The following is a 288,358-nucleotide window of genomic DNA, read 5'->3' as shown; positions in this document are numbered from 1 at the left end:
GAGACACTGAGAAATTTTCAGTCTCTAGGCAGTCGTTTGCAAGTTGATTGCAGCAAATGTAAGCATTCTGGGACAACTGACAAGATGAATTATGATCATGATTACATAACTTTTCAAAGAGTATACAATATTAGATACATGGAGCCATATGCCAGTTAAGGTATATTTGTCACATATGCTTTCTCATGAAGAGGTGAGAGTGGGTGAGGATAGTAAATAAGGAGGTCACAGAGGGAAGTGAAAGGTAATAATGATAATTTTAATAATGATGATCATTATAGTTTCCTATTCAACAGACTACACTCAAACAAATGTGACAAACTTTATTGCATTGATGAATCAATTGTGTTTTACACTATATGTAGATTTATATATAGACTATATAAATGGAATTAAAATAAATAAAATAAAAATAAGTGTTCTGGCCTGGTTTTTAATGACATTTCTTTAAGCTATCACTGGACCAGTTGTGGTTCTTTTTAATTTCTCACTGTGTGTGTGTGTGTGTGTGTGTGTGTGTGTGTGTTCGTTCGTAGATTTTCACGGGTACAGGTATGTAGGTCTTGGCGTATTTGGGTCTTTTCCCATGTAAGATTGAGAGTGTCTTGGCAACGTTTCGACGAGGTCCCACTTGTCATCTTCAGGCTGGTGTCTTCAGCTTCGTGCTTGTGCGAGCAAAGCGTGATCGGAGCTGCCATCTCTCTACAAATATTGGTGGGGTTGTGTGTGGTGCTGGCTTTGTTGCTGTAAGCGGGTTGGTTGGCTGTGTTGTTACATCCTGATTGGATGATGGAGTTATTGTTTGCAGCTTAGTCGGCTGTTTTGTAACAACCTGTGTGGCTGAGGTATTGGCTGTGTGCCCATTAGTCTTTTGTGTTGTAACGACTTGGGTGATGGGCTGTGTGATGACATCCTGAGCTCTAGTGTAGTGATATCCTGAGTTCTGGGCTGCAACATCCTGGGTGGTTGGCTGTGTTGTGACATCCCAAGCTTTAGTATTGTAACCTCCTGAGTTCTGTGATGTAATGTCCTGAGCAGAAGGCTGTGGTGTAACATCCCAGGCTCTGGTTTGGCTCCGAGTTTGCGGTCTGGCTTTGTGTTCATGGTGTGTGTCAGTTTGCTTTGTGTGGGGGTTGGGAGGGGGTGCAGCAGCTGGAGATGCCGCCGTGGTTTGGCTTCTGGATGGTGGTTGCATTTCATCTATGGGGTGGGTTTGGGCTTGAGTCTGGTGAGGATGATTGGTGGTGGCGTCCTGTGTTGTTGTGGGTCCGGTGTCGGTTTTTGTGGCTGGGACTCGTTTGTTGACTAGGGCTAGTTTCCAGATGGGAGGCAGGAGGTATTGTCACGTTTATTCATGTTGTGGGGGTGTTTCTCTATTTCGATGGCTTCCATAATTATTCTCTTATTGTAGTGTTCAGTTTTGGAGATTAATTTCATTCCTTCAAAGTCAATTTCATGTCCTGTTGCTTTAAGGTGCTGGAAAAGGTTGGAAGTTTTTTCTTCTTTTCTGACTGCGTTCTTGTGTTCTGTGATACGTGCATTTATTCTCCTATTAGTTTGTCCAATGTATGTGGCTGGGCAGTTTTTACATTGTATTTTACAGACTCCTTGGTTTTCAAGCTGGAACTTGTCTTTGGGGTTTCTTAAGATGTTGGCTATTTTTTGGTCAGTGCCGAAGGCTGTCTTGATATTGTGTTTGTGGAGAATTTTGCTGATTTTATCTGTGGTGCCTTTAATGTAAGGGAGGAGGGCGATGCCGTTGTCCTGTTCTGTGTCTCCCTTTGGATTAGGTTGGTAATAGTGCTTCTTTGGAATCCGTTGGAAATTAATACGTTAGTGAGAGTGTGTAATTCGGTTTTCAGGTGGTCTTTGTCGGCTAGGCGTTTGGTTCTGGAGATGAGGGTCTTCGCTACGGAGTTGATCTGTGCCGGGTGGTGATGGGATTTTGCGTTTAAGTAGCGGTTGGTGTGTGTTTTTTTCCGGTAGATGGTGTGTCCTAGGGAACCATTGGGTTTTTTGTAGATTAAGACGTCCAGAAAGGGGAGTTGGTTGTTGGCTTCTATTTCCATAGTAAATTGTATTTTGGGGTGTAGGCTGTTGAGATGTGTGAGGAAGTTGTCTAGTTTTTCTTTCCCATGTGGCCAAATTACAAAAGTGTCATCTACATATCTAAGCCAGAGTTTGGGTTTGTGTTCAGATTTGTCTAAGGCATTGGTTTCAAAGTGTTCCATGTATAGGTTTGCGATGACGGGTGAGAGAGGTGATCCCCAAATCCATAAATTAAAAAGGATGAAAAGAAAGCAAAATAATTACAAACACCAAGCATTGCAATTTTTTTTTTCTTACCAGTCATTAGAGAATTTATTTTACAGGTCTCCTATTTTTGCTCTAATTGCTGATTCCCCCCCCCAAAATGATGCTTTCCCTAAACTTTGTCATTCATTATGGTTTGGGGGAGTATTATATAGAACTTTTTATTTTGATTTTCTGCACATACTGTTATGAAGAAGCTCTTTGAATCCTTTTCAAAGAGGAGTAAATTCTAATGTCTATGTCAGTTTTTTATTTTAATTTCTTTGTAAAATAATTTGAATATACATTCACACAAAATCATACTATATGTTTTTAATTTACCAAATTGTATTTTAACTGTTAGGGTAGATATTATAAACTCAAGAACTGAAGATAAATATCCAAAATGATCTATGTTTCTACATTAATAAATGTCTGAGTAGGTGACAGTAATGGCTGATCTTGTGTGGGCTCTGAAATTAAGCAGATTAGTTGAATGGAAGGGTTCCAGAGAATTCTGAAGATATAAGCCAGGTTGGGAAGCCAAAACATTCTTAAAGTCAGGAAACCACTTTATCTCCGCTGCCAAGAAAACAACGTAGGCACCTCCATGAAGTCTCCACAAGTCCAGCTAAATTTGAAAAAGGTTTTACCACCTATAAATTAGACCTAATTTTTGATGCTCTAATTGACCTACTTCCAGTTTCAGGAAGGAGGCACTTCAGATTGGTAGAGAGCCTGAAGAAATAGCCCTTATTTGTTTTTGTTTTTGTTATTTTAAGGAATTGATGGGCTACATGATATGTCAGGGGAATACTATCATATGTCATCTGGACTTTCCTTTTTTTCTCCTGCTGCACTGCAATTAATCCAATCTGTTCCAGAGGATCTTCCAAAGATGACAAGATTTGGGAGGTAGAAAAGGAGCTGGACCCATGATGAGTTATTGCTGCCAAGTAGATCCCGTGAATACTTAATTTCATGGATACAAGTAAATAAAATGCCAGTTTCTGGTTGAAAAAGATTAGACTGAACTGTATAATCTTATGCAATTTTTATATCACTGTAATACATACCTACATGTTACATGAGGTGATTATTAATAAAACAAATGCCTGACTGCATTGAATGCAACATGTCTATTCCATCCCATTTGTATTCCCTGCAATAGTGGAAAAAAAATACTAGGAAATTCATGACTAATTATTCATCCTTGCCCTGAAAGGTGGGTGCAAAGTAGAGTCCAGCAGATGTCAGGAAAAGTTTCTTTTTTAATCAGTCTTTGCAAAGCATTGCAAATCTTCTTTTTTCCCCAATTCCAGGCATATATGTAAAAACATTTTAGTTTACATATGCATAAATGTTCTATCTCATTTCTTTACTGATAAGGTTCAGTAAGAAGAAACTATTTCAGTGAAGGTTTGGACTGTCTTCAGTCTCATAGCATGTTTATCTGTGAATCTAAAAACTAAAAATGTTCAATATCGCTCCCACTAGAACATCGTATAAAATAGCTTGTATTATAGAAATTGAACAACAACTGAGGTGAACTCTGACAGGCTCAATTATTGACACAATTTCACTGTTATGGGCTATTATCTCAAAATTGTTTTCTCTCCATCTCTTACTTATCCAAGTAGAGCTGAATATGTACTTTTTGAAAAGAGTTGGCTGCATATGTTTAAATGGAGATATTAGAATCAACAACCTGCTCTCAGCAGAGGTATCATCTCGAGTTTGTTGTATGTCAGGAATGTACCTCGTAGAAAACAATGGAGAGTGCCACCCTTTGATTACATATCCCACCAAAAGGAGGGAAGACAATATCTACAGCTGAAGATGAGGTTGACATTCAAAGAGCAAAGTGGAGACACTCAACAGATTTCTCTAACCAAAGTCGATGGGCTATGGTTAAGCTAAGGTTAAAACTAATTCCTGGTGGGATGGTCACAACACATATGCAGTAAAAATAACATGTTTTTCATTTCCATTCAGCAAGTCATCTTATTATGGATAGAACTGAAATAGTAAGCTGGTTTTGGTCATTCCAGTACTGTAGTCCTCATTTACTAACTGCCTTGTTTAGCAATCATTCGAAGTTAACAATAGTTGGGAGAAAACAGCTTTGCTACACTCCTCATATCTTATTGCAATGTCACACAATCACACAATTGCCATCTGTGATCTACACAACCAACTTAACAACAAACAGAATTAATGGAGAATGTGGAAGTGAAAATGCAAGTGGCAGTCCCATAATGTCTCACTTAACCATGGCAATCCATTTACAATGGAAGTAGAACTGACATCATAAATCCAAGATGATGACATGATTTTTCACTTAGAAACTGCAACACTTAGCACAGAATCCCCGGTCCCAAGTGTGATTGATAAGCAAGGCATGCCTATATAATAGTTGTTTCTTTAATTCAAATAAGTTACGGTAGATTTGTGTCTTGCTTTCCCCCCCCCCAGAAGAAAATAATACTTGAGAGAACAGTTTATTTCTACTCAGAAATAATCCTCACTGAATTAAATGGAGCTTATTCTTAGACATGTACTCACTTTCAAGGTATTTCCTCCTTAAACAGCAACAGTGGTAAGTTAGTGAAACAAAAGAACTCCTTCCAGTTGAGAGAAAATACCTTGGGTGTATTGTAGTAGAAATGCTTTAAATCCTGATATATTTTAATCCGTTTCCCTCCACCTCAACTCTAGCCATGCAAAATTCAAAGCAGGAAATGCTAAGCAATATGCTTCTTATGCTTATAGGGTCAGCCAAATTACTTATACACTGTTTTTTTTCACCACTATGAAATACGTTCCTTAAAAGCAAAAAGAGAATGGTTTTCTCCTATACAGAATTTTCATTAATTTAGTATGTCGATTTGAGGTGAGGGGTGGGGTGGGGTAGGGTGGGAGTGGGAGTGGGAGGCCAGTTTAGCTTCTCTAGGTTTGGAGCTGTTTGATTGTTAGCAGATCTTCTGTCAAAGAATTTCCTTATTTGAATTGTGGCTGACTTTAGCTGTACTAGAAGAAAATCCCAAATGATGGATGGATCCATTCTCTATGGTGAAGGGGATGCCATTATCCTTGCAGGGATATCTTCCTTCCTCTTAAAATTTATTTTCTGCTTGTCACACAGATTTGTGACATGGAGAAAATGTTGTTAATTAGAGTGGACAGAGTGGCTTCACTGCCTGGTATGTCTGTGTATGTGTGTATGCACACGCATGTACCTGTTGGAGAAATAAGATTAAAATTAATACTAAACTGCATTCATGGGCTTTTTTTTCTGATTTGTTAAGTTTTTAATATATACTGATTGCTACATGTAAAAATGTCATATGCTAGTTTAGTCATTGCTATTCATCTAAAATTGAAACGATCCTTGGATTTGTTTTAAAGAGCATAGAAGAACCAGAAGGAGAGGAGGAAAAACAGAAGTAGAAATGGAGTATGAGACTAGTGAAAGTGAGTGAAACATTTGCCTTTCTTCTCTAGTAAAACTAACCACTATATATATATCTATATATACATATATATATATATCCTAACATAAAAACCATTGATTCATCCCCATATCTTTGCATGTTTTGAATTTCTGGTATTACCCATTGATTATTTAACCAGTATGATCCCGTTTTTTTAAAAAATAATAATAATAATAATAATATATTTGTGATCTTAAGTTCCTGCTAATTTCAATCCTTCCAATAAATTTTGCTTTGAAACTATGAGCTGTAGAAATTAATGAATAAAATAATAAAGCTATATAGTGTCCATGTAGCACAGAGTGCAGAAATGCTATTCAGTTTTATATTATGTGTTGAGTAATCTTTTATTTGGCACAGGCAAAATTCCTTCAAAGGAAATTGCTGGGGAGGGCACGCTGATGTGGGGGGGGGGGCTAGTGGGGAGGGCAGGCTGAAGCAGACAGTGGAGAGGTATATACAAATATGGGTTGTGTAACCCCTTCTTTCTCTTTCTGATGACAATTTTTTTTAAAAAAAGCCATAGATTTAATACCCGCAAATACTGTATATATAAGCCAAAGGCTTCATTGAAGTAAAACAAGGGCCAAATGAAACCGAAGAGTTACAGATTGCATACATTTCCTGTATCATGTCAGCAGCTACTAAGATAAGTGGTACACAGGTAACCCCCCCAGGATTGTTTTGTGAATTTTCACAAAAAACGAACTCATTCAGAAAGGGTACTTACATTAGAAATTCAAAACTGCAACCATAAGAAGCCTCTGTACCCATGTGACTTGAATTCAGTCTCTACTGCAGTGGTGGCCATATTCAGTGCTTTTTTTTTGTAAGAAAAAAGGTGCCGGAACTCAGCGTCCCCACCCCCGCTAGGGCATTCCTTGATTGGCAACTTTTCAATCCCCTCCCGAGAAGGACTGCCATGCTAAGTTGGATGGGATGGGCGGGGTAGGCCCGGTCCTCCTCCACCGTTTCGGAGCCAGGGGGAGTGATGGTGAATGGCTCCGCTGCCGCTGTGCGCCGCTGGAGGGGCTTCCTTTAAGCTTCGACCCACAGGCCACCTGCCCAGGCGTAGCAGCCACCTCCTTGTCCTCCGCCAACTCTCCCATGGCTTGCGCCGTGACCGGGCGGCCCAAGCCTCCCCCACCGCCTCCTTCCGCCAGTCCTTTGTCACCTGTCTCACAGAGAACAGCTGTGCGCAGGGGTGCAGAGCAGAGAACAGCACTTGCTTGCTGCCCTGCATTGCCCCACGTCTCCCTTCTCCCTTCTGGAAATGGCAGCCCCATTTCCTGCCGCTTCTCCTCCCGGCACAACTCCTCCCCTCTTCCCGAAAGCATTTCTTTGCTCACTTGCTTTCTAGCTCTGGCGTGTTTCTCTTCTGCTGCAGGCAAACGGAGTTTGTGGGACTAAAAAAAGTTCAGTCAGACCTTCCAACTCCTTGTGAGATCTTTCTTTCTTTTTTTTTTTTCCACAAAAAGTTGGAAGGTCTGGCTGAACTTTTTTTAGTTCCACAAATTCTGTTGAAAAAAGGTGCTGGAACGCCGTTCCGTGCGTTCTATCACAGAAAAAGCCATGGCCATATTTAAACACTGTGACTTGCCTGGGCCAGTTCTGGGCTACAAGAAGCCGGAAGGTGTTTTTTGTATTTGTTTTTTTGTTTTTTGGTTGTTGTTGTTCCTGGTCACATGGCAAAAGAAGATCTGGAGATTTTTGCAGCCAGCACCAACCTTTTCTTTTCCCGGAGCTGCATGGAAGATCTGCTGCTTGCTGGATTGAGGACTAGAGAGCTAGAATTACTTCTGTATATATTTTAAACTATTCTTTTTTGTTACTCTGTAGTATTGTACTGTTTTGTTTGTAATCACTTTGGAACTCTTCTGATTTTTATTGTACTTTGCCAAGTACTTTGCAAAGATAGCTTATTTTTATTTGCCTGAAACTGCTTGTAGAAAAGCATTTACACAAAGCATTCTATAATGTTGTGTTTCCTTGCTTTTATTTTAGAGATTAGTGTATATTATTTTAGAGATTAGTGTATATTATTTTAGAGATTAGTGTATATTATTTTAGAGATTAGTGTATATTTAGTATGTATAAATACTACATTTTTTTTGAATCATGGCATTCTCAAGTTCCTATTTTCAAATTGCAAAGAACTGCAGACAACAACTGGAAAATGAGCTGAAGTTAACTAAAACCAATTTGATATCATCCACCAGGGTATGGAACTAGAGATCTTGTTTTGCAGTGGTTCCATTTCTTCCTGAGTGAGCAGTTTCAGTTTGTGATAAGCGGCCCAATGATAGGGTGGAGCAGGCATCATTTCTGCGCTCTCTGCTTTCTAAATCTAATTGAAACCACTACCTTGTGCTGTAAGAGAGATGCTGCTGGTATCCCTCCCCAGTGCATGAGGCCATAAGATGTCTGATGAGAAAGAATAGGCTGAAGTTGAACCCTAGTTGGGTGAAGATGCTATTTGTGGGAAGTTTCCATTACTATCAGAGTTGCTGCTTGATGAGCAGGTACTACCCATGAAGGTGTAGGTATGTGATGTGAGTTGGGGGGGTGTATCCTTTTGGGCTCAGGGCTACTGCTCAATCTGTGCCCAATTTCAGTTGGTATGCCAATTGTGGTTCTATTTGGAGCAAGAGATCTGGCTATAAGAGCCCTGGTGATGGAGTGGTTAGAATGCAGTACTGCAGGCTACTTCTGCTGACTGACAGCAGTTTGGCAGTTCAAGTCTCACTGGGCTCAAGGTTGACTCAGCCTTCCATCCTTCTGAGGTCAGTAAAATGAGGACCCAGGCTGTTGGAGGCAATAGGCTGACCGTGTAAACCGCTTAGAGAGGGCTGTAAAGCACTGTGAAGCAGCATATAAGTCTTATTGCTATAGCAATTCATGTCCTCATCATCATTCAACTTGAATATCACACTATGTTGTGCTTTAAATGGAATTAGCCTTATAGGCTACTCAGAAAGAGCAGCTGTTCCAAAATGCAATAGCTCAAGTGTTTATTGGTGCTGACTGAGAGCATATTAACACCAATTTATTGGGCCTGCAAAGCTGTAGTTTATGAATGTTATGATAGGTTTTAAGATTTGTGTATGTGGCCTATAAGGCACCAAGGGTGCTTTGGTTGTAGCTGGCAGGTAGGCAGGCAGGACATGGCTCATACCTAAAGCCTAAGGATTTTGAACCAAATGTGCTCAGTTGGAGTACATTTATCTGATTCTCTGTATGACTTGGGGAGAAGAGTCCATTGTGGACCATACATGGACTTTGAATAAAGTCGCTATATTGGGGTTGCAAAAATCCTAGCAACCAGCAGAAGGCAGAAGAAAGATATAGAAAAAGTATTCTTTTGCAGCCCAGACCTGGCAACCCTATCTCAGTATGGCATGGCAGAGACCAACCTACAAAACATAACGGAAGAGGTTAGAACAAAAATTAAACAGGATCTGATTCTATTTACATATTTATTAAAAATAAAGCAAGATAGCCCTTATGTTCCAGCTGCTAACTTAAGTATTTCCCCTTGTGTCACAATAATAATAATAATAAGTTGGAAGGGACCTTGGAGGTCATCTAGTCCAACCCCCTGCTCAGGCAGGAAACCCTATACCATTTCAGGCAAATGGCTGTCCAGTCTCTTCTTAAAAACTTCCAGTGTTGGAGCATTCACCACTTCAGGAGGCAGGTTGTTCCACTGGTTAATTGTTCTAACTGTCAGGAAGTTTCCCTTTAGTTCAAGTTTCTAAATTTGATAAGTTTCGGAAAAATGCAGTGGATCTGGGGGGGGGGGGAAGGGGAGCTGCATGAACTCCTGGCAATTCACATGGTCAATTCTGCTGTGTTTTTTTTTAAAAAAAAAGGTTCCTCATTTTCTAATTAATATATGTGGATGTCTCCTGACAAACCAAGACTTCCCAGCCAGCTTGCTATACAAGAGTCCTATGAACAAAGGACATTTTTGGATAAGCAAGCTCTTAAATATTTAACAGTTCTTCTTTCCTGATTTAATTAGGTTTATTGATTGGCTTGGAGGCACATCCAATGACATCCATCAAATGACAAAATGATATCCAGAATGGAACAGATTCCTTCTCTCTGCTCAAGTGTCTCATAGTATTTCTGAACCGTGGATGGCATGTGATGGATACTGGGGGATGGGGGGGGAGAGACAGGGAAGCCAATCTAGTCATGTCATATTGGTTGTAGGACACAAGTCTTAAAGCAAATTATAGCTGTCAGAATGAGCCAGATTGAATACATTGTATTAAATTAAAACCTTTGCATTTAGGAAGAAATTTTAATTAAAATCTGTCTGTGTGTTTGTGTAAAATAGACTCAAAGAAAACAGGTTGTTTGTGAAATGGTTTTCCCCCCTGTTGTTTCACTGATTCTTCAACATAATGGCCTGAATTTCCATGATTTCTTATGATGTGACATGCACGGGGTGGCACTGTGTGTCTTCTCAACCCCCAACATAGGATATACTTAAAACCATGAGGGCACATTTCAAGTCTAGGTTTAGAGCATTATTATTAAAAAGAAATGAGTAGCCTCCAAACATTACAGATTTTTTCTAGCAATTCAAGATAAAAAATAGGACAATATGGAGCAAAATGCAATCTCCTTCAAACACAGCCTCCTACAGCATACCTAAGAAAATAAGAAAATGCTGCAATCCACCAACTCCACCAACACCCTCTGTAAAAGTGATATTCTTTATAGATTAAATTGTGGTGCTTTGTAATGGCATTCCTTATGACAGTGGGCAGCAATCATTTTGTTTCACGCTATTAACTATTTAACTTTTTTCAGTTGTTTAACAACAGTTAAATGGAATGCTAACAACGTAACATATAGTGCCCAACTAGAGTTGGAGAGAGACTACATATTTAGAGATAAAGAATGTATGGGCAAGAATAAATGTACTGTTATAATAATGTTACTTTGGAAAGAATTCTGTGGAGAATATCTTTAGTGACTGTTAAATTTTATATATCCTTAGGTTTGACAGGGAGAGAGAGCCATTCATAATAGAAAGTCCCAATTATAATAATCCAGTTATGATAGTATTACCCCCAAATTCTAGCTAGGTACGTTAACCTGCTGTTTCAGAACATTTCCAGGATCCCTCTTTTGAATGCCTCGAAAGAAAACTGAGCTGTTTGTCGGAAATATTTTAGCAACCAAGTACTTCATATAGGAGAAGGAACTGTACCATTGGCCCTGGGATTTTGCTGCACCTAAAGGTAAAGGTAAAGGTTCCCCCGCACATGCGTGCTAGTTGTTTCCAACTCTAGGGGCCGGTGCTCATCTCCGTTTCAAAGCCGAAGAGCCAGCGTTTGTCCGAGGACGTCTCCGTGGTCATGTGGCCGGCATGACTAGACGCCAAAGGCGCACAGAACGCTGTTACCTTCCCACCGTAGTGGTCCCTATTTTTCTACTTGCATTTTTTATGTGCTTTCGAACTGCTAGGTTGGCAGAAGCTGGGACGAGTAACAGGTGCTCACTCTGTTATGCGGCACTCGGGATTCGACCCGCCAAACCTTCCAATCGACAAGCTCAGCGTCCTAACCCACTGAGCCACCTACCATTATTTTAATTGTAGCCGGGGGGGGTTGGCCAGACAGGAAACATACCGTAAACAGATAGGCTAATCAGCTTTATTGTCAGGCTATATTAACAGAATCATGCAAGTTTGAAGGTACAACTCTGCTGTCTTTTTTTATAGCCTAAGTTACAGAGAACCTTTCTGAGTTTCTTTCTCTGCTATTATGCAACTGCAGGCTCCCTCTCCACCCTCCATCTGATTGTTCCCTAAGCAGCATCATTCCCGTAAACCAGACATGTCAAACACAAGGCCCGGGGGCCGGATCCGGCCCGCGAAGTGGTTTCATGTGGCCCACGAAGCCATCCTGGAAACAGGGAGGGAATGGCCCCCACTGCCTTGGCCCTGGCCCAGAGACCCTCCTTCTGCCAGAGACCTTCAGATCTGTCCCACTCCTGCCCAGGCCCCCATAGGCACCCTTGATGTGAACGATGTAGAGCTGGCCATGCCCACCCAGTGGGCCATATGCACTCTAGCCATGCCCACCCAGTAGGCCACGCCCACCCTGGCCATACCCACCTGGCCCCTTGAGGGCAACCGCAATGCTGATGCGGCCCTCAATGAAATTGAGTTTGACACCCCTGCCGTAAACCATGACATGTAGCTACATCTCCCTTGTGTGTCTTTTGCCTTAAGTAGCTCAGGAACCGGGAGGAGGAGAATAAAGCAAAAAGATTAGTTTAAAGCAGGGTTCCCCCCCCACACACACACACACTGTTGTTCCATGGAGCTCTAAAAGTTCTGTAAGAATTTGATGGGGTTCCACGAGAAACAAATGCTAACACTTGTGTCCGTGGAAATGTTTGTAAGGTACAGCCAGAAAGGTGAACATGACGACTATAATCTTTACTTAGGAAAATGCCTCCACACAGTATTCTCCGGGGCGGGGGGGGCACAGTTGCCATGTTTTGCATCCCGCCCCAACACTGCCTCTCTCCCCTTCTCCCAAGCAAGGCCAGATGAAAAGCTTTGTGGGGAAAGCAGGGACTTTCATCTACCTGTGGCTCCCAACTGGTCCTTTCGTTATGGATGAGCAGAAATTAACCTACATTTTAGTGTATATTTTATTGTCAGCTTTCTATCATTACAGCTTTCCCTTTTGATCAAGGAATTCCAAGAAGTTTTATACTAAGAATTTTATGGTCTGAAAAAGTTTGAAACTGTGAGTTAGAAGAATGAAGAAAGTTCAGGTTTTCAAAATAACAAAGAGATGCTTGGGGTAGGAGAAGGTTGTCCCAACAAGTTTTATATTGATTACAATGCATTGAAATATTTTGCAAACAAGTTTTTGATAATCTGTAGACTAAGGGTCCCTCTGATCCAGGATCTGTTGGCAATACGCCCACACGGATTTCAGGGCAAGGACATGAAGGGGAGAGTAGCCTTCAACAGCCCATATTCAGAATTACACTGAACATGGAATCTTCATTTGGGAATGAGCTTAAATCAGCCTTTAGTGAGCTGACTCAGATATACCAACTATGGGTTACTGAAATCAGTATTATTAATGAAAAACACCAGCCTTATTAATTATAGTGGTTCCAGCTCTGTAGCCATTCACGAAGTATGAATCAAGTTCAGGAATTCCTCTAACCCTGTTTATAAGAACATTTAGGATCAGGGCTTTTTTTTCTCATAGAACGCTCAGAACGGAGTTCCGGCACCTTTTTTGGATGGAACCTTGTAGGGTAGGCAAGGCGGGTTGTATGACATTGAGCCTTGGTGAAGCAGTGGGCTAATGCCTCCTTAAGTAACACCAGCTGCTTGCAATTAGTGCAGGTTCGCGTCCCACCAGGCTCAAGGTTTACTCAGCCTTCCATCCTTCCGAGGTAGGTAAAATGAGGACCCAGATTGTTGGGGGCAATAAGCTGACTTTGTAATAATGCCGCTTGGGGGGGAAGCCCTAATAAGCAGGCATATACATAGAATGAAGGCTATTGCTAAGCACATTGGTTTGTGCTTAAATTGTAAACCGCCCTGAGTCTTCGGAGAAGGGTGGGATATAAATGGGATTAAAATAAAAATAAATAAATAAAATGTTCTGGCACCTTTTTCTTTTACAAAAAAAGCACTGTTTAGGATAATTTATAAGCAACTTATTTGGAAGAATTTTCAAATTCAAATCAAATATGCCATCTACATATGTCACTGCAAGCTAATCAGCGTCTTCCCACGTAGGTTCTTGGAGGAGGAAATATAAATTACAGCATGTCTGATTAATCGTCATTCACTCAATGTGGGACTGCACACGGTGATATCCAAAATAGATGAATATTGCTTCCAGGAGTCCAATTTTAAGGATATCAAAGATGAAGTTGTAATTAGAGAACCTTGTTATTTTGATACCTTTGCCTTTGTCTTGTTTCATGAACAAGAATTTTGAAATTCTAATAGTTGAATACAGAAAATTAGTATTCTATAAATGTTTACAGCTATGTAAATAGCACCCACAGTAATCAGGATTTTTTACATGTTGCTTGAAGAGCAAATGAGGAAAGTAATTTGATTTGCTGACTTCTTTCATATCCTTTATATGATTACCCAAGAGAAAAATAGTGCATTTTTAAAGCACACATAGATATGTATATACAAATATATGAACATCAAGTGTGTGACTGTCCTTAATCAAAGGAATGAACCAAATTTTAACCAATCATATAGGAGGAAAACAAACATTATCAATAAATTATAGTCAGACTTAATTCAATTTGGGTAGCTTTAGGAGGGATAATTTGTGACTTTTTAAGCTATTTCAGCAATTTAGTTACTGCTTTTTAAAAAACCTATATAGTTAGTTATTATTTCTAGTCATCAGGGCCTGTGCAATAAAATTGATTTGACTGGAATAGTGTAATTTAAAAAAAAACACTAATTGAATCGCTTGAACCATAAAAATGTATTATATTAATCTTTGGGGAGATGATTATGATTTGCATTTGAGATTTCAGGCATGATGAAATAACTTGAGCATTTAATTGCAAATCCTATGGAGCTAAAACCCTATGGATTGCTATGTTCCATCTGATGGCAAAATTGTGTACAATGGTCAGCTTGATAGCGTTATCCTTTATATAAATGCATCCATGGAAGGTAATTAAACTCGAAGAACAGCATTAGATGAGTGAAAGAAGGTTAAAAGCAAGAGCAAGGGGTATGTAGCAATGTGTAGTTTCCTGTTGTTGGGCCACTACATTCTTCAGAATGTTGCCAAAGGCATCTAAATAGCAGCCATAATAAATTCAACCCTGGGAGTTGTGACATAATTTATTGCAAGCATATATTGTCATGTTTGATAGGATATGCTCTGGAGAGTTGGAATTCTGTCTTCCATGTAGTCATCTTTTGGGTTTAATTGTAAGATAGTTTATGAGACATAAGTGTTTTTGCTTGGCAGATTGTATTTTAACATGCTTATATGAGAACTGTAAAAAATCAAGATGGAAAGCATATGGTGTGGAATATGGTTGATTAGCTTCCTTTGCCAGCAGGTGCCTTCTGCATATGTTTTTTTTAAAAAAATGCATGAAGGATAAACTGAATTATTTTGATCCATCAATATTATGCTTCCTATCCCCCACAAAGGCAACACTTTTTTTGGTGATGAGGCCATCCAATGTATGTATTAGCTTTACACTGTTGGTTTTGGCCTGCTATACATTTGTGTTCACAGCTTCCATTCTTGGGCATCTTTTGGGATTATTGTTTTCTTCTTTTTTTTCTCCATTGCTGGAGTAAGGGTTGCTAGAATGAAATGTGCTATGATACATTTTACCATTAACTGCAGAAATGGGCTTAGGGTCTCTCAGGATAGGGCTGTGGATGTGTAATTGGATGCAGCCAATTAAAAACCAAAAAGGTGGGTGGATGCTAAGGAAGATCACTGCAGCATATCGATGCTACAACAAAATGATCAGGGCTCAAAACGGGGGGATGTGAAAGGAATAAAATAATCCAGTTTTCCTTAGTTTCATCTTAATTGACAACCTTGGCCCACATTCATTTATTTCTCAAATTTAGATATAGAAACACAGTACACACCGAGTCAGTAAAACGAGAGTTGAGTAAAACACGGATAAAATAAGTTAAAAATTAAAAGGCAGAAACACCTTCGGAGCACTAACCACCCCAGGATTGCATGAACCCCACTCTGAGCCCCACACAGATTGGCAGAGCCAGATCTTCACACTCTTCTGAAAAGCCAGGAGAACGAAGCCTACCTCACCTCAGAGGGAAGGATGTTCCACATGGGAGGAATAAAAAAATTCAACTCCAAGGATGTTGGAAAACAAAACAAGTTTTATTAAAGCTTTTGCAAAAGCGGTGGAACTCTTGTAATGGCAAATCCCAGAGTCCACACCTGAAGCAATTTTTGCATAGATTTTTATACCCTGTCCTGTACATCATGCCACGTCCTTCCAAAGTGAGTCCAGTTGATAGGCCTACCTGGTCACATGTTTTCCGACCGCCTAGCAACCATTACAGTTACCAAACCCTCCAATTATTAGATCAAATGCCCTTTTGCTTCTATCTGATCTTCACTCCCTTTTCTGTAACATCCTGCTAACTTGGGGTATAGCCTTATCTACAAGGTGAACTGTTACCCAAGCTGGATAATCCGCAATTATAAAAGATTTATGTCTTCCCTTGTTTTTCTATAAGAATGCCTGCTTTGTATCTAGAAGCTATGTGTGTAACAAGAGTTCATGCTTCGGTTAAGCATGGCTGCACTTTGGTTCTTAGTTATACTTTAAAATACTAACTCTAAGCAGTTTTTATAAAGAATAAGCCTTATATAAAATGAATTCATATGTTATTCTACAATAGTGTGCACTATTCTAAAAGTATTCTTTAAGTCAGTATATATATTTCTCTATTTCTTCATCTTATTATATGTCCTTTCCTAAATGTAAGTGAACTCTACATGCCTATTCTTTTAACAGAATTGGAAAATTACTGTCAGGACCCACCCCAAACCACGTCTTAGGAAAACAAAAACTCTTGGAGTCAGTTCTAGTCCAAAAGGAATCTTTACTAGGACATGCTTGGTTGTGGGAATACAAGACAGGACTTAGTATTGTTTTACAAATTGAGATTTTATAAAGGGTACCCGGTTCAACCCCCCTTCCCTCAACCCCATTTGGTCAGCCCCCATCCTTCTACTTCATGTCATCCCTTTCGTGGGGGAAAAAAGGAACTTCGAATCTTTATGGTTATTGCTTTCTTCCTCTCCAGAATTAAAAGAAGTCACAAGCCAGATGCCTTCTTCTCTAACCCTCCATTTTGTTCCCCCCCAGTTCAAAAGGTTCCCTTGGCCTTTGAAATAACCTAAGGCAGGCTGAATCCACATGCGCTCCTCCTTCCTCGGGAGATGGCAGAATCCATAGGGGGGGGGATAATGTTTTAAACATACATTTATGAATGTGGTATAAATGGATTCTGACAATTACAACATGTACATTTCTCACACACAGACACCCCTACATATCATTACATTAGTCTGCACGTCACTTTTATATGCATAACCCTGCTCAGATGTTCTGTAAGAGTTTTGCCTGTGAAAAAGGAAGAGCTGCCCAGCTCCCTGAAGTCTTTCCTTGCCCTATTTTTTACTACAGGCAGGGATATATTCATCCAATTAGTGAAGCTGAATTGAGCGGGTGGAGCTAGTCTATTCATCCTTACATGTTCATCTGGGGGGGAAAAATTAAGCCCAAAGACAGTTATCTTGGTGCCTGTCTTGTGGAACAGAATTACCTTCCATTGTTTATTATATTTTTATAACACCAATACTTTTCAACATGTATTAAAATACCCCCAGCTGCCAATATATTGCAGATACACAAAAAACAAAGAAAAATTGCAATGATTACACACACACACCCAAAAAAATTATGGCTTTCCCTCACATGGGTTTAAGAATACTGTTTACAGTATTGCTTTAATTGCTTTGGAAAATATAAAATGTTCCTATAGTTTCCTGTTATTGGATCTATTGCTGTATTAAGGTAATAGTCTAATTTATTAATTTTATCAGTAGTTAAGGAACTTTAGAGGCAAACTTTAAATCTTGCTTATTTGATGTAGTTATAAAATTCAAAAGGCAAGCTTACACTTCTCCTAAATTATACACAGACTATTTCAGGGATAAATAATGACTTGTTGCCAGAGATAGCTGATAAACACACTGTAAGATCATCATTCTTTAGGTTCCAAAACATTAAACTGTAGTTCTTTATCCCAGCCTTCCTATCTTGGCACCCTCCCCAAGTCTTCCATCCAGCTAGAAAATTGATTGCATATTTGTTTGGGAATAAATCTCACTGAACGTAACATTATAAGACTGATAATAATTCAAATACAGCGTTTATCCAGTTTGGTGTAATTAAAATATTTTTGTCAATGATATTAAAGTAATGTGTGGTTTTTTAATGTCTTTCTTAGGCCCCTACAGTATTATTTATGATTTTATGATTTAACTGAATGAAATCTGTTGGATAAGTATTCATTTTCAATAGATTAAAATTACCAAATAGAACTGTGCAATATAATACTCTTCATATACTGTCCCCAGATCTGCCCCCCAAAAATAATGAAGAGACCTATGATTAAGTGAAGGTTATTCTTCAATATTTTCAATTTCTGTTATTTAAAAATTTTTTGATAGTGACTACTTTGAAATAATCCTCTTTAAGCTCTCTATTAATTGCCATACTATAGAAATAATATGTACTTAAATTTGCATGGAGTAAAAATTAATTTAAGCATGGGGGGGATCTTGTTTAACACCTTGTAAAAGAAACAGGATAATTAATTGGCAGTGTGTGAATCAAGGCAGACAGACACAAATGCTGGTGCTGTAAAGCAACTTCCTAGGCAAAGGATTTTATGTATGAGTATTGATAACAAACAATTGTGTCATTTATTTTTACCTTATTACATTCTACAGAATACAGTTGTGGAAGTTCTTGTGCAGAAGGATGGTGGAGGTGACGAGTTTTGGTTTTATTATTTCTTTCTTTTCTGGTTTTTTATTGTTGTGTTCCATTTTTTTTAAAGATGTGTGGCCCTAGAAGTCTTTTCAATCAATCAGTCAATAAATAAATATGTGAAAATCTATAAAGATCACTTCAGGAACAATAACAGGAATTGAAGCTCAAGTTACCTTAGTCTTAATTTTTTTTAATTTTATTTTTTTAATTTTTTCACAGTTCCTTTAATATACCACAAACTAACCAATGAAATATTAACGTTTTTTCAAGTATTTAACATTAGTTATATCAGTAATGCTGTAGGTATTATATATCGCCATACATAAATACCTTAGTCTTGTATGGTAATATTATCTGGGAGGGGTGTGGGGGGGTTATTACATTTTTTTTTAAATTAACATTTTTACTTTAGTAGGGAATAGCTATGAAGACTGCTTGCCCTCATTTACTTTATCCCATATCAGTGGTTCTCCTTTTCTTGAGCGATGCTCCAAGGAGGTAACCAAGAATTCCAGAGCCTTGTAGTTTTCTTCAGTGTTGATGGAGCATACTTTAAATATCTCATTGTTTTTGTTGAACAGTAACCATGTGAAGACAATGCCAGTTGTTTGCTAGTTAAACGTAATGTCACTAACAGGATCACACAAAATTTGCCATTCTCCAACATCTTTCCTTGTCAGTCCTTCTAGGCCCCCCAGGTAATTCAACAAAACACCTAGAAACAGAAGTGTAACATTCAAGCATCAAGACACAACCCTCAGTTCCTCCCATACTTGTTAATGAGAAACAATCTATACTTGTGCCTAATCAGCGTGGAATCCTTTAAATAGATTTACACAGGGGTTTTATATCCAAAATAACTTTTTCTTGCCTGGTACTTAATTAAATAGTCTTCAGTTACTTCCTGAGATTTTCACCAGTCTTTACTGCAAAAGATCAATTTAAAATTTATTTCAAAGATTGACTTTACAGCTACTTAAATAACTGACAGTTCTTGTTACGTCAGCTAACAGTTAAATAGGATAAACACTCAAGCCTTAAATAATCCAAAGCTTTTCTTACCATTCATATTTGCACCGGCTTAGCTGTTTTTCACGATATTTAACCGTAGTTTTGTTCTCACAACTAGTCTGTTTATGGAGTGCCTTACACAGGTCATGATAATTGCAAAATTTGTTTCTGGTTTACCTGTTAAATTGGCTATCTCCAGTGCTTTTTTTGTAAACAAAAAAAAGTGCTGGAACTCACACACGTCATACAACCTGCCTTGCCTACCCTACAAGGTTTACCTTTGTAGTTGAAAAAAAACCCTTCAATTTTTAGTGTATCTAAAGGACTAGGATTTTGTTCAAAGTAAGTTAATACTATTAATGTTACCATGCACTGTGTGGCTTTAAATTACAAGAAGGCATTTTATTAATCTTTGGGACATTTACCACTGGCATACCCATTTAGTTTAATGAGTGGAAAATCAGCTTTCTATGTGGAATGAAATTGGCCCAATAAAACAAAATTTGGTTGCTTGTAAAAGATTGAGTTATTTTTAAGAAGTTGTCAAACAAGGTGGAAAAATTTACATTTGGAGTTTAATATGGATATTGACTTGAAACAAATTAAAGTTGAAGCTTGGTCAGTGAACAGTGAAGAGATTACTTTTAATTTACCTTTAAGTTAAATCCAATTTAATAAATAGATCAGATCAAACCTCATACTGTAAGTCTATCTTTACATCTGACCAATACATAATTAATATACATTATTAATAGAAATACCTCCAAATCACAAGAGATTGGCTTTACTCTTATTCTTCCCCTCTGCAGTTTGAATATAAAGTATAAAAGACTAAAAAGAGATTTTCGTAGACATCCCAGCCTTTGAACTACCCATGGAACCGAAACAGCAAAGTTTTGCTATCAGTCAAGCTTCCACACCAGCCGCCTTTCTTGCCTCTCGCTTCACCTCGTTTTAACCTCACACCTCACCTTCTGTAAGGGAAGGCAAAAGGCTCACTCACTCTTTCGTGAAAGATGGCCTCCAATGTTTATGTGTCTCCCACCGCCACCATTGGCTTCCATGCCACATGGTCTGACCTAGCCAATCAAGTCACGCTCTGGCTGTGGTGCTCCTCCTAGAGGAGGCAGACAGCGCCAGAGCAGACCCCGCATGCACCGTACCGCCAGTGGGACATTTTCAAAAACAAACAAGGATAGGAAGGGAAGCGATAGGAAAAGAACGCAACTCTGGAAAATCCATCAGAAAAAGGTGCTGGAACGCCATTCCGGTGTGTTCTATGACAAAAAAAAAGCCCTGGCTATCACTATGAAGACTTTGTCAAAGAATCAAATTATTGCCTTATGTCAGAATAAGACAATAGAATCACGACTCCTCAAAGTTAAGGTCTACAGTGAGAAGGGCTGTGTATGATTTTGATACTTAAGTGAGTGCTTTATGAATAATCAATTCATCTTTATAATACTAGAAAAAATCATCTCTAACAAACTAATGCCCATATCCTGCAACTCTGCATATTTATTGATGCTCTGCTATTTTCTTAGAAAACATCTCTCTCTCTTGCACATATGCATTCCTGCTTCCCTCACTCATGTTTCTGTCAGTGATGGATCAGTTGCTTTTTTATTTAAAATAAAAACTCTTGGCAGTCCCGATACTACTTCCTTATTATAATGGGATTACCCAGTAAAGTAAATGTTGTAAACCATTCTTTAGAACACCAGAAAAGTATTATACGGGGGTGGGGTGGGTGTGTATACTTTCTCCAGTTGTTTTTCAACTTGTGTTTCCTTGTTCATGTTTTATCTAGTGCTACAAACCATTTTAATTACTGCTTTTGCAAATATTGAACAATGGAGAAAATATTACAATGTCTTCAATCATTTATTTATTGGATTTTTATGTCACCCAGCTCCCTTATAAGATGACTCTGGTGATACCAGTATTTACAAACTGATCACCTCAATATTTGGCTTGAAATGGGAACTGCCTTTTTATTTTAAATACGCAATATAGCTCTTTCAAATATTTGATCAGAGGTTTTTCAGTTATGAAGAATGGAGTCCTCAAGAAAGGAAAAAATATTAAATCTTCCTCCTGATATTTCAGCATCAATGTGCAGAATCATACTGGAAGTTCTTTACTATTTACCATTGAAATGTATATGTAAACATGTATTTTTATTGCCATCCAAATGTTTCAAGAGTCTTTGAATGGCCTGTATTCAAAAAGATTACAGGTAATCCTCGAGTTATGACAGTTCACAGCGATCATTTGAAGTTACGACATAACCCCCTCCCCAAGTACTTATGACACAATCCCGAAGTTACAAATGTTACACAGCACAGCAGTCATTTACCCTTACGAAGGACCACAGAAGCGCTACAACATTTCCCTTGCCTATTCCCTCCACCCCCAGGTGTCCCCAGGCACTGGGCTTGTGGATACTCACCTTGCAAAGATCTCGCGAGCCTTTGGTTTCTTGGCCTGCTTCGGTGCTTCAGGCCTTTGGTGTGTTCGCAGAGAATAGAGGCCTAAAGTACTGCAAGTTCACACAAAATCAATAGTGCGAGATCTTGCACTACTGATCTTGCATGATCTTGCAGTACTTTAGGCCTCTGCTCTCTGCAAATGGAGGCCTGGATGAGATCTGTGGCAAAAGGCTTTGCCAACTGAGGGAAGGCCTGAAGCATCGAAGCCTTCCCTTCATTTACAAAGCCTTTTACCATCTTTGCAAAAAGCTTTGGCTCCTGAGAAGGGAGGCCGAGAGGGGTGTGCACATCCCTCCAGGCTTCCATTTACAGCAGCAAAGGCTTTTCCTCAAGGTCTTTACGGCCGAGAACGGAGGCCGCTGTAAACGGAGGCCCAGAAGGACACACCTGCCCCTCCTGGCCTCCATTTTCAGCAAAGGCTTTTGGCAAGGATGACCAGAGCAATCTGTCGCCCCTGCAGGCCTCAGCAAGCTTTTGCTCAAGGTGAAACCATAGCAGGAGAGGGGACAGCTCCCTTGATCGTTGAGATCTACATAAGGTAAATGACCCAGTTGGGCAGGATGTGGGGGAAGGGGAAGCATGAGATATCTCAGTGGGTCAGGTCGGTAGCAGTAGGCCCCCTCATGGCCTTCCTCACCCTGAGATACCTCGTGCACTTAATGACCCAGACATTCGATTAGCGAATGGGTGGGCAAAAGCAGGGAGTGGTCACATTCAAGTTACATGATTCACTCCTATGAATCCTTGGGTTACAAATGTAATTGGCAGGCTCCATTACGTTTATAACTCAAGCACTACCTGTACAACAGTGCTTGTTCGAAGTTACAACAGCACTGAAAAGATGCTTGACATTTGACTCATATTCAGGACAGTTGCAGTGTCCTGGGGTCATGTGATCACCTTTTGTGACTTATGACATGTAAAGTCAAGGGGGAAGCCAGATGCACTTAATAACCGTGGCAAGAAAGGTGGAGAAAAACTCACTTAACAACTGTCTTGCTTAGCAACAGAAATTTTGAGCTCAGTTGTGGTAAGTTGAGTACTATCTGTAATTAATCTTTAAGGAGGAAAAGTACTTTTTGGTTTATTTTCTGTAGTGCTGACAACTTTTACTGTTGGGACGATGCAATCCTGCCTTGTTGCACTTTACTGTCATTGGACACCAGAAGCCTGAGTTAGTATAAAGATTCTCCTCTTTCAGCTACTTTACTCTTCCTGTTTGCTACCTTCTTGCAAGGCTAATGTACTTCCAGATTTATTTCACTTAAAGGTAAACATTTTTGTCCTCCAAGGCACATGAAGCCTGTGAATAGTATTTATAAGAGCAGTGAGCTGTGATAATGGACCTTACCAGCCACCCCATATTTAGGAAACTCATTTGAATAAGAAATTATGCACTTGGCTCCTCGAGAATACCACTATATTGGATAAAAGCCTGGAGACTGATATATTCCTCAAATAGCTACATTAAATTACTTTCAATGATAGTATTAATGAAAATGAGGTAGCTTTCTGCATGGCTCACAGCTCTTGAAATCCAATACTATGTCTCTAAAAAAAGTGGGGGAGGCAGGCTGCTAGTCGTCTCGCTGAACTGCTTTCAGTTTCTCAGTGCCGTAATTAGAGCTCATGGTTAGGACTGAGCGATGGGATTAGACATTCTGTTTTTCATAGTGACTTTTCAGTAATCTCACGGGCCACTAAACTACCTCCTTAGAGTACAGTATCAATATGACATCAGTGGAACAGTTTAATTTGCTTGTTGTTTCCCAAACTACCTCTAAAGTCTTCCTCTCTCCTCATTTTTTTCTTCATTTCTAATTGTACTTCTGTGCTAATGTTAAATTACTTAAAATATTTCAAGGAAGCGGACATAACTCATTGCATACATGCTGATGATACTCAACTGTATATCTCAGCCCATGGTGAGTTAAGTGATGCCGTGACCTCCCTCTCACAGTGCCTGGAGGCTGTTAGGGGCTAAATGAGGAGCAACGGGTTGAAACTGAACCCTGGCAAGACCGAGTGGCCCTGGGTTTGGGGTTCTTTGGCCCATGGAGAATTGGCACCTTTTGGACTTGGATGGGGTGGCAGTGCCCCAAACAGACCCTCTGCGTAATCTGGGAGTATTCCTGGATTTGTGACTTCTGCTCAAAGAGCAGGTGTCACTCGTGGCCAGGAGGGCCTTTGCACAACTGCAGCTGTGGATTGTGTGCCAGATATGTCCTTTCTTGGACCAACAATCCCTAGTCATGGTCACTCATGCCCTAGTCACCTCCCGTTTTGACTATTGCAATGCGCTCTATTTGGGGCTGCCACTGAAGAGCATCCGGAAGCTCAAGTTGGTGCAAATTGCAGCAGCCCACATGGTTTTGTGCAGACCTTGGTGTGCACATGTGTAACCTCCTGCAGGAGAACTGCATTGTTGCTGATTTGCTTCCAGGTGCAATTCAAGGTGCTGGTTGTCGCCTTTAAAGCCCTTCCTGGCTTGGGACAGGTTATCTGAGGGACAGTCTCTTGTCAGGCACATCTACCTGATCCACTAGAGCAGAGAGGCAAGGAGTGTTGTGGGTCCTGTCCCCTAAGGAGATACAACTGGTGGGACTCAGAAGGAGGACCTTCTCCGTGGTGGCTCCCCGTCTCTGAAACACCATTTCCCTCAGAGATTAGACTGACCTCCACTCTAACACTCTTTCAGAAGGCACTGAAGACGTTCTGCCAGCGGGCCTGGGGAACCCAGAGCAGGATGGAGCCCGTTAAATGGCTAGTATGAATGTGTGTTGTTGCCAGGATGGGGGCATTGTTGTTGTTGTTATTATTTCTTTTATATCTGTAAACCGCCTTAAGTCGACATGTGTGAGTAGGTGGCAATATAAATTTTCTAAATAAAATAAAATAAACCCTGGACTTCCTCAGACAGCATCTTTAAAATATTTAAGGTATTTAGTTCTGATACTTTTATAAAAATAATAACAATCTTATCTTCTTTTAATAATTAATAGCTTTCCATATTTACAGTCTTGGGTTCCTCTATGGAACTATGTTCCAAAGCAGGTGTGTCAAACTGCCGGTGCACGGGCCGGATGCGTCATGTAGAAGCCGCGCCCATCCCATTGCCGGCAATGGCAAAACTGTCCCAATACGTCTCGTGACATCATGTGATGTCATGAGTTTGACATGTCTGTTCTAAAGTAAAATCATTGGATATTAAAAATGCAAATATTAATTACAAGTATTTTTACAGCTTGATAATATATGCATTTTTACTGGGAAGTCCTGTTTAGTTTTGTGGGGCTTATTTCAGGTAAATGATATGAACTCACAATCTTATGATCATGCATTACGCTCTGCCCCTGTTGAACAAATGTTTATCTGTGCCTTTTAAAAATACATATTTCTGTTCTCTTGGGAAGAATTCAGAAAATACCATTGTAATTGAATCTGCTGTAACTGAATATTAGGCCCAGCTAATAGCTTCCAGATTGAATGCCAACACAATTACAATTCTGCCTTCATAATAATTGGCATTTCTCTGGTGAGGTGTCACCAAATTAAAGTAATCATTCATTTCCAAATATGGTACAGCAGTTTGCCCATTTCTAAACATCATGGCTTACCATTTGAATTCCTATGGAGAGATTTTAAAACTTGCAATTCAACATTTTAAAATATTGTTTCTGACTCTAGATTTGTTGTGTGTCAGCACTCTTTCATAAGCAGTCAAATGTCTAATAATAACTACCATTTTATTAATTCATGCTCAATACTAATTACTGTTGAATAAGAATGTAATTGTCAAGTATTTATCAACTGGTGTCAGATTACTCATAGATATTTACTCTTTCAAACACTGGAATACATTTAATATATTTGTAAATCAGCAAATGCAGTTCAGTGGGTTATATCAGTGGAGCCTTTTTTACATTTTGTATAAAATTGACTTTACTTTTGATTTAGCATATGTTCCTCAGTATCGTGGTCTTCCAAAATAAGACTAAATAGCAAAGTAATTAACACAAGGATGCTACTGTACATGTTACTTCCACCAAGTTTCATAGTGATGGCAGAGATAGCAACATTTCTGCTGGTCATGAGACATATCTCTTATTGAGTCTTGAAATGAAGTCTATCCACTCATAAGATATCTTACATATATCCAGTACCCTCAGGATGGATTTCAATTCCCAGAATCTCCCTGGCAACATAGTATTTTATAGCAGTATGTCCAACATACTTGGAAAGCAATGGATGCAGATGTTTGATACCGAGGCATCCAGCATGATGGAGGTTTTTTTTAAAAAAAAAAAAGCAGGCTGTAATAATTAACGTTGTTTTGTGACTTTTGGTGCATGAACAACCTGCATGCTCTAAAACAATGGAGTACAGCCAATGGTAGGTTTTCTCTCTATCCTCATGCCAAATTCACATCTGGAAACATAACCAAAATGCAGCCCCTCCCCTTTCACCATTTGAAAATGTCAGTCAAGGGGGATTTTTTTTTTCTTGTTTGAAAAAAGCAAAGGTGAATCATTTCAATTTTATTTATGACAATATTCATCTCATTTCCAGTTACAGGCTGAACTAGATCAAGAATATCAAGACAAATTCAAAAGACTGCCATTGGAAATCTTGGAATTTGTTCAAGACGCGATGAAAGGCAAAATCAGTGACGATGGAGATCACAGCTCAACATCCTCTTCCCTGACATCCGATGGTGGGAAATTGAACCACAAACCACTGCAAAATGAAGAGCTAGAAGATAATCCAGGAAAAGTGTTTGATACACCCCTCTAACAGCTCCCACAAAAGACCCCAATCTCACATTACTCTGACAGGGCAACTTACCATGTTGTTCCCCAGGAATGTTCCTCTTTTTGAATGACCATTGGGCAGTTTCAGATATGGAAGACCTCTATTGGGATTGTACTAGTTTCTCAAACAAATAGTTGGGTGTGGAAATTACATTCTATTTGTAGGCCTTTTTTTCTTTTTAGTTTAATGCCATAAACCAAGAGGTTTCTCTGGCCATATTTACATTAGTCATTTTTAAACCACAAGCAGGCTGGAGCATTCTTTGGGGACCAGTATGCTTTGTGCAGGTAAATGTGTTTATACATCTTTATGAAACAGCTGTGAAACAATATTCCACCCACGGTTATCACAGTCTCCGTAATTGTTTGTTCCTTCCTTTGCAACTATACCTTGAAAGCTTTCGTCATCTTAACAATGGCACTTTGAGGGGGGGGGGGACATTTTTTTTCTTTAGCTTTCTGTGCAGTGATAGTTGGTTGTGCTGATTGTGTCAACAGAGAATTATCAGTGTTAGTTCTCTGTAATTGTGATAACTACTAGAATATATTCCCAAGCCAAAATCTCTTCAAGATATAATAATGTGATTATACATGCTTCAAATGTGACACAAATTCACATATGTATATGCGCATTCTGTCTCTGTAAATCAAAAGCGCAGGCAAGTTCTTGCTGAACTTTCCCTCATGCTGGACTGAAAAGCTTTAAAAAAGAAACTCATACAGTCATCAGTGGTAACTGATACTGTTATGAAATAACTGTTGCACAATCAGAATCTTTCATTTAGACTTCTGTACTATTTCCAAATGTAAGATAGATTCAAGAATGTTGCTTTCAGTTATTTTTGTGTTGCATCATTGACCTAACTCTTAAACTCTTATCTTTTTTAATCTATGGAACTCGCACGTGGAAATGCCGTTTCCCAAGTGTATAGAAACATAGATGTTTCAAAGTTAAAATATTTGTGAAAAAGAAAAGAATCAGAGAAATCTGATTAATCCTACCCTTTTGTTATATAGTTAACCTTAGAAAAGTTACTGTTCCATCCCCAGCATTCCTTACTGTCCTACCATGTGGATATTACTGAAACATTACAGTTTGTTCTGATAGTGGTAAGGGGTTGGAATACATAACAGCATATATGTAGTTTTTTTCCCTCAGGAGTTCAGTAAAAAATAACTTATTTTATTTAAATGCAAGCAATAAATAGAGATCAAACAAAACAGAAATTGAATTAAATGCTAAGTGTACATAGGGAAACTAAAATTTTGGCTAAACAGTATTTTTTTTTCATTACATCATGCATGAAGAAAAGTTGCACATTGTTAGAGTATATAAAAGATAAACTGCTTGTATTGTATGGAGTAATTTAGAGGATATAATGGAAATGGAAGGTTTCATTTTAATTTTAAGAAGATGACTCCTACATTTATTCTACTTTTGCACTTTGAAGATCAATATTATTAATCATTAAATATAAAACCTGGAAGGGTCAAAGTTTAATGCTGCATTTTCTAAGATAAAAGTTAAATAAATTTGTTTTAAGTTAGACAGGCTACAATAATCCAGTATTGATAACAGTTCTGTAGTTATTTCTTTGCCATGCTTGTATACTGCAGTTTCAAACAAGTAGGAGAAACTCTGATAAGCTTTTTAATTTATGATGTAAAGTTACCAAGTTAATGGTTGACAGAGTATATTATCAGCAGTGGTTGGTTTTCAGTACATTTGTAACTGATCATTGACTGTACTTACTTTTTTAATATCTGTACAGTGCCCTTTTTTGCAGTTGTAGTTTTAGTGTGTAATATTGTATATCTTGCATTGTTAAAACTTGCAGTAATATATCATTTACCATGAATATTACTTGAAATAAAGTAAGGTAATGAAAAAGGAGTCTATGATGTGAGAGTCTTGTGCCTTCTATGTATTTGCCTTGTTATGTGTTGAACATGTCAAAATAATATACTGTGGACATTTTGCTATAGAGAATAGAGCTACGTTGAATTACATTGGGATCCACTGTATACTTCAGATACACTACTGAGAATTATTTTAGTAGCTTAGGACAGACCTTCACACAGAGAATTTGGACATTTTAACTCTCTTCATGGTTGTAAGAGATATTTCTTTTAGATAGGGCTTGCTTTCATTTGAAACTAACGTTATTGAACATTGGTATAAACAATGTATGTGACTGGCTGATTGGACATAGTGGTTTTGCTTTCACTTAGAGAAAAAGTCATTTAACATGTATATAATTTAATTTTTCAGCCTTTAGAGATGCATAATTCACATTTTTTGTAAGAATCCTATGCAATTTTGTGGCATGATGTTTCTTCCACTTGTAATTTATGTGCTTTCATCACAGAGCCAAATAAAATTTCTTAACATTATCTGTACTTAATTGTCATAATTATCCAGATCCTAAACATCTTGGTGTTTGAAAATATTTCCTTTTACTGCTCAGCTGAGGGACAGTTTTATGTTTATTTCATGTTGGGAGCGGTGTTGAAGTTGCCAACAAGCCTAGCCATTGTTCCTCGTGAATTTAGAGAAAACTTCACCAATAAGCATAATCTATTTTCATGTAGTTTATTGTTTGAGATTTTCCAGGACTGTGGGATATTTGGCGAGCTACGACTATTTTGCTCTTTAAATCCATCAGATTTCCCCCAGATTTAGCTTCAGTCTTGGGGGGTGGGGGGGTGTTTCTAAGAAGCACAAAAAGACACTAGGAAAGTGCTTATAGCCCATGTGCTACAGGTTGCCTACCTTTAATTTTTTAATGTGAAGATCTGGTTGCCTCCTGAAAGTATGGATCAGAGCTCTTTATTATCAGTCATGGTAACTGTTTTAATAGAAGTCCAAGATAAACTAAGGCTCTAACATCTTCTACAATCAAATCCTGTGCCAATTAACTGTTGTTTGTTAGTGAAGCAGGCACCATATAAATTTAATAAATAATGTTCTTCAAGATATTCTGAGCAGAAAAGTTGTATGCAGTAAACAGAAAAGTCAGTGGGTTTGTCTAGAGGCAAGTTTAAAGTCCACGTAGGTAAAAAGTAAGCAATCAGAAGCTCACTCCTGGATTCACTTTTACTCCTGAGAATAAAACTAACTGCATCCTGAGAAACAAGCTGAAATTTTACTGTATGATGTCATATTTAGGGACATGCAAAATTCCACTGAAGAATATTCCTTAAACATTGGCTTCCATTTAAAGTTAAGCGCATAAAGCAAGGGACATTTCAGCTCTTCAGACTATAATTCAGCACTAAGTATACAGCAACATTAAAGATTGTTTTCAGAAATGCCTATATCTAATTGTCACAGGTGGAGTAATAGTTCAAAAAATAAGTCTTGTTGAATTAGGGGCAAAGTTTGATCTAGCTTGGCCTTTTCTTTCTAACAGTGGGTTTAAAAGCTGTAGGCTTGACACACTATTTTCTAGCCAGAAACCTGCATTGTGCAACTGAAGGATATTTTTATATTTGTCCTGGGGTCTTCTTAGCCATCATAATTGTGAGCATCTAGAGGCAAACATAATCATTACTAAAAGCCAGCCAGCATGGGTTTGTCAAAAACACATCATGCCAGACAAATCTTATTGCATTCTTTGACCAAGTGACAAAATTAGTGGACCAGAGGAATGCTGTGGATACAATTTACTTGGACTTCAGTAAGGCATTTGATAAAGTAGATCACAACCTACTACTTGATAAGATAGAAAAATATGGGTTAGACAGCATCACCACCAGATGGATTCATAGCTGACTGACCAGCCGTACTCAGCGTGTGGTCCTCAATGGAACCGCATCTACATGGAGGGAAGTGTGTAGTGGGGTGCCCCAGGGCTCTGTTCTGGGGCCAGTGCTCTTCAACATCTTCATCAATGATTTGGACGAAGGGATAGATGGGGAACTCATCAAATTTGCAGATGACACCAAGCTGGCAGGAATAGCCAATACTCCAGAAGATAGGCTTAAGATATAGGACGATCTGGACAGACTTAAACATTGGGCGCTATCTAACAAAATGAAATTCAGTGGTGAAAAAAGTAAGGTTCTACATTTAGGCAAGAAAAACCAAATGTACAGGTATAGTATAGGGGGTACCTTGCTCAATAGTAGTAACTGAGAGGGATCTCGGAGTCCTAGTGGACAATCACTTAAATATGAGCCAGAAGTGTGCTGCAGCTGCCAAAAAATCCAACACAGTGCTAGGCTGCATTAACAGAGGGATAGAATCAAGATCACATGAAGTACTAATACCACTTTGCAATGCCTTGGTAAGGCCACACTTGGAATACTGCATCCAGTTTTGGTCACCACGATGTAAAAAAGATGTTGAGACTCCAGAAAGAGTACAGAGAAGTGCAACAAAGATGATTGGGGGACTGGAGGCTAAAACATATAGGAAACGGCTGCTGGAATTGGGTTTGTCTAGTTTAATGAAGAGAAGGACTAGGGGTGAGATGATAGCAGTGTTCCAATATCTCAGGGGCTGCCACAAAGAAGTGGGAGTCAAGCTATTCTCCAAAGCACCTGAAAGCAGGACAAGAAGCAACGGATGGAAACTAGTCAAGGAGAGAAGCAACCTAGAACTAAGGAGAAACTTCCTGACAGTTAGAACAATTAACCAGTCGAACAACCTGTCTCCAGAAGCTGTGAATGCACCAACACTGGAAGTTTTTAAGAAGAGACTGGACAGCCATTTGTCTGAAATGGTATAGGGTTTCCTGCCTGAGCAGGGGGTTGGGCTAGATGACCTCCAAGGTCCCTTCCAACTTTACTATTATGATTATGATTTATTACTGTAACTTACATGAAAGAATTCCTTTAAGTTAGCTGTATTTTTAGGAAGCATTTCCTTCAGTATGTGAAACTACTATTTAATAAAATAGAAATCCTATTCAATCAGTTTGGATACTGACCATATATTCAAGAATGGAGAACAATAGGTAGTAAAAAGGGCTGGGATATTGTTTAAGTAATGTATATAAATATATAAATATTCTCCTTTACCCTTCATGATTCAATCACCTACAATAGCAGTAATGGAGAAAGCCTTTTCATTCATAACTTTTGTTTCATTCATGCATCATCTTTTCACCTGACATATTGTCTGGACACAAGAGACAAAAATCTCAGTATTTTTGATATAATTGAATTAGCTCTGGAGAAAACAATAACAATCCTTGAACCTACTTCACGGTACATGATAAATTTTGTTTCAAATAGCACTTCCATAGTTCCAAAGTTTAACCAAAGCATTAGGGCAGGGGTGTCAAACTCAATTTCACTGAGGGCTGCATCAGCATTGCGGTTGCCCTCAAGGGGCCGGGTGGGTGTGGCCTGGGTGGGTGTGGCCTGCTGGGTGGGCGTGGCTAAAGTGCGTATGGCCTACTGGGTGGGCGTGGCCAGCTCTACATCGTTCGCATCAAGGGTGCCTATGGGGGCCTGGGCAGGAGTGGGACAGATCTGAGGGTCTCTGGCAGAAGGAGGGTCTCTGGGCCAGGGCCAAGGCAGTGGGGGCTGTTCCCTCACTGTTTCCAGGATGGCTTCGCGGGCCACATGAAACCACTTCACAGGCCGGATCCGGGTCCCGGGCCTTGTGTTTGACATGTCTGCAATAGGGGATTTTAATGCATCATATAAGAATTAGAGTGCTTATTAGTGCCACAGTAATTGATAACGTGATTGCTATCTTACTGTGTAGTCCTAGAGCAACCAAGGTCTAGGAAGATACTTGCACAACAGCTAAAAACAAAATAAGAAAATTATTTAGCTAGAGTCCTAAGTTTTATAACAAAGTCCAGCAACACAGAGCTTACCAGGACCTTTGATATGCAAAGCATTCAACATTCTTTCTGTCTCTTCCTACATACAAATATTGCCTCTCATTCCTCTGCAAATGTTTTTAAAGGCTCTGGTCACTGAGACTTTAAAAATGAGAGGCTGTTTTCCCAAAAGAGTTGACTCTATCCACAGGGTGCACTTAATATAAAAAGCATGCTGTCAGTTGTTCTGGATTCATCAGTAAGACTATAATTCCCAGGGTTCATTAGATTAGAACTTCCCAAGACATCAAAAGCAACTACAAGATCAATAAGTAAGGGAGGGTTGATAGAACAAGAGTAGGAGACTGATGGGCACCTAACAGAATTGTGTGTAGGCCCTCCAGTTCTATATAATTGGAATTTCTCCCTTTTTGTCTTTAGGCCAAAAATTTCATGTTTTACAGTTCTAAAATTATTGAGTGTCAGAACCTACTTCAAACCCACATCTTAAGAAAGCAGAACTCTTGGAGACAATTTCTTCCAAGCAGGAACTTTTACTAAGAATAAGGGATAGCAAGCATAATAGTCAGGATCTGAGGGATTCCCTTACAGATTGATATTTTTAAAGTATCCCTAAGCAAAACCCCACTCCACAGTTCAACCGGGCAGTTCCAGACCGGCCAATCCCCAGGTGATGAAGTCCATCATGGAAAAGGAAATATAACATCAATCCAGTTCCATTTGCAGCACGATCATTCCACAGCTCTTCACACCTCCTTTGGAGAAATAAACCAGATCCCGGAGGTTTGTGTCTCTTCCCCCACCCCTTTTCCTAGTTGCCCGGTAAGGGAGAAAAAGTTCAGAGAGACGCATAGTATAGAAAGCAATTTGTTACATTGTAATGGATAGCAGACAAGAAGGCAAATAAACAAAAGGTTACATTTAATGGAGGAAGTGAAAGTAATAAAACCCGCATGCCTATCCCCTCTCCCCCTTGGGAATATGGCAGAATCCAGGGGAAGGTGAGATTTGGTTTTAGCTCAAAGGAGATACTGTAGATAGAAATGAAATATAAATGGATTCTGACATCGAGTGAAATATTGTTTTGTACTTTGTTTGCTGCATGTTGCTTTTAGTGTAGTGGAGAGTAGTGTTTAATCCCTGTGTTTGGAATGGGTGTTTCATTCTGATATTTATAAATTCCTTAAAGATCATTTTGGTCAGAAATCAGATGGAGAAATTAAGTACCAATAAATGAAAAGTAATGTAGAATTAAATAAAAGAAATGTCACTGCAAGCTATCTCAGTTCTTGCTTGACTGGAGATCTCTAGAGTCTGTCTGTCTGTCTGTCTGTCTGTCTGTCTCTCTCTCTCTCTCTCTCTCTCTCTCACACACACACACACACACAGAGAGAGAGAGAGAGAGAGAGAGAGAGAGAGAGAGAGAGAGAGAGAGAGAGAGAGAGAGAGAGAGAGAGAGAATGATTATGTTGGGGCATGTGCACTTTGCTATTACTAACAATCAGTAGTTTGCAAAACAAAGCAAAACCATTGTTATGATTATAGCAGCCCAGAGTGGTCAAGCGCCTTCCACAGGCTTCTGGCTTTGTTTTTATCCTAACCCCTTGTTAACATGGGCATGATTAGTGTTGGTGCGTCATTGCTGTTACATTTTAAAATGTATAAACCAGGGTAACAGCAATTTCTTGACAGAGAATTTCTTTTAAAAAGTGTGCTCCCTAGATGTTTACACTGCACTTTTCTTCCAGCAATGTATTTTTACCCCAAGCGTATATGTAAAACAGGAAGAAAATGCCAGCATTTCTTAGTTTTAAAAGAAACATTTTTACAAGTCACTTACTTTTGGAGGCAGTTGAGGGCACCATATAGCTTTCTCACCAAGCTTTTATTACATTCACAGTAACAGCATACCTAAGAGGCAATGTCTAAATTATGGATTACAGAACAGGCAAGATTATAGGAACATCAAATGTTAAAGTCAAAACATCTTGCTTTTTTGGAATGAACAAGAGAAACCAAGAGGGAATGATGCCCTTCAAAGCTACTTCCTGGCTAAGGTGAACATCTGCTCCTACGTTTCAGTCTCTGCAAAGTATTTCAAAACTCTAATATTGAACCACGTAAGATGTTTTTCTTACTCTTGGCTTTGACCCTGTAGAACCGTCCCACATTTGAGGTAAGGATATTACCCAGCATTTCTAACCCCATGCTTGGTTTTTGTATTAAATATAATGTATGTTTGGAATGTAATTTTGAGTTTTCTATTGCTTCCTTAGGGATAAATACAACTCAAGCTGGCTTCTTGAATGTTTCTTTTTCCTAAATGGCAGAGCTATTAAACCTTCTACTGCCTTCCCTTCATTAGAGAAGCAACCAACTGAATGACAAAAGAGAACAGAATCAAAAAGAGTTAAATTGAGAGGCTAGCTAGAAGACAGGCTTTGGCCTCTGTGCCTACTTTTCCCCATGCTCCACCAAATGTGGTCACAAAAAATAAAGTATTTAAACACTTGATATGTTAACATCAGGTGTTGGGGGCTTCATTCTTCCTTTCTGTAGCCTGTTTAAGTAGCAAGATGGCTGAGTGCTTAAGAAGGTAGGTACATAGGATGTACAGTGAGGAGCTTCATGCCAAGTATACCCACTCCTTCTGTGGAAAAACCAAAATGAAGAGAAAAGTCACAGGTGTTTGGCATTCTGGCTCATTGATGAAACCAGTGGATGGTGGTGCCTGGGCAGACTGACAATGAAATATGCCATTAGAAGACAGAAAGCCAGTGGAAATATACGTTTCAATGTTGTCCGCCGTCTAGCCCAGGGGTAGGCAACCTTGGCTCTTTTATGACTCGTGGACTTCAACTCCCAAAATTCCTGAGCCAGCCTTTATATTGGAATGGCCAAGTTCCTGACAGAGAGCTGCATTGGAGATGTTTGGAGGGAAGACTCCACTCAATAGAATTGTGATGATGCATATATAGTACACAAAAAGATTGGTTTATTGGCTAAGACACTGGGTCGAGCCCAGGAGACTGAGTTCTAGTCCTACCTTAGGCACCAAAGTAGCTGGGAGAACTTGGGCCAGTCATTCTCTTTCAGCCCTAGGAAGAAGGCAATGTCACACCACTTATAAAGCAAAACTACAGGGACTTCTCCAGGCAATCACTAGGAGTCAAGACAGTGGAGGGGTGGGAGAACCCACAAACACAAACTTACACAAATGAGCAGATCTAAATTTCATGCAAGAGGTACTACAACTGCTTGCTTTCAAGCTTGGAAAGAGAGGACAAAGGGACTTTCCTTTGATTTTTAAAACTGAAAATGTGCCAAGCTTGTTTTGGATTATATGTTGTAATTTTCATATGCTTTACCATTTCATCAAGTCAGCAGAGACTCAGAAGACCACAAGTTGCTCACTTTTGTTATAAAGATTACCATATATTCAATCTGTGATAGTAGGATAAATGTATTAATGACCATCAAATGCAAGCCTACCTTTATTGGGTTGCAGAGTTTATATTCTGTATTCTCAAGACATTAGAATTCATTCTAAGATTGATAGTTATTCTTGTGACTTAGCACTAAGAAATATAAACGACTCATTGAATTCCAAAGGCTATCATAAACCATTCAGATCTATTAATTGCAAGGCTCTTTAGAATGCTTAAAGCATCCATATTGGTTGCATTAGCTGAACATGAATAGATTGCTACAGGATTACCGAATGTCTCTTCGCAGTTCAGTTAGCAATGTCAAAATTGAGATGAAAGATTTAGTTGCTTAAATGAGCTTACCTGTGTTCCAGTATTGGGCTTCTTACTTGAATTGTTTTTCCCCTTTTCTTTCTTCAATGCAATTATGTTGGTTTGCTGTGGCTGTTACACAAAGGGGGAGTTTGGGTGAAGCTACTGGATGCTAAAACTGCTTTCAGTGGGTATGCTGGCATTTATTCCTTCCACTTTTATTATTTCTCATAATGGATAATCTCAGTTAAGGAGCTATTTCAGTTAATTAGTAGGAAATAGTTTGGAGGCTGATCATGCTTGCAGTACTCCACTCAGGATATTCTTCAGCATTAGTTGCCAGATAGTATAGAAACATGAATTCCCCCTTGACTGTAAAGCCAAGTTTTGAAAAGCAGACAAAAAGTTGGACTGCAACAGCTTGTTTAGCCATTCCACTAATGCAGGATGAAGTCATACGTCGGATTCTTATTTTGGTGTGACCCAGAGAATGTTTAGAACATGATCAGGCAAGCTTTCCAATTGGAAGGTAGCAAAAGTGAGACAGGATCCAAAAATCACGGGAGGACATCAGAACCTGCCCAAGATGGACAAATGACATTTTAAGGGAAGAAAGTTAAAACCCTTGTTACTGGTTTGGGATGCAGGAATTCCTTTCTCATTAGGCAGGTTAGCAGCCTTAAGTTAGCACAGTGTCCAATCTTTCTTCTCTACTCTCTATCCCCATTCAGGTAGACAGTTGTGGCAAGGCAGGCCGGTCAGTTTCTTTGTTTCTGTCAAGTGCTATAAGGACACAACTCAGAGAGAGAGGGGGGGGGAGAGAAAGATATTTCTTCAGATGTTGCCCACTATGAAAGAAGAGGTGGAAGAGCATCTTTCTGTGCTTCAATGGGCAGGATCAATACAAAGACCAATGGGGCTGTTCTGTCTTTCAATCAGGCAGTCTACGTTTCAGGTCAGAATGGCCAGTCTCTTCAGATAGGTAACTATAGGTGACATCACAATGACCCCTCCTCAAACATGCAACATCAGCATGACAACAGATTGGCCAGCCTTGTTATTACTGAAGGAGGCAGTGGACGATCACTTGACTGTGAGCCAGCAGTGTGCAGCAGCAACCAAAAAAGCTAACACAATCCTGGGTTGTATAAACAGAGGCATAGAATTAAGATTACGCGAAGTAGTATTACCGCTTGATAAAACCCTAGTAAGGCCACACCTGGAATACTGCAGCCAATTTTGGTCACCATATCACAAAAAAGATGTTGAGAGTTTGAAAAAAATTCACAGAAGAGCAACTAAGATGATCAAAGGCCTGGAGACTAAAACATATGAAGAACGGTTGCAGAATTTGGGTTTGGCTAGTCTAAAGAAAAGAAGAAATAGGGGAGACATGATAGCAGTATTCCGGTATTTGAGAGGCTGCCACAAGGCAGAGAGGGCCAGGTTGTTCACCAAACCACCAGAGGGAAGGACGAGAAACAATGGTTGGAAACTGATCAAAGAGAGAAACAACCTGGAATTAAGGAGAAACTTCCTGACATTGAGGACAATTAACCAGTGGAACAGCTTGCCTCCAGAAATCGTGAGTGCTCCATCACTGGAGATTTTCAAGAAGAGACTAGACTGTCTGAGATGGTATAGGTTCTCCTGCTTGAGCAGGGGGCTGGACTAGAAGACCTCCAAGGTTGCGTCCAGGTTCTATTCTATTCTATTCTATTCTATTCTATTCTATTCTATTCTATTCTATTCTGTTCTGTTCTGTTCTGTTCTGTTCTGTTCTGTTCTGTTCTGTTCTATTCTATTCTATTCTATTCTATTCTATTCTATTCTATTCTATTCTATTCTATTCTATTCTATTCTTTCTCCACTCAGACAGAATGAAGGATCTGCTAGTGACCATGTTTTCCTTGAGTTCTTAAGGATGGACCAGAACACACGGGCAAAGCCATTCCTTCTTTTCAGATATGGTCAAGATGTAATGTGAGCCACCAGGACGTGTTTTATTTCTATAAGTAAACCAACAAATTCTATATGCCAATGGTATGGTGCAGAAAACTAATAATAGAGGTGAGCTATAAGAACATCTCAAGTGTAAGAATTTGGTGGCTTGCACAGTGTTTCTTCAACACAGCTGATGAGACAGAGTGGTGGGAGGAGCAAAAAAATGCAGAGCTGATCAAGGCAGGAGTTTCTTCTCATTTTATAATTGTACAGGCAAAAAAAGGGCTGGAATGGACTTGTGAATAAATGCATGGAAAATTGATGTGACAAATGGTGCATCAAGTCATTTGATCTAGGAAGCTTCCACTTGAAGTGTGTGAAGATCAGGAGAAATGGAGAGACCAGATGGCACTTCCTGGGCTCAGGTGCAGCATAAAGAAGAGAAAAAGAGCCAAGATGGGCATAACTGCTATTGGGGAGGAAAGGGGCAGAGAGAGGCAGGAAAGAGCATACGTGATTTACTACATCCCAAGTGGCCTAGAGCAGTTCCAAGAATTCAAGAGCAGTTCCTGCTCCAAGCAACAGCAGCTAATCAAGAAAAGATTCAAGAGATTAGAACAAGGTAATGCATCAGGCAAACAGTTGAGATTAAAATGAAAAGGAAGCAGCACATGTAGGAAGGGAGATCTGGTATGGACAGTGAATAACCAGAAGAAAAGATTAGGTGACGATCCCCTGCAGTTAGAATTTTCACTATATTCTCCTTCAAGTGCTCCTAACCAGAACTCACACTATGGTACAATTAAACACACACTAATTTGTTTTAAAATTTGCAATTTTTCTGGGGCTGGCTGGTAATGTTAATCAGCCAGTGGGGATGTCAAGCTGCCAGGATTCTTATCCTCTCCTCCCATCTGCCATCCTCAATTTGGGGATGGAGGTGGGAGAATCATTAAGCTTTATTTTCACCACCCCTTTAGTTTTGGTCCATGAAAGAGTTTACACATTAACTCATGATGATGATGATGATGATAGAAAGAGGAGGAAGAGGAGGAGAAGGAGAAGGAGAAGGAGAAGAAGAAGAAGAAGAAGAAGAAGAAGAAGAAGAAGAAGAAGAAGAAGAAGAAGAAGAAGAAGAAGAAGAAGAAGAAGAAGAAGAAATGCCCGTCTTGTATAAGAATTTGAATAGCTCGTGAAATTCAGTTTACAAGAAGGGATATGAGTGAGTGTGTGCCAGGTTCAGCTTTTATATCAGTTATCACCCTTCTTGCCATTCCTTGCAAATGACAGCTTGGCTACTTGCAAGGTAGCCTGGCATACTCACTGGAATGTACCATCCATCTTAGAACCTTGGAAAATCTAGGTTCCAATCATAGGACTGGCTCAAAGCCTCTGCTGCAGATGGTTACCCTTCAAAGTTGTGGAGGTACCAGGACTCAAGCTAGCACTATCATCTCTAGTTGCCTGCACTTGTTTGTAATTATATGATATGCCTGAGATGGATTATGATTTCCCCACAAACTCCCTGGTAGTAATCAGTTCCCTAATTTTGCATTTTATGTGCTTCATACTGGGGCTAAGTCAACCTTTCCAGATCTCTTCTCCAGAAGAGAGGATTTGATTCTGTGATTGTAGAAAGACATTGCAAGCATTTAGAACCAGTTGAGCAAGTCTACCCTGGCAGCTTCTAATATTAGATAACTTGTCAGGTTGCCATAAGAAACAATGGTTGGCTTCCACTTCAGGCAAAAAGGAAATAACCAGAGTTTGTCCTCAGTTTGTCCTGAGTCCAGAGGGAGGCTGCCTTCCCCACTTCCTTCAATTTAGATGTGGTAATGAACTCTACATTTATTTGTACATGTGTGTGTGTTTAAAGCTTACTGTCAACTCTACAATGAACCTGGCTGAAGCCATCTTGCTCATTTTAGGTGGTCACAAGAATGGGAGGGGGAAGTGGAGGTTTTCTGCTATTCTAAAAAAATTTCTGTCCTGTGGGAACCAAGGTCATTTCTACTGGTTGAATTGGGGGTTGAACATTCTGTCAGAAAGCCTGCCAAACTATTCTATTGGGAAACACAGTTAATTGCATAGTATAGGGATGGGGAGTTTAACTTTGTAATATTGTAACTCTTTGGAGGGAATTTCAAACTTGGTTTCACTTTTGACCGTGCCAATACTATGTAGCCAATAAACATGTCCTTTGAGGAAACTTACAGCCTCGGAGTTCTGATTTGTTTGGTCTCATCTATTGGAACCATGACACTTAGCCTGTCAGTTCTTTTAAAAAATGGCATCTGGAATGAGAGAGCTGAATTGGCCCAAAGACATCTTGGAACCTGTGGGCTCCTTTTACAAGCCTAATGAATTAGAGTTGAGATGTGCTTTGATGTATTAAACATTGCTGCATCAACTATGTTCAAGTTCATTCACTTGCTCTTTCTCTATTCCTCTTGCCCATTTAGTCTATGTATTTGCTGTTTGTATTTACTCTATGTATTTGTTGTGTGTATGTGCACATCCTCTATCCTTTGACTATTAGGTTCCTGATGGTAATTGCCCCGCTTTGTTAATTAGCTTACACAAGTCTGTCATTTGTTACTTTTATTGATGATGGTGATGGTAAATCACTTTCAATCCTTATGAAGGGGACAGTATCAATACACACATACTTGTGTTCATGTGGCCATAATAGGGATGTGCAAAATATTCACAGCTAAAACAGTACTCTTAAAACAATTGTTTTGAATGCTGCAAATTGGGAATAAGTATGATGTGCCAAGAGGATTTTTTCTCCCCAAAGAAGGACATTGTATTTTAACAATAGTAATAGCAATAGCTACTTGGAACTTATATAGCACCATATATTGCTTTACAGCACTCTCTGGGCAGTTTATGATGTCTGTATATTGCCCCCAGGGACGCAGTGGCTCAGTGGGTTAGGACACTGAGCTTGTCAATCAGAAGGTCGGCAGTTTGGCGGGTCAAAACCCGAGTGCCGCGAAACAGAGTGAGCGCCTGTTACTCATCCCAGCTTCTGCCAACCTAGCAGTTCGAAAGCACGTAAAAATGCAAGTAGAAAAATAGGGACCACTACGGTGGGAAGGTAACGGCGTTCTGTGCGCCTTTGGCGTCTAGTCATGCTGGCCACATGACCACGGAGACATCCTCGGACAAGCGCTGGCTCTTCGGCTTTGAAACGGAGATGAGCACCGGCCCCTAGAGTTGGAAACGACTAGCACGCATGTGCGGGGGAACCTTTACCTTTACCTTTTATATTGCCCCCAACAATCTGGGTCCTCATTTTACTGACCTCAGAAGGATGGAAGGCTATGTCAACCTTGAGTCCCATCAGGATCGAACTTCTGCCAATGGGCAGAGTTTACCTGCAATACTGTATTCTAACCACTGCATCACCAGGGGTCCTTTTCATATTGTTTTGATTAATTAAAGGTCCTGCAACTGGTTAATTAAAAAATATCATGGAGACCTGAGGAATACCTTAGGCAATAATGCAAGAGACATCATATCCATCCTTGCTGTCATTGGTTGAATCTAACATTCAACCAGAATCAATCTTTCTATACATTAAATCTGTTATTTTGGGGCTTGCATTGTTGGATGATCAAATATACCTTTTTGGCCTTTTGTATGACATATTTTCTAGTACTTAAAAATGTTGTTCTATTATTCCTCAGTGCTCTGTTGTCAAGGCTGAGCATTTCTAATTCCTTTAATGTTCAAAAGATTTAATATATCATCCCTAATCATTCTTATTTATCATATCCCACTTCAATCCTTCTTAAAGTTTGGTATCTATAACTAATATTCAAAGTAGGGGCTTCAGAATTTGGAACAGAGTATAATAGTTACTTTCTTTGATTTAGAAATGTTTCTGTTGATGTAACTTAAAATTGTATTTGTTTTTTCACCCTTTTGGTGATCATCATGCTACTGACTAATATTTATTTTATAATCAATTATTATTCCAAGTTAGTATTGCCAAACCTTCTGTTTTGTGTAGCTGATTTTTGTTTCCTTAAGGAAAAACTTTGCATTTGCCTTATTTTACCCATTTCTCTATTTTTTTCTTTTATAGGGTATTAGCAATGCTGCATTGCATGTCATTTACAAAGTTGACTTCTTTATCCCCATCATTAACAAAAATCTTTGTGAGTTTGAAGTCTAAGATTGAATCTCAGAATGAATCTGGTAACATTCTGGTTCAAACAGAGGACCATTGATGAGCACCAATTTTCCTTTTGAGCAATCCATTTCATACTTATGCCCCTCCAGTCTGTATTGGAGGTTAGCTTATTAATCAAAATGACATGCAATGCAATGCAATCCATATTTTTCTGAAATCAAGACATAGAGTAACTATACCATTTTCACAACCTACGTAGGAGATATCTCATCAAAACTGAGATAAGATTAGGCTGGCATCTAAGATAAGGTTCTTGACAAATTGAGGGTGTCCTTTCAAGAGCTTTATAGCTTAATCACCATTATCTGATGTCAGATATCTTCTTAACACAGAAGAGTGAGCCAAGTCAAGTGTCTTGAACTTTGCTGGCAGGGCACCAGATGAAAAAGTCTGGAGTGTTCCTGTGCATCAGAAAAAGACATGCTGCTAACTGTAATGTTTTTAAGTCTTGGAATTGCAAAAATAGTGTCCTTTGGCTTCTTGAATTTTTTCTGTAGCCTACCAAATGCAAAAGCATGTAATTTATGTGTATACTGAAAAAAGCCACAAGCCAATAGCCAAACAAATGTGTTTTTATTATGTTGTTTATGGGCTATGCTGACGTTAATCCATAGCTGCTGCTTGCAGGTGTCAAAGCTCAATTTTTTTCTTTGGAGAGACAAGAATATTATAGAAAGTGTGCTTAAATGTTGAATCCCTGTTTGTCATGGTAACAGTTTCTTCATTCTCATGAGCAGCCAAAGGTCTACATCAAATATGGCTTGGAAATTCTATCCATGGTTAGATTTACAGATTTCAGATTATTTCAGTTTAAAGGAGAAGATACCAAACCAACATATGATACTTTATCTTTTGCAGTATGAAATATTAGGATCTACCAAACTTAACTCTACGGTAACATCAAAGCTGCCAATGAAGAGAAGATACCAATGATCATTGATGCCTCAGCTACCAAAATGTTATAAACAGCTCAATATTAGGAAGATTATTTTTTTAAAAAAAAAAATCTATTAGGACTCAGTTGAGTATATATATAAGGAAGTTGCACTCATTCATTTATAATGGAAGTTGTACAGAAAGCTACATATGAAAGATTGCAGTGTAGACGTAAGCACATTGCACAGAAAAATATGAAACTGTGGTAAAAATCAATGAAGGATTTCATTTTACTTTTAATAATTTGTAAAGCTGATTGATATATAGAGAGAGTGAGATTCCTCATGAAAACAGGGAAGATTTCCACTCATCTTCCCTGGCCAGCAGGGATCAAATTCTAGGGAAATGGTTTAAAGTAGTAATCAAACAGTAGTAATAAGTAGCTTAAGGGAAAAATATAAATGACAAAATAAACTATGCAAATCAGGAAAACTGACTGAATGTAACCAATGCTTACATGAGGCGTTACAACATAAGGGAATAAAATTTATGCCTCCGCATCTCACTTTTTTCTTTGTCTACCAATGAAATCAAAATGCATCCACCACATAATTGGGAGGAGGGGAAAAAATCAGGCATTTTCAGTAAACGGGGTAAGAAATTCCTCAGCTGTCCACTTTTCCTGAAGTGCTGAAAAATGGCAATTCCCTCCAAGCGGTTAATGGCAATGATCTGTGCCTCTGCTCTCCAAAGGCGCTGACAGATTTCACAACTCTTCTGGACAACTTCAAATATTTCTCCACCGTGACAAACTAGTCCTCCTGGGAAAGAATAAAGAAGCGCTATTGTGCCCGCTAATGAAGTTTACTGCTCTTCCTCAGGAGAAATTTGACAAAAGATACTTGAATTGTTTACAATCATTATGACAGGTTGTTAATGGATGTTGTATTTATTTTAAAGGGCCTGATGTTAGAAGGGAATTTAAAGGTTGCTCTGTAAGCAAAGGACCTTTCGGTGCAGACACATTTAGTACAGCTCACGTTTCCCCATTAATAATTCACTTTCGCTCACAGATTAACCCAGGATTCTCATTTGTGGGGACCAAGCCAGGTGGCCTTCTGCATGGCTGCACAGACACAGCAACTGAAACGTTTCTGACGGCAACCGGTATTTGAAAATTATCACACTGTGGTCCTCCACAAATTGTGTGCATTCAGCCGAAAGAGGAGAAAGGGACTGTTTTTTTCCACAGGACTCATTCTAGTTTCAAATATTTCAGATGGTTCCCTGAAATTTAAGTATGCCTTTTATCCCCCATCAGCATGCAGCATAGAATTCCCTTTGTGTTTGTTTGTTGAAATCCTTTCCCCAGAAATTCCAGTTGCATGCTTGATCATATTTCCCTTTTCTTTTTGTAGGATTATGAGACCTCCAACATTGTGTGATTCCTCCTACTTTAATCTCATTGACCTATTTTACTGGATCAGTCAGAGAAGAGATAGCCAGACACACACACACACCCTCCTTCCATCCTGTCTCTTCTGAAACAGGACATGGGTAACAAGCAATTCAGGAATATAAAGGAGATGCCATTCTTCTATTACTATTCATTCGCGTCTCTGAAATTTGTTTCATGACGGCATCATTCACATTCTTTCTCCCTTTGAGAGTGCAGTTTTTCCTCTCCATTTTTTTTTTACCCAGATGCTCTCCACTGGTTTTCTCAGATGGATAGTACATTGAATTGCTTCTTCAGTTCCATTTATATACTTGAATTATTCAGTTTTTGCATTTCAATAATGCTAATTATCCCACCAAAGCTCAATTATGTCTATCAATCTATTGTTGTTTCTATACTTAGATTTGAAGCTCCGTCACTGACATTTGCATAGCCACTCTGGGTTTTTTTGGGGGGGGCATATTGGGTTCCATAGCCAACTTCTAGACAAAAGCCAGAGTGGCGGAAATATGCATGCATATGAATGGATGGATGACGAAGATGGATGGATGGGTGGATGGATGGATGGATGGATAGATAGATAGATAGATAGATAGATAGATAGATAGATAGATAGATAGATAGATAGATTGATTATCATTGCACTCAATGTTGCTAATATATTTGCCCCAAGCAGGTCATTAATCTCAAGTAAAGAAAAACTGAACAAAGAGACCAAGTTGAAAAAGCCACACCATAGAAAAAAATGGAGGTTGTGTGAATATATTTTGATTGTGAAGTGTTCTTGTTGGTCTCATTGTTTTCCTAGTCCAGGGGTAGGCAACCTCGGCTCTTTTATGACTCGTGGACTTCAACTCCCAGAATTCCTGAGCTCTGCTGGCTCAGGAATTCTGAGAGTTGAAGTCCACGAGTCATAAAAGAGGCAAGGTTGCCTACCCCTAGTCCATACAGCCTGATGATTTACACATCTGCAAATCACGAGCATGCTGCATGCTGAATCCATTGCTGCCCAATCTGTACTTTATTCAGACATGTTTATAGTTTCTGTTCTGCTTTTTTTTTTACTGAATCTTATTCCCAGTTTGAGCTGGATATTTATTCATTTATCCCTTCTTGGGATGCATTTAGGACGCTGAGCTTGTCGATCGGAAGGTCGGCAGTTTGGCGGGTCGAATCCCGAGTGCCGTGTAACAGAGTGAGCGCCTGTTACTCGTCCCAGCTTCTGCCAACCTAGCAGTTCGAAAGCACGTAAAAATGCAAGTAGAAAAATAGGGACCACTACAGTGGGAAGGCAACAGCGTTCCGTGCACCTTTGGCGTCTAGTCATGCCGGCCACATGACCACGGAGACGTCCTCGGACAAGCGCTGGCTCTTCGGCTTTGAAACGGAGATGAGCACCGGCCCCTAGAGTCGGAAACGACTAGCCCGCATGTGCGGGGGAACCTTTACTTTTACCTTACCTTTACCATACAAATATAGCCAGCTGCAGCAACTACACTAATAGATGAAGCTGTTCCCCAAAATGTTCACAATGTGCTACACATAATAAGAGGCAAGGAAATCTGAGATCAAGGAAGTTAATATTTAAAGAGAAAAATAGTTGACAAGCTCTGTCATATGCCATCCTTTAACTTTTTATTCATCTCACTGTTTTAGTCTTCAAGTCTTTGATCTGTCTCCATCAACCCCAATTTTCTCCCTCAATCTTCTCTCCCTTGGATCCAGGGAGTAATAATAACAGAACAATCATATTAGTGATGCTTTTAAAAACAGTAGCACTTGTCCCTGAGGAATTAATAAAGAAATGATTGAACTTCTATTTTCCAGCTTACTTGATTAAATGTCCAGATAGTTGATAGTCTATGGGAAACAAGACAAGAAGTCTGCAATGCGAAACAAGTTATCTGATAAAAAAAACCCATTGGGCTCAATCTAGCCCTAGGTCAGTAGAAAAATGCCATTGCATTAGGAAATTGGTTTCAACTATCAAGTATTTCCAAGAAAGTAAGACATTGCTTTCTATGCCTTTCACTTAGGCCCCTTTAAAATGGAATTTTTGTATCTGTTTTAGTACTTATCCCTGATGACTGAGATTATGTAAGTCCAGTTTCTGTTCTGAGGGAACAAAAGTCAAATTGGCCTGCCTCAAAGGACAATGAGTGATGTTGAGTATGTAACACATCCACCTTCTTCTCTTTTTGCTCCTTGGCTGTATTATTAATTTACTTTTTAAAAGCATAACAGAACAACAATCAATATATGTGAAGTGCAAAGGCAAACTTGCTGATGCTTCCACCTCATAATTCTCACATTGGGTGATGCTCCATTTCCTACTGACCTTTGAGATAACAACTCCTATTGGCTAGAATTAGATGGAAGATTCTCTGGGGTTTCCCAGCCATGAATAATGTATAGCATCTCCTAAGCTGAGCATAACAGCATTAATTGCAACAATCAGTGACAGCATTCATAAACCATGAACCTATGATCTTCCTGATCAATAGCAGTGATCCTCTTTCCAGCACTTACTGACATCTCTAAAAGGATTTATTTTGAGGACATTAGCACATGCTTACTATGCCTTCCTAAAAGCACTCCCTTTTCTCTGTGATTTATATCACAACCAGTGCATAATTCTTGACTTGTTTGCACTCAGCTTAGAAAAAAGTGGTTACAGTCCAATGAATTGCAGTTAACAGGCAACACATGAGCTGGTGCAAATCAGTGTTGGAGCTTCTGACCTGGTCCATAAATGCACATTTGTTGATTGTTCATGCAATCCAAGAAAAACATATAATTGCGGAGATTCATTATTATTTTTTGGAGGGGGTTACTTGTTAATAGTTACTAGTTAATATTTTTATTTTCATGTTGAGCTTTGCTGTTTTTAAGCATTGTGAGCTATTGTGAGAAAGGTGCCCATGTTGTTGTTAGCTGCGAAGTCGTGTCCGACCCATCGTGACCCTATGGACAACATTCCTCCAGGCCTTCCTGTCCTCTACCATCTTCTGGAGTCCATTTAAGCTCACGCCTACTGCTTCAGTGACTCCATCCAGCCACCTCATTCTCTGTCGTCCCCTTCTTCTATTGCCCTCGATCTTTCCCAGCATTAGGCTCTTCTCCAGTGAGTCCTTCCTTCTCATTAGGTGGCCAAAGTACTTGAGTTTTAGCTTCAGGATCTGGCCTTCTAAAGAGCAGTCAGGATTGATCTCCTCTAGGACTGACCGGTTTGATCGCCTTGCAGTCCAAGGGACTCGCAGGAGTCTTCTCCAGCACCACAGTTCAAAGGCCTCAATTCTTTGGCGCTCAGCCTTTCTTATGGTCCAACTTTCACTGCCATACATTGCAACTGGGAAGACCATAGCCTTGACTATACACACTTTTGTTGACAGGGTGATGTCTCTGCTTTTTAGTGTGCTGTCTAGATTTGCCATGGCTTTCCTCCCCAGGAGCAAGCGTCTTTTAATTTCTTGGCTACAGACCCCATCTGCAGTGATCTTGGAGCCCAGGAAAATAAAATCTGTCACTACCTCCATTTCTTCCCCATCTATTTGCCAGGAATTGAGAGGGCCAGATGCCATGATCTTGGTTTTCTTAATGTTAAGTTTCAACCCAAGTTTTGCACTCTCCTTCTTCACCCGCAACAAGAGGCTCTTTAGTTCTTCTTCACTTTCTGCCATTAGAGTGGTATCATCTGCGTATCTTAGGTTGTTGATATTTCTTCCGGCAATCTTAATTCCAACTTTTGATTCATCTAGCCCTGCCTTTCTCATGATGTGCTCTGCATATAAGTTAAATAGACAGGGCGACAGTATACAGCCTTGCCGGACTCCTTTCCCAATTTTGAACCAATCAGTGGTTCCGTGTCCAGTTCTCACTGTTGCTTCTTGACCCGCATATAGGTTTCTCAAGAGACAAATAAGATGGTCTGGTACTCCCATCTCTTTAAGAACTTGCCACAGTTTGTTATGATCCACACAATCAAAGGCTTTAGCATAGCCAATGAAGCAGAAGTAAATGTTTTTCTGGAACTCCCTAGCTTTCTCCATGATCCAGCGTATGTTGGCAATTTGATCTCTAGTTCCTCTGCCTCTTCGAAATCCTGCCTGTACTTCTGGTAGTTCTTGATCCACATACTGCTGAAGTCTAGCTTGTAGGATTTTAAGCATGACTTTACTAGCATGAGAAATGAGTGCAATGGTGTGATAGTTTGAACATTCTTTGGCACTGCCTTTCTTTGGAATTGGAATGTAAACTGATCTTTTCCAATCCTGGGGCCACTGTTGAGTTTTCCAAATTTGCTGGCAAATTGAGTGTAGTACTTTTACTGCATTGTCTTTTAAGATTTTGAATAGCTCAGCTGGAATACTGTCACTTCCACTAGTTTTGTTGTTGCTCAGCTTTTCTAAGGCCCACTTCACTTCACATTCTAGGATGTCTGGCTCAAGGTCAGTGACCACCTCATTGTGATTATCAGGGACGTTAAGCTCATTCTTGTATAGTTCTTCTGTGTAATTTTGCCACCTCTTCTTAATCTCTTCTGCCTCTGTTAGGTCCCTGCCATTTTGGTCCTTTATCATGCCCATTTTTGCATGAAACGTTTCCTTCATTTCTCCAATTTTCTTGAAAAGATCTCTGGTCCTCCCTATTCTATTGTTTTCTTCTATTTCTTTGCATTGTTCATTTAAGAAGGCATTCTTATCTCTTCTAGCTATTCTCTGGAATTCTGCATTCAATTGGGCGTATCTTCTTGCCTTTCGCTCCCCTCCTTTCCTCAGCTATTTGCAAAGCTTCCTCAGACAGCCATTTTGCTTTCTTGCATTTCTTTTTCTTTGGGATGGTTTTGGTTGCTACCTGTTGTACAATGTCGCGAACCTCTGTCCATAGTTCTTCAGGCACTCTGTCTATCAGATCTAATTCCTTAAATCTATTTGTCACCTCTACTGTATATTCAACAGGGATATGATTTAATTCATACCTGAGTGGCCTAGTGCTTTTCCCTACTTTCTTCAGTTTAAGCCTAAACTTTGCAAGGAGAAGCTCATGGTCTGAGCCACAGTCAGCTCCTGGTCTTGTTTTTACTGACTGTATAGAGCTTCTCCATCTTTGGCTGCAGAGCATATAGTCAATCTGATTTCTGTGTTGACCATCTGGTGATGTCCATGTGTAGAGCCGTCTCTTGGGTTGTTGGAAAAGTGTGTTTGCTATGACCATCGTATTCTCTTGACAGAATTCTATCAGCCTGTGCCCTGCTTCATTTTGTACTCCAAGGCCAAACTTGCCTGTTATTCCAGTTATCTTTTGGCTTCCTACTTTAGCATTCCAATCCCCCATGATGATAAGAACATCATTTTTTGGTGTTAGTTCTATAAGGTGCTGTAGTGCTTCATAGAACTGGTCAATTTCATCCTCTTCAGCACTGGTGGTTGGGGCATAGACTTGGACTACTGTGATAGTGAATGGTTTGCCTTGGATTCGAACTGAGATCATTCTGTCATTTTGAGGATTGTATCCCAGTATTGCTTTTCCTACTCTTTTATTGACTATGAAGGCTACTCCATTTCTTCTGAAGGATTCTTGCCCACAGTAGTATACCTGATGGTCATCTGAATTAAATTCACCCATTCCTGTCCATTTTAGTTTGCTGATACCTAAGATGTCAATGTTCAGTCTTGTCATCTCTTGTTTGACCACGTCCAGCTTTCCTTGATTCATGGATCTTACATTCCAGGTTCCTATGGAGAAAAAATCTTTACAGCATCGGACTTTCCTTTCACCACCAGACACATCCACAGCTGAGCGTCCTTTCGGCTTTGGCCCAGTCGCTTCATTCTTTCTGGCGCTACTACTACTAGCCCTCTGCTCTTCGCCAGTAGCATATTGGACGCCTTCCGACCTGAGGGGCTCATCTTCCAGCGTCATATCATTTTGCCTTTTGGTACTGTCCATAGGGTTTTCATGGCAAAGATACTGGAGTGGGTTGCCATTTCCTTCTCCAGTGGATCACGTTTTGTCAGAACTCTCTGCTATTACCTGTCCGTCTTGGGTGGCCCTGCATGGCATAGCTCATAGCTTCATTGAATTACGCAAGCCCCTTCGCCACGACAAGGCAGTAATCCATGAAGGAGAAGGTGGCCATACAAATCAGTTAAACAATTAAATATATTTATATTTATTTATATTTATTAGATTTTTATACTGCCCTTCTCCCGAAGGACTCAGGGCGGTGTACAGGGCAATAAATATCAAAATACGAAATACAAAAGTTAAAAACATTAAATAATTATGCCCAACGTAGTACATTGGTTAAAATCCATGTTCAAACCCCAGACCCCAAACCCATCAGACCAGGCCGGCTTGTTCAAATAAATAAGTTTTTAGATCACGTCGGAGGGAGCGAAGGTCGGGGGCCATCCGGAGCTCAACCGGTAAGTGGTTCCACAGGTCTGGCACGCCCACAGAGAACGCCCTCCCCCTGGGGGTCACCAGTCGACATTCTCTGACCAGTGGCACCCTGAGGAGGCCCTCTCTGTGGGAGCGCACTGGACGGAGGGAGGTTGATGCCGGCAGCAGGTGTTGCTGCAGGTAATCCGGACCCATGCCATATAGGGCCTTATAGGTCATCACCAGCACCTTGAATATGTACATGATGTAACCAATACTGGCAGGATATAAACTGGAAACACTTCATAATAGTAAATTACTTATTCAGTATTATCTGTCCAACATATGGTAGACCTATCTCTTTAGCGTTCTTTGGTCTAGTCCTCCATGATATTGGAAGGAAGACATCACAATGCCCCATCTACAGAATGAATGTGTTCTTGGCCATTTGTTTTCTACAGCTGTTTGCTTCCTCCTCTCATAATTCTGCTTGTAATCAGATATTCTACCTATTCCAAGGATGATTTTGTTTGCTTATCAGACAAGAGAGTTAACATCTCCAAAACACTTGCAAAATTACTCACAGCTGCTTTATGCCAAGAATTTAAATCTTCATTTTAGAATTTATAATCAAGTAAAAAATTATGCTCAGTGCCTTGTTTATATGCTTTTTATTGCATGTGACTAGTTGCTGACTGCAATAAAGTTATGCACACAATTAAACATTAAATGCTTTTGGATGTAAGAAGTCAAGCAAGGAAACTTACTGAAAAAAAATCATACCATGATTAGGTTCACAATCTAATAGCTGCATAAATAGGAGCACAATTTAATTTTATTTTCATGTTCATTCATTTATAAATTGTTATGTCTCATGTCTATGGCTAAGGATGAAGAGTATCTGGAAAGATATAGGAGTGAAAAAATAAAATAAAAATCCAGCCTGGTCCAGAGAAGAGGAAGGAATATCATATATGACAAGGATGAGCAGAGCAACTCTTGAGAGAAAGAGAGCTTGCACAAAAAAAGAGGATACTGAGAGTAGTTAAGTTTATACAGCAACCACACAGATACACTGAGGTGTGTACAAAAAGTTTTACTTGTGGGATAAGACAATAGCACAGTCCAGGAAAAAACAGTCCACGTCATACACAAGTAATGAAAAAGATAGCAGATAACAACAGTCCAAGGATTATCCGATACAGAGTCTTCTTACCAGTCCGTAAGTCAAACACAGTTCTACAGGTTTAGCAAAACAGTAGCAAACCCACAAACCACACTAAACAGCAAGTAACAGCAAGTGAGAGTGAACGTAACAGAGAGAGAGAAGCTATGTCTCTAGCCCCCTCTTATGGCCGTAGGAAACAGCGCTGGCCAATCATTAGAAGGTATGATGCAATGCATTACACAGTTAAAGTGATACATTACAGTTCTATAACAATGATACAATCATAGTTTATATATATTGACAACCCAACCAGTTAGGCCACAGACATATACCTAACAATATATGTTTGTTGCCTTGAGCTATTTATAAAAACAATACAGGTGGGTTATAAATAAATAGACAGAGAGACAAAACTAAACATAACAGCAGGCAGATTTCTCATAACAGTTCTTAGCACTATGACATAGAATTTGTTGTCATGTCTCCTGCAGACAAGCACTAGCATGAGGTCACAATGGCTGTTTTCTGCCCTGGACAGCTCCATTTGGCCAGCCTACCTTGCTCAGGCAAGCTGGATCATGGCAGTTCCAGTTATGGGCTCCTCCTTCAAGTAAGCAGCCGTAGTATAGAATATCACCATAGTTGTTTCTTACTTCCAAACTAAACAGGCACATTGGAAGCAAATCTCTCTTGTTCAGGTGGGTCACATTGGAGAGAGAGGAGAATATCTGTAGCTCATGGTTACAATGAGGGGTGCGAGGTGCTCTCTGAGCTTGCTTGCTTTGTTGCAGACATTTCATTACCTAAACTGGGTAACATTGTTAGTGCTGGTAGGGAGTGGGGTTTTCTCTCAGTTTATATTCTAAATTTCATTTTTGATGTGTGCCGTTGTGCCCACAGTAAAAAATGACAATAAAGATGATCTGATCTTATCTTCTAGTGGCTTGCCCTGTCATTGTTGGTGGCAGGGTGGGTCTTAAAGGGGGTTTTTTTTGGTTCAGCTGGTTACTGTCAGGTTGTTTGGCAGTTCCTTGACTGAGGTGCTGTTTACCTAAGTTAGCTGGTTTGGGTAATGAAACGACTTCAAGAAAACAACCAAGCTCAGAAAGCACTAAGGTCACATCTGTTTGAAGACCATTGAGAAACTGAGTGCACTTAAACCTTTTGTAATCCTTCATGTTTAGCATGATTGGCTTGGTGGGGGAGGGGTGCATTCTGCAGGCTTCTGAGAGCGGCGGTGTTTGCTTTATCGCATTTTAATACCCGTTAATATATGAATGGTATTGACCTAGTGATTTAGACACCAGGCTGGAAACCAAGGTCTGGGAGTTTCAGGTCCATTCTGGACATAAAGGCTGGGCAACTCAGGCCAGGTCACTGTCTCTTGGACCAATTCACCTCACAGGGTTGTTGCTGTAGGGAAAATAGAAGGAGGAAGGAGTACAGTATTACGTATAGTTCACTGCCTTTAGTTATTTATATAAAAAAGGAAGGATAAAAAAAATCTTTAAAAAATTATCAACCAGTTAGAAAGGAGATTGTGAAACCAATAAACCCTTTGTCCAAAATTATCTACAGTCCAGGGGTAGGCAACCTTGGCTCTTTTATGACTCGTGGACTTCAACTCCCAGAATTCCTTAGCCAGTTATAGCTGGCTCAGGAATTCTGGGAGTTGAAGTCCATGAGTCATAAAAGAGCCAAGGTTGCCTACCCCTGATCTACATCAACTTGATATCAGCTGCATTATGTGCCGCCGCCTCCTCCTCCTCCTCCAAGAATGTCCCCTCCCAGCTGACTTTGGTTGAGGCTTGAGAACTTAAAATGTCAGTTAGTTGGTTAGTTAGTTAGTTAGTTAGTTAGTTAAGACAATTGAACAATGTGAGTTTCCTTCTTGAAGAAAGGAAGCAAAGAAGGAGATGCTGGTAGTAAAGCAAGCATGGAAATGTTGCTACTTATCCCAGAAATGTTTCTTTGTTGAAAAATGGAGACTTTCCTGAGCTGGAAGATTAGAAGCAGCAACTTAGTCTTGGAAATCCTGAAACAGAAGAGCAGCTTTTTACACCCATAGCGTTGCACTTATTCCTTCAGTTTGCAGTGAACTGCAGTGAACTAAGATCTGTAGTCTCAAAAATTTCTGCCATGCAGTTCAAAACCATGAGATCGGGATTACTTCTGCAATTGTCCATGGTAGTGCACAGATTAATCATGGTTTGAAGCCCACCACATTTTGTCTAGTTGTGTTCAGCAGGTTCTTCACAGGTTCCAAATACATATTTGGGCAAAGGGCAGGGTTATGCCTACTTATCCCATGGACACACCCTGTCCTTACCTTGGTGTGGGAGAAGAAAACCGAAGATGCGTCTGCCATAATCATACAAAAGAGCTTTTCAAATATCCTAGTGTACAGTTGTGGAATGGCACCTAGGACAGTGATCCACTGTCCTTCCTGTGTATTCTTTGACTACACCAAATGGTCACATATTTTTTTCCCTTTTTCATAATAAAAAATCATGGTTGTTGCTTATTCACATCAATGGCCCCAGGCAGTTTACAAATATTCATTTGCAATAGCAATTGTTAGAACTTGGCTAAAACTTAGTTTTAAACTCTAAGTGATACCTGAATGGAATTCCTGCCTTCACTAGAGCCCTGATGGCACAGTGGTTAGAATGCAGTACTGCAGGTTACTTCTGCTGACTGCCGGCTGCCAGCAGTTCGACAGTTCGAGTCTCACCGGCTCCAGGTTGACTCAACCTTCCAGCCTTCCAAAGTCAGTAAAATGAGGACCCAGATTGTTGGGGGTGGCGGTGGCAAAATGCTGACTCTGTAAACCACTTAAAGAAGGCTGTAAAGCACTTGAAGCAGTATATAAGTCTAAGTCCTGTTGCTGTTAATATATACAGGTTCACTTCATTTTATATTTGCATATAAAATATACATATCTGTATTCTTTCATTTGTATTATGACTATCTACATTCAGTGGTATTATATGAGAAAGTTCTCCACTGAATGATGAGTTTGTACTGCATTCTGTATGTCAACAGGACATGTATGAACTGTTTTAAAGAAAACATTTTCTCTTCTGCAGTGGAATGGGAAATACATTCTGCCATTCTGGTCAGTACATTTGCTGCTGGAAAAGTAGCTATTAGAAAATATGGTTACTAACTGAGTTTAGGAAAGGCCTGAATCAATATCCTGTATTATCATATTAGCTGTTCTTTACAGTTCAAGGCAGGCATACGGATAATGATCATAACCCTTGTTCAATACAAAAGTAGCTAAAATATATTCATTGCAGCATCCAGCCTTCAATATAAAAAGAGTAGAAAATCTGCTGGAAGCAAACAAAATATATTTATTTTAATTTTTTGTTCTTTGAGTACTTCAGCAATATATAGTTTGTTAGTGGAGAATCAATTTGCTGAGTAACGGTCCATTACCTGTTAGTTTAGACAGATTAAAAAGAATTTAACCAAATTGGCAAAGAAAAATTTAATAGCTTGGGTAAAATATTAGACTGTCAAGATTAAAAATAGATGTCTCAATTTTTAGGAGATTGGTAGCAATGATATTTTGCTACTAATTCTCATCATGTGATTAGTTTTTTTAAAAAATCTGTATTAACTGATGAAACCCACCAAATTGTTGCTGCTGTTGTTGTTGTTTTTGTTGGTAATGAATCAATACCCTGTCAGATTCTTTTAGAAAGATAGTATTGTAGCCCAAGCCACTCATTATATGAATACAGTGCCCCAAACTAATTCAGATCTATCCACTTGGCCCAATGTTACTTCACATTTAATCAGAAAGAAATCTTTCTACATTTAATTATTCTACTTGATTCTGAATAAGATGCATAGGGCTAATGCTTGCCTACTGAGTTTTAGTCAAACTTTGATATCTGGCCTGCAAAAGTCTAGGTCAGGGGTAGGCAACCTCGGCTCTTTTAGGACTCATGGACTTCAATTCTGGGAGTTGAAGTCCATGAGTCATAAAAGAACCGAGGTTGCCCACCCCTGGTCTAGGTGGAATCAAAGAGAGTTCTGTTTATCTTTGCTGCCATCTAGTAGTTGTCTAGATTTTTGCAACCCAGATTGTGCAACTCTACTCATTGACCTTCATGACTAAATATGGTAGGAAATCTAATCTTTGCAGCCCAGATGTGGTAGCCAAAACTTTAAGCTTTCCATGGAATCCACCAGTACTGGATTACAGCTGGTTCTGATTCACAGAGATTAAGAATGTGGTCACTCTCCTGCATGCTTTAAATTTAAATTAATTTAAGTTCGTATTAAGTAATCCAAATTAATAAGGTTATTATTCTAAGTTGATAAATTTACTTATTAACCTGTTGTAAGTAAATTTAATAGATAACAGGTGGAAACTTATCAAAGAGAGATCCAACTTAGAACTAAGGAGACATTTCCTGACAGTGAGAACAATTAACTTGTGGAACAGCTTGCTTTCAGAAGTTGTGGGAGCTCCATCACTGGAGGCTTTTAAGAAGAGATTGGACAGCCATTTTTCCAGAATAATATAGAGACTTCTGCTTGGGTAGGAAATTGGACTAGATCACCAAGGTCCCTTCCAATTCTGTTATTCTGTTATTCCATTATTCCTTTATTCCTTCCTTCATGCCTTCACGCAACAGTAAAAACAAACCCAGAAAGGCCTCAGTTTGTGCAGGTGCGCTTGTGGGGACAATAGCATGGACAAATGTGGTAATGCCAGAGTTAGTTGCCTTCATTGCATAAGGACGTTGCCAGAAGCTCTCCTTTACTAGAATTCAAAAATACGCCAGGATCTTTCATAGCTTAGATGCCACTGGTTATGTAAGCCTATACCAGGGATAGGCAACTTTGGCTCTTTTATGGCTCGTGGACTTCAACTCCCAGAATTCCTAAGCCATAAAAGAGTCAAGGTTGCCTACCCCTGGCCTATACCTTCGGGGCTTGGAGCCTTGGAATTAGAATGGGGGAGAGGGAGAAAGCTCATGCATGCATTTCCTGATAAAAAGATTTCACAGTAACAAAATGTTTTCATAGGGGTTCTAGGCTCATCTGAGGGATTTTTTTTGATAAGCAGCATTGTTCTTAAATGTTTTATTATGTACTGCCAGTCTCATTAGCTTCATTTTGGCATTGCTTTGTGGTTTAACGTGTTCTCTGTAAGTCTGGCTCAGAGTTGATGGATATGTGCATAAGACCGGCTCTGCCTTTGACGCGTGCTGCTTTAAGACGAGCAAGACAAGTACAAGAGCAAGACCAGCAGAAGTTTATGGAACTCTCAAAGCGTACTTACAGTGAAGCTGTGGGAGGAGCGCGGCCCAAAGAAGTTACAGGGGCCATTGAAGATGTGCTCCAAAAGCTTCAGGGCGCCAAGCATGGCGACTAAATTTCTAACCTGGAATGTTAATGGATTAAACTCGCCACAGAAGAGAAAGAAAGTTTTTCAATATTTAAAACAATTTAAGATTGATGTTATATGTTTGCAAGAAACGCATATTAGGGTTATGGACCAAAAGTATTTATCAAACTCAAGGTTGGGCACGCAATTTGTTGCCTCTGCGATGAATAAGAAAAATGGAGTGGTTGTCTACGTTAAAAGTACTCTAACAGCGGAACTAATTGAAGCAGATAAGCAAGGAAGATATGTTATGATAGATTTGCTGTTAGAAGGTAAAAAAACGCTTCTAGTTGGACTGTATGCTCCTAATCAACAACAAGCTGATTTTTTTAGTTTACTTCATACAAAGCTTACTCAATTGGATTACAAATCGTTTATTTTTATGGGGGACTGGAATGGTGTTTTGGACGTGCAGATGGATAAGGCTGGTTCTTTTAAGTGTGTTCCAAGTCATGCCAGATTGCCTAAATCTTTTTTTGAAATGAAGGACGATTTGGAACTGCGAGATATCTGGCATGACACACACCTACATGAAAAGGATTATACTTTTTTTTCTGACAGACATCAATCTTTTTCTAGGATTGATTTTATTTTGTTGACTAATGATTTTTTTCCTAGGATTAAGAAGGTAAAGATCTGTGCAAGAACTATTTCTGACCATAGTCCAGTTTGGTTAGAGATCAATAAGGACAATAGGGATAGGCGCTCGTGGCGCGTAAATGAGAATTTGTTTAGAAATCAGAGAAATGTGGAAGAATGTAAACAGCAAATGAAGGATTTTTTTGAAATTAATATGAATAAGGATACCTCTATGGACATGGTTTGGGATGCTAGCAAGGCCTACATGAGAGGGGTGTTGATATATATGAATAATAAATACAGACGTACTTTGGAAGCCAGAAGGAAAGAATTGGAGAATGAAATTAGGGAAAAAGAAAAGGCCTTAATTTTGAATCCATTGGATGTGAAGACTAAGGAGGTTATTAAGCTATTAAGAGGACAATTTGATAAATTGATGGCTGATCAAGTGGCAACCAATTTGCGGTTTGCCAGGCATAATACTTTTTGCAATGCTAATAAGCCAGGTAGATGGCTAGCTTACAGACTAAGGAAAAAGCAAAGGGCTTCTAATATAGACAAAATTGAACATAAGGGAAAGGTTGTGTTTCAACAGGATCTTATTAAGGAAGCCTTTGTGGATTTTTATTCTAAATTATATGGTAAGGAGAAGATTAATGAAAAACACATTGATGTATATTTGGAGAACGCTAGCATCCCGGTTCTTACGCAAGCACAAAAAGAGGAGATTAACCAATTGATAACAGAAGAAGAAATTCTTATAGCAATTAAGGAATTGAAGGTGGATAAAGCGCCAGGTACGGATGGTTTGACTGCGGCTTACTACAAAAATTTACAATTGGAGTTGATAAAGCCGTTAAAGGAACTGTTCCAGACAATTCAGAGAGGGGGAAAGGTGCCTCCGTCTTGGAGAACTGCTTTTATTTCTTTGATTCCGAAGGAAGATCAAGATGTTACTCAAGTAAAAAACTATAGACCGATATCACTTTTAAATACAGATTACAAGATATTTGCTAAGGTGTTGGCTAACAGATTGATGAGGGTTCTGCAACAGTTGATTCATGGGGATCAAACTGGGTTTATTAGTGGTAGGCAAATGAAAAATAATGTGAGGCATATAGTTGATGTGATACAGTTTTTGGAAAGGAACAACCAGATCCCTGCGGCGCTAATCTTTCTAGATGCTGAAAAAGCTTTTGATCAATTGAATTGGCAATTTTTGATGAAAGTTTTAGATAAAATGAATTTTGGGGATAAATTTTTGCAACCAATTAGGGCATTATATCAAAACCAAACTGCCCGAATAATAGTTAACAATAGTTTGACTGAAGCATGTAATATTGTGAAGGGCACAAGGCAAGGGTGTCTGTTATCGCCTTTATTATTTGTGTTAACATTGGAGATATTACTGGTAAAAATACAGAATTCGGAAAGAATTAAGGGTATACAAATTAGAGATCAGGATTATAGATTGAGAGCGTTCGCAGATGATCTGGTTGTTATGGTGACCCAGCCGGAGAACTCTGTTGTGGACCTGATGGAGATAATAATGCAATATGGGAAGGTTTCTGGATTTAAAGTTAATGCACAAAAAACTAAAATTTTGGCCAAAAATATGACAGTATCGCAAAAGGCTCTTTTAGAAGGATTAACTGGATTTGAGATTGCTAAAAGGGTCAAATATTTGGGGGTGTTTTTGTCACCCTCTAATACAAAGTTATATAAAAATAACTATGAAAAATTATGGGGGAAAATTCAAAAACAAATGGAGAGTTGGGAAAAATTGCAATTGTCTTTGTTGGGAAGAATTGCAGCAGTGAAAATGAATGTCCTGCCTAAATTTTTATTCTTATTTCAAATGATACCGGTTCTTAAGAAAGATTCTAATTTGGAAGAATGGCAACGGGGTATCAATAAATTTGTTTGGGCAGGGAAAAGGCCACGAGTTAAACTTAAGATTATGCAGGATACTCGTGAAAGAGGTGGTCTCAAAATGCCCAATCTTAAATTATATTATGAAGCTGCTGCGTTAGCAGGAATAAGTGATTGGATTAATTTGACACAAGAGAGATTATTAAATCTTGAGGGCCACGACTTGTTATTTGGCTGGCATGCATATTTGTTGTATGATAAGAAGGTAGATAATGTGTTTAAAGTGCATATTTTAAGATAGGCATTGTTGAGAGTTTGGAAGAAGTATAGACATAAGTTAGACTGTAAGATACCATTGTGGGCAATTCCAAAACACGCAATAGAAAACATAAATATTGGTTTTAAACATGATGTGACTACGTATAAGGAGATTTTAAGCTTGGAAAGAAGTGTATGGTGTTTAAAATCATACAACCTCTTGCGAGATGAGAAGATTGTTCAAACTTGGTTTCAATATACTCAGTTACGGGCCAGGTGGAAAGAAGATCAGAAAACTGGTTTTGCAATGACTGATGAAAATTTGATAAAGCAAATTAGAAATCAGGGTCCAGCACATATCAAACGGATATATCTTGCATTGATAGAAATTGACTCAGAAACAGAACTTGTTAAAGATTGTATGATAAAATGGGCCCAGAACATCCAAGAAGTTATTACAATGGACACGTGGGAAAAGATTTGGGTGAGGAACGTAAAATTTACACAAGCTCAAAACCTAAGAGAGAACTTTTATAAAATGTTTTATAGATGGCATTTAGATCCTAAAAAGCTTGCAAGTATGTATCCGAATTATCAGCCAAAATGCTGCAGGTGTGGTGGCGAAGATGCAACATATTTTCACATATGGTAGACCTGTAAAAAGGTCAAGGCTTTTTGGATAAAAATTTGGTGGAATATGCAGAAGATCTTCAAGCAAAGGATAAAGTTTTGTCCGCAATTCTTTTTGTTGGGTATAATTACAGATGTTACTGTTGTGGACACTAAGTTGATGCTGAATTTAATTACAGCAGCAAGACTTTTAATAGGTCAATATTGGAAGAAGGAGGAATTGCCGACTATAGAGGAATGGACTTTAAAGGTTTCTGACCTGGCAGAAATGGCAAAGATCTCGGCTTATTTGAAAGATCACTCGCAAGAACGTTATATTATGGAGTGGAAAAAGTGGATTGAATATATCCAGAACAAATATGGGACTAAAAAGTTTCATTTAGCATTTGAATAAGTCTTCCTTTCTATTTTCCTTTTTTTTATATGAAATATTAGTATTGCTTGTAGTTATCTTATAGGAGCTAGAGAGCGATAGATTTAAGAATTTATTGTTGGTAGCATATGGATGTTTATGATTGTTCTTTGTTTTTATACCCTGTATTTAGCTCTGGGAAGTCGGGGGGGGGAAGGGGGGAAGGGGGGTAGGGGTAGGGAGGGATAGGTAGGGGTGGGGGGAGGGGGGATTGTTAAAGATAAAATGTATTTTAAAACTTTTCAATAAAAAAAAAAAGACCGGCTCTGCCTCATTTCATTCCTTCCTGCCTGTCGTTTTTGCCCTCTGTATTGGTGGCTTGTTCCCAGCTTCTGTCATGGCTTTGTACCTTGCATTTCCCTCTAGATCGTTGGTGTAATTAGAAAGAGACATGTTCCCTTGCCTAGCTGATATGGATTTGCTCATAAATAAGTCAAGCAATGTCCTCCAAAGCTGGGAATAAGCTCAGCATGTTTCTGACTCAATCCATTGTTAACTCCAGCCTGAACTCAACCTACCCTCTTCTCTTTTCATTCCCACTTCTCTGGCTGCTGTGGCTGACTGGTAAGGCTGCAGGAAGAAAGATTAATGGAAATTCTTATCTTCGGTCTCAACAGAGTCCTACTTTCTGTATACTTCCTGTGATTGGGTGCATTAAGTTTTCTTTCTCTCTCTGGATTCTCATCGGCTTTGTGACTTTTGTTGTTCTCTCTCTGCCTCAGCTTGAGTCAACCCTACTGCTTTTTTCGATCTGGGCTTTGCCTTTCATCCACCCGCATGACTTCCTGGCTCACTCTTTCTGTCTCCTGAGTGACCAAAAAAGGCTAAAAATGGGTAGAACATGGGAAATGTTATGCCCCCACCTCTCACTTACCTCCATTACATCCTCCATTCCTCAACCCATCCTCTTCCTTTTGCTTCTCAGAGATCTTTCAATATTGCAGGTTTGGGGGACATAAGGGGCGGTGTCAAAAAAGTACTTGTCTTCATTAAATTTGTTCTAGAATAGATTATCTGCTTCTCACCTGCTTCTTTCTTTTCTTATTTACTTCCTTTGTATGCCGCCTCCTTGAGTTCTCCTATTTCTGACTGCCCTGATCTAGATCCTCAACTTTTATTTATAGCAAGTACTACAGCTGCTTGTTTGCTAATTCATGGAGCTCCCATTAGCTTCACCCCTTGTCATGAATGAACGCGAATATACATGTCCCAGGATAATGTTGCAGGATCCAATCTGGGTCGATCATCGGGACCAGAGGTTTTTTGCTTCCGAGCTTTCAGAGTCGTGATGGAGCCCATCCTCAGGGAACTTCTCTCTAGCCCCTTCCCTCTAGTTCTCTAGGCTAGAGAGAAGTTCCCTGAGGGTGGGCTCCAGTACGACTCTGAAAGCTTGGAAGAAAAATCCTCTGGTCCTGGTGACTGACCCAGATTGGACCCTTCTCCCCTTGTGCTCACCAACCAGCCAACTGTAATTCCTAGCTACCAATAGTAGCTGGGAAACAGCAAAGTTTACTTAGAAAGGGTTAATGAAAATCTCCTTATGCTCCAGATGGCTCCTTCCCTTCTGTTGATAGGCATAAGAAACAATTCCTAGGAGATTACTGGGGAAAGATAAATGATGTTTCTTCCCTCCCTAGAATTTTTGAAGAAGCATGAACATGCATTTGGCATGGCCATACCCATCAGTGTCTCCATCTGAGGATCCTCTGAAGCCAGTGTAGATCTTCAGTCATTAAAATTTGACCATATCTAATCTATATCCTAGGGACACGGTGGCTCAGTGGGTTAGGACGCTGAACTTGTCGATCAGATGGTCGGCAGTTTGGCGGGTCGACTCTCGAGTGCCGTGTAACAGAGTAAGCGCCTGTTACTCATCCCAGCTTCTGCCAACCTAGCAGTTCAAAAGCACGTAAAAATGCAAGTAGAAAAATAGGGACCACTACGGTGGGAAGGTAACAGCGTTCCATGCGCTTTTGGCGTCTAGTCATGCCGGCCACATAACCACGGAGACGTCCTCGGACAAGCGCTGGCTCTTCGGCTTTGAAACGGAGATGAGCACCGGCCCCTAGAGCCGGAAACGACTAGCACGCATGTGCGGGGGAACCTTTACCTTTAATCTATATCCTACTTCCTAATAAAACTACTCAGCCTTTGCTTTTCTTTAAGCACAGACTGATGTTCCCCCATTCAGTTAGAGGCTCAAACTCACTTATAGATTCTAAGTTGCTAGACAAATTATGAATTATTTTTCCCAGTAGCACTTTAAAATGTTTGTAAATATTTGATGGAATCATAGATGATCAATAGCTAGTGTTCATTCAGCTGATGGCTGAATGTCAGTTTCTTTCTTTACTACATGTGATATATTTTCATGCAAGATTTATTATTCAAACAATATCTCAATTTTCCTAACATTAATATAATTACCAACTGGATGTTGTGACAATGCTCTGTATTTAAACTACAACTTTTATTGCACAGCTATAATTCTTCAGTGTGCGTTTCTGACATTGATATTAAAAATGCTATGCATAAGTACATAGTTAGAAACCACCTATAGAAGTTAATATTTAGCAGAGTCCAGGCAATTTCCTACATGATGTCACCTTCCTTGCTTATGTACCAAAGTCCTAATAAAAATCAGGATTCTCCCAATAGAGCAATAAATAATAAAAAATAGATATTGTTGCACAGTGTAATTAACATGGCACTGAAACCAGAGCTTCAGTGCTTGCTTTAACTGCTTGTTCAGTAAGTGAAGATGCAATCTCATTTAAAACTCATATGGAAATTAACTGTCAATGGAAACAAAGCTTTTAGGGTAACCAGGAAGGAATTCTGGTTACACAACATTGTTACAAACATGTATGTATCCTAAAGAACAGCCAGTGTGCTATCACAGCACAAAGCTCCCTTATTAAAAATAAAGATGAGAGAAACCACAGCTGTATTCTTAGAAGGCATAAAAGTGCTAATGATATGACATCTGGGGTGGGAGGGGAGTTTAAAGGCTTGGTACAGCAAATTATCCTGTAGCACTATTTCAGGTAGTGGAAAATGGACCTTTTAAGCTGAGGGTATATTAGTCACCAAAGAACATAGCTGAGATGCCTTTGATTGGAGATGAGACACTGTAGAATCCCATTATCTAGCAAAGTTAGTACAAATTTATTCCAAAGGGAAGCAGGTTGATTTTAGCCCTCTGATTCCTGCAGGGATTTATAGCCGGAATTTATGGCATTTGCCTGCTTCTGATTATCTTTATGAAGAAATATCTCATAGCCAATATGAAGGTCTTTTTTACGTTGTGCTTCATGGATACTGGTTTTTCAAGCTGTGTTATAAAATGATGAAAAATGCATTTGACATGTTCAATTCATTTAAAAGACATGCATTCCTGAGTTTAAGAAATGCAGAACTATTTCTTTTCCCAATAATTTTTATTAGTTTAAAATTAGAAAGACAAAAAAAAACTAATACAAACTAAGAAAAATATACAAAAAAGAAATGCAGAGAGAAAAGGGGAAAGGGGAAACATATATAAAAATATGTAATAACATTGCCCTTCATCAAGATAAGTGCAAACAATTTCAGTAACTTATAATCTTCTCTAACATTTCAACCAAAGATCTCTTATTCTGTAGTTCATATTTTGTCTCTTAGTGAATCAGCAAAATTCCATTAAAAATTATCAGAAATAATAATTATATCTTTCAAGCTTTTTACAAATTCAATTTCAAATTCCTTTGGTTTACACAATAATATCATTTTCTCTAAAATATCACAAAAAATCTTTTCTTCGCCTATCTTAGTTCTATAAATTCATCATTCATACTTAATGAAGAAAAAAAATTCCATTAAGAGCTACCAAAAACAACACTGAAAATATTGATATTTAATCCCTTCAAATACTGTCCCACAAATCAATTTCTTATCATTTTCTCTATGTCTGTGTCTCCTTTTAGAAACTTGCAAATTTAACACTTCTTATCAATTTTAACATTATCACTTTCTCAAAAACTACAACAAAATATATCTTATCTATAAACAAATCCCATTTAAACCTAGTTAAAAAAACACCATATACAGTATATTTTAATCTTGATCAAATAAGCCAACTCTATCTATCTATCTATCTATCTATCTATCTATCTATCTATCTATCTATCTATCTATCTATATCTATTTATCTATCTATCCATCCATCCCAGATAAAAGTCTTGATGTTTATTCAAGTAATGTCGCAAAATCTGATTTCTTTTCATCTCTCTTAATCTTTTCCCAGGAACTCCTTTATAAATATAACATGTATATCTTGTAAGTCTAAGATAACAAAGTTACCAAGTCACTATTCTGAATAGAATTCTGCACATTCAAGAATTTTCTTATTTATTATTTGTGTGTGCTTTTTAGCTTTTAAAACATCATCAGGTTTCATTTATAGGTCCTGTATAACAACATCATTTTTAACCCATATTCAAAACAGCTTGATTCTCAGCTGTATTCTATCTCCTCTTTTAAACCCTATTGAACCCATTTTTATAATAACAGACAATCTTAAGAGAAAGTTCTGAGCACATTGTTGCAAATTATCTTTGAATTCTTCTAGAATTAAAATAGTTTTTTTCCATTTTGCATTAGTGGATGTTCTCTCCTTAATTATAATTTTTATTTTTTTTCCTGGTTGTCTCTGGTAATTAGCCTTCAGCCTTCTTATCATGTTTTTTCTAATCCACCTGTTCAGTTGTCTACGTATGAAACATATAAATTTCCGAAATCAGCTTTCTAATCACTGTTTTAATGTTTGTTTCTCAATAGTTTTTCTTTAAGTTTTTAAACTCACATGAAATTTCTTTGGCTGAGGATTAAAGAAGAAACACTTGGTGTAATGAAACCTGCCCTTCTGAAAAAGTTCTTAATATCCAAAAAAAAAAAAGCGAACAACAAGCCAGTTCCAGAAGTGATTAAAAAAGGAAGTGGGTGAACCTAGTGTTGTTTTGAAGACACCAAACTTTACCTTAGGAAAGATGACTTTCTCCTGACTTCCAGAGCTCTGAAACCACTGGAGACCATTATTTGATGGTCTCCTCATGGGGAACTCTGCAGTTATGAGCAATTTTAATCTATTCTTTGATCTGGAGAGGATTTTTTTTGGCGGGGAGGAGTTGATCCATTCACCAGCTTCTCTTTCTGCTTGGCCAATTGATCTGTTCTTTGCCAAGGTATCGTTAGTTCACCATTACTTCTCAGGAAGTCAGAATGCAGAACTATTTATTTATTTACCCAACAACCTCTGATTATAGCAATTATGTTGTGGTTGAAAGTTTAAGCCTCTAGTCCTTTGTACATAAGTCTCAATGAGTTAGGAGAATTCCATCTGAATTTTTTTGTTCAGAGGATTATTCTGTCATTGTAGTATTTTTATTTGTATTTATTTATCTATTTATCAATTTTGCAGGCTACCAATCTCTCTCTCAGAGTGACTCTCTTAGTCTATAGTATCATAGATAATGTGTTGGATTAGGCCTGGGCTCATATCCTCACTGAAATTAAAATAGAAATGAAAAGGCATATCTTTCCTGTTACAATCACAAACAGATACAATCAGATACATAAACACACATGCTCTTTCTTAAAAACCCTTCTTAATTTACTTAAAATTAATGTTTTAATTAATTAATTGGGATATTTTTCAGCAGAAAATAAAAGGCTTCCTTACATGGTAAGATCATTTTTCATGCTGAGGAAGAAACTAGGACTACACATCCCAACATTCTGGTTGATAATTGGACAGTATGCCTGTCCACTTCCAGAAGATGCTAGATCTCTACCAGCAGTATCATGCAGAATGATATTGGCCATGTAAACATACTTAATAATTTTGTGGGTACATTAATGAGTCACTGGCCCAGGAAAAGTATTACTACTGGTATATCCACAAGAACTTAAGCAATCAGCATATGCAAAACTGTCCAAATACATAGGAGAGAATTCTGTAGACACAGAAAAGGAAACCCAGATATATTCACTGGCCAAACTAAGTGAAAGACAGAACTGAACATAAACAGAGGGCGCTGCTAAGAGAGGGTTGGGAACTCTCAGACAAACAGTGGAGAGCGTCAGAGGAAAAATAATCGGAGGAAAAAACTGGACTGCCAAGGAAAGCAAGAGTGTGAATGATGCCGTCATTAAACAAATTTCAGAGACGTGAATGAATAGTAATAGAAGAATGGCATCTCCTTTATATTCCTGAATTGCTTGTTACCGATGTCCTGTTTCAGAAGAGAGAGGATGGAAGGGGGGGCGGGTTTGCTGGCTATCTCTTCTCTGACTGATCCAGTAAAATAGGTCAATGAGATTAAAGTAGGAGGAATCAGACAATGTTGGAGGTCTCATAATCCTACAAAAAGAAAAGGGCAATATGATCAAGCATGCAACTGGAATTTCTGGGGAAAGGATTTCAACAAACAAACACAAAAGGAATTCTATGCTGCATGCTGATGGGGGAAAAAGGCATTTCAAGGAACCATCTGAAATATTTGAAACTAGAATGAGTCCTGTGGAAAAAACAGTCCCTTTCTCCTCTTTCGGCTGAATGCACACAATTTGTGGAGGACCACAGTGTGATAATTTTCAAATACCGGTTGCCGTCAGAAATGTTTCAGTTGCTGTGTCTGTGCAGCCATGCAGAAGGCCACCTGGCTTGGTCCCCACAAATGAGAATCCTGGGTTAATCCGTGAGCGAAAGTGAATTATTAATAGGGAAACGTGAGCTGTACTAAATGTGTCCGCACCGAAAGGTCCTTTGCTTACAGAGCAACCTTTAAATTCCCTTCTAACATCAGGCCCTTTAAAATAAATACAACATCCATTAACAACCTGTCATAATGATTGTAAACAATTCAAGTATCTTTTGTCAAATTTCTCCTGAGGAAGAGCAGTAAACTTCATTAGCGGGCACAATAGCGCTTCTTTATTCTTTCCCAGGAGGACTAGTTTGTCACGGTGGAGAAATATTTGAAGTTGTCCAGAAGAGTTGTGAAATCTGTCAGCGCCTTTGGAGAGCAGAGGCACAGATCATTGCCATTAACCGCTTGGAGGGAATTGCCATTTTTCAGCACTTCAGGAAAAGTGGACAGCTGAGGAATTTCTTACCCCGTTTACTGAAAATGCCTGATTTTTTCCCCTCCTCCCAATTATGTGGTGGATGCATTTTGATTTCATTGGTAGACAAAGAAAAAAGTGAGATGCGGAGGCATGAATTTTATTCCCTTATGTAGTAACGCCTCATGTAAGCATTGGTTACATTCAATCAGTTTTCCTGATTTGCATAGTTTATTTTGTCATTTATTTTTTTCTCTTAAGCTACTTATTACTACTTCTTTGATTACTATTTTAAACCATTTCCCTTGAGCATGATCTCAGCATGATCTTTGATCTCTGCTGGCCAAAGAAGATGGATGGAAATCTTCTTTGTTTTCATGCGGCATCTCTGTATATATTAATCAGTTTTACAAATTATTAATAATAAAAGGAAATCCATAATGAGATTAACCTTTTACCACCGTTTCATATTTTTCTGTGCAATGTGCTTTCACCTGAACTGCAATCTTTCATATTTTTTTATATATTTTTTATTTTAATTCCATTTATATCCTGCCCTTCTCCAAAGACTCAGGATGGCTTACAAGCTTAGCAGTAGCCTTCATTCTATGTATATTATTAGGGCTTATTAGGGCTTTCATACACCCCCCAAGCGGCATTATTACAAAGTCAGCTTAATTGCCCCCAACAATCTGGGTCCTCATTTTACCTACATCGGAAGGATGGAAGGCTGAGTCAACCTTGAGCCTGGTGGGATGCGAACCTGCACTAATTGCAGGCAGCTGGTGTGACTTAAGGAGGCATCAGCCCACTGCTCCACCAAGGCTCTGTACATGTATATGTAGCTTTCTGTACAACTTCCCTTATAAATGAAATGAGTACAACTTTCTTATATATATATTCTCTGTCCCAACTGAGTCCTCATAGATTTTTTAAAAAATAATGTTCCTAATGCTGTGCTGTTTATAAAACTTTCTTAGCCGAGGTAGCAATGAACAATAATATCTTCTTTTTGTTGGCAGCTTTGGTGCCATTGTAGAGCTAAGTTTGGTCGATCCCAATATTTTGTATTGCAAAAGGTAAAGTATCATATGTTGGTTCGGCTTCGTCTCCTTTAAACTGAAATAATCTGAAACCTACAAATCTAATCTGGGATAAAATTCCCAAGCCGTATTTGTTGCTCAGGAGAATGAATAAACTGTTCCCATGACAAACAGTGATACAACATTTCTGCAATTTTCTTGCCTGCAGAAACAGACACAGAATTGTGCTTTGAGATATGCAAGCAGCAGCAATAGACTATCTTCAGAATAGCCCATGAACAACATAATGATGACAAAAATATTCTTCTTCGCCTCTTATGGTTTATGGCTGTTTCCCGTGCACACATAAATTACATGTTTTGGCACTTGGTAGGCTGAGTACAAATCTCAAGAAAGAAAGGAACACTATTTTTGCAATCTCATAACCTAAAAACTCAATAGCAAGGGAACTTTACAGTTGAGTGAATATCTTCAGGTGTAACGTGGAAACCAGCAAGATCATTCCTAAAAATAGTATTATGCCTTGGTTCTAAAATTACCTAAGTACAGTTTCTGCACAGACCCTGGAGCTGTGTCCCTCTGGGCTATCAGAAGCAGGACCTGTTCTTATCATTTTTGAGAAGTGAAAGCTTTCCTTGGCTAAGAAATGAACTCTGTCTAGTTTTTACATTTTGAAGACTTTGTAATTCTTTCTCAACATTTAACTCGGGTGTCTTTTCAAGCATTTGCAAAACTATTGAAATAATTTATTTTTAATTATACTGGGTTCATGGCACATAAATGAACTAGATTCCTTAACCAGAGTTGAAGAGTTGACAAGCAAGACTGTGGGCACATCCACACAGGGTGTTGTCCCCCAGACCATAAAATGTCACAAAAAATTGCTGGCATAATTTGAACTGACTGCATACTGTAGCTACTCTCTAGTCTGCCTTAGAAATGAGGCCAGTGACTGGGTAGTCCTAACAGGATACCATAGATTAGTTTAAGGTGCAGCAAACCTTTCCTTCATTTATGCTAAATTGCTTTGTCACAAAAATAAGAGATGGTCCTATGGTAGAATGACTGAAGCAGAATTCAAATCAAATTTATCTTCCAAATGCTGTTTTTCTTGTTGGCAACACACCCATTTATCGGCGTGTTTAGTCTTGGTTTTGACTGGTTCCAAAATGATGTTTAGTCTACCTTCTTTAAAAAAGAAATTATTGAAGTCATCACCCAGTATCATACAATAATGTGGATCCAAAATGATATGAAAAATCATCCAGGGTAAATTATGGCCAGAGTACAGACACTAGAAGTGCTATATTCCATTCCCCAATGGATTGCCATACCAGTTCAATTGCAATCAGCAATTGCAGTCAGCCAATCAATTGCAGTCAGCACATGTTTTACTGTATATTGGTTAGCTGCTGTGAACTGCTGGTTTGGGCCTCCTTAGACAATATTAAATAGATCAACTAGTGTCTGTCTGCAGCACAGTTGTTGGCTGAAGCACAGCTCAAAGGCAAACCTTTCCAGAAATGTTCTGAGATGAAATGCAATAGCTCTTAATAATTGCAGCTGGCTAACACTTATGGGGAAAACAGCACCTTCTCCTGAAAGAGGAGGGGGGCTTTAACGAGTTCAGTGGACTGCAGCCTCAATATTTTAAAAAGAAAATATTTCAGTGAAGATGAAGGAGTTAAAGGGAAAAGCTAGTGAGAAGCAAACATGCTCTAGGTCTGTATAAGCAGGGCTTTTTTTGTCATAGAACGCTCAGAACGGAGTTCCGGCACCTTTTTAGGATGGAACCTTGTAGGTTAGGCAAGGCAGGTTGTATGACATGTGTGAGTCCCGGCACCTTTTTCTTTTACAAAAAAAGCACTGTGTATAAGGCTAGTTAACTTTCTGTTAACTTCCTCTTCCTCCAAGCATTGGGTTAGGATGGGAGTTGAGCTGCAAGGATGATTGGTCTGGCACCTGGTGGGAAGAGGACTTTTGTTTTAAAGTATATTTTTATGAATCATTGTGGGCCTCATAGAGTCAACATAGGGGTGGCCATATAAGTCCTGCAAATAAGTAAATAAATGATTGATTGGAATCTCTTGGAAGAAGCACCACTGGTTGGTTATAAGCCTACATAAGGCCAATCCATTTCTCTTCATGTCCAATTTATTTTAGTATATTACAGCTATAAAACATCCCAGTTATTTGTTATGTTGGATGGATATTGTGATATTCTTTTAGAGTATAATTGGAAAAAGAGCAGCTAGAATGTAAACATAATTACCTGATAGTTTCCTATCAGCCTGGCTAAAAGACTTTACTCATTAATCTAAAAGTAGATGATTACACTATTTAGAAAAGCCTTAAGCTTTTTGTCTCTATTGATCAGCATTAGTGCTTAGGAGTTTGAGGCAAGATGTTTTCCCCTCCACCAAGAATTAGCTGGAGATGTTGAGAAATAAATCCAGCATCTTCTGTCTGTAGAATCTTTGTATACTTTGAACTCTTTCCCAACAAAATGTCTTGTCCCATGAGAAAATCTAATTTTTAATTCCTCTTTTAATGAAAGTAACTTTAATTACCTTTTTAATGAAATGGTGGTGCTGTGGCTCAGTGGTTAAGACCAGTGATGGGATTCAAATATGTGAACAACCGGTTCTCTGTGTGGATGCTGCTTCCTGGAAGTCCATTCTGGGCCTGGGCAACAAAAAATTAGCTACTGGTTCTGCCGAATTGGTACAAAGTGGCTGAATCCTACGACTGGTTAAGACCCTGGGCTTGTCAGCTTTGAGACCCGAGCGTCATGTGATGGGGTGAGCTCCTATCCTCACCCCAGCTCCTGCCCATCTAGCAGTTTAAAAGCATGCAGACGCAAGTAGATAAATAGGTGCCACTTCAATGGGAAGGTAACCGCACTGTGACATCATGCTGGCCACATGACTGAGGAAATGTCTTAGGACAACGCTGGCTAAATGGCCTTGAAACCTCCTATAGTCGGCAATGACTAGTGGAGTAAAATCTGCACATCTCCCTCCCCAGATCTCTAAAAGTGACATGGCCGTGTGTCAATTGTCCGACTAGCAAACTCAAAAATCAAGGAATCTTCAAGGCTTTGAAGTGCCATAAAAGATAAAACTTTATTGAGTACACATCTCAGAACTGAAGAAGCAAAAGTAGTTCTGGTTTTCCCGCATGAAATTTTGCCTAGTTAACAATAACTTCCTTTACACCCTGCCCCGCCCAACCAGGTGTTCACCTTGTACAATCATATATCTTTGGTTTGTTATGGGAACGGTCCACTTCTCTGTCAGACACCTGGCATTCTTGTAGGCTCTCGCGGTCTGTGGACAGCTTCTTAGAATCTCGTTTCCTCCTCACTCTTTCTACCCCCCCCTCTGTTTCTATGGTAAGTTGAGTAGCAATAGAAGTTAGCAGGCCTTTTAGCATTTCAATATTGACAGTGTGTTTCTTACTTTGAGGTTTTGGTTGGCGTTCCAGTGTGAAAACATAACTCCTCCAGCTCTTCCACTCACTCGCGGGAATCACCAAAGGCTTTGGCTAGTGCACAAGATATGGGCAGAAGCCCCTGCTAGCTCTTGGAACTGCTGGGTGATGCTTCCAAGTACAGGCAATCCTCGTTTGCTGGCCACAACTGTAACCAGCAACTCTGTCATTAAGTGATCACTAAGTGAAACTGCAACTGTGCTTATGATCTTCCTCCAGCTTTCCTTTGGTTTACAGACCTACAAGGCCATCAATACAAGGACTCAAAGTTATCTTTTCATCATTGTCGTAACTGCGAGAGGTCATTGCATGAGACAGTTTCTAAGCAAGGACTACCTGTAAAGTGAAGGATCTCATTACCAAATCATGTTGCTTCCGTATCTCAACAAAGCAAATTATGTCATCTCCCTGGTGCTCTGCTCCTCATTGAAGTGAAGTATGGATGTCTCACATGCTCCTAATGTAAAATTTGCTTTGAAGTATTCAGTCCTTTTGTATTTACTCATCTGCCATAAAGCAAATGTCCAGGGAGCAGGGGTCGCACTGGGTTAATGGGGCCAGAAAATATGCTCAATAAAAGCCAGCTGCCAGCCTCTTTCCCAGCTGCTTTCTACTGAAAGTGATTCTTTTCCAAGATGATTTCCACAGAGTTCTCTTTAACAAGATTTATTGAGGTGAGAAGATAGGACTGTAAAAGTTTCAGCAGCAGAACTGTATTCAATGTATAATCAATGTATTTGTGGGAGCATAAGAAAGGGAAGAGATGAAAAGATTCACCCCCTTTCACCAATATTTGCCCCTGGAGTTTAAGAACAAGAATGGGAATAGGAGGCCTCTGGAAAGCTAACTTCTCCCATCTATTGCCTTAGCACCCAAACTTCAAGTTGTTGGAATAGCAGTAGATTTAAACCTAACCGCAGGAACTGAAGCTGAATGGGTGACTTTGGGCCTGACACTCTCTCTGAGCCCAATGCACTCCACTGGGCTACTGTTGTAGGAAAAAATTCAATATTGCATATCTTGCCTTGAGTTCCTGGAGAAGAGGTGGGATGGGAATCTAATAGTGTACACACACGTACAAATAATAAGAGCCGAAAGGGTTTCTGAGATAAGACTCTACAGTTTTCATATACCTATGGACATACATTCATACATATACAGAGCACTAAGCTAGGCATACACAGAGCAGTAAACCATGGTACAAGCTTCTTTTTCTCTTAATTTCTAGGTAGGGCTGCTTCCTTTCTAACACAGTAGACCCTGAGGCAATCTGACATGCAGCTTCTCAGAAGTTAAGTGTTGGCTATACATCATTAACAACTCTATTCAGCAAATACCAACATCTCTTGTGTGTCACCTAAAGCAACGGTCCCAACCTTTTAGACACCAGGAACAGGTTCCATGCAGAGGTTTTTTTCGCTGACCGAGGGGGCATGGTTTCATGCACTGCCTGTATCCCACGCATGTGCGGATGGGGCTTCGCTCATTTGCGCGGCTCAATTTCTGGCGTGGTCCAGACTACTGCAAGTCCGCGGCCTGGGGCCAGGGAACCCTTGACATAAAGAATAAAATCTAGGCATGGAATGCAAGCTGAGTCCTAATGCTAACATAGTTAAGCAAGATTGGGAAATGCTTATGTATTAGATTCGTGTTGTGCCTTTTCCTCACTGAAGGCAGTTAAGCCTTTTCATTAAACAAGAACACTTCTATCTCATCCCAAGTAAGCATTTTGTCAAGGATGACATGAGGCTAGACTGTACATTTTGGTTCTCTAGAGCACCTCATTAAAAAATTAGCATACTTAGCTCTGAGATATCATTTAGCTAGATTAGACAAGAATGAAGTCATATAGCCACACGTGATTTGCCCCTGCTATAGGTAGAAGTCAAAGCATTACGCATACAGGTCTATGCTTCAAGTTTTAAATTCTAGGCATTTTCTTCCTGGCTTTCCAGGCCAGGTCAGTGAAACTTTGGACCTGATCTGTGTTGATACAATTCTTCTCTCTAGCCTGGTAACGTGCTGCCTCCTTATCAACTTTCTTCTTTAAAAGCAATGGGCATATTCTACATGAATTTCATGAGCAATATCAAACAAAGATTTAAATAGCTTTCTTGGACTTTAACCCTTATTGTTAGCCATGTGTTGAAGCTATTGTGTGGGCTCAGGTTTATTTATTGAGAAACAAGAATTAGATGTTTCAAATACTCAGGGGAAGATTTCTTGATAAACCTGCTGTTCATCAACAGAATTAATAGACCCATTATCTGATAGCAACAGTAATAGCAATTAGACTTATATACCGCTTCATAGTGCTTTACAGCCCTCTCTAAGCAGTTTACAGGGTCAACCTAATGCCCCCCCAATAATCTGGGTCCTCGATTTACCAACCTTTGAAGGTTGGAAGGCTGAGTCAACCTGGAGCCGTTCAGAATTGAACTGCTGAACTGCTGGCAGCTGGCAGTCAGCAGAAGTAGCCTGCAATTCTGCATTCTAACCACTGCACCACCACGCCTCTGATGCTATTGAGGAATACTGTTTATAGCAAATTACTATTCCACCCCATGGAAGCACGTCTGCATTTTTGCTGAGAAAAGAGAAGCTATAAAGACACAATTAATGCAAGGCTCAGGGCATTAGGAAGTTGGTACATTGGCTTAGTGTTCTACTATAGGAAAAGGGTGCAGTCCTTCATCTCTCAGTGTGGTGTGAAATAGTATCTAGTTACTTAAATGGTTTAGATGATTATCGGGATAGCTATTTTTACACACTTCTTTCAGTGGAAATCATATTCACTTGCAAAGTGATTACATCAGCAAAGCTCTCTGGATACCAAGGTCAAGCTGGATTGCTTATGAATAAAGCAATTCAGAAGAGTGAAGGACTAACATGGAAGGGAAAATATGAAAAAAATATAGCACTGTATCATTAAGCTACATCACAGCTAATTTATTTCATAAAAGCTGGTTTCCCATCAGGAATCATGCCAGATTAATTTTCCATTGCCATTTACAACCCATGGTAAATGAACAATTGGAATGTAGTTTTTGGAATTCTTCATTTGAGCTTGTGATATTCTGCTTTTCAAGATCACATCATAGAAAATGTAGCATAGAGGTTATTTGAGCACATCCAGCTAAAAGCTTATTTTTCAAGAACAAAGTGGACAAATCCATTTCAGAATACAGAGAAATAAAGTTGGAAGAGACAATGGAGGTCTTCTAGTCCAACCCCATGCTTAGGCAGGAGAACCTACCATTCTGAAAAAGTGGCTGTCCAATCTATTTTTAAAAACCTCCAGTGATGGTGCACCCACAACTTCTGGAGGCAAGCTGTTTCACTTGTTTTCACTGCCAGGAAATTTCTCCTTAGTTCTAGGTTGTATCTCTCCTTCATAAGCTTCCATCTGTTATTTCTTGGCCCGCTTTGGAAAATAGGTTAACGGTATTCCAAATTGGGTCTTACCAAGGCAGTATAAATTGGTACTCAAACTTTATGTGACCTTGATACTATCCCTCAGTTGATGCAGCCTAGGATTGCATTAGCTTTTTCGGCAACTACAGCACACTGCTGGCTCATATTTAAGGCTCATATTTAAGATTTTTCACTAAGACTCCAAAATCCCTCTCATTGTTACTGTTATTGAGCCATGTCCTACCGATTCTATACCTGTGCCTTTGTTTTTCTTGCCTGAGTGTAAAATCTTACTTTTCTCACCACTCAGTTACATTTTGTTGGATAGAACCCAGTGATCAAGTCTTGCAAGATCCAGAAGAATCTTGAGCCTGCCTTCTAAATTGTTGGCCATTCCTTCCAGCTTGGTATTGTCTGAAAATTTGATGAATTCTATCCCCTCATCTAAATCATTTATGAAGCTGTTAAAGAGCACTAGGCCTAAGACAGAACCACTGTATGCTTCCCTTTATGTAAATATAGTTCCATTGAGGATTACACATTGAGTGTGGTTGGTCAGCCAGTTACGAATCCATCTGGTGGTGATGCTGTCTATTCCACATTTTTCTACTATATCTTACCAAGAAGTAGGTGATGAGATTTACTTTGTCAGTTGCCTTACTGAAGTCCAGGTATACTATATCCACAGCATTTCGCTGGTCCAATTTAGTCACTTTACCAAAAAATGAAATAAGATTTGTCTGACATGATCTGTTCTTGACAAGCCCACATTGGTTTCCAATAATAGCCTTGCTTGTTTCTAGCAGATCTTGTTGCTTGATGATCTTTTTCAAGATCTTCCCAGTTATTGCTTCATCTGTAGTTTGCTGGTTGCATTATCTTTTCTTTTTTCTTTTCTTTTTTCTTTAGACGGGAACCACATCATCTCTTTTCCAGTCCTCTGGTAATGTCTCCATACTCCAGGATCTTTGAAAGATATGGGTCGGTGGTTCCGAGATCACATCTGCCGGCTCCTTCAGAACTCTGAAATATACACCACCTGGTTAGTTGGTTGGTTGTGGTGTACTCCTTATGGTAACAGTGTGATTCTTTGGAATGATAGAGATATTGTATTTAATATTCTGTTTCAATCTGAGTTACAGAGGTAAAAATTGTAAGCTGCTGAGTCTGATCACATTGGAGCAAACTATAAGCCCTGCAAAATAAAGTAAACAATTGAATATACCCGGATTGAAAAAGTAGGTTGGAGGTATAAATACAAGCAATCTCTAAACCCTCAGCCCCAGGGTGTTTTCACTGACACAAGATTACTTTGAAACCAAAGTGATGAATAGCAATTCAAAAGATTTGTTCCGGCTTCCCAATTAAGTGGCAGACTTTAGGATATGCTGTCATAGCACTTACTTAGGAACCGGCATGTTTCTTTCAGACATCTGGTGTCCCAGTATATGGTACACTGCAGCCTTCAGCCTATGCTAGGAGTGTATATGTTCAGTGGAGGGCCATTCATTTGGCATAGCTTTGGTTACTCTGACAAGTCAGGCATGAGCTCTATATATACCTTGATCTGCATTCAAACAAATTTACCTAATTACATCTCAAGCACACTGGGCATTTCAATAATACCTCCTATTCATGCTTACGTCCATATAAACATAGGATCAGGTGATAAATTACAACACTAGTGAGTGATGATCGTAACAACTCAATTAACGCAAGCGTGTAGGAATGTGTAACTATCAAAATGGTACATAGGAAGAATTTTAATAAAGTGTTGCCAAAAGTATTGCAACAGAACCATCTATGCATCATGTTTGAGAAGATGGATGCATTGACATCAACCCACAGGGCTGGGAAAATTAAGCATTTAAGAGCTTTATCTTTGAATGAGATGCTAGGCATTCATTCAAGAAGTTGCCTCAGCTTCACAGCTCATTTTGATCCTGTCTGCAGTCTTGAAAAGTGGGACATCTGAGTTCAGTCACAGATTTAGGGAGAATGACATGCAGGCTGGCATTTTTTCAAATAGTCCGATCTCCAGTTAGGGTCGTATTATTATGCTTAATAATTTTAATTAACTGGAAAACTAGGCTGCCTCAGAGGATATTTGGGCCTCATTTTCTAGAATGTTCTATGCTATGGCTTACCAACCTCCATGAGACTCAAAGAGATTGCAGTACATTTGGAGGAGGAGTGGAGTTTGGCAAATGTCATTTAGGTGTTAGGTTTTTTGAAATAATGAAAAATTAGGCTTCTGATTTCACCAGCACTGTCTAAGGTAGGATAAATAAGTTTTGACTCAGGTAGTCCTCGCTTTATGACAATTGAGCCCAAAATTTCTGTTCTTAAGTGAGACATTTCTTAAGTGAGTTTTGCCCCATTTTATGACCTTTCTTGCCACAGTTGTTAAGTAAATCAATGTAGTTGATAAGTTGGTAACCTGGTCGTTAAGTGAATCTGGCTTCCCCCATTGACTTTCCCTGCCAGAATGTTGCAAAAGATGATCACATGACCTTGCGACGCAGCAACAGTCATAAGTATGAACCAGTTACCAAGCATCTGAATTTTGATCACAGGAGCATGGGGATGCTGGAAAGGTCGTAAGTGTGAAAAATGGTCATAGTCACTTTTTTAGTGCCATGTAACTTTGACTAGTCACTAAATAAACTGATGTGGATCGAGGACTACCTTCTATATTTCTCCCTAAGGCAAAAGAAAAGGAACTTGGCAAGGTATTTCCGACAGAAAACCAGTTTACTTTATTTTGAGCTATCTTGAGTCTAAGTCAGAGGTCCCCAACCTTTTGGGCACCAGAGACAGGTTCTGTGGCGAGACGTTTTTCTGCGGACCGGTAGGTGCGTGGTTTTGTGTGCTGTCTGCATGTGGCAGATAAGACTTTGCTTATTTGTGTTGCTGGCTTGCTGCGGCCCGGTACTGGTCCACGGACTGGAGGTTGGGGACCCCTAGTCTAAGTGACCTTGGTGATTCCACAATGGGGCAAGTATCTCCAATGTAGGAATGCTACCTCATTGTTTGCATCTTAATCAAGGCTAATGAATAATGCCAGGAATGGCTTTCTGGGCAACAAAGCCCCCAGGTGTTGGGGCTAAGTTTGCAAAATTCTACCTATGTAGCTTTACAATAAATTAGCTCATCTGATTCTGATTCCTATCTGGTGTATCTGGCAAGGCTGACATCAAGAGTGCACTGGTTAGAATGCAGTATTGCAGGTGAATTCTGCTGACTGCCAGGAGTTTTATTCTCACTGACTGAAGCTTGACTTCCATCCTTCTGAACTCGGTAAAATGAGGACCTAGATTGTTGGGGGCAATAGGCTGACTCTGTAAATTGCCTAGAGCGAGCTGTAAAGCACTGTGAAGCTGTATATAAGTCTTAAGTATTATTGCTATCAATCTTGCAGGTCTGAAAGTATAATCCACCCCTCCTCCCATTTCTCTTTATATTGTGAGAACCTAGGGAGGATCTCTTCTGAACCTCTTGCCCCATCCACTATCTGTTCTGTCCCAGCCTACGTGAGTCCTTGTTATGCTCATAAGAGAAACCCCTCTTCCAAGAAACAGGCAGGAACTGCAAGGAAAAAACAACCCCTTTTATTCTCACAGACCTGAGTAAATGTCCAAGGCAAACAAACACAGTCCACAGAAACTCAATCCTCAACACGAACAGTTGCCTTTGGCAACCAGCACCTCCCACACCTTCCCTTTTATAATTCAGCCAAGGCGTGGCTTCCTAATGCCTTCTCCTTTGCCTTTGGAGCTGCCCCATAGCATCCCTCTGTCGTACTTGCTTCTCTTGCCTGCGCTTTCGTGCATTCTGGATTTGTCCCAACTGTTCTTCATCACTGTCCAACTCAGGCTCCCAGCACAGCTGTCTCTCAGCCTGTAGAGGGGCCAGGGTCCTCGTCCGACTGTAAGTCTTGGAGCTCCTCAGAGCCTGACTCTAATGTCACTCCAGGCCCCTCCTCCTCATCTGATTCCTCAGACTCAGCTGCCGGATCCACTGGCTGGTGAGGAATCACAACACTATCCAGCTGTGTCTATCTGACCATTCCCTTGGCAGTGTCTCTTGGCTCAGTCTCCCAAGGTCTTTTCCACATGCCATCACACCTTGTGCTCATCAGAGGTCCTCTATCTCCATATGTCATGAACTCAGTAAACTAAAATATTTAATAGAGGTTTTCTCCTAGTTATATGCATGGAAAAGAGGTGGTACTAAGGAAAAGCACATATCCCGATAGTGAAATTTCTTCCTTTGATATCACCTGATCAGGTGGGGAGAATGGCATTTATTCACCTGTTACTTTCTTTAACTCAATTATTTTAACTGATCTTTAAAAATGTTATAATTAAAATTTATTTTTGGCATTATATTTTAACAGGCTTTATATTACTGTTGAGTAAAAGCCAATATAGATTGAAAGAATATATATTAATCTGTTTTATTCTATACGATATAGATGTATATACCTACCATGTAGATTAAAAGGGGAAAAGAACAGAAAGAAAAGCAAACAGAAAACATTGAAGAAAAAAAAACTAAACAGAAGTATTATAATAGGTATGCAAAAGTTATTACTAAAATGTCAGAATATTCACCAATTGAAATTGCTTTAAACCAGGGGTGTCAAACTCAATTTCATTGAGGGCCGCATCAGCATTGCGGTTGCCCTCAGGGGGCCGGGTGGGTGTGGCCTACTGGGTGGGCATGGCTAAAGTGTGTATGGCCTACTGCAGGGCTGTCAAACTCAATTTCATTGAGGGCCGCATCAGCATTGCGGTTGCCCTCAGGGGGCCGGGTGGGTATGGTCAGGGTGGGCGTGGCCTACTGGGTGGGCGTGGCTAGAGTGTGTACAGCCTACTGGGTGGGCATGGCCAGCTCTACATCATTGGCATCAAGGGTGCCTATGGGGGCCTGGGCAGGAGTGGGACAGATCTGAGGGTCTCTGGTAGAAGGTGGGTCTCTGAGCCAGGGCCAAGGCAGTGGGGGCCGTTCCCTCACTGTTTCCAGGATGGCTTCGGGGGCCGCATGAAACCACTTCGTGGGCCGGATCCGGCCCCCAGGCCTTGTGTTTGACATGTCTGGCCTACTGGGTGGGCATGGCCAGCTCTACATCATTCGCATCAAGGGTGCCTATGGGGGCCTGGGCAGGAGTGGGACAGATCTGAGGGTCTCTGGCAGAAGGAGGGTCTCTAGGCCAGGGCCAAGGCAGAGGGGGCTGTTCCCTCACTGTTTCCAGGATGGCTTCGCGGGCCACATGAAATCACTTCACGGGCCGGATCTGGCCCCCGGGCCTTGTGTTTGACATGTCTGCTTTAAACTTTTCTACTTTTTTAATATGATTCATAGCCCAGTCAGGCAGTTTAGGCTGGATTTGACACTTTTATCTATCTATCGAGTTTTTTTTCAAAGGATCTGGGATAGACACATGTTGTTTGACGGTGTTAAAGGTATTGTCACAGGATGTTAGCTGTTCCAAGTAAAGCTGTTTTTTGCAGTTGATGAACAGTGATATGTTCAACTGGTACAGTTGTTTTGGACTCAAAATGCCTATTACTAATATTATGATTCATTGCACATTTATATTTATTCAATTTTTAATTAATGAATTAAACCTAGACCATATAGAATACTATTGTCCAGTCTTGTCTCACCTTTGATTTATAGCTTATTCAAAGGCTAGTACATTTTTCATTTTAATTTGACTATTTTGAACTGCTTTTATAAATTTGGCATAATTGATTTCACATTATGTTTGGAAACCACACAAGCTGTTATGAGAGCATGATTAGAAGAGGCAATCAATCTCTATAATAATCAGGCAAACCCCTTTGATATCCCTTTGCTTTTGGGCAAATGTTTTCTTTTTTTCGGTCACCCTTTGTCCTCCCGTTTTCAAGATCATTTGCATTCTAATTCTTAAAAGCCCATGTAATTGAAGCTTTGATCTCTCTGCATGCTGCTTTAGCTCACGCCAGGGTTTCAAGTTATGAGACAAAACAGAGAAACAGCAGGAGACCCAGGAAATAAGCCGCAGACTTTCCTCTCCACGTTTCAAGGCCAACAGCTTAAAGGTAGACGTGGGCTGCTTTTCTTCTTCTCGGGTGTTTCTGGTGGCGCAGTGGGCTAATGCCTCCTTAAGTAACACCAGCTGCCTGCAATTAGTGCAGGTTCAAGTCCCACCAGGCTCAAGGTTGGCTCAGCCTTCCATCCTTCCAAGGTAGGTAAAACCCAGATTGTTGGGGGCAATAAGCTGACTTTGTAATAATGCCGCTTGCCCCCCCCCCCCGAAAGCCCTAATAAGCAGGCATATACATAGAATGAAGGCTATTGCTAAGCACATTTAATTTGTGCTTAGATTGTAAGCCACCCTGAGTCTTCGGAGAAGGGCAGGCTATAAATGGAATTAAAATAAAAAATAAATAAAAAAAATATATGCAGAATTTGGCCTAGTCTTTGCCCTGATGTCAGTGACCTGGTCTACACTTTCCTTGGGGCAATTGCCACTGAGCTCAGATCCACCTTTCTATCTGCTTTCCCGTTCTCCGATTTCGGAAGCCTGTGGCTTTCTGCCGTCCTGCACCTGCTCCGGCACCATTTGGGCGCCCTCACGAGAACGAGGCACCTGCCGGCCAGCTTCGATGGCTGCTTGGCCTAGAAGACCAATACCACTACGAAACCCCCCTTCCCTTCCCTTCCCGCTGCCATCTTCCCGGTGCATTGTTCAGAGAGCACCGATACGGCTCCCATCGCCAGTCCCTTTGACCCCCCGCCGCCGTCTTGGCGGCGGCCGTGCGGAAAAAAAACCCACAATTGCAAAAACCGAATGCGCGCCGCTGGCTATAACGCGAGGGCCGCTCCGTTTTTTTTTTTGCCCTGCCTGCCCGCCGCCGCCGCCGCCGCCGCCGTCTCCCCGGATGGTGCGCGCGAACCCGCGGACAGGTCCGCCGGGCCTGGGCGGCTGGCTGGCTGGCTGGCTGGCGGTGAGCGCGCTCCCACACGGAGACGGGGGGCGCGCGCGCCCGAGCGCCCGCGCGCCGGCAAGAAACGCGCCGCCTTAGCCCGCGAAGCAGGAGTAGCAAACTCACGCGGCGCCTGCCAATCGCAAAGACGCTCGCCGGCAGCTGAAGGCTGGTCTGGAACTGGGCGAGGAGAGAGAGAGAGAGAGAGAGGAGGGGGGGAAAAAAGAGGACGGAGGTGTGTGTGTGTGGGAAAGGCGTCCCCCCCTTTTTTCCCCCCCACCCGAGACTTGGCGCCTTCCCAAATCATCCGGTGCCCGGGAGCGCTTAACGGCAACGGCGGCGGGGCTTTCTCCTCTCGCTCTCGTCCCTTCTTCCTTCCCGGCACCGTCCGGCGACAGCTGATGTAAGACCCTGTGGCGGGAGCGCTGACAAAAGGGAGGCGGGGAAGAGGTGGAAGGAGGAGGAGGAGGAGGAGGAGGGCGGGGGGGGGGAATGCGGTGCCGGGGACGCTGCTGCGAGCTGAGGGTTGCCTTTCCCGAGCTCGGGCGGGCGGGCAGGGCGACCGAGTGGCCCTCGGCGGCTCCCGGCGAGGCGACGCGGTGTCTTGCCTGGACGAGGAGCGGCGATTCCCGGGCGCTGGAGGTGGCGGGGGCCGGCTGGGGAGTCCACAGGGCCGCGGCTGCGTCTCCCGGTCCTCCCCCGAGCAGCCCTTTCTCCGCGCTCCTCTCCCTAAGAGGGAAATCCCGCGGGGACCGAAGCGCTCGCTTGCCTGGTAAGCCCGCCGGGGAAAGCGCGTCCGAAGCGCCGCTTTGGAAGAAAGCAAAAGGAACGGCCGGTTTTATTTATTCCTCCTTGGCGGCCCTTTCGAAAAGGCGCTGCTGCTGCTGCTACTGACCGAGACCTTGTTAGCGAAAGCCCTTCGGGGTGGCAGGGCTTCTTCGGTGGCCCTTCCCCCTCCCTCTGCCCTCTCCCCCCCCACCCCGGCCTTTGCTTTGTGGTGCACTTTTTGGATTTCTTTGCTCCTGCTTTATAAAAGTGGCGTCGTGGCAGGTCTGTCCAGAAGCGAAGCGCCAAGCCTTTCTCCTCCTCCTCCTCTTTATTGTTGATTGCTCGCCGAGCAAGTCACCTTTTTCTTTGTATGTGCATCCGGGATGAAATGTCAGCGCGGGCTGCTGAGCTAAGAAACGCGGTTCTTGTGGCTCAAGTCTTAACTTTAGTTTTAGATGCTTGGTGTGGGTGTGGGTGTGTGTCTTATATAAAAAAAAAGGTGGATGCTGTGCGGTGACCTGCAGCCTCCTTCCCAGCTTTTTTCTTCTCCTTTACCCCCCCCCCTCTCCCAGGGATTCGGGATCTTCCTTGAATTGCCCCTTAAACTTGCCCGGTGAAGGGGTTTTTTTTTTTCTTTTTCTTTTTCCAGAGATGGCATCGAGCGTATTGACCTGGGATGGTGGTGCGTTTTGGTAAACGAAATGATTCGCGAAGCCTATACCTGCAGAAAGAAGCCGGATTCTTAAACCGGATTGGCATTTGGTGACTCTTGTCAGGTGCTTTTGAATGCGCTTGTTGATTCTCTTCAGAAGTGAAATGCTGGGCACTGCCTCCTTTGTGCTGTTGTTTATCTTCTTGGTTCCTTTCCTGCATTATTATTGTTCTTCATGGATGAAGTAGTCCTTTTGGCCAAGATAGCAATCTTTGGGAGCTACTAAGAAAAGTGTGTGTACAGATGTATCGGGGCTACCATGCGAACCATTGCGATAAATTAGTAATATATAACTCGCATGAGGAGAGAGCATACAGCAGAAAAAAGTGGCATTGTGTATAATTTACCACATTTTTATCCCTCTTTTTTCTCTGGGAGATTAAAGTGATGTGTTTATTTGGTTCCCACAGCAACCTTGTGAGGTAGGCAGGCCCTGTGAGAGAGATTGGCCCAGAGTCACCAATGAGGTGGTTGGTCCAGAAACATAAAGTATGGACACTGTCCTCAAGTAATTCTGGAAAAGTGTGTCCATATATTTAAATGCAAACATGCATTTAATCACCCTAGCAGTAGGACACGTCAAAGATTATACAAACGTGATTTGTACATGTATATGCATGCATTTGTCATGCTATCACAATACCATTCTCTCTCATGCATTCCTTAGTACTATAAGTGAGTTTGTGACTGAGTTAAATTGTATAGGAATAAAAAAGTGAATCCTTATAGGAGAAACATGTCACAAGTGGGGTGTGCCACAAAAGGTCAGATTTGTCACTTGTGAATTAGGAATGGGATGCATGAATGATGATGCTTGAAGAGAGTATCTGTGTAGGAAAAACAATGGTTCAGCTTTGGAAACAAATACCACTATAAAGTATATGGGATTCTGTGATAGGATGCTTTGGTTTAAACTGTCAGGAATCTGGTAGCAATTTTTCTGACTAAGAAATTTTACTAAAAGGTATACTCTTTTGTGAGCTGCAGAATCCGATGCAAAGAATGCTTCATGAAAGCATATGCCTTTTAATAAAATTAGTTTTATTTTGGAATCCTGATTTTTTTTTGGCCACCTTGGATCATCATGGCTATCTTGTTATAATTAGTGTAGAGATATGGTCCATTTCCAAAGATTTCTAATTGAATTTTTGTACTTTTTGCATTGCTGCCAAGAAACCTATCTGGATGAGTCCCTGATGGCATCAGAAATCTAGCATGTATTTTAAAAGACTTTACTTTTTAACAGTACAGTTTTGTAGCTTTGCCAATTGTTGATGTATGCCAAAGAAATGAAGGTCTGTAAAGAGCAAAACATAGCTTTGTCATAAATGTTACATAAGCAAAGACTGAATAGAAGTTATTATGTGTGGCATCACATTTCAGTAGACCACTTCGAAATACCTTGCACAATTGACTGTTTCCTTGGAACCAGATATAGTCTGATTACATAACTGCCTTTCTTTTGTTTGCATCTTGGCAAATGCTGGAGAGGTTGGCATATGATCCAAAACAGATATCTTGCAAATAAGACAGTCCGCATGTGAATGAATAGTTTTCGGGTAAATTGAAGGAGGTAATATAATAAATGGTAGTATTTGCATTGTTTCTAACAGAAATTTATTTCAGAATAATATAATGGTGAGTACAGTTTAGATTACATATGCTAAAACAGTGGTAAAATGCACTTCAGCCTGTGGGTTTGGCTTGGCTTGTGGCCCTTGTCTTTGCCTATAAATCAGACCTGTGCTGTAAAATAGATCTGTGCTAGTGGCTGTCAAAACAATTTTCAAACCTGACTTGATATTAGGTATGGTTTCGTATCTGCTTGAGTAACAGTGTGCTTTGCTTTACAGCTGCACTCCCACGCATAGAAGCTTTGTTCTAAAACACAGTTTCTTTTCTCCCCCCCCCCACCTTTTCAGGTTAGGAAACCTTAATTTTTAGGCATGAGAATATGAGTCTAAGTCAGGGGTCAGCAACCTGAAACAGTGAAAGAGCCACTCAGAACCGGTTCCCTCACAAAAGGAAAAACTGGGAGCCGCAAAAAAATGTGTGCGCATGCACATACATACGCGCATGTGCAGAACAGGGTTTGACTGAAGAGTGGAGCCAAGGCGAGATATGCACCTACCCTGCATATTTGAATTGATTGGTTGAACTTTTTTAGTCCCACTTTTTTTTTTGGACTGCACATGGCAGAAGACTGGGAGCCACAGGAGATGGCTGAAAGAGCCGTATGCGGCTCCGGAGCCGCGGGTTGCAGACCTGTGGTCTAAGTAATAGCCGCTCTGCCTTTAAATGTAGTTCCTTGTCTCACATTTACCACCCCACATATAGAGAAATAGCATGTTTTTTGTTCATGTAAACCTATGGCTCTCTAGACTTGTACAGTAAGAGTAGCGATGTAGTTATACTAAGCAGCAAAGGTAAAAACTCCAAACAGAAATACATTCGGCATGAGTGGGTGATTGAAAAGGAAATCACTGGCTTCAGTCTGACCATCCCTTTGTTTCTACAGTATGAGTGACCCTGATAATGTGTAGCTACATTATGGAAAAAGAAAAGAAGATATAGGTCACCTGTGCTTCCTTTTAGACACCACCCAAGACTTAACACATTCCCCTCTTTGAAATGAAGACGAAGAGGGAGAAGAGTCTTTTTGGAGTGATGACCAAACTGTTTGTGGCAGATGGACGTTGGACCCCAGAACTACACTAGCCTGAACTTTCTTAATTTCCCTATTTTGAGTTAACCTCCTACCTAATGACGTGTTCTGAAAAATGTGAAAACTTGTTGTTTGTTTGGAAATATTTCAGTTGATGTAACTGAATAGAGCTCAGGCTATAAATTTAAACAACAAATGCAGCTACCTTTCAGGAAATATAAATAACTACATTTACTGGATTTTTTTTTAAATAATTATGGATGAACACAGCTATGAATTTCACGTTTCTGATATTCCATGTTCAGAGGAGCTAGCTATCTTGATGCTAAAGAATGTGCACTGCTAGGTCCAAGGCAAACTGCAGTAGCCAGAGTAGTTGGAAGGGATGGAAATTGTAGCCCAATACATCTGGAGATTGGGAAAGCTGCAACTTTATGAAAAAGGTAAAATCACCTGTGCATTGACCTCCGTCTGGTGACTTCATGGTGATTGCCATTTTATTTATTTATTAAATTTTTAATGCCACCCAACTCCCCTACAAGATGGGTTGCCATTATCTTCTCCCAGTGTTCTTTTTGACTTCTCAATTTGGCCACAGTGGGTTTCCTGGAGAGCTCTGATCCACCTACTAACCTGGCCTGACCAAGTTTTGTTTCAGAGTGCTGCGCCTGGCTCAGACACGCTGATTAGCTGATTCATAATCAGCTACTTCAGTTGCAGGATCCAGACTGGGTCAGCCACTGGGACCAGAAGTTTAGTCTTCCGAGTTTTTGGACTCATGCTGGAGCCCCTCCTCGCATTCAAATGAGAGAGAAGTTCCCTGAGGATGGGTTCCAGCATGAGTCCAAAAATTCGGACGACTAAACCTCTGGTCCCAGTGAAGGACCCAGACTGGATCCTGCAACATTATCCTGGGACACATATATTTGCCTTTATTTGTAATTATTTCATTCCCTACCTACTGGATATAAGAAGATATATTCAGGCTGTTTTTGGTGCAGGTTCTTTTTTTTTTCTTGGCATCAGCTTGAAAGAGTGATGGTTTGGAACGAGATTTGGAATGCTTGTCTCTTTGAATCAGGGTTTACATTTCCCTAAGTTTCCTTTTCACAAGGGATGCAAAATGTGTTTCACTGAGTTAATTTAAAACTTTGTTTCTTGCTCTTAGGTATTCTAGCGATTGTTCTGGTGATTTTTCTCAATATATTTTGGTTTTATTTGATTTTTGTTTTGAGTTACGCCTTTTAGAGTATAATCAATAACGTTTGTTTGTAAAACACCTACAGATATTAAACAAGGGGTAATTTCAAGAAAATGTACTGTTTCCCCCGTATTTGGTCTACTCTATTCACTTGGGAAGGGACGCGGTGGCTCAGTGGGTTAGGACGCTGAGCTTGTCGATCAGAAGGTCGGCAGTTTGGCGGGTCGAATCCTGAGTGCCGCGTAGCAGAGTGAGCGCCTGCTACTCATTCTAGCTTCTGCCAACCTAGCAGTTCGAAAGCATGTAAAAATGCAAGTAGAAAAATAGGGACCACTACGGTGGGAAGGTAACAGCGTTCCGTGCGCCTTTGGCGTCTAGTCATGCTGGCCACATGACCATGGAGACGTCCTTGGATGAGCGCTGGCTCTTAGGCTTTGAAACGGAGATGAGCACCGGCCCCTAGAGTTGGAAACGACTAGCACGCATGTGCGGGGGAACCTTTACCTTTACCTTTTTAGAAGAGTCTTTTCTGCTGTAGCCACTCACTCTTTGGAATATTCTCCCGCTGGAGGTTAGAACCACCCCTCTCCCCCCACTCCTGGCCTTCTGGAAGAGCCTGAAAACTGTCAGATGGGCAGCAAAATAAATAAATAAATAAATCATCCATCCATCCATCCATCCAACTATGGTGGTCAGTGCAGATGAGACTTTCTTACTAATCTCTCTCTCTCTGTCTCCACACACACACACACACACACACACACACACACACACACACACACACACTCTCACACACAAAGCCAAACATATGAAAATATTTCTAAAGACCTGTTTTCTTAATTCCAAAAGAGGTTTTGTAAACTTATTCAGATTATATGCTTGCTTTTGCATGTATGTTGTCCCTGCTGTTTCTTGATAAGTGTTTGTTGGGTCAGAAAAAAATGGGAAGTGGGATGTATGACTACAGTTGTGGTTAGGAAGTAATGTGATAAATAGAAAAGGGGCTGCTGACTGAGGAATTTCTGCTGGTTGCTTGATAATAATTTCATTAATCTTCTGCATGTAGTCATCTTTGAAGGATAGATGGACATCTGTTAAAAAATGTGTCAGGTGATTTTTTTTTCACCTCCATTATTATTGATACTTACAATAAATAGCAGAAAAAGGAAGCATTGGAAAATAATTTAATACAAAGTATTAAATTGTTATTCTTTGCAATAAAATGGCTTTCCTTAAGTTGGGCTCCTTTTTTTTTGAATTTGACTACAGCTTCTTGAATTCCTCTGATAATGTACTGAAGAATAAATGCATGTATAAGTAACCCTAGATTGGACAAGGTCTCAGTAAACCAGCAATTATAATAAGAAAGAGAAACAAAGGGGGAGATTTAATAGCTAACACCATTAGCTCTTGGGTAATTTTATGACATCTGGTTCATAAATCATTTTTTTAAAATCTAGCAAATAATTGAGATATAATTAGCTAAATAAAAGTCACAGTTGTGACAACATTATTTGCACCCAGTTCAAATAAAGTGAATAGATGGCTTAGGAATATATACTGCTCAAAAAATAAAGGGAACACTTAAACAACACAATGTACTGTATTTAATAGTAGGATGTCGTATCTTGTGTTCCCTTTATTTTTTTGAGCAGTATACTTTGGCCAGTGTCTGCTGTATCCCTATTATGGCATAGAAATTGTTGGGTATCAATCTTACTTTTGACACTTCTGAGTGAAGCTTAAGAATCTAAGTTGGTTGCTATAAAAATTAACAGAAAGGCAGTAGAGCCTCTTCTTGGATGATATGTAGCTTGATTAGGCTAAGATGGATCTAATGGCCTCTTTCTGATAGTAATCCATCAATGTTTCCAGGACAAACAGTAATGTGTTCTCCCCTAGTGTTTCCACTTAGTAACTGATATTTAAAGATACATGAATGTCAGTTTTGCAATATAGTAAGTATATATTACCTTCACATTCTGTTTAATTTTGTTTGTACTAGATTACTACAAAAGTAAAGTTCTTCATTTCTTCATAATGTTTTAAGAAATTGAAAGTGAGCCATGAAGTAAGTGATCATTTCTTCTTTCCTTTCATATTTCCCAAAGGACTTAATCATGGTTAAGGGTTAGCTGTAAATTTAATTATAGTCAAAGCAAAGTTATGGTTCACTCAAAACCACAGCTATTGGCACACGCCTTAGTGACAACGAATCTCAACTGGAGGAAGGGGAGTTTTGTTTAATTCAAAGAATGAAACTGTAATTGCCGATTTCTACACTTGTTAAATTGAAGATATTAGGAGAACTTGGGCTTATATAAATATAGTTTTTCTTCAGAAACTTGCAAGTGCTTAGGGAATGAGTCAGGCTTTTCATGTTGCCATTTTTGGGGCAATTTTCTTTTTTTTCCTTTTTTATAAATATTAATTTTTTAATTTTACAATCATAAGTACTTAATAAGCAAAGTGTTGTCTGGGTCTATTAGTAATTCAGTGGTACATATTAACTTTCTCAGTCTAGTTCCAACACTACACCATCCAGTGCTTCCTTGGTCCTCTCTTTATCCGGTGGGTATGCATTTTTCCATATTGGGCAAATACAATTCTTGTTACTGTTAATACATATACAATTAAATATAGACCTCTTCATCACATTTTTCTGGTATTATACATGATATTGATAGTATCAATTTATAATATCTTCTCTAGCGAAAATATATCTCAATTGCATTTGCACTTTAAATCCATTTATTCAATCAATATCCTGTTTTTCCCGCTTTTTAAAAATTTTAATTTCCCATAAATGTTTGAAATATCTCTGTTGCTTATAATTTTCTCATAAAAAGTTATATTTGGGTAACCAAAAGCTTCCTTTATTCAAACTCTTTTAGAATTTTCATATTTCCCATCTCATATCAAAGTATAATATTCTAGTTACAAATCCTATCCTTCTAATTATATTAATACTTTCATTTCTAACAGTTATCTATTTTCTTAGCCATATTCAAACATCTGTTTAGTAGTATAAAATCCCATCTAATAGGTCAGGACCTCTATTTTCTTCAGTCTTACTCTAGCTTTCTTCCTTTGCCAAATAACTTTCCAAGTCAGTACATTTAAATCATCAAGTAGTTCTTCCTCTGTTCTTGCATATATTGTTTGGAATAAGGAAAATAATTTGGTTGAAGAGTTTTTGGAAGAACCCTAAACCCATTTATATTCATTAAACAGCCTCCATCCTTCAGTTTTTCTTTTCATTTCTTGTTTGTCAATATTTAGTATTTCTCCTAACAGCTTTATTATCCATTTGATCAGCTCTTCTTCCTTATCTTCAAATGTTTTCTGAGATCTTGACAAGTACGATGTCTTTTCCATTTCCGGTGTTATCACTGCATCTTCTAATTTTTCATTTGTCTGTATCTGTTATTTCCTTCCTTTAGGCCCTCCATCTTTGGATCCGTTTCTTCTAATTTTCCTTCTGTTTTCTAGGTTATTAGTTCTTTCTTTGCAGTTATTGCCTGCATTTGTAAATTTAGGTTAGAAAATTGTTCTTTTATCTCATTTGTGTTATTTTTAGTCTCATCCTGAAATAAAACAATTGTCTCTTGGATTGATTTCAACATGGAAAGTATTTATTTCTGAGATTCATTAACATTTTCTTGTTGATATATCAAGCTGCGAGCTTTGGAGACAGGCGTTGAAGATGATTTCTTGCCATTTAAGGCTGAGTATAGAACACTCATTTTATTTTTGTATGTAGTCTTTATAGTCCAATAGGGTCCCCAGACCAGATAAGCAGCCCAAGAGTTTTTGTTTTTCCCTTTTCCCAGCTGCAGTCTGCAAAAGTGAAAGTGTCCAGGAACAACAAAGAGTCTTATCTGAGTCTGGGCTTCAAGCCAAGTTTCCCTTAAGCATAGTAAATTGTAGTGCAATAATTCTCCACTAGATGTCATTGACACCATCTTCCAGCTTTCCAAATCAAGCTTATTTTGCAGACTTTCAAATATTTTTTCTAAAAAAGTCTCAAAGGTACTTTTAGTCCCCAAATTTCAAAGCTATAGATCTGTATTAGTTCCAAATTGATCTTGTAGTTTCCTGTTTTCTCTCAAAGCAATTAATTTGCCACTTTTCTTTTCCTAAGGGAGCAGGGCAATAAGTTCCCTTCCCTCTCTCCTCGGGGAGGATTCTTTGCTTTGGGCATTCTTTTTTCCAGGAAAGTAGTGTTATGGCCATAAAAAGAGGATAAAGTCTCACCCAGTTCCATCCACGTTGCTCAGAAATTGCTAGTTAGTGCTTGTCTTTGGTTGTCAGCAGCTTCTGACTGGCCACATGAATGTAGCTAGTCATTTCCCCTGCCAGTTTGGAGGACTTCCTTGGATACAGCAGAAGGGCCACCGCCCCTGTGTGATCGACAAGGGTCCCCTCCTTCTTCGTCGCCTTTTCAGAGTGACTTTCGACCCTTTTTAGGGTCTCCAGCGGGGCAAAATTGAACATGGAAGATGGAGCCCCATCTTCCGGCGCCTATTACGCTGGAACGTCAAACTGGAAGTCCGGGGCAATTTTCTTGAAGCATTTAGAGACCATTGTTCAGTATACAAACTAGGACTGATCAGAATGAGTATTATGGTATGTGTGACGATTGCCTCTCACACAGAACACAGGATACATGATCATTTCTATTTTCCTGATGCTGCACTACCAATATGTTTCAGACACGTAAAACATGATTTTATTTCTAGGATGCTGCTAGAGGAAGGTGCATGCCAGTTATATACTGTAAACAAAATCAAGTCACGATTGTTTTCTGTAAGATAAACAGATATGGAGATTATAAAATTTCTTTTCTGGTAAAATGGATTATAAAATGCACTAGAGATCCATCAGACAATTATTTGAGAGAGAAATTAATTCACTTCCCTCAGAGGTTTGGTGGATAGAAAGGAATGTAGTCATTTGTTTATTAAAGCTGCATCAGGTACGTGGGAATGAAAAGATTATTTAAACTTGCACTTGTTTATAAATCAGCAGATGAATGGATTAAATAAGCAGTTTGTGGGAATTGTTGCTACATTGTCCATGGCTTTCTTTGCAGGTACCAGCTTGATGCTGCAAAAGATTTTAGTCTACTTTCTGTCCTGAATTGGGACTTACTTAGATATATTTAAGGCTGAATTATGAGTAGCAGAAGGAGATAGGGGAGGAGTACATGAACTGCACACCTGCTGTAGCTTGTTCTCATTACATAAAATAATGGTTTAATAGTAATATGGAAACTGGCATTATTGCAGTTAATCCAACTGTAGGGAAACATGTTCTTTTATTCTCTGGAAAAAAAGTGAATGGCTATCTATGGCCTCTACTCCCAAAAATATACTAGATGTCACTGTGTACAGTTATGTACATTAAATTAATCCTGGTTAAGAATGTTGAGAATGTTTCTGCAGACTTTACTGAAATAAACAGAAAGTGTGAGTTGTTTTACATAAATCAAATATGGGAAACCAGATAGATGATTTCAAAGTTAAATGCATTTTTAGGCAACAGAGGAAAAATGTTTCAGGGCACATCCTAAGGGCTCGTATCTCAGAAATAAACTCTAGAATAGCTGACTTTAAGTTATATTAGATTTCAAATTAGTTATTTTTGGACATACTATAATAGGTTGTACATCACTCTGGTCTCCTGGGCTAAAAAATAGCCAGGATGTATTTTGCAAGCAAACTATATGCAATATCCTTTGGGATATAAAGAGTACATTTTGGTACACCTCATGAAAGAAGTACTTTGAAGCTCAGGTTGAATACTGAAAAGGTATTGTATATTTAAAAAAAATGATGTGATAAATTTACGCTGACAAGCACAAAGGTTTGTGCTGCAGGGAAGTAATTGACTGGCTTGAAACTTAGCAGTATAGTGTACTATTTGTTCAAGCCTTATTCTCATGCACTTGGATTGCAGTTCTAATATTGTTGAATCCTTGTGACCAGTTATTTTGGTGTCCCTGCCTGATCTTGAATGCAGCTTTCCCATCATCAGCTAACAGCTGTGATTTTGCTGGAAAGATTAATTGCATGACTACTAAGGTAATTAAAGTCTGTGAACACCGAACAAGGCAAAAATCTGTCATTACTTGGATAGATTTTTCAAGGATCTAAGACCAGTACCATCACTATTCCAAATATTCAGTTGTTACCTGTGTAAGGTGTACAAATTACTTTCCCATTGTTCAGAAATTAGACTGAAAGTGTTAGTTCAAGGAACAGGACTACAGTGTTTGCACTGCAGAATTTCACATGTTTAGATTCATTTTGATTTTTATACCCAGAAGAATAAGGAAGGTGTTATGAAACCTTTTTGGCTCAATAACTGGAAATATTCCTCATTCCCGTGTTTTAAAATCTTCTTTCTGTAAGAAGATATGCATAATGGACTGTAATGGAATTAGATTAACCCCTTTGTATAGGGATTTCTAGCGTTGCAGGGATGAATGTCAAAGAGTAAATGGTGCAACTACCAAAATGTCTCAGGACCATAGTGCTTTTGTTGAATTTGCTCTTTTTCTGCATGCCGATTACAAAAGTGGAAACTCAAGGTAGCTATCAAAAAAATACAGAAAAGATTAATTTAAATTAAGGTAAAATATGATGTAAAAACATCCCCAAAACAGATCGTAACCAATCTGCCAATGTTGTGCCTGAATAGAAATACACATTTGCCAAACAACCTTTTCTTTAGTTCCTATAATACAATTTTATTCTCACTTATTTGGAAGTAATGCAGGTGGCAGTTCTGATCTCAGAAAGGCTAAGGGTGGGATTGAGCTGAGAGACCTAGAAGAAAGGACTGGAAGAAGCAAAAAACTATCTCAAAACATGAGTGGCAAATTACTTTCATGCTGTTGAGGTTGACCTGGGAGAGATTTTATTTTTACCTTATTTGGAAGCAATTTCCAGGACGTTCAGAAAGGCTTACTTCCAAGTCAATCTGAATAGGATTGCAGTCTGGGATGAATTTTCCAAGATCAAAATCAGACAGATTTCTGGATGTTTATAATGAGGAAAGACAACATGTTTTTTTCTTCCCATCAAATGAGCCATTGACGTGTCTGCTTTTTTTTTTTCTTCCCAGTACTTCATGGTTATATTTTCGGTACTGAAATTGCTAGGTTTTTACGGATGTTTTTGGTCTTGCTGGTTTAAGCACATGCATTTAGGGTTCTGTGGACTATCTGTGAAAAGGTGATGGAAGAGTTATGAGCAGTTTCTCTTCTTTGTGGTGCCGTCCTGGCATACGATGTTCCACTCCATATTTAGTGTTGCCCTCCAAATCCAAAGTTGGAGATCCACTTTGCTTTGATTTCCAACTTTGGTTTGAAGGATAAATGCTATTCATAATTAATGGTGACACAACACATGATGAGATATTGTTAAAGAATTTATATACAAGAGGAAAGAACAAGGTGAGCTGGCTCAGATACAGTGAAAAATCATGATGTCAACCAACTTGTATGAATCTCAAGCTTGTAGACTCATCCTTTGCTGCACCAGTGAGGGTAGAGAAGAATGAGCTTTACAAAATTTTGTTTTTGTAATGCGATCTTCTGTGAAATACTTAGAATAAGCTTTGCACTTGGAATGTAACGGCCTGGAGCAGTGTTTGAAAGAAGGAAATGTTTTAACTGAGAAAGGAAGAGGTTATATATTTTTTAAGAATTCTAAATGACCTGTGGAATTTAATTCTTAACTTTTATTATTATGTTTATTTGGCAACAGACTGTCTACAAGTTACATAAATATATCGTTGCAGCAGCTTGCCATTCCATCTGCTGACACATCCATCTACCCATAATTATGCTTTTGAGTTACACAGAGAAAGAAAGAGAGAGAAAATATTTATACAGTATGTACTTAGTTCTACATAACATTAGAATGAAAATAACATTTTTGGATTTTAAGAAGTTGGTATTATGAGGTTCCTACCTTTCTAGAACAGGCTTTAAAACCATGGAAGTAAGCCATATGTGTTTGCTTGTTTAAAACATTTATAGAGCCACCTAACATATCAAATTCTGGGCGGCTCCCAATCAACAATTAAAACATCAGTAATGAGGCAAAATAATACGTATGTTTACTAAAAGATAAACATTAGAAAACTGGCAACAAAGTTAGGTTCCTGCATGCCGCCCCTCGTTAAATTGCTCATCCACCCCACCCTATCCCAGTGCTTGGGGGGAAATCCAGAAAGGTGGGAGAGTGGGGTCCTGTCAAACTTCATGGGGAAGAATATTCTACAGGGCGGGGACCTATAGGGCAAAGGCACGCTTCCTAGTTCCCATAAGATGGCAATGTTTAAGGGAAGGGTCTAGGAATGTGTCTACTCTATCTGATAAGACAGTTAAATCTCTTTAGGGAGAGGTGGTCTCGCAGATAACCTGGCCTTTTGTCTGGCTCCCTCCTTCCCCTTTGCCCATCAACTGCAGATTGGTAGAATTGAGACATGACAAGCAGCCCAGTATAAGTACCTTTTTAGCACTCTTTCCACTAAATCATGGTATTTCTCAAAGCTTTTTACTAATATGTTTTAAGAAACATAAACACAAGTGGTACAAGAAAATATGCCCATGATGGGAATGCAGCTTAAGGCTTTGAAAAAAGGCATTAGTGACGAAACAGAACCTGGTACCTTTGTTTACACATACTGAAAATAATCCTAAAAGATGCAGATACTTATTAACGCAGACTTTCACAGTTAGCATCAGTCCATTGGTGACTTGTGCTGCTCCTTTATTTCCTTCCTCTCCCATCCCCAGTGTTTTGTTACTACTCATTAGGAACATTGATTAAACTTCCAGTTCTGAATATAACCTTCTTTTTAAATTTGGCATCTGGAAGTAGATAATAAGGATAAATGACATATGCTTCCCAAACAATGTCTTACTTTAAAGTAATTCAATAGCATTCCATTATTATTAATTTTTTTGTCTTTTCTGAATCAATTTTGTAGGGTGCTTCTGGTGTCTGCCAGGCAGATTAATTTAAAAAAAATGTGAACAAAAATACTTGTTTCCCAAGGGGGGGAAAAGCATTAGTTTGCTTCTCAAGGAACGTTTTTGCCTTCTCCTGAGAATCCAGTACCCTGAAGAATTAATTGTTCTGTAGTCTTCTGTCTCTGAGGAGCAGCGTATTTTACTGAAGGCTAAAAGTTACATAAAACACATGGCTACAATTAGTCAGGATGTTTTTATTCAGTTTATTAGTAGTTATAAAGATGAAGTATTTAAAGGTCTTTAGCATATTGGTCCCAGGTATAAATATAAACTGAATGGGATTGCAAAGCCTGGAAATGATAAGAACAATCCAAAAAAGATCACCTATAACTGTTTGTGGCTGTTGTAAGATCCTTAGAAACTCTATTTTTAGATGATGGTCAACTCCAGCTGCCATGGTTTGAAGTAGCCACAGAGCAAATATAAAATAAAATAATTATAGTTGAAAGCTTGTAGGTAGGTAGTGATTACCCACCTAACCGATTTGTTGGTTTTCATTTCCCAGAAACCATCAGTTTTAGCTGCATTACAGGGCAAACCAATATTGTTCCCATTTTATAGATCATAATTTAATATGTTTTGTCTGAATCCACAAGCATATTTTTCTTTAAAAATTCTGATTTCATGTGAATGATTTAAGCTTTTTGTACTGGGGCTTAGTGTGACATTTCAACCAAATTAAAAAGTACATGCAGAAGAATAGTGTATTCCTTCTATATCTGATTGTAGCTTAAACAAGTATAACTTTGTCTATCATTTAGAATCTCCTTCTATCCCAGGGGTCGGCAACCTTGGCTCTTTTATGACTGGTGGACTTCAACTCCCAGAAGCATAGCTGGCTCATGAATTCTGGGAGTTGAAGTCCACCAGTCATAAAAGAGCAAAGGTTGCCGATCCCTGTTCTATCCAGTTGACTTGCAAATTAAGTACGGATCTTAAAGCAATGCAGTCCATTTATTTGCTTTGTGACTGTCTTTTCTTCATTTGGTTGCAGAATCAGAAACAACATAGAAATCCAGCTTTCCCTCTTTGCTTTTATAATGGATGTGTGCTTACAGGTGTACATATGCACATATGCGCAGTGCTGTGCAGGAGTGTCATTTATCCCTGATATGGTTTTATAAGTGTACTATTGTTCTTGGTGTTTGCACAAAGTTTCAATTTTAACCTACTTCCTGCAATTTTTTTTTAAATACAAAGGACAAAAACAACAGTGTTTTGATTTTTCCCCCTTCTCTTTCATTTTTTTTAAAATCAATCTATCTTTGTTTATAGGGAAGTAAATAAAACTAAGACTTTAAGACTCTAGCTAACAGAAAACAACAAAGGATTTTCTGGTACCTTAGAACCAATTATTATTGCATAAGCTTCTGTGGATCACAGTCTGCAGGATCAAATTCATGAAATATTTACAAAGCTATTCAAAATTGTCTTGTTGATGATGGTCATAAAAGAGTAGCTATGACAGAGGTCTTCTTTCATTGATGTACTGCTAACACATGCAGGGTGATTAAAAACGTTCTGTCATACTTTTCATTCTTACCTCTTCTTTTATTTTCCCCTCCTGCCATTCTCCTCCACATTTCTCAGATCTGTACTGACGAAGGGGCATATTTTCCACAAAGATTTGCTATTATGGACCGATTATTATCATTTTTTGCAATGTTTATATTGCATTTCAGTTAGCAGATATACTCTTTTTTCAGCTTAGGCTCCTATGACTTTACAGGTAAGGGTTGATTTTTTATTTATTTATTTTTTGCTGCAATTGAGAACCTGAGGAAAATAGTTGTGTGAGATGGATCAGAGCCAAGCAGAAGGGAATGTGTGGGGAAATTGATTTTATTAAATAGGAAAACAAAAGTTCTAAGAGGTTTTCACAATTTGTGATGATTCTTCATCAAAGAAATATCTTAGAAACTATTTTCTCTTGCTCGAAAGGAAATTGTTGGTTCTCTAGCTGGCATGAAATGTAAAGAACAATAACCAAAATAATTAAGAAGCTGGAGCAACTTTATAATGAGCAAAAGATGTGCAGTAATGTAAAAGAGTTCATTTTGTGAAGTAAAAATATGGGAAGATCAAGACTAGCAGAAGAAACTCTTATTTAGTGTAAAGGGAGGAATTGACTGCTTTTAAGCAGCTAGATAGATTTTAGAAAATGACACAAGACAACGATGCATGAGGATGTAAGTGATGTCCTACTTGTGGGAATGTAGCTGAATTTTGTGGCAACAAAAGGCAGGATTAAGCAGACATTTGGTTTGAGCAATAAAACAGTTTATTGAGCTGAGCCAGAGTCATGGATCACCTAGAACTCAAGTTGTATCTGCATGTTGCAATATCCACAGTTACCTGAAGTCACACTGAACTGAGTGGTTTTACTTTTGAATCAATATTTTTAAGATTGTATCATTAATGGAAAAATGTTGGTGCATTGATATGTTTTAAGTGCCAAAATTTTAATTACAGTTTCTGTGTATTCCTTAAGCAAGATCAGGAAAACAAAATGGCTGTGTGAACATTATATGTATTTTATACCGTTTATTTTCCATCCTTTTCCATGAGGCTCTCATAGATTATTTTGGGATATGTTGTTCAGCAGTTCCAATCCGATGGAACCTTCTGGGGCTTGAACTTTGAAGCAAGCTGTCACATTACCTAAATATCAAATTAAATTTTAAGGTTGTGGCTTTAGGATTCAATTTTAAATTATATAAAATACTAAAAATGTGAGGGGTGTGCATGTTAGCATTTGAATATAATATGCGGAATGCTAAATAATATCCAGTTTATATTGTTGGAGTGGGTGAGAAGCTGCTTTGAAATAAGATTGCAATATCCAGTTTATATTGTTGGAGTGGGTGAGAAGCTGCTTTGAAATAAGATTGTAATGTTCTTATAACTCATTGAATAAGAGCTAGTAGTTTCCTACTACAATATTTCCTTGGGTTGGCTGTCCAGCATTCAATAGTTCAAAAGTTACTTAGTACAAGTAGTTCTGACAACCTGTTTTTTAAATGACTTGTTAAATAAAAATGTTGTGGGTTTTTTTTAGAATCAAAAAGAGATGAAAAAAGGTTTTTCCTTCTATCTCCAAAGTCAAGCAAGTTTTAATTATTTTTGTGTTTATTTACATTACTGTAATTGTCTGGAGAGTACTGTTTTAAAGAATTCTATGTTGAATATTTTATAAGCAGCCTCTGTTGTTCAAGGGTTAGGCAAGGCTTTTTCCCCTCATGTCTCCTCTGCTACCTTGTAGGACACAGCATGATGCTTTATGAATGTTTTGCTGGAAATTGCTTGCTTTTCTTTTTCTGTGAAACCATACAGCAGGGGTGTCAAACTCAATTTCATTGAGGGCCGCATCAGTATTGCGGTTGCCCTCAGGGGGCCAGGCGGGTGTGGCCTGGGTGGGCGTGGCCTACTGGGTAGGCGTGGCTAAAGTGCGTACGGCCTACTGGGTGGGCATGGCCAGCTCTACATCGTTCACATCAAGGGTGCCTATGGGGGCCTGGGCAGGAGTGGGACAGACCTGAGGGTCTCTGGCAGGAGGGTGGGTCTCTGGGCCAGGGCCAAGGCAGTGGGGGCCATTCCCTCACTGTTTCCAGGATGGCTTTGCAGGCCACATGAAACCACTTCGCGGGCCGGATCTGGCCCCCGGGCCTTGTGTTTGACATGTCTGCCATACAGTGTTGAATGAGGATACAAGTAAGGAAAGTTTTTTCATTATTATAAGCTACAGAAAGTAAGCAACTGCCAAACCAGGAGATAAGCATACCTCTACATACTTGGCTGAGCTTTTCCACTTTTATGAAAATACAAATGTGTGGTTATATATCCAGCAATTGTAGCAAGATATTAGATAAATGAGTATCAAAACAGTTGTAAATATTTGGTAAGTACTTCCCATAATATAAGAAATGGAAGATATTCTTTTTAGAAAAATATTTCTATTGGAAATATTTCGTGGAACTTCCATGACAAATACGTTATTAAGGACTTCTGGTGGGAAATGTTTTGACTTGACAAAGAACTGAAGATAGCTTTTTCTATGTGAAGAGGCCACACAGTTATCTATAAGCAGCAATGCATTTACTTGCTGCTTAAATCCATACTGTATTGTTTACTATCCCATTTTAGAAATGCTTGACACATGTTATACTAAGCCCATTTGTAACGTGAAGGGCTAGAGTCATTTCTGGATAAAAGCATGAATTTTCTTTGTATTTATACAGTTGACTAGCAGTGACCATTGGAAAATTTGAGGAATTACAGTAACAGGATTTTATTCTGAAAAATAAATGATGCAGGAATTGAATCACAATTTAGAAATATCTTGTGGAATGTCATATATGAAGTGTTACCGTTTGGATAAATGGATACCAGATCATTTCTGATTTATTTACTTTCTGGTCTACTTATCTCTCCTCATCTGGTGGTGAAATATTGTGACCTTTTTTTTTGCTTACATCTAATGAAGCTGGAAATAGAGTTTGAGGTAACATGCATTTGCCTTTGTTATTTAATCCTTTTTATGATTTAAATTTCTGAGTTTGATTTTTGAACAGAAGAATATGGTTTGTTACCTTCAGAAAAATAAATGGTGATTTGGGGAAAAATATAGAATGAATAATTGCTCCCTACTTCCTTACTGCATATTGTTTCTATATGTTGGTGGAATTTACAAAGTAGAAGCCAAAGTAATATTGATAGCTTATGATGTTTTTGATTATATGCAAGTGTTACATATTCTTACCTACAAAGAACTCACACTTTTAATACAGAAACATGACACAGTTTAATCTTTATTTATGAAAGTGCAATAGCTGGACATGAATAAATGCATTTCAACTCAGATGGATGATATGACAGTAGTTCCACCTCTTTGTGTTGAGTGTGGCTTAAATTTTAGAGATACAGTGTTCAAAGATTGGAGTCATTTTTCCCCCTTCTCCAGCATGTTCATGGTTGATTTGCTTCTTGTAGCATATTACAGAAATCGCATCTGGGACCCAAAGATATACAGAATTGAACAGAAAATGAAATGTTACAACCCCCCCCCCAAGTTTCTTAATCTCAGCAGTGTTTTTGTAGAAAGGGGTACAAAAGGAGATGGTAGTGATAGTTCTCTGACTTCAGCTAGCTTCTTCAGAACTGGCTGATATATTTCAACTCATTTATTCCATAGATCCCAGGCTATCTGCTGCTTACCCATATGTTGTCCAGATCCAATATTTTCCTGCCAGATTAATTTGGGATCAGATGCTCTGTGCCTTTCCCTGCATATATAATGAAGCTGGAGGCTTTTTTTAAGCCCAAGATACAGAATTGATTGTTTCCTGGCTGAATTTCTAAAGTGCTGGTTAGTAGCTGCTTTTATTAACCAGATGAATAGAAGCCTTTTCATTGTTGATCATATCCCCTTCCATTCTTGCTGTTACATTATTACTTGCTTTCAATGCCCTAGATTGTTGTCAATTGAACTACATGCTTTATCAAATGAACTTGACAGGGGGGAGATTGTGATGTCAGTAGGTGATAGCAGATCCTTAACTGAATGGCTTTACTTGGGTCTGCTTTTTTCACAGAAAATGTGAAGTACAGAAATGATGCCTTTCTTTTCTCCATCTTCCATTCCACATGTCACGTCTGCTTCTATATTATTCTGCAGGAAAGAAAGATCCCGAGCATGTGCAGTGTTCAGTTTGGTCTAGTGTTTTAAGGCACCAGGCTAGAAAACAGGCATGAAACCTGTCTGGTTGACTTGGGCCACTCATCCTCAGCCCAGCCCACCTCACAGGGTTATTGTTGGGTAAAATAGAAGGAGGAAGGAGTGTCAGATATGTTCACAGCCTTAAGTTATTTATAATAATAATAATAAGGACAGGATAACAAATCTAAAAAAAGAATCTAAAAATTTAGCATTTAAAATATTTAAATTACAGCATTGAAAGAATGTATTTTGCTTCTGAAATTTGACTGAAATTTATGCTCAATTGCAGATAAGGGTCCATTTTTCCCCTTCAGATTAAGGGTATGTTTTGAAATACAAGTGATTTAAACTAATATCAATGCCTATGTATTTGTGTAATCAAATACTTACAGCATTATTATGGATGGTCACACAAATCAGCCAGATTTTAGATTGCTTTTGGCATTTTTATCCACCTATCGAGTCTTTTCCAAGGACCAAGGATAGGAAAATGTTGTTCTTGATGATGTTAAAGGTGTTGTTGCAGGATGTAAGCTGTTCCAAGGAAAGCTGGGTTGTTGTTTTTCCCCCCAATTGATTGATAGTGATTTTGTCAGTGCTGCTAGAGTTCAAGAAGTGCTCCAGATGTTTTGGAATTGCATCCAAGGCACCTATTGCTATTGTTCCTATTTTGGCTTACTTTAGCCACAGTTGTTCTACTTCTATTTGCAGGTCTTCCCGTTTTGTGATTTTCTCCAGTTCTTTCTCTTTCTCTTTTGTTCTACTGTCTCCAGGTCCACTATCCAGACTTTTTTGTCTCTTACCAGCAGTTGTTAAGTCTGGAGTACTATGTAACAGGTGCTTTTTTACAGCAGGACAATATAGCAACAATGGTGTACTGGAATATCCGCAAGAAATAACATTTGCGTGCAAACAAGAACTGCTGGGATCGCAAAATAGACAAAGTAATAGAAAATGAAGTGCTCTGGGACTTCATCATCATCATCATCATCATCATCATCATTATTATTATTATTATTATTATTATTATTATTATTATTATTATTATTATTATCTTTTGAAGAATCTTGAGCAAATGTTGGTAACACAGGATTAATTCAAGCTTTATCTAAAGCCTAAGAAGCCCAAATACCATTCTAATATTTATCTGGTTCTGAGCAAAGCTGTAATGTCTAATTGTGAAGTGAAATAATTCTAACTTTTAAATTAGTTTTCTCTTTGTGAAGTTTCTTATACTCCAGTAATTACGGGGGGGGGGGGAAATTGCTGACTCATTTTATAATCTCTGTTAACTCTCAATACTTGAGAAACTTTTGCAGTTCCTTTTAAACTACTTTTCTGTTATTTGGTATTGACACGTTTAAGTTAAATTCACTTTTCTTCAATCACTATGATGTTTGGGTGTGTTGTGTTCTAAATGTTGCTCATGCTTGTTTCTTGTGCTGAACACTAGACTAGTCTGGGACATCAATTCCATCTTTTTCATAAATTCCAATGCATCATTTTTGCCATCATGTCTTTTTAAATAATATATCTGGGCAATTTTATCATAGCTGTTTATTAGGTGGTCAACAATCTAATATTTCTCTTTGCATAATCTACATTTGCTAGTGTTTTTAGTTTCTTTATATTTCATTTGTCAGCAGTGCCAGTTCTTGTGCTGTAAATATTAATCTTTACATTTTATTCTTGATAGATCCAATCTGAAGCCATTGCCAAGTTTTGTTTCTATTTCCTTTAAAGCACAGAATATAAAGAGGCTTGTTATTTTATTTTTATCCTGCCTTTTATATATTTTAATCAACTTAAGGTGTCCCAACATGCCAATATTCCTGCCCATATTTTCCCCACAATTGTTTAGTTCTCTATTACATTGTTGCTTTTGTCACATTCAAATATTTTTCCTTGCAGACATTTATTAATAACCCCTCATTTATGTATTCATTTAGATATATTTCATTCTCCACTGTTTGCTTCACTTGTAACAAACCATGACCACCAATTTTATTTGTTAAACTCTCTATATTACTTATTGAGTGTAGAGCATGATGTATTGTCATAATTTTTCAGATCTTGTCATCTAAAGCAATTAGTTTAGCTTGTGTACAATCAACAATATCTGCTCGATAGCATATTATAGGGCAGGGGTATCAAACTCAATTTCATTGAGGGCCACATCAGCATTGCGGTTGCCCTCAAGGGGCCGGGTGGGTATGGCCAGGGTGGGCGTGGCCTACTGGGTGGGCATGGCTAGAGTGCATAAGGCCTACTGGGTGGGCGTGGCCAGCTCTACATCGTTCGCATCAAGGGTGCCTATGAGGGCCTGGGCAGGAGTGGGACAGATCTGAGGGTCTCTGGCAGAAGGAGGGTCTCTGGGCCAGGGCCAAGGCAGTGGGGGCCGTTCCCTCACTGTTTCCAGGATGGCTTCGCGGGCCGCATGAAACCCTTGTGTTTGACATATCTGTTATAGGGGAATCCCAAGTATTAATGTTTTTGACTGTGTTATCTCCACTCAGTTTGATTTTAGACACTTTCTACCTCATTTTTTATATTTCAAGTTTGCCTTCTTTTTCATTTGAGTGTGCAAAATATGGTTTTGTTTCTAAAATAGCCAATTATACCTTTGCTTCATTGCCAGTGCTTTGATTTGAGGGCGAATCAGTAAGTTTCATCTGAGTACTCAATTTTCCACTTTTAATGCCAGCATAGCAATTTATCGATTCCAAATTTCATCATTATGTCAACACTAAAGATTCAAACTGTATTTAAAAGTGTATTTCTAGAGATTATTTTGCATCTGGTTTCTAATCATCCATATGGAACAAATATGAAACTTTTGTCCTTGCTTGGTTATTTCATGGTCCACTGGGATTTTATTCAAGCAACGGAATAAGAGCTGTGTTAAAAAGGACTGAAAGCAAAAGGTCTTCTTGAAAATTCCTTTTCTAATTTTGATTTCTCCAAGTTTTTATGAGTTTGGCATCTGTGCTGCTTTCCTATTTTCAACTGTATTATTTTAAAATGTTATATTTTAAAATTAATTCCAAAAATGCTCAAGCATGTCTTAATTCACCTAGGGAACAGTGAATTGAATCAGGCCAAGCTATCAATCAATGTTTGAATTTTTGAAATTCCCTTTTTGGTTTTTGTGTATATTTAATTGTTCAATTGTTTGTAGATATTACTGGCAATTACTTTTGTTAACAGCTTGAATGTTGTAGGGTTGGATGAAAAATATTGGTTGCTTCTTTGGTTTTTGTCTTGCAGGATTGGAAACGTTCCTTATGAATCCTTGCTGTAATGTTTGAGATGATTCACAAAACAAAAGTATAAAATGGATAAATATTTTAGCCCAAATCCTATATATATATATATTGTTGAATGTTTGAAATTGCCTATTTGTTGAAATTGTTTGATTGTCCTTTAATATTGTTCAATTTTCTTAGCAGTTGTCATCATTCTTTGTTATTCTTCCACAACTTATTCTTTTTTTTCAATAAAACTTTATTAGATATCAACAGAAAATTGGGAAACAAAAGGAAACAAAAGAGAAAAATATAAGGAAAAAGGGGGATCAGGGGAAAAGCAAAATTGGGGTACAGAAAAAGAAAAGGAAAGGAACATATAGAAAAAGGAGTACAGATATAAATATAAAATACATTAAATTGTATCATAATACATTGTACATCTAACAGTTCTAATCATCTAAAATTAAATTTTATTTCTTTTAATTTTTAGAAAATTTTTTGAAGTAGAAACAAAGCTAGACAAAGTATTTTCTTTAATCAAAGCAGTTAGTTTCACCAGTCCCTGCAATTTTTCCATGACTTCTGTACCATGTAGTCATTTTATTGTCTTTATTGTCTTGTTTTTTCAAACTTTTTTCAGTTTTTAAACATTGCAGGCTGTTGAACTTTATTTTCCAGTTTAATTTTCCACTTTCGCATCAGAAATTCACTGGTGGCTTGCTTTTAATTTATAATGTATTTCTATTGTTACTGCTTTTACGAGGCTGTATTTGAGATGATTAGTCTCTTATCATTTTTGTCACAATTGAGCAATCCAATTTGCATCATGCAAAATTTTATTTAAATGTTTTCTTTGAGTAGATTTTAAAGGAGATCATCTCACATTATTGTTGATCATCAAACAAATATAATTAGTTCATTGTTTCGAATAGAGTGTTCATCATTTTCATTGGCTGCATCCAAATGGATGTTTATGTTTATTTGTTCTTTTGTAGCTTTTGTGGCCCATTTTTATTTTTGTCAGTTTCAAATCTTGTTTGCGTGTTTTTAAAATTGTTGTTCCAATCCATTAAGACAAGTATCTGGAAATGCCTTGTTTCTGAGTATGAAACAACTCTGATGCGTGAGTTGTTATTCAGTGCTATTTGATTCCAGAAATTTTATTTTTCAAATTTCACACCTTGGAAACCATCGTGCAGTGGGTTTGATTCACAATAACACTTCACAATTTCTTCTTGATTTTTATAGGTTATCCACATTTTTCAATGATTTCTTTCCAGGACCTTTGTGGTTTCTAGTCATGGTTGCTAAGAGAGGCAGCAAGCCCTGTGTCCAACTTGTCGCTCAATACTGGGCACTGGAGCACTGTTTTTCCAGGTTTCACTATTCAGAATTATAATCATAATTGTACAGTTTAAATACAGATAATCCTTGACTTACAACAGTTTGTTTAGTGACTGTTCAAAGTTACAACAACACTGAAAAAAGTAACTGGTGGAGCAGTGGGCTAATGCCTCCAGCTGCCTGCAATTAGTGCAGGTTCGCATCCCACCAGGCTCAAGGTTGACTCAGCCTTCCATCCTTCCGAGGTAGGTAAAATGAGGACCCAGATTGTTGGGGGCAATAAGCTGACTTTGTAATAATGCCGCTTGGGGTGTGTGTGAAAGCCCTAATAAGCAGGCATATACATAGAATGAAGGCTACTGCTAAGCTTGTAAGCCGCCCTGAGTCTTCGGAGAAGGGCGGGATATAAATGGAATTAAAATTAAAATTAAAATTAAATTTCACATTTATGAATGCTGAAGTATTGCCATGGTCATATAATCAAAATTCAGACACTTGGCAACTGATTCATATTTATGATTTATGATTTATTTATTTATTAGTTGAATTTATGTACTGCCCTATTCCCGAAGGACTCAGGGCAGTTCACAGGGCAATTAAAACAGTACAAAAAAGAATAAAATGGAATTAAATTAGTACAGGCCCCCAATTCCTAATAACAATAAAATTAAATTTTTAAAATTAATTTAATATAATTTAATATAATTTAATTAAATACTTTAAAATTTAAAATCCCTCAGTCCAGGCCAGACAATTCGAACAACCAGGTTTTTAAGTCCCGGCGAAAATAGTGAAGGTCGGGGGCAGTCTGAAGCTCCATCGGCAGTTCGTTCCAAAGGGTGGGCCCTGGGGTCATGTGGTCCACTTTTGTGATCTGACAAATAAAATCAGTGGGAAAGCCAGATTCACTTAACAGCCATGTCACTAACTTAACAGCTGCAGTGGTTCATTTGACAACTGTGGCAACAAAGGTCACAAAATGAGACAGAATTCACTTAACAAATCTCTTGCTTAGCAACAGAAATTTTAGGCTCAGTTGTGGTTGTAAGTTGAGGACTACCTGTAAATATGTATAAAATAAATAAATATTTTTATTTTAAAGAGAGATGTGATGAGCAGCTTCCATTTTGGTTGAATCCCATTATGTCCTAGGCCAGGGGTAGGCAACCTTGGCTCTTTTATGACTCGTGGACTTCAACTCCCAGAATTCCTGCACCAGCCATGTTGAAGTCCATGAGTCAGACTGTTGAAGTCCACGAGTCAGACTGTTGAAGTCCACGAGTCATAAAAGAACTAAGGTTGCCTACCCCTGGCCTAGGCCTATTTAGTCATGCTTGTTGCTATTCTTTTCTGTGTATATGTTATGTGCAATTGTATATGGATACTGTGGCTTTTGGCTTCCAGACCTAATCATAACTGAGGCTGATAAACTATGGGATGGGTGTGCTGATATACTCTGATGATTCATTTTGGTGATTGTGTTTAACTTTCTTTCCAAAATAAGTGCACTGTTTGAGATCATGAAGTTTGCATTTGACCTTGTTCGTATTGTGCAGTATAAACGTGCCTACATTGGAACATTGGCAAGAAAGCTGGTGATAATATTCCAAGCTATTGTATTTAGCATAATTATGTAAACAAGAACTGGTAGATCTTGGACACATTAAATCAAAAGCAGGGTCAGTGAAACTAATCCTGTGTGAGTGTGGGACTGAAGTGAAGTGTAAGCTTCTGTAATTTGAAATGCCATTTTCTCTGGCCCTCTGGTTGATACTCAATCCAGCATTTTTCATAGTTGATGGAGCTGGAGCTGGGTTTCTGCAGGTTATAATCTCTCAGCATGGCAGGCAACACCACAAGACAGAAAACAAAGTCCCATGGTTACTTAGGCACAACATGGAACTGCTTCCCGATCTCGTGGGCCTACGCTGCACTTTTGTGGCACATCTGGACATCTTCAAGCTAACAGATGGGGAAGCTGCTTCTGAGCCTGTCTTTGGGATTTTGTGTAATTATTATTTTTAGCTCATGGTATTATTCTATCCTTCTAATATTGCTAGCTGTCTAATTATACTTTTTTAAAAAAACGGACTGAGGCATACCAGGTGCCCACAGAGAAAAGTGGAGCGCATGTGGGAATTGAGTTCAAAATGAAACCAACTCCCATTTTACGTTTCCAACATAAGTAACTATTCACAACGGTGGTGAGGTGCCACTCTACTTCCCAGTAATATTTTAGCTTGGGACGGGGAGTTTTTGCCTCTGTGCCACAAAAGTGCAGCGTAGGCCCACGAGATCGGGAAGCAGTTCCATGTTGTGCCTAAGTAACCATGGGACCTTGTTTTCTGTCTTGTGGTGTTGCCTGCAAGACTTCAGCCCAGTGCCATAAAAAAATAAGTGCTGCTTTTTCAGCTTAAGCAAAATGTAGATGTGGGTGTAGAATCTAGGACTGTACCGAAAAGCTACTACACAGTTCAATAGGAGAATTGCGTGTTCACGTTGCTTAAATGCAGATGCACTCCAGTAGAGCAGCAAAATGTTGTAACGGTTTGCTGGGTTTCTTTTCTGTTCTCAATCCAATAGAATAGAAAGACGTGTCTCTGTCCAATCTGACCCACTTTTATCTATTGATTTTATAACATACTGAATCTTGAGTGGGAGACATTCCACAACAAGCTTCAAAAGCACCTTGCTAAATAAATAAATGTTTCTTTTTTGTGTGAAAAATATCATGTTGTCGTCTCTGCCTACTCCAAGCATTTGGATCCTCTCCTTCAAATGAAGGCTCCCTGCCAGATCACTGTGTGAATCTCAGAAGGCATATGAAGCAGTTGAGCGTTAATGTTCCTTTATTTTAAGTACCTTTTTAAACTCTTAAATTCTGCCCATCGATCATATTTTTTTGTTTTATTGTAGAACTGACAAAGAATCAGAGAACATATTGTTTGTTATACCCCTGAATTGTGATAGAGATAGAGCTGGGGGGGGAGAGAGAGGGAAGGGGGGAAAGGTGTGGGGAGAACGTCGACATATGTTAGAATATAGTGAAATGAAACCTGGCTAGAGTTTGGATATGGGATATTGAATGTTGAAGAAGAAGAAAACAGAAGAACTTTGCAAAAAAATACAGTAAAATTGTATGCTGGATAGATGTCCATTTATATATATATATGTGTGTGTGTGTGTTTTCTGAGGTTTTCGCGGGTGTTTGTATGTGGATCTTTGGTCATTCGGGTTTTTCCCCGCGTAGAATTGAAGGTGTAGGAGCAACGTTTCGACGGAATCCCATCCGTCATCCTCAGCCACCCAGCTCACTTGCAGTGACTCTAGATGGCTAACAGAAGTCAAACTTCAAGTACAAAACTCAATAAAAACTTATCCTCCTGGCCACAACAATCAAATTATTGGCCCTACAGCAATACCTGATGTGTGGCAAGGGTGTATTGTAGCCCTCCTGTTTATTAACTTGTATGTAAACTCAGTTAATCCAAGCCTTTTCTCTTTCTGTTCACAGGAGAAACTACTATTATCAGAAAAATATTTTCACAACATTATCATAAAATTTATTGTTGGCAAATTGAAATAATATTGAGTCAGTACACATTTACAAACACCTTGGAGTGTTATTTTAGGCTGCACTATCAGGGAGAGAACATTTTTATATCCAGCAGATATTGCTCAGTGTAGTTCTTCTCAAGTTTCTTCTATTCAAAAGGCTTTTCCTTTGTCACTGCAACTTGTGAAGTCTTTGTAGTCAAGATCTTCTCTCAGCTTCTCTGTGCTGTAGTACCTAAGTCTGTACTTTTAGAAATCTTGCCATTCTTGAACCCATTCACTCTAAAATGGAGCTATTCTTGGCCATCCCAGGGTGTTTTAATGCTGCTCTGTTTAAGTCTCCATGGAGCTTGGTATTATCATTTTAATGTATGGTTAGAGTTAACACTTTTTCCCCAGTGAGCCTAGCTCCAATGGTTCTCACATCAACTCAATCTGAATAAAAAAATGTTATTGGCAAGTTTCCATCTCTAGGACTCTCAATGAAAAGCCTTTTTCCATTTGCTTTGAAAATCCCCGAAGTTTCCTTAAACTGCCTGTTTGGGATGTTGATGCTCAAATCGATCTTCAAATGAACATCAATTGATGTTCAAATCAATCAGCCTTACTGCGCTTGTGGAGTCTTTCCAAGTGGGTATATAGCAGAATATTTTTTTTCACCTGCTGCAGTTCTGGAATTTTGCCAGGACTTCATTTTCGCAGGCTGGATTCATTGCCTTCTGCCATCTACAAAAATATTCCCCATCTTTTTATATGTGTGGATGGCTGAGTAGAATTCCTGATGCATGTGCTCTTTTGTTTCTATCTCTATAAGGACCTACCCTATCATGAAGAAATTACCTGACAAAGAACATGCCTTCTATTGATTGCTCCTCATGCGTGACCATTGTTTGCATACATCTTGTTTGTCTAATTCTAGACCTTTATTTTCACAATCCACCTCATTTTGGATGCAAAAGTTTGTAAAAAAAAATTGCTTTAATTTTAGCTCTCTATATTTTCATTTTTACCTCTTCTATCTTGTATCTGACTGTTGGACTTTTGGCCTCAATAAAGGTTTGATATGCTTCCATTTGCTTGTATGCTGATTCTCTGCCTTTCCACTAGCTTTTTTTTGAAGGGAAACTATTTAAAATCATGCCTCTTTTGATTCTCAGATCTGTAGGGAATGATGCAAAACGTTGATGCTTTAATCCAAATCCAGAATTTGGATTTTAGACCTTAAATGTACTAAAAACTTCATAATCTGTAATTCTTTTGATTAGAAGAATTATTTTTCCCTTTTATTATTATATTATGGTAAAACTTAATGTACTACACCATTTTTATGTCATATTTGTACCGTATTAATTAAAATCATAGACATATTGTTTAAATAACTTAAGTATTAATTAGAAAAAAAGACTGTGAATATGTGCTTAATTATTATAGTGATTAAAATTTGGATTGTGCTTTTGGCTATAACTTGGTATCATTAACTGGGATATGCCATTAGCATTATTTGAATTATCTATTATTGGACATTAATTTATTCTGAAATGTTGCTAAGGTCAATTATGTTTTGTTTGTTTTGTAGAGATAAGAGCAGTTCTTCATATTTCAAATGTTTTGAAGATGTGGCCTTGAGAATACAGGTAGGTATATACACTTTACTTTTTATGTCCATATGGTCATTTAATTCCAAAAAGAAATGTGGAACTTTTAAGGTCTTCTGGGCCTTGTGGTCTCTTTGCTGCAAAAGTAATGGATTAGGTCAATAGCTGAATTACATTCTAGAAGATTTCTGTACTGCTACAGTAATGCTGTAGTAATGGCTGTCTGAGGAAGCTTTGCAAATAGCTGAGGAAAGGAGGGAAGCAAAAGGCAAGGGAGAAAAAGAAAGATACGCCCAATTGAATGCAGAATTCCAGAGAATAGCTAGAAGAGATAAGAATGCCTTCTTAAATGAACAGTGCAAAGAAATAGAAGAAAACAATAGAATAGGGAGGACCAGAGATCTTTTCAAGAAAATTGGAGAGATGAAGGGAACGTTCAATGCAAAAATGGGCATGATAAAGGACCAAAATGGCAGGGACCTAACAGAGGCAGAAGAGATTAAGAAGAGATGGCAAAATTACACAGAAGAACTATACAAGAATGAGCTTAACGTCCCTGATAATCACAATGAGGTGGTCACTGACCTCGAGCCAGACATCCTAGAATGTGAAGTGAAGTGGGCCTTAGAAAAGCTGAGCAACAACAAAGCTAGTGGAGGTGACAGTATTCCAGCTGAGCTATTCAAAATCTTAAAAGACGATGCAGTAAAAGTGCTACACTCAATTTGCCAGCAAATTTGGAAAACTCAACAGTGGCCACAGGATTGGAAAAGATCAGTTTACATTCCAATTCCAAAGAAAGGCAGTGCCAAAGAATGTTCAAACTATCGCACCATTGCACTCATTTCTCATGCTAGTAAAGTTATGCTTAAAATCCTACAAGCTAGACTCCAGCAGTATGTGGATCGAGAACTACCAGAAGTACAGGCAGGATTTCGAAGAGGCAGAGGAACTAGAGATCAAATAGCCAACATACGCTGGATCATGGAGAAAGCTAGAGAGTTCCAGAAAAACATCTACTTCTGCTTCATTGACTATGCTAAAGCCTTTGATTGTGTGGATCATAACAAACTGTGGCAAGTTCTTAAAGAGATGGGAGTACCAGAACATCTTATTTGTCTCTTGAGAAACCTATATGCGGGCCAAGAAGCAACAGTGAGAACTGGACACGGAACCACTGATTGGTTCCAAATTGGGAAAGGAGTCCGGCAAGACTGTATACTGTCGCCTTGCCTATTTAACTTATATGCAGAGCACATCATGAGAAAGGCAGGGCTAGATGAATCAAAAGTTGGAATTAAGATTGCTGGAAGAAATATCAACAACCTAAGATACGCAGATGATACCACTCTAATGGCAGAAAGTGAAGAGGAACTGAAGAGTCTCTTGTTGCGAGTGAAGAAGGAGAGTGCAAAAGTTGGGTTGAAACTAAACATTAAGAAAACCAAGATCATGGCATCCGGCCCTCTCAATTCCTGGCAAATAGATGGGGAAGAAATGGAGGTAGTGACAGATTTTATTTTCCTGGGCTCCAAGATCACTGCAGATGGGGACTGCAGCCAAGAAATTAAAAGACGCTTGCTCCTGGGGAGGAAAGCCATGGCAAATCTAGACAGCACACTAAAAAGCAGAGACATCACCCTGTCAACAAAAGTGCGTATAGTCAAGGCTATGGTCTTCCCAGTTGCAATGTATGGCAGTGAAAGCTGGACCATAAGAAAGGCTGAGCGCAAAAGAATTGAGGCCTTTGAACTCTGGTGCTGGAGAAGACTCCTGCGAGTCCCTTGGACTGCAAGGCGATCAAACCGGTCAGTCCTAGAGGAGATCAACCCTGACTGCTCTTTAGAAGGCCAGATCCTGAAGCTAAAACTCAAATACTTTGGCCACCTAATGAGGAGGAAGGACTCACTGGAGAAGAGCCTAATGCTGGGAAATATTGAGGGCAATAGAAGAAGGGGACGACAGAGAATGAGGTGGCTGGATGGAGTCACTGAAGCAGTAGGCGTGAGCTTAAATGGAGCCCAGAAGATGGCAGAGGACAGGAAAGCCTGGAGGAACATTGTCCATAGGGTCGCGATGGGTTGGACACGACTTCGCAACTAACAACAACACAGTAATGCTTCATTTATATGAATTTAGTGTGATTAGCATGAGTCTTATAAATAATGCAGCCTATCAGTGTGCAGAAGTGTGATAAAAACTTCTTGGCTTTGCTGTTTTCTGATGCCAAAAAAGTGAATGTCAAATATGAAACAATACAAGGTACTGGACTGTGCTTTTTGCGGATATTAATGGTGGTCAAGGGTGGGGGGGAATGATAGCATATGCATATCGGTGTCACAGTGTAATTGATACAACTTACTTAGATGTTATGATGCAAATGCATAATTGTGTACGGGTAGTCCTCGAATTAATGACCACAATTGAGCCCAACGTTCCTGTTCTTAAGTGAGGCATTTGTTAAGTGAGTTTTGCCCCATTTTACATTTTTTCTTGCCACAGTTATTGAGTGAATCACTGCAGTTGGTCAGTTAGTAACTCAGTTGTTAAGTGAATCTGGCTTCCCCATTTACTTTGCTTGTCAGAACGTTGCATAAGGTGATCACGTGACCTTGGGGCACAGCAACGGTCATAAATATGAACCAGTTGCCAAGCATCTGAATTTTGATCACAGGATCATGGGGATGCTGCATAGGTCATAACTGTGAAAAACAGTCACAAGTCACATTTTTCAATGCCATTGTAACTTTGGTCACTAAACAAACTGTTGTAAGTCGAGGATTACCTGTATTTACGGAATGATGTATGAATATCTCTTCAGTTTTGTTTCAGTTTAGTTCAATGTTTTCAAAGCTGTTTTAGAAGAACATTTTTTCCATTGTTCCATATAAGAATCAATACAGCCTTCCTTAAGGTAGCCTTTGGAACAGTACATTAAGTCCACCATCCTCACAGAGCAGAAAGAAATAATTGTTACATTATGACATGTCCCCTTTTATGAAGTTTTATCTGATTTCCTCCCCACTCTTGTGGGGGAGAGACTTTATCTCTGTTTATGTAATATATATCCTATGTTGTTCTATTGTGGTGTTGGTACTATCAGAAGGCAGTAAAATTATCTCTAAATAATAGTAAATATAACTCCTGCTAGTTCTTCAGCTTTTGGCCCTATTTACAGAAATGAATGGCAAGCCTGAAATAGTTCTAACATGCAGCTACTCACCGTGGGAGCCAACAAAATATGAAGAATAAGTCTGTCATACACCCATAAATATATTTTACATTTGAGAAACAGTTCAGTGTAAAGGAATAGAAAATCTCTATAAATATATGAATTAAAATTAGATGTGTTGGAGGAAGCACAGGGGTGTTCATGGGCCTCGGCTTACATTTTTAGGTCATCTCTAGGCCCCTTGATAAAAATACATATGGTGTGATAAAACCTAACAGGTTGTTTTGACAAGCGAAAAATGACTAGTGGAAATTCTTCTTAAAAGTTACCATATTTCTCATTCTTCTGCACTCTTGCATTCTGCCAAGATGGAGCTGTACCTGCCTTGTCTCTGCCTGGCACTTATCATACAACTCACCTGTACTCTATAACTATAATCAGAAGCTTCTTATGAAAGCCATGTTTTCCTAATTTTTACAATTGTCTTTCCTTTAAAAAAATCTTCCTTCTTTCCCCACTTTTTACTTCTCTTTGTGTTTTTATATAAACTATTCCTCCCTGAACAGATTATCCTCATCTCAAAATAATTGCTACTTGCTAATTTTGCATGTTTCTAATTGGCGAGATTGCTTTTGGAATAAATGTTTATTGTCTCACTTTTAAAAGTATTTTTGTATTTTATAGTAACATTTGGCCTTAATTTATTCATGGCCTACACCATTTTGTAAACAAGCCTCTTATTAACAAATCGATAAGTTTTAAAAGTTAATGAACCAGTCATATTATTATTTTTAATTTATTTTGTGTCATTCAATGTTTATGCCTGCAAATTATAAATCCTTTATGAGGCCCTATCAGTTTTGGCAATGTGGTCTTGGATAAGCCATTAAAAGGTAGCTGTGACCCTCAATTCAATAAAAGTTTCATATGTTTGAGTTACATTGTCTTTTACATATAAAAAAAAAGGATTAGTGAACACTGCTAGCTTGAAGAGAAGCAAAAACTGTATTGAAAGAATGAGAAGATTGTTGAAGAGAGTGTCTATGGAGATTCTCAATCATCCAGGTCATGGTTGTCCCAAAGGTGCTTTTTCCAAAAGGCAACTGGGCTTTCTTGTGTTTTTTTTCCTTTGAAAACATTTCTGAAGTTAACTGAAGAAGCTTCTTGTATGAGAAGTGAAATGTTTTCAAAGGAAAAAAAACAAGAAAGTCCACTTGCCTTTTGGAAAAAGCGCCTTTGGGACATTAAGACACTGTGAATCCTTACTCTCCTGCGGTTGCAAAGACCTACTTCTTCATAGAAATGGAGCCAGATAGGACAGCATTAGCGTGAGAACCTCCTGCCCAATCTTCTCCATTAGGTAATTTCAGTATGAGATTACAGTGAGCAGTTCTCCAGTTCAGAGTAGAATAGATGAGAACAGAGGTTCAGCATCTATGTCAGAATCTCAGGAGCCAGAATTTCTCTTTCAAGCAGGCAGCATCAGCATGAGGTCATAATGGCTGGATTTGTTCTTTCTGTTCCAAATGGACAACATTACCTTAGATCAGGGGTGTCAAACTCAATTTCACTGAGGGCCGCATCAGCATTGCGGTTGCCCTCAGGGGGCCGGGTAAGTATGGCCAGGGTGGGCGTGGCCTACTGGGTGGGCGTGGCTAGTGTGCGTATGGCCTACTGGGTGGGCATGGCCAGCTCTACATCATTCGCATCAAGGGTGCCTATGGGGGCCTGGGCAGGAGTGGGACAGATCTGAGGGTCTCTGGCAGGAGGAGGGTCTCTGGGCCAGGGCCAAGGCAGTGGGGGCCGTTCACTCACTGTTTCCAGGATGGCTTCGTGGGCCACATGAAACCACTTCGCGGGCCGGATCTGGCCCCCGGGCCTTTTGTTTGACATGTCTGCCTTAGATGGCATTATTCCCTGCAAGGCACTGCAATAAATGGGTTAGGTATGTTCCTGTGTCTCCCCATGGTAGATAGAAAGTATTCAATGGGTGCGGTATCTTTTATAGAACTTGCACAGTTAATGGTAGAATATGGGCACAGTCTTTCAACTGAAATGAACACTAACATGAGTTCAGAGAAGCGGTGGATGACAGAATGGAAGAGAGAAGTTAGCTTTTACAGGGATCCTACAGAATCACAAGGTGGACAGTCATTGAAAGAAACAGACACTATAGAGGTGGCTTAATTCTTGAATTTGAGGGGAAAAGATAAAAGGAGATTTAAACAAAATCTGCAAAGTCCTTCTTTCTGCCCGATGCCTATAAATTTTACTTCCTTCCCTCAGCCTTATAAACGTCAGTGCTCTGTGATTACAGCTCTTCTGGTTATCTCTGCACAGAAATAGGAGAATTAAACTAACATCCTTTTGTGTGTTGCTGCTTTTTGGGTACTGGTTACAAAACTGATCAAATGAGTACCTACAGCATTTGCTTTCTTTCCTTTTTGTTCCTAACCTCTAGAGCAGAGGAACCTGGCTGGCAATTTTTACTTAATTTACTTTGATTTAAGTTTGAATTATAATGAAATCAAATCTGAGTTTTTCCCTCTGGCTTTTCCACCTCTTTTTCTCAGTTTCACCGTTATTTACAACGCCAGCATAGTGTTTCAAATGCAGACTTCGTTCATCCATCTGCCACCAGTTTTTGTGCTATGGACTGAGGTCATAGAATACAGGACTAAAGATGATTATTTATTTGACCAGGGAAATCTCTGCACCATAAGCACTTTTCTCTGCAGCGCTGTGTATTTCTTTTTATTTTGATTCATATAAGCAAAGAGACCCAGTGGCGTAGCATGGGGGGTGCAAGGGGGGGCCGGCCGCACTGGGCGCAACATCTGGGGGGGCGCTCTCACTCACAGCTCTCTGCCCCTGCCTGGCTCACTCACTCTCTCTCACTGCAGTGCTGGCTGTGCGAATCCGATCCGAGCTGCCGGGTCGCCGCCCACTGTGGAGGGGGGGTGCCAGGCGTGCGGTGTGGAGAGAGAGCGAGGGACTGTCTGGGGGAGGGACAGTGCAGCGGCCGTGTGCTTGCCCCGGGTGCTGACAACCCACGCTACGCCACTGAAGAGACCACAAATTGTCACCCAAGGGTGGTTGAATATGTTTCATTACGGAGATAAAGCAAATACTTGTGAAGAATTAGATTGAACCAGTACATGATGTGATAAAAACATTGAAGACGTTGATATAATCAAGAAGCCGATATAACAGGAATCAAAGCGAGGTTGGAAGAAAAGGGAATAAAACGTGCATCACTCTTATACAGTGGTTAGAAAAGCAGGAGATGAAATGAACCTAAAAAGAAAAAATAAACCTTGTCTTTATTTTTTTTTAATTTCAAAGCAATGATCATAAAGAACTTATTCTCAGTGGGATTATTATAAAATGATATATTGTCCTTCACAAAACTGTCGTATTTCTTAACAATTCCAATTTTTGGAAAATCTTTTCTATAAACGTACAAAGCAGTAGTAATAAACACTGTTAATACTTGAGTTCTGCTGGAATCCTATTTGGGAAATAAGAGAGGGGGAGGGGAGAGAGAGAGAGGCGAGAGAGAGAGAGAGAGAGAGAGGAGAGAGAGAGAGAGAGGAGAGAGAGGAGAGGAGAGAGAGAGAGAGAGAGGCGAGAGAGAGGAGAGAGAGAGAGAGGAGAGAGAGAGAGAGAGGAGAGAGAGGAGAGGAGAGAGAGAGAGAGAGAGAGGCGAGAGAGAGAGAGAGAGAGAGAGAGAGGCGAGAGAGAGAGAGAGAGAGAGGCGAGAGAGAGAGAGAGAGAGAGGCGAGAGAGAGAGAGAGAGGCGAGAGAGAGAGAGAGAGAGGCGAGAGAGGGAGAGAGAGAGAGAAAGAGGAGAGAGAGAGAGAGAGAGAGAGAGAGAAAGAGATATGCATTTTTTTGGTGCACGGATGCTGCTCTTTGCATCCCTCAGATATTTCCTATCTGAAGACTTAGTTTTCAAGGGCTTGCAGAGTCCAGTTTAACAGCTGGATCAAGAAGTGTTATTCATTTCAACTACTATAGCTACCGGCTGAAATGTCAAGATTGCAAGCCTCTTTCTGTGCTTATTAAGAGAAGAGAGCTAGTGTAAACATAGAGCACCTCACCATCTGACACAAAATATAAACCACCTTCTAAGCCACATTTTTGTCTGGACTGGATTCAGGTGCTTTCATCTGTAGTAAACTCTGGCTCTGGCTGTGCAATTGGACTTTCAGAGCTGCGCATGATAGCTTCACTCTTCCACCGTTCTCTGGTAGTTTTGAGGACTTTGGAAATTGGCCCTGTTTGTTTTTCTTCATTTCTATATAATCGGAGAGGGATAAATATAAAAGCCGCTTTATAACTTTCATTTAGACAGTCCTTTGCAGAATTTCCAATATATTTTGTAGGAAGGAAAATTCAGCTACACACATAAAGACCAGTGCCATTTGTTCTGTATTAGCTTGGTGTGGTATATGATACCATAGTCAAGTCTGGATTATTCAGTATGATGGATAAATAAGCCATGGCCAATTTATGAACCCAGTCACAGTCTCTACATAAATTCACTTCCAGACCTTTCTAGGAAAATAGAAATAAATTCTGATAAGGCCATCTTTTCACTGATTGTGCATAAGCATTATATGCTTGGAAACTATTTATTTATTTATTTTATTGGATTTGTATACCGCCCTATTCCCGTAGGACTCAGGGCGGTTTACAGGGCAGTTAAAACCATGAATACAAAAAATTAAAAACAATTAAAACAAATTAAATTCAAGCCCCAAGAGTAAATCTAAAACCCAGTTAAATTAACAACCCCACAGTCTGGACCAAACAGATCGAAGAGCCAATTTTTCAGGTCTGGCGAAATGAGCGAAGGTCGGGGGCAGTCCTAAGTTCCGTGGGTAGTTGGTTCCAGAGGGCAGGCGCACCCACAGAGAACGCCCTTCCCCTGGGAATAACCCGCCGGCATTCATTAACCGGCGGTACCCTGAGAAGGCCCTCCCTGTGGGGGCGCACAGGACGATGGGAAGATGATGCATACAGTGTAGTATTTTACCCTCCCCAAGATTGCAAAGCTACCTATTTGAGAACATTTTTGGCCAAGTGTCTATCAATTGTTGACAAACCTTTTGTTCAGGAAAACTTTATTACAGATTTTAAAATTACTCAAATGCTCTTTCCTTTCTCTTTTCTTTGTATCAGTCCACCTACCAATCTGCTTAAAAGTATTGGTAGCTTCCCTGGAGCTAAGTAGAAGATTCAAGTTTTTTAGAGAGAAGAGAAAAAGGAACAGTTGGTTGCACAAACACATCTCCTTATGAAATGTTGGACAGATGTCTGCTCATTGTTAGAAGTAATACATTGGCTTTTTGATATTTAAATTCAAGGGTGAATGGTCGTAACTGTGCTCCAGTATCCGATTACATACCTGATTCAGTCTTTTCTTCCAACATAATTGGCACCATCCCATAGGAAATGATAGTAGCACAGAAAAAGCAATTCAGTACCTATCACATTTGGGAAATAAGAGCTTTTGAAAAGGTCAAAATAAAATATGCTCTCAATTATGCAAATGATACTTGCCACAATGATCAGCAAGCCAAAAAATAAATAAATCAGAATTCATCTTAACTATCTCATATGTTGTGAGTTATGAACTGAATGCTTTGTTACCAACTTGTGAATAGGAGGATCCTGTTAATTCAAGCCGCAGTTTATTTTAAGATAGAATAAAACCTGTTACTAAAAGATAGCAATCTGTGATGCAAATTAATAATATATTTTTTTTATTGACAAAGATACCAACTATATTAATTCTGAGTAAATATTCATGGAATCATTTTGTATTTGATACTGTAGAAGATCTCCTGACTTAAGAGAAGGACTGTCTTTTAGAGATTCCTCAAATACGATCCTCTTGTATTTGGAGGATGTATTTAATTGGCACTTGTTTCCCATTCCAGCTCTGGCACTTAGGGTTCTCATCCTTTAACTTTTGTAGGATCTAAAACAGGGGTGTCAAACTCAATTTCATTGAGGGCCGCATCAGCATTGTGGTTGCCCTCAGGGGGCCGGGTGGGTATGGCCAGGGTGGGCGTGGCCTGCTGGGTGGGCGTGGCTAGAGTGCGTATGGCCTGGGTAGGCGTGGCCAGCTCTACATCGTTCGCATCAAGGGTGCCTATGGGGGCCTGGGCAGGAGTGGGACAGATCTGAGGGTCTCTGGCGGAAGGAGGGTCTCTGGGCCAGGGCCAAGGCAGTGGGGGCCGTTTCCTCACTGTTTCCAGGATGGCTTCGCGGGCCGCATGAAACCACTTCGCGGGCCGAATCCGGCCTCCGGGCCTTGTGTTTGACATGTCTGATCTAAAATATGTAAGGTCAGACTGAGGTTTTGTTCTGAGGGTCTGAATGTTTGGCTGAAAAAAAAATAGTTTTATGCACTTGCCAACTCAGGTATTCTGGAAGTGAAGAAGCCAATGGCTATGTGTAGTTTCTGCTCTGTTTGTGTGTGTTAGCTTGCAGGCATGTCTATACATTATGTTCTATATCCACAATAATTTCCCCATTTTTTGAATTATATCAGGCAGACAATTTATGCAGCATGCAATCACAGTGCTCATTGTATATTAATAGGAGTCCTTGATTTGGTGAGTAGAGTGACTAGGTTCACAGGCAGTGATTTCTTTGGGTAGTGAAATATTGGTTTGGTTCAGCTCATCTAGCAACATTTATGCACTTTTATTGAACTGGAGTCTGGAAGATTTAAGCTCCTGTTTTTTGGGGGCTGCATACAACCCAATATCTGTGCATAAAGTTGCCGCATTATGGTGTGTTGGAGTCAGCAAATTCTGACCGTACTTGGCCCAACCACCAAGCTGCCTTTAGTTACTTACGAAGTAATAAAATATGGCATAATAAACAAATAAAAAACCATCTGAACTCCTGTAGGGCTGTTAGTTAAGAGTTAGGTTCCCCAAGGTTAGCTTTGCTACTTGAGGTTGTATATGTAATGGTTTGCCACATAATCTTGTGCAAATAGATCGTGTTTCAGTTTAGGTTACTCGCCTGCTTTACAGGGTATTATTGTGAATGAAGATTTTCATTTCATTTAGAGCAGTACAGGAAAAAAAATGTACGCCCTCGGTTTCCCTCTACTTCAGCTGACTTGCATCTTTCTGTTTTAATGGAGTCAGTTTATACAAGCATTTTAACTTTTACTGCAGGCTTGTAATTTGCTGCTTGCTGCTGGTGACAAGTAGCTACTCTCTGCCAAGTCCCGAAAAGGCAAATTGTACAGTGCTGTTGTAAATATATGCTTTATGTGTTCTCTCTTCAAGACTTTAAATAGCTGCTTGATAGAGGAACAGGTTTAGATGACATATAACCCTAAGCCATAATGTGGTTTGCTGGAATTTTAGGTGATATGCAAAACTATCCAGTGTGGTTTGGCATGAATATGAGGTAAATCAGTGTAGCTTATATAGCAAAGTGGTTGCTTTGGTGTTGTATTATTAAACTAGCAATAGTGTCAACATTTAAGGTTGGTACAAAGGTAGAAGCTGGAGATGTGGGAACGAGCAGGCTAAAGATGGCCATTGCATACAGAACTCACCAGTGTCAGAACCTGTTAGCCCTGTGAGATAGTCTAGTCAAGAAGCACAATCAGGAGAACTAGCTCTATTTTTATTGTAAAATTAGATTAATGAAATCTTGCAAGACCGAAACTCTTTTTCCCCTCTTTTCCTTTTACTCGCTGTAAAACTAAGGAGAGTCCCTTCTGAAACGTTTCCACCCCCTTCTGTGTGCTGGTTGTCCTGTCTGTGGCTGTCCCTCTCGTCTTCCTAAATACCACTACAGCAGAGTTCCCCAACCTTTCCACCTTTGAGGACCAGTGGTGGTAGTGGCGGAGAAGGGACGGTTCCACGTGAGTGAAGGGCACGCATGTCCATTGCTCGCGCAAATGGAGTACAAGCACACATGCTCAACTGTTGCTCGCACAATAGGATCCACCACATGCATGCGCTCACCTGCCATTTCTGCGGCTCGGTTCCAATTGGTTCAAGGCCCGTACTGGGCCACGGCCTGCGGGTTGGGGATTTCTGTACTACAGAACCCCACCGATATTCCCTCAGCAGATAATCGCTTTTCATGATCAGAAACCCAAGGCAGATGTTGAAACAATTTCTGACTTTCATGTCCAGATCTCATTGGATGTCCTAGCTCTTAGTTACCCCTTTTTCTAGTCTTAGGGCCATAGAAACAGAAGAAAGCAAGGTAGACAGAAATGCAGGGCCTGCTAATTATGGATGAGGTTACTCTAAGCCAGGGGTGTCAAACTCGCAACGTCACGTGACGTGTCACGACATATCTTGACGTTTTTTTGCCATTGCCGGCTATGAGACATCCAGCCCACAGGCCGGCAGTTTGACACCCCTGCTTTAAGCATCTGTCTAGTCATGGCTTCACCAAAGTCCAGGAGGAGATGCAGCATCAACTCCTAAGGAAGTTCTTTGTCTCACATAAATGACTACTGTAGCCAGAGCACTCTTAGAATTGGAAGAGCCAGTATTTCTGTGAAGACAACCATTTTTTTTTTACTTCAGTGTGTGTATGATTAGTATGTGTATGATTGTGTGGTTAAGTCATAGGGATTAAAATCTTCCTTTAGGCATTGATTTGTAAGAGTGTGATAATTACTGCTGCCACTGCATCAAATACAACTTAATGAATCCACAAACTTTATCCATGGAGATTCTTGATACATTGGCTGGCTTTACAAATTGCTTAATAGTGGTTAGTTTGCTGATGTGATATCTACCCTCACCCTTTCGTTTCTTTACAAACTTACATATTGATTATATACTCGTAGGTGGCTTTTGTATGGTATTTAATCAATTAGTGGAACGTTGGTTCAGTTGTCAGAAAGATCTACCAGCTTTAACTATAGGTTAGCATGCTGGAGTGAACAGTGTGGTTCCTTAGACATCTGTAACTCTTGATGTGAAATGTCTGAATATAGCAAAAAAAAACCACTTAGCATTTTAAAATGAAATCAGGCTTTTGGTATTTGTTTTGTATATCCTGGATAAATTAAATTAAAGCCCAGCATCTACCATAAATAATAATGTAAATCTTAAATTTCTTTTTTTTTCTTATTGCATATTTCATAACTGGCAATCTAGCTGACATGACACATTTCAGTTATGATATATTTACTTTAGACTTCTTTCAGGATCTGCTTTATTTTTTGGGACGTTCTCCCACTGTGTATAGGTGTTTGATAATGGGACCCGAGCTTTTGTTAAAGGTTAGCTTGCAGTTATAGCCAATCTTTAAAAATTGGGAAGATTATACTGTAGGTTAATTTGAGCATGTTTTGATGAAGAAACAAATTGCAAATTTGTTGAACATATTCTTGTACTTGCTGACTTTTCCTTCTAAAAGTATTGACTAAGAAACAATTGTCCTCAGTTCATTTTTGACGTGTTGTGTAAACTGCAGAATATTTACAGGCAGAAGTAACTAAAGCAGCCTTCCCCAGCCTGATTGCCTTGAGATGTCTGAACATCAACTCCCATAGTTCTGCAAAATGGTCATGGCTGGCTGGGCAGTGCTCAAATCCACACATCTGGAAAGCGTCCAGATTGAGGAAGGCTGAATTAAAAGTATCCACATAACTTGCTCATGAATGCTTTGTGTTTCTTTTGTTTATTTATTTATTTATTTGCACAATTTGCAAACACTTTGTCATATTTTCTTCATCAGAGCATACATTAGTTTGGTTAATACTTTTTTATTTTTAGTTCATTTTATAAAAGAAGTTCTCAGGGCTGCGGCTTTATGCATATCAGTTTTTCAAAACACAGTAAAATAAAGTCAATGAAAACATCAGTAAAAAGCAGTGGAGGTCAAACATACAAGAAGACTTAAAATATTATATAGGCACTCCTTGACTTACAATCATTTTTAGTGACTGTTCAAAGTTACAATGGTACCGAAAAAAGTGATTTATGATTGGTTTTCTCACGACAGTTGCAGCGTCCCCCTGGTCATGTGATCAATATTCAGGCACTTAGCAACTGGCATGTATTTATGAGAGCTACTCTATCCTGGGATCATGTGATCACCATTTGTAACCTTCCCAGATGGCTTCTCATAAGCAAAATCAATGGGTAAGCCAGATTCGTTTAATGATCACATGATTCGCTTAACAACTTTGGCATAAAAAGGTTGCAAAGTGGAGTAAAACTCACCTAACTTGCCTAGCAATGGAAATTTTGGGCTTAATTGTCATAAGTCGGGGACAGCCTGTATAGCATTAGATGTAAGAGAGATTAAAAGATAACAAAACAGATGCCAGGTGAACTTTCTTGGAAGAAGAGTTAGAGCACTACAAGGGGATAGATCAGGTAGTCCGTCCTTGAATAGGAGTGATTCTTGAATAGTGTTTTACAGTGTATTTAAATGGAAATAGATTTTGCTTTTCTGCCTCTGAATTTCATAGCAGCTCAAACAGATCAAGTCCAGCTAGCATTACCTTTTTCTCGATTAAAAATCTGTTATCTATTTCTCTTTCTGAAGTTAAAGTCCAACACTGAAAACTACATACAGTGGTAGTTATTAGTAAAAAGCTTACCTCAGGAAATAGAGGCATAATAGGAAGCATAATAAAAATTGTGCTAAAGTTATTAATTTGTAATTATAAGCAGCAGCACAATTTAAATTAAACATGAGGTTCTTGGACAGTTCCTGTTAACTCTTATTTAAATTAGTGGGATGGGATTTACAAGGATTTTATGTTTTTATTTAATCAAAATACTTATGAAATATTTATATATCCTATGGATGTTTTAAATAATTCCATTTATAGAAAAAAATCTGCTACAGAGTGGAGTCTGAGACATACACAGATTTTTAATCCCATCCATTACAGAAGTCCTAACATACGAGAACAATTTCAGTGACAAATGTTGGGCTTGGATGGGGAAGGCAAAATGACATTCCTTGTGGCAGAATATAGCTTTAATTTACTAGCTAGGGTTTATACAAATATATTTCTAAACTGTGTGATTTCAACAGACACCTCTATCAGGTCACAGAATCTGTATTTAAGCTGCCACTGCTATACTGAATTTAACTTAGCTATGATTTCAAGTTGGCTTGTTTCAAAACTGGCTTTTAGCCTCTTGGGTTTGCATGCAACACCAAGCCAAAATTAGCCTGAAAGCAGTTCTACACACCATCTGTATATTCACCCTCAGTCCCTCACATTGTGGTTTCAAAGTGTCTTGCACTTAATTTTACTTCTACTACCTCTGAATCCTAGGAAATACCACAAATAGAAAATTGGACTGCTCAGAAAATCTGGAGCACTGCAGCAATTTGAGGGGAAAAGAAAACAGATTGTACTGTCCTGCTAATTGGATGGACTGGGCTTCTGAAAATAGATGATGTCATGAGATCGAACGCCTTCAGAGCCAATTCCCAAATGGCGCAAGCCATTATTGTGGAAGTGGTCTAAAAATAATCCCATATATGCCTATGATTCATACCTGTGAAGACAGCCTATGTCTTTGACTTGCCTCTGACTCCTCTTATTTGCTGATGCATATAACCTGCCTACTTATTCAGTTAAAATGCTTTGGGGGAGACTAGTAATTTGTGAATAGTGTACCTAAATATGATCCAGGTTATTACAGAAGGTTGGGTTTACCATTCCGTGATTGAACAAACTGAGATAACGAGTTCTCCAAAATAAGCAGGTCTGGGAAAAGGAAACAGGTTTCTGTTAGATTTGGGTGAGGATTTCTCCGCAGCCAGTGAGGAGGGGAAACAGGATTCTTAATTATATAGAGAAAATTTTTTCCAAACTACACAAAGGAATATGCAGTAACTCAGCTATCAGTATCATGGCTAGGTAAATTAGGTAAAATATATATTTTTGCTCAGTAGTAGGATGCGAGAAAGCACATCTATCCTTGTGTTGAGTCAGTCCATAGCTTAGATGGGATTTGAGCAAAATTTGAGCTTGGGCTATATTTTTAATTAGGTCCATACAAATGCTCAGTGCTTTGCATAGCGTCTGTTCTATTTGAATCAGAAAAGATGCTGCTTTTTCTGCATGACTGTTTCATCAGCTAGCCCTGGCTCTACACGTGTGTTTGTGCAGCCCCATTCTTAGCTGCCTCACAGCCCCATATCATACAGCAGGAACAAATCAAAATTAGAATATCCACATTTTAAGAAGTTCATCTTTTTCTTCAGTGTCTTTTTATTGAGCCTTGTTTAATGTTCATACTGATATATGAGAGGCCCAGGTCCATGCTGACCTGGTTGGCAAAAAAAATAAAATATTGTTGTGAGCAGATTGATTTCAGCAGGCAAGTCAGTTTCACTTCTTTATGTTTCATCTTTAAATTCATTTGGTGCGTACAGTAGTGAGACATATTACTTTTGCATTTAAGATGCACGGCAGATAACATCGCCTAATGTTCTCATTTAGCAGCTCCAGAATTTACATAGTAAGCAGGAAAGGGCAAGTGGGTGGAAATTTTGCTGTGTTGTTCAAAAGCATGCAACAGTGATTTTAACTGTATTGATTTTATATTTCTCCTGACCTCTTTTCCAATAAGAATACATATGTATTTACTTCAGATTTTTTTTAAATAAACCAAACTCTCTATAACTGCAGCAAGCAAGGCTCTATTGCTGAGGGATACTGAGTTCTGGGTCTCCACAAAATTTAGGAAGTTCATAAATTTCCCACCTTTTCTTTAGTTTGTAGATTTCTGGGGCAATAAAGTCTTTTGCTGTCACTGTAACGAGTGACATATTTATTTAATAATAATAAATAATGCATTAGGTCTTCAGTTGTAGAGCAAGCTCCTTGGTAGGCTGACGTTTTCAGTTGCTAATGTTTCTTCTTTGGGGCATACACTCCTACTCTCTTTAAATGAAGAACTTACTTTTCCTTAATAAGTAATAGTTCAGATATCTGCTTTTAGTAGATGAAAGTCAACTGGGAACAATGTGGTCCTTTCTGGATCAATTGTGGGTTACATACACAAAGTACAGACTATTCAGAGATGGTTTTGTGCTAATTTTGTGGGCATAATTGGTATTCTTAGAATAAATTTCAAGAACTCATTATCCCAGATCATACTGTCTTAACTGGTACAGCTTTTATCCAGGGATATCATTTCTATTAACTTGATTCCAGGTTAAATTTAGGTCTGAAGGTTTGAATTGCCTCTTGGTGAGACCAGTTGCACATAGTATACCAACACCATTTGTAAATGGAGATGCAGAATATACACTTTTAAATAAATATTATGGGAACTCAAGATATACAAGAAAATAAAAGGAGCATTTTTTTTCTATGGCTTTGAGTTACCGTAATCTTGTTTTATAGAGCTGTAATTTTTATTGTCATAGTGGAAGTTCAGAATCAAGTAGCTTCCTTGTCATTGATATTAGGCACATACATATTATACATTTACACACATCATCATGTAATTGTGGCTGCTTTCTGAAGAGGAAATATAGAAGTATTGTCTCTGTAATGGAACCCCACCATTTTATTCTTGCTTTTTTAAAAAAAAAAATGTCTGGTTTTTAATTTATTTTTACTATTATTACTGAATGACTTTGTAATTCCTTGTAATTTATAATGTGAGCTGTCTAGGTATCAAAAAAGAAAAAAAAATATTTGTCTTAAGTGCTTCCCTTTGAAAAAAAAATCTCTTTGGGTGCAAGACTGCAGTGCATGGATCACGGAGTACAATTACATGCATTTAACGGCATATTCTTTCAAATGAAGCAAAAACTAATCAGTACATCAAGGATTTGTCTTCTGTTCTGGAGGCAGAGAAGGAGGGGTTTTATGTTCCACCCAATGTCAATTTTGCCATGTAAAAAACCCCCATATGTTACATTCAGGATAGTGCTATTTGTTCTGTACTGGTTCTGATGAGACAAAAAATGAGCAAAAGGGCAAGTTTGCTGTTCTCATCTTTACTTGGATGTGTCTTGGATTCATTATATTTCCCAGTAGCTTGAAAAGATGTTGACAAGTAGACGCTGTCAAAAGATTTTTTTAAAGTTTTCTAATTTCTAATATTTTATGCGGCATCAGTACAATACTCTGAAGAAACAGTGTGACTGCGGCTGTCTTTGCAAGTCCCTGCCATGTCTTGCAGTACCTTGACAGTTGCGTAAGCCTACAATGCTATGCATACTTATGTTGGAATATTCACTCAGTGGAATAGGTATCCATACGCAAGATTGCATAGCAAAATCCACTAATTTTTTAAGCTGCAGTCCTCTCCTCAATACCTTATGAACAAAGGTCATAGTAGAAATAAAAAAGTGCAAAATTCTTATCACAAAACCAACAGGTTACAGAATTTTGTTAAAAGATGCATGCAGATGTAGAAACCACTCCTTTAAATGTATGTTTCAGAGAAACTAAACAAATTTGCTTCCATGGATGAAGTAAGTTCTTTAGTGACATTTAAGTTCACCCATATCAGTTTATCAATTAATATATTTCTTACCCCTAATTAATTTATAAGGCAGCTGATCCAAATATTTCGTTTCAAACAGTTCTCCTAATTACCCTTGACTCATTAATCATCACACTATCCAATAAAATTAAACATACATATTCAATCTTCAATAGGGCATGGGTGGCAATTTCCTTTGAGTGGTGGGGGAATGATGTTGGAAATTATTATGAGTGCAGATAATTGAGCGTTCATCAATTATCCATCTTGCCTTCTATTTCTTGGGGGGAAGAAGCCCCCCAAAAACATTTTAAACCCAAATCCTGGTGGCCCAGAATATATCATATAACCTCTGGAAGGAATGTTTGCTTGTCAATCCAAGAGCCCTTCAAGAGATAAAGAAATGGCTGCCCCCATTTCAGCTAATATAGAGTGACCAACCAAGATTCTTTTTCTGTACAAGAAGGAAAATGAAAATGATCCTCAAGATCATTGGAGCTTTCACTTGGCAGTGCGTCATCTCTGCTGAAGTCCCTTTATTTAGGGTTAAAAGGGAAAAAAAAGTCTTTATCTTTCTCAAGCTGCTTCATAGTAAATTGGTGGTGCCTTCAGTGGAATTCCCACAAAATTGTTTTATTGTTTATGTCCCCCCCCCCCGAAGGATTCTAGGGCTACTAGTTAACTCCTCTTTATCTCCCTGCATTTCCCTAGAAAGGGGTGGGTGGATTTTACATTAAGTAGATTCAGAATTGTGCCAGATTAAATAACAATTTCTGTCAGCCTTACCAGGTAGACCAAACATGACCAGATGCAGTTCCATTGAGGACTACACATTGAGTGCGGTTGGTCAGCCAGCTACGAATCCATCTGGTGGTGATGCTGTCTAATCCATATTTTTCTATCTTATCAAGTAGTAGGTTGTGGTCTACTTTATCAAATGTCTTACTGAAGTCCAAGTAAATTATATCCACAGCATACCTCTGGTCCACTAATTTTGTCACCTTGTCAAAGAATGCAATAAGATTTGTTTGGCATGATCTGTTTTTGACAGATGTTGGCTTTTGGTAATGACTTTTGTTTGCCTCTAGGTGTTTTCCGTTTCGTTGCTTGATTATCTTTTCCAGAATCTTCCCAGGTGTTGAGGTCAGGCTGATAGGTCTGTAGTTTTCTGGATCTATTTTTTTTTCTTTTTTTTTTGAAAATGGGAACTACATCAGCTCTTTTCCAGTCCTCTAGTAGTTCCCCGGTGCTCCAGGATCTTTGAAGACATAGTTCAGTGGTTCTGAGATCACATTTGCCAGTTCGTTCAGAACCTTGGGGTGTAATCCATCTGGTCCTGGTGATTTGAACTCGTCTAGAGTGGACAGGTGCTCACTTACCATTTTCTTGCCTATCTTAACTTGTGTTTCTAATCTGTTTCTTACAGTACTGTTTTTGATAGGTTGGACTGTTTTTTCCCTTTGTGTAAAGATGGATGCAAGAAACAAAAATTCTGCTTTCTGCCTGTTGCTTGCCACCTTCTTGCCACTTTCTCCCATTAATGGACCGAATCATTTCCTTAACTTTTTTTTTACAATTGTCCTATTATACATACTATGGGACAAATTGTAATATAGATGGATTATGGGTAGGTCTGTATATCACTAAGTCAAAAGCTTTTTTATCTGTGACCACTGGAATAATTGGGGTTTAGGACTATTGGATAATGTTTTTTTCTGCATTGTAGGTAGTATGGGGAAGCAGGGCAGAGGCCAAAGAATGGAAATATTTAGTTTGACTTTATCCTGAATGTACTTTAAGCTGTGTCAAGTTTACCTATGATGTAAGAAATATACTTGTTGGGATCATGTAATGACTTTCTGGAAATAAATTGCTGAATTGCCTGTATGGAGGGAAGTTCACCTTTACAAATACAGGATATAGATCTCCTCTGTTGTCTTCTGCCAACTTTTACTAGGCAAGCATGTAATTATTTAACACTCTCTTGAATGACTTGACAGATGTAGACCAACAGTTTTGAAGATTAATGCGACTCACACAATTCTAGGATGCTTATGCATTGTACCTTGAAAGTCACCTTTTGTGTCAACAATCTCTAGGAAAATTCTAGTTTTTAAATTCACTTGGCAATTGATATGAAAAACCTGGTAATATACTGTGTATAAAAATCAATTTAGATATTTGTATGTTTTAATCAGTTGCATTTGTACATATATAATGTACAGTATGTATGATAATGTACTTTTTTACCTGTTGTGATTACACAAACATTTTTGTACAGTTAATCCTTGGCTTATGACTATTCGTTTAGTGATTGTTTAAAGTTACAATGGCACTGAAGAAATGATAGTTACAACCATTCTTTGAAATTCCGGCCATTGCAGCATCCTGCATGATCAGGTTTTCTGATCTTCCCTGGTCATTTTCCATTAGACAGTAGAGACGTCAACAGGAAGTTAGAAGTTGTGGTCTTACGAGGTCCTAATTGCTGTTGTAAACCAAGGACTACCAGTAAAATTTCATTTTACTATTATAAATTGAGGCTCAAATTTACTGTTATTGAAATTTATGGGATTTCTATAAGTTTCTAATTAAAAAGATCTCTTTGTTTCTTGATCTTGCATACCTCAAAGGGTTAAAACTATTATTTATTTATTTATTTATTTATTTATTTATTTATTTATTTATTTATTTATTTATTTATTTACTTATTCAGTTTATATACCGCCCTACTCCCAAAGGACTCAGGGCGGTTTACAAGGCAAAATTTAAAAACAATACAATATAAAATTAAAATAAAATTAAATTAAGTCTAGCCGCAAAAAATTAAAATCACAATTTAAAAATTAGTGATTAGTGTGTCATACTATAATTTATTATGTAATCCCCAATCAATTAGTATGGTGAGCCTTGGGTTTATACATTCTTCACTCAGGCAGAATAACAGAGTTGGAAGGGACCTTGGAGGTCATCTAGTCCAACCCTCTGCTCAAGCCTATACCATTTTAAACAAATCATTGTCCAGTCTCTTTTTAAAAGCACCCACAACTTCATTCTTTTCTATCTTATTTATGTATTTAGTATAGCCACTCATCTCAAGTAGTATCTCTGGAGGCGAACAATCACAAAACAATTAAAATAGTTAAAACACAATATAAAAAATAAATGAAATACAAAAGCAGCCACTAGATACTAATATTTGATCAGCACTAGTCCGCTATTTCCTGTGATGTCTGAATGTGAAAGAAGAAGACTGGAATTTCACATCATGGTTTTATCCTAATATTTACAGCATAAGATACACCTAGATGTGAATGAACACTTCTGTCATTTCAGGACTTCCTTTAGGCTACTGTGTTTCCCTGAAAATAAGACCGAGTCTTATATTAATTTTTGCTCCAAAAGACGCAGTAGGACTTATTTTCTGGTTAGGGCTTACATTTGGGGAAATACGGTACTGAATGTGTCCATCTGGCTGACAACCTTTAACTGGGGCTTATTTTGGGGGTGGGGCTTGTATTACGAGCATCCTGAAAAATCATGCTAGAGCTTATTTTCTAGTTGGGTCTTATTTTTGGGGAAACACGGTAGCAACACTAGAATATTTTCCAAATTAAAGGTTACAGGATCTTGAACAAGCCTCTCGATTCCTTGGGTTGATTATTATAAGAAAAAAACAAAGTTTACCATGAAAGCTAAGAAGCTAGACTTCCTTCTGCATGCTGAAGGAGAAGAGAGAATTCTGTAGGCTCTATAAGTTAACCTGAGATTGACTGCAGATAATCCTTGCTGTGAGATGTGGCTTTTCTTGGTAAGTAGCAATTATTCTATGGCATGTCAGTCTTCTAGTAGGATTTCTTTATGATGGTGAATGATGCTAAATTAAAAGGAAAAAAAATACTTAGCAGGATCCCCATTTCTCGGGCGAGACTTCCTTTACTCCCTTGAACTGTTGTTGCAAAGGAGTGGCTCTTTTACTTCATTTTCAACCACGCTGCCAGGTAGAGGCATCATTAAATGCTTTATAATTAGATACATTTGTCAAAACAGTGCTTTAAGAAGCTTAGTTTATTACATAGTTGTGCCTTTTTAAAAAAAACCAACAAGGATATCTTATTTTACTTATTTTTTTTCTAATTCATGCATGGAAGCTCATGTGAAACAGTGAGGGGAGAGCAGAGCAATAAAAAAAGAAAAAAAAGAAAGGTAATTTGAAATTGAATAACAAGAGGAGCTATATGATGGATGTCCAGGGGAATACGTGGATCTTTCCATTAAAGTCAGAGAAGAAGGGGAGAGACAGCAGCAGCAGCAGAAAAGGGAAATTCTTGGAGAACAACACAGATCACAAAGCGGGAGGCAGCAGCCTCAGCCATGTGATGCACCCAGAGGCAAATTTCCAACTCGGTCAACTCAGAAGGCCTTTTAGCTGGGTGACACTGAAAGATTTTCCACAGCTGTGGCTGCCTGCTGCCGGACTGGGCCTGCTTTACCTGTGTGCAGTGAAAAAGGGCATCCAGTCATAAAGGAAAAAGGAATCTGAGAAAAGGTAAAATGCAAAATCGCTTGGAAGAAGAAAAAGCCCCCTCGTCCCCAGGATTTGTTATAGAGAGGCTAGTCATGAGCTGCTGTGCTAGAGGTGTAGAGATGCAATATTCGGATTGTGAATACAATGAGAATCTGCAGTAGCCTCACACAATCTAGAATTGTTAATGCATCATGTCAGGAAAATTAGGCAGAGAAAAGAGGTAAGGAGGAAGAGGCAGTTTATCATACAAACCTAGCATGCTGATTTCCTTTGTTTTCAGCCTGGGGAACCTTGTCTCCATCCTGGGTGATGTAGTTCAAATGGGTGGTGGGGATGGAAATGTGTGTTTCCTTGTTAAACTATTTTACACCTAGGCTTGTTTCTTGAGCTACTTCATGCTGTAACACATTGCCTGTTGTATATATTATTTTTTCCGTTCGGTCGTCTTGCAGCACTGGCTTCTGAGCCAAGGAGAGTAGGCAACAATAAACACATGATTTATTAGAACAGTCTTAACAATTAGTTCTACGTGGCTGGATTGTTTTATTATATTTTTATTACTTATAAACTATTATTATTATTATTTTTATTGCATTGTTTTTGGAAAAGGAAAAATAAGACATACCAGGAGAAAAAACAAAGAAGTCCCACAAAACAGTAAATATAAAGCACAGAGTGAATAACCAGGGAATCTACTGTACAAGAATCATAGAATTAGGTTAACAATTTGAATACCTGCAATATTTGCAGTAGCTAATTATATAGTTTTAAAAACAATATAATATATGAATGTCAGCAGCAATAATTAGCATGATGTAAAATAAAATAAGATTAACACTTGTAGTAATTTCTCTCTGAGCAATTGAATACATTAAGAGAAAGCCAAATTTGTATGTAAAATTATATTCCAAAACCATTTGAGTTAAATTCTATGTCAAATTTGCTTTTGAAATATGAAGTCTCGAGGTATATTCCCCCAGTTTAATTAGCTGTTCTTCTGCGGAAGAAACTATGCCTTCTTTTTAATAGTTTGAGCATTGTATCCTTGCGACAATTACAATCTGTAAAGCTAGTTCAGTATATTTCTTGGAATGCAAGGTGGAAAAATTCAGCATTCTGTTTTGTTGAATAACAATTATGCCTTGGGATCATACAACATGCTACACTATAGCCAATAACCCATATTAGCATAATATGAATATTACATTTTTTAAGCTAGTTTAGATGAAACTTTAGGATTTAATTCTGTAATTGTCATTCTGGTGCCCCTTTTCACATTTTTTTTTACTTCAAGTCTCATAATCTCCCAACCAGCCTGTAGGAATCAGCATGGCAATGACCAAGGGCCATGGGTATCTGAATACTGCCATGCATAATACTTTTTTAAAAAACTGGTTAATAGCTGATTTATTATGCAGTTGATTAATATATAGCTTTTTAAATCCTTTTTAAAGATAAAAGGTGAGATAGTCGCAGGAAAGTTTTTGATTATCAGTAAAGCAATTCTAAATTGAAATCTTGTTAGAATTCTGATAGAATTCAAGAGCAACATGAGCTAAGATCTTTTTCACTTTGACAAAAATATCTGCTCTCTTTTAATATCCATAGCTGTGTTAATTGAGGAGGAAGCTGTCCAGTTCTTAGGGTTTTTTATTATTTTGTGGGCATCTGCAAGGTTTACACAGAAAGGTACAATGTATTTTTATTACTGTTTATGTATTTTCATGGAATCCTAGAGCTTGAAAAAGCCTGCCAGAAACAAGGAAAGAAGTAGCTAAATTTAAGGGGGGAAATATGCTTAGCAGAAATGGTTTATAAAAGGTGCATAAGAAATACAGGGATTCCTTCTGATAATATGAATATTTTGGATTAACTGTTATAGTTGATCAGCTTTAAGTCAGGATAGGTATAAAAACCCCAGGTCATGTCTCATTACTTGTGATTTTGCTTTTGCCATCTTTATGGCTACTGATAGAAAAGGCTAAAATAGATGTTCCCCAGTTCAATTAAACACTCTTACAAAAACATTTGAAGAATGTGATTCTTTTAGACTGAGTTGTGAATTTTTTTTAATAAATTCTGATCTTTGTGCATACAGAAACTGTTGATGCTCTGTGTGGATTTTCTAAATATGGCAAAAAAGGGGAATTTTCGTATCTAGACAGATTATTTAATCATCTGATTTGGGATGTCTCTGCAAACAATAAATATAAAATGTATCTCTTTTGTGAACCTTAGTGAATCTGAGATATCCTCCCATTTAAATATAATTTAATTTTGGGGAAAACATAGTATGTATATAGAGTCCCCCCCACAGAAACTGTTGTGCCCGGAAGAAGACATAATGGCTGCATTAACAATACAAAAGGAAGGGCTTTACATGCAAGCCCACTTTCAAAGGCCTTACACATCCCTAGAGTCTCATAGTTGTGGCTGACACGATCAGAAGGTAGATGTCATAATAATGGAACTTTGATGTCACATAGATATATTAGTAATACACAAAGTGCAGGTTGGCATAGACTTCTAAGTGAGATCTCTACAGTCACTGCCTCAACACTATGAAAGTTTGTTTAAAGGATGGTATTCCGTACATAAGTATATTTTCTTTACCATGGATCCTGTGACAGATTTGCATGGTGATCTTATTCATTCATGGTGTTAATTTTTTATGAGGTTTCTGTGATTTTGCCTTGTGTGTTGTATGAATCCAGCATTATGGTTTGCTTAATAAACTATTCTCAAATGGTGGTGTCTATGTGACTTACAGCAGTAGCTTTTATATTTAGACATAGGTAACCTGCTTGAACAATTCAGCTTTATTCATTTTAATTTTGTAGAAAAAGTGAATGCCAATTATTTATGAGTTTCTTTTAGAGTATCTTTATATTGTCCTGAACACTGGTATATGTATATGTATGTGTATATGTATATGTGAAAGCTAGTTTGGTGTAGTGCTTAAGGTATCAGGCTAGAAATCAGGATACCTTGAGTTCTAGTCCTGCCTTAGGCACAAAGCCCACTGGGTGACCTTGGGCCAGTCACTTTGTCTCACCCCTAGGAAGGAGGCAATGCAATCCACTTCTGAAAAACCTGGCCAAGAAAAATGCAGGGACTTGTTCAGACATTCTCCAAGAATTGGACATGATTGAACAGAAGAAAAAAAGTATAATTATATGTATACAGACTTACACACATATGACTTTTCTCTGAAAATACCGAACATTATCTAACAACTGACTGATTGTTAGCTTTTGAAAGAAACCTTTTTCTAGGGGAGTGGAAGAATACAAATACAGTTGGGCCATATTAATAGTAGATTTCATACTAGAATAAAGTAACTCTTTGTTATATTTTGTGTTGTTGACTTGTTTGAATGTGGATTCAATCTCTTGATTAGTGGTTTGGAAGTGAAAATAATGGCTAATCCGTATTTACCCAACACAATTGTGATATTTGTGTAAATGCTTTTTGAGGTCACTGTGTTTACCTTTTCCGCACTGGTTCCTTTTTTCTAAAGTTTGCCATGACATCTTCATCAAGTCTTCAATTTTAGCCGAAGCCCATGACTCTTGCGGAAAAATTAATATGCTGCAGTGGAGCATACTTCTTTCATAAACGTTGTGGGGTAATTATTTTTCCAAATTATTTTTAACGCTAGGTATTTCCTGTGAGCATGAAAGCCAAATGCACCACAGTAGCTGTTTTTGTGACTGAACTATAACTTAATTAGACAAGTTGTTTAGAGGATCATTTGCACTTACGTTAAAGTAAAATCTTTTAAGTTCTTCAGAATGGTGATAAAGGGAGAAAAAAGAGATACCTGTCACACAGACTGAGCTACCAGTTCCTCTGTGAGCTTCTGAATCTTCCCACCACTCGATTGTAGAGCAGTTATGATGAAAAGTCCTTTCAGCCGTTGGCATGTTTTTAGGTCAAGCTGAATTTTCTTTGCAGTTCCTCTCTAACAACCCAGTTCTATGGGGTATATTCTGAAGTGCACTGGTGCTTTCATCATGTCGAAATGTATTTACTCAAGTAGTGCTGCATCAAGACAATAAGATCTTGTCATGAGGATAATAAAAACAGATGAAAGCTTTTGAATTTGGCTGGTTGTACAGGTAAACCTGTACTAGCAGTAATTTTATTTCTGTGCTTCAAAATAATGCACATCATCCAGACGCCCTCCACTGTCAGAAGAATCATGAAAGCCCCAGGCTCTAAAGGTACTTAACATTAGCATATTTGAATATAGATTTAATTGAGTTCAGTGTTGCTTATTCCCAGTGGTGTGGATTTCTTTCTCTTAACACTTTACCTCCTGAGCAGGTCTTGTTCTGGTTATAGTTAGGGGAGAAGAGGGACACAAAAATAGGAAAAATAGGGGAGAAAACCCCTGGTGCCTTCGTTAGGGAGCTTCCAATTATGATTGAAACCAGCTGGATGGAGAGTTTCGTTTGCAATTGACAAGTTCTTTTATTCCCCCCCCCAGAAGCACTTAGATTTATATACTGCTTCACAGTTGCTTTACAGCCCTCTCTAAGTGGTTTACAGAGTCAGCCTATTGCCCCCAACAATCTGGATCCTCATTTTACCGACCTCCGAAAGATGGAAGGCTGAGTAAACTTTGAATGTGGTGAGGTTCAAACTGCTGAACTGCAGTCAGCCGGCAGTCAGCAGAAGTAGCCTGCAATACTGCATTTTAACCACTGCGTCCCCGTGGCTCATTTAAAAGAGGCTGTTCTTCCCTTAGCCTCTGCTTTGCAAAGAATGGATTAGGCTTGTGTATTCCAAACCTAGAGTTGGAAGATAGTATTCTTAGACTAGCACTGTACTTTGTGTGTGTGTGTGGGGGGGGGGGAATGTGACACTCTTGAAATAGCATTTTCTATTTTTTTTTAAAAAAGGGGGGGAGGGAAAAACCTTCCCTTCTTAAATTTTCTTCCCTTGAGAAATAATTTTAATTTTGCTGTGTTATGGTTGCTAGCTATTTTCTTTTTTGTTTAATTTTCCCTCACCTGTTCCCTTGTGTTTGTCTGTTGCATTCCCAGGCTCTTTTTTTTTATACCTTTGCAAAGACACCCATGACGCCTAACTAAAGAAGAAAAAAAAAGAGAGACAATTTTACGTAGAGCAAATAGATTTCATTTCTGTATTATTGTTTGCTTGCTCCTTGCCCTATATTTGATGAGACTGGGGTTTGATCATGCAAATGTTTTTTTTCAAGCATTTCAAAAATATGAGACATTAAATTTTGACTGACTTACCTTTGGTTCTTTTGAAATTGAGATCGCTTCTCTCCATCTTAGCTACAGCTAACATTTTAGCCATATTGTGATGGCTAAAAACAAAAATAAATTACTCTTTAAGGTGCCTGAAGAAAAAACACATTGCTTATGTTCCTCTTGTGTTACAATTTGGATTCATTTTCTGAAAGTTAAATTAAGAGCAAATCATTAAAAACAACTTCTACATTGGCTGTTAAACTGAAACCACAGAAGATAGAGCTGTCTCTTGGAAAGCCTTTGCATTGCCAGCATCCCCTCTCTTATTTTCCTATGAAGTGTTTGTTTTTAATACCTTGAACAAGCAGGGGGGAAAAGTCGCTATAATTTTTTTCATTTCCTTGACCCAGATTACAGTGAATTAATGGCAAAGGTTTACAGAGCTGTATAGTAGCTACGGTGCTAAATTCAGCTATGATGGTCCTTGCTTTTTTCCAATATGTAATGCAGGCATTCAGCGCATTGTGAATTTCATATCTTTTTGTTAAAATCTTTGTTGAAGAACTGCTGCTGCTGATGAATGCTTATTCACTGGAATCATATCAAGAGCTTTATTTCAGTATTGTTTAGTGATGCTCATTACTTCACGAGTATGAAAATTAAAGGTTTGGGCTGCAATCCTGGACCATTTTTCTGGGAATAAGCCTCCCTGAACCTCGTGCAATTCATTTTTGAGCTATCATGTGTGGATTCTCAGTTTTTAGAGATTAATATTTTCAGTCACACCTATTAGAACAGAACAGAACAGAATAGAATAATAACTTTATTGACATTTTGAATGACACTAATCGGCATATATTGAATTCAAATTTCATTGCATACAGCTCTCAAAGGGTCACCACCCCTGATATATACTACATAAATATGACAAAAATAAATAACTAAATACAAAAATTATGCATATACTCACATATATTACATGCAGGGCTTTTTTTGTCATAGAACGCTCAGAACGGAGTTCTGGCACCTTTTCTGGATGGAACCTTGTAGGATAGGCAAGGAGGGTTGTATGACGTGTGAGTTCCGGCACCTTTTTCTTTTACAAAAAAAGCACTGATTACATGACACAGAGAAACAACAGTCTAGTTTGGGTTATGTATACGTGTGCATAGTGAGAAAAATGAATCTTACAAGTTTACCAGATGGATGGCATAGGGAACAAAGCTATTATAGAATCAAATAGTCTTGGGTGCATTTGCTTTATTTGTGCCAATATTAAGTGATTTATTTGCTCTTAAGTTATTTTCCAGGGATTCTTTGGGAAAAATACATGTCACAAGGTAGGTCTTTGTAAGAAAATATGCATATCAATGATACTTAACATATGCACAGAATCTTAAATTGCTGGTTAAACAATTAGCAAAAATCTGTAATGGTCTTTTTAAACAGCAAGGGAGCAGAGAATTGTAGTTTAACAACATCTCGGCTGGTAAGGCCCATCTTTGCCAACCAGGTTCCCTCCAGATGTGTTGGAACTCAGTTGCATAATTTCAAAGGACATGTTTGAAGTTGTTGTAAGGTTGCATTAGGGACAGAAATCATAAATGCTGGATAATATAAGAGGGTATTTTGAATGTTGATTGTTCTTTGAAAGTATGTGAGAAATAGTTTTTTTATGGGGACTTTTGTTAGGAAAAATGACTTACCTTATTATATGGTGGAAACATTACCTGACTGCAAATCCAGTTCATAGGAAGAAGACGCTAACTTTGCTGTCCTATGAGATATAACATAGGCTTATCTAGGAAGCCCAACAGAACTAGTGAGGAATACAGAGAAAAATACGAGTTGCTTCTCCTTATTTTGTTATCTGCTGTTACTTTAGATTTTTGGACTACTTTAAATCCATCAGGATTTTACAGTACAATACAATACAATACAATACAATACAATACAATACAATACAATACAATACAATACAATGCAATGCAATGCAATGCAATGCAATACAATACAATACAATACAATACAATACACAAGGAGGAAGGGAGGAAGGAAGGAAGGATGGAAGAAAAGAAAGAAAGAAAAAGAAAGAAAGAAAGAAAGAAACTTTATTATGTGCCCAGAAAGCCATTCATTTCCTTATAGAGTATTCAGTGTTGGGTAAGGATTTTTGTTTATCGTTTTCCTTCCTGACAATGTAATATAATGTGTTGTACTTGCAATATAAAGATGCTGGACTAGGGACAGGGGAACAAGGGACACTCTCGGCCACAGAACCTTACTGGATGATTTGGGGTCAGTGACTCTCTCTTGCCCCAACCTTCCTTACTGGGTGGTTGCTGTGGGGAAAAATAAGAGGAGGCAGCACTCTGTATATTGCCTTGAGCTCTTCTGCAAAAGGTGAGATTTGAGCCAAATAAATACACAAGGCAGATCAGTTCCTGTGGTCTTACCTACTACGAAAATCTGAAAATTAAGGTTTTACTTCAACCCTAGTTTCCAGATTGTACATTGTTTGGTATTTTTTTTTCCATTGGTGTTCTTTGAAGTTATCGCAATGTATTACGGCTCTTTTCCAGGCAGTTGAGTTTCTTTGAAAAGAAAAATGTGAAACGTAGCTTTTCAGGACACATGATGTTACTGTATTTTTGGCAAACAAGATGGCAATGACCAGCCTTTCTGACTCAAAAGCTTCCCCAATGATCACTTGAGTTTTCTCTTCTGTAGTTTTTGAGAACTATCATATTCTTTTTGAGATTGTGGATGCAACAACACATGTTTTGAATATGGCTGTGTTTTGAATTTTTATAGGATTGGATGCTTTATTTTCCATTCCTGGTCTATGACCATAATAAAGATTGATTTGATTTGATCTTCAATTCTTTTCTTAGTAATGTTCAACATTACATTACATACAAACAGCACATTGCAGAATGTAAGCATACAATGCATGCCTGTTGTTTTCTTTTCTCAGAATGAGAGTCCATTAAGAGAGCCATGAAATATTCTCCACAACTAGGATTGCTTTTCCTTTAAAGGAGAAAATTGTATCTCTAAGAAACACCCATACAAAGTGAAATCTGAATTATCAAATCTTTCAACCACCCGATATTTGTAAAGGATGAATGTGGTGTGGGAGATTAAAATATCAGGCCTCTATACTTCTGTCAAAAGAAAATCCCCGGTCCTTAGATGTAATTCTTTTTCATTGTCAGTTATGAATGTGGATTATTGGGCCAGGAATATTTACTAATTATATATGGATTTTCTCTTTAAAATTCTGGATTAATAACAGTCTTTTTTTTCTAGAGGTATTTTAAGGTCAAACTTTGGACCAAACATCAGGGCTTGATCAGTTCTTTCCATTATGACGTTTATGTGACTTTGGGACTTGAATTGCCCTTGCCATGACATTAAATAGGATCTTTCTCTGCCACAATTGTTTAACTTTCTAGAAATTTAACTGGAATGAAGTGGGCTGATTGAGGAAGCTGATATGGTACAGAAGATTATGTTTAGGAAAGATGAATTTAAATTCAGCAGTGGTTTAATGGTTGCTATGGTGCTTGTTTGGTATGGTGAAGAAAAATACAGAAGTACCTTCCAGATCCAATCTTCCCTGGAAGCTGTAATAAAGCAGGAACAATTTCTCTACTATCCTCAGAGGTGTTTTTGTGTTTCCCTCACAAATTGGATGAATGTGATGATGGCTGTTGAGGTAAGATCTGCCAAGGTACTTCTGGCCTGATGCAGGAAACATTAATCCTTCTGATCTGGAATTTGGGAGCTCTTGCTGTTTCAGTCCGAATATGAAGTTCACAATTTTTTTTTCTTCATAAAATTTTATTAAGTTTCAACAAAAGATAAAGAGAAAGAAAATGATTAGGAAAAGAAAAGATGATAAGAAGAGAAAAATTAGTGCAGAAAAGAAAAAAGGGAAGAAATAGAAAAAAGAGTAACTTCCGACCTTCTTTAGTACAGCTACAAATATAAAATACATTAACATCTTATTCTAAAATTAACAATTGTACACAAATTTCTATAATCATAAACAGTTCTACTTGTCAAATCCCGACATTAAAATTTCGTCTGTCTCACTTTCACACAAAAAGTCCAAAAATAGTTTCCAAGTAAAAACAAAGCTAGACAGTCTTTTCAGTAATCAAAGGAGTCAATTTTGCCATCTCAGTCAATTCCATTTACCATCCATTTTTCCATGGTAGGAATGTTTAGGTTGTTCCATGTCTGTGACTAAAGAAGTCATGCTGCTGGTGTCACATAGAAACAAAATCCCATAGAAACAATGTCCCGTGTTCAGGTTAATTTTCAGATGTTTAAGAGTTATTTGATAATTTGTTTACTGTATCTTGCTTTCTATATAATTTATCAGTTTAATGTGGCTTTTGTAAATGTTAATGTAGTCAAAGCCCTTGACTTATATTTCTTCATCACAACGTAATTGTTTTTAATGTTGCTTTTTATCAGAGGGACATGGACAGTTCAAGGTTTTCAAAGATTTCATAATTCCTTGTAATTACTGTGAATTTAAATGGTTGGCAGAAGGATATAATGTCTGTTTGTCAAAATTCTGGAGTGGCTAATTGGAGTAACAAGAACTGAGCCCTGGGATTTAGGGTGTCTTATCTCTGACACAGGAAATGTTATCTGCATCCAATTGCTACCTTCTTGGGTGGAGCAAAACTTCTTTGGGCTGAAAGACCTATTGTGTTGATCTGTTTCAGATGATCTGAAAGCTTTGGGGTTTTTTTGCCACCTCTAAGCACTCACCAGTTTATTATAGCATGAAAATTGTTTCCAGAAATATCCCATCTCAAAACACATTTTAGCTCCTAGCACTCAGATAACATCTCTGTAATAGTCAGAGTAAATGTACTGTTACTGCACACAGTAACAAAATATTAACACTGCTGCCATCTATGCAGGATGGCATTCGGAGGCAGATAGTTAAGAAACATTTGGTTGCTATGGTCTTTGAAAGTTTGGAAGGCAACAAGTAGGAAATAAAAGCCTTATCCCAGATATTTCCTACTGAGTCTTAAAGAACAGCTGAGGATTAACCTGTGGGTTAGTTGCTCAGTCCGATAGGAACCACATCCGTCACACTCTTTATCTCTCATTTTAATTTCAGAGGAATGAATTACACCTCTTGATAAATTATATAAAATTGGAAGATGGATCCGAGGAGCAATAAATCCAGTATTGATTTTTTAAAGAAAATGGTGCTAAGGAATAGAAATGATGAGTCACTTTGATGAGATTACTTCTTTTGTGCATATTAACTACGGCTTCCTTCAGTGCCTGAGGGAACCCTCTCTTAGTAAATTGCTTATGTTGCTGTCTGAAATTTGAACAGATTAACCCTAAATCATGAGTGTGACTCTTTGTATAAATAAAATCCTTGACTTTGTGTTGAATTATTAATCAGAGGAAAATTCTGTGCATGATCCCATAGAAATTAATTCCCAGCATAGGGCTATCAAAGTATAATACATCTTGAGATCTTCAATTCAGGATCCAAGAGCCCTCCTGAAGGGAACAAGAGACATTTTCTAGACACTTGAACCAAAATTCAGCTTTACATCATGTGGAAGGAAAGCCTTGCAGTAGCTCTTCCTTCCTTAGTTTTTTTCCCTGGGACTTTTAAGCAGCTTGAAGAGTACTGAACCATACTTAGTCTCCTGTTATAACAGGAAAATGCTGATAGAATCTGAGTGTGGAAGAAAAAGTTTGTGTCATGTGATATAGCAGAGAAGGAAGGTTTTGTAGCTGGTGGAGTTGCCCATTTAGCAATGACTGATGACAAAAATGAACACTAGACTAGACTAGACTAGGCTAGGCTAGGCTAGACTAGACTAGACTAGAACCTGGAAGCTGGAAGCTTGGAGGTCTTCTGGTCCAACCCCCTACTCAAGCAAGAAAACCTATATCATTTCAGATAAGTGGCTGTTTAGTCCCTTCTTAAAAACCTCCACTGATGGAGCGCCCACGATTTCTGAAGGCAACCTGTTCCACTGGTTAATTGTCTTCAGTTGCTACAACGGCTCATACTGTTATCACTGCCTGTGATGGACTACTGTAACACATTCTCCATGACACTTCTTTAAAGGATACTTGGAAACTGAAGTTGGATCAAAGAGCAGTGGTCCATGTATTGGACAATGTTTCTTAGTAGGAGCATACCGTATTACACAAGTGCTGTGGTCCCTTTCCTGGGGCTGTATTCTTCCATTGAAGTCCACCCAGCTCCATTGATTACACTGGGAAAAGTTGGTAGGAGTTCCCCATTTTAGAGTGGTGAAGGGGGCCAGTGCTCAGAGGCGCTGTTTCTTGGTGGCTGATCCTTTGTAATAGCCTTCTAATGGACACCAGGTTAGCTCCTACTTTAACAGTGTTGCAGAAGCAACTCTGAATGGAGCTTTTCTGGGCAGCCTTTGGACTACTGTTGGGCTACTTCTTAAAGCTATCTGCATATGTTATGTATTGTCTTTGATCTGATTGTGGATGCTTTAATTGTGTTTTCTATTTGTGTGAACCACCAAAAATTCTTCAGGATTATGCAGGACAAATAGAGAGTACTGGTAGAAATATGTGAATTGAAAACTCTTATTTAGAAAATGCTTGATAGTTTCTTGCGTCTTGTGGTGAAATACAGTATTTCTGTATTTCTGCATTATGAAAATGAATGAAAATGAAATTTATATTGACGGTTGAATCTGACATTTTTGACATCATTTTCATCTTATCTATGTTTCTCTAAGAAGATAGTATAAAAATCAACAGATTGGAAATTGCTTAACAATTGGGGCTATTTCCTTGTAATTTGTTCATAAGAGTATGGGTTGCTGTATTTTTCACTATATTTTTAAATAGTTTTTTGTACAAAAGCTGTGCGTTGATACAGCCTTATCCAAAATATTTCCTCATAACGTGCTTATCAAAGGTGGAATTCTGTTGAAGTGCCACAGAAAATCAAGCTAATAAAATCCCAAGTTTGCGATGTCTTCAGAAATTAGTGATACCAGAAAGAATTCCTTAGTTCTTCCATTTTTTTGTCTGAGAACTTTCAGTGGATGTTTTATTGGAAATTTCTCTGAAGTTTCAGGACAGGTTCCCTTGGAAGTTCTTGCCCATTGGGGTTCTTTTCTTTTTGATTCTCCATGGAGTTGTAACCATTTGTAGCAGTTTCTCTTACAAAACAAGATATTAAAAAACCAGGAAATTTCATTTGTGCTTAAGTTGTTCTTAACCTCTAAATTAAGTCTGCCTTTAAAACAGTAATACTCACCATTTTAATTCTTTTCTTTTAATACATTGCAAAGATAGGGAGCCATTTGGTGGCTGAGATTGTACTCATATAATGAGAGGAACAAGATGGCTAAAACGGGCAGACTAAAGATGCAAATCACCAGGAATGGACTGGGGTTTTTGTTTTTCATTTTAGAGCTGGAATTCTAAGATTCTCTCAAAATAATCTGAAGGCAAGGCTTCCATCTTAACGTTTTTTTCCTAAGTATGGGAAATAACTGGTCACCACTAGTTTTTAACACCAATGGTCAGAGCAGGCTATAGGGTCTGTAGAAAAGGGGCTCATATATCACAGCTTTGGCTCACTTCTGGAATATTATTGGCTGATGAACTGACACTTACTAAGAGTTTACAAAGAGACCGGAATTATATTCTTGGTAAAATCATTTGCCTAGGGCAGTGATAGTGAACCTTTTAGAGACCGAGTGCCCAAACTGCAACCCAAAACCCACTTATGTGTTGTCGGGTGTCGGGTGGGCATGGCCCATTGGCTGGGTGTGGCCAATTGGGTGGGCGTGGCACAATGGGTGGGCGTGGCTGTGGTGGTAACGGCAGACTGGGTGGGACTAAAAAGTTCAATCAATCAATTTCAACTTTGCAAGATCTTTTTTTTTCCTGCGAGAAGTTGAAATTGATTGACTGATTGAACCTCTTTTTTTTTGCACACAGCGGCAGAGGCCTAATGCGAGAATGTTTTATAAAACCCAGCTGAAGGCCTAGGACTGGGGCGACGGCGTGTGTGCCCACAGAGAGGACTCTGTGTGCCACCTGTGGCACGCGTGCCATACTGTAGGTTCACCACCACAGGCCTAGGGGGAAAGAAATCTTGAAGTATCTCTGCTGCTTTTCCTATTGAGGATCAAAGAGGATGTCACTTATAGAGTTGTTTCAGTCCTAAAAATCCTTTTCCTTCCCAAATCTTGATTTTAATTTGGTTTGCCTAGTATTTTGAGAAAAAAAAACACAACCCAAACCATAAATATTTATGTAATCCAATTATATAATCAGAAACTCAATCCCCAGTGTAATACAGTGGTAGAGGACACAATTACATCAATGTGATTTATTTTAATTAATGGAAAATGCTGTTATTTTGGCGGGAACCTAAGATGCAGTTTTCTCTTCGTTTAAAGATATAAAGATTTTCTTATTTTGTGTCTCCCAGCTAGTAATAGTGTATTCATATTTTTTTTCTATTGGGAGTGAAAGAAGGGGGTTTATTATATGAGGTGCCTTATTCAGAGTCATTCCTACAATAATGTTTGTCATATCAGGAGACCAGTACAAAGGGATGCTTTTTACTACATTTTACAACAGTTCTAATTCCATTGTATAACTTCCTTTTTCATTCACTATGTCCTTTCGAGGTTCATAATATCTGTAATCATAATTAGACATTTAATACTTTTTATATGTGCTCTCTAGGATCTAAACTTACATCTTTAAAAATTAGATTTTTCTTTTTGTTCATATATTTCTGTTGACGAATAAACACAGTGGCAGATTTGAGGAAAGCAATTTTTGTAACATTTAGCCTTAAGACTTTTGAGAATAATGGAAGCGAAGTGCAGCAAGACATAATTTCTAATAGGAAGCAAAATATTGTATTTAGTCAGTGCCTGGGTAACTAAGTCATTATAACCCTGAAGGAATCTTGCAGCACCTTTTCTGACTAATGCATTTTATTAAAAGGTTATGCCTTTTAATAGCACTTGTTAGTTGGCAGAGGACTTCTAGAGTCCTCCTGGTTGTTGTTGTTTTTTTTTTTGTCACAATAGACAAACAGTACATCTCTCCTCCTACACTAATTAGGAATAGAGAACTTGTAGCTTTCAGAGGGTTGCTAAATCATGACTCACAGCGTCTTTTTCCAGGGGCCATCTAGTTGAAGCTTCTGGGAATTGTAATGCAGCAGCATCTGGATGGAGGTCCACAGATCCTGACAGCTCCCCACAGTCTCTTGAGTTGCTCTGATAGCTTTGTAATTGGAGCAGTATCTTGATGTTGTCACACGTTTCCTTATAGACTTCAAGTAATGCACAGCAAATATAATACTAAGGGATGTCACATTACAGCAAATTAATATCAATTTTGGATGGGGTTTTTTTGTCTCTCCTCCTCCCCTGTACTGAGAAGCTGTGGCTTACATGTAAAAGGGGATGCGTTTGGTTACACATAATTATGTGGGCCTTTTTTTTTTTGGTCAAGGCCAGCTTTTGTGATTTTAAGACGAACAGAACTCTGCTGCCCTGCTGTTTGCAGCTCAAGAAATGGTATAGTCTGCTCTTGCTTGGAGTTCTTCCATGCTTTAATCTAGTAAAAGCTTGTTCCTTCGACTAAACCAGCAGATCACCAATTAAGTTTATTTTGTTGTTGTTGTTATTATTAAAGCAGGGGTCCCCAACCCCCGGTCCATGGATCAGTATCGGGCCGCAGCATGCCAGCAACTGGGCTGCACAAACAAGCAAAGCCCCATCCGCGAGATGCAGGTAGCACACAAAACCATACCCCCCCCGGTCCATGGAAATCACCAACTGCATTCTTTTCTACTACTAATGTTACAAAAAAAATCACTCGTACAAATTCATTACCATTAATGTTTACATACCACTTCGTTATTAAAAGAGTAGCTAAAGTGAGATTCCAGCTTTCCAGAATCATTTATTGAACTGCTTATTAACTTCCAAAGGAACGGACTCAGGAAGAATACATGGTGGGGAACAAACTAAAATGGAACAACTTTGAAGAATGAACAATACAGGAACGTCAGCCCAATTTAATGCTACAGTGGAAAAAACAGCTCATATTGATCCTAATCCTCTGAACCAGATTAGGACGTTAGATTGTTCTGTATCCATGAGAACAGAATCCTCGGTGGTCTATTGTGACTTCAGAGAGATCATAATGACTTTTTGCTGGATTCACGTCAAGATGAATTGATTGAGTTGGTACATTAGATGATCTGTTCAGATGACTCTCTAGCTTTCTCCTTCTCTGACAATGACAGGGAGGCTTCCTTCAATTTTACACAACAGGAATGGTTTATGGAGTTCAAATTGCCTGTCAGACATAACATCAGGTAAAGAGGTAGTCATGAAAGTCATAAACCTGCCTGACCATTTGGTGCAGTAGGCAAAAATACTTACTGATCCTTGGGTAGTAACAAGGAAAGCAGCAGAAGAAATAGATACAATCTTAATTAATATGAACTGTGAAGGTGGATCAATCAGGTTGATTATTAATAACAAATGGGTGTTGAAAGAGGAAAACCGTATTACTGTAATCATGATTTCCCCTTTTTAGAATGGAAAAAGAGTCATAAACATATCATTTCAGTAGTGGTGTGTATTGTTTCAGTTTCAAACACACACAGTTGTTAGGTGAAATTAGCAGTTTACTCAAGGCTGGGTAGATAAAGGCAGACAAGGAAAGGAATGTAAATCAAAACAGAGTCTCTGGATAAGAAAGCTTGCCAGAATGGTTTTGCTTTCAACAGGTACATTCAGAAGAGTAGTCAAAATCCAGTCCAAAGTTCAGAAAGCCAAGTTAGGGTTGTCAACCAAGGTCAGAGTTTTACAAACAAGATTCACAGGAATGACAGGAAATCATATGGTTGTTTCCAACAAAGTAACATGGGTCAGGGTTGCCTCTTAAATCAGGTTATAGCTAGCTGTCTTTAATCAAGTTACTGTCTTCCTTGAGCATCTTTGTTCTGCTCTCAGCTCTGCTTTCCAATGATGTATCATTTCTAAAGCGCTTAAGAACTGTTTGTTGGCTGAAACCAGATTCCCTGAGGATCATCTATTAAGAACTATATGAGGTTGTTTAATGCTTTTTTGGGTGCTTGATATTCCATCCCACTGTTTTTTTCCTGATTAGCCTGGCTTTAATTTAATAATTTAATTTAATAATTTAATTTGTATACCACCCTTCTCCCGAAGGACTCAGGGCGGTGAACAGGGCAATACATAATAAAAAAACAGAATACAAAGATTAAAAAGCCATTAAACCATTATGCCCATAAATTAATACATATTAAAATTAAAACTATTTATAAAAACCCAACCCCATCCCGTCAGACCAGGCCAGCTTGTTCAAAGAAGAAGGTTTTGAGATCGCGCCGGAAGGAGCGAAGGTCGGGGGCCATCTGGAGCTCAACCGGTAAGCGGTTCCAAAGGTCTGGCGCGCCCACAGAGAACGCTCTCCCCCTGGGGGCCACCAATCGGCATTCTTTGATCGGCGGCACCCTGAGGAGGCCCTCTCTTTACCCTTTGTCCATTGGATCAAACTGTAAGATCTGAGTTTCAGGAGATCTGGCAAGTTTAGTTATTTGTTTAATGATTTAATTGAAATTTAGCATAATTAGGTATGTAACATTATAGCATTCTTTTGAGGCGTTGATTAATTTGGAACAGGTTGTTGTGAAGAATTGGGCAATAATGGCATTTATTCTAAAAAAGCTATTGGTGATACTTAGTCTTATGAAGTTTTATGTAATACTTGAGGCATTTTTAATAAACAGTTAAGCATACTTGTAGATAATATGAATCTAGCAATTAGTACTGTTGCTTAATGGATTATAAACTTGTTCTTTAGTCTTCAGAGGTTCTGTTGATCACTTGATTTTGAAGACTCAATAGCAGTAGGCTTTTGCTATATGAGCAGTGTTACAGAAATGGTGGATTAGTCAGTATGCTTATTATAAAGCAAATAACAGTATGAGCTTAATTGGCCAAATCTAAGCAGTGAAAAGATTACTTACTAGATATACCAAATCATTGTTGTATTTATGTTTTACCAATACAGTTTTCTCAGATATAAGGTATCTGTGGGAGGGGAAGACAAAAATTTTAAAAGAAATAAAAGAAATTACTTCCTTCCATTAAAAAGAGTGGGTTATGTCCTTAATTCCAGGTACCATATGTGAACCCAATGTATTTTGAAAACAGGCTGTATATAATAAATTAGATGGATGGAAAATCAGAGAAAAAAGTTATCACATAGGGTTTCTTAGTAGAAAGCCTGGGTATCCACAGTTCCACTAGATGGTGCCCTTTGACTTACAAAATATTTTTTCTAAAATTTAAAATGACTCAAATTTCCATTTCTTACAAGTTTTATGTGTTTTCACATAAGATTTGGTTAGATTTTTGCCATTGTAATTCAATACTTTTCATTTTTTTAAAAAAACATGAATTATTACTGGCATCTCTTGTGCTGTGAGAAATTGCAAAAGGATGTCTGCCATTTCAAAAGTTTACTGATCTCAACCTAAAGGAAAGAGCTACATCTACTTATGCCTTGCAGTACTTGTATATATCATAGATACCGGGCAGTGGAAAAGAAAGTGTAGCTTTGTTCAGAAGTGACCTCCCTAAACAAATTAACCTATTTCCTATTTCATTGCTGCCTGTAGCCACACCATATACAGATTACGTGGAAAGCAATCCAAGTCTGCCTTCCCAGAAATATTAAGGATTCCAGTCAATACCAGGCGGTATGGAAAGAGGAGATGGCAGGGTTGAGGGAGCTTTTTGTGTCACCATGTTCAATCTTCTGTTTCAAATAGGAATCCAGATTGCCTAGGAGAGGAAAATGTCCATCTTCTGCATGAGTGCAGAAAATAGAAAAGAGCCTTGCAACTCTATGACTAATTGGTTCCAGGAAATTTCCTTTGGGCTCAGAGATGGGAGAGAAGTTAAATAAATGTTTCTTGGCTATTTATGAGAAGAAAACAGTTGTTACCAGTTAGCCCTCTTTTCTTTTGTTATTTGTTAACAAATATTTTGTTATTTTCTCTATTGATTGGAAGATAGGAAAAGAACAAGGCAATGTAATTTTGATATTAATTGAATGTTATATTGATTTCATAATATGCATATTTACATGGATTTGCTTATATTTTCTGGTGTTTGAAAGAAAAAAAGGACATATTACTATTTCCAAGTTGTATAAATAATTGTGATAATTCCAACATGTTAATATATGCTGTTTTCAAATTGATTTATTGCAGTGGTGTCTATGAATATGTTCCTTACTTCTCAGCTTGAAGTCTATCACCATATAGCTAGCTATAGATTTGTCATGAGTATGAAAATTCTCAACTATCAGTGATTTTGTTATTCCATGTATGATTTTGCTTTTCACCATCTTGGTGCCTTCCTGATGTATGTTAGATTAACATCCCAGAGTTCTGAAGAAGCTGGCAGATGTTATCTCAGAACCATTGTATCTTTAAAAAAATATTGGAGCACTGGGGAACTACCAGAGGATTGGAAAATAGCTGATGTGGTTCCCATCTTCAAAAAAAGGGAGGGAAAACAACACAGGAAACTACAGATCAATCAGCATAACATCAATACCTGGGAAGATCCTGGGAAAAAATAATCAAAAATTAGATATGTGAATATCTAGAAACAAATACATTTATAACTAAAAGTCATTACGGGTTTGTTAAAAACAAATCATGCCAAACTAGTAGACCACCGAAATGCTGTTGACATAGTACATTTAGACTTCAGCAAGACATTGGAAAAAGTAGACCAGAACCTACTTCTTGGTAAGGTAGAAAAATGTGGGATAGACAGCATCACCACCAGATGGATTTGCGACTGACTGACAAACCGTACTCAACAAGTAAACCTTAATGGTATTATCTCTACATGGAGGGAGGTACCACAAGGTTCTGTCTAGGCCCAATACTCTTCAATATCTTCATAAATGACATAGGTGAGGGAACAGAATGGGAACTCATCAAATTTGCAGATGACAGTAAGTTGGCAGGAATAGCCAATATCCCAGAAGACAAGCTCAGGATCCAAAAAGGTCTTGACAGACTTGAATGGACCCTATCTAGCAAAATGAAATTTAATGTGGAGAAAAGCAAGGTTTTACATCTGGGCAGGAAAAACCAAAGTTATAAGTACAGATTAGGTGAAACCTGTCTCAAAAACAGTAACTGTGAGAAGGACCTTGGAGTCCTAGTGGAGAGTCACTTAAACATGAGTAAGCAGTATGTGGCAGCAGCCAAAAAAGCTACCGTATTTTTCGGACCATAAGACGCACCTGACCATAAGACGCACCCAGTTTTTAGAGCAGGCAAACAAGAAAAAAAAATTCTGAACCAAATAATACTGGTATACTAAAACAGGGCTTTTTAACCTTTTCATCCATTGTACCACTTTTAGGACAAGGCAATGTCCGAGTACCACCAGTCGCCCAGCAAGGTGTCAAAAACTTGACCCCCCACCAAATAAGGAAAAAAATGATAAAGTACAGGTAGTCCTTGACTTACAATGATTCACTTAGTGACTGTTCAAAGTTACGATGGCACTGAAAAAAGTGACTTATGACCATTTTTCACACTTATGACTGTTGCAGCATCCCCAGGGTCATGTGATTTACATTCGGATGCTTGGCAATCGATTCATATTTATGATGGTCACATTGTTCCAGGGTCATGTGATCGCCTTTTGCAACCTTCTGAGAAGCAAAGTTAGTGGGGAAACCAGATTCACTTAACAATCATGTTACTAATTTAATTTCTCTCTCTCCTTCTCTTTCTCTCCCTCTCTCCCCCTCCCTCTTTCTCTCTCTCTCCTCTCTCTCCCTTTCTCTCCATCTCCCTCTTTTTCTCCCTATTTTTCTCTTTCCCTCTATCTCTCCCTTTCTCTCTCTCCATTTCCCTCCCTTTCTTTCTCCTTCTCTCTCCCTCTTTCTCTCCCTATTTTTCTCTTTCTCTCTAGCTCTCCCTTTCTCTCTCTCTCCCTTTCTTTCTCTCCCTCTCTCTTTCCCTCTCCCTCTTTCTCTCCCTCTATTTCTCTCCCTTTCTTTCTCCTCTCTCTCCCTCTTTCTCCCCCTCCCTATTTCTTTCTCCTTCTCTCCCTCTCTTTCTCTCTCTCTTTCTCTCTCTCTCTCCCTCCCTCTCCCATTGTCCCTTCCTTCCTTCCTTCCCTCCCTCTTTGTCCTTCCCTCTCTGCATTAGAGCAGTACCCACGGAGGCGGCCCTGCGGCCCGGCTTTCTCTTTCAGAAAGCAAGCTGAAACGGAGCGAGGGAGATTGCCAGAAATGTGAATCGGCCGATCTTGCGCTCCTGCAAACTCCCTTGCTCGGTTTCAGCTTCCCTTGCTACAAGAGAAAGCAGGCTGAAACGAGGGAGATTGCAGCAGCGCGAGATCAGCTGATTCGCATTCCTGGCAATCTCCCTCACTCCGTTTCAGCCTGCTTTCTCTTGTAGCAAGGGAAGCTGAAACCGAGCGAGGCAGATTGCAGGAGCGTGAGATCGGCGTTTCTCAGCACGTGCCGATTCGTGCTCCTGGCAAGCTCCCTTGCTTTCCACTTGCAGAGGTTGGGGCTGGCCATACGGATCACCTTCGGACCATAAGACGCACCCTCGTTTCCCCCCCACACTTTTGGGGGGGAAAAGTGCATCTTATGGTCCAAAAAATACGGTAATACAATCCTGGGAAGTTGTAGTTGAAAGTACCTAGAAGTATTAAGTTTTGGAAGGGCAAGTACTTCTTTAACCATCATTATCACTAATAGTATTAACTCACTTTGGCCCATCTTATGGAAAAAATCCACAGTGGACTAGCTATAGCTGCTGTTGCTATCATAAAACCATCTCATCTCAGAGAAGCAAATCCCTATTCCTACCTACACCTTGCAAAAAATGTATTTTTCTCCCATGAGAATAGACTATGTTTAAAAACTAGTGGAGGAAGCAGATAGGAAATAAAGAATGTGTAGCTGTTGCCCATTATCCCAATACAAAACTGAAGCATGATCTTTTACAAGGAGAGATCATTAGTAGGCTACAAAGTAAGCATGGTAGAACACTTTTCTTTAGGTAGGTATGTTTCCAAACTGCTTGTACTTAGAAATTGTGTATATTTGTATTAAAAAAAAAACCTCAGTGCTTCAGTAAATAACTTTTGAAGGTAAAATCAAATACTTCTAGAACAGAAAATTTATATGGCTGCCCAACTCACTTATGGTGACTCAGAGTTAAAAAAAACTCAAAATACAAAAACCCAATATTACACCCTGACTTATTTCTAACCTCTGCTATGGGTTTCCATAATTCTTGTGGCAGAAACACGCTAAATTTTTCAATCATCACAGAAAAAGTCAGGTACTTTTGCCATATAGTTGCCAATATCCAGAAATGCTTTAGATTGTAAGTATAGGTAGTCCTCGACATGATCACATTTGAGCCCCAAATTTTGTGTTGTTAAGTGAGACATTTGTTAAATGAGTTTTAACCTATTTTGTAACATTTCTTGCCACAGTTGTTAAGTGAATCACTGTAGCTGATAAGTTAGTAACCAGGTTGTTAAATGAACCTGGCTTCCCCATTGACTTTGTTTGGTCGCAAAAGGTGATCACATGATCTTGGGACACAGCAACAGTCATAAATATAAACCAGTTGCCAAGCATCTGAATTTTGATCCCATGAGCCTGGGGATGCTGCAAAAGTTGTAATTGAAAAATGGTCATAAGTCACATTTTTCTGTGCTGTTGTAACTTTAAATGGTCATTAAACAGACTGTTGTAAGTTGAAGATTGCCTGTATCCTCCTTGAATGAACATTAGGCTGGAAGGATTTCTGGCAACTAGAAGAAAGAATACGGAAGCAGATGGGCCAATTGCTGGCATAGGTGTGAACATCCAACTTGCCTCTGGGTAGCTCATACTTCTTTAAAGAAAGAAGTTCTAAGGTTGCCTAGATGTAGAAGTTACACAAGTTCTTCTGTACCTTTTTTATGTCTTGAGTTACTTGCAGTATTATAAAGGCACAGAAAGAACATGAAAAGAACATGAGAAATCAATGATGTGATAATGACAGAAAAGAAAGAACGAGGGGTAATGAATTCAGAAGGAAAATCTTATAAACAAGTTGTTGCATAAGGCTCTTTTCCAGTTTGTATGTCTCGTTTGTTTTCTCAGTAACGGTACCTTATGCCATTCAATATAGTTGTAGAATTTAAGGTTATAAAATGGGTAACTGCATAGATTGTCATGTTGTTATTGGCAGTGAGACAATCTAATTATCTTCCCAGTCATTTTTCAATTTGGTTTGTTTTTACTTACAATAATTTAATAAGCCGACCTTCAGAGCTGTGTCACAAATACAGATAATGCTTTGTTTTTGCCTTTTTTGGTAATTTTTCTTAATCATTTAATATGTTTAATATTCCGGATAATAAACCCATAATTGAAACTACAGCTTCAGTATAGCAACGGGATAGGGTAATGTTTGCTATTTATAGGATTTTCCTGAGATCAAGCATAATTTGAGGTTTTCACTTGCTCAGAAAACAGACCAGATTAACCTCTTCTCTAAAAAAAATTGAAACAGAACTAGGGGAAATGGCAGGAAAAGTGAGAACTAGGAACATGTAAGGTAAGCCATAAGCAGTGTGCCTTAGCCAACGTGCATCGGATGGATTTGAGCTACAATTCTGAGAATTTGGAATGTTGTAGTCCCAGCCCACATAGGAGAGAAAAAAATGACAGAGCAAATATATAATATTATTTCCTAAATTATACAGAACAAAGTAGCGAAATTTTCTTCCCTCTTTCAAAAAATCTCTCTCTTGAATCTTCTTACTCATTCCCTAACCTTGTTTGTATTTAAAACTTCCAAAAAGAAGTTCAATCCCAAAGGGCAGTAAAAATAATGGTTGCTCTCTAGTGGTTGTTGGGATTTTTCTAGTCCAGACAGGGTAAAGGTAAAGGTAAAGGTTCCCCCGCACATGCGTGCTAGTCGTTTCCGACTCTAGGGGCCGGTGCTCATCTCCATTTCAAAGGCGAAGAGCCAGCGCTTGTCCGAGGACGTCTCCGTGGTCATGTGGCCGGCATGACTAGAAGCCAAAGGCGCACGGAACACTGTTACCTTCCCACCGTAGTGGTCCCTATTTTTCTACTTGCATTTTTACGTGCTTTCGAACTGCTAGGTTGGCAGAAGCTGGGACGAGTAATAGGCGCTCACTCTGTTACGCGGCACTCGGGATTCGACCCGCCAAACTGCCGACCTTCTGATCGACAAGCTCAGCGTCCTAACCCACTGAGCCACCGCATCCCTCACCTAGACAGGGTAGTTTTGATATATTCCATAAAATGGGAAAAGACATAATTCAAGTCCTCTTCTCCTCCACACAGTGGCCAGTAACCAAAGAGTTGTTTTAGAGTAGGGGTGTCCAATCTTGGGAATTTTAAGGCTTGTGGACTTCAACTCCCAGAATTTCCCAGCCAACCATGCTGGCTGGGGAATTCTGGAGTTGAAGTCCACAGATCTTAAAGTTGCCAAGGTTGGACACCACTGTTTTAGAGCTTGATTTTTGCCACTTTGCAGATTATTTTTCTAGCTTTTTTAAAGATTGGAATTGATTCTATGGTTATTTGGATAGGGTTCTCATCATAGAATCCAGGATTGTCAGTGGACATCAAGACCTGGTCATCTGATAAACTCTCTACCCTTCTGAGGTTTTATCTTTATAAAGTAATTTTAAAAAAATCAATAAATCAGAAGTTTGTATATTGCTAAAGTAAACCGCCAGTTTCATTTTCATTTCCAAGAATATTTCTGGCTTATGTAAACTGAAAAATATAAGTTATTGGGCAATTGCAGCCCAGCATTGTGTTTGGAATTGTGCCCATTTATCTGGAAACAAGGGATAATATGGAGTATCTTATGGGTTTGTATATTAAAAGAGGCCTCGGGTACATTTTGGTAAATCAGTGGTTTATAGCTATTATGTCCTGTACCAGCTCTTTTGCCCAACCACCCATTGCACTATAGTAGTCAGTAAGGCAAAAGGTGAGAGAGAGAGATGGAGAGAAAGAAAGAATTGGACAAGCAAGAAAGAAAAACTAAAAGAAAAATGGAGAAGAAAGAAAAGAGAAAAAGAAGTGACATCAGGTCCGAACAGTTAGTATAGGATAGACTATAGAAAAGAGACATGATATTACTTTAGAGAAAGAGGCAAACTTATAATTGTACTTATAAAATGAGGAACCAGATTTAATTTAATTTAATTTAATTTAATAATTTGATTTCTATACCGCCCTTCTCCCGAAGGACTCAGGGCGGTGAACAGGGCAATACATAATAAAAATCAGATACAAAAATTAAAAAACCATTAAAAACCATTAAACATCATGCCCATAAAATCAATACATATTAAGTTAAAAACTAATTTTAAAAACCCAACCCCATCCCGTCAGACCAGGCCAGCTTGTTCGAAAAAGAATGTTTTAAGATCGCGCCGGAAGGAGCGAAGGTCGGGGGCCGTCCGGAGCTCAACCGGTAAGCTCTTCCAAAGGTCTGGCGCGCCCACAGAGAACGCTCTCCCCCTGGGGGTCACCAATCGGCATTCTTTGATCGGCGGCACCCTGAGGAGGCCCTCTCTGTCGGAGCGCACTGGACGGAGGGAAGTTGACGCCGGTCGCAGGTGTTGCCGTAGGTAATCCGGACCCATGCCATGAAGGGCTTTGTACGTCATAACTAACACCTTGAACCTCACCCGGAGAGCAACCGGTAGCCAATGCAGCTCGCGGAGCAGAGGTGTAACATGGGAGTATCGGGAAACTCCCAAGACGACTCGCGCGGCTGCATTCTGCACCAGCTGGAGTCTCCAGGTGGACCTCAAGGGTAGCCCCATGTAGAGAGCATTACAGTAGTCTAGACGAGAGGTCACGAGCGCATGAGTGACTGTGCGCAAGGCATCCCGGTCTAGATAGGGCCGCAACTGGCGCACCAGGCGAACCTGGGCAAAGGCCCCCCTAGTCACAGCTCCAATATGCTCTTCCAAAGAGAGCTGTGAATCTAGAAGGACCCCCAAGTTGCGGGCCCTATCTACGGGGGGTAATAGCTCACCCCCCATGGCCAATGATGGGATAATCGGAATTTCCCGGGATGCCGGCACGAACAGCCACTCAGTCTTGTCAGGGTTGAGTCGAAGCCTGTTCCTCCCCATCCAGACCCGGACCGCCTCCAGGCAACGGGACATCACGTCGAGGGCATCGCTGGGGTGGTTTGGGGTAGAAATAAAAAGTTGGGTATCATCAGCATATTGGTGATACCCAACTCCAAAACCACGAATGATCTCACCCAGCGGCTTCATATAGATGTTGAACAGGAGAGGCGAGAGAACCGACCCCTGAGGAACTCCACAAATGAGAGGTCTCAGGGTCGATCTCTGTCCCCCTGCCAACACCGACTGCGAACGTCCCAGGAGGTAAGAGGAGAACCACTGGAGAACCGTGCCTCCCACTCCTAACCCCCTGAGACGTCGCAGCAGGATACCATGGTCGATGGTATCGAAAGCCGCTGAGAGGTCTAAAAGGACTAGGACAGAGGAACAACCCCTGTCCCGAGCCCGCCAGAGATCATTCACCAGCGCGACCAATGCCGTCTCCGTGCTGTACCCGGGCCTGAAACCCGATTGGTACGGGTCTAGGTAGTCAGCTTCCTCCAAGAACAAAGGGAGCTGATGCGCCACCACGCTCTCAACAACCTTCGCCAAAAAGCGAAGGTTGGAGACCGGATGATAGTTGTTTAAAATTGCTGGGTCCAAGGCAGGTTTCTTGAGGAGGGGTCTCACCACCGCCTCCTTCAAGGCGGCAGGAAAACTACCCTGACTCAAAGAAGCAGTAATCACTGCCTGGAGCCAGCCTCGTGTCCCCTCCCGGGCTGCATAAGTCAGCCAGGAGGGGCACGGGTCCAACAAACACGTGGTGGAGCTCAGCTTCCTCATGATCTTGTCCACTTCTTCAGGGGTCACAGGATCAAACTCTTCCCAGATTAAATCGTCAGACTCTGCCCAGTCGGAGTCCAAACCGGTCCGGATCCGAGCGATTTTGTCCGACAGAAATCGACTAAACTCCTCGGCTCGACCCTGCAAGGGTTCCTCCCTCACCTCCTGATTAAGGAGAGAGCGAGTCACCCTAAACAGGGCGGCCGGGCGATTATCTGCGGACGCAATGAGGGTGGCAAAGTGGTTAGACCTAGCCACCCTCAATGCTGCGAGATAAGTTCTCGTAAACGACCTTAGTCGTAACCGGTCGGATTCGGATCGGCTGGACCTCCAACAGCTCTCTAGGCCCCGTCTCTGACGCTTCATCTCGCAGAGCTCCATGGAGAACCATGGGGCCCGTTGGGATCTGCGTCGGGTCAAGGGCCGCATGGGTACAACTTGGTCGAGTGCCTCTGTGGCTGCCCTTTCCCAGGCTTCCACCAGGGCATCGACCGAGCTGTGAGCAAAGGAGGCAGGTGGGGGCCCAAGCGCCGTTTGGAACCGCTCAGGGTCCATAAGGCGCCTAGGGCGGAACCATCTTGTTGGCTCAGCAACCCCACGACAGGGAGTGGCAAAATGGAAGACCATCCGCAGGAGATGATGATCGGTCCATGACAGGGGTGAATTAATTGGGGAACCCCCCCCCAAGATCATCTAACCACCGTCCAGATAGAAAAACCAGATCGAGCGTGTGACCCCCCCCCGTGAGTTGGGCCCAGAATAACCTGCTTCAGGTCCATGGCCGTCATGGAAGCCATGAACTCCCGAGCTAACTCAGATGATCCCCCCAGGGATGGTAGGTTGAAGTCACCCAAAACTATAAGTTTGGGGAACTCAACCACCAACCCTGAGAGGATATCGAGAAGCTCAGGCAGGGCTGCTGCCACGTGTCTAGGTGAAATATACACCAACAGCAAGCCCAACTGAGCTCTGGGACCACATCTCAGGAGGAGGGACTCACACCCGGCTATCTGGACTATGGTGGCCTCCCGCGGACATAAGGTCTCCCTCACAACAACTGCCACTCCACCGCCCCTACCCTGAGCCCTAGGCTGGTGCAGCACCCGGAAATCTGATGGGCTAAGATCAACCAGGGGGACCCCGCCCTCTGGGCCCAACCAGGTCTCCGTAATGCAAGCCAGGTCTGCATGCTCCTCCTCAATCAGATCGCGAATGAGAGGTGCTTTATTCAGATTGTTGGGGGCAATAAGCTGACTTTGTAATAATGCCGCTTCCCCCCCCCCGCAAGCCCTAATAAGCAGGCATATACATAGAATGAAGGCTATTGCTAAGCACATTGATTTGTGCTTTAGATTGTAAGCTGCCCTGAGTCTTCAGAGAAGGGTGGGATATAAATGGGATTTAAAAAAAAATACCACTTTCTCTTAAGTTACATTATGACTCATTTCTATAAACCATCCTATTTTAATCATCAAAACCATAAATTATAAGTTTTTTTCTGTTTCACACAAAAAGTTCTAACAACTTCAACCATTCCTTCATTGTAGGTATTGCCTACAATCTTTCCATCTTTGAGCATGCAGTAATTTTGCTTACATTCTCATACATAAAAACAAAATTTGATGACTTTCAGCATAATAAAATGACCTTTCCTATTTCGAACATAAATTTAAAGTGCCTTTATATAATCTAGACAATTTATCTGGTATCATATGCTAATAGTACATAATTTTCTAAAAGTTCTCTTTAAGATTGTAACATAATGTAAATTTCAGTTCTTTCAGCCACTTATTTTTCCATTGTTCCATCTGTACATTATAACCAACATTTTTAGCCCACTGAATCATACATTCTTTCAATTGTTCTTCTGTTTCAAATTTCAGTAAAGGTGTACACATTTTTGCAATTACATGTTCATAATTTGTTCACAGTTTTATTTCAAGGTCAATCTTAATAATGTTCAATATCATAAACTTCTTTGTCTACCTTAAATCTTTCAGATAACTATAAATAAGAAACATACAATTCATATTCGTCATTCTTATCATTCTTAAAACCCATTTTGTTTATCATTTCTATTTGATTCTCTATTTTTATGTTTTGTTATCATTTTCATGTTCTGTTTGTTAGTTTTAAAACTTACTAATATGCCAAAGCCTTTTAGTTTTCCATTAGTGTTTCCATTAGTGTTTCAATTCCCTTCCAAAGATCTTCCAAAACCAACACCAAATCTTCCCTTCCCTTCCAAAGATCTTCCAAAACCAACACCAAAAGCCATTAATTCATACATTCTTTTTTAATCTTTACTCCCACAATCCTCTCATCTTGTGCTACATCTTTATTCAATATTTCAAGGACAAAAATAAACAAGAGAGGAGACAGTTGGCATCCCTGTCTTGTTCCCTTTTGTATCTCACAAGGCTTTGTTAGATCTCCATTAACAACTGTTTGGGCTTTCTGTGAAGTATCTTTTATAAAGTTCTCTTTCAAAGTTCATATCTTCCAAAACTTTGAGCAAAAAGACCTGTTCAAATTCTCAAAAGCCTTCTCTATGTCTAAGAAAATCAGTGTGACTTGTTTTTCATTATATTCCTCCAAGTATTCCAAAATATCCAACACATTTCTAATAAATGCCTTTTAGGTAAAAAGCCATATTGATCCTCATGAATAAATTCTTGCAGAATTATTTTCAGTCTATCAGCCAGAATCATCGTAAACAACTTGTAGTCATTATATAGTATTGAATAATGATATCAACCTACAGTTTCTTGTTAAAGTCAAATCTCGTCCCTCTTTAGACACTAATGCTACATTGGCCTTTTCCCAGCAGCTTTGTGGCATCTTTCATCCCTGTAAAATAGAATTAATCATATATTTTTAAGGTTGTAAAAGTTCATCCTCAAAACATTTATAATAAGAACTCAGGAACCCAGCTGCTCCAGGTATAGCTCTGGCTTTTATCTTTTTTATAGCTTCAGAAATTTCACATTGTTACAGGACCATTCATAATATATTTTGTTTCTTTAGTTCCTCCCTAGCAATCCTCAGAGTTTATCTATAGTGATGCAAATAGTTGCTTTATTTTGATAAGATTGATGTCAAGCACCAAGAACCAAGACAGACACATGGAGCTACTTCTGAGCCGTTTCCTTTACTGTTCCTCACCTGTGGACAGAAAACAAGGAACTACCAAAGCAGAAAACCACACCCCTACCAACACTGACAAGGCAGTACAGTATATAAACAGAGAGCAAATCTCACACTCATAGTACTGATTAGCAAGCCAACAACCAAACTCAGCATAAGGGACTTCACAGTTGAAGCTTCAGTTCTATATATTCTATTGATCTCACTTCAGCTTTTTTGTTTGTTGGTTGGTTTTACTTGCCTGCAAACGTTGTAAATGTAAGGATTGGTCATAAAGTCACTTTTTCATAATTTCATAAAAAGTTGCTAAACGAGGACTACTTGCACATGCATCTTAGACTTTCCTGTTCCCCTAGAGTGAGAAAGAAACATTTAATTACCGTAACCCTCGTCTCAGTCATATTTCACTTAATCTGTGAAGTTTGCGTAAATAACACTGTAATAATCTTTTACAGAAAGTAGCTTCCCAGTTCACCAAAAGAACACTTTTTATCTACCGAGATAATTGCTATTTGGTAAGTTTCCTGGTTTTTTGCAACAGGATAGTGTCTTCTTTCATCAAAGTTTTATTTACCATCCAAGACCAAACAGAAGAAAATGACCAGCGGTTAATTGAGTGATTGATTATGTGCCATAATAGATAGTTTTCTGTATGAAGACCAATAACATAATAAATATAATAAGAGAGGCTTTTTTTAATTCCAAGAACATTCTGAAATAATTAACAGGTAATGAATGATTAGTACAGTAGCATGAGAGAGGAACCAAGTGGCTTCTAACAGCTATAGCTATTGATAGAAATTTTGCAGCCTTCTTAGAGGTTTCTGAAGAATGGTCATCTAAAATAAGGATAATGATCTTCCAATCACAATGGCAATTAAATTTGTTAACAATTAGAAATATTGTTATATCACCATTGGATGTACAGTGGTCATTATATTAGCACATTGGAAATAGATTCTACCTCCATGTCTAAACAAAAACATACATATTTATTTAATTAATAAAAACAAATACAGGATTCATATGAAAGATTTATACATCTACCAGTTCTTGTCATAATAAGTAAAACCCCAGTTTGGAACCAAGTAAATTGTTTCCTGTGAATGGCATACAGAACATTAATTTAATATCTAGGAGGATACTGAGAAAGGGAACTATAAATAGTGTAGGAAATGTTGGTTCTATTGTTTGGGATATCTAGATCCAAAATCATCAGGTTTTATTTATTTATTATCTGAGCTCTCAGTTCTGCCTGTCCACAACTTTTCAGTTGATCACCAAGGCTGATAGACCATTAGTAAGCAATTTCTTCTTTCCCTTCCCTTCCCTTCCCTTCCCTTCCCTTCCCTTCCCTTCCCTTCCCTTCCCTTCCCCCTTACCCTCACCCTTCCTTCCTTCCTTCCTTCCTTCCTTCCTTCCTTCCTTCCTTCCTTCCCTCCCTCCCTCCCTCCCTCCCTCCCTCCCTCCCTCCCTCCCTCTTTAACTTGTTCAAGGTAACCTGAGGATGGTTTCAAATGGTTGTTACATTTTTTTCTTTCTATGCAAATGCAATAGCCATTATTTAATGCAAATAAAATACTTGGGTATCTGCATAGATAATACCTTTGGTAAATTAATATTGGTATCTCAGTAACAGTGTTTGACTCTGACTTTGCTAAGCTGTGCTTTATTTCATAGGCTGTTTGGAATGTGACATTTCTGATGACATGTAGGCATAGCTACTCTATAATAATTGCTTTCTATAGTGAAATTGGATTTGTCTCTGTTGCCAAAGAAAAATATTTTTATTTATTTATTTTTATTACATTTATATCCCGCCCTTCTCCGAAGACTCAGGGCGGCTTACAAGCTTAGCAGTAGCCATTCTATGTATATGCCTGCTTGTTAGGGCTTTCACACACACCCCAAGCGGCATTATTACAAAGTCAGCTTATTGCCCCCAACAATCTGGGTCCTCAGTTTACCTACCTCGGAAGGATGGAAGGCTGAGTCAACCTTGAGCCTGGTGGGATGCGAACCTGCACTAATTGCAGGCAGCTGGTGTTACTTAAGGAGGCATCAGCCCACTGCTCCACCAAGGCTCATAAATAAATTTACTCTTCATTTACATAGTTTAAACCAGGGCTGTTCAACCCTTTCACCCACTGTACCATTTTTAGGATATGGCAACATCCGAGTACCACCAGTAACCTAGCAAGGTGTCAAAAACTTGATGACCAAAAAGAAAAAAGTAATGAAGTACAGGTAGTTCTCGACTTACAACAGTTTGCTTAGTGACTGTTCAAAGTTACAATGGCACTGGAAAATGTGCCCCCCAAGCCAGAGCCGAGCAAGACACCTGCCTGCCCACCCAATGGTGCTCTTCCTCCTGTCCAACGTTTTCATTGTTGTGAGCATTTCTGTTGAGGATTGGCAGCTGGGGTGGGGTGGGGTGGGTTAGTTTTTATTTCGCCCCCTCTGCTGGGTGGTTGCAGCAGGTTTCGGTCACTTCACTTGACCCTGGGACACTGTGACCGTCAGAAATATGAATCAGTTGCCAAGCATCTGAATGTAAATCACAAGACCCTGGGGATGCTGCAACATTCCAGTTGATCGGTGCTTCTTCTGGGCTCAGCAAAAGCACCGTGATCAGCGCCGAGCTCCAGCTGGAGCCTGGTGCTGATCCTGGCGCTTCCGCTGAGCCCTGACAGCCCTGCAGCTCCAGCCATCTCTGACTCAGGCTTGTGCGGTGCTGCCACTGGTTCAGCTCATTCCCCTCCCCCGCTACCACTTTTCTAGGATGGTCGTGTACCACCTGCCATGTGCCAATGTACCACAGGTGGTACCCGTACCACTGGTTGAAAAGCCCTGGTTTAAACATATCTGCAGCATTTTATATCATTGTAACTTGAAGACAAAAATAACTGAGAAGGAAGCATAGGGTACTCCAGCATACTTAATGCATTTTTCTTTTCTGAGAACAAACTCCTTCTTAAAGGAGGAATGATTTTGATTTGGTTCCAAGATTACATCTAAGCCACATTGTATGTTTTGTGAAGTGAGGCATGGGACTTTATATATAGTGCTTTATGACTTAGTATTTTACATCCCAGCCATTTTTGCTTGTTTGACACACTAAAACTAAAGCAAACTGGGCTATATAGCACCATATATGTACGTAATCCGGGCATAAATCAATATATGGGAATTTCTGCAAATCCTTATCACTTATATCTGGTCTCAAAATCTAGTTGTCCCTTGAACACTGGGCTACTTTTCTAGGCAAATACCATGTGGCAATTTTTCTCAACCTGGGATCATCCAGATATGTTAAGAGTACAACTGAGAATTGTAAAAAAAAATATCATAGGGGAACCAACTGTAGGAAGGCTGCCATAAAGCCAAAGATAGGAGTGCAAAAAAGACATTCTTTTACCTTCATATAAGGGGTGTATGTAGAATTGCTTAAGTCCTAACTTTCCATCCCATGCCCCAAACTATGAAGTCACTCTTGATAGTTGGAAGTAATGCATTGTAGTGCCAGTTATCCCCTTCAGGATGAGTAAGAATACTCAGCAGTTCCAAGGAGTACTGGTAGGATAAGATCACAGCTCAAAAGCTGTAAAGAGGAAGTCTAAGCTTGCATGAATCCAATCTGCAGAATATTTAAACAAATTTCTTACTCTAAATATGTTAAAAGGACTTCCTGAAATGATTCACTAAAAGTAGCATGCTGGGAAAAATCAGTTGTGTGTTTTATGTATTACACTTTGTGTACTTATTTCTCTTTCTACATTTAATGTTTGTTTACAGTTTTGTTGAAACTCTCTTCCTGATCTTTTAGGAAGTAAGTGTGAACTTTTAAGTTTGAGAGGTATTCTGTATTCCATTAACATTTTCAAAGTAAACAGCTAAAAGTAGTTTGAGGTGGTAGACAACCTTCTGGGAGACTAGAAGTAATGATGAGGAACATCTTCACCCATTGCTAAATGGGTGTTTGAGATCAGCCATGCCTAACATGCCAGATATTTTGTGCAAATACCCTTAACATGTTCTCAAAAATCTAAATGAGTCTGTTGCCCAAAACATTTGGAGACCTTGGATTTAGCTGTGGTCTATTCTTTTGGGTGGGTTTGCACCTCAAGCTAAGTAACAAAACCCCCAACCAGTTAAGTTGCAGTCTTTAATTATGCAACCCAATAAAATGGGAAGTGATCCTTTTGTTCTTTTTTTACACTCTTTCCAACTGAGATATCAGTTTGAGAAAGCCATCATTGCAGGAATACAATATAGTGACTATGACAGATTTATATAGCATCACAATCTGAGACTTTTACCCCTTTCTTGTTGACCTATCCTAGAGTGTGGATGTCACCTTTTACTTTGCTGCTTGAAAATCATTTTATTACCTGATAGTGTGACCCTGCTCAAATATTTTATTGTCAAGTATAAATGTATATGCATAAATTCAATCTTTCTGGTTTCAGTGCATCTAATATAGAAAGAATCGGGTGACCCTGATCATTACCCTTATAGCCGACAGTTTTCTCTGGACAGTTCATTTAGGAGTAGCATCCTGTGTCTTGTTTCAGAAACCTGCATCTTTTTCAAATATTTTTTCTGCTCATAAAGAAACATGAAACAATCATACAATTCTTGAGAAAAATCAGTCTTAGAATTGTCAGCTGTTATTAGGTAGTAATAGTGTATTCATAAATCATCTAAAAGTTCACTGTGTCTTATTCTCTTAAATTGAAAACATGGATTGCTATCATTAATAAATGTTCCCATTATATCTGAATTCCTAAGTCCCATACTAAAGGGTCGACTACAGTATAGATATAAAAACACAGTATCCTTGGTCAGCAAATCCATGATTTCAGGACATAAAGGAGAACTTAGCTATTTTGACCTTTAAAACTGTGGTCAAACCTTTTAATGGCTTGGTCCACAAAAATAGAGAGGGGTATTTATATGATAACAATGAGGCCTTAATTCTGTTCATGTTTATCTTGGAGGAAATCCCACAGAACTCACTGGAATTTATATGTAAAATGTTGCATTAACATGCCATTTCAGGGGAATTGTTTTATTCTACGGTGTTTTGAGAGCTTTCTTGCATTTACTGGTATTGAAATGGCATGTCTACCGATTTGACCTATGGAGACTTTTATGTACTTATGACTGGATGTTGCATAGGACTGCGGTCCATTTACGATGGTTGCTTTTTTTTATTGAAAAGTTTTAAAAATACATTTTTGAATACAAAAAAGGAAGAAAGAAAAACCTCCTCCCCCCCCCTCTCCCCAACCCCATCCTACCCTCGCCTCCCCCTCCCCGACTTCCCAGAGCTGAATACAGGGTATAAGAATACAAACCAACATAATCTAAAATATGCTAACAACAATAAAACATTAAAGTCTATCGCACTTTAACTCTCCATCGTCAGAATAATAACAAAATAACTACTAACTAATTATACATCATATAACTCCACTATTTATTCAAATGCTAAATGAAACTTTTTAGTCCCATATTTGTTCTGGATATAATCAATCCATCTCCTCCATTCCACAATATATCTCTGTTGTGATTGGTCTTTCAAATATGCTGAGATCTTCGCCATTTCTGCCAAATTAGAAACTTTTAAAGTCCATTCTTCTATAGTCGGCAGTTCCTCCTTCTTCCAATATTGCGCTACTAAAAGTCTCGCTGCCGTAATTAAATTCAACATCAACTTAATATCTATAACAGTAGTATCTGTAATAATACCCAATAAAAACAATTGCGGAGAAAACTTTATCCTTTTCTTAAATATCTTTTGCATATTCCACCAAATTTTAATCCAAAAAGCTTTAACCTTTTTACAAGTCCACCATATATGAAAATACGTTGCATCCTCACAACCACACCTCCAACATTTGGGCTGGCAGTTCGGATACATACTTGCTAATTTTTTAGGATCTAAATGCCATCTATAAAACATTTTATAAAAATTCTCTCTTAAACAATGGTTGCTTTTTGAGGGCAAAGATTCATGAACATCTTGTTTTTCCAAGATAATCTTTATGTAATCTGATGGTACCACAGACAAGTGTAGTAAGGCCACACCTAAGAAAACCTTACATTGCTTCCCATTTCTGTGGCACTAACATATCATTCAAAACAGTGCTTTGATTTTGAGACTACACTAACTCAAATGTCTCTCTGTGATTTTAGCTTTAGAGAGGAACATTAGTATAATAGATTATATATTGTTAACTACTTCTATACAGTATATTTATTATTCATGTTTGGTAGTTTTTTGCTTCTCTTAGCAGTTTTAGTTTAGATGATAATCTGTATTTTCCAGTATTGTTCTGAAAAATGTTTTGATTGACATTTATTTCCCGTGTATTTATCACATGCTCAGTTACAATATCATTAAAATCAGGAGAACTAGACGCTTATTATTTTTGAGGCACTATCACTCTTTTTTTCTAATTGGAGAGGGAATTGATCCATCTCCTCCAGCTCCTGTTCTGGTTCTGCCAGGGAAATTATAAGTTGATGGTCCTGCAGCTTCTTGTGAACACAAGCAGACAGAACAATTTTGGGGTGGAGTAGCTAGATGACATTTTAGAAATGGATGGAATGATTATTATTTTTAGTTTCAGGTTAATCACTGATCATTGAATGTAATTTGGTAAACCTCAACCAAAATTTGCACTCAACTTCAAAACAATTGTTTTCTAATGAATTGCTCGAAAATATGTTAACATCTCTTTTTCTGACAGCAGCGGAGAATGGGTGAGGATTACGGGAGTGGGAGATGCAAGCCATCACACAGAAACACAGGAATCTTAATTAAACAGTCTCCTTGGTCAGAACCATGCAGAGAAAGGGGAATCTAACATTTGTCTGGGTTATTGATTCTGCTGTCAGATGATACTATTAGGAATCTTTTTATAATACTTCAGTTCTAATCTGTCTTCCTGTAATTTGAAGCCATTATTTCATGTCTGGTACTCTGAGACAGAACATCTCGCTTTTCTGTGTGACATCATTACAGGTATTTGAACAGTGCTCCATCATTGTTCTCATGGCTAAATATTATTATTTCTTACTTGTCTCTTGGTAAAACCTAGCATCAAATCCACTGATCATCCCCACTGCACCTCTCTGAACTTGTTTCACTTTCTCTGAACCCTTCTCAAACTGCGATGCTCAGAATTAGATACAATACTGAAATATAGCTGGACAAGTGTATAATCTTACTTCATGTCTCACTATGGCAAATTGTATCTGGATGTCTTACAGTAGCAACACTGGATACATAACTGAGAAATTAAGTGGAAGCAAAAATATTTTAAATAGGGATGTTAGAAGTGTGACAGCAGTGTGATCCATGATTCAAAATGAAGAAAGGCTTCATATTTGAAGACAAATAGATATATGGGACCTGGTGGAAAATGGTAAGAGGATGGCTAATAAACATGGTTTTGTCTAAACTAAGATAGTTGTGTTCAGATTCTCATCTGGCATGACTATTGCATTCCTCCTGAAAAATATTAGTGGCAAATTTGTACCATTTCTGCTGATGGGACTGACTTGATAATCCTTCAACTTCTGTTTCTGGTTATCTTCAGGCTACCTTACCGGTTGTGATACATGGTTGTTTACATTAATTTATCCCTGTTTAGGAAAGGCAATAGCTCAATGGTGGCGAACCTTTTAGAGACCGAGTGCCCAAACTGCAACCCAAAACCCACTTATTTATCGCTGGGTGCCAGGTGGGCATGGCCCACTGGGTGGCTGTGGCTGTGGTGGTCATGGAAGATTGGGTGGGTGTGGCCAAGGTAGGTGTGGTCACCTCAATGTTGCTCGTGGGGAGGGACACCTGTGGGGGGTGGGCAGGGTTGAGGGAGCTCCAGGAGGTCTCTGGCAGGTGGGGCGGTAGGCAGGAGACTCATCCTGTGGGGTGAGGTGAGGCAGGGTGGGGGTGCCATTGCCATGGGGCAAGGCAAGGGCTGGGGCAGCTGCTGCCTGACACCATTGGCCCCCGCACACAGAGGTCAGCGAGCGCATGGGGGCCAACGGTGTCCGTCAGTAGCTACAGCCTGCCAGTCCCTCGACAGGCGCACTCTGGGGCTCCACAGCCCGTCGCCAGCAGTTCAAAGAAGCCATCTCCGAGATGTATGGTCGGCCAATAGCTGAGGAGGTGATGCAGTGGGTAATGCCTGGGAAAAGGAGAGCATGCAAGGCCAGGAGGGACAGGATGGGGGGTAGGGAAACCAGCTGTGCCAAGATGCATTCAGCCATGTGGGATCTTGGCGAATTAGCAGGCGGCTGGTTGAAGAGGGATAGTTGCCACCTCCGGGGCGTGGCGCGGGTGCCCACAGAGAGAGCACTGAGTGCCGACTCTGGCACCCGTGCCATAGGTTCGCTACCACTGCAATAGCTGGTCAGGTAGCTGAAACTGGATTTAGTCGCTCCATACTACTCAAGCCTATTAAGATATTATTAATGTCAATTAGTTTTAGTATATAAGGGAGACTGGCTAAACTTGGGAGCATAACCTTATCAAGAACAAGCTGATGATTCATTAATTTGAATCTATTTTATGATTATTGGCCCTCATCCAACACATTTTTGTGATTGGCCCTCCAACTGTAGACATTACTTTTGAATTTGTTTTTATATTCTGCATCATATTTACCCACATTTTATAAACTGAATATTCTTATGTAATTGCATGACAAAATGGAAAGGGAATTCAGCTGGCAGAGAGCAGCAATAACTTTAATTTGGGTGACAGGATGCATGTTAATTAGACTTACTGCCTGCCAATAAATATTGTCTGCTGTGATATTTTAAAACATTATTTATCAGTCTACTTCAGACTGATGCAATATATTTAGATATCCCTTTGGGTAATTCTGTATTAAATAATTGTCTCCAAAAGTTGGCATTAATGGTTGCATAATTAGATTACTTTGACTATGTATAATGTTTTTCTTTTAAATGGGAAATATCTAAAAATAAAAATGTAGAAATCTAAATGCAGAAACCAAATAAGTGAGTTTATTCATGCAATTTAGCCAATTGTGATGTATTCAGCAAAATATGGTTAAATACATAATAGAATATGTAAATTTTGTTAGTTGTGCTGGGCATATATGTTTTTAAAAGCCTTTTTACTTGTAAAAGTTAGTATGACAATAGCTATTTAAAAATACTCTACACAGATATCTTCACAGAGAGCAGCAATAACCAGAACTATGTCCCTGGATGACACAGAGCTATAGTCAACTCCTAACTTATCTAGCAGTATTTCAGTGTTTGCTTTGTTTTGATATTTTCAAATTTGTTCTCCCAACAAATTCCCATTCCAATTTTTCCCAGGGACAATTTCTGCATGCCTGTTTTCACTTCTCCAGCATCTGACATCTAGTGTGCTTTCACCTTGAACCCATTTGATGGTGAGGTCTGGAGACATACTAAAAACAGTATTTGGCTGATTTGGTGTGCTTTGTATAATTACAAGTCCTGATTGCACATGATTTATAGAATGGTGAAATGACCGAATGGTTGATCAGTCATGGCTACTGCCTATCTACACAACATCATTGGAAAGAAATGGTTTGGTCTCTAGAATCCTGAAGTAGGACATTTTTTACCATTTTACAGTTCTTTGCTACAGGCCAAGTCAGCTTGGAGAACCTGCGAAGTTAGAAATTGATCCTGAACTCCTCCAAACATCTGTGTTCACTCTCCCTTGAGAGTGAACAAACACTGCTTTGGCTGCAGGTAGTCTCTGATTTGAAACTTAACATTAAGAAAACCAAGATCATAGCATCTGACGCTCTCAATTCCTGGCAAATAGATGGGGAAGAAATGGAGGTAGTGTCAGATTTTATTTTCCTGGGCTCCAAGATCACCGCAGATGGGGACTGCAGCCAAGAAATTAAAAGACGCTTGCTCCTCGGGAGGAAAGCAATGGCAAATCTAGACAGCACACTAGAAACAGAGACATCACCCTGCCAACAAAAGTGTGTATAGTCAAGGCTATGGACTTCCCAGTTGCAATGTATGGCAGTGAAAGTTGGATCATAAGAAAGGCTGAGCGCCAAAGAATTGAGGCCTTTGAACTATGGTGCTGGAGAAGACTCCTGTGAGTCCCTTGGACTGCAAGGCGATCAAACCGGTCAGTCCTAGAGGAGATCAACCCTGACTGCTCTTTAGAAGGCCAGATCCTGAAGCTGAAACTCAAATACTTTGGCCACCTAATGAGAAGGAAGGACTCACTGGAGAAGAGCCTAATGCTGGGAAAGGTTGAGGACAAGAGAAGAAGGGGACGACAGAGAATGAGGTGGCTGGATGGAGTCACTGAAGCAGTAGGCGTGAGCTTAAATGGACTCCAGAAGATGGTAAAGGACAGGGAGGCTTGGAGGAACATTGTCCATGGGGTCGTGATGGGTCAGACACGACTTTGCAGCTAATAACAACAACAACAAGTCTCTGATTAGAGAGTTGTGAGGCCTTCAAGACTGATGTGTGCTCTTTGCGGTAGACCAGGCCAGAAATGAGACTGCCACAAACACTACTGGAACTCCATTTTATTTTGTAGAGTATACTAACAGAATCTTGAAAGCTTGCCAGTTTTTTTCTACAGAATCAAGGCAGGGCTATTTTCAGTCTCTTCCTCATACTGACTTCTTTCCCAGGGCCAAGATATTATTTACTGTTTGTTTTATCTGCAAATGGCTTTTCACATTCTTTCACTATCTCTTCCCCTCTCTACAGCCTCTAGGAAGAGAAGGGTCCTTTGTATGCCCATATTCCTATCTATTTTCAGCTGCAAGACCAGAGGAAGAAGTCTGTAAAGATTACCCCCTCTCTTTTGTGAGGGCTATTGTTTATCTGTAGCTTTATTACCAGAGATTCTATCTCTTAGTACTTCATGTGTTCAATCACATGAAGATAGAATAACATAGCCATGAGCCTCATCAAGACATTTATGGATTTTGTATTTGGTGTTTATAAGAGGGCATTGAGAACTGTGGTTGGTCAGCTGATGGTGTCTTGGAGATATTTGTTTTTTCTCTACAGAGGTCAAGAGTAGGAAATTCATTACTGCCAGATTCACTGTTGGAATAAAATCCTGTTGCCATAGAGCAGGGGCGTCAAACTCAATTTCATTGAGGGCCACATCAGCATTGTGGTTGCCCTCGGGGGGCCAGGTGGGTATGGCCAGGGTGGGCGCGGCCTACTGGGTGGGGGCAGCTGGAGTACGTATGGCCTACTGGGTGGGCATGGCTGCTAAGGTTCTTACATCATTGGCATCAAGGGTGCCTATGGGGGCCTGGGCAGGAATGGGACAGATCTGGGGGTCTCTGGCAGAAGGAGGGTCTCTGGGCCAGGGCCAAGGCAGCGGGGGCCGTTCCCTCACTATTTCCAGGATGGCTTCAGGGGCCACATGAAACCACTTCACAGGCCGGATCTGGCCCCCGGGCCTTGTGTTTGACATGTCTGCCATAGAGGATGATAGCTGAAGATAGGGTTTGTCCATAGTGGGAGCATGTCTCGACTGATCTGCCAATAAAACTACACCAACAGAAGAAACATCCCAGCGTAATGCTTTGTCATAGTTACTAAGCAAATGCTCCTATACAACTGATCTGGGTTCCTTCTCATGTATGCTCTTCCAAGCCAGGCATTGTGTATATGTGCCTGTTCCTTTGTTTCTCTAAAAGTAGAACTTTGTGTTTATTTTAAAATCCAAGTCAAGGAATCTGATGTTTCCTTGACAAGGGATTCAGTGTGTACTCTCCAATTACATTCCAGTCTTTTTGGCCTTGCTAATCCTAAACAGAACCTTTTTGTAAAGAAACTACTCTGCTGTTACATACAGTTACATTAGGTCATGGTGTACTTTACTTGGATTTTCTCCAACAGAGTTAATGTTAATGGATAGAGGAACAGGGTGCAACAAACTATAACAATAATTCTGCTAAGGTTCTTACAATTGTAATAATAATGTTACTATATGGAGAGCAATCATGAATGGTAACAAAGTTTTTGATACTTACAAAGAGAAATGTAGTTTTCTCTAATAATATTAAATTTAACTATTTTTATATCAACAAAGGAATATACTGTATGGTAAGAATAGAATTCAACTTAACTATATTCCTTCTCTATCTTTGGCAATGGCTTTTTTTAAGGAATGATTTTAAGTGCATTATTAAAAGAATAAAATTAAAAGAATTTAATTTTAAATGCATTATTCTGCATATATGCATATAATGAATTCCACATATATTATAATTGTACATATAACTGCTGTAAAGAAGACTGGATGTCTATTTTTTCTTTTCTATTTTTCTTTCTTTTTTGCACTTTTATTTTTCTCTTCAATTTCTTTCTTGTTCTTTTTACTGCCTTTATATTAATTAGTATTGTTTTTACCTTTGTTTTAAAACTTTTTGTTAAAATATATACAAAAAAGAATTGACCATGCATCAGACTAAGTTTAAGTGATATAATGTAGCGGTATAACTCAGTTTAATTTACAATTATGTTTCCCCATTAAAGTTGTGGGAAATACATACAAATTGCATTTGAGTTTGTTCTTCAGCATAATTAGGAACTATCTGAAAAAGAAACTTCTTATGGTAGCTAAAATTACTATAGACTGCAAGTATTAACATCCTCATGTTTGTTTACATTTAAGATTTCATTTCTTGTCTCCTGAGTGCATGTCCATTTCTCTGTACTCTATATGATTGTATTTATTTCAATTTATATAGCTTCTCATCTCAAATATACGTCAGAGTGCCTCACAAACAATTAACATTGTTTATCCTTTGTTATCCTTTTTGAAGATATAGCCTAACTCTCCCACAGCATTCCCCCCACCCCCGTATGGATATACAGTATATATTATGGTTGCACAGCAATCAAAGATGTTGCTGCATCCAATTCATATTCTTCACACATACCCCAAGGCGCTATGTGATCTCAGCACATTAATAAAGATGTCAGTAGTATATTTTGATATTGGGTAAATACAATATCAAATTATTCAGTTGCTCCCTCCAAAAGAAAGAAAGGGAAAGGATTAACTGGAATTTAATTGGTTTTGGGGGAGGAAATATTTTTTTTCTCAACTTCACCCAAAGTGTACTTACTAGGTTATTTGAAATATTGTGCATTTATTTATTTTCTATGCTAGACTTCCTTTTAAAATATAAATACCAGCCTCTCAGCCTCACAACAATCCCATTAAGATGCCTCTAATACAGGGCTTTTCAACCTTTTCACCCATTGTACCACTTTTAGGATAAGGCAATATCCGAGTACCACCAGTTGCCCAGCAAGGTGGCAAAAACTTGACCAAAAAAAAGGAAAAAATGATAAAGTACAGGTAGTCCTCCACTTACAACAATTCGCTTAGTGACTGTTCGAAGTTACAACGGCACTGAAAAAAGTGAATTATGACCATTTTTCACACTTATGACTGTTGAAGCATCCCCAGGGTCATGGGATTTACGTTCGGATGTTTGGCAACTGATTCATACTTATAACATTCAGTGTCCCAGGGTCATGTGATCAATGGCCAGGGGGCATGGCCAGCTCATCACTCAGGTTGCGGGGTGCCTGTGGGGGGAATCCGTGGGTCTCTGGTGGAGGGGAGTGGGACTGGGATGGGTGCCTTCCCTCTCTCCCATTGTCCCTTCCTTCTTTCCTTCCTTTCTTTCCTTCTCTCCTTCTTTGTCCCTTCCTTCCTTCCTTCCTTCCTTCCTTCCTTCCTTCCTTCCTTCCTTCCTTCCTTCCTTCCTTCCCTCCCTCCCTCCCTCCCTCCCTCCCTCCCTCCCTCCCTCCCATTGTCCTGTGATAGGCTGCCCAGATCCCAGCCTGATTTTGGCAGATAGTGGCGCATTCTCATCCACATGGAGTGGCTGGGCGAAGTAAAGCACCGACATCACGGCCCTGCGCCTCAGCCTCTGCGCGTGCACAGGCTGGGCAGGGATGTCGCCAGTTCACCTCCCATTTTCAGGCACATACATTACGAACCGGCTACTTCTCCCAGTCATTTTTCCCCTACCGGAGCCCAGTGTTTGAGCCAGGTTCCCAAATCCTCTCCGTGTACATCATTCTTCCCAGCGCTGCCGAGAGATACCCATTTCTGGCTGCATTGCTACCGTTCTTAAGTTACATTTGCACCCGTCCGAAGGAAGAGAGCAACGCTTTTCTCCCTCCTCCAAAGGAAGGGAGACGAACCTGCAATGCCACCAAGTCACCCTTCCTTCGGGCGAAGTAACCTCCAGACCCAACTTTGAGACTGTTTCAGCCTGAAGCAGAGAGTCGGAGAGCTGCGTCACTCTCGCCATTTGGACCCTCTACTTTGACACCCCAGGAGCAACTTGCCTTTCAAACCTCCAATATCTAACAGAAAGGGAAACCCATTGCAAAGGTGCATCTCGCAGAGTCCGTTGCCAAGTGACGCCTGTGCTCCACCGCTGCAGAAAAAGAAGCACCTTGTTTCCTGCCAGTGCAGGCAGCCCGGGTCCTGTGAGAGGCCAAGTGGGAACGAAGCAGCCTTTGGGTCTGTGCTGCAGAAAAGCCACAAGCAACGTTGTCGTCTGGGCTCCTGCCCAGCTCGCTTGTGGAAAATAGGCTGCTTGCAAAGTGCGCTCAAAAGTTGCGCTCAGAAATGCTGATCCCGGGCTCCTGCCCAGCTTACTTAGCAAGCAGCCTATTTTCTGCAAGCAAGTGAGCTGGGCAGCAGCCCGGGATTAGCTGAGCTGCGCTCAGAAGTCATGCTCAGAAATGCTGATCCCTGGCTCCTGCCCGCCTCACTTGCTTGTGGAAAATAGGCTACTTGCTAAGTGAAGCCCCAGGATCAGCGGGCTACCCAGCGCTGATCCTGGGGCTTCACTTAGCAAGCAGTATGTTTTCCGCAAGCGAGCTGGGTAGGAGCCGTTCGCTTGCTAGCCCTTCCCCCCCCAAACACACCACTTGCTCACTCACCCTTTCTTGCTGGCCGCTCCGCTCACTGTTCCTCTGCAAACAGGCTGCTCTGCCCCTTTTATACCATTTCTTCTCTCTGCCCTCCTCCTTTTCTCCTCCGGGTGCACCGGAAGCTCCAATTAGCATATTTCCACAGATCCTGGGGATTCTGGCAAGCTCTGCAGCTACAGCTGATCTCCAGGTCTGTGCGGCTTCGTTTTGACTCATTCCCTCCCCCACTATAATTAGCTAGGCTGGGCTCGCATACCACCAGCCAGGGGCTCGCGTACCACTGGTGGTATGCGTACCACTGGTTGAAAAGCCCTGCTCTAATATATTTCTTGACTGAGAACATTCATTATACCACGTCTCTCACATTCACCCTCTAGTCCAGAATAACCCTTGTATTCCTGTATTCCATAGCTAAATGCATATGAAACAGATTTTGCAGGTAAAATCAGCTACAAGACAAATAGAAACTGTTACAAATCATCCTTTTGTTTCCTTTGTGATGTCTTTGCTTTAGAAACTGCCCACATACCTACAGTATGTACAGGCTAGAGCTCATCAATTTTCGGAGCACGAGTAGACAACCTACCATACTCCAGATAAGGTTAAAATACAGGATTCAACATTAGCCAAGCTAGCTTGAACTGTTGGCATTTATATTAAGCTTTAGAGAGGCACAGATTTTTCCATGTTATACAACCTTTTTTCCTCCTCTGGAACAGGAAGCAAATAGTTGTTATTGGCATTTTATATTTCAGGAAACTAGTTTCCTTTCAGGTAACTGGATTCTTTTCATCCTTGATTATAACTATGTTATTGCCTAGGATCTCTTTGCCCTTCATATTTTTAATATAATGCATGATCAGTGTATGTGCATTCCACCCTCCCATTTGGCATTCCCTCAGTGGGTTCAGCTGCAGTTCACAGAGTTGTCACACTGTTTGTTGGGTGGGGAATCTGGAGAGTTGCATCTCCTGATGCATCTGGAACGCCTTGAAAAGTGTTCTGATTGAAAATTTATATGGCTATCTTGCTTGTTGGTTGTAGGCCAAAGGAGCATTAACCGAAGTCACACTCTTCCCAAAATACGTATCAAACACACATGTGATCTTTCTTTTTCATTTAATGATTTACGTATTTTGATTTATGTTTTTTAATGTTCATTTTTTAAGCTATATTATCTACTAAAGACTTTTGTCATCTCCCCCTGTTTTTTTGTTATAGTATCAGTTAATTTTTATTTATGTCAAGCTAAAATCTCAAGATGGTGTTTTTTTATTAAATTTCTGGAAATTAGAGAAATCCTTGCTGGCAGTATGTTTAGCATTTTTTTTCCAGTACTTAAAGGTAATTGAATTTTCATTTGTTCTGAATTCTATTAGTGGCTTGTAATCAGCCCTTCACAATTTATTTTTGTCCTTGATTTGACCAAAGTTCTTCTTAAATTAATTTCAGTGTGAGTTAAAATGTTTATGGTAAATTCAGTCTGATGCACAAATAAATGCTTTACCTACAGTATAATACTCATAAAATATAGAACCAAAAGTTCTTATGATTATTTCATACACCAGATTTAAGGAATCTTGGTCAAAAAAATAGTCAAATCTTGGTCAAAAAATAGTCTTTGATGTCGTTATAATGTCAGTTGCATTTTATGAATGTTTATTATCAGTTGTTGAAAAGGTTAATAATGATTTTGCCTCAAAAAGTTTCTGTCTCTGTAAATAATAAGGAAGGGACGCGGTGGCTCAGTGGGTTAGGACGCTGAGCCTGTCGATCAGATGGTCGGCAGTTTGGCGGGTCGAATCCCGAGTGCCGCGTAACAGAGTGAGCGCCTGTTACTCGACCCAGCTTCTGCCCACCTAGCAGTTCGAAAGCATGTAAAAATGCAAGTAGAAAAATAGGGACCACTCCGGTGGGAAGGTAACAGCGTTCCATGTGCCTTTGGCGTCTAGTCATGCCGGCCACATGACCACGGAGACGTCCTCGGACAAGCGCTGGCTCTTCGGCTTTGAAACGGAGATGAGCACCGGCCCCTAGAGTCGGAAACGACTAGCACGCACGTGTGGGGGAACCTTTACCTTTACCTTTTAGAAAAAACCACTTAATGAGATCTACCTCTGAGCAATGGGTCAGAAGATAGGACAAGTGTTTGTCAATTGATATTTAAAAAGGAAATAAGTTAAAATACACCAAAAAGAGCCTATTTTGAATGGAGCTCAACATGCCCATGTAGTTTTCTTGGCAATAACACAAAAGTCATCCCCCACCGTCTTGTCCCACAGTTATTTTTTTGACTTCCCTATCTAACTTATGGCTCAGGTAGATCTGTTATATTGTGTCCAAAGGCTAATTAGGTCCATTCTTGCTTAACTTTTTGAAATCAACCAAGGCACACTGACCCTTGTTGGTACTGCTTTTGTTCAGTCAGTCATCTTCACCGTTGCAGCCTGTGGAATCACAGATATATGCTAGATCAGGGCATTTTGAAAAACAGCTTCGCTGTATTCAGTTGTGAAGCTATGATTCTGAATTGCAGAAACTGATGTGTGATTTTCTTCTCCAGTTTGTAGTATATGTAATCTGTATGCATTTTTCTTAGAGAACAGTCAATTATTAAGATAAATATACTTATAATATTTTCTTTTCAAATGACTGTTTAGGATTGTAACTAAGTTCAATATTGGATATCATATGTTCATGGGAGAATTATATAGATAAATTATATAGATTATATAATTAATTATTATATAATTATATATTATATAGAGAGATAAAAAGGACAAGTATAGAAAGTGGAAAGAGGGGCACATAACTAAGTCAGAATATCAGCAAATAGCCCAAGCCTGCAAAGACGAAGTGAGGAAAGCTAAGGATCAAAATGAACTAACGCTTGCGACCAAAGTCAAAAATAACAAAAAAAAGCTTCTTTCAAACGTAAAAAACAAGAAAAAAGTGAAGGAAATGATTGGTCCATTAGTGGGGGAAAGTGGCAAGAAGGGGGACAAGCAACAGGGAGAAAGCAGAACTCTTTAACTCGTTTTTTGCATCTGTCTTTACACAAAGGGAAAAAACAGACCAACCTATCAAAAATAGTGCCATAAAAAACAGAATAAAAACACAAGTTAAGATAGGCAAGAAAATGGTAAGTGAGCACCTGTCTAGCCTAGACAAGTTCAAATCACCAGGCTCAGATGGATTATACCCCAAGGTTCTGAAGGAACTGGCAGATGTGATCTCAGAACCACTGAACTATATTTTTCAAAGATCCTGGAGCACTGGGGAACTACCAGACAACTGGAACAGAGCTGATGTAGTTCCCATCTTTAAAAAAGGGGAAAAATGGATCCAGGAAATTACAGACCTATCAGCCTGACCTCAATACCTGGGAAGATTCTGGAAAAGATAATCAAACAACGAATCAGCGAGCATGTAGAGGCAAACAAAATCATTACTAAAAGCCAACATGGGTTTGTCAAAAACAGATCATGCCAGACAAATCTTATTGCATTCTTTGACCAAGTGACAAAATTAGTAGACCAGAGGAATGCTGTGGATATAATTTACTTGGACTTCAGTAAGGCATTTCATAAAGTAAGATCATAACCTACTACTTAATAAGATAGAAAAATGTGGGTTAGACAGCATCACCACCAGATGGATTCGTAGCTGGCTGACCAGCCGTACTCAGTATGTGGTCCTCAGTGGAACCACATCTACATGGAGGGAAGTGTGTAGTGGAGTGCCCCAGGGCTCTGTTCTGGGCCCAGTGCTCTTCAACATCTTCATCAACTATTTGGACAAAGGGATAGATGGGGAACTCATCAAATTTGCAGAGGACACCAAGCTGGCAGGAATAGCCAATACTCCAGAAGACAGGCTTAACATACAGGAGGATCTGGACAGACTTGAACACTGGGCGCTATCTAACAAAAGGAAATTCAATGGTGAAAAAATAAGGTTCTACATTTAGGCAAGAAAAACCAAATGTACAGGTATAGTATAGGGGGTACCTTGCTCAATAGTAGTAACTGTGAGAGGGATCTCGGAGTCCTAGTGGACAATCACTTAAATATGAGCCAGCAGTGTGCTGCAGCTGCCAAAAAAGCCAACACAGTGCTAGGCTGCATTAACAGAGGGATAGAATCAAGATCACGTGAAGTATTAATACCGATTTACAATGCCTTGGTAAAGCCACACTAGGAATACTGCATCCAGTTTTGGTCACCACGATGTAAAAAAGATGTTGAAACTCTAGAAAGAGTACAGAGAAGAGCAACAAAGATGATTAGGGGACTGAAGGCTAAAACATATAAGGAACGGCTGCTGGAATTGGGTATGTGTAGTTTAATGAAGAGAAGGGTGAGGGGTGACATGATAGCAGTGTTCCAATATCTCAGGGGCTGCCACAAAGAAGAGGGAGTCAAGCTATTCTCCAAAGTGCCCAAAGGCAGGACAAGAAGCAACGGATGGAAACTAATCAAGGAGAGAAGCAACCTAGAACTAAGGTGAAACTTATTTGACAGTTAGAACAATTAACCAGTGAAACAACCTGCCTCCGGAAGTGGTGAATGCTCCAACACTGGAAGTTTTTAAGAAGACACTGGACAACCAATTTGTCTGAAATGGTATAGGGTTTCCTGCCTGAGCAGCGGGTTGGACTAGATGACCTCCAAGGTCCCTTCCAATTTTACTGTTATGATTATGATTATATGTACAGAATATTCAGGTATTCTTCCTCAAATCACTTCTTGGCATCTTTACTAAAGTACTTCATTTGTATTGGTTTCAATTTTCTTTGTAACACATGAGCATTTTTTCTTGCCTTTTGGACCAGAGAGTTTGGGGCAGTTGCTTTATGATCTCGTTAGATGTTGTAGAAATTGTTGCATGAAGGTTATCAGTTGAACTGTTAAATTCAAAGAATTGGGCATTGTTCAGCTGGTTTTGCTAAGATTATATGACTTTCATCACCAAAATTCATTGTTGTTGGCATCCAAACTAACTATATGTGCTTCAGTTTTTGATTTGTAACAAGAAGAGGCTTCAAACTCCTGATATTATTTTATAAATTCCCATAAAGTTTCATCATCTTGATTCCATAGAGAAGAGATTCTGCAAGCATTTCATGTCAGTGCTGCATTTATTGCCCTTCTGTGTCAGAGAATGTTCTGATAATGACAGAGGTTTTATTGTGCTGTAGTTTCCCCATAATATTAAGAGAAAATGATGTCTACTTTTTAAAATTATTTTTAAAACTATAGTCAAGATGCTCTGTGCATTGTAAAGTCTGGCTAATTTACCTTTTATTGTTATTGAAAATGCGATAATTTTTTCATGTTGCAGTGAAGCTGTCAATACAATTAATATATTTCTTATGTCCTTTGTAGCCTTGATAGCTACAAGTTACTTAACTGTTTTGCACGTATGCTTTTTATTTTTGTTTAAAATGGTCAAGAATTGCAATTTAAAAAAACACTGATTGAAAGTTTCATTAGGACATTGATTTGATTTTCATCATCTGTGTGTCAGCAATAAATGCTATTCTCCCATGAGTGTCTTTGCTCTACAGATATAACACATAAAATTCCTTTGTGCTTTTAACTGTTGGGGAGGACCAAGGGGGAAATCACCCTTGAGGAAATGCTATATTGTAGGGCAGGGATATAATATCCTTGGAAGTCTTCTTTCAAAATGATACACAGTATTTCAATGTATTTTATATTAAATTCTCTAAGATTTTGCTTAGTCTTGGTGTTACACGAATATACAGTAAGAGAAAAATAAGCCCATGTATGTGTCTTATACTTTTTAGAGAAAGAAAGCAAATAAGCCCCATCTTTTTCAGTGGCAAAGAAAAGATGACTTTATTAAATTTTGGTTTCATTTATAATTATGGGTTCTAGGGACGCGGTGGCTCAGTGGGTTAGGACGCTGAGCTTGTCGATCAGAAGGTCGGCAGTTTGGCGGGTCGAATCCTGAGTGCCGCGTAGCAGAGTGAGCGCCTGTTACTCGTCCCAGCTTCTGCCAACCTAGCAGTTCGAAAGCACGTAAAAATGCAAGTAGAAAAATAGGGACCACTGCGGTGGGAAGGTAACAGCGTTCCGTGCGCCTTTGGCGTCTAGTCATGCCAGCCACGTGACCACGGAGACGTCCTCGGACAAGCGCTGGCTCTTCAGCTTTGAAACGGAGATGAGCACCGGCCCCTAGAGTCGGAAACGACTAGCACGCATGTGCGGGGGAACCGTTACCTTTTATAATGCATATTTAAAGGGTATTGTAGCAAATGATTTTGAGTGCTTAAAATAAAACAATGGACGATCTGGGTTTAGAAAGTATAGATGAAATTATCCTGAAGAATTTTGAGGAGTTGGCGGTTGCAGGAAGAGATAGCCAGTTTTCAAAAGAGTGTTCTGCCTCTCTCATAATTGCACATCTTTGTTCCTGTATCTTGCTTTCAGAAGCAATTTGACATTAGAAGGTAAAAAGAGAGAACAGGGCTCTGAGATCACGTTAATTTCCTTTCCCTACCTTTACAAGTCTGAAATAGTTTTCATTATTTGGCAAAGTCGTGTTTGTATATTAGTGCTTCATCTCCAAGGAGTTCAGAACTTCTTTGCTTTTACTTTTAATCTAAAACATAATTTTCTGAAGGTCATGAGTGTTTGTTTAAGGTAATGTGTTATGTCTACATTAATTTTCAGCAGACAAAAGCAAAGAAATATTGAAAGAACTCCTTTTAATTTAATGTTCCAATCACAGTTCACTTCCCAACCTTCTCGTAATCAAATAAGTGAAAGAAAGGATGCAGAGCAGGGAATGTTTGGGTATGTTTTCCAATTCCTTAAAATAGCTTTGGGTCAAATGACTAGGAAGGAAGTGCTGCTCTATTCCGTCTCATAGGAATGCTTTGGGGGAATCTTTCTGGAAGGTTTTTTCCTCTTCTATCTTTTCCAGCTAATTTTTAATCTTAGCCTTTAATAATAATAACAACAACAACAACAACAACAACAACAACAACAACAAGAAGAAGAAGTTGGAAGGGACCTTGGAGGTCATCTAGTCCAACCCCCTGCTAAGGCAGGGAACCCTATACCATTTCAGACAAATGACTGTCCAGTCTCTTCTTAAAAACTTCCAGTGTTGGAGCATTCACCACTTCTGGAGGCAGGTTGTTCCACTGGTTAGTTGTTCTAACTGCCAGGAAGTTTCTCCTTAGTTCTAGGTTGCTTCTCTCCTTGACTAGTTTCCATCCGTTGCTTCTTGTCCTGCTTTCAGGTGCTTTGGAGAATAGCTTGACTCCCTCTTCTTTGTGGCAGCCCCTGAGATATTGGAACACTGCTATCATATCACCCCTCACCCTTCTCTTCGTTAAACTACACATACCCAATTCCAGCAACCGTTCCCTATATGTTTTAGCCTCCAGTCCCCCAATCATCTTTGTTGCTCTTCTCTGTACTCTTTCTAGAGTCTCAACATCTTTTTTACATCGTGGTGACCAAAACTGGATGCAGTATTCCTAGTGTGGCCTTACTAAGGCATTGTAAAGTGGTATTAGTACTTCACGTGATCTTGATTCTATCCCTCTGTTAATGCAGCTTAGCACTGTGTTGGCTTTTTTGGCAGCTGCAGCACACTGCTGGCTCATATTGAAGTGATTGTCCACTAGGACTCTGAGATCTCTCTCACAGTTACTACTATCGAGCAAGGTACCACCTATACTATACCTGTGCATTAGATTTTTCCTGCCTAAATGTAGAACCTCACTTTTTTCACAATTGAATTTCATTTTGTTAGATAGTGCCCAGTGTTCGAGTCTGTCCAGATCCTCCTGTATCTTAAGCCTATCTTCTGGAGTATTGGCTATTCCTGCCAGCTTGGTGTCGTCTGCAAATTTGATGAGTTCCCCATCTATCCCCTCGTCCAAATCGTTGATAAAGATGTTGAAGAGCACTGGGCCCAGAACAGAGCCCTGGGGCACTCCACTACACACTTCCTTCCATGTAGATGCAGTTCCATTGAGGACCACATCCTGAGTATGGCCGGTCAGCCAGCTACGAATCCATCTGGTGGTGATGCTATCTAACCCACATTTTTCTATCTTATTAAGTAGTAGGTTGTGATCTACTTTATCAAATGCCTTACTGAAGTCCAAGTAAATTATATCTACAGCATTCCTCTGGTCTACTAGTTTTGTCACTTGGTCAAAGAATGCAATAAGGTTTGTCTGGCATGATCTGTTTTTGACAAACCCATGTTAGCTTTTAGTGATAACTTTGTTCGCATCAAGGTGTTCGCTGATTTATTGTTTATCTTTTCCAGAATCTTCCCAGGTATTGAGGTCAGGCTGATACGTCTGTAATTTCCTGGATCCATTTTTCCCTTTTTTGAATATGGGAACTACATCAGCTCTGTTCCAGTTGTCTGGTAGTTCCCCAGTGCTCCAGGATCTTTGAAAAATATAGTTCAGTGGTTCTGAGGTCACGTCTGCCAGTTCCTTGAGAACCCTGGGGTGTAATCCATCTGGTCCTGGTGATTTGAACTCGTCTAGGCTGGACAGGTGCTCACCATTTTCTTGCCTATCTTAACTTGCGTTTCTATTCTGTTTTTTATGGCCCTGGTTTTGGTAGGTTGGACTGTTTTTTCCCTTTGTGTAAAGACAGATGCAAAAAACGAGTTAAATAGTTGTGCTTTCTCCCTGTTGCTTGTCACCTTCTTGCCACTTTCCCCCACTAATGGACCAATCATTTCCTTCACTTTTTTCTTGTTTCTTATATGTTCTCTTGTTGGCTTTGACTACCATACCAAATTCGGTCCCATTCTCTTTTTGGGGAGGGGGAGTTGTCCTGCTGATGGACAGCCAGATGGACCGCAAGAGCCTTGAATGCTATTGCATAATATGTTACCAAAATTCCATTGAGTTAGATAGCATAACAAGATAAGGACAGAATGCTGAAGAAGGTTTCAAGATGGTTTCCCCCCCCAGGTCTTTTAATAATAGCGCCACTCTGAGTCCCATTTCATTCTGCTTTTGAAGGTTATCCTGTGAGTGGATAAAAGGCCAGAGGCCTGAAGTCCTTTGCAAAATTTGTTTCTACAGACTTTTAGGTTGTAAATATTTTTTTTAAAAAAGGTACACCTAAATTCTGCAGAGAAAGTGTAGCCTTTTAGAACTTGAAATAAAGGCTGCTTAGTTTATTCAAATGAAAATTATGTTGTCTAGCAATACTTTTCAGCAATTTCCCAAGGCTAAATTGTTTTGCCTTTCTTTTTGTTGGTGTTTTTCCCCCTCTCCACATTGCAGCTTTTAATGAGATCACCAGTTCATATATTGTTCTTTAGCTGCCTCTGGCTATTGATGCTCTTCATATTTTCTGACTTGTAACCCCAGGGTTTACTTCAAAATCTCCGTGATTAATAGTATTAAATAGAATTTTGAATGTTTTCATTTTTTTCCTGAATGTTTGTCATTTTCAGCTAAAGATCTTAATGAAAGTCATGATGGTTTAATTCTCAATTCCATCACTTAAAATCAAACAGTTGATTAAAATGAGAACTTATAAATATTTACTAAAATCAGTGTGATGAATATTTTCTTTGTTACTAGCCAGGCTTCTACCACCAGAGTGAATTTTTAAAAATTGTTATTTTATTCTAATAACAAAACCACATAGATGGTTATCATGAGCAAAGAACATCTTTCATTCTAAGAAGGAGATCATGAATACTTTTAGAAAATTAAAAGGATTGGTAGTTGGTTGGTACTGATTTAGAAGCATGTCCATTGATCTGGAAAACAGGTAAATAAGGGTAAATAGTGTGCCTACTGGATGCCAGAAATTATAGGCATCTTCAGTAATTACCTTTCCAATAAATGAATGCTTTGTTCTTATCGCACCCTCCACAGAGCCTTATTATACAATCTCAACATTTCAAATGGTGGTTATTGCTAGTTAACATACCTTACAGGCAAAATTGAGATTTTTTGGAGGCTTTGTCTGAATTTTCATGTGAATTGAGTGTTTTCTCTAGGGTTTACTACAAAGAACAAGTGGCAGTACTGTATGGCAACAATTTATTTTATTTGTTTTTTATTATTATCCAGGGTGGTCCACAGAATGGCAAAACCATATGAATTTAACTGGCAGAAGTCAGTACCTTCCTTTCTACAGGATGGAGCTATTTTTGACAGATACGAAGAGGTAAGGAGCTTATACAGTATCTGGAAATACAGCTGGAAGCTCCATTCTGAGGGCAAATAATAGAAATCTGTTCCTGGTTATTATTGCTTCAGAGAGGAATATCAAGCACCACCTTTTTATGAAAGTAGACCATGTGCAAGATAGGGTAAAAAAAAAGAGGGCTCATTCTGAGCTAAACCTAACTTAAGCATCCTGGTGGCCATGATAAAAAGAAGAAAAAGAACCAAAATAGAGCTGATCTCTTCCTCCAGAGTCCTGCTCCCTAGGCAGAATTATAAATAATTCTATTCCACATTATATCTCTCTATATAAAGATTTTGAATGATTGTTACCCTTCAGCAAACAGTCTTGGAAATGATAATGCTCTCACCACTCAAGTTGGTGAGTGCACATGTATTTAAATATGTTGTTTTATGGATGGGCAGCAATTGATTTGCTACCTTTTTGCCATCTTTTAAAATTCCTCATTGAAAAATGCATAGAAAGAAAAGAATGCTTATAGACCACAGTGTAATGAGTGCCAGAAAGCCATAGCTTTTATCCAAGTCCAGGACAAAAAATATATACCGTATAGGCAAGGGAGAGAATTTGGTGATTTGCATAAATATAAAAGGATAAAAAGAGGCCATCCCAAGGAATGAGAGGGAACATATTGTATTTCAAAAGATTAAAATGCAGTATGTTGATATTTTATTTAACCATGGGATCAGCATTCCTTTAAGCAGTAGATAGTTTGTTTAACTGAATATATCAGTCTGGTATTGTTTGATACTTCACCATGCTTGACATAAACTGAATCTCAAGCATTTATTTGATAGAGGAGCTGAACGTTCTTTTTAACATGACAAGTAAAGAAAAGGCTGAAATCCCAATAACCGTCCTTAGCAATATCTTACTCCATTTTCTTAGCTCTTGAAATAAAAAAAAGAGTTTTTAAACATTTAAGGCCTGCTAAGATTGTTGCAAATCTCATTCCCAACAATTGTAGCATACAACAATAAAATGTAAGTAGCTTGCTGAATGATCTTTTGCTTAGAAAAATATGCTTCAGTATTTACTTCCCCATTCCAAATATAAAAATATCTAGCTGGTATTAGAAATATGCAGATAAACTTTTCCAGCAGGATGCAGTGCTTTAATATAAATGCAAGTAACATTTCTACAAGATCACTTTGCTGCTTTGGTTATTAATTCATTTAACATATTTTGTTTCTGATTTTTTTTTAAAAAAAAGTGGATAATTTGGGTTTTAAATTCTTCCTTGCAGACCTGAATATGTTGGATTTCTCTTTCAACAGGAATCTTCTGTTTTTGAGCCAGGCTGCCTGTTTAAAGTTGATGAATTTGGCTTTTTTCTATCATGGAAAAGTGAAGGAAAGGTAAAATTTACAATGATCTCATGATTTTTTTTTGCCTCCTCTAACAAGCATAAGGTACAATTCTAGTTGTTCTAGTGGGAGGCACTGTGTCCAAATATTAGGGCCTTAGATTATATTGCTAAATATAAAGATTTGCAAATCTGCTACCCTGTAATTTGTTGAGACAGCTCCCATTATATCCTATTACTGTTGCATTGCTGTTAGGGGGATTATGAGAATTGAAACTGAACAACTAGAGAACACTACACTCAGTTCTTTTTTTGTAAAAGAAAAAGGTGCCAGAACTCACACATGTCATACAACCTGCCTTGCCTACCCTACAAGGTTCCATCCAAAAAAAGGTGCCGGAACTCTGTTCTGGGCGTTCTATGATGAAAAAAGCCCTGACTACACTAGATAAAGCCCCTAAGCACACTTATTAAAAGTATAAAGATGAATAAATATTCCAAAGATTGTAATGTTAGTTTGAAGAGAAGAAAATAATTTTCTGCCAATAATTTAGTTCCATCCCATGTTTCTTTCCTTAATAGTGAAAAGGGGAGGAGAGGGGATGGAATCATATGTTTGTGGATGGAAGGGGTGTGTGTGTGTGTGTGTGTGTGTGTGTGTGTGTACTTGCAAATCTTGTTCTATATCTTCTAGCCATTCTCTACTTGCCTCAGATTTGTACCTGTATAGCAACAACTCATTTTTGTTCCCTTTGATCTAACAATTCAACATTGATTTCGCCCACATGCTGTGTAGTTGGGTGCAGGAAGTTAGGAGAGGGATGAGTGTGAATGAAGCAAATAGTTGCTGAATTTATTTTCTTTGGAGGTAATGATGTAACAGTCTGAAACCTTGGCCAGGTATTATTGAACTCCACCATCTCACCATTAGCTCTGTGGAATAAGGTTCCTGGAAGACCCTCTGAAGGGCAAAACATTCCCCACCTTTACACAGAGGTCAGCCTTACCAGGTAGACCAGACAGGAAATAAGACCAAGTAAACTAATTCTGCTTTGTTGAAAGCAGAACGAACAGGACCTTTTAATCTGAAAATACAGTTCTTGCACCATCACCTTTACAGCCCGATAACTTCGGGAGTGTACCTCCTGGGCCTCTTGCTTTGCCCATTATGCAGCTGTGAGCTATGCTCCCTCTTATCTGACTGCTCCTTAGGCAACATCTCTTCTCCAGGTCTCCCAAAGTCATTCCCACATATCATTACAGCAGGAGTGATTGCTGTGTCGTGGTCCTATGCACTCCCCCCCCCAACACACCTCATCCACCATGGCCAGACATGATGGCATTTAGAGTCTGACAAATTCTAGAGAGCACAGGTTCCCATGTCTGTTTTTACTGACATTAATATAATGTATACTGCCTGGTATTAATTAAGATTGTGTATTTTTGAACGCTTAGCTGTTGTTGTATTTTTTATTTCAAGATACATCACATTGGCTGCTTGGCATTTATACTGTTCCTTTCTTTTCCAGGAAGGGCAAGTTTTAGAATGTTCCCTGATCAACAGCATTCGTTTTGGAGCAATACCAAAGGTATTTCTGTGGTTTTGTTTTAAAGTATTGTTTTAAACAATTACCATTGGCTTGAGGCCCAGGAATGGAAACTTTCTTCAGTTCAAGAACTTCTGAAGTCTTTGTACCTTAAGGGACAATGAATTTTTAATTTTGAAAAACTGGGCTGTAGAAACTAATTTTAGGTGAGGATCAGATAATTTAGAAGTGCTTACCTACAAAGGATTACACCAGGGGTCACCAAACATGGCCGCTTTAAGACTTGTGGACTTCATCTCCCAGAATTCATCAGCCAGCATTGCTAGCTGCAGAATTCTGGGAATTGAAGTCTACAAGTCTTGAAGCAGCCAACTTTGAAGACCCCTGTATTACACCCATAGATCTGAGTGACTGGATAAAATTCACCCACCAAACTTTCATGCCTAAGGTGGGACTAGAACTCACAGTCTCCTGGTTTCTAGGCCAGCACCTTCACCACTACACCAAACTTCTAAGAATTTAACCTAAATCCTGTAATGGCTGTGCGTGATGATTTTTTCCTGTAAATACAAAACATTTTGTGAAAGCTAAATTTAATGTTACTTGAAAATCAACAATGCCCCCAGACAAAAAAATTGCTCTCTGAAGCAGTCCTTCCCACCCTCCATTTCATTTGCTTAAGCAAACTAGAGTGGAAATAAAACTTTACTTGAATGCTAAATATGAAGCATGTACCTCCAGGATGAGCTTTTTAAGTCAGTCTTTTGTAAGTCCTTTATAAGGACTTATTTAAAAGAGGTCCCATGATCTGAAAGAGACTTTTGAATAACGAATGGAAGCCACTGATGTATTCCTAGTATATTTTCCCCAGATTGGTGTCTCTTAGATATTTTGGGACTATATGCTGTCTGTGGAAATTCTGAGAGTTGCAGCATATCTAGAAGGTGCCAGTTGGGGAAGAGTATCCTAAGGTACACTTTTTTTTCTCCCCAATAACTATTATCGGAGTATTTCATTTGGGTAAGGTTTCACTGCACTCAAAACCCAAGAATTCTTGTTACTAGTTCATAGGCAGAATTTTAAATAAACCATCAGTTACCTAATGTGAATACGATCTGTGTATACTATTATCAGCTCCCTAAGTAGAAAATTAAATACTTCTAAACATATGCTTGGAATAATGACAAAAATATAAAGAAGGTAAATATGAATAAGAAATGCTTATAGGTGAAAGTGAGCGATATGTTTTTGTTTTGTTTTTTAATCCATGGTGGTTTCTTTCAAGCAATTAATTTTGTTCAACAGGATCCAAAAATATTAGCTGCTCTTGAGGCTGTCAGTAAAGCAGAAAACGAACTTGAAGGACGAATAATTTGTGTCTGTAGTGGCACTGATCTGGTGAACATCAACTTCACATACATTGTAGCAGAAAGCACTGAAGACGCTAAGGTACTGCCGCTAAACATAGCTTTGGTGTTTTGTGGCATGATTGTTCCATGTAAATCCCTATTATTCTTTAAGAAGGTTGGCAAATATTAATCTAAACCCAGATCTTTTGACATCAGTGGCAAAAATGAGCTAATCCCTCAACTGAATTGGTGTACTGGTTTTCAAATTATTTGGGTGTTTCTTCTGTATGGGAAAAACGTTAGCGCAACAATTAGGAAGTGTGTAGATGTGTGATAAGCAATTACACTGCAGTGAGAGATGTCATCTGTAACCCTTCGAACTAGACGTGATGAGGTCTGACTTCAAATTTATACGCAAGATCATAATCTTCACTTTTCCCTAAAAAAATATTGTGTTTAATGGTGGGAAGGGCTGTACAGTAAGGAAGGATGAACTGTCTGATATTTGATTAATGGAAGTAACTAAACAAAATTCAGCCACTCTATTGCACGTTTAAGGGTCCTTGAAAATGTGTGTTTGTGTCTGTGTCTCAACTGCTTATCCATGTTACAGAGGTATTTGCTGAGTGGCAGAGCAATTTTTACAGCTGCTGTTTTCCTTCTTCATTTATGAAAAGGGGGAAGTCAGATATTTCAGAAACATGTCTGGGGTGGATCAGGTGATACTCTAATTTTATTAGATCCCAAAGCACTTTTCCCAGAACTGCTCTAGTATTAGAAGAAACACTATGGCTGCTCTGCATGAAGTGGAAAGATTATATTTTCAAGAAGATGCTACTTCAGGGACCTTTGAGTAAGCGCAGATAATCTGCCAGAAGAAAGAGAAGCTTAATTTAATGTCCGTGATAATTTAATAGCATCTTAAACCAAAGAAGCTTTTACAAAACAATGATTAACATTTAATACGCAGTATTACATTTTCTCAGTTAACACAAATAAGAAGATAAGAATATATTGTTATCAAGAATTTATTTATAGACTTTAAGGTATAGCAAGTGTTGTTTATTTATAAGGAGCTCCAGTTTTTGTTCTTTTAAAGGATAGCTGCATAGTAGTGTTGTTTTCCAGTATTCAAGTATTTGAGGGGCTGCCACGAAGAAGAGGGGGTCAACTTATTTTCCAAAGCACCAGAGGGAGGGACAAGAAACAATGGATGGAAAGATATCAAGGAGAGAAGCAACCTGGAATTAAGGAGAAACTTCCTAACAGTGTGGACAATTAACCAGTGGAACAGCTTGCCTCCAGAAGTTGTGGGTGCTTCATCACTAGAGGTTTTTAAGAAGAGACTGGACAGCCACTTGTCTGAAATGGTACAGAGTCTCCTACTTGAGCAGGGGATTGGACTAGAAGACCTCCAGGGTCCCTTCCAGCTCTGTTTTCATTGATCTTTATATGTAAAAAATAATATTTTGTAACAGATTGAGAAGCACGTGGTCCTTCAGATATTGTTGGCTTACAATTTATCCAGTATAAATTTCCCAATAATAAAACAAGGACTTTAGACAATAGCATTTATGCAGAAATATAAGAATTGCATAATTCAAGGACAAGCGTTGAATATTAAACTCGGATTTGAAAAACCTGGCAGTTGCTAAATTCTGCCTGAGGGTATATTTCCCCACAGAACAGAGAATAAAGGCAAATGCAAAAGCAGAGCCTGTCCTTCCAGAGATTTTTCCAGTAAAGAAATAGCCTTCTGTGGCCTTGATTTGGATTTCAGGATAGTGAGTTAATGAATTTTGAAGATTCAGGTACTCCTACATCCTATGAAACAAAGTCTTTAACTGTGTGGGATAAATGGTAGTCAAGCTGAGAATGTGGGTATAAAGTAACATTCTTCTCTCTACCTGGCACACGGAGTTTCTGTTTTCTGATAGGCTCTTCTTACATATTTTAGCTACATCTGTTCCAGAATACTAGGGTGTCCTTTTGTCATATTGACTATGTCAAACACTTCCTGTTTCCTTGCTTTATGTCTCTCATTCTGCTCTCCTAGACTTTTCAGGAATCATTAATTTGAAATTGTATTTTCACATTCATGTTTCTCCCCCCCACAAATGTGTGATACCACCCTTAACATTACCCATCATGTTAGATCGAGAAGGCTTTGGACAATCATTCTACATTGGTGTGAATTATTTGTCAGAGTATATTTCTGCACAGAAAGTACAGAGAGCATCCAAAATATTGATGCACACCTATGGCACAATTCACAAGATTGAAACTGAAGCTGCTTTTAAATATGCTTATTCTGTCCCTGAAAACTCAGATTACCGTTTGGATGGGAAGGAGGAGGTGACATGCTTAGAACAAAGGAGTGGACAATTTTTTTTTTAAAAAAAAAGATAATGTAAGGAAAAAGGTTGCCAAAGTAGACAATTGTTGCAGTCTTACTAGAAAATATACTCACACTATATCTTCATATACTGTATATCCAGTAGTTGTGGAGAAATTTATGACTGTAAATGTTTTTGAGTTAGATCGTTTGTCCTCCAAATCCACTGTTGCTGAACAAAGGTTGTTTATAACCTGAGAAAATAAAGTAAAAATTTATAGGACTAGAGCACAGCGAAGATGCCACATTTGCTTGGGTCTAGATCGGGGTAGGCTACCTTGGCTCATTTATGACTTCAACTCCCCGAATTCCTGAGCCAGCCATGTTGAAGTCCACGATCATAAAAGAGCCAAGGTTGCCTACCCCTGGTCTAGATGATTATTAATCTTTTGGGAGTGATAATCATTTGTTTTCTTTATAAGACAAGCGCAGGTAATAAACTTAATGATAGTAGATACAAGATACACTGAAGAAAAGATTTTCAAAACTGTGAAATCAGAATGCTGTAGATAGGAAGTGAGAAGGTAAAAAACTGAAGTTGTAATGTAATGTCTTGTCCCAATTATATCTTCCCATCCCAGCCTGATCAGGCAAGGAGAGTATGTTGTGGATCCCATGGGTTAAAGAATTTTTACTGATGGATTTCAAAGGTACTTTTTTTCAAAAGGCAACTGGACTATTTGTTGTTTTTTGAGGAAGAAGATGAAGAGGTTTTGCTTCTCATCCAAGAAGCTTCATCAGTTGTGATGAAGGGGGGATGGAAGGATAGTTCTGACAGCACTGGGGGATGGTGGTGGAAGGGTTGTATTTCTTTGCAATTATCTGGCTGTTAGCACTCTCTCTCAGAGCCGGTGAGGCCATTTGGGGGTTTAATCTGTGCCCTCAGGATCACTTGAATCAGAGTGCAAATGGGTGTGGAATACCTCTTGGAACTGCTGAAAGGATTGTGTTGACTGGTGGCAGCCAGGAAGAGACCCTTCTTTGCCATTACCCCCACCTTCTGTAACACTTTAACCCCAGAGATAAGGCAACCCACTCCCTTTTCCCCCCTGACCTTCCAAAAGAACTAATTCTACTATTTGGCATGGAGGCCAAAAAGTGATATGTGATATCACTTGGGATGGTTGGTTTCGTGAGGGTGTTCTCTTCACCTTGTTAAATTTTTAACTGCTGTATCCCTACCTTTTAAATTTTGTTTTTAATTTTATCCTTATCCTATGCTTTTATACTATGTATATTTTTTATTGTAAGCCTCCTACTCCACTTAACTGAGACGGGTGATATAGAAATATAATAAACAAATAACAATAAGTGCTGCTGCTCCTGTTTGTGATGCACTTCATCCTACTTTTCTGAAGAAAAAATGGTATTTATCTGTAAAACAGATGTATATTTGTTTGAACTGTGTAAAATTTCTGCAGCTCATAGAGAAGGTAATCAACTGGAAGGAAACGGTTTTGTTTACAGTCTGAGGTGAAGTGGGATAGAGTCAAATCCTGGTTTATATCCCCAGATGATGGCATTAATTATGCCATAAATGCATAAAGCCATTGGGTAAAGTGTGTATGTAAGCTTGGAGAGATCTTATTTTGGATTGTTAGACAGACAAAGATTGTACTCTGTGGTATTTATAGGTTATGGCATGAAATGTGTGTGGCTGGAGAAGTCCTTGCAGAAACGGTAGGATAATATAAAAATGGGATTATAATTATTACTCTCTTTGCTCACTTTTTTAGACATTCTACGCATTCAGAGCTTGATCATGGGGGACATCAGTTTTTATATACTATTAATTTTGGAAAGAGATATAGAGTCACTACAATAATGGTAGATACTAAATCGATTGATACTATAAACTGCGGATTCAGAATTCCTTACTTCTTCATGTGCCACTTCTGTAATGACCAGATCTCCACAATTTCTCTGCTTAAAATCAAGAAAGTTGCAATATTATCTTAGAGAAATATCAACATATTTTTTTCTTCCCCAATTTCTGGTCCATTCTGCAACTGTATTATATTCTGAACCTCTGCTGACACCTAGTGGTGCAACTGTGGAAGTATTTAAATCTTTCATTTTTAAAACATGAAAGGCTACTTGTTTTTACTTTGGATAGATAGATAGATAGATAGATAGATAGATAGATAGATAGATAGATAGATAGATAGATAACCTTTATTGTCATTTTTTACTGTGGGCACAATGGCACACATAAAAAATGAAATTTAGTTGCTTGCTCTGAAAGTATACGCATACATAACACACATTTACATAAACAACATATGTATAAACCTACACCCTTACGTATAAGTAACATATAAATATTAATCACTGTCCATCTTGATTACATATACATTTTAATACATTTTAATCTTTCATATGCTGCAAAAAGCCCTAGCTTTTCATAATGGGAGATTATTTTCATAATTTTGTATTTGTACTTCAAATATACGAATTCAGTATAATGATTTAAAGAAGAGAAGCTATCTGTATAAAACAAACTTTATTCAATAGGAGAAGACCAGAGAAAGAGAGAATTGTTATCTTATTTGACTGAATAGAAATTAGGGTATAAATACTAGTTTGTAAATATTTATTAGTTAAGATAGTTAACTCTGAATGCCATCAAACATCTGGGAGGGGGACAATTATTAGATATTAGATACATGGAAGTTCCAGCAAAAATGGTGCCAAATGCCTACTGATAAAACTGTCATTGATCTTTTGCCCATACAGTTAGTTCTTAATTTATGACTACAGTTGGGGCCAGAATTTCAGTTACTAAATGATGCAGTTGTGAGTTGTCATGGCTGATCTGATTTTGTGTCCACTTTTACTGCAGTTGTTAAGCAAATCATATGGTTTTCACATGAATCTGGCTTTCCCAATTGATGTTCCTTGTCAGAAACTGGCTGATCTTGCAAACTGCTATCACACGATCACAGGATTCTGCAGTTGGTAGTGAATGCAAACTCGATCTCTTCATAAAAATGAGCTATTTGTGCATTAAAAATGATTTATAATTTTAGATGTATCCAAAGTTTGGAATGGAGAAACCAGTCAATAAATCTCATTCTTTCTTCTCTTTCTTCCTCCTTGGTAACCGGATTACCAACTTTATTAATTATGTTACATCTATTGTAATTATATAAAGTAACCTTGCTTATACCAGTTTAATTTACACCAACCTGGCAAGGCTCTGTGCTCATAGCGTATCTTTGGACTGCCCATTGATTGCTACTAAATTCAGATGGAGCTATGTGCACTTCTGATTCATAGTGTACAAAATTTGAAAGAAGGGGTATAGAGTTTGTAGATAGTATCCAAACAGGAACTACAATTTGCTCAATAAAAGACTTTTAAGTAAATCAGAAAATCTTTTATACAGGTAAAAAGAGGAAGGGAGCACTATTTTATAGAGATGAAAAATAAAGGAAGGGAGCAGTATATAGCAGAATATTCCTTTACAATTGCCTTCAATTCAGCTAATAGTATCATAAATAAATTTGCTTAATTATGTACAAAAGGTATCAACAACAGGTGAAGGAAGTACTTGGGTATTTGAATGGATTATTAATGAAAAGATTAATAAAACAATTAGTTGATTTGTTGATTTTAAGATGTAATACTTTAGTTATAGCATATTTTGTTTACAAAAGAATAAAGAAAACTATCAAATCTCTATTTATTAGATTTTTATCCTGCTTTATTTCTTTATAAGAAACCCAAGGTGGCAAACAGACTTAATATTCCTTCCTCCTCCTATTTCCCCACAACAACAACCCTGTGAGGCGGGTTGGGCTGAAAGAGAGTGACTGGCTTGAAGTTACCCAACTGGCGTTCATGGATGAGGCAAGGCTAGAACTCAGTCCCCTGGTTTCAAGGCCAGCATTTTAACCACTGGATTTTTTCCCTTGTTGAGGCATCACAGTTGTAATATTTATTCCAAATGTGATAATTGTTCTGGGAAACGTGATTGTGAATATTGTGAACTCTCTGAAGTAAGTCATATCCCCTTTCCCAATCATTTTCCTTTCTGCGGCATGTTATGTGGGATATGTGTGTATTGTGAGAAGATTGTGTATTGTTTGATGTGCATTGAATACTTGAAAAATCTTCCAAATAAGTCTAGAGTTGCTATTACAAGCACTACTAATTATTCTAACATGTTACTTGAAGAGGTTTCTGTAGTTAAAAAAAGTGCTTTTGAATTTGGTTGATTGAGTGGTCACTGTGATCTCGATATTTGTTTTATCTTTTTGTCTTTCAGCAATGGGTTGATGGACTCAGATCAGTTATAGGTAACTTCAGAGCCAACAATGTCTGTCCCACGACATGCCTCAAGAAACAGTAAGCTTCCTCCCCCCTCACCTCATCAATTACAGTTTTGTCTCTTCTGCATGTTCCTTGATGTGCGTTTAGAACAAACTGACTTTCCTTATTCGGCACAACAAGAAATAAATATCTGGATAAGCTGCAGAAGACATTCCCCAACAACTCAAACATCCATGAGAAATATGATATTAGGTTATTGTTCACATTTCCCCCCACAAATAAAATTATGTTCCCAAAGTCAAACACACATTCAGGAGTTGAGGGCGTTTAGTGCTGGATTTTACGATCTGTTGAGAGAGGCAGTTGTAATTATTAGCCTTGCCTGAACTTTTCTTTGTTCAGGAGGGAGATCTGCTGCCCACTTACATACAGATGTTTTTATTTCCTATGGATCCAGAGCTGAATTATTCTTTTCTCGATGAGATTTCCCACAGAATATTCTGAAACATTAGGAAAATGCAGCTGAGACCAAATAATTTAGTGTAATCTTCCTACCTTGCTCAGATTATCATGTACGTTTATACGCTCCTCACTTTGTAAACCCTCTTTTCCATTTCTTCAAAAGGAATCCTAAAAGATTTAGCAGCAACAAGTTTGAAAAGATTCCTGTAGTAGTCCTTCCCACTTTGCTTAAATGGTATTTCCCCTCAGAAACTGTTGTTGCTCTCCAAGCAGTAGAAGGTACAATTCCTTAATGTCTATAGAAATTCACAGTCATCCAGATCATGGTTGTCCCAAAAGTCTTTTTTTCAAAAAGCAACTGGACATTTCTTTGTTTTTTTCCTTGACGTTTCATTTCTCATCCAGAACTGAAGAAGCTTCTTGGATGAGGAGAAAAACAACAACAACAACAATTGCCTTTTGAAAAAGCACCTCAGGATACATAATAGTCTTTAAAAGACATTTAGGGAAGAAGCAACTGAGAAAGAGGTTCAGGAACCTCTTTACTCACTCTTTCAGCCCTCTATTCACTCTGAAACTACTTGGAATATGTTATGTATTAAGCTTTATTGCAACACCTAAAGCTGTGTATAAGAGTAACAACCAGGAGGCGTTGAACTATAACTGTTTTGGCGGGAAACAGAGGTTCAAACTGATTGGTTGGTTGAGTACCTGGCCAGGTACTGGCCAGGTATATAAAGAGTGCAGGTAGCCCCTATCCCCCAGTACAGTCCCTTCACCTAATAAAGAGCTGCTATGCTGTACTCATCGTCTTGGTGTCCTTCCTGCTCTCCAGAACCCACTACACAACAGAATATTTTTGTCTGATGTAAGAAGAACCCTTGGGGGAGTTAATCAAGCCGCATGTGGTTCCAACATCATGACTGTCTCTACATTCCAAAATGTTAGGCTGAATGACTTGCCACCGAGCATCTCTGCTGTGGATGATAGGGATTATTGTAGAATATATCTGAAAAACAAATTGTAAAAGTAAGTTGAAGTAAGTATTGAATACGCAGGCACACTAGCAGTCCCCCCCCTTACATCACCCTTTAACTTCCTGTAACTTTTAGCACCCTTTCAGCAAAGCTTTCCAGAGTGCAGAAATTACTGCCTGTCTTCATTCAAAGGACTTAAGCATATCTCACATTACTCACATTGCTCAAGGAACATGGAAAAAGCTAACATATTTGCTCTCTGGAGAGCAAGAATATGTACGCAATAGCCAGCATTGCCTCTTCTCACTCATAATATGTAACATACAGATATTCAGACAAATCTTATTAAAAGTGCTTCAGTAGTTGCCTTATTTCCTGGATGCTAAAAACATTTCAACTGAAGCTTCTCATCCACTACTGCTGAATTAAATATTTAATGCGTATTAAATTGCGTTCATTGTATCATGACTGTACAGGAAAGCATTAAAGAAGGTATAATAAAAGAATGATAGGAGTCAGAGGAAATCGTTTCCCTCTTTTTCCTACTTGTGTGTGTATTTATGTTGCTAAGATTTTACCTGTATCCAAGTTTGGAGCATTTTGATTCAATTAGAACTTTTAGAAATAGGCTGCTTGTGGCTCTCCACTTCAATTAGTGTCCTCCAATATCACAAGGACATGTTACAAACATGCAGAGCCAGGAAGCACAATCTTCAAAAGTGGTTTTCTGGTGTTCATCACCCACCCACCCCAGCAAATGAAATTTAAGGGTAGAAACAAGAATGAGAAGCCTCTGTGAAGCAAAACTTTTCTATTCTCTTTTTTAAAAAACTGCCCACCCAACCCTTGAAAAATGACCAGAAATGGCAATAACATTTAGCAGTGAATTTTTAAGGCTGGGGGGGATTTAAAGGGTAGTGTTATGGGTCAAAATGGCAGCAGTTTGTATTTTAAAAATAGGCGGAAAATTTCAGCCCTGTTACTTTCATTGGTATCATGATATCACTGCATGGCCTCCTTCCCCAACAAGAAGGCTAAGAGACAGAGTGACTTGTGGCCCCTTAAACATTATTTATCCCAGTTTTAGAAGCCCAAGGTTCATTGTAAAATAGAGTCGTGCCTCAGCTGCAACTGACTTTAATTAGTGTGACGTTTTTTGGCCCAAGTTTGAAAAAGCTGCATCTCATCTTCAAGCCCCCTTTAAGGCTTCTTTACAGATAGTATGAAAGAGTTGTAGTTAGTCTTGTGGGCGAGAAGTAGTAATTTGTCTTTTATAAAATGCAAGGATACAAGAAGGTTAACATTTGAACATTTGACTCAGCTCTTACATAACTCCATATGTAAACTACGTGAACTTTTAAAGCCCCACTTTTATACTTTATAATAAAAGATCCCAGGGATAGCTTTTGTCTTATTCTCTTTCCACATTTCATCTTATAAACTGAGCTTTTATTGGATTTTCTGGGGGGAAAAGTCTAATTGTTTTTTCCCCCTTCTAGCTGGATGAAATTGGCATTTCTGACTAATACTAATGGCAAAATTCCAGTTAGAAGGTAAGTATATTGTAAGCTTCAAGCGTGGGGTTATGCAGGGATTGCATGGTTGTGAAATTAAAATGAATAACAAACACAAGTTAGAAAGTCCATTAGAAGCAATCAAAGTAGTTTAGGAATCTGTTTAACAGTATTTTTAGAAGCCTTTGACTTTCTTTCCTGATTAAACATTGTTCTCAAGTCAATAGTGAAATAAACAGTGCAGATACTGTATAATCCTGCTAGAGAAACCTCCATTATTTGGGGGATAGAATTGAAATTTAATAGAAATAACATAACCATTTAGCCCTCTAAAACAATTTGGTAGAATTAAGAAATTATTAATCTTGAATATTCAGAATAGGTCACCAAGTTCTTCCAAATGTTTAAACTGCAAGTCTCACATCCCTTTTTATTTTCCATGCTGGCTTAGATACTATATAGCATCCAAATAGCATCCAGATGCTTACCCCTTTTATAGAGTTAAGCACTGCAAATTGTTAAAATTATGACTCAAAGGAGTTATCTGAAGTGTTTGCTCAGGTTATTATTTAATTTGCCACAGATAATTATAGAAATTACTGCAATAATTATAGATTTATAATAATGGTGGTAACCTGCGGTTCTCTAAATCTTGCTGCTGCAGCAGCAGCTGTACCAGTTTAGATAATCTTTGATCTAAAAAAAGACAAATAGTGCAATTTAGCTGTAAATTGTATAAATGCAGAGTGCTCATGATGTTTGCTATTCAGTTCAATGATGTCGCAGCTATATAGTGTAGTCAGTTCTTAAATATTCCAGACACAATATGTTATAAATCTTTTTCAACTTTCTCCAAGTTGTAGCTCACCAGATACATTAAGTTACAGGCTGAAAACTATTCTGAAGGGAAGATTATTCTGCAGCATAGTAGCATATTATTGTACATGCTGGGGAAAAAATCACACACTATCCTAGTGATGTACTACTGCTATACCTAAATACAGATCTTTTGACCTGGAATTTTTCTGAGGGTTAGGGTGCCAAAAAGTGCTGGTTGATCTTTTAGTGCGAAAATATAGAAGGAATAGCAGAACTGTATTTTCTGGCGTATAAGACTACTTTTTAACCCATGAAAATCTTCTCAAAAGTCAGGGGTCGTCTTATACGCCGGGTGCTGAAAATTTAGGGACAGGGCTGGCTGGAAAACCTGGAGCGGATCTCCCATTTAGTCTGCGCAGGGAAAGCAGGACCAATTGGAGAAGAAGCTGCAGTCTGTGATTTTTTACAGGGTTTATAGGGTTTCCTGCCTTAGCAGGGGGTTGGACTAGATGACCTCCAAGGTCCCCTCCAACTTATTATTATTATTATTATTATTATTATTATTATTATTATTATTATTATTATATTATTATTATTATTATTATTATTATTATTGTTTAATCCACTTGCACTGTTTTATGTTTACATGTTTGATGACAAACAGCCTTATGTTTATAAGTGACAGTTTTCCTACTAAGCACCTGCATGTCATAAGCATTTGAATTAAAATTACCATATTAAAATCAAATCTGATGTTTTTAAATTTTTATTTAGTGTGCATTGGAAGAGGGGTAGTCTTATACGGCGAGTATAGCCCAAACCCTATAATTTAACAGGAAATGTAGGGGGTTGTCTTATACGCCCAGTCGTCTTATACGCCGGAAAATACGGTATATTGACCACTTTTGCTCAGAGCCAGGCTCTGTCCCACGAATATAATAAAGCTAAAGCAAAGAATTAATAATCATTAGACCACATATTCAGCATCAGTGGACTACATTATCTCTTTATTCTAGGGCACAGGTCGGCAACCTGCGGCTCCGGAGCCGCATGCGGCTCTTTGAGCCGTCTCTTGCGGCTCCCAGCCGCCCGGTGCGCGCGCACCTCTTCCAACGGGCAGTGGTGCGCGCGCACCTCTCCAAATGGAGAGTGGCACCGCCCGTTTGGAGAGGTGCACGCGCACCTCCCCGAATGGGCGGAGGTGCGCGCGCACAACCCCAAACCTTTGGAGAGGTGCGCGCGTACCTCCGCGCGAATGGGCAGTGGTGCCGCTCTTTCAGGAAGCCCGCCTCGGCCCGTCTGTGAAGCTGCCGAAAGCGGCAGCTTAGCAGACGGGCCGCGGCAGCTTCCGCAAAGAGCGGCGCCCCTGCCCATTCCGAGAGGTGCGCGCGCACCTCTCTGAACGACCGGAGGTGCGCGCGCACCTCCCCAAACCTTTGGGGAGGTGCGCGCGTACCTCCGCGCGAACGGGCAGCGGTGCCGCTCTTTCAGGAAGCTGCCGCTTTCGGCAGCTTCCTGAAAGAGCGGCGCCGCTGCCCCTTCGCTTTCGGCAGCTTCCTGAAAGAGCGGCGCTGCTGCCCCTTCGCACGGAGGTACGCGCGCACCTCCCCAAAGGTTTGGGGAGGTGCGCGCGCAACTCCGGTCGTTCGGAGAGGTGCGCGCGCACCTCTCGGAATGGGCAGGGGTGCCGCTCTTTGCGGAAGCTGCCGCGGCCCGTTTGCTAAGCTGCCGCTTTCGGCAGCTTCACAGACGGGCCGCGGCGGGCTTCCTGAAAGAGCGGCACCGCTGCCCATTCGCGCGGAGGTACGCGCGCACCTCCGGTCGTTCGGAGAGGTGCGCGCGCACCTCTCGGAATGGGCAGGGGCGCCGCTCTTTGCGGAAGCTGCCACGGCCCGTCTGCAAAGCTGCCGAAAGCGGCAGCTTTGCAGACGGGCCGTCGCCATCGGGCAACCGGGAACCGGTTCCATCTCATTTTTTTAAAAATGGCAGCCGCGTGCGTCCGCGCATGCGCAAAAAACCTTTTTGCGCATGCGCGTGCATGGACACACGCACGCGGCTCCCTCTTTTTTTAATTTGTGATGGAACCGGTTCCCAGTGGCTCTTTTTCTTTTTTAGGTTGCCGACCCCTGTTCTAGGGTGTATAAAAAGGAGAACAAGTTCCAAACTATATAGAGATTAAGGATGACTGTAAAAATCTCTTTACAATTCAAAGTTGACTTCAGAAAAAGTTGAGAAAGTGTTCATTCGCGGTGAAAGAAATTTGAAGTGAGATTAGCCAAGGGTTACTTTTAGAACATGATGTGAGAAGGTTTTTTTAGCTCGCACCCATTTTTGCAATGATTGACTAATAACGCTATATATGACATCCCTGTGTTCACGATACAATTCTTGATCAGCGGGGATTTCTCTAGTGAGGTGAAGAATGTATGAAAACATCAAAACACAAAAACAAAGAACATGCTATGGCAGCAGATGTCAACAAAGATTAAGAAAACAACAACAAAAGGAAACATTTCATTTATACTAAAACTAAAATGTGGAATAATTAACAAAAAAAAAATCATTAAAGATGCTTGAAAGTTTTGTTTTTCAGCCTTCTTTCAGAAGGGTAAGTGGCAAAATTCAATCTCCCAGCCTTCAACTGCTAAAAGAGGAACTCCACTATGAAACTCCATATGGGAAACAAAGTTCAAATTATAATCTTTCTTTAAACTTTAAATTTCTATAACATCTTTGGATTTAATCCCTTATTGTATCTAACCTAAATAGGTATAGTTTTCTATATTAATATCTTCCCTCATTATTATCCCTGGTTTCACACTCACTGAAAACTACATTAGATGTATGGTAATGGAATGATGGAATTGTTTATTTAGCCAAATAAGACTGTAATATTCTTGAAGAGATACTTTACAATGTCCGTATAGAAAGTCATTAATGAACTATTGTCATCTCAGTAGAGGACATGTGTTGCAGCTCTGATTATGAGATTGCCAAAGGTTTGAAGTAATTTAATCCTCTTCTTTTTTTCCCCTCTAGCATTACCAGAACGTTTGCGTCAGGTAAAACTGAAAAAGTGATATTTCAGGCACTTAAAGAATTGGGTCTTCCCAGCGGAAAGGTATTTAAATTTAATTTTCACGAATTAAGGGTTTCAAGATGGGTATCATGAGCCTAAAACAGTTAATCGTTGCAGTTGATTATTCAATAACACTTCAGAAATAATTCATTAGCAGTTTGTCCGTTGATAACTTTTATGCTAATTATAATTAGAATATTTTAATGCAATAGGCTATATACCAGACATGTCAAACACAAGGCCCGGGGGGCCAGATTCGGCCCGCGAAGTGGTTTCATGTGGCCCGCGAAGCCATCCTGGAAACAGTGAGGGAACGGCCCCCACTGCCTTAGCCCTGGCCCAGAGACCCTCCTCCTGCCAGAGACCCTCAGATCTGTCCCACTCCTGCCCATAGGCACCCTTAGGCACCCTTGATGCAAACGATGTAGAGCTGGCCATGCCCACCCAATAGACCATACACACTTTAACCATGCCCACCCAGTAGGCCACGCCAACCCAGGCCACCCCCACCCACCCCCCTGAGGGCAACCGCAATGCTGATGCGGCCCTCAATGAAATTGAGTCTGACACACCCATACACATAAAATAATGTACATTATTGTTGTTATAAAGAATTATTTCCAGATTTTTTAGTCAACATTAAATGATTTGCTTCCATTTATAATGAACATATTGTAAATTCTTCCATTGCTAAGTCAGTGCTTATACAACCTGGTACATATTAGATTTTATTTTATTTTCAGAATGATGAAATAGAGCCTTCAGCTTTTACTTTTGAGAAGTTTTATGAACTGACCCAGAAGATATGTCCTCGTACTGATATAGAAGAGCTGTTTAGAAAAATGTAAGTTGGCCATTACTCTACATAATGAATTTAATTTTAATGTTACTTAATCTGAAGATAGCGCTAGGTCATGCAGTGTTCCTATTAGAAGTCAAAATTCTTCTCCAAAGGTTTAACTCAGTTTAATGTTCAGATTCAGGTTTTCAGGACCTTTTGATTTAAAGAAACCTTTTCTGTTTTTAAATTGGCTTTACTAACCTATAATATTAACTTGCTATTATAAGGTGATTAACACAATATATGAACTAACTAGGTTAAGAAAGTCTTAACATCTGAGGTTTCGTGCACTAAGTTTTTAATGTGGAAGACTTACATGTTGAATTGCTTCTTTCTTTAATCTGTTAAATGGGGGGGGATAGAGACAAGGAGCTGTTTTGTAGCAAGCATAGTCAATATCACTTATTAGTGTTCATTTTGAAAATGCAGCTTAGGTGTGTTAAAGAATATTAGATCAATATTGAGAATATAAAAGATATGTCAACATGTAAATCATACCTGCTGTAGGATCTTACATGAAAACTTACATTTTTCTAATACATTTCTTTTCAGCAATGGAGACAAAACAGATTATTTAACGGTAGACCAGTTAGTGAGCTTTCTAAATGAAGTAAGCTTTTTCATACATTAACTACCTTACAAGTCTGTCTGCAGTGGCTTGCTTCTCCCGGTCGTATCATTGCATGATCCGTGCTATCATTCGCTGTGCTTCTGCTCTGCTGGTCTTTCCATTTCGGCAAGGCTGCAGGTGCAAAAATCAGCTCCAACCTGATGCATTCTCCCGTTCTCTTTGTGTTGGCTTTGCAACTTGCTTGCACTGATTATTTGCTGTGTTATGTAGATGATCTGTGTGTGGTTGTTTTGTTTCTATTCTGTATGTTGTTTTAACCAAATGATCTGAAATCTTTTTATTTTTAGGAATTTTTAGAAAGACATTCCTTCTAAATATTGAGGAGGTGGTGGCAGGGAAATTGGGCTTCTCTGATCAGTAACTAAAATGTTTCATTTCGACTGATTTTTTCCCCTAAGGTTTACATGTGACCTGGCTGTCTTCAGAATGCTTGCATTTGTATAGTAGGTGGTATGTCAGTGGTATCAAGTTCTTTAGATGTTAGATATTCTTTCGATGCATTACCAAAATACACAGTATTTTTTAAATTAGATGCTCAATGGAGAATTCTTTGCGGTAAGTTTTAAAAAATTCTTTTTATTAAACAGTTGGCATTCAGCATTTCATTATTTAGTCCCATAGGTTGTACAAGCAATATTGTTCGTATTTTGAATAATATGTGTGAACCAGTTGTTAGACATTTCTTCAGTGCTCCTTGGCAATGCAAAGTAGGCCAAAATAGGCCTCCTTAAGGTTTTTTTCCTGGGGCAAAATTTAAAAAAATCATCAGCAGCAAGGCAGGATTCATGCCCCTGCTGACAAATGTGTTCCACCTGTTTGTTATCCTTTCCAAGTCCATGAGAGAGAAAAAGAATTATTTCACAATAAGCCAGTTTATAATGCAATTCTGATGTAGTCAATCTTATTTTTCACTGTCATGGAATTACTCTGAAGAGCCCACACACTCTTGCTTGAGGCATAGAAGTCTCTCCCAGGCTCAGATTTGGAAAAACTTCAGCAGCAAATTTCTTTTAATTCTTCCAAAATACTCATTTCAATGTTTTGCATTTTTATAAAATACTTACCCTGAGAAAGAGAACGTTAAAGCTCCAGAAGACTTCTAAGTAGCAGAGAATTCTATTTTGCTCTCACTAGTATTGTTTAAAAGGGACGCGGTGGCTCAGTGGGTTAAGATGCTGAGCTTGTCGATCAGAAGGCCGGCAGTTTGGCGGGTCGAATCCCGAGTGCTGCGTAGCAGAGTGAGCGCCTGTTACTCGTCCCAGCTTCTGCCAACCTAGCAGTTCGAAATGCAAGTAGAAAAATAGGGACCACTACGGTGGGAAGGTAACAGCGTTCCATGTGCCTTTGGCGTCTAGTCATGCCGTCCACATGACCACGGAGACGTCCTCGGACAAGCGCTGGCTCTTCGGCTTTGAAATGGAGATGAGCACCGGCCCCTGGAGTCTGAAACGACTAGCACACATGTGCGGGGAAAACTTTACCTTTACCTTTTTTTAGTATTGTTTAAATTTTCCTTTTGCTTTATATTAGCCACTCATCCAGCAACTGTTTACATTTATGGCAGTGATGAAAAAGTAATTTTACAACCATACCTCACATTGCAATCTTTGTAGGTCTATAAAGCAAAGGAAAGCTGAAATAAGATCACAATTTGCAGTTTCACTTAGCAACTGCTTCACTCAACTACCAAGTTGCTGGTCCCAGTTGTGGTTGCTAAACAAGAATTACCTCTACAAATATGCCACTAAAATTGGCTGTTTTCACTAGAGGTGAATTTGCTATCCTATTATATCAGCTTTTGCATTCTGATAGGAAAATGGAAGATAACACTTCGGCTTCTCACATTTTAAGTGCAGCTTTGTCCCAGTTGCAGAATTTTCATTAAGGAATGATCTAATTTATTTGTCTTTGTATGAGTTCCTTACTAGCAATTTTAGGAATGGATCATCAGGAACTGAAATTCATAAATTCATATTTTTAAGCAGGCTGGTCATTAGCATTGGCAAAAGAAAACATATATCGACCTATGAAATTCATTACCGTAAATATAAAGATGGTCACTATCTTTCAGAGTGGATTTCTGAAAAGCATGAAGAAGGGGCCTGGTCAATCTTCTATTGCTATGAGATATGACTACAATTCTTAGTTCACATATTATATTAGCCATGATTTATGATTATGGTTTGTTGAACAACTCAGAGAGATTTATTTAATTGCAAATATGTAAGGGTAGACACAATTACTAAGTGAAGTAAATGATTTTGCATATCGTGCTATGCCAGGAATAAGCTAAGCACATTGTTCCTTAGCATGATGATTAAAAGTCAGCCTCTCATATCTCACTTGCTGAGTTGCAGAACTCAAAAAAAAAATTCTAACTGTAGCTGGGGAAACTTGCTGATTACACAGACCTTTCATTTGATCCATCAGAACTGATGCAATTTCTGAGGAGTGGAAAGATTTGTTCAAATATGACAATATAAGAATCCAAGAGAAGCAGAAATTTGGGGGAATTGTTTTTAAGTCTTCAGATTCTAACTTCCTTCTCTCTAGAATTCTGCATTGGTAATTTGAAATACTATATTAAGATTTCATATATAATGTAAAGAGCAGGTAGATTGTTAATATGTACTGAAACCATCTTGTTGGTTTTGCCATCGATTTTGGATATTGTATTGAAACACATGTTGCAAAGCTATTCACTGTACATGTTGAAGAATAGGATTTTGTGGTTGGATTGTGAAGTTGCATCCTCTTTTTCAATAATGCTTGCATTAAATAATGCATGCATCTAACAGCTTTTATATTTCATTAGTTTTAGCTTGTCTATTATATAGCTGACTAGTTTTAGTGTAATTATCCAGTACAGTAAATTAAATTAAAACAGTACATCTGGTGTACACTTACAATATTTGGAGCATAGATTAAGAGATTATGATTTGCAATATATAACTGCATTTTTAATAGTTGGGAAGCAGACAAAGAATGTGTTCACTAGAAAGAAAAGTCATTCATATGCGTTACATTGGTTATTGCTAGATATTACAGAGAATGCCCAGAATATTTTAGAAATTGCTACCGATGTTCCTCGGAGCGTATTGGTAACTCCAAAAGTGCTGTCTGACAACACAGGACTTTTTGTGTTCCTTCTTTAAACTTTTTTATTTTTAAGTCCCCTACGAATGGCTTATCTGCACAGAAGGATTTATTTTGCATATATGCATTTTTGCATATATGCATTTTGCGAATATATGCATTTGCATATATACCTTTTATAATGGCAGATCAAGCAGGAACTGTAGTCCACTCTACTACATACATTTATGCTGTACAACTTCATGTTAGCATTTTAATCTGAAGCTTGGCTAGTATCTTAGGAAACGATTGAATTGGACTTGTTTGTGAGTATGTTTGATTAGGATTTGGCTGAGCAGAAGTAAATAGAATTCAGTTTCTGTTAACCTTGTGGAGGTGGTACGGACCAGAAACACAACGAAGGAGTGCTGGTTCTATCTTTATTATAAGGGTACAGAATAGATTTGCAAGAGTAACAGAATCTTACACTTCTGAAAACAATAATAATAATAATAATTTAATTTCTATACTGCCCTTCTCCCGAAGGACTCAGGGCAGTGTACAGGGCAAATACAATAAAAATACAATGTACAAAAGTTAAAAAAGAATTAAATAATACAGCCCAATTCCAATAAAAATTAATACAGTTAATATTAAAATACCCCAAACCCATCAGACCAGGCTGGCTTGTTCAAATAAGTATGTTTTTAGGTCACGTCAGAAGGAGCGAAGGTCGGGAGCCATCCGGAGCTCAACCGGTAAACGGTTCCAAAGGTCTGGCGTGCCCACAGAGAACGCCCTCCCCCTGGGGGTCGCCAGTCGACACTCTTTGACCGACGGCACCCTAAGGAGGCCCTCTCTGTGGGAGCGCACTGGATGAAGGGAAGTTGATGCCGGCAGCAGGTGCTCCCGTAAGTAATCCGGACCCATGCCATTTAGGGCTTTATAGGTCATTACCAGCACCTTGAATCTTACCCGGAGGGCAACTGGAAGCCAATGCAGCTCGCGGAGTAGAGGGAAACCCCCACCACCACTCGCGCAGCTGCATTCTGCACCAGCTGAAGCCTCCGAGTGGTCCTCAAGGGCAGCCCCATGTAGAGAGCATTGCAGTAGTCCAAACGGGAGGTCACGAGCGCATGAGTGACTGTACGCAAGGCATCTCAGTCCAGATAGGGCCACAACTGGCGCACCAGGCGAACCTGGGCGAAGGCCCCCCTAGTCACAGCTCCTATATGATCTTCCAAAGAGAGCTGTGAGTCTAGGAGGACACCCAAGTTGCGAGCCCTATCTACGGGGGGGGGTAATATCTCACCCCCCATGGTTAGAGATGGAATAATCTGAATTTCCCAAGATGCCGGCACACACAGCCACTCGGTCTTGTCGGGGTTGAGCCAAAGCCTGTTCCTCCCCATCCAGACCCGAACCGCCTCCAGGCAACAGGACATCATATCAAGGGCATCACTGGGGTGGTTTGGGGTAGAGATGAAAAGCTGGGTATCATCAGCATATTGATGATACCCAACCCCAAAACCACGAATGATCTCACCCAGTGGCTTCGTATAGATGTTGAACAGGAGAGGTGAGAGGACCGACCCTTGAGGAACTCCACAAATGAGAGGCCTCGAGGCCGACCTCTGCCCTCCTGCCAACACCGACTGCGAACGTCCCAGGAGGTAGGAGGAGAACCACCGTAAAACGGTGCCTCCCATTCCCAACCCCCTGAGACGCCGCAGTAAGATACCATGGTCGATGGTATCAAAAGCCGCTGAGAGGTCTAATAGGACTAGGACAGAGGAACAACCCCTGTCCCGAGCCCGCCAGAGATCATTCACCAGCGCGACCAATGCCGTCTCCGTGCTGTACCCAGGCCTTCCCTTCTGTAATTTTTACTCTCACAGAAATCAGGGAGGGTCCTTTCTGAGACCACTTTTGCCACCCTTCCTCTTTCGAACTCAAAAGTTACAGTTGCTGAAGAAAGCATTTATAGAAAGGTGTAAAAAACCACAGTTGTTTCCAATCTAGACAAGAAATTCTCATCCTGTCTAGAAATTCCCCAAGGCAGGAATGTAAAACATGCGGCCTGTGGGCTGGATGTGGCCCATGCAGGCCACATCCACCCTGGCCCTGTAAGGGCAAAGCAAGTCCCAATATGTCATGATACAGCCTGCGATGCAATCGGGTTTGACACCCCTGCCCTAAGGCAAGCCTAGGTGGGTAAGAACAATTTTGAGTCCGATCATATTTCATTACTTAGGAAGCTGCTTCAGTCTGAAGTTCTGATATATTATCTTCCTTCCAGCCTTCCTTCCTTCCTTCCTTCCTTCCTTCCTTCCTTCCTTCCTTCCTTCCTTCCTTCCTTCCTTCCTTCCTTCCATCCATCCACCCACCCATCCATCCAAAATGCATATCTGCCTATCTCATGGCAATGAATCTGGGCGGGTGTACAAAAATTAAAAAATACAAGAAAAAAAATCCAAATAATAAATGTCCAGGGTCACAAAAATCACTCCAATACAAACAATAATTTAAAAAGTCAATCAACCAGCATGTTACTCAGTTGCATGTCCCAAACACCGGAGGGGACACCCAAATCTAGAGCTATATGAAATGTTGATAGGGCCGTGGCCGTTTGGATCCCTTTAGATGCCACTTGGAACAAAAGGAAAGGCCTAAACTGATGAATGATGAACTGAGCTAGAATTCAGTAAAATGGAGACAATAAAATATTCATTGCATGGAAGGCATTTCATTACTACAATGAATGCTGTACTATATATTTTAGTCTTATTTAAGTATGCTACATATAGCAAGGACTTATTAGATTGTTTTAATTACTAAAACCAAAGAAGGAATAAGAGTGGTGGCAATCTATATAGTACTAACAAAAGTTGTTTCCATAACTTTTAAGTGGACAAAATGATGCATCGTAGGGCGACAATTTTTGAACCTCAGATGGGCTAACTTATAGAATGTGTCCAAATCTGAGAGCCATGACTCCCATGGAACTGAACTTTGACATATTTTATAAAACAGTTTATGATATAATACAAAATGTCATAGAACATAGAACATGTGCTGATGTTTGACTGTGCTATACGGTTCAACATGGGCTATTTTAAAGACAGATACCTGTCTGAATGTATCTCAATTTTTCCAATGAAGGCAGTGGATTAGATGTTCTGTTATTGTTGAAAGCATTGAGGAAATCTGGTAAGGAAATACTGTATCTTTGAAAGGATGACCCAGCAAGTCACCGGCTGTCTAGTAGTGTGCTAATTCCAAAAGGTACCGTATTTTCCGGCGTATAAGACGACCCGGCGTATAAGACGACCCCCGACTTTTAAGACAATTTTTAAGTTTTTTCATCTTATACGCCGGAAAATACTTACATGCCAGTTGCCAAGTGTCCGACACAAGCCCGATTCAGCCCCGTCTGATGCAGATGGTGCAAAGCCAGACTTCCGGCGGGCTGGGGAAGAGCGTGCCTGCCAGCCCGTTCCAGGAACTTCCGGGGACTTCCGGCGGGCCTGGCGCCCCTCTTGCCCGCAGACCATGCAGCGGCCCTCGTCAGCCGGCCTCAGCATGGCCGTCCCAAGCCCGCCTCTCCAGCACGTCTTCCGAGCCCACCTGGCTGACCGCCTCCTGGGCGGGGCTTGGCTCCAGACGCGCTGCTGCTCCATCTGCAAATGTGCTCTCAAATGGGTGGGTGGAAGGAAAAGCCCCTTTTGAAGTCCATGCACAAGGGCCGCTGTGTGGTCTGCGGGCGAGAGGGGCGCCAGGCCCGCCGGAAGTCCCCAGAAGTTCCTGGAACGGGCTGGCAGGCACGCTCTTCCCCAGACCGCCGAAAGTCTGGCTTTGCACCACCTGCATCAGACGGGGCTGAATCGGGCTTGTGTCGGACACTTGGCAACTGGCATGTAAGTCCAAAGGGGCTTTTCCTTCCACCCACCCATTTGAGAGCACATTTGCAGACGGAGCAGCCGCGCGTCTGGAGCCAAGCCCCGCCCAGGAGGCGGTCAGCCAGGTGGGCTCGGAAGACGCGCTGGAGAGGCGGGCTTGGGGCGGCCATGCTGAGGCCGGCTGGCAAGGGCTGCTGTGTGGTCTGCGGGCGAGAGGGGCGCCAGGCCCGCCGGAAGTCCCTGGAAGTACCTGGAACGGGCTGGCAGGCACGCTCTTCCCTGGCCCGCCGGAAGTCCCCCAAACTTGAAACTGCCTGGCGGCGGGCGGCCGCTCCCTCTCCGATCCGCCGGGGAGTGTCTCCCAAAGCGCAGCGTCTTGCGGCCGGGAGTCCGTTGGCCTGGTCGCTGGCGAGCTGGCCCGCGGCTAGGGCCAGGGCCCAGGAACAGGTAGCCGGGTGCGGGTGGGGGGAAGGAAAGCCGGGTGCGGGCTTCTGCGGCTGGTTGCGAGGCCGGATGCGGGCGTCTGCTGGGAGAGATAGCGGGTAGCAGGGCGCGCTCTGCTTATGCTCAGATGCCGCTTGGGTGAGGGGGAGGGGCTTCCTGCCGCTCCCGGGGTCTGGCGTTTGCAAGGGGAAGGGGCTTAGAGGCTCTTGGGGGTGGGAAGGGAGAGTCACGATGGAGGGGGGACTGGACTAAGGCTTGAAGTTGCTTTGCAAGAACGGGGACACTCGACTGATTTATGTTTTTTTTCCCAGCGTATAAGACGACCCGGCGTATAAGACGACCCCCCAACTTTTGAGAAGATTTTCAGGGGTTTAAAAGTCGTCTTATATGCCGGAAAATACGGTAATTGGAACCATTATCTGACAATTACTCTAATATAGAAATTGATTTTGACTCAGGTATTTCAAACAATAATGGGTAAAATCTTTAACAAAAGAATGCTCTTTAGAGGGATACCTACCATTTTTAAAAAATTCAGACATAAGTGATAAATGTTTGTGATAGAGTTCCAAATTTTTGCTCGCTTGTTGGTTAATTTAGAAGTAAATTAACTGAAGCTATTTATTGAATGCCAAGAATTCTTTAAATATTCATTGCCTCCTGTCCTGTGCAGTTTCATTTTCTTTTCTTTATACTTTTCCTCTTCATATATGAATAGTCATATTTTGAACTCATAATTACCCACATATGGAAATTTCAAAAGCATTTTAGTTCAAGGTTGAACTAGGGAATATTTCATTAATGCATTATGATATGGGCAGTAATGCAGATAAATGATTCTCACTGCATAATTTGTTGTTTTTTTGAACATTTGTAGCCATTGTAATCATCTGTACTAACATACTATTAGAGCACAGAATTATACTGAACATAAAATTAAATTAATTTACTTGTAAAAATATAGAGCTCGAAAAAGATCGAGAAAAAAAATAGAAGTCTAAATGACTTTAAAAGCAAGCCCCTCCTGAATATTACTTGCACCGATGAAAGATTTGTAGAAGCAAAACAGCATGTAGTAATTTTCATCAGTCTTGTTTTTTCTTACCTTAGCATCAACGAGATCCTCGGCTGAATGAAATTTTATTTCCGTTCTTTGATCCTAAAAGAGCAATGCAGATAATTGAAATATATGAACCAGATGAAGATTTGAAAAAGAAAGGTAAAAAGAAGAGGTGGATGTCAATAATTTCTGTTAAAAAGTTCAGCTTGTTTGTTGTCAGCTACTCAGTATGTAGGCTGTCCTAAATTTTGTTTCATTGTAGATAACATTGTAAGATGAGGACCCAGATTGTTGGGGGCAATATGCTGACATTGTAAACTGCTCAGAGAGTGCTGTAAAGCACAATAGGGCGGTATATAAGTGTAAGTGCTATTGCTATACTTCAGTGTTTTAGGGCTGAGGTTGAAACTGTGGAGCATGTCTTTTTATACTGCCCTATGCACGTAAAAATGCAAGTAGAAAAATAGGGACCACTACGGTGGGAAGGTAACAGCGTTCCATGCGCCATGCGTCTAAGTCATGCCGGCCACATGACCACGGAGACGTCCTCGGACAAGCGCTGGCTCTTCAGCTTTGAAATGGAGATGAGTACCAGCCCCTAGAGTTGGAAACGACTAGCACGCATGTGCGGGGGAACCTTTACCTTTACTATGTATAACGCAGGCAGAAATAAATTACTATCTCTCCTTAAAATAGACCCTTCTGGGCCCAATGCTAGTAATTTAGTTTTATATTGTTTAGGGGATGGCTCTCATATATTACTTCTCAGGTCTCTAAAAAAATTTTAAGAGCTGTAACTATTAGAGGAGAATGTTGTAATTCCCCTCAGCCAAGGCTTCTGGTGTCCAATTGACTAAGATTTTACTTTTTTCATGTTTTTCTTTTGTTGTATTTGTACTTTGGTCTGTGACGGCAAACAAATAAATTGAAATTGATACTTCAGTGTTTTTCAGTGTTGGCAACTTTAAGATGTGGGGACTTCAATTCCCCAACCAGCCACATGTCTTAAAGTTGCCACAGTTGGGAAACACTGATATACTTTGTCCATATTTTAAAAGACATTGTGAGGCACTTGGATAGGCTATTGTTCAGCTGCCTGCACTGACCGTCAGTATGCTGTATTTCCATTCCCAATTTAAAGGGCTGGGCTGGCTCTAATCTTCAAAGCCCTAAATGGCTTGTGATCCTAACCAGTAGTTTTGTCTTGTATTGCAGATAACACTCTGAGTATTTATTTATTTATTTATTTATTTATTTGGATTAGGCGGATAGGTTGGTTTGATTTCCAAACTGTTCCATTTCTATAAGTGTGATTGAGGCAAGCAAACATTTCTTGGCTAGGGGCTTTTCCTTAAAAAAAATAGAGGCAAATGGAGATGATCTGGTTCATCCCATCATCCTGTATATATCTTGCCTCTTTAAATGGGAAAAACCGTAATTCTCTTTAAATGCCATATCCTTTAGAACCTGGTTCTTTTTTTCCCCCCAGGGAAAGGCTGGATACCCTTTAAAACACAACCAGGAATCCACAAACGCAACACTTATCTTCCTCATCAAATGGCCATCTCAGATTAAGGGAACGAACCAGGAGCCCAATTTTAGAATAATGATGAAGCCTGCATTCTAACATTGCGTATCGCTCATTTCAGGTGTCATGTCAAGTGATGGGTTTTGTCGGTACTTAATGTCAGATGAGAATGCCCCTGTCTTCCTAGACCGTTTAGAGCTCTATCAAGAAATGGAACACCCTCTGGCTCACTATTTTATTAGCTCTTCCCACAACACATATCTCACAGGAAGGCAGTTTGGTGGAAAGTCATCAGTGGAGATGTACAGACAAGTCCTCTTGGCTGGATGCAGGTGAGGTGTGCTTAAGGGAGGCTAAAACTCTAATTCACTAAATTTAATTTACCATCAGTTTTGATGGTTGAGTGAATCTGCATGCATATGTGTGTATGTCTGTAAACATATATACATATTTAACAAACCCAGTTTAAATAATGAAAAACTATTAATAGGATTTCTAGCAATATATCTCAAGATCTTGAAATAAATTATAGGACAAACAAAGAACACTAAGGATTGGGTTGGTTTTTAAAAAAAAACCCAATCTGAATGCTTTGATTCCTTTGATTATAGATTGCCAGCAAATAATAAATTATACTGAAGTCACAAGCATTTGATTTATATACATGTACATGTACATATAAGCTATTTTAATTACCTTCAAAAGTAAGTCTGATGAAACTGCAAGTCCAACTAAGAAAATAGATTTGCATTTCTTAATACCTTTCTTTAAGATGGCATGCAGAACTATAGCCTATTTAAAATGAATGTTTACCAATAATTTGTGTGGAACTATATTGTTCTTTATAACTTGACTGCTGGGACTAGTTTATACCATCTTTCTTTCCCTTTGGCTTCTAGGTGTATTGAACTTGATTGCTGGGATGGAAAAGGTGAAGATCAAGAACCAATAATAACACATGGAAAGGCCATGTGTACAGATATTCTGTTCAAGGTAACCAGTTCCTATGTGATTTTTATTTTCTTGTAGATTTGCCACAGATTCAGCTGCAAACATCTTCTTATGTATTTTTTTAATCCAAGCTAAGTCTTTTCCTGCTCCCAGTGCTAGGACTGGCCCGAACACCACACTTCAACCATTTGAGGAAATATGGAGAATTTTGTGAAACATAGCATCCAGTTTTTATGATGCGAAAAGATTAAGCTCTTACTTTTTTCTCTGTGGTTATGTGTATGTGCACATTCATGCTGAATGAGGCATCTCTCCTGTTGTTTGCTTTGCTCTAGAATGCACCTGAATTTATTTTGAAATGTCCATAATGTCGCTTTGTTGTATTTTTAAAGGATGTGATTCAAGCCATTAAGGAAACAGCCTTTGTAACATCCGAGTATCCTGTCATCTTGTCCTTTGAAAATCACTGCAGGTGTGTTATGAAGTGGTAACATTGTACTACACTGTATTTGACTGATGTGGTGAAAGGAAATTTATGGTAAAATTCGAAGTAGGAACACAATTACTAATGAAGTAATTCTAGTCACAGATAAATTTGAACTCGCTCTTAAAATTTTTCTGCCATTACAAATGTTACGTATAACTTGTTTTACCATATTGGTTTTAAGCTAATGTAATAACAATCTAATACAGTTGAAAGACGTTACATATTTTAATTTCTGTTCAGTTTTATATTTTTGATTGATTAACAATAATACTTCTTTTCTAGCAAATACCAACAATACAAAATGTCAAAATACTGCGAAGATATTTTTGGAGATCTTCTCCTAAAGCAGCCACTAGAAACACATCCAGTAAGGGTCTTCCAACTGTTATGTTTAAATATTCTTGTGGAAATGTTTGGAAATTTGATGGTAAGAGTGATGCACTTACACTGATTGGGTAACAATACCATTTGGCATGAGAGATTCTTGGAATTCTGTTGCTGGTGCTTATTTTGCCACTTCAGTGTCCTCACATATTTTTCTAAAGCTCAGACTTTCTTACCTATCATTACTTTAATCAGATTTCAGGTAACATCTACTGTTTCATAACCCAAACTCCTTTGCTTTGTCAGCATCTCATATTTGAAACTCATCATTCCTGGATATTTATAGAAGCCCTCGCCCTCCTACCTTGTAAAGATGTGCTTCAGGGCATGTCTGTTTTTAACATGTGTTTTCCAATTATCAGGGATGTTTTAAAGCAGACTATCTCTTCCTGTACAGTGTTCAAAATTTGATGATTTTGATTGCGAGGGGGGCAAACATATACTCTGTATGTATGTTTTCACTGGCAGTTATTGTAAGTTTATCCTTTCTCATAGGCCTCAGTAAATCTTTGTAGTTTGATTTTTCTTAGTTTCTCAATTCTCCCATCTTAAAAGTATTCTGTTTTTGCAATTTTTTGCATTTTTTTAGAAAGAAGCCCATGCAAAAGTGCAAATTTCATTTAAAATACACATTTTTTTGCAGATTTTGCCTCAGATGTGCAGTTTTGTTCATCCATTTACACATATTCACACACATTTTTCTAAGGCATTCAGTTATAGCATCAACCAAAATAAACAGCCAAAAAATGCAATGTCCTCACTTCTTTCATATTTGAGTGTTTGTTTATGGCAATGTCTGTGATTGATACACATGTCGCTTAAATGCTAACGTTTCTGGCACTTAGCCAAGACTGGATGCAGCCTAATCCAAAAAATCCCCAGAGTCTTCTCTAGATGTCCTGGGATAGTCCTCCTTTATTGAGACACAATATCAATAAGGTATACAGGTAGTCCTCGACTCACCACCATAACCGAGCCCAAAATTTATGCCGTTAAGTGAGACATTTGTTAAAATGGAGTTTTGCCCCATTTTGTGACCCTTTTAGTCACAGTTCGTAAGTGAATCATAGCAGTTGGTTATGTTAGTAACACGGTCATTAAGTGAATCTGGCTTCCTTATTGACTTTGCTTGTCAGGAGGTCCCAGAAGCTGTTCACACGACCCCAGGATACCGCAACTGTTATAAATATGAACCATTTGCCAAGCATCCAAATTTTTGATAACGTGACCACCGGGATGCTACAACGGTCGTAAGCGTGAAAAATGGTCATAAGTTCACTTTTTTCAGTGCTGTTGTAACTTTGAACGGTCATTAAACAAACATTTCTAAGTCAAGGACTGCCCTGTTGTTGCATTCTGTATTTACACTATCTGTGTTGGCTATTGATACATAAGCGGGAATGAGGAAAAAGCTGTCACCTGATTGGAAGAGTCACAAAATATGCTGAAGTGCAAGAAAACTTGCTATAAAAAATTCAGGAGAGGGAACAACGATTGAAGAAACCCAGTGAAGCCGGAAGAAAAGGCAAAGGGATATAGTGTGCTAGAGAGGGAATAACTACCTAATCTGGAGCAGTACAGAAATGTATACTGCAATGCATTGTTGTAGGATCTGTAGAATGGATCAGTCAAAGCATATTAAAGGCTACCAAAACCTGCTTATGCACAGTTTCCTAGAAACATTTTTAATTCTAAGCAGTTTTATTTTAGTTTGTTATTTGAAAAAAAAAATATCCTGGGGAGTAAACAAGGCCTGAAGCATAATAACCTAAAAGTTGGGGTCTTCAAACTTGGCCCTTTTTATGACTTGTGGACTTCAACTCCCAGAATTCCTCAACCAGCATGCCTGAGGAATTCTGGGAGTTGAAGTCCACAAGTCATAAAGGGGCCAAGTTTGAAGACCCCTGACCTAAGTTGTCAAATGAAAGAAGATAATTCGCTAATCATCTTACTATATTCAATTTTAAAGGGAGGAATGTATTTCTAACTGGTGTTCTACAAGTCACAAATGACCTTCCTTTAGGTGTCTGCATGTGTGCATAGTTGCCACAACTATAATAATTGTGAGGAAAGCAGGAACAAAAGACAGCAGCGGGTGTATTTCCTAATTATGCCCTTTTTTTGCCTTTCAGCTCGAACCAGGAAGGTCCTTGCCCTCTCCAAATGATCTGAGAAAAAAGATTCTTATTAAAAACAAAAGGTTGAAACCAGAGGTGGAAAAAAGTAAGTAAATTGCATTTAAAATGCCTAATATCTAAATGAAAAAGGCACCATGGCTTAAATTGTGTGCTGGTAACCTCCCTTGTTTCCTAATAATAGCACTTTGCTGCATTGTTAACTATTTGCAAAGTCTTGAAAGGGCGTCTTCTAGAGAATCCTACATTCTAAGGTCAAAGTTTTTGTTTTTACCTTATTATCACTAGACATATTGAGGGTTGTTTTTTTTACTTTTAGTAAATATGGCCATTTATGCTTATTGGCAAGGTTGAAAGTTAATATCCCAATGCATCTGGAGGAAAGTTGCTGTAGCCTGTTTAAATGTATGTATGTATAAAATGTATATGCCTACCAATCTTATGTATATGTATATAACTTTCATTTGTTAAAATCCAGTTTATTATAGAGCATTAAATTAAAACCTCCATAAAGAAAGCAAAAAACCCCCGCACATAATAGTAATACACTATCTGAGACACTCTATAACAAATTCAAAACACAAACCATACCTATGTCGAATTCATCTAGCATCTTGGGCCAACACCTGGGAAAAAGCCCTCTCTTCGTTGGAGGCCAAAAGATCTTCCAGGTCTTGGTGGGAGGCTGCTCCATAGGGCAGGTGCCATCACAGAAAAAAACGTATCTGTAGGTCTCTAAGCAATAGTGCTCAGCACTTAGACTTATACACCCCTTCATAGTGCTTTACAGCCCCTCTCTAAGCGTTTTACAGAGTCAGCATATTGCCCCCCTCCCCCAACAATCTGGGTCCTCATTTTACCGACCTCGGAAGGATGGAAGCCTGAGTCAACCTTGAGCCAGGGAGAATCGAACTGCTGGCAGTCAGCAGAAGTAGCCTGCAGTACTGCATTCTAACCACTGCGTCACCACGCAGAAGACACGGACCTTTTAATACTGTTAGAGAACCGGCCATTCAAGATACCTCATCTTCAGCGTTTGAAATAAAGTGTGAAAGACAGTCAGAAGTCACTTTTTTCAGTGCCGTTGTAACTTTGAGCAGTCATTAAACAAACGGTTGTAAGCCGAGGACTACCTGTGTCCGCAGTTCTTATACTGAAGCTTATCAGTGGGTCTTTGCAGCAAAGGGCTTTGATTTTCAGCCAGTTGTCTCAGGACCTGTCGCTGGTGTAGGCTGAGAGAAAGTGACTGACCCAAGGTCACCTAGCTGGATTTCATGGCTGAGAGAGGAGTACAACTTTCTACTTCCAGTCCCATCACCTTTACCATGATACCATGCTGGCTCTCAGCCATATTGGTGGGACTATAGTAATTCATTATGTTTTGTAGAATGGCTGCAATCCTGCATACTTGTGAGTTGGGTATGGTGATTATAATATTAAAACCACTTAAGATTATTAATACTTCTCTTGCCCTTTGATTGTTAGGCTGAAAACCTATATCTGGTTTCTGCCATTAGGGAATTGCTGTGTTTGTGAAAATGCTATCAAGCACAAAATAATACAGTTACATATTAGAGCACCTTGTAACCAGGGTAAGAAGGGAACATATTGCCACGCACATCCATTTCTTCTTGAATATGTACCTTTCAGTCATTAGTCACGTGGCGGTAATTTTGAATACAATAACGGATGATACTATTCCAGTACCAGTAATGAGACATATTGACCCCGTTGTGGAGTACATTGGAATTCAACACTTATGCAATCTTTCCGAACCAAGATTTACCTGAATTATTTTCCATAGTTGGTTTTTAAAATTTTGTGGGTTTCTTGTATGGATATGTACACATATTTCTTTTAAATAGAACAGCTTGAAACTTTGAAAAGTATGATGGAAGCTGGTGAAACGGCTGCTCCTGTCAGCATCTTGGAAGATGATAATGAAGAGGAGATAGAAAGTGGTAAAGTGGTTCTTTTACTTATCATATTTTTAAGTTCCTCTTGCTGATATTTGCAGTGTATCAGATGACAGCATGCTGGATATGTTGCCTTAGAACAGGGGTGGGGAACCATAGCCCCCTTATGACTTGTGGACTTCAACTCCCAGAATTTCTGAGCCAGCATAGGATGGCTGGCTCAGGAATTCTGGGAGTTGAGGTCCACAAGTCATAAAAGAGCCATCGGTTCCCCCCTCCCGCCTTAGAAGGAGCCCTTTGACTTGACAGCTTATATTTATTGTTTTCTTATAGCAGTCACTTGTACATTTATCTCTGGGTTCTGAATTCAAGGTTATGTGCAAGAAGTACAGGCTGTAATAAGGGGGCAACATCTGTAGCACGCACATCATACACTAAGCCCCCAAAGCTTTTTCTATTGTCCTCGATGCCCTTCTCAGCTACAGGTTTGATAAATAAATTTCAGCTGAATATGGTGGTTTTCAAACTAGATAGGTTGAGAAGGGATAGATTGAAGGGAGAGAAACTGTTCATGAATAGTAGTGAATTGACTTTAAGGTAAGTTATGAATGTGACCACTTAAATTTAACATTAAAAAAACAACACTGGGATTCACCCAGTTGCCAAGTATACCATTTATCCTCCTGTGAGTTATTCTCTCCCTCTTTGTCATCCATCAGTTAGCAAACTAATAATGAGTGGTTAATTTATGAAGAGCTATGGGAGAAAATTGAGGACCAACTTTTAATGTTGTTGTTAGTTGTGAAGTCGTGTCCGACCCATTGCGACCCTATGGACAACGTTCCTCCAGGCCTTCCTGTCCTCTACCATCTTCTGGAGTCCATTTAAGCTCACGCCTACTGCTTCAGTGACTCCATCCAACCACCTCATTCTCTGTCGTCCCCTTCTTTTATTGCCCTCAATCTTTCCCAGCATTAGGCTCTTCTCCAGTGAGTCCTTCCTTCTCATTAGGTGGCCAAAGTATTTGAGTTTCAACTTCAGGATCTGGCCTTCTAAAGAGCAGTCAGGGTTGATCTCCTCTAGGATTGACCGGTTTGAACGCCTTGCGGTCCAAGGGACTCGCAGGATTCTTCTCTAGCACCATAGTTCAGAGGCCTCAATTCTTTGGTGCTCAGCCTTTCTTATGGTCCAACTTTCACTGCCATACATTGCAACTGGGAAGACCATAGCCTTGACTATACGCACTTTTGTTGGCAAGGTGATGTCTCTGTTTCTAGTGTGCTGTCTAGATTTGCCATGGCTTTCCTCCCGAGGAGCAAGCGTCTTTTAATTTCTTGGCTGCGGTCCCCATCTGCAGTGGTCTTGGAGCCCAGGAAAATAAAATCTGTCACTACCTCCATTTCTTCCCCATCTATTTGCCAGGAATTGAGAGGGCCGGATGCCATGATCTTGGTTTTCTTAACGTTGAGTTTCAAGCCCACTTTTGCACTCTCCTTCTTCACCCGCATCAAGAGGCTCTTTAGTTCCTCTTCACTTTCTGCCATTAGAGTGGTATCATCTGCATATCTTAGGTTGTTCAACTTTTAATACAGAAAGTTAAATCCACGTTTTAACTGTCGTTGAAGTGGAACATGACCTCCTTTAATACACAAAAGCTAATAAGTAGTTAAGTTACCTTTCTGTTGCCTTTGGTTTGATATCTTCGGTTTACTGCTTCAGTTTTTTTTAAGTAGTTTTCTGATCATTTTATTCCCTTTTGTACTGTATTACTAATAGGGGAGCAAGAAGAGGAAGCACATCCAGAGTATAAATTTGGAAGTGAGCTTTCTGCAGATGACCTGAGCCAAAAGGAATCTGTAGCTAATCACATTAAAAAGGTAAGGCAGCTTTTCCCATATATATATTTAATTAAAAGATCAGAGACAGCCAAGAGAACAAGACCCACAATACACACTGTTGGTTAAAAAAATGTGTATGACATTTCAGAACTTAATTATATTTTAAATAACAAGCAGTGTCAATTTTTCCAGGCCATATTGTACTCTGGTATATCAGGAGTTGGTCCTCAGAAAATACTGTGCAGAGCATCCCAAATCATAAGATATCTATTATTTTTTTTCTCAATAAAAGGCTGCATGTCAGTCCCAGAAGATATTGTACAGCCTTCATACCTATAATGTGAATTAAAGTTACAAAGGCAAAAACTGATGTTCTTCTTTGATACTCACTGCTGAAGGACTAGAGTGCTAGGAGCTAATTGTCTCTTGAGTACATGGTGCCTATACTGAATAATTTCTCACTGGGAGGAGTAAAAAACATGGAATGGGACAACTCACCTTTGTCCCATGATGAGTTGGCCATGGCGAGTTGACCTATGCTGAGTTGGCCTTGGCAAGTAGTCCACGGCAAGTTGTCCTACCTAGACCCTAAAAAGCAAGTGTCTGAAAAATAGCAAAGGAAGCGATCTAAAGGGCCAAAATTGAGATAATAGCAGGAGACCATATAGAAGACTGGAAGAAAGAAGAAGTAATAATTCTGTCTGAGACTGGGACAGCTTCCTCTTCCACCTAAGGACCAGAGATTCTTTGTTAACAGAACATTCCATGGGATATCTATATTTTTTTCCTTGTAGAATGTTCTTTGTTAACAATATTCCAACAGCAAACACATCAAATTGTGCTCGCCTAAGGAAACATTTTAATTCTGAACTACTTTATAACTTCGCTTCTGCTGGAATTCTGGCGTCTTCATTCTTATATAGATGTTTTATCTGGGGAGCTGCCCAAGTAAAATATTTGCTTGTTGCCAGCTGGCTTTTGTCCAACTTTTTAACCCTCTTGGGTTGCTGATTCAAAAGTTCTAATATCTCAGTTACTTTTTCTTTGTTTCCTGTGGAATTTCAACTTCCATTTAATTAAGATTCCCCTTATATCTTAGTATGTTTCTAGTTACTTAATGAGCTAGTTCCCTCCATTTAGTCACTGCGTGTTTTACCATAATCTGGGCTGACTAGTATGCAATATGTAAGCAACAAACATCTTCCAGTGTTACCCCAGGTTTTTCATTGTTAATGTCAAAGATAAAATTATGTGTATTTTCAATATCCATTTACCCAACATGTAGAACTCAATATTGAACCATTTTAGATTCATGAAAATTGATTGCAGTGGGGTGTAAATTCAGTAAATCAATCCCCTATGAGCAAATGAGATTTTTTTCCCCCCACCAGTAACAAGTCTTTTAAAAATAAGCACTGAGCAACTTCAGTTCACTTGTTCTAAATCCAGAAGTATTCTGTTATCTAGACTGGACTCCCAACTACGTTATAATTCCTGATTAAGGACTTCCCTTTTTTTCCTCCTTTCTTCACTTTGGCAACTTATCAACCGTGTTGTTTTTGAATAGAAATGGAAACTGCATACAAACAGTGGAAAGGATATATTTAACAGACCTGCCCAAAAATATTTCCTCGGTCCTCATTTGAGTTTTGAGTGTGTGATTTTGCAACAACTTTCGATAATGTCTATATTTTTCCCCATAGGCTGTGGACGATTCTGAACAAGAAAACAATAAAAAGGTGACCCATGAGATATTTTTTTCATAGCTTCTACATTTTTAAGTTTTCTGTTTTTAATAAAACTGCTTTGCTAACTGTATTTTTAATGCCCTGCATCATTCCCTCTTTATTAGGCTAGCATTAAGGATTCAGTAGCTGTATTGCAGTATCTTTTTCTTTAGAGAAGTACAGGAAATCTAACATCTGCCGTTACCTACACTCCAACATAAAAGGTTCCTGGATGATAGAAGGCCTGCATGAGTTTGGTCTCTCAGCTATATAGGTGTCTACATAATATGCTGCAAACATTGACACCTGCAGTCATTCTGACTTCCCTTTCATTTCTCCATGTCCCCTTCTACTTTAGCATTATTTTTCTTTTCCTTTTTTGTGGGGGGGCTGGATTGCATGTGAAACATTCTTCTGAAAATGCTTCACTTGGATCTCTCTTTTTTTCCCATTCCTCCTCTCCTTATTTGTCTTCTCTTCCAATATTTTGACTCCTAGGCTTACAGAGTATTTCTTCCCCTCTTTTCTGGAATAGTGCCTGTTTCACAGAGGCAGCTGAGTTCACAACTCTGGCGTCCTTTAACTGGCCTAGCAATAAGCCCTGGTTTTGTAAGAAAACACTGACCTTCCATGGCCTGGATTTGTATCACTTCGAAGGGCATAAAGGCATGCAGATATCTGATTGTGAGCCAGGAGAAATATCTGGAAAAAACTGTAATAGTGAAAGCTTTGTTTTTCATTGTATATTTCACCTACTTAGAAGAATATGGGCCGATGAACAGATTTCAGTTTGTTTCATGGGCTTTGATCACTTATTTTTTCCCTTGCAATAAAAATATCCCATATATGTGATTATTCTTCTGACAGAGGATGGAGTTCTCATTTGCTACTCATATATTATGTCTGGGCAACTATAAAAATATTCAGTAACAACTTTATGATATTTCTTTTGAAAAGATACCTTAGTAGGGGAAGGAAGGCAAAGTTTTAGACTATTAAAACTGCAATTGGGGAAGGGAGGGTGAATGGGAGACAAAATTATTGCTGCTTAAAACTATGTTTGAAGAACTTGGTAGAATTCTTGGGAGAATTCACCATGGAATGTGTCTATAACATTTATTGTTGTTAAAAAGCTTCCAAATTTCTATCTTTGAATTATGAAATGGGCAAGTTAACAATGTTTATTGATTAAATTTATATAGTTGGCCATCTGTATACGCTCGTTCTGGGCATCTTACAAAATCAAAGTTGTCAATGGAGATTGTCTTCTTCTTCTTCTTCTTCTTCTTCTTCTTCTTCTTCTTCTTCTTCTTCTTCTTCTTCTTCTTCTTCTTCTTCTTCTTCTTCTTCTTCTTTTTTGCTGGCAATTAACATTGAGGGATCAGTCAATTGGATCCAGACATAGTAATTCATATGAGGAAATCAATACCCATCATCTGAGTTTCTCTCATTCTTTGCATGATAGAAAAAAAAAGTCAAGTTGTCACCTCTTGCATATGTAAGAGTATCAGCTCCTCCTGGATTATTGCATAACCTGAACATTTCTGCAGATACTTATGCAAACACCTGTAAGGCTACATTTGTGAGTTGCTAAAATTCTGTGAATCCAACCATTGTAAGCCAAGATATGAAGGTTGTATATTATATTGTAATGTATCTGTAATATAAGCAAGACATCGACACAGCTTCCGTTCTTGCTGTGTCAATGTCTCGCTTACACCCATTCTACCCATTGTTGGGAGTTCTGCTATGTAAATCCAGCTATACTTTCACGAATTTAGAAAGTGTCCTGTTTTATTATCATAGGAAGGAATAGTAGTTGTTCTTCAGAATATAAAGTAGTAACTCTTGGGAGAGTAAAAGCAGAATCTCCTGTACTATTTTGGTGGTAAAAAGCAGCTATTACACAGACTTCTTTAGATACATGCAGAATCAGAAATATCTGGAGAATTCCGAGAGTTGAAGTCCACACACTCCGGAGACCTGAAGAAGCTTGTTGAAGAAAGCTGTCTTGGAAGAAGCATAATAGTCCATGTGCCTTTATATTTCTCTTTGTTCAAGCTGGTGGAAAGAGGAAAGTGGTAGATCATGGTTTCTGCACTTTTCTGTAGTCTTCTCCTAATCTGAGGAGGAGATGGAGGAGGAGAAGAGGATGTATCGGCCACTATTAGATGTCAGGGGTAGTAGTCTTAAAGAATGGGCCAGAAAAAAATGGCCAGCATTCCATATTCTTGGCTGGAAGAAAGGGCTGTCTCGTGGGAAAGCTTGTGCGTCTCTCTGGAACACGTTCCCAAATAGTAATGTCCTGCTGCATAAATACAGGCAAAATTGCAGGCAAAATTAAACCAGACATTCTGGTTTAAACCCATTTCGATATCTCTGAGGCTTCTTCGCTTGTCTTTTTTCCCCCCTCATTAAAATTAAAAGTAGGCTTTTAATCAATTGCTGATCTGCATTTTAAAAATGCATTATTAGTTAACATAATTCCTTTCTTCTCCTGGTAGTTATGCTCCATCTTTTCATCTTTTTTTGCTTTATTTACCCAGTCAAGCATGTCAAGGATGCATAATAATAAATGTTACTGATAATAATAATAAAAAATGTTACCCTACACCAGGGGTAGGCAACCTCAGCTCTTTTATGACTCATGGACTTCAACTCCCAGAATTCCTGAGTCAGCTATGCCGAGGTTGCCCAACCCTGCCCTACACAATAGTATATTTATTTGAACACCCAACCCATATCTTTCTTCATTACAGGTAAACATGTGCATGCACTGATAAAAAAAATAAAAATAGAGTTCTTCTGTGCCAGGGGTAGGCAACCTTGGCTCTTTTATGACTCATAGACTTCAACTCCCAGAATTCCTGAGCCAGCTATGACTCCATGAGTTATAAAAGAGCCATTTTCATTCTGACTACCTCTCCTTTGAAACCATCCCCACTTGAACCAAGGGATGCTACCATTAATTTATGTTTGTTTCAATATACTTTCAGGGCGTGATAACTGCAGAAGATGAACAAGCATGGATGGCTTCTTATAAATATGTAGGTGCCACAACTAATATACACCCGTACTTGTCAACATTAATCAACTACGCCCAGCCTGTTAAATTTCAGGGTTTCAGTGTAGCAGAAGGTAACTTTAAAAGATTTTTAAAAATTGTGTTTTTTTTTCTTATTGCTGTGGCCGTAGTTATTTTTACAGGTAGTCCTTAACTTAATGATCCCAGCTGAGCCCAAAATTTCTGTTGCTAAGGGAAACATCTTTTAAGTGAGTTTTGCCCCATTTTACAATCTTTCTTGCCACCGTTGTTAAGCAAATCACTGCAGTTGTGATTGTTAAGCGAATCTGGCATTCCCATTGACTTTGCTGGTCAGGAGGTTGCAAAAGGATCACGTGACCTTGGGACACTGCAATTGCCATAATTACGAGTCAGTTGCCAAGCATCTGAATTTTGATCACAAGGATGCTGCAACGGTCGTAAGTGTGAAAAATGGTCATAAGTCACTTTTTTCAGTGCTGTTCTAACTTCGAACGGTCATTAAATGAACTGTTGTAAGTCGAGGACTACCTGTATTCTCCTCATTACTGTATATATTGTGCATGGCTTGTAAGGCAACGCTTTTCCTAATGTTTAGTGTTATACTTTCTCCACTAGGGGGCAGCAGATTACAAAGAGAAATTTAACTAGCATTGGCGCCCATCTGAGTTTGCTCAGAACAGATTACTTTATTCTTTTGGCTTGATTTTGATTTTCTGCTTATCTCTCTTCCACTAAATATCCTAGGTATCTGAAGTTTACTTGTAATGTTTATTCTTTTTCTGACTGAAAAACATTTTTTTAATTTCATGCTATTCTACTTCTTGAGCTTAATTAATCATTTCTACCTCATTTCTTGTCCCAATTAATCTGGCTGTCAGTTCTAGGAGATCAATATTGTTATTTCATATTTATACTTTTTGTGGATTTCTGTAATTTCTTTGTCGGGCATATCTTTATCCTGAAGCTCAATTTCATTTTTGTAATAAATATATTTTTATACGTAACATTTTAATACTCTCCTAATCAACTTTTCATTCTGAAAATTTTACAAAACAGATTTTATGGTTTTCTTTCTAGAACGCAACATTCACTACAACATGTCTTCTTTTAATGAGTCTGTCGGGTTGGGCTATTTGAAGACCCACGCAATTGAATTTGTGAAGTATCCTTGCACTGAGGCAGTTATAATGAGGCTATTTAGTCTTAAGAAGCAAGGTGCCAATTCTGCAACTAACAACACGCAGTACTTAATAAAACACAGTACAGTATGTAGTTTGTGAAAAATGCCTCATGAATTAAAACATTTAAAAAATTAAGATGTGAAGATAGGATCATTCTACCTCTTGTTTGTTTGGTTATTCCAATTTTCTTGACTAATAATACAGCTACAATAAGCGGCAAATGAGTCGGATATACCCAAAGGGAGGCAGAGTGGATTCCAGCAATTACATGCCGCAAATTTTCTGGAACGCTGGATGCCAGATGGTCTCCCTTAACTATCAGACCCCAGGTAAGCAGACCTACCCACTGACTCCAAATCTCAGAGAATGGCAGCTTTAGTAGGAGCTTTCTGCCAGATGCTGTAACTTTTGCTTCTGGCATTGCTGGAGGATTCATTCACATGGTTAAATATAAGAATCTACATCCAGCCAGGCAGACAATTAGATTGAAAGCAGTAAAACATATATGCACCCTTTTTCAGCATGTCTTCATACATCAGCATAAAACAGATAGATAGATAGATAGATAGATAGATAGATAGATAGATAGATAGATAGATAGATAGATAGAGGGCTTTTTTTCTCATAGAACGCCCAGAATGGAGTTCCGGCACCTTTTTTGGATGGAACCTTGTAGGGTAGGCAAGGCAGGTTGTATGACATGTGTGAGTTCCGGCACCTTTTTCTTTTACAAAAAAAGCACTGGATAGATAGATAGATAGATAGATAGATAGATAGATAGATAGATAGATAGATAGATAGAGATAGATAGATAGATGATAGATAGATAGATAGATAGATAGATAGATAGATAGATAGATAGATAGATAGATAGATAGATAGATAGATGATAGAGAGATAGATAAATAGATAGATAGAGGATGGATTGGAGAGAGGGAGGGAGAGATGGATGGATGGATGGATGGATGGATGGATGGAATTTCTAGGAACCATTAGTAGGAATCATTTCTGAGTAAAAACATAAGGGACAATACTAGGAACTACAATTAAAACGTTATGTTATGTTGAGCCAGAGAACTTGCTTCTTTTCTTTGTAGTGAGTGAAATAATGGTGATTAACTGGCTAGTATTGAAGCCAGTTGCTTCTCCAAAAAGCAGAAATCATCATATTATTAGGTGTCACTTTCTTTAGTGTTTAAAGGTGTGCTCTTGCTTGTTGTTTGTCATGAAGGGCAATAGAAAATAGATCCTCTTGAATGCTAGCATCCCGGTTCTTACGCAAGTACAAAAAGAGGGGATTAATCAGCTGATTACAGAAGAAGAAATTTTTACAGCTATTAAGGAACTGAAGGTGGATAAAGCACCAGGCACGGATGGCTTGACTGCGGCCTATTATAAAAACTTACAATTAGAGATGATAAAACCGTTAAAGGAACTGTTCCAGACAATCCAGAAGGGGGGAGAGGTGCCACCGTCTTGGAGAACAGCTTTTATATCTTTGATTGCGAAGGAAGACCAGGATGCTACTTTAGTTAAAAATTATAGACCGATATCGCTTTTAAATACAGATTATAAGATATTTGCTAAGGTTTTGGCTAATAGACTGATGAGGGTTCTACAACAGGTGGTTCATGGGGATCAAACGGGGTTTATTAGTGGTAGACAAATGAAAAATAACATGAGACATATAGTTGATGTGTTAGAGTTTTTGGAAAGGCACAACCAGATCTCTGCAGCGCTAATCTTTTTAGATGCTGAAAAGGCTTTTGATCAATTGAATTGGCAATTTTTGTTGAAAGTTTTAGACAAAATGGATTTTGGGGAAAAATTTCTACAACCGATTAGGGCATTATATCAAAAACAAACTGCCCGAATTATAGTTAACAATAGTCTGACAACAGCATGTAATATTGAGAAGGGCACAAGGCAAGGGTGTCCGCTATCGCCCTTGTTATTTGTGTTAACATTAGAGATATTATTGGTTAAGATTCGGAATTCGGATAAAATTAAGGGGATACAAGTCGGAGATCAGGACTATAGATTGAGAGCATTTGCAGATGATCTGGTTGTTACAGTGACCCAGCCAGAGAATTCTGTTGTGGACCTGATGGAGATAATAACACAATATGGGAAGGTTTCTGGATTTAAAGTAAACATACAGAAAACTAAAATTTTGGCTAGAAATATGACAGTTTTACAGAAGGCTCTCTTAGAAGGATTAACTGGATTTGAGATTGTTAAAAGGGTTAAATATCTGGGGGTGACTTTGTCGCCCTCTAATACAAAGCTATATAAAAATAATTATGAAAAACTATGGGGGAAAATTCAAAAAGAATTGGAGAGTTGGGAAAAATTGAAATTGTCTTTGTTGGGACGGATTGCAGCAGTGAAAATGAATGTCCTGCCCAAATTTTTATTCTTATTTCAAATGATACCGATTCTTAAGAAAGATTCTAATTTGGAGGAATGGCAGCGTGGTATCAATAAATTTGTGTGGGCAGGGAAAAAGCCACGAGTTAAACTTAAGATTATGCAGGATACTCGTGAGAGAGGTGGCCTTAAATTGCCTAATCTTAAATTATATTATGAAGCTGCTGCATTAGTAGGAATAAGCGATTGGATTAATTTGATGCAACCGAGGTTATTAAATCTTGAGGGCCATGATTTGTTGTTTGGCTGGCATGCATATTTGTTGTATGATAAGAAGGTAGATTCTGTGTTTAGGATGCATATTTTAAGACAGGCACTGCTGAGAGTTTGGAAGAAGTACAGATACAAGTTAAGCAGCAAGATACCATTGTGGGCAATTCCAAAACACGCAATAGAAAATATACATGCTGGTTTCAAACACGATGAGACTACTTACAAGGAAATTTTAAGTTTGGAAAGGAATGTTTGGTGCCTGAAATCATATAATTTCTTGCGAGAAGAGAAGGTTGTTCAAACTTGGTTTCAATATATTCAGTTACGGGCCAGGTGGAAAGAAGACCAGAAAAATGGATTTGTAATGACTGATGAAAATTTGATAAAGCAAGTTAGAAATCAGGGACCAGCACATATTAAACGGATATATCTTGCATTGATAGAGATCGATTCAGAAACAGAGCTGGTTAAGGATTGCATGATAAAATGGGCCCAAAATATTCAGGAAGTTATTACAATGGACACCTGGGAAAAGATTTGGGTGAGGAATGTAAAATTTACACAAGCTCAAAATTTAAGAGAGAATTTTTACAAAATGTTTTATAGATGGCATTTAGATCCTAAAAAGCTTGCAAGTATGTACCCGAATTATCAGCCTAAATGTTGGAGGTGCGGTGATGAAGATGCAACATATTTTCACATATGGTGGACTTGTAAAAAGGTTAAGGCTTTTTGGATAAAAGTCTGGTGGAATATGCAGAAGGTTTTTAAACGGAGGATAAAGTTTTGCCCACAATTTTTTTTGTTGGGAATAATTGTCGACGCTACAGTTGTGGACTCCAAGTTGATGTTGAACTTAGTTACGGCAGCAAGACTTTTGATAGGTCAATATTGGAAGAAAGAGGAACTGCCGACTATACAAGAGTGGATTTTAAAGGTTTCCGACCTGGCAGAGATGGCGAAGATTTCGGCCTATTTGAAAGATCATTCGCAAGAACATTATATTATGGAATGGAGAAAATGGATTGAGTTTATCCAGAACAAGTATAGGGTTAAGAAGTTTTACGTAGCATTCGAATAAGTCTTCCTTCACTTTGTTTTTTCTTTTTTATATTTTAGTTTCTTATATATATTTAATATTGCTAAGGCTTGTTTTATCCTATACAAGCTAGAGAGTAATGGATTTTAGAATTTGTAATTGCTAGTATATGGTTGCTTATGATTGCTTTTTTATATATATATACCTTGTATTTAGCTCTGGGAAGTCGGGGGGGAGGGGGGGAGGGGGGGAGGGAGGGGGGTGAGGAGGGAGGGGGGGAGGGGGGAGGTAGGGGGGAGGTAGGGGGGGAGGAGGGTGGGGGAAGGGGGGGTTCTTTAAAGGAAAACTGTATTGTAAAACTTTTCAATAAAAAAAAAGAAAATAGATCCTCTTGACTTGGTTCCACCAAAACATCTGTGGATTGGTATTTAGAATCCACTGAAGAATCAACAAAGTAGCCATGTTAACCATCACCATATGAAAGATGTTTTGAGGTCTGTCAAGTTCTATCACTGAACAATGTTGCATAACGGAAGGGCTCCTTATTCTTATTGGAAAATAATTATCAGATGTGTAAGGATTGCTAATCCAATATTGTAGTACATTATGACCAACCATGTCCAATATTGACCATTGTCCTAGTCTATAGAATGTTCCTGTTCACTTAATAAATCCATATCTTCAGAGTGGAGAGATAGAGATGATAGAAAAGAGGATGCAGTCTTTTAATTACACCCTTTTAGAATTTCATATTTCACAAAAAAATTGAAGGAACAGCAACTTAAGAATACATATTCTTAAGAATATATAAAAATGAATATATTTTGCATTTTTCTACTGAAGTAGGATAATATGTCCTTTGCTTTCAAGGAATGTGTGGAATTAGCATTTTAACTAAACTGGCTATCCAGGATAAATTGTGTTTTTAAGTTTAAAAAGACTGTCCAGATAGGTTTTGCTCAGTAATAAAATTTAAACTATTTTTACCTCTTCACAGATCTAGCAATGCAGTTGAATCAGGGGAAATTTGAGTATAACGGGTCTTGTGGGTAAGTAACAATGTTCAACAGCTGCCATTATATAGAACAATGTCACTTTTAATTATGTGCTGTAAATGAAAGACAGGCCGTAGAAATTCAGTCTGGTGTTATATTTTATGAAAAAAACCTGGAAGATCTGTCCCTGAAGGGGAGGAGATTGTGAGGAGCAAAAAAGGAACCACATTTTGCAAATAAAGCGGTAAGGTACAAGGTACAGTAGTAGAGTTTTATGTCCACATTCCCAAATGCCCAAATTTAAATTTCTAAATCTAAATTTGCTAGGCGGCTTTGTTTTTTTTTTTACTCATGAATAGATTAAATATTGTTATGAGTAGAAAATCAGAGCTGCCTAGCAAATTTAGATTTAGAAACCTAAATTCGGGCAATTTGGAATATGGAGGCTTTCCCTGTTACTAGTAATTAAATTTCCCCTCTGCTTAAGCAGGCAAACTCTCCCCCTTATTTGGCTAATAGTCCTCATTGTTCCTAGCTGAAGATGATCACCTAAAGTGCAAGGGTTTGGCATTTGCAGTACAGATCAGTTTTCCTTGAGATTTTTTATTATTATTATTATTAAGCAGCTTTTGTCTTCAAGATGTAGCTACTATCAATTGCAGTACAAAAGTTGAACTAGTTTTGACATAAACTCCCAACTGAACGCTGGCAGAACAATTTGTATAATGCCATTTGGGCACGTTGTTGTTAGTTGCAAAGTCGTGTCCGACCCATCGCGACCCTATGGACAATGTTCCTCCAGGCCTTCCTGTCCTCTACCATCTTCTGGAGTCCATCTAGGCTCACGCCTACTGCTTCAGTGACTTCATCCAGCCACCTCATTCTCTGTCGTCCCCTTCTTCTATTGCCCTCAATCTTTCCCAGCATTAGGCTCTTCTCCAGTGAGTCCTTCCTTCTCATTAGGTGGCCAAAGTATTTGAGTTTTAGCTTCAGGATCTGGCCTTCTAAAGAGCAGTCAGGGTTGATCTCCTCTAGGACTGACCTGTTTGATCGCCTTGCAGTCCAAGGAACTCGCAGGAGTCTTCTCCAGCACCATAGTTCAAAGGCTTCAATTCTTTGGCGCTCAGCCTTTCTTATGGTCCAGCTTTCACTGCCATACATTGCAACTGGGAAGACCATAGCCTTGACTATACGCACTTTTGTTGACAGGGTGATGTCTCTGCTTTTTAGTGTGCTGTCTAGATTTGCCATGGCTTTCCTCCCCAGAAGCAAGCGTCTTTTAATTTCTTGGCTACAGTCCCCATCTGCAGTGATCTTGGAGCCCAGGAAAATAAAATCCGTCACTACCTCCATTTCTTCCCCATCTATTTGCCAGGAATTGAGAGGGCCAGATGCCATGATCTTGGTTTTCTTAATGTTTAGTTTCAACCCAAGTTTTGCACTCTCCTTCTTCACCCGCATCAAGAGGCTCTTTAGTTCTTCTTCACTTTCTGCCATTAGAGTGGTATCATCTGCCATTTGGGCACACAGATATTCAATTCCCCCCAAACATGTGCAACTTCTCTCAAATATCAAGATCTTTATCATATCACTGTACTTTCTGCTGCAGCATGCCCAGAGATGTACATTTTAAAAATCCTAAATATTTTCTTGCATACAGGGCATTTCAGGTTACCTCTTGTATCTTCTCTGCTAGTTTGTTTATTTAACTGAAACTTGTTGGAATTGTGATCTAAGAGGTTTGTGGTATATAGAATATTTTTAAAAACCTTTCACAAGAAATACAAGATGTAATGTAACTATTTCCTTTGTGTCTTTTGGAAAGGGATCCCAAGCCTGGAATATAACAAAGTGCGAAAGGCAGATCTATTAACGCAGATAATAATTTGAGCAACAGATATTTTTTTAAAAATGTTAATCCCCACCAGTAAACTAAAGAAGGCAACATAGAAGCTTCCAGGTTTTTTGAAAGTTTAGCAGAGCTGCTCCGAGAGTGATATAGTAATATACTGATATAACTGCTCTCTATAAGTTTGATAAATAACTACGAATAATTAGAAAATTCTGTGTGTATCACTTTGTGGGTGTATATTCTATTTTCCAAAGGGAGAGATGGTATATCTTTACATGCGAATGTGGGAAAGAATGTGTGGGGATTGGAAATAATTGAATTTGTGAAAAACTATGGAAATGATCTGGAAAAGAAACTGAACTATGAAGTGGGATTCATATTCTTGGCTTGGGATTTTCAGACTGAGTTTAGTATGCACAGAATAAATGCATTTTATACACTGTGGGAGAAAAAGGAAAGAAGAAAGTAGGAAAAGAATGACTGTAAACTAACCAGACCCAAAACTAACCCTGTCCTTCCCACAGATTCATGGCCTTGTTATTTGCAGTTTCATAATTTATGATTTTATACTGGAACAGAACCACTATGAATATTAAGCATCTACCTTTATTTCCTTTTGATGCAGCTGCTTGGGTTTGTTTTTGTTTTTTTTTGTTTTGTCATTTGCTATTCAGCAGAATTCAATACAATTAGAAGTTTGCACTGAACCTTTGAATCAGAACAGGGCAGGTTAGTCTCACCCACCTTGTCTAGGCCGAAGAAAAAAAAATTAGGCCTTGGACAAAATGGCTAGGCTTCATTTCAACAAAGTCCTTTGTGCCTCAAAGGCTATATGATTATCGTTGCCATGGTGATTAGAATTTTCACCCAAGTTTGGGTTCTCATCACCACAAAAGACTCAGCTGGCAGTTCCAGTGGTTGGAAAAAGTTTTTATGGATACATTTTTCATGTCAAAAAAGGGAGGGGAAAACCAGCTGATACTGAAATGGATTCTAGCTTTAAAATTCTTTAGCCCAGAAGATAGCCACATGTCTTACGGATGTACTGTGAAAGTCCCAGCCCAACCAAAGGATGTGCAGCAGGAAAAAAATCGATACCATATTGAAGTGGTTAAATTATTCAGCTAATCGTAGGGTAGAAAATCCTGTCACATACTTGTCTAGTTACCTAAATTAGTGTAATTTTGAATGTGCACGTTAAATTTAATTTCTTAAAGGAAATGTTTCAGGTGGGATGAATTCATACAATGTATTATCTCATTCTGGTTACTGTAGGTTTTTTTCACCATTCAGTGAGTAAAATTTAGTTTCTCTCTCTTGGATATGCATTCTAAAAACAATACTCTTCCATGATTTGTTTTCAGCTGATTATATGCTTTCTACATATGACTTGAAGACAACTAATAACAATAATGGCATTTTATTTAAAAGGGATTAAAAGGGAAACATAAGTAGTTTTATCTAAACATGTGCGTTTTGATTTTTTTTTAAAGTTATCTTCTTAAACCAGATTTCATGCGGCGTCCTGATCGGACATTTGACCCTTTTTCTGAGACTCCTGTGGACGGTGTTATTGCAGCGACTTGTTCAGTGCAGGTAGGAATCTGTGCGGTGTAGAAAAAATGCTTGAAATATGCTACTTGACCTCAGATACCTGAAGCTGTTTTAAAATATAAAGAAAGGGCCACAGGTCATAAATAAATTGAAATAAGTATGAGACTATACATATACATACACACACACACACACACACACACACACACACACACACAGAGAGAGAGAGAGACAGACATATACACAAACAGTGCTTTTTTTAAAAAAAGGTGCTGGCACTCTCATCTTGGCGGGCGCAGGAGGCAGGGAGCGGTGCTGCTGCGGTCACGGCTGCGAGGGGTGTTGGTGGCGGGCTGCCCCCCAGAGCCGGTGCAGCTGGTGCTGTGGGAGCAGCGGGGCCCGCTCTATATGGTGGGGCTGCACGGAGCTGGAGGCGGGGTGGGCCAGGCGATGCAGAGTGGCCACTTAGGTATGCAGGGCGAGGCGACGGTGGCACAGGTCCAGCACCAAGTAGGCCAGCAGCCTGGCTGACACGGGTGAGCACAAGGAAGGAGTGCACATGGACTCCGCAGAACCCACCTCCCACTCCTTGTCCTCTCTTACTTACCTATCTGAGATGGTGTAGTTGGGCAGCAGGGAGGGATGCAAAGTTCCTGCCAACTTGCCTTCACTGCAGACAAGTTGCTGGTGCAACGTTTGCCGGCCATGTCTTTTGGCATGCTCAGCAGCAATTCCTATTGGCTTTCAAAAGCCAATAGGCGTTTCAAAGCCAATAGAGGGAGTAGCATAGCTTGTGCAAAAGCTTTTTTAGTGTGTGTGCAAAAAAGGGTGCCGGACCGCCATTCTGAGCGTTCTATGAGAAAAAAAGCCCTGCTTTTATGTTTTAATCTTATGATTTTAAAAATATTGTAAGTTGGCCCAAACCTCGCCATGTGGATTGCATACAAATATTATATAATCAGTAAATAAAGGTAAAACATATGTTAAATATACATCAAATGATAATATGCTTGCCTACAAATTCAATTCTTGCTCAATGACAGACCAAGGAGTTAACTCGGAAAGGTAAGAGGAAAATCTAGAAGAGGTCTGTGCAACTTGTAGAAGGGAAAGGCCCACACTGATAAATTAAAAATCTTTGTGGTCTGCAAAGGAATACTGGTGGGCTAATCAATGATTTGGTGACTAGAGGAGCATCTACAGTGTTGGAGTTCGTGGTCATGGTAAGCCATGGAGGCACTAGGCAACATGATTTTCAGGGCAGTGGTGGTGATTTTATTACTTTTTTTAAAAAAAAAATGTCTGTGCTCTGTCCAAGGGTGCTTGGTAGGCTGCATGTACAGGCCTGGTCTAGAATTTATTTTGGAGCATTCAACTATCTAGAGCAGGCATGTCAAACTCATTTTGTTTGAGGCAACGTCTTATAAAAGAATTTGCCATTAATTTGTTTTAATAAAATAATTTAAATCAGTTTTTCACTTGATTTCAAATTAAATGAATTATATTGGTTGACAATGAGATTTTTTTTAGTACAATTGCCAAATGCAATAAACTGGTTTTAGGTATATGTGTGCACTAATTATTTCAATACCGATACATTTTAACAACATATTCTATTTGAAAATGAATGCAAATGCAAATTATACATTTTTTGTGCAAAAATAAAACAAAATAACAGATTTTTTAAATTAAATTTATATGCCGCCCTTCTCCCTTAGGACTCAGGGCGGCTCACAACAATAAAAAGTAAGAGATACAAAAATTTTTAAAAGAATTAAACAATGAATATAAGAAATATGGGACAATTTAGCAAAATAAAACCCAAATTAAAAAACATGGTCAGTCCAGGCCCGCTTGTTGGAATAACCATGTCTTCAGGTCACTGCGGAAGGATCGAAGGTCAGGGGCCGTCCGCAGCTCCAGAGGCAGTTCATTCCAGAGGGTTGGCGCGCCCACAGAGAAGGCTCTCCCCCTGGGGGTCGCCAGCCGGCATTGCCTGGCCAACGGAACCCTGAGGAGGTTGACACTCTGGGAGCGAACTGGGCGATGGGAGGTTGACATTAGCAGCAGGTGGTCTTGCAAGTACCCCGGGCCTAAGCCATGTAGGGCTTTAAAGGTAATTACCAGCACCTTGAATCGCACCCGGAGGGCAACTGGAAGCCAATGCAGCTCGTGCAGGAGAGGTGTAACATGGGAGTATCGAGATACTCCCATAAGCACCCGCGCGGCCGCATTTTGCACCAGCTGAAGCCTCCGGGTGCATTTCAAGGGCAGCCCCATCAGTGGCGTAGCGTGGGTTGTCAGCACCCGGGGCAAGGCAACCGGAAGCGGAAATAGAGGGGCGGGCGGGCAGTGACGTCACGGCACTGCTGAAAAGACGCGCCCCGCAGCGGCGTAGACTTTCCAAGAAGAGTTGCGTGCATGCGGGATGCTTCCGGGTCCCTCTCGAGGGCGGCTGGGCGGGGCTCCGACCTGCAAGAGCCGCTGCATTCAACCTCGCACGTGAGCCCCGCTAAATAAAGCCATGCATGCGCACGAAGCTAGGCCGGCCGGCCAGCGGGTCCGTCTTCGCTCGGCCAAACCTGCCAGGGCGCCTGCGGGGCGCTTGCGGTTGGCCTGAGCCTGGGCGGAGAGTTGGCCGCTTCTATTTATTTTATTCAGTTTATGTGGCCGCCCATCTCACCTGCCGGACTCATTTCGCTTTGCAAGAAAGAACAGCTCGAGAGCGGAGCCAAGCCAACTCTGTGCAGCCCTTGGGGCTCCCTGAGCAGCTCAGTGCGAGCGCGCCCCCCCAGATGTTGCGCCCGGTGCGACCGGCCCCCCCTGCACCCCCACGCTACGCCACTGAGCCCCATGTAGAGAGCATTGCAGTAATCCAGGCGAGAAGTGACAAGGGTGTGGGTGACCGTGCATAGGGCATCTTGGTCCCAAAAGAGTCGCAACTGGCGCACCAGGCGAACCTGCGCAAAGGCCCCCCTGGTCACGACGGTGTTGTGATTCAGGGCCAGCCTGTGGGTCCGGCAGCCGGCTCGGATGTCTCGGATGACTCAGATGAGGGGGAGGAGGAGGGTGTTGAAGACGAGCTTGCTGATGATGGCTTGGAGGCTTCGCAGAGCCCCCAGCCAGGGCCCTCTTCTCAGCTGCGCGAGCCCAAGAGTGCGGATGATGATGACCCACAGCTGGCCCTGTTCAAGGACGCCCGACGCAGGAGGCAGTCAAGCAGGAACAAGCAGAGAAAGGCTGTGGGACTCCTCGGAAGGAGGCACAGGGAGGCCACGCCCTGAACTCTAAATAAAAGGAGTGTTTGGGGAAGGGCTGGTTGCTGAAAGCAACCGTTCCGTTTGAGGATTCAAGTTCCAGTGTTTTGTTTCTTGTTCTGTTGTTTGTGTAATAAATCTTGGCAGACGCTTTCCAGCCTCAGACGCTCTCCAGTCTCTACTGTTTATACAGGGGTTTGCCTTTCTGCAAGGCCGGTAGCAGGCTGGTTCAGAACAGTTTGCTTTCAGCCTCCCACCCCTTACTACTACGATGGAGCAGCTACGTGCCAAGAATGCTCAGCTCACTCAGCAACTCACTTTGCTGGCAGCTCAGGTGGCTCAACTGCAAGCTCAGGTACATGCTGCACCCCCACCCAGGAGGAAATGTCAGATAGCAATGCCGGATAAATTTGCTGGCAATCCAGAATTGTTTCCTGCCTTCCTGGGACAATGCCAGCTTTTTATCAGCGTGAGAATAGCTGATTTCCCCACTGACCGGGATAAGGTGGGATTCGTGTTAAGCCTTCTTTCGGGGGATGCAGCTCGTTGGGGCACGCCTTTGCTGGCACAACCTAGCCCTTTGTTGGATAACTTTGTGGGGTTTTGTGACCATATGCGCCTAATGTACGAGGACCCAATTAAGATGCAGACTGCCACCCGACGCCTGAAAGCTCTGAGACAGGGTCAGCGCCCCCTACAGGCTTATATCAGTGATTTCCGGCTGCTTAGCCAGGATTCCGCCTGGAATGAGGCTGCGCTTGTGGATGCCTTCCAGGATGGATTGTCGGAGGAGATGTTGGATGAGCTGGCCCGCGTGGACATTCCCTCAGACCTGAATGGGCTGATCCATCTTTGCCTGCGGATCGATGCCCGGCTGCAGCAGCGAAAGAGTCGCCGTGCCACCCCACAGACCCCTGCCGCCCCTGTTGTGCGTGAGCCCCCAGTCCAAAGGGAGGAGCCAATGGAGCTGGGTGCCGCCAGGTCTCGTCTATCGGTGACGGAAATGAACAGACGACGATCGGGGGGGTTGTGTTTTTACTGTGGGGACCCTGGACATTTGGCTGCTTCTTGCCCAAAGAAGCGTCAGCGGGCATCAGTGACCAAGCCTGCCCCGAGAAAGTCCCCTACTTTGCTGTCGGGAAACGGCCCGAGCCCGATCTAGACGGTGTGATAGATCGGGCGACCCACAACAACCACACCGAGCGACGCCGTTCCGTTGGTGCCTGTGAACCTCCACGGCATTTGATTTTGGAGGCACGTCTGATCCTTCCTGGCAAGCCAGAGGGGATTCCAGTCCATGCCTTAATTGACTCTGGGGCTACCACAAACTTTATGGACTCGGCCTTTGTGGCCAAATGGGCTGTTCCCCAGTGTCCGGTGGATCCGCCCATGCTAGTGGAGACTATCGATGGTCGAGTGCTCCTGTCTGGGCCTATTATGGCCGCCACGCAACCAGTGTGTATGGCCATCAGTTCCCATGTGGAGGCCATCCAGTTCTACATCACTTCGGATCTGCACTTCCCCGTGGTCTTGGGACTGGCGTGGCTCCGGGCGCATGATCCACAGATCTATTGGTCTCAGAACTTGGTCACCTTCCCAAGCTTGCAGTGCGTGGACCACTCCCGCCATATCTGTGCCGGCCAGGTGGAGGGTTCCCCAGGGGTTTCCTTGCCTCCCGAACTGTCCGACTTTGCTGATGTGTTCAGCGAGTCAGAGGCGGATCAGTTACCCCCGCACAGGCCCTATGACTGCTCCATTGATTTAGTCCCTGATGCGCCTCTCCCAGTGGGGCGTTTGTACTCCATGTCGGAGCCCGAGTTGGCTGCATTGCGGGACTTCCTGGAAAAGAATTTGGCTCGCGGTTTCATCCGGCCCTCGTCCTCGCCAGTGTCTGCGCCCGTGCTCTTCGTCAAAAAGAAGTCGGGCGAGTTACGACTTTGCTGTGACTACCGGAAACTCAACGCCATCACGGTGCGCAACCGTTACCCGCTGCCCCTCATCCCCGAGCTCTTGGACCGACTCCGGGAGGCTAAGATCTTCACGAAACTGGACCTGCGTGGAGCTTACAACCTCGTCAGAGTTCGGCCGGGTGATGAGTGGAAGACGGCGTTTGGTACTCGCTATGGACATTTTGAGTACACGGTGATGCCGTTTGGCCTGACCAACGCCCCCACTGTGTTTCAGCATTTTATGAACGACATCTTTCGGGATCTGTTGGACCAGTTTGTCGTGATCTACCTGGACGACATCCTGATTTACTCCCTGTCGCGTGAAGTGCATCATCAGCATCTCCGTCAGGTCCTGCAGCGCCTCCGGGAACATCGGCTGTTTGCCAAGTTAGAGAAGTGCCAGTTCTACCAGGTGACCATCGATTTCCTGGGTCACCGCATTTCTCCTGAGGGCATCGCCATGGAGCCGAGTAAAGTTGAGTCGTTGCAGAGTTGGCAACCCCCGCGTCGCGTGAAGGATGTTCAGCGACTTCTTGGATTTGCCAACTACTATCGAACATTCATCCCTGGCTTTGCCGCCTTGACAGCCCCCCTCACCCGGCTCCTGCAGAAGAAGACTCGGTTCCAGTGGAACGCACCAGAAAAACAGGCGTTCCAGGCTTTGAAGGACGCCTTCATGAAGGAGCCCATCTTGAAGCATCCTGACCCGCAATGGCTGTTTGTCGTGGAGGCGGACGCCTCCGACATTGCCATTGGGGCCGTGTTACTCCAGGCAACGACGCCCAGCGGTACCCTTTTCCCTTGCGCGTATCACTCGCGGAAATTGAACCCCTCGGAGCGCAACTATACCATCTGGGAGAAGGAGCTGCTGGCCATCAAGGCGGCGTTCGAGGCTTGGAGACATCATCTGGAGGGGGCGCGGCATCAAATCGAGGTCCGGACGGACCACAAGAATCTGGAAAGCCTGCAGACCGCTCGGAATTTGAACCAACGCCAGATCCGGTGGTCCCTTTTCTTTGCGAGGTTTGACTTCCGAGTTCGGTACATACCAAGCGGGCACAATCAGAGAGCGGATGCTCTGTCCAGGAAGCCTGAATATACCCGAGTGGAAGACAAGCTTCTGCCCAGGACAGTGATCCCCGTCGAGTGTTTTGCTGCGGTGCGGGAGCCGGTTGATATACGGGCTCGGATCCGGGAGGCGCAGCAGCAGGAGGCGTGGGTGGCTCAGCGGAAGGAGGAGGTAGGGCCAGACTCGCCTTGGACGGTCACGGATGGACTCTTGTATTATCGTGACCGGCTCTATGTTCCGGGAGGGCCACTCAGGGGACTCGTCCTCAGCCAGTGTCATGATAACCCGGCAGCGGGGCATTTTGGCCTGTTTAAGACTCTGAACCTGGTCTCCCGTACCTTCTGGTGGCCCCGAGTCCGACACGACGTCCAGTCTTATGTCACCTCCTGCATCCCATGCAGGCAGGCCAAGTCAGCGACAGGGGCCCCGCCTGGTTTACTGCAGCCTTTGCCAACACCCAAGAGACCCTGGGGGGCTGTGTCCATGGACTTCCTGACGGATTTACCCCCATCCTCCGGCTTCACGACAGTGTTTGTGGTGGTGGACATGCTGACCAAGATGGCGCACTTCATCCCCTGTCGCGGCTTACCGTCAGCTCGCGCCACTAGTCGCATGTTCATCCAACAGGTGTTTCGGCTGCACGGCCTCCCCGATAGAGTCGTCTCCGATAGGGGGGCCCAGTTTACAGCCCGCTTCTGGCAGGAGTTGATGCGTGCGTTGGACATTAAGGTTTGCCTCTCGTCCACGCATCATCCTCAAACTGACGGGGGTACCGAGAAAGTCATCGGTATCCTGGAGCAGTATCTGCACTGCTACGTCAACCTGCAGCAGGACAATTGGGTGGACTATCTGGCCATAGCCGAGTTTGCTTTTAACAACTCGCAGCACACCTCCACGCAGATGACACCGTTCTTGGCCAATGTGGGTTATCACCCCCGGTTTTTCCCCCTTTCTCCCGTGGACTCACCGGAGCCGGCAGCGAACGACTTCATGGCGGAGTTACAGGCGATCCATCGGTTGGTGCGACGGCAGCTGGAGAAAGCCAAGGCCGACTACAAGAGGTTTGCCTATCGGTCGAGACGGGATACGCCTCCACTATCGGTGGGGGATCGGGTCTGGCTGTCCACCAGGAACCTACCATCCACACGGCCGGCGAGGAAGCTGGACCACCGTTACCTTGGACCATTCCCAGTCGAGGCTGTCATCAACCCGGTCGCCTATCGTTTAACTCTGCCACGTTCCCTGCGCGTGCACCCAGTCTTCCATCGGTCTCTGTTGGTCCCCGAACAACCGGCTTGTCCACTCCGCCAAGTGGAACCTCCACCATCAGGACCTCGTGATGGAGGCAGCACCCCCGAGTACGAGGTCGCCAGCATCAGGGATTCCCATTGGTTGAAAGGTCGTTTCCAGTACCTGATCGAGTGGAAAGGGTACGGGCCGGGGGACTTCACATGGGAAGACGCGACCGCCGTTCATGCCCCTGCGTTGGTGACTGCTTTTCACGAACAATTCCCATCCCGACCGCATCCGGATCGGCAGCCCCGGGGGAAGGGCCCTGCGGTGCGGGATAGTGTTGTGATTCAGGGCCAGCCTGTGGGTCCGGCAGCCGGCTCGGATGTCTCGGATGACTCAGATGAGGGGGAGGAGGAGGGTGTTGAAGACGAGCTTGCTGATGATGGCTTGGAGGCTTCGCAGAGCCCCCAGCCAGGGTCCTCTTCTCAGCTGCGCGAGCCCGAGAGTGCGGATGATGATGACCCACAGCTGGCCCTGTTCAAGGACGCCCGACACAGGAGGCAGTCAAACAGGAACAAGCAGAGAAAGGCTGTGGGACTCCTCGGAAGGAGGCACAGGGAGGCCACGCCCTGAACTCTAAATAAAAGGAGTGTTTGGGGAAGGGCTGGTTGCTGAAAGCAACCGTTCCGTTTGAGGATTCAAGTTCCAGTGTTTTGTTTCTTGTTCTGTTGTTTGTGTAATAAATCTTGGCAGACGCTTTCCAGCCTCAGACGCTCTCCAGTCTCTACTGTTTATACAGGGGTTTGCCTTTCTGCAAGGCCGGTAGCAGGCTGGTTCAGAACAGACGGTTAGATGATCTTCCAGGTTAAGCCGTGAATCCAGGAGGACACCCAAGTTGCGGGCCCTTTCTGAGGGGGGCAATAACTCTCCCCCCCATCAAATGTTATCATTAGTTATCCTTAGATAAAAATAATTCTATCATCCAAAACTGTAAATTAGACTGTACGGATTGCATTTCCTTCAATTTGAGCCATCTGAAGGCCTGTCGCTGCGATGCATTCTGCTGCTTTGCAACCTGGCTGCCTGAGGAGAATTTGGCTCTCCGGAACAGTTTCCTTCAGCTTGTGTGTGTGTGTGTGTGTGTGTGTGTGTGTGTGTGCGTGCGCGCGTGCAAAAAAAGGTGCCGTAACGCCGTTCTGAGTGTTCTATGGGAAAAAAAGCCCTGGATATATCACATATAATTGAAGATTGTAATTACCATATTTTTCGGACCATAAGACGCACCCAGTTTTTAGAGCAGGAAAACAAGAAAAAAAATATTCTGAACCAAATAGTACCGGTATACTAGGAAGGAAGGAGGGGAGAGAGAGAGAGAAGGAAGGAAGGAAGGAGGGAGGAAGGAAAAGAGAGAAAGAAAGAAAGAAAGAAAGAAAGAAAGAAAGAAAGAAAGAAAGAAAGAAAGAAAGAAAGAGAAAGGAGAGAGAGAAAGAAGGATGGAAGGAAGAAGGAAGAAAGGAGGGAGGATGGAGGGAGCAAGGAAGAGAGAGAGAGAGAGAGAGGAAGAAGGAAGGAAGGAAGAGGGAAGGAAGGAAGAAAGAAGGGAGGGAGGGAGGAAGAAAGAGAGAAAGAAAGAAAGAAAGAAAGAAAGAAAGAAAGAAAGAAAGAAAGAAAGAAAGAAAGAAAGAAAGAAAGGTAGGTAGGTACCGGTAGTTTCTTTTCCCTGAATAGGTTTTCTAAGATGCCGAAGCATTTTCAAACAATTACCAGTATTATCTTGCAAATGGGAAATCACTTCCAATAAACTTCGCAGAGAAACCTGCAGGGACAACTCCTCACGGCTTTGCCTATGAGGTTTAGTTTAGCAAAAACTTTCTTTAGCAGCGAGGTAAAAGAAAGAAAATGTGCGCGCGCAGGGAGGGGGAGGCAGTCAGAAGGCATGGCAGGCACGTCCGTATTTCCTCCCCTGCCGACCAATCACAGGGGCGGGGCGGAGAATTCCATGTCTTCATTCAATCACGTCTCTCCAAAGGAGCTGATGGACTGCGCTGACTGAACGGGAGACAAGTGTTTTCGCTTACCTTCGGACCATAAGACGCACCTCGTTTTTCCACCCACTTTTGGGAGGGGAAAAGTGCGTCTTATGGTCCAAAAAATACGGTAGTTGCGTGTGCACGTTCAGCAAGTGTGATGTATTTGTGCTGGCATTTCTAGGCCTCTTTCCAACCACATCCAGAAAAATTTGTAACAAACATTGGAATTCTTAAGGCCATGTTTGGTATTTCCCAGCAATCTGTTACTGGAAGGAAAAAGCAATCCCTGCTGCATTACTGATCCCATAGAATCATTTGCATGTATGCAGGTATAGTTATGGATGAGAAATATTGGTTGCAAAGTTGGCATTTCTGGATATAATACAGATATTTTGGACTTATTTTTGTTTCTTTGCATGTTTGATATTTTTAAAAAGGAATATGCTACTGACTAAGCTTATGCACATATGTAACATCTTTTGCTAGGATACATGACCACTGCTTTTCCAGAATGTGAAAAGTGAAAGATTGTGACTAAACAAAAATTTAATGTACAGATAATACCACCAGAAATTATTTTAGCCTTTTAATAAATGTTGTTATTGATGTTAAGCTCACCATGGAAAACATCATATATTGTTATGTATATACTAGGTTAATTATTTAAAGACTGAAGTGCAACATAACTAGATTCTAAATAATCTATTTTTCAAAACACACGGTCTTTTACGGTCCAAACAGTAAAAGTAAAGCCCAAATTAAGAATATTTCATTCTTAAGAATTTTTTAATTTAAAGTGGTTTAGTTGTAATAGATGGTTAGATTCAAAATAGTTTTCAAGAGTATGTACAAAAGGTACATTTTTTCTAGCATCTGCTAAATTAGACATATTACACTGAGAAAAATGTTTCTCATTTCTTTCCTGTTACCTTTATTGATTTCATTGCAGAGATGTTAACATAGGAAATAGATTATTTTGTTATCTAATTTTACCTTCCAAAAGACAGAAACAGATGAAAAATGTGAGGTTCTTTCCTGTTGGTTTTTTTGAATTAGCTGTTTTAGATTCTAAAAGTTTAGTTCCTAAAGAAGTAATCCTGTAAATAATTTTAATGTCCTCCTCTAATGCAGACTCTTTTATTACTCAAGGACTTCAACTCCCAGAATTCCTGAGCCAGCATGGCTCAGCTTGGAAACCTCTCCCTTTCCCCTCAGCATGGCTGGGAGTATATATATATTAAAGAGGAAGTCAGGCTATTCTCCAAAGCACCTGAAGGCAGGACAAGAAGCAACGGATGGAAACTAATCAAGGAGAAAAGCAATCTAGAACTAAGGAGAGATTTCCTGACAGTTTAGAACAATTAACCAGTGGAAAAACTTACCTCCAGAAGCTGTGAATGCTCCAACACTGGAATTTTTTAAGAAGAGACTGGACAGGGTTTCCTGCCTGAGAAGGGGTTAGACTAGAAGACCTCCAAGGTCCCTTCCAACTCTATTATTTATATATTTATATATATATTTATATATGTGAATAACACTAAACATTGATATATGCTTGACTATATTAAATTTCTCATTGGACTGAACATTTTTATGCTTCCATTTCAAGGTCATATCTGGTCAATTTTTATCAGACAAAAAAATTGGTACTTACGTAGAGGTGGATATGTATGGCCTTCCTACTGATACAATACGTAAGGAATTCCGAACACGGATGGTGATGAACAATGGCTTAAATCCTGTTTACAACGAAGAATGCTTTGTGTTCCGAAAGGTATGTATTTCAGTAATGCCTTTGAGATTTTATGAATAACACTTTGCCTCAACATTTTTCCTGAATAAGGAACTTTTAGGAAAAGATCCACCAATCTGATGTCCCCTCAACAGCGTTGAGTTGACCAGTCCCCAAATGCTCAGTTGAAATTTCAGTTCTGGGCATTGCAGGCACATCACTTCAGTAAAAGAATGGTTTGGGGAAGGCTGATTTAGGAGAGCAGGTCTTGCTAGCGCTTTCCCTTCATCTACCATGACACACTTTTTGTCATGGGATAGAGTTAACTAAATCTGGATTATTTTTTTTAAACGGAAACTTTTGTAGCTATCACATGATTTTTATTTTTCTGTTTGGCTTTTCCCTCTTCTTGCTTCCTCCTCCTCCTCCTCCTTCTCCTCCTCCTCTTCTTCTTCCTCCCTCTTGGAGGAACAGCCTCGTTCGTGGCTATGGCTATGCCTGTGTTCCAGGTATGCAGTCTGCTCAGAATGAGCTCCAGCTGGGGGAACCTCTGCCTTCCTTGGAGAGTACAACTTCTTCCCTGCCCTGGCAGTGCCCTGGCTATCTTGCACTGTTCCTTCAGCCAAGAGGGCAGGTGAGACCCGGCATCCAAAGCTAAGGTCAATGTCATTACGTGGATTCAGTCAGGGGCTGCTGCCTCTGCATCTGAGGCTGGCTCCCTCGTCCTGTCTGCGTCGTGTATATCTCTTCTCTCTTCCACACACAAACGTTCTAGACACCATTTGGAGAAAAGTAGTTTTTAAAATATATATGTATACGTATATATATATATATATATATGGGTGAGTTTACTTGTGCCATTTTACAAAACGTTCCCATCACCATAGTTGCAAGGGGCAGTGTTTCAGGAGGAACATTGCGTATTCTTGGCCCGGCTTTCAAGACTGCGCCAGAACAAGGTGGTACCATGTGGGAAGCTCACGTGAACATTTTGGCTTACATGAAAGTGGCAAAATCTGTGTTTGGAATCAGGAAAACAGGACTTGAAAATAATACCATCCCTGTACTGATCTGTAGTGCAACCAAATTTGGAAGTCATGCATCATTCTGAAAACTAGAGAACCAAAAAAGGGCTGCCCAAATGACAATGGAGAGAGTCTTCCTCTCTCTGAAGAGAGGTTTCAGCATTAGGGAGGTCTTAAAGCTTAGAAATAAGGCAAGTCAGAGACGACAGAAGTGCAGAATTCTGCCCGGCACAGAGAAAGTGGATAGAGATGTTTTTCTCCTTTACTCAGTGCTACCCTTAGGGTCATCTAATGATAATCTGTGATAGGAGGTTCATAAGGAATTCGAGATTTTTCCACACAATGCTTAATTGAACTGTAATCTGCTGTCATAAGATGTAGTGATGGCCAATAAATTAAATAGTTTTAAAAGGAAATCAAGCAAAATTCATGGCGGACAAAGTTATTGACAGCTAGTAACCGTGTGGCCTGTATATCTTTGGTAGCTTTGCAGACAGCAAGCCTCTCAATGTCATTGGCAGTCTTCTGGCTCCCCTGTAGACATCAACAGGAAAAGCAAATATTGAACTAAGAAGAGTTTGGGCCTGATTCAGTGGACCTTCTCTTACTTCCATTCCTATACGGCATGTGTACTCTTTCTGTACCACCTTGTGATAAAATTGTTGAGGTGCTAATTGTGGATATTACTTTTGTAGAAGAGCTTCCTGCAAATGAAAATAACTAGGAGGAAAACCTCTCGTCTAATTTTGTTAATAAGCCAGCAAGGGATCTTTTTTTTTTGAATAAGGGGACTTTTCAGATGGGTACATTCCATGCAAGCATGCAGATCTCATTTCATTCTGAAGAAATGCCAAGTTCAGTAAAACATGGTTAAGCTGCACCATGTTGCTTGCATATCCACAATCATTAGCCCCTGAAACTTACAGTATGTATAAAGATTTGTCAAAATGCACATGCAGATTCACTCTTAAGTGCGATCCCTGGTGTCTAGTTTTTTTTTCTATACCGTTCTACTTTAAAAAAAAATTTTTTTGTCAAGTAAAGTTTATCCAAAAGTGTGTACGTTAATGGTGCCGTCATTTACAGTGTCTTCTATTCTTTTTTACCTGTTCTGTTGTCTAGAATGCAGAACAAATTGCCTGCTTTTTTTTCTTTTCTTTGTGATGTATTTTTCTGGCTAGTATCATGCCTAATTTAGGTATGGTTGGGAGCTAAGGCCAAATGTAAAGCATCAGAGTAGCATGACCCAAGTTTTTATGCAGCTGATAACTAACCTAATAACATTTCGACTATATCAGAAAAATTGCATAGACCAAGGGCTTCATGCCAGGAGAACTGTGTAATACGGTAGAGTTAGGGTTGCTTATTACCTACTTAGGTAGCATGAATCTCATGCAAATACTTAGCAGGCGCAGGTAGTCCTGGACTTACAACAGTTCATTTAGTGACCGAAGTTTCAACATCCACTGAAAAAAGTGACTTGGGACCATTTTTCACACTTACAAAAGTTGCAGCATCCCCGTGGTCACATGATCAAAATAGAGGCTTGGCAATTTATGACGGTTGCAGTGTCCTGGGGTCATGGGATCCCTGTTTGTGACCTTCTGAGCCTGGGGAAGCCAGGCTGGCTTATCGACTGTGTTATTAACTTAACAGCTGCAGTGATTCATTTAACAACTGTGGCAAGAAAGGTAAAATGGGACAAAATTCACTTAACGACTGTCTCAGCAATATAAATTTTGGGCTCAAGTGCGGTCGTAAGTCGAGGACTACATATGTGTCAATTGTGTTTTATTGTCAACCTGTTTTTTTTAAAAAAAATAAAACTACTGCTGTTGTAATATATATTCTGTGTCGTTATTCTTCTGTGAGCTATCACTCAACTGTGATAATGATATTTTGATATTTGTGTTGGGTCAGTCTTGCTATATTTAACCATGTATGCTAGTTGATATATTTCTCATTAGTTGCCAAATAATAGCCTAATTCTTTGGGGCCCTTTGTAATTGCAGAACTCAAAAACTGGACAAGGCTACCTTAAATACCATTGAATCTTTCCTTTTAACAGGTTGCCAGGAGAAGGGATTGCTTATATTCTGGAAATGTATATATCAAAAAATAAAGCGTGAATAACTTAAAGTGTAGAAAATAGCACTTTCTAAGGAAAAAAGTTTTAAAGAACCTTATAGGAAATATTTTTAATATAACATTTAATATTTGTATCTTTAGAAATCTTTTTAATCCTTTAAGATATTTTATCTGCAGTTTGAAATTATTATTCAATCCAGTCTTGACAGAGGCTACTGCCATTTTTTCCTCCTTCAGACAATTTTGCATTTGCTCTAACTAAACTATTTTGAGATGTCTCATTCTTGCTATGGAATGATGCCAGAAGGGACCCAGGCAATGATTACAATGCCGGCACTAATTATCTCCATTAGCTAGAAAAAAATGAGTTTCTTGTGTTCCATTGATGGAATCCTGGTGCTACAATGTGTTAAGCAATGGTCTTTTTTATTTTCATACTTTGTTCGGCAAGTAAGCAACGGTTCTGTTAGTAGAATCCATCGGAGGAAAGAAGATTAACTTGTTTGCATTGTCCTCTGCACTTTGAGAAATAGAAAAGACCTACATCCACTTAGTTTCTTTACAATCACTATTGTTGCAACTTGGACAAATGCTGTGAAACTACATGTTACCTTTTATAAAATCACATACAGAAGAGCACTTTTAGCTGTTAGTTTAGATGAAGTCACACAATGTTTAGAAGGAAATTCCTCCTAATTCTTTCCCCTTATGTGGGAACAAAAGTTGAGGATCACTTATCTTTATAACTTTATCTTAAATCTTTTTTGGATTAGAGAGTTTAGAACGTCGGCTGTAAATATTTTGGGAGGAAAGAAGGATTGCAATTCCATCTAAAAAGTACTACCCTTTAGTATAGTACTACGAGGAGCTTTATACACTGTTTTCCCACCAATCACATAAGTCTGAGTCTCCCTGTGAGTGGGTAGCTAAATTTGATAAATAAGGTCCAATTCTTTATGTGGACAATATTTGATAGTTAGAAACATTATCCCTCATGGGGTCCTTGATGCTCCATGAGCTTGAGTGGTTTTTTTTTTAATCCCATTTATATCCCGCCCTTCTCCAAAGACTCAGGGCGGCTTACAATCTAAGCACAAATCAAATGTGCTTAGCAATAGCCTTCGTTCTATGTATATGCCTGCTTATTAGGGCTTTCGCCCCCCCCCCCAAGCGGCATTTTTACAAAGTCAGCTTATTGCCCCCAACAATCTGGGTCCTCATTTTACCTACCTCGGAAGGATGGAAGGCTGAGTCAACCTTGAGCCTGGTGGGATGCGAACCTGCACTAATTGCAGGCAGCTGGTGTTACTTAAGGAGGCATTAGCCCACTGTTCCACCAAGGCTCTTGTTTGCTTGCAGACTTTTTTATTACCCGCCTAGGTAACTTCATCAGTGCTAGTGAGTATGTAATTTGCTCCTTGTTCATGTGCAGTAGCTTGCCCTGTCATTGTTAGTGGAGGTGTGGTTTTCTGCTTGGTATGGTAGTTCCTTGATTAGGGTATTTCTGTTTGATCATTTGCCTGGTGTTATTCCATGCTTATCTGCATACTGACTACTAGAGGATGTGTTCTGGTCTTTTTGTTTCCTCCTGCTACTATATAAACAAGGAGCGAACCCCACACTCCTAGCACTGATGGTATTACCTAGTTGGGTAATGAAATATCTGCAAGCTAACAACCAAGTTCAGAGAGCACTAAGGAGGACTCCACAGTTCAACCTATTCTCTTTCCTGCGTGAGAATCCTTCAGACTTGTTTTGCCCGCTAAGGAAGAAAATAGTGTTTTCGTCCATCAAAGATTATATTTCTGTCAGGGTGCATGACACAGATGAATTACATAGCTAATAAAATGTAGATATTTTGGAGAACAAAATGGGGACCTCTTTGGAGAAAGCAACCATGTGCTACCACAATAGTACTGAGTACTCATCAGACCAAAGTATCCTCCATCTTTTGAAGATTCATTTACTCTAATCACTTTCTATTTATTTTTATTCTTCCAAACTTCTGGAGTTTTCATTTTTAAAAAGAAAAACCAAACTTAACAGAATTAAATAACGTTGATTGGCTATTTTTAGAGGCATAAATCAATATCCACTAGTAATACTGTATATTCTGTGTAACATTAACACATAGCGCCACCAAAGTTGTTGTTCAAGAAAGCTTAATGATATTGTAAATATGTAATCAAACATCCCTACGGGGGTGATCTGTTAGAACCTTGTTCCAGATGGGGTTGCTGGATTTCTTCAACAATTACAAAGTAGGAATGTGCTCTCTGGTGAACCTGAATAACCACCTTCATTCTGTGGTTTCTTAGGTGATTCTACCAGATCTTGCAGTCTTGAGGATAGCAGTTTATGACGACAACAACCGGTTGATTGGTCAAAGGATATTGCCACTGGATGGGCTTCAGGCAGGCTATCGACACATTTCCCTTCGAAATGAAGGCAACAAGCCATTGTCTCTGCCAACGGTTTTCTGCAACATTGTACTTAAAACTTACGTGCCTGATGGTTTTGGAGGTAAATGCTTCAATCATATCTTTTATTTGGAGCAAATTAATTGGGAAGGATTATGGATGGTTTTGCCACACAATTCAAAAACTAGGCCCTATCAGTCCTCAGCCCACTTTCTGTACCTTTCAGCCAGGCTAGCAAAAATGGATAATGCATGTAATGACCTATTGAGGTGGGAAGCTCATGGAAACCTTATGCAAGTATTAAAATCAGCATAACATGCTTTAAAAATTCGTACCCACACATACGTACACTCTGTCATCTTCCCCAACTTTCCAGCAGAGTATCTTAGCTCGGCCTAAGATGCGATATTGTTCCATCTGCTTTATATCTTTCCTGCAGCTACTGTAAGCCTTGTCCCCATGACCGTAATTACCTAACCATTCAAGAGTCTTGAATATTTCTTAAGGTGTGCAATGGACCTGAGAACTGATCACATTTTTTTTTCAGTCCCATTGCAATGAGTGCAGAGTAATCCTTCTTGCAGGTTGAAGTTGGAAATGAAAGATAGGATCCCTTTCTTAGAGGCATGTTTCCATTTACAGAAGCTTTTTGGCATGTGGGAAATGGAATTTGCCTATATTGCCTGTTTGCTACTTGTTTGAGACGGGTGGCCATACAAATTGAATGGATGATGCTCCTAAGCTAAGGAATGCCTTCCTTTGACAGTTATGATTGGTCCCAATTTGATCTGCAATTGGAAAGATTATCATTGTCAGATGGCATTAAGTCAATTGATAAAATGCTGTTTGGTGATCTCTAACCTCCAGGGCTTCCCCTATTTCATTAAACCAAGGAAGGACATATCCTGCCTTTTTCTTTTCTTTTTTTAAGTAATGGTACGAATGTCACCAATACAGGGAAATCTTGTCCTTGAGAAATTGTTGGGGAATTTTTCATCCCTCTGGAAAAATGAAAATGAATGGTCTATCCCAGGGGTAGGCAACCTTGGCTCTTTTATGACTCATGGACTTCAACTCCCAGAATTCCTGAGCCAGCCAAGCTGGCTCAGGAATTCTGGGAGTTGAAGTCCATGAGTCATAAAAGAGCCGAGGTTGCCTACCCCTGGTCTATCCATTTCTCTGACTCTCAGACATTCTTTTATCTCATTCTTTCTCCAAGTCCAAAGATCCAGGATAGCTTAATATAATAGCCATCAAGGCTCAGTTTGGAAACACTCATTTTACCTTGTCTCTTATAATGGCGAACTTAATGAGGAAAAAACCCTCCACCCCAGTCTGCTCATTGCCTGGTTCTTCAAGGTAGCAATTTTTTTAGCAAGCAAAATGAAAAAGGGGGCTGATGATCTCTTTGGACAAGAACACAATAGGATGGTATTAAACAGAAGGGAGCCTCAGGTTACTATTCTTCTGCCCCCAACAAAATTCAAGTAGATTTGTTTTACTTCTATCTATAACATTGTGATTGTGTGTATTGAAATAAGATTTGAATAGCGTGTAGACTGTTGGGCATATTTCTGGAATTATTGCAAGATGGTGCACGCATTTGTAGTAAGAGGTTTTGTGTGAAGTTTTTGTGACTGTTTTTTTTTTAAAAAGAGAGCATTTTTTTTACAAAGCCTCTAGAGATGAAATGTCAGAGAGAGGTCCAGCAAAGTACACAATTCCCTGATAAATATTCCGACATGGGGAGAAGAATTACTTTATCTTGCAAATGCAGTATTTGGCCATTCCACATATGAAAAAAGCGAGATCTTGGGGGTGTCTGTACATATATGCTCTCACACATACATACTCACATGCACACCCACAAACACATGTATACAGTATATAGTAGTGCTCAGAACAAATTGTCTCCCTAGCGTAAGGAAGACCTGTGGGAGTGTGTTTGTGTGCAACTTACTTTTTTTCATATTATTTCTCTTAAGCTGATGGAGCCTGTCAGAGGCCCTATGCTTCTGCATCTCTTAGATTTATGAAGACTTTCCCTTTTATCCCTTCTCATGATTAGGGAGACAGTAATGCACGATAAAATTAAGCAGAGCCGTTTGTAGGAATTATGTGATGGGCTTTAAAGGGATCTGAAGTTGAAAATAGCTTTACTTATTTCAATTCCTTTTTAGATATTGTGGATGCCTTGTCAGATCCAAAGAAATTTTTATCTGTCATGGAGAAAAGAGCCGACCAGATGAGAGCTATGGGAATTGAAACGGTAAGGAGTAATTAACCTTGGATATGGAATTGATTTGCATTTTTTTTCTAGGAGCCTCTTTTAGCAGAATATTTAAAAGATTAGAGTGACAGACAACATTGGTTGGCTTTTCTGTTGCTCCACCATGGCTAAAATTAAAACATTATTTACCGTATATTATCAGGAGCTTAGGAGGTAAGTTTCAAAGGAAATGGCTGGAGGCAACTTCTGGTGCTCTTCCTGTAATCTAGTTTATGCCAGTGTGTTCCAGCAATACTACTCTGGATTCTACATAGGACAAACAGGAGGGACTTTGCATAGAAGAACTAAGAAATGCAAATTTAATATACCAGGACGCAAAACAAGGACAGAGTTATTATAGCAAAGTATTTTAGCTTTCCAGGACATATCTCAAAGTAGCAATTTGGGAATTACCACCACCACCACCAAATAAAATTCAGGCTTTCAGATGTTTAGAACAAACACATTTTTACACATTAGAAGCGTTAACTGATAAGGCGCTTGTAATCTGTCCCCCACAGAACCTTCACCTGCATTATTACCATGTCTTCCCCTCTCGCTACTCCTGTCCATCCCTATGTAATTTAATCCTATTTCAGCAAGGCCACTCTGATGAAGGGAGCTTGTACCTCAAAATAAAAATAGTTTTCAGAAATGCTACCAAATTTTATTTATTTATTTTTATTTTAATTCCATTTATATCCCGCCCTTCTCTGAAGACTCAGGGTGGCTTACAAGCTTAGCAGTAGCCTTCATTCTATGTATATGCCTGCTTATTAGGGCTTTCACACACACCCCAGCGGCATTATTACAAAGTCAGCTTAATTGCCCCCAACAATCTGGGTCCTCATTTTACCTACCTCGGAAGGATGGAAGGCTGAGTCAACCTTGAGCCTGGTGGGATGCGAACCTGCACTAATTGCAGGCAGCTGGTGTTACTTAAGGAGGCATTAGCCCACTGCTCCACCAAGGCTCTATAAATAATTTCCAATCTCTCCTTTTACAGTCATTTAGGGTGTTGGAGCCCTTTATTGGGTACAGGATGCTTTCTTATTGATGACCAGATCTGTCATCTTGTTATTGTTTTATGCTTTATCTTTTACATATATATTTGTCATTTTGCTTTTATATTGTGAACCACCCAGAATCAGTTGGAATCGGGAAGCATCTAGGTCTAAATAAATAGGTTTTGCCTCTTAAGGTGAAATGGTAAGTTTGTGATCCAGGGTTTAGGCTTGAAAAGGGAAACATCTGGGGCACTGCCTATTAAGCAGCCTGGAAAAACCCTTATGACCCCAAAGTCTCTCACAAAATTGTACCACCAAAATTGGCAGCAAAATTTGATGCGCTTTTCCAAGAAGAAATTAAGCACAGCAAACATGTTAAGCCACTAAGAGGCTTAACACTCTTATTAGTAATACATCTAACCCTTCCCCAAAACTGCATTATTGCATTAGTATCATGATCATGGCTGCCAAAATATTAACTTAGAAGTAGTAAAGCCACTAAATATGAAAAGTTATCTAGCTCTGTGCTAAGCAGTATGAGTCATTTCAGAGTCTTTGAATATTAAGTCCATAAGTTTTTGAATTGAAATGGAGAGCATACTAGTAATAAAGGTGAACAATGAAAGTGGTCACACTTCTTTTAGTATGCAATGTTTCTGTTATTGTTGATTGCCCTTCTTCAGGTTACTGCAGCTTGTGTGTGTGTGTGTTTGTGTGTGTGTGTGTGTGTGTGTGTGTGTTTCTGGCATAGGCAATGCTAATTTTAAATACATGAGGACCCGTTTCAAACTCCTGAGAATTCCTTTAATATAATATTATACCTTGAACTTTAGCAATAGCTTGCTCTTTATTTGCCTATTGTTTGTCTGCTAATAATTTCTTCAGCCACTCTTTAAGTGATCTATTTGAGGGAGGTGGGCAATTTGAAAATGTGAATACACATGCTCACACACTCACACACTCACATTCTGTTTGATAGTGGGTGCCCTCTAGTTAGCTTAAGTTGTCTGTTATTACCAATAGTCAGTGCTTTTTTTGTAAAAGAAAAAGGTGCCGGAACTCACACATGTCATACAACCTGCCTTGCCTACCCTACAAGGTTCCATCCAAAAAAGGTACCGGAACTTCGTTCTGAGCGTTCTATGAGAAAAAAAGCCCTGCCAATAGTAGCAAGGATTCTTGGATAATGCCTCGATTGGTGTTAAGCATCCCCTACACAAGACATGCAGCATCCTGGCTCTTTGATGTGCAGGTTCTGAGGTTTTGCTTGATAAAAAAATACAGGAAACCAGAAGTTGCCTTCAAGCTTTACGCTTTTATTCTGAACAAAGATGGGCTTCTCTAAAAAGAGAAGAAGCCCCAAATATTGGAAAAGCCTTTTTTTAATACCTTCTTTGATTATATCAGCAATTCACCCAGCAAAGCTGACACACAGAAGATAAAGACTTTGCCCTTTAAGGCTGACACACTGTAGATAAGAAGGAAGAAAGAAGAAGTAGCTAAAAATGTTCCCTTTTGGGTGTTCCCCCAGGACACCATATGTTCCCTTTTGGGTGGCTTAGGTGTTTCCCTAAAGACACCATATGTTCCCGGGTGGGTTAGGATATTGGGTGTTTCCTTTGCTGTCCTTTTATGACCTTGCATTCATGGTTCTGCAAGTGGCCAGAGATAGCGGGGCATGTATTCACAATTGATACTGTCCCCTAAGTCCGGGTCAACACCTTGGTGGACTGAGCCTTGTAATCGGCACAGAAAATATAGCAGGAATCTTTAGGCTCAAGGTCAAATGATCCCATGATTCCTTGCCAGCAGGATACCTACTTCAGAACCTGTTGGCTGGTGATGTTGTAATCCTGGACTCAGGATAAGGTAGTCCTCTCCCTCTGGCTGATTCTCACCACTGAGTTTCCCACCTGATCATGGCAACCACCATCTGCTCTTCTTGGGCTGCCTCAACTTCTCTAATCACAGTACTAGTTGGTAGACTATAGTTACTACAGGAAGAGAACACACTTCAAAAAGTCAAGTCTTTGTGCTATTGTTAGCCCCCCCTGCCCTTTAGTAAGAGGCCTTGTCCAGCTGTTCCTCTGATTAGTCTCTTTTATTCTAATTGCTGGTCTACCTTTCCCAGCTGTGCTCTTCTTAAGTGGAATTTTATGTGGGGGAGAAAGAAGAGGTAGCCAGTTAGCGCAAACAAGAGGGAAACACATAACATTGCTTGACTGTCCTTTGCACAGCATTAATGGCACAAAGGGAATAAGATGGCCCAGTGATTATGATTGCCAAGATGTATCAATGACAGCCATGTGCTATGACACTGGACTTCTTGCACCCTGCCCTTAGACACCTGGTTTATGTTTCAGTTTCACTGGCTGCTTGCAGTCTTTCGTCCTGGTCCTTCCAGATTTGTCCATGGTATGTTTTTTTTTTAAAAAAGGCCTTATTTCTTGCAGAGTGACATAGCTGATGTTCCAAATGACACATCGAAGAATGATAAGAAGGGGAAAACTAATAATGCTAAAGCCAACGTTACTCCTCAGACCAGCTCTGAAGTCAGATCAAATCCCATTTCCAGTACAGGACCTGGTACAGAAATTAAGAAAGGTAAGCCAACATCTAGAGGACCACGGCATTCAGATTTCTCGCTGTAGATAGTTAAGAGTATCTATGAAGCGTTAAGGGAAAATATTTATTTTCCTTTGTAATAATCTGGATATCTTTTCAGCAAGTGTATATATAATTCAATGAAATGACATTAAAGTAAGAATACTGACAATACGCTCATTCTCTTGTTTTTTCCTCTCCATTTTTAAGGTATAGATCTTATTCCTCAAATCAAGATAGAAGACTTAAAACAGATGAAGGTAAAATCTTACGTTTCATTTTAGCAGTCTCTTTTTTGAGAATGACTTGTTTTCTGATATTTTCCTGTGCGGTTGAAAATCCAAATGTCCTTATTAAATAATTAAATAAGAATAGGATTTCATTTTTCTTGGCCTTTAATCCAGTAAGGTTTTCATTTTACTCTAGGGAAGCCTTTTAAACTGATAAAGGAAGAAGTGGTTAAGAGCAGTGAGGGTCTGGTGCCTGACACTTCGCTTTTCATTTCCCCCCCACATTATAGAGTGAATTCTAGAATGACTGTAAAATAGCAAGGCAGAAAAGAAAGGTTTCCATTATCATTAAGTCTCAGCCCACAGGAATTTATATGAAATTTCTGCATATTGCTCAAAGATAGCAACTTGATTTCCCCTATTTTTCAAAACCTGTTAAAGATGTAATGAATTTTGAATTGCTTTGCACATTATTCAAAGCCAAAATGTGATTTCTTGGTTTTGGTTTCTTTCTTTGTTCATTTATTTAATTGACGTGCTGCCCATCTCACTGTCCTGAGTGACTCTCATATGATTTAACACTTTTTGAAAACCTGGCCACCGTGGCTAAAGGTAAATCATGCTTTCGAAAATTTTGGCTTTATGCATTGTGCAGAGTCAGTTTTGAAATCAAGACAACTGTTTTCAAGACTTTCTGGTTTAAGTGTTTTAAAACATTTTTTTAATGGGGAACAGGCATATATAAAGCATTTGAAAAAACAGCAAAAAGAGCTGACTGCTTTGAAGAAGAGGCATGCCAAGGTAGGATATCTTTTGTTTTCTCTTTCCAGAGCTGGGGTACTTAAAATCTAAAATGGAGTATGAGTCTTTGCAAAAGCATTTAGTAAAATAATGTGTTGTGATTCAGGGTCAGCCTGTGGGTTCGGCAGTTGGGTCGGACGACTCAGAGGAGGAGGGGGGTGTTGAAGAGCTTGCTGAGGGGGTTGGAGAGCTTGCTGATGAGAGCCCTCAGCCAGGCCCCTCCCACCTGGTCATGACGGAGACCCAGCTGTGTGAGCCTGACAGCGTGGATGAAGATGACCCACAGCTGGCCCTGTTCAAGGACGCCCGACGCAGGAGGCAGTCAATCAGGAGTAAACAGAGGAAGGCAATGGGGCACCTCGGAAGGAGGCAGAGAGAAGCCACGCCCTGAACTGTATAAAAGGGGAATGCGTGGGAGGGCTGGTTTGCTGAAGGCAACCGCTTGAATAGTTCCTGTTTCATAGCTCCTGTTTCATGGTTCGTGTCTTGTTTTTCTCTGTTTTATGTTAATAAATTTGGCAGGCTTAGTTTCAGCCTCTTGCCGTTTGTAAAGGGGTTGTCCCTGCCTTTTCTGCAGGGCCGGTAGCAGGCTGGTACAGAACATAATGTGTGCCATTGGTTCTTAAGTATGCTTCGGTTTTCATAGATAGCATCACTATCCAGAAGAAACTTAAGAAGCAGTACATGACTTCTACTTCTCTGACCCTTAGGCTAAGCTAACGATGATTAGATATTTAACCAAAAATATTTGATTTGTAGTTACATAACTTAAGAGCGACCAACTGTAACCTAGTGCAAAAGGCATGCATAACATTTTAAAAGTTCTGAATCAGGGATTCATTTGGAATGCAAGCCCTGAGAGTATATGTATGTAATTCCCTTCAGCATCCGTCAGCACAGAGTAAGATTATTTTATTCTTCCTTTTTCAGAAATAATTAGAAATTAAAACCTGCGCCTAGGAATCTAACCATGCTTTTTAGATATATGAAAGGGGGTGGGGGGGAACCATTTTGCTCTAAACTCAGCATTAAAAAGTCCTATTGTGAACATTCTGTTTCGGTAGTATCCCATATTCCAATAGAGCAAAATTCAAAGAGCTTCAAGTGTTCTTGCATTCCAACAGAGCAACAAGTCAATCTGTTTCAAGGATTCTGTGGTTGGGAACTTGAGACCTGCCCTGCCTTTCCTTTCACCTTAGAAACACAGACAGAGCTGGACTAACAGTCCATTCTGGGAGCTGTCTGTCACTCAACTGGGGCAAAGATGCCATCTATTTTTAAAACATTAAACATATTTTTAAAATCCCTACAGTAGACAATGAAAGCAGCCTTTAACTACCTTTCAGCAGCCTAGTCTGCTGCCACAACTACTTGGAGGACTGAACTCCACAAATAAACAGTAGCAGTGGATTAAATTTTTGCACTGCCCATGGCCAATTATAGATGTACTTCTATGTCAACAAAATTCCTTAGGTAAACAAAGCAGAGTGGCTAGTGCATTTTCACCTTGAAAATCTAACCACGAAGCTATACAGGTAGTCTTTGCTGAACAACCATAACTAAGTGAAGTGGTAATTAGGTGACAACGTGACCACACCATCACTTTCTGTAGTCCTGGTGTTGCAGTTGTTAGGCCAGGACCGCACTGTCATTAGGTCAGGTCCTCACACTTCTCCCACCCTGGTATGCTCATCTCCCTTTCAGCTTTCCCACATCTTTGCCTTTTTGGCCACTCTGCACTCTGTTGCCCCTGCTGCCCTGGGAACATTAAAAGCTATATTGAAAACAATATTATTTTGTTTGGAACAGACTTTCGAAACATGCAGCATTTTGTTTCAATCTAGAAAAAGTAAAAATGGCCATTCCGAGCTTTAACTATTTTGCACACCCCTGGTGCTTCAAATCAGAACGCAAGAAAATAATAATACTATCTGAATGTTGGTAATTTAAACAAAAAGTGATCCGTAAGTGATTTCTAGGGGAGTCTCAGCCTGTTTTAAATTCCATTTTAAATTTTACAACTCCCTTTCAAAATTAGAAAACTCATTCCTTTCTATCTGGGTTCTTTGCAGCATCCTTTATTCAGCGCCATCCTATGCATGTTTATTCAAGAGTTTGGAACAAATAGTGGGGCATATGGCTACCATTGTCCTGCAGCAATGTTTAAATTTCTGAAATGTCAAAAGGAAGGGGTATAAAGAGGTTTTATTGGAATGGTGTTGTATTTCCCAGGCAATAAAAACAACTTAGGGGTTGAAAAAGAAAACACTTATTTTGCATTTACTATTTACACAATAGCCTTGGTTGCTTAGCAACAGTTGTGAGTTCTGAAAGTTGCAAATACCCAGGTAGTGGAAGAGAAGGAAGGGAGGGTATGCCAAGGCAGATAGGGAAAGAAGTTGCTTCAGATAACAGTCCCATTCAGGAGAGTTCGTTGATTTAGGAGCCTGACAGAATAAAAAGGTGTTTCTGCCATTTTGAAACTTTTTGAAAGATGCTGTAGTGAGGGTTTGGGGGTTTTTTTCCCTCTCTCTCTCTCTTTTTCTGTGGAAACACAAATATCTAAATGCCACGCTACTCAGATTGCAGCCTAATGTGCCTTTTTTCTCCCCCCCCCCCCACTGCAGGAGCACAGCATCATGCAGAAGTTACACTGTACACAAGTTGACAAAATGGTAGCCCAGTATGACAAAGAGAAGCTAGCTTATGAGAAACTCCTTGAGAAGGCAATCAAGAAAAAGGGGTATGGCCCTGTTTAAAAAGCAACATTTTTTTGATGGCAAGAGAGAAGAGTATAGTTCCAGTGATGTACCTTGAGAGATGGATCAAAGTACTGTTGTACTTGAGACGTATTCTAAGTGTGGGGATCCCCAGGGAAGGGAGGGGCTCAAAAAGTCTTGCAGATTCGGTTCAGATTAAAAGATTTAAAAATGACACATTCTTTTAAGGGGGAAAATGGAGGTGGGGAGGTTATTAGTAATTAATCTATAAAATCATTGACCTCAATGGAATATTTAGATCCTCATCATATGAAAGCTAATAAAAAAACCAAGTTACACATAAGAAAAGCAGGTACACATTTGCTCATATGTCTGTCTTCATATGGAAACCAACATCTCATCAAGTGTCTTTTGGTTCTGACTGTATATATGTTGACGCAAATAGTTCTGATGATGTATTGAAGGCCTATAGAATACAGTATGAAGTGTAGTTGCCAATTGATACCATATTTTTCTTGTAAGCTTCATTGGTCTATCCAGGTTAACTGATCAGGTCAACATCTGAATGTTAATTGAAAAAACAAAAATCTGCTTGCTATTACAATCAGCACTTTTTTTTGCGTGGACACTATAAATGCAATGCTTCCTCTCATCAAAATTAGCATGACTTGCCTGGATTCTTTCTGGTAGATGAAACACCAGACTAATAATATGAGTAAAGCTGTGGTGGGCAGCCAGAAGCTTTAAAATTAAATTGCTGAAATACAACAAAATCAAGATATAATTTTAATATTGCTCCCTGGGATTTTGTAAGATACGAGGTGAGGATGCCAAAATCTTGCAGTAGTCAACACCCTTTTAAAGATTTGGATTGTACAGCACCATCACTATCATCATCATTGTTGCAACCATACATCTGCATCATATCTCACCGTATATAGAATATCTCACAATAAATCTGAAAAGCTGCTGATCCCAGAACTACACATTATGGAGTGAAAGCACCAGACAGGGTTACCTCCATTTGTAGTTCTCTTTATGGGATGAATTAGTAAGATTGTTTAAAGTATTGTGTTAGATGCTCAGGATGTATGTTTTCATATACTCTTATGTGTTAAAATAAATATGGATGCTTATTAATACTTGTACAGATTGCCCGAAAGTTACACCCACAATTGGGACCAACCCTCTGACAAAGGCAGGGTTCTCATACTTCTACAGATAAATGCTTGTCCATTCTTTTCTTGAAAACTTTCATAATGGTGGCAGACCCAACTTACATTTATAACCACTTTTCAAACTTTGGCTCATCTTCTGAGGTTTATTTGAAAAATTTAATTTGAAATGCTTACTTGAAATATTTCTGTTTTTATTTTTGTTTAGGGGAAATAATTGTCTTGAGATGAAAAAAGAAACAGAATGTAAAGTTCAGATGTTAACATCTGATCATAAATCAAAGGTAAGAGCAAAAGTAACCCATTTAACAATGTATTGAAGTACATGACTGTCATATAGTGAGGGAGTCGTTTCTAGAAGTCAGAAATATGTTTTGTTCTCCAGGAAATAAGAACGAAGACTGCAGGTTCTTAGGACTACTTTGGAAAACAAAGTGAGAGGGCAAGGCAGCAGATAAAAATATGGGTTTTTTTTACCCTGGAGTAAAAATATTTAACCCCACACAGCTGGAATTCCTTACTGTTAGATCTGACAGCACACATTCATACTATCCTGGTCAAGCAGCTGCGAGTAAATAAAGTATTTTCTTTATACTCTTATATTTCTTTACTTAAAATTGGAATTATTCATACCACAGTCTAAAACAGTGTTTTTCAAACTTGCTGGCTGGGGAATTCCAGGAATTGAAATCCACACATCTTAAAGTTAATACTGGTCTAAATTATTCCACATTCCATTGAAAGGGCCACCATGACAGGTTCTACTTTAACGTTTCCCCATTTTTTTCTATCTATACTTGTGTACATTTACTCTACTTTTAATTTGGGGGAGGGGGCAGGGACATACAAAAGAAGGATTCAGGTTAAGAGCTGTGGTGGCGCAGTGGTTAGAATGCAGTATTGCAGGCTAATTCTGCCGACTGCCGATTCTTACCAGCTCAAGATTGACCCAGCCTTCCATCCTTTCTAGGTTGGTAAAATGAGGACCCAGATTGTTGGAGGGAAATAGGCTGACACTGTAAACCGCTTAAAGAGGGCTGTAAATCACCGTGAAGCTGTATATAAGTCTATTGCTATTAAAAACAGAAACAAAATCAGGTGGAAATGCCCTGAGGGACTGCTTAGAAAAGATCTGGGTGAACACAGCGGTTAAGTGGCATAAACTGAGAAGAGATAAATCAATAGAAAGAACTTGGCACAACAAGAGAAATATCAAAAGAAGTTATTGCTGGAAGGGAGATAAAAGAAATATAAAAGCAAGGAGAAGGGTGGGGGGGAAACCCAATCTTCTGAAAAAGAAATGGCAGTTAAAGGGAAGCCGACAGAATCAAGCAAAGTCCCAAGGGAAGGCTTGTATACCGTGGTGGAGAAGAACAGAGCAGCCACATGGGGTGGTACATTGCATGGCAAACTGGTTGAGGATCCACATTTAAAAGCATGTAAAAAGCAGGATAAGGAAAGGCAATAGAGGCAGAAGATATCCCAAGTCCAAGCAGAACAGGGGGCCAGCAACTGCATTGGAGGGTTCCTGTTGTCAGACTTCCTACGTGGTGAGAGACTGAAACACAAACCAGAAGGCAGGAGCTATGAGAGCAACAGATGACTGTTCTTGTCATTAGAACTGCGATTGCTGCCTTCGCTACAGCCACAACCGTTGCCATTAAAGAGAAACGGTTTGTTGACACGCTGGGAGAAGAATTGATGGGAGTGTAATAGACAAGTCAGTAATGGCTTTGGAACATGTTGCCTAGGGCTGAGTTCCGCTCACCTGTTTTCAGTGCTGCCGCTGCTGTGGATTGGGATGGTTTACGAGATGGATTATAGAAACAATTGAATTGATTCCTAAGGGGTGACAGAAGAGCCATATCGGATGAAAGAACTTTGAATGATAGGCCCAAAGCCAAGAATGACCTGTGGTGCTTCTTCCAAGCTGAGGTCTTTATTGTTTCACACCTATAGACAAAATTGTGGCAGATTGAGCACTCTTCTATATGTATCTACAATATATTCTGTAAATTATGAGGGAGGGGCTGCCTTCCCCCTCTTTCCCTTATACATAATAATGGGATTGAGTTGCCTCTTTGGAATGTGTCTCCTCCCTCTGGGAATCCACCTCCATACTATATTCTATCACATCAAACTGGATAATGGACTGCAGTTGGTCGTCTTGTCACTTTCAGGGTAGGGTGAGGAGAAAGCTGTTGGTGGAGGCTGTTGGTACCCAACTTATCCAGACAATAGGTAGTGGGTGCGTGCCAATTTATATGCCTCGTGGGCATGGGGTAGAGCTGCCCGCCTATAATTTAACAAAACCTTCCCCAGGTAAGACATGAGAGAGGGAATGTAGACCTCCACCTTGCTTGGTGGACAGCTAGGGGGACAAGATCTCAACTTCAAAGTACTAGTGTGTGGGAGGAGAGAACCTGGGGGAAGGGTTTGTAGTATTCTTTGAGCCCCTATACTAGGAGCTGACTTCCTTATGTCAATGGCCCTTCCTCATTGGCTGAATGTGGGTTGATGCTACAGCCAATCAGTGTTCAGAGGGATCTTTCCTATGGTTTGTGCATTCTTAACATGTTTTGTAACATAATGTTTTATTTTTCAGCTACTTACGCTACAGCCACTCTTTTTTTTTTCCAACAATTGACTGGGCCTTGGGTGTCTATTAGTCAGAAGTGTCTACTGTTTTGGGATTCCCACAACACGGGCAAACAGGGAAAAGCTCTTTAACGATCAGTTGATTCAGGGAACACTGGGATTAGTATAGTCTCAGGTTTCTGGTTTGACATAAAACATGGATCTAGCAATGACTCTTTAACAGCGCCTCCTGCATTGTCCACTTTAAAAGTCATGAAGAGAAAATACTGATCAAACTTTTCTTCTTCAAAGGTGAAGGAAATTGTGGCACAGCACACCAAAGAGTGGTCCGAGATGATCAACACCCACGGCGCAGAAGAGCAAGAAATGCGTGATCTGCACCTTAGCCAACAGTGTGATCTACTGAAGAAGCTGTTAATTAATGTGCATGAACAGCAGACACAACAACTGAAGCTTTCCCATGACAGGTCAGTATAATAGTATAAAGGTAAAGGTTCCCCCGCACATGCGTGCTAGTCGTTTCCGACTCTAGGGGCCGGTGCTCATCTCCGTTTCAAAGCCGAAGAGCCAGCGCTCGTCCGAGGACGTCTCCGTGGTCATGTGGCCGGCATGACTAGACGCCAAAGGCGCACGGAACGCTTTTACCTTCCCACCGTAGCGGTCCCTATTTTTCTACTTGCATTTTTACGTACTTTCGAACTGCTAGGTTGGCAGAAACTGGGACGAGTAACAGGTGCTCACTCTGTTACGCAGCACTCGGGATTCGACCCGCCAAACTGCCGACCTTCTGATCGACAAGCTCAGCGTCCTAACCCACTGATCCACCACATCCCCTCATAATAGTATACTATTATTCTATTATTTGTTCACTTGGAAATGGTTGAATTTAGCTCAGTGTGGGAATGTAGGAGATGAAAGCTTTTCTCATCACCATCCAGGCTCACCTAATAAAAAAATCCTTATGTCAGCTGACCATTGTTTTAAAAAAGGTGCAGCCATTTCTCTGCTAGTGCTGAGAATAATCTGATGTCAGTTGTATAAACATAATGACTGGCAGATCAAAACAAAGGGAGTATAATCCTCAGTCTAGAATGTTTAAAATAAAAATTTAAATGCCAGAATTTCTCTTTTCTTTTCTTTTTTTAGAGAAAGTAAAGAAATGCGTGCCAACCAAGCAAAAATTTCAATGGAAAACAGTAAAGCCATAAGCCAAGATAAATCTATCAAAAACAAAGCCGAAAGAGAAAGGTACAAATTACTTTGCTGATTATAGAATAAATTTTCATAGGGAAGATTCACGGGCTACTTTGTTTAATTTGAGTAGAGAAAATTGCCTTCCCAATAAATTATTATTGCTTTATACAGTTGGAACCCACCTCAAAAATGTAATGTGAATTCCATTATATTCAAGTAACATTCCAATAAATAATTGGCTGAAGGATTTAGGGGTTATTTTGTCCTAGGGAGAGAGGAGCATTCCTGTATTTCTAAAGTTTATGTACTTTTGCAAATATTGGAATTCTTCCAAGTGAAAATACAGGAGGAGGCATTCAAGATACATGGGCTCTTGAGATGAACGAAAGGTTTTTAAATAAAGATACAATACCAGAATGAAATCAGAGGCCCAACAAAGTTTTATTAATTTAATTTAATTAATTTAATTTAATTTCCTTAAACATAGCTATCTCCATTTCCATATGCATCACTTGAACCCACTCAACTAGATCTAGCCAAAGTCCTAGCTAAGGTGATGAGAGAAATGTGGTCCAGACACAGAAGCAACTGCTTTCTTTACTTCACTCAATTTTATACAATGACTTGTTGCTAGGCAGATTCATAGATAGGTATTTTGTGCTCTGAGTTTAGGTACTGGAGAAATGAGCTGTTTCTACGATTATCAGAATCTTTCAGCGTACTATTACACAAGCATGCTCTGCAAAACCCAGAAAGGGGGCTCTTTAGAAACCTGGATTTTGCAAAGCATGCTTGTGTAATGGGTACTGCTGAAGGTTTAGCCTCTTTAACTTTGCATAAGCAATATTACTCCAACACTTCACTGGAATACAAACTGTGACCTATCTACATCTCATACGGCATTCTTTCGAGATGCAAAAGCCAAAGAACCATTAAAATACTGTGGGATATTAATAAACAGATAGGCTTTAGCAGAATCACTCGCTCACTCAATCTTTTTATGGTCGCAGACCAGCAAATAAAAGCATTAAAACAATAATAATTGTAAGAAATAAAAATAAAAGACGGACTTAATAATATATTGCTATTGGTGGTGGATTTACCATGGGCAATTAAAGTTTGTCTAATTTCACATACAGCATAGCAGAATCACCACTGTTGTGCAGTTGGAAATCCAACTTTAAAAAAAATCTTTTTAATAACCAGTATACCTTCTTTTGGTTCATTTAAATATCATATGCCCTCTTGAATAATGTAAGGTAAATTCACTGGTGCCCTAAATATCTATATCCATACTTTTTTTGGATCTTTTGAGCTATTGGCACACGTTCTTTCTATAGTACCCAAACTTTTATTCATGACATCTCTCCATACCTTTCATATCAACTTCCTTTTATCAGCTTTAAACCCAGTTAACACATACAAGGTGAGGTGACAACATTTGTCTCTGAGACTGGCCCTGTCAGGAATAAAGGTTGGCTTGTATACATTGATTCAACTTTGCCAGTGCTGTCTGTATTTCAGCCTTGGATTCTTGTTCATTTTGTTGCTTGCTATTTAGGTCTGTTGGGTGTTTTTTCTTCTCTTCTACATGATTAATTTCAGATCTAACTAAAGAAACCAAATCTACAGCTTAATACTAATGATATAAATGATTGGTTTATTCCCCTTGGTCAGGGGTAGGCAACCTCGGCTCTTTTATGACTCATGGACTTCAACTCCCAGAATTCCTGAGTCAGCATAGCTGACTCAGGAATTCTGGGAGTTGAAGTCCATGAGTCATAAAAGAGCCGAGGTTACCTGCCCCTGCCCTTGGTAGACTAGATAGTTTGGTCTGCTATTTTTAATCTATTTGTTTTACAGTATTTCACTTATTTGATACTGTTGTTTTATCTTCTGTACTATATTGCCATATCTGGTACTTATAGCTGTAATACTAATAAAGCTATAATTCTTATTGTTAGATCTTAGGGTTAGAAAGCATTTTGGTTTTCTGTGAATAATACCTATATTTTTGTTATCGGTCACTTATTGTAAACTTTAAGCTTTTATTTCTGGAATGAGTATAATTTGATATATTTTATATTGGTCTACAACTGAAGTCCAGGAGGAGGAGGAGAGCTCTTAGCCCTTTTCTCAGTGACATTTTGATATGTAATACAACTAGTGATACTAGTAGTAAATATATCATTCATAGGCGGGTGAGGGAGCTGAATAGCAGTAACACAAAGAAGTTTCTGGAAGAAAGAAAACGGGTGAGTAGTTAATCATCTGGAATATTATAAACTTTTTTTAAAAAAAATTTGAATTGTTTTCCAGGAAGTGATGAAACTGAGTAGATTGAAAGACGGAAGGTAGAATGGAAATAGAAACTATTCATCAAATAAATACAATAAAGTATTTTTAGAAGTCGTGACTTGAAAAAAATAATATTTGAGGGCTTTGGGTCCAGTCTAATGTATTCACACAGAAAAGGTTATCTGTGACTTAACTAAAGTCTGAAGGGAGATAATCTGTGTTTTTTTTCTGTCCTGGTTCTGTTGGATATTCATGTGCCTTTTATCAGATATCTGTTTTTCTCTAAGTGCTTTCCTAATTTAGAAATCCCCCCCCCGAATATAATATGTGTTCTATATTTCATACTCTTCATTAGGTAATTTTAAATTTCACATTGTGAAATACAGAAATATACAAGTCTCAACTTGAATTTTGATTCATGGATATGTTCAGAAAATGCACATTGGTTAAATTTGTATCAAGAGAGGAACAGAATGGACTTCTCCCCACCCTTTGTTGTTGTTGATTTCCCTGAGAACACTGAAAGTACCTGGATAGGAATGTCTCAGAAGGAAGGCTGAAATAAGTGAACATGCTGGCTGAGGAATTCTGGGAGTTGAAGTCCACAAGTCATAAAAGGGCCAAGTTTGAAGACCCCTGTTGTAGACAATTGCATGTGAAATAGCAGCTTTGGTTTGAATCCAGCCCCGGCAATCTCATCTGTATGCATCCTGTTTTGAGGCATATTCTAAATATTTTTGTAATAAAACTTGAAATTTTTACCGATTAAAAAGCTGAAGACACCAAATTCAGTACAAGAGTCTCGCGGCTATTGCTCTTTTTGTTTCACAAATATTTTTAGAAATTGGAAGAGACTAGTTAATGTAGAAAATACTGCTCCTTATCCAATAAGTAAGTGATGAATCTAGTTACACTGTTTGAATTTATCAGACAGGTGGTCAGTTTATGATGCTTAATTCTTACCATGAAAATTATTGATACAAAAATAGGTAAAGGTAAAGGTTCCCCCGCACATGCGTGCTAGTCGTTTCCGACTCTAGGGGCCGGTGCTCATCTCCGTTTCAAAGCCGAAGAGCCAGCGCTCGTCCGAGGACGTCTCCGTGGTCATGTGGCCGGCATGACTAGACGCCAAAGGCGCACGGAACGCTTTTACCTTCCCACCGTAGCGGTCCCTATTTTTCTACTTGCATTTTTACGTGCTTTCGAACTGCTAGGTTGGCAGAAGCTGGGACGAGTAACAGGCGCTCACTCTGCTACGTGGCACTCGGGATTCGACCCGCCAAACTGCCGACCTTCAGATCGACAAGCTCAGCGTCCTAACCCACTCCTCCTCCCCACCACCCCAAAGTTCAGCCGTCATTTTCTTATTATTATCCCATTCCGGCTTTGGAATGTTAGTTGTGCTGAGATATAACACAGCACCCTGCACGAACTTAACCTGTATGATTGGGTATTGTGAAGACATAAACAAATGGTTCGTCAAATAATTGCATTGAACTTATTCTGTGTTCCATGGCACTGGGTGTCATGTATATAATGATGTGGAACATTTGTAGCCCTTGCAGTGACATGACCAAGCCCTTTTAGTGCCTTTGTCAGAAGGCAGCATAAGCCTAATGGGGTGCACAGTTTAGCTACGTTGAGCCCCGTACTGAGCTAATTTCCAAGAGAGATACCTCTTAGAGGAACATTGAAATCCTCATAAGAACCAGAGTTTTCCTTTGGATCATTCTATCTGTCTGAAGAATTGAAATGTTCTATAGAATTGAATGGATGTTAATATACGCACCCCATATAGGTGTCTCACTTGAATTTTCTTGGGAATGTTCTCTCTAGCAAAATAGCAATTTTTATATACAGTATAGTAGAGCTAAAAACATAGAGTACCTCAAATGAAAGAGTCATCTCTTCATGCATTTCCTCAAGATGAAGATCAACTTTATTTAATTGTAGAATGCTCACATCACATGAAGGAGAGCACAGGAAATTCCTTATTATCCCTTTTTTTTCTTTTTCTCTTTTTGGCATTATGTCCCCTTATTCCTAAGCAACATTTTGGGGAGAACTACTTTTAGAAACCCATATAACCCAAAAGCATGTGGTTATTTCATTTTCACCTTTTTTTGGTTTTGCTTACAGTTGGCAATGAAGCAATCAAAGGAAATGGATCAGTTGAAGAAAGTCCAACTGGAGCATGTAGAAATTTTGGAGAAACAAAATGAGCAGGTAATCAACACTTAGCTGTAAAAGGAAAGGGAATCTGGGAGCCGTGACCTATTATCTGGTTATTGATTTATTTGGGGCAAGGAACTTAGGACTTATTTGGATATGAGTATCAGACTGGAGACTGCCCTGTGCATCACTTATAATTTATAGACCATGCCAATGTATGAACCAGTACTAAGAATGCAAGTCTGTGAATTCCAAATATGATTCTAAAGCAATATGTTATCTGTAGCCTAAAAGTGAAGTTTTGACCTGTGCCTGTGAGGATGTCATTTTCTGACCCAAGAAAGGACCCCTGTAGCTGCTTGCTGAACGAAAAGAGACTTGCTATATCATTGGAAGCTAATCTTGTGCAAAGCAGACATTTAGATAGAGCTGAAATTGTATCCTCACAATTTTTTTCAATATCCACTCTGACGTATGCGATACTTCCTTAGTAGAAGCAAAGCCAATCTACAAGAATCTTCACTGCTGCTTCTCGTATTGCTACTGTCATAGACAAAGGAGAAGCAGCCTGCTGCTCTTCAGACATTATGGATTTCAGAGTCCCAGCTAATATGAACAATGGCTAGGAATGATCAGAATTTTAGTCTGGAACATCTGGGACATGGCAGATTGCCTACTTAAATTTAAATGTAGTTACTGGTAAGTTTTGTTATAGAAAAATGGTATTTGTCAGTTCAGTTACTGTGAAAACCATGCTAAGTGATCAAGGAAAGATAAAAGGTCAGTTTTAACCTGTTTTGCTGAATTGTCTACGGTGTAAATAAATTACATTAAATTCTTTAAGTTAGGACATACAAACACTGTAGGTTTGTCTAAAATCAGAATCTCTAGAAACTACTATAGGTTCGATGTAAATTGTTCATTGAGCAATGTCATATTTTCTGTTATATTCCATTATAAGTAGGGGCACAGTGAGTGAGCATCTGCTAATTTGATCTAATGGTTATGGGGTTGGCCTAGCAACAGGGAAACCTGAATTCTAGTCCTAACTCAGGAACGAAAACCTTTGGGTGGCCTTAGGCCCACCACTCTCTCAATTTTACGAAGAAGGAAATGGCAAACCTTTTTTCAAAAATGTTGCCTATAAAACTGCATAACTGCATAAAGTTCTTAGGAGTTAACTGGGACTCAGATGATATCACAGGTGTCAAACTCGTTCACGTCACGTGACATATTGTGATGTTTTTTGCCTTTACGGAGCTGGGGTGGGCATGGCCTGCGCATGACACATCCGGCCCACAGGCCGCCAGTTTAACACCCCTGTGATATAGATAAATAGATGCATTAACTTACGCGAGCACCTGCTGCCGGCATCAACTTCCCTTCGTCCAGTGCGCTCCCACAGAGAGGGCCTTCTCAGGGTGCCGTCGGTCAGAGAGTGTTGACTGGCGGCCCCCAGGGGGAGGGCGTTCTCTGTGGGCGCACCAGACCCTTGGAACCGCTTACCGGTTGAGCTCCGGATGGCTCCTGACCTTCGCTCCTTCCGCCGTGACCTAAAAACTTACTTATTTGAACAAGCCGGCCTGGTCTGATGGGTTTGGGGTATTTTAATATTAATTTTATTATTTTTACTGTAATTGGGCTACAATTTTTAATTCTTTTTTAACTTTTGTTCATTGTATTTTTATTGTATTTATTGCCCTGTACACCGCCCTGAGTCCTTCTGGAGAAGGGTGGTATAGAAATTAAATTATTATTATTATTAACTGCTTTTCATAACTATCATTTCTGCTATAATTTTGAAACTTACTTCTCCATCATTACTGACACACTCAAAAACTATTTACTGGTTTGATTTTTCCCCCCTCTCATTTAACTCAGCTTTATCAAGCACAGTAAAATTAGTGAATAGCACTAGAAATCTGTACCTTGATTAATTAATAATGAAGGAAAGAAAAATGCATCAAATCTTTAATGGGTATACCTGTTACTCATTAAAGATTTGATGCGTTTCTCTTTCATTTTGAAAACAAGAGGAAACTAGACCCAGACTAGACAAGAGTAGAAGAGACTAACACGTTTTCTTGCATTTATATGTTGTCATCATCTCACTTTTCATTCAGTTTATTTGCTTCATTGTGTTGCTGAATTTTGACGTTATTATTTTTATACAAACAGCTTTTGAAATCCTGCCATGCAGTCTCTCAAATTCAAGGTAGGATTTATGTATTCTGAGCAAGCTACTACTACTTTATTGATACCAATTGATGACTGATCCATATTGGCTTGATTTAGAATCAGTTTGGTACTTGCAAAGGATCCCACTTTCCAAGAATTCTGTTGTCATGCATTGTGTTGCCCCATGTACACACTACTAAAGGTAAAGGTAAAGGTTCTCCCGCACATGCGTGCTAGTCGTTTCTGACTCTAGGGGCCGGTGCTCATCTCCGTTTCAAAGCTGAAGAGCCAGCGCTTGTCCGAGGACGTCTCCGTGGTCATGTGGCCGGCATGACTAGACGCCAAAGGCGCACGGAACGCTGTTACCTTCCCACTGTAGTGGTTCCTATTTTTCTACTTGCATTTTTACGTGCTTTCGAACTGCTAGGTTGGCAGAAGCTGGGACGAGTAACAGGTGCTCACTCTGTTACGCGGCGCTCGGGATTTGATCCGCCAAACTGCCGACCTTCCGATCGACAAGCTCAGCGTCCTAACCCACTGAGCCACCGCGTCCCTAGTACACACTACTAGAGGCCCCCAAAAGCTGGAATTTGTAGGCTTCAGGTTTCACAGATAGCTAGTTTCTTATAAAATACATCTCTTAGTTTTTGTGTGTGTGGAGTCTTATTCACGTCTAGGTTTCATACAAAACAATTTTGGCCATAATTACGAATCCTCTAAACATAGGCATCATATTTGACTGACAGCTCCTTATACTGAGTAACTGTGTGCATTGTAATTGGTCAAATTCTGCATAAAATTGGACTGTCAGTTCATTCAAAGCAGGCAAATCTCACTTTTTGTTGAAAAAACAAATTAAATATATTGGAGGAGGTAGGGGGAGACCGTCTAGCTGCAGAAGTTCAAGTTCTTCAGGGACTTTTCAGTCATCACATTTTGGGGGAAATGTGTTGACATTTTTGCTTGCAAATGTCATCCAGTTTCATCAACAATTTCATTTGCCCATATTTCACATCTGATTTGAGTCCAGGCCAAAATGAGCAAATTCTGATTTAGACCTAGCAGAAAGGGCTACTTTTTGAAGCCTGAACTAAACCATTAAAACGGGTAAATAGTTAAGAACATTGTAGAGTCAGTTTTGGTGCAGCAGTTCCAGGCTACAAACTGGGAGACTGAGTTTTACTACCATGTTAACACAAAGCCAGCTGGTTGACCATGGGCCAGTCAGTCTCTCTCTCATTATCTCTCAGCCCTAGGAAGGAGGAAAGGACAAATCACTTCCGAAAAAACTTTGCCAAGAAAACTGTAGGAACTTGTACAGGTTGTTGCCAGGAGTCAATGCTACCATTTTGTATGCCCAGCACTAGTGAATGTTATAACATTGGTACAAAAACATTTGCCCCATTGAGATTTCTCTGGTTTTGTTGTCATAATTTCCAGCATATTTTTATTGTACCTGAAGCACGTGATCAAATTATAAATGATTTATGTAAGTAGTAATTGCCCCTTTTTTTGGAGCCATTGTTTAAAACAGTGTGCAATCTGTCTTACAATAGGGCTCCGAGAAATAAAGGGGGAGCTCCTTTTTTTCAAATCAGAGCAGTCTGGTTTAGACAATAGGGATGAACAGATGAACAAAGCAAAGTGAAAATCATTGTAATATAGAGACTTAACTCTCAGGAGCTGTCAATTGTTCATGGAAAAAATGCTACCAGATACATCGTGTGACTGAAATAGTTTCGAGGCAGGCAGGTAATATCACCCTTACTAATTTTATTAACATTATTAATACAATAAAAAGGGGAAATTGTGTGTGGGGGGAAAAACAGAATAACCTTAGCACTGTCCGGTTCATGCTTTCCCAGAAATCAAGTTAGCGGACTAATCTGCTAAACATATTCTTTCCAACTAAAAAATAGATTAATAATAATAATAATAATAATAATAATAATAATAATAATAATAATAATAATAATAATATCATCATTAAGATCTTTGTGATACTTGAAAAGATAGATTGTAGCACAGTCAATTCCAAAGTGTGTTGGTAGGTATAAGATCCCTACATTTCTTTCCTCAAAAATAATGTTTCCAATGGAGAAGAGTTGTCAAGATCCTGGCTCATTTGGAGCTGTGCCATGTCAGTTTTGTATCTACTGATTGTTTTCTGAAAGGAGACCAAAACTGCAATATGCTGGCAAAAGGGAAAAGGGCATGGGGAAAATTATGAAATAACATTCCTGAACACACACAAAAAAGGAACATGAAACTTGCCATTGGACTTGGACATAGACAGTGAGGTTCAAAACAAATATTCAGATCGGTGAACTAGGAGAAATTCATGGATTATTCTGCCAAGGGTGGGACACTTTCACTACTTGCTTACCTATGCCCCCTTGACAAAGCCAGTGGCCAGTTGGGTCTGCAAGTTAATGTGATTTCTCCTGATGATGTCATGAAACTGTGGACTATCAGAGCCTGTAAAGTGTACCTGGCAATGTCATAGAATAATTGGGCTGCCCACTGCAAGAAATGATGCTTGCATCCTGCCTAATGTGTTAGCTTTAATGTGGACTGCAATTAAATAATACTTTTGGATGCTAAACCATTGTGTGCCCTTTCCATCTCTATTTTATCTAATGTGGTGAAAATCATGCCCACAAGAAACTCCCATCTTCAAGCAATTCCTGAAACCCTGGTTTACTTAGTCATTGAATGGCTTTTAGATGGAGGATCTCTGAATTCATTTGGAAAAATTCAGCTGTTGAATTATGCCATAATGGCCAGCATTTCAAAGGAGGCTGTACTTTTTTTGTCAATGCATTATGCTCCAGCTTTGGGCTTTTTCGATTATGTTTTGACTTGAAATGGCATTCATTTGCCCTTTCTGGTTGTTTTCCAGAAAGAACCATATTAATAGCATCCGCTCTAAATACTTACAATTTGTATTTGAGCAGTGAAGAATTATATTTGCCTAGTATAAATAAATAGTCCAGACTTGGTTTATCCAGCATCTCTTTGCCCATTCTGAAGCTGCGGGAAGCACCACAGAATACCGTATGGCTCCCTTATGTTTCCCCTTTGATTGGTGGGGTGATTCTGAACGTTGGTCCTTTTTTCACTCCGTAACACAGAAGTGCAGCTCCAAGAACCTAGACTCGGATGTACCGTCTCATTCTTCTCCCACATCCACATTCAGTCATGCTAACAACCCAATTTTCCTGCTTTGCAGGCCAAGGAGATGCAGCAGATGGTGAAGCTAGAGGCAGAGATGGACCGCAGGCCTGCAACAGTGGTATAAAGCTCCAATGCACAAACTGAAGTCTGAGGCCATCTGATATATACATATATATATATTGTCTTTGCAATGATAATAAACTGAAGTTTGGAAGATGGGATCTTTTCTGCTTAGTGTCATGTAGCAAATCTCTGCTGAAGAGCTTGGATTTTGGGGGGGCGTGGGCCGGGGAAGTAGGGGAAATACTTTTCTTTATTTTTCCAAATAAGACTCTCCTTCTCAGAAGAAAGCGTATGATTTTGAAATCCGAGAGAACTGCCCTTAACATGATGGCAGTCTTTATCTGAATTATAAACGCAACACTTATTTTTGTTCTTGAAATGTTTAGTCGTGTTTGACTTGCCTTTGTATTTTATATTACTTTTTGCCTGGGCTTCCTTGACTTTGGAAAGACCACTAACTCTCCTATAATTTCCCAGAATCAATCTGCCTCCTGAAGCAAGAACCTCTGAAGAACATTTCATAAGATTTCCCCTGCCCTCCAAAAGAAAACTACCTTGTAATGCATTTGATAGCATCAGTGGCTATCTTTCTATGAAATTTTGATTTTGCCCTGAGTATTCCTTGGACTAAAATGTTACCAAATGAAGTGTTGCAATGTAGAGTCCATCTTTTCTAGAAGTTGTTTCCCCATTCTGTTCCATTCCTCTGTCCTCTAGTTCTTCATGTTTTCCTTCCAATGATGGGTCTGCATTATATGGACATTTGTTATGCCCAGTCCTAATAGGGCTGTTTTAGAAGATATCCTATCCCTTTGTCTGTATCTGTGGGTTTTTTTTCCCTCCAAAAATATTTTATACTCTATAAACCTTGACAATGTATAATACCATTTTGGCTGCATAGAAACAGGCTCCGTAGAGATATAACTTGTATCAGAATACGATATTGGGAAACTCTCATCTATAAACTTTGTAGACTAGATAAACGCTCATTAGTAAAGCTGTGCGGGTTATTTCTGTGTTCAGAATTTCATCATCAGCAAGTGCCATGCTGGACTGGATACGTCTGAATTTGAAGTGGTATTTTTTGTAAAATCCTGTTGAAAGGATTGCAAGGTAACAAAAGACTGTTCCTGTGCCATATTGATTTATGATGCTGTAGTTAAAACAAAAAAATGAAGGAATTGTATTTTAGTCATTCTAACCAGAGTTTACAGACTACCTAAAGGTTGCATTTCAATTAACTTGTCACCAGTCCCAAATACTACTGTTTTTGTGTTCTAAAATTTGAATAGATTTTGGGGGGAGGGTGTTCTGTGATAATGTAAAGTATTTATACAGATTCAGTCACAAACTTGTGGAAAAGTCACATTCCTGTAGCAGCATTAACAGTAGTGAACAAAACCTCTGCTTGCATGTGGAAACAAACACCAGTTCTAACCAGTTGAATATTGTCATTCTCTTACTGGTAAATAAATAAATACAGAAATAATGTACAAAACAGAATATTTGACTAACAAAATATCAGTATAAATAATATATATATATATATATATATTTGTGTATATGAATTATGTGGGCATTCTTACAGGTCGAGTTGAAAAAAATTATGTTAATTTAATTTTACACACTATATTTATGCAGATTTTCAGAATTTCATATGAGGAAGTGATCCTTTTTATGTCTATTAGATATCCAAATAATTTGCTACAGTATTAATGTGCACATTCTCAAAGCCCACTGTAGTTACAATGCAGAACAGTGCACGTCAACCTTCTGCTTGGAAGTCTCCATGTTACCAACATAAGCAAGACTACGGGAAACGGGTAGTTTAGAACAAAATCAGATAACTGATTTCAGTAATAGTACTGATCATATTGTTATATATGCGTGTATAAACTGATTCAAAATATTCCTTAAAATGGCATTTGGAGATAATTATGTAATTGTTCTGAGATACAACTTTCAGATTCTCTAATAAAAACCCCTAAAACAAAGTTAGTATCTATTCTTGTAGATCAAATTATTATGGTGTGTGTGTCTCTGTGTCTGTCTGTCTGTCTCTCTCTCTCTCTCTCTCTCTCTCTGTGTGAATGTGCGTGTTAAAACATCTTCCTCACGCAAAGTTTTAATTTTTTCAGCCTAATCTACTTTGCCATCCTTATGGTTTTAAAACTATATTCTTTTTTTTCTTTTTTTAATTAAAATTTTTATAAAAGTTACAATATAAACCCACCCCACCCCACTATATTCTTTTATCATGTTACAGATGTCTCACTAAAGAAAACTAGCTGGTTTTACCTATTTTTTATGGAAAACCTATTAATTCTGCTGAATCCTATTTGAAAAATAAAATAAAAACAAATTTTATACTCAATTACACCAGTAACATCCTTTTCTTGATGTTAACTCTGCATCCACAAGTACTTACTATGTGGCACATACATGGATCATTTTCCCTCAATTTCTTCAGCCTTTTCTCAATCTTCATTTCTGTCGTGTTACACAGCAGCTGTCCTTGTGACAATTAACACTGCTCTGGTCAAGCTTTAACAATTCTGAAACAAGTGACACTTTCTGACTCCCATTGTGAGATCACTGTCAACATGTTTTATATTGTATTTTTATGTGAGTCACTAAAAGTCATTATTATGGCAGCATAAAAATATGCTTAATAAATGTTTCCTCTGTATGATTGCCACACACATTTGATTAAGGGACTGAAGATCTCATATTCTACAATAATGGTGTGATCAGCAAGTTTTCTCTCTTCCAGACATAATTCAAATTTAGTTCCTGTTTTTAATAGGCTATATTTTCTTATGCCAAGGATCAAATCCTCAAATTGTTGTACATTCCTCAAGTACCTCTTCCAGAAATAAAATTCAGTATATTTTATAAGCATGGTTTCATGATGTTCACATGTATATATTCATTTTACAATGCAGGAATTTTCTGTTTAGATCAGCGGTCCCCAACCTTTGTGGCTTGGCGGCCCAGCTGGAGGGGCAGAGGGGATCCAGGCTACATAAAGAGCGGTCCAGCAAGCAAATGCACATGCAGCTTGATTGCAAATTGAGATGCACATGCATGCGTGTGCATGCTGGTCTGCCGCTCGCACAAGACGAGCTATGCGCACACATATGCGCTGATCCGCCGCTTGCTCAAGTTGAGCTGCACAGGCACGCGTGTGTGTCGGCCCATGGCCCAATTGCGAATAGCCCACGGCCCAATTACGGGCTACAGCCCGGAGGTCAGGGACCCCTGGTTTAGATGAAGCCCAATTAAGGCTGTTGTCCTAGTGCACAGCTCTTCCACTGAGATTTTTTAAGAATTGGATCTGAGAAGCTATTCTTTCTTCTGTCTGTTCCTGGGGAGTTGGGAAGGCCTGCCAAGAATAGGCTGTGGCATTAACTGCTGAGGGACCCAGGAATATTAGTCACACCATCTGCAATCTTCCACTTTTCTTCTGACTCCAAGTTTTCACCTCATCTCATCCAGCAACATTTCTGCTCCTTACATTCAGTAGGGCGGGGTCGTTATGTGCAGAACTCAAATGGAAATGAAATATTTGAAAATTAGCTTCTGCCTTCCCCTTTATGCAGCTCCACGTTTGGAGAGATTAAATGATGTTTACTAGCATTCCCATATCTCCCATATCATCACAACAGTTAATATCCTAATCTTAGATAACGCTTCAACTGCAAATGTTATTGAATGGTTTAGATATTAACTATTATCTGCATGTTAAGACAAGCCACATAGTTGCCCAATGTTCCATCTGCATATTAACACCAAAATTTTAGCCCACTTAATTATACATTCTTTCACTTTTTCTTTCAAATTTCAATAAATTTATACAATGTAGCAACTGAATGTTTATCTGTACAAACTCAGACTTACAATGTTCAAAAACATTATTTTGTCTACTTTAAATAAGTTAGCCATTTGTATTTGCCCATTACTTCTAAACTATAAAATGATTCTTGTGCTAAGATCCACAAAGGTGTTTTTGGACAGAACCTGGGTTTATAGCTATTCCATATTCTCAATATGGCATGTCTAAAATAGTGATTTTTAAAATCCTCATTAACCTTGACTTTATCATACCACAAATATCCATGCCACCCAAATTTCAAGTTGTATCCTGAGTCAAAAGCCAAATGGTGGACAAGTTAGGGCTGGTTGAGATACGGAGATAGAAAAATGGCAATTCTAGAGAGTACACCTATTTTTCTGAAAGGCATAATCGTTTTCAAGAATATGCATGATCTGAACTTCAAATAATTTAGCTGCTACTGTTTCTAAAGTGGCAATATTACCAAAGACAAATTCATAATCCACTGAGTTTGGTTTATAAATGCAAACCTCTCAGATGGAGATAAAGCAGTCCTGTGAGCGTACAGACCAGGTACTTAATATTTTAAACGTATTACCATTTCCCAAAGTTGCCAGTTTCTGATCTAATATGATAGAGATACATTGCTTTTTCATCCATCATTGTAGAGACATCGTCCACAAAACATCCTGCACTAACCGGGAATGCCAGTTAGACTTGCCTTTTCACTCCCATATTGAATCAATCCAATTTGTTGCTCCTTCCCAAACCAGCTTGATTATATTGTTCTTTCTTTTGTTAGAGAGACCCTGTTTGATCTGGTGGCTAAGGCACCAAGGTAGAAACCAGGAGAATGTGAATTCCAGTCCTGCCTTCTCACGAAAGCCAGCTGGGTGACTTTGCCATTCTCATTCGCTTTCAGCCCAATCCAATTCAGAGCGGGGTTGTTGTGGGGAAAATAGGAGGAGGAAGGAGTTATCAGCTAATGTTCACTACCTTGGTTTTTTTTTAATATAAAAATAATAAAGGTGAGATATAAATAAAATAAAAAATAAATAATAGGCATGCTGTAGTGAAGATGTGTGATTCTTACTACTGTCACCATAACCCAATATAGCGATACTTTCATCTGGCAAAATGATCTAATGCCCAGTGCTTCCAAAGAAACTTAAAAACTACTTGCATCATTGCAGTTTTGCTTGCAATCATGGTAAAACCCCATTCTTTTTGCCACCTTCTGTCTAGAGAAGACACGGAGACTTCCGTTCCACCCTATCAGTTTTGGAAATTACATTGTAAATCACTGCTACCTTTCAGTCAATAGAAGCCAATAACCTCATAAGGGCTGTGAGCTGTATTCAGGAGCTCTGAATGGAGAGACAAAATTACAGCAGCTGCTCTTTGTTTTCACGAGCCCAAACCTTTTCCTGGAACCAACTACCTAATTCAGAAGTTACCCACTACAAAAAGCGTAGTGTCTCTCCCTAGTATGTCAATTGTCTGAATGCAGTATCCTAGCAAGGACAGTTGAAGTGGATGCTTTGAAAAATGTAGTATTATCCAGAGAAATCACACAAGAACTTGGAACAATGAGTCCACGATGGCTTAAGCTTTGGAGAAGTGACAGGCTTCAAGTTCATTCTACAACTGTAGAAGGCATGAACAAAGGAATTTGCTACTTCTGATGGCATGTTGGGGGAAAAGAAATCTGGTTAGTCATTTGAATCAGAGGGAGAAAATTCACCTGATCAAGAACTGAGAAAAAATGTCCTATTTCCCAGCCCTCAGGAATATATATATATATATATTCTAGCTAATAAAAGAGAGAAAGAACCTGTGGCTCAGGAAGTTAAAACAACTGCCTAATATATAATCAGCCCAGGTTCGAATCTCAGATAAAGGGTATGACTGACTGATGAGAACATAATAAGTTCGAAATGATCATCTCAGCCTCCCAAATTCTTTATTAGCAATTTGAAAAATTTACACAAATAATATATATATATATATATATATATATGAGATTTTCTCTTTCGGGTCTTCTAAAATATTTGGTTGAAGATAGTGTAGTTTGGCAGCTGAGTGAATTCCTGATTATTTG

General features: G+C 39.6%; 2 protein-coding genes across 7 annotated transcripts in view; both read left to right on the top strand.

Annotated features, from left to right (window-relative positions):
• Positions 1–29,069, top strand: part of PLCB1 (phospholipase C beta 1) — a 471,912-nt gene extending 442,843 nt beyond the window's left edge. Inside the window, exons 32-33 of one of the 3 annotated variants that reach the window (XM_083362232.1) lie at positions 5,701–5,766; positions 26,465–29,069. In XM_083362232.1, coding sequence (XP_083218358.1) covers positions 5,701–5,742 — 42 coding nt within the window. In that variant the 3' untranslated portion in view covers positions 5,743–5,766; positions 26,465–29,069. The remainder of the gene's footprint in view (positions 1–5,700; positions 5,767–26,464) is intronic. The other 2 variants (XM_083362233.1, XM_083362231.1) reach the window with 2 other exon arrangements.
• A 54,664-nt stretch (positions 29,070–83,733) lies between these two features.
• On the top strand, positions 83,734–284,407 carry PLCB4 (phospholipase C beta 4). 4 transcript variants are annotated; one of them, XM_083348196.1, is made up of 40 exons: positions 84,034–84,248; positions 90,828–90,893; positions 113,311–113,368; positions 190,067–190,163; positions 191,462–191,542; positions 193,020–193,079; positions 194,343–194,486; positions 201,052–201,131; positions 203,995–204,048; positions 207,868–207,949; positions 208,651–208,751; positions 209,301–209,358; positions 217,908–218,016; positions 219,507–219,717; positions 220,285–220,378; positions 220,729–220,808; positions 221,106–221,190; positions 223,340–223,430; positions 225,208–225,303; positions 227,035–227,135; positions 228,800–228,835; positions 231,820–231,961; positions 232,947–233,031; positions 233,255–233,379; positions 237,730–237,781; positions 241,073–241,175; positions 252,281–252,445; positions 257,835–258,039; positions 260,117–260,205; positions 263,666–263,816; positions 264,027–264,076; positions 264,782–264,847; positions 267,475–267,590; positions 268,951–269,026; positions 271,632–271,807; positions 272,487–272,588; positions 274,732–274,789; positions 276,972–277,058; positions 279,183–279,219; positions 282,415–284,407. In XM_083348196.1, the coding sequence occupies exons 4-40, from the start codon at positions 190,080–190,082 to the stop codon at positions 282,501–282,503; spliced, it is 3,621 nt and encodes a 1,206-aa protein (XP_083204322.1). In that variant the 5' UTR covers positions 84,034–84,248; positions 90,828–90,893; positions 113,311–113,368; positions 190,067–190,079; the 3' UTR covers positions 282,504–284,407. The 4 variants fall into 4 exon arrangements, with proteins under 4 accessions (XP_083204321.1, XP_083204320.1, XP_083204322.1 ...); XM_083348197.1 differs by lacking the exon at positions 90,828–90,893 and adding an exon at positions 84,894–85,020 and having other exon boundaries at positions 84,057–84,248; XM_083348195.1 differs by lacking the exons at positions 84,034–84,248; positions 90,828–90,893 and adding an exon at positions 83,734–83,879.
• Positions 284,408–288,358: the final 3,951 nt, after the last annotated feature.

Source organism: Vipera ursinii (genome assembly GCF_947247035.1).
Source record: "Vipera ursinii genome assembly, chromosome: 1".
In the NCBI taxonomy this organism is placed as follows: Eukaryota; Metazoa; Chordata; class Lepidosauria; order Squamata; family Viperidae; genus Vipera; species Vipera ursinii.
Note: the sequence above shows the minus strand (reverse complement) of the source record. Positions and strands in the feature narration are given on the sequence as shown.

Bases quoted from the DNA above. Each gene is read 5' to 3' on its own strand.
- PLCB4 (XM_083348195.1), top strand. From the start codon at position 190,080: ATGGCAAAACCATATGAATTTAACTGGCAGAAGTCAGTACCTTCCTTT. The intron at 219,718-220,284 runs GTGAGGTGTGCT...TTTGGCTTCTAG, and splicing joins GTCCTCTTGGCTGGATGCAG to GTGTATTGAACTTGATTGCT. The intron at 274,790-276,971 runs GTGAGTAGTTAA...TTTTGCTTACAG, and splicing joins TTCTGGAAGAAAGAAAACGG to TTGGCAATGAAGCAATCAAA.